The 288,358-nt window shown below is 38.5% G+C and overlaps 1 protein-coding gene and 1 long non-coding RNA gene across 4 annotated transcripts; one reads left to right on the top strand and one right to left on the bottom strand.

Moving 5' to 3' along the window:
* Positions 1 to 82,261: 82,261 nt before the first annotated feature.
* Positions 82,262 to 115,066, bottom strand: LOC119087595. The gene is made up of 4 exons (XR_005091064.1): positions 114,924 to 115,066; positions 110,441 to 110,534; positions 86,276 to 86,356; positions 82,262 to 82,770 (listed from the first exon to the last, which is right to left on the bottom strand). It is a non-coding gene; the product is annotated as an uncharacterized LOC119087595 (long non-coding RNA).
* A 42-nt stretch (positions 115,067 to 115,108) lies between these two features.
* Chrm2 (cholinergic receptor muscarinic 2) lies at positions 115,109 to 245,950 on the top strand. 3 transcript variants are annotated; one of them, XR_005091063.1, is made up of 3 exons: positions 115,109 to 115,620; positions 115,865 to 116,012; positions 117,298 to 117,611. XR_005091063.1 is itself a non-coding variant. In XM_028866092.2 (3 exons), the coding sequence occupies exon 3, from the start codon at positions 240,466 to 240,468 to the stop codon at positions 241,864 to 241,866; it is 1,401 nt and encodes a 466-aa protein (XP_028721925.1). In that variant the 5' UTR covers positions 115,245 to 115,620; positions 115,865 to 116,012; positions 240,426 to 240,465; the 3' UTR covers positions 241,867 to 245,950. The 3 variants fall into 3 exon arrangements, 2 of the variants coding, with proteins under 2 accessions (XP_028721925.1, XP_028721929.1); XM_028866092.2 differs by lacking the exon at positions 117,298 to 117,611 and adding an exon at positions 240,426 to 245,950 and having other exon boundaries at positions 115,245 to 115,620; XM_028866096.2 differs by lacking the exons at positions 115,109 to 115,620; positions 117,298 to 117,611 and adding exons at positions 115,660 to 115,741; positions 240,426 to 245,950.
* The last annotated feature ends 42,408 nt before the right edge of the window (positions 245,951 to 288,358 follow it).

The raw sequence follows: 288,358 nt of genomic DNA, 5'->3' as shown, positions 1-288,358 counted from the left end.
AGAAAGCAGTCCCATTTTGATAAAATACTTAGGAAGAGGTTTAATTGAAGGTATAAAAGATTTTTGTGCCTTAAACTAAAAGACACTCATAAAAGAAAGTGAAGACATTAAAAAATGAATGATGATCAATAGTAGTAGATTGGAAGAACTAATGTTGTTAAAATGTCTAGACTACCCTGAATGATGCTCAGATGCAGACAGGCTTATCAAACCTTCAATGACTTTTGTTTGTTTGTTTGTTTGTTTGTTTGTTTAAGAAGTAGAAAACACAATCCTTTGATTTAATGGAGCCAACTGGGACACAGAACAGCTAAAGTTGTCTTGGGCAAGAACAAATCCAGTCATCATATTACTTGATCAAAGTCTACTAAAAATTACAGTCTAGTACTGACATAAAAATAGGCACATACCAATAGGATAGGATACTGGGCTCAGAAAGAACTAATTCAGGTCCACTGGTTTCTAACAAAGATGTCCAGAACATACACTGGAAAAAAAGGATAGTCCATTTTATAAATTGTGTGAGAAAACTTGATGTCTATATGCAAAGGAACGTGAATCCTTATCTCATGCCACAGGGGGGAAAAATCAAAACTGATTAAAGACTTCATTTTAACTCCTGAAACTGCAAAACTTCTAAAAAATTAATGCAGAGAAAGTTCCATGACATTCGTTTGGGCAAAGCTTTTATAGGTATGTCCCAAACACATTGCTATAGGCTACATCGGGTGAGCTAGCCAAGGCAGTACTGGAGAGCTCGCCTGGGTAGTGATAATGAGGGAAAGCTAGCAATCTGACCAACCCAGCTACCATTCAGGCCCAGAACCAGGCTATTGAAGTGGCCCACCTCAACATCCACCAAACCTGTGAACTGTTGGAGCATGTGAAGGGGATGAACCTACAGATCCAAAACAGCAGAATCTCTGTGACATAGGACAACAGCAGGATATACAGGAAGGGCCCAAGTGAGAGCCCTTTATCATTGGTATAGCAGAAACCAGACCAATGACTCATGAAAATAAACACTTGCAAATAAAGATGAACAGACTAAAGGGTAAACTGTGTGTCTTAAAGGCCAACACTACAGTTTCCATGACAAGATTCTTCTTTCTTTTTCTTTTTTGGTTTTGTTCTCTCTCTCTCTCTCTCTCTCTCTCTCTCTCTCTCTCTCTCTCTCTCTCTCTCTCAATTTGATTTTGTTTTGGGAGAGAATTTGCAAGCAGAGGGCATGGATTTTAGGGGACAGAGAGATAAGTGGGATCACAATGTATGATGTGAAATCCACAAAGAATCAATAAAAGTAAAAAATAAAAAAATAGTAAAATCTCATAAACAAAAAAAAGCAAAATCAAGAGAAGGATAAAATTGGAATAATAATAAAGTATCACATATTTACCTTTTAAAGGAATATCTGAATACACATAAATCAGTATATCAACCTATAGAACATATTTTTCATTTTGTTTTGCTTAAGAGAGGTACTCACTTTGTAGCCCAGAGCTGACCTGGAACTCAAATATCCCAGGCTGTCTTCAAGTTCACACTTCCTCCTGCCTCAATTCCTGGGTGTTGGGATTGCACCTGTGAACCACATGCCTGTCTCAAGAGACTATTTTGATAATTAAATGAGCTGCTCTTTGTAATGTGCATCCAGAAGCTTTTGGTAAATGTTATTAGTTATCAATAAGTTTAAAAAAATTCTACATAAAATGTGAGACAATAACAAAGCCAAGTGACCATAAGTAGAATGGGAGAAAATACTTGGAAACTATACATCTTAGAGGATTGCTATCCAAAACATGTAGAAACTCAAACAACTCAATGCCAGCAGGTGTTGGAAAATGTGCCAAGGAAAGAACCCCCTTGAGAAGCCCACTCTCATGTTCTCATGCATGCCTTACTTTTTCCCCAGGCCTTTCTTTCAGTTCTTCTGTCCTAATCTTTATTAAAATCTTGTAACAAATTTCAACTGTTTCAAAAAATAAGGCAAGGATACCAAGTAGACATTTAGCAAATGAAGACATGATTAGTCAATAAATGTGTGGAAAATGTTGAACATCATTAATATTTAAACAAGTGCAAACCAAACACAGGATTAGCTATCATTCTCAGACCCATTAAGACAACTATTACCAAGATGATAAACTATAGTGACTGATGGATAAGGGGTAACAATGTGGAGACAGTTTCAGGAGGGATGTAGTTGGTATGCCTATTATAGAAAACAGCATGGAAGTTCTTCAAAAATTAAAATTAGAAGGGAAGAAGAGATGGATCAATTTGTCAGCAATACACATTATGAAAGATAAGTTTAGAATATGCTGAAGTTCAGGAAGAAGAATTCAAATGCTACAGAAAGTTACATGTAGAGATTTTATAGAAAACAAGACATAGTCAAGACACAGGCCCATTTACAAATGTTCAGCTTGACTCTGTAGTGTTTTTGAAAGTCAAAGCTCTGTTCTCAGTTGAGTTTGTTCCAGTCATGTGACTTCTAGTTAGTTATTAATGCAGTGCTTCAACACATAGAATATGTAAGAAGTATGCTGGATACTGCTATGAAATAAAAGCACCAGTGGAAAAGCTAACCTGAAATGAAGGGAGAGAGGAAAGGAAGGGGGAGGGAGGGAGGGGAAGGGATGGAGGAAGGAAGGAAGGAAAAGGAGGAAAGAAAAAGAGAAAGAAGGAAAGAAAGAATAAATGTTCTTTCCTTCTTTGATGATTGAAATGAATTATCTCAAAGATCTTTCCAGCATCTTTAATGTGCTCTTCACTCTAAGGGAGGAAAAGTAAGGAAGAGAATAGCTTTTCATTTATTTTGTATGTCATCCTTTTATTTTTAATCCTTCTCCTACCCCCTCACTCCTCACCCCATATCTCTCATTTCCTCAATGTTTGGCCTTATAACCCCCCAGTACATTACCTCTCTACTTCCATTTTACCGATATTTTACTCTCTCTCTCTCTCTCTCTCTCTCTCTCTCTCTCTCTCTCTCTCTCTCTCTCTCTCTCTCTCTTCATTACTGTGTCTGCCCCCAAAGCCCATTGGCTTGCACCAATGGGATCCACATATGAAACAAGAATTAGGTGGTTTTGTTTTTTTCCGAGCTTGGGTGTCCTCACTCCATACAATTTTTTCAGTTCTACATATTTACTTGTAAATTTTATTTTTAGAGCTGCATAACATTCCATGTGTATATGTACCATATTTTTGTTATTAATTTATCAGTCGATGAACATTTAGTGGACTCCATTTCCTAGCTATTGCTAGAAGAGAGCAGCAATTAACATGATTGTGCAAATACTCTGTTGAGGGATATAAAATCACTTGAGTAAAGTCCCAGGAGTGATATCGCTGGGTCATACAGTAGTTCTCTTTTTAGTTTTTGAGGAACATCCAGACTGATTTCCAAAGTGGCTTCACTAGCTCTCACTCGCACTAACTATTCAGGGGTTCCCCTCTCCAGTCATGCCAGCTTCTGTTGCCATTTGTATTCCTGATTATGGCTAGTCTCACTGGGGTGATTTGGACTCTGAGTGGTTTTAATATGCATTTCTCCAATTGCCAAAGATGTTGAACACTTGTTAAAATGTTTACCAGTCATTTGTATATTTTGTTTGAGAATATTCTGTGTGTTTCCACAGCCCATGTTTGTTTCATGCTTTCATGTTTAGCTTTTGCATATTATAGTATGTTCTAGCTATGTTAGAATTTATAGCTGTCAAAGATTTTCTCCCATTCTGTGGGCCACCTGTCAGTCAATTGGTAGTTTCGTTTGATGTAATGGAAGATTTTTAATTTGGTGACATCACCTTTCAATTGTTGGCCTTGCTTCCTGTGCTGTGGGAGTTCTGTTCAGAAAGTCCTTATTTGTGTTTAATAGTTGAAGTCTATTCTGTCTCTTCTCCTTTATCCTGCAGGAGTTCCTGAGCATTGAGTTCTACATGGAAGTACCTGGCCCATTTGGAGTTCAGTTTTATGCACAGTGAGAGATAAAGGTCCAGTTTCATTCTTCCATGTATTAAAAGCTAGGCTTGCCTGCACATTTTCAATGGCACTGCGTTTTCTCCCATTTATGTGTTTGGAGACTTTGCTTGTGTGTTTTTGTGGCTGTAGTGCTAGAGAAGTCAGGGTTTCAGTGAGCACCAGGAAACCTTACAGAGCAACCCGGCTCTGACAGCCTTCCTAAACCTAGTTCAGATTCTAATACTGCTCCCCACTGTAGGGAGGTTTCATGTGAAGAAATGTGGGACCTGCTTCATGTCTGTCTTCCTTCGCCCATCTAATGAGAGAAAAGCATGTGCCCTTGGTCACTAATGGCTTATTTCTGGTGACAGCTGCTTTTGCCCAAAGTAGGTAGAGCCCAGGGTGTATTTTACATCTGATTTGGAGAGGCAGGGATTCAGTTAAACAGCATTCTGTGTGCCAAAGAGTAAACTGACAGAAGTGATGTTTTTCCATCTCCTCCCTGTTAAAAGTAGCATCATATGCCCCCTCCTCAGCTACTTCTCAGTTACTTCCTGACACTCTATTTTAAAATACAGGGACTCTAAAGTAGTGTTAATTCCAAAAGTGCCATTCTGACTTCTGAAATTGTCTCTTTGCTCTCTTAAATTATACAACTTACAAGAAGGAAATCTGTGCTAAGAGACACACTGGAGTTTGTGGAGGCGGGGACAGGGTAGTAGAGAAAAGCTTCCTTCCTTCCAAGTTAGGAAGTTGGCCACCACACTTCCTGGGAGCCCACATGAGACAACATTCTCACCTTCATCTCCAGCCTCTGGGACTCTACTGGTGAGAAAGGAGATTTGCCAAAACCCAGACACCTCCTCAGACTGCTCTGTGACTTTTCCTGCCTGGTAGAAATCTACATCCCTGTCGGCAGTTGCAACCTTGGAAGAAAGATTCACGGAGGCGGCCATCTGTCAGGGAAATGGATGCCCTGTGTTTACCCTAAAACTGGCTCTTGGCCGACTTAGACTTACAATGAGATGATTCCCAGTACAGAATGCTCTGCAGTTCGCTCCTGTGGGCTGCACTCAAAATCCATGTCACTGACTTAAAAGTAAGTAGGATTCAACTCTGGAAGTCTCTCCTGCTTCTGCATTTATTATCAGGATGGACCAACAGTATTATTAGCCTTTCAGGGCCCCAGTACTGTCCTTTGTAAAATGAACTTCAGAATACTGATCTGTATTAGGGCTCAATGACATGCAGCAGATGAAATGACCAACACCTTACCTAGCTTGGCACTTGTTACATGCTGTTTGCTTCCAGACATTTTGTCTGTGCTGATGCTGGCAAGGGCCACCATTAAAGTCATCTAAGGCCTAGAAGTATAGGAAGCAGCTAGGAAATACAGCCTTCCCTGGCTGCCTCTCTACACAGTCATATCTGTGATTTCACCTGGGCCATAGGGACACATATGGCCAGCCTTGGCAATGAGAACAATCCATCATGCAACACTAGCTCTTTTGCTTCTGACTAACAGCACAAGCTGTTTGAGAACTCTTCATATAGGCAGAGGTAGTTCTCAGGAGAATGGATTACTTAGCAGAACTATTGGGCTACTGGACCATTGCATTTATCTTAAGAAAATCCTTGAACATGTACTGATTTGGATGGGGGCCAGAAACCTGTCAGCTGTCAGAATGATTTCCTGTCAAGCAGAGTACACCCTTAAATGCTGAGTGTTCTATATTAAAGATAGACAATTTGGTATATATATATATATATATATATATATATATATATATATATATATATATATATATATATATAGTGTGTGTGTGTGGTGTGTATGTTTACAATGGCCAGGTCTCTTCATCATCGTATTCATAGTCTTCTTTTTGTACTGTGACTCTTCTGTTGAGTGAGGACATACACAAAATTCTGCCTTCTGTATATCTAGCTCTCTTTTGAACATTTGTATTCTAAAGAGTTAAATTATTTAATTTCACAAATTATAATTATTCACTGAGTGCAAATGCTATGCAGTGGTTTGAATATCACATATGGAGTTCAACAGAACTTTAATTGGGAGACTATAGCTCACAGTCTATTTCATATGGGATGCTCACATCCCAGTGTCATGATATACAGGGGCATCAGAGTAGGATACCAGGCAGCACGTTGAGTAACCAGTGGTGACAGGCAGGTATAGCACTTGGATAATGAATGTGGTTATTGCTTTCAAGATTTTACTATTTGAAGACTTGAATCTTTCACAGCTGGATACAGTAGAAATATCTTTTGTGGAAAATAAACGTTCCTTCATTTTCTTAAGGAAATACATAACCAGCAGATGTAAGCTTTTCAAATTAAATGTCTCAGTTGGTATCAGCCAGCCAGCACGTGGGGTAGGCCAAACATCCTTGAATGTTGGCTCCAAATAGCATAGATACATTTAGAATCTTCACTTGCCAATTTGAGGATTGTCTCCTAGGTTTGTAAAACTAGTTGTTGATGTCCTAGCCGGGCAGTGGTGGCCCACGCCTCTAATCCCAGCACTCGCGAGGCAGAGACAAGTGGATCTCTGTGAGTTCAAGGTCAGCCTGGTCTACAAAGTGAGTTCTAGGAAAGGGGCAAAGCTACACAGAGAAACCCTGTCTCAAAAAACCAAAAAACAAACAAACAAAAAACTGGTTATTGATGTTCTAATCTAATCTAGGAACCACCAGAGCATGCTAGTGTCATTGGGCCATTGTGGACCACTCATAATTTCTTTGCACATTGGCTGTCTTGATCAGCTCCCTTCTCTCCTACTTGTTTACTAAGCCACTTACATGTTTAACTATTCTGTCCCTGACATTGATATTAGTAAGTTAACCAGCATATTTATTTATGAAGATAGCTCTGTGGGTTTGTATGTGTCTATGTAATTATATGTTAATGGACTTAGGTGTCTGTCCACCACCAGATGAATGGATAGTGAAAGTATGGTATGTATATAAAATGTAATTTTACTTAACTGTAGAGAAAAGTGAAATTGTAAGATGTACAGTTAAATGGATGAATTAAGCAAAGTTGCCCAAACATGGAAAGATAAAAACCACATTCACTCTCTGTCATACACAACTCTAACTTGAAATGCATACACCTATATATACCTGTTGTGTAAATGGGAACAAGCCTAAAGAACTACAAAGGAGAACAAGATGGGGTTAGGAAGGGTGTTGAGATGTGGAGGTTATGCAATAGGACATCCAGGGGGTGGGAGTTACAGTGTCAGGCAGAAGACAGCTCAGAGGGGATTTGAGGAGCAGGAACATTTACCTAAATGCTTTTCTTTAAATGCCACAATGAGGGGCTGGAGAGACTGCTCAGTGGTTAAGAGCACTTGTTGCTCTTGCAGAGGACCCTGAGTTTGGTTCCCAGCACAAACATGGTAGCCCACAACCTTCAATTCCAGGAGATCTACATCTTTTTCTGGCCTCCACCAGCACTAAGCACACATGTGGTACACAGACATACATGCAGACAAAGTATACTTACTTACTTACATAAAAAAAACTTTCCAAATCCCATAATGATAGCTAATATTTTTATGCTAATTTGAAAAATAAAATTAAGAAGTGGAAATTGCAATACAGATACCAGTAGCTGCCATAATTTTACCTTTCACGTTCTTATTCCCACAGCTCCTACAATTTACCACATCAGGCAGGGTTGTAACTCCCTTCTGGGAGATTTTGGAATGAGGGCTTTTCTTCCCTCTGTTTCCCCTTTCTTTCCTTCTTAGCAAAGTACACACTGAAAATAACATTTAGGAACAAAGAACCATCCACATTTTTATTTCTGTAATTGTTTTTAGGCCTGGGGGAATTCTGAACATCACAGACATATAAATGCTGGCATTACAACAGAATTGAGAGGTAATTTAGCCCTTCATTACCTTCACCGTGACCCAAAGTTTTGCAGACACCAGATGTGGAAGACCTGGTCCTGGAAGAGCCATTGTTCTGGTTCAGCTTTCCCAAGTGGAAGGCTGATCTCTCCACCTCGTCCTGGTGCTTGCTGCTTAGGTGATGCAGGGCACACACATCTAGGTTGTTTTTTACCTATGTGAGGACATAAAAGGATATTTGAATCCCTAACCTTCCTAAGTGTTTCCAGTAATTTCGAGATTTCCACTATTCGCCAGGATTAAAAGATAAAGACCACTATCTGGAAACTTATAGTGAGTACCTAATGGACTAGTCATTTGATTGATTTTTACAATCAACATTCTATCTTTAGAGTCATGGTGCATATCTGTGTTGTTACAAGAAATCTGGGTAGGCATATGTGATTTGTCTAACATTATCTGCTACTAACTGGTAGAATGTGATGAATAATCCCAGTCTTTCTTTCATGGGTCATCTATTAAGCCAGAAGTAAACTATTATGTAAATGTGTTTTCTGGAACTTTCTTCCATACCTGCTTCTTGGACCATGAAATGATATAATTTATTCCTTTAATTTTGTTAAACTGTGACTATCAATCCTTGGATTGAGAAACAACACTGATGTTCACTTGGTGTCAAATTCAGTATGTGGCTCACCGAAGATGCTCAATACATGTTGCCTTAGCCACAGCAACTCTTATAAAAGAAGCATTTCATTGGGGCTTGTTTATCACCATGGTAGGAAGCATGGCAGTGGCAGGCAGACATGGTGCTGGGGAAGAGCTGAGAGTTCCACATCTGGATCCATAGGCAGCAGGAAGAAAGTGAGCCGCTAGGCTTGGTTTGGGCTTCTGAAGCCTCAAACCCCACTCCTAGTGACATACTTCCTCCAACGAGGCCACACCTAAACCAACAAGGCTACACACCTCCTAATCCTTCTGATTACTTCCTGGTGACTGAGCATTCAAATATATGGGGGGAGGGCATTCCTATTCATACCACCACACATGTGGATATTGTGTCTTCAAGCTCCGGATGGATTTGCTGTGCTTGCTTCTCCTCTTCATTAAGTTTTTTTTTTTTCTTTTATAGTTTGTTCTTAAATATTTCCCTCTTCCTAAACTACTCAATTATATGAAGTTATGAAGTTTTCATCCAGTTCAATGAACATCATGGATATTAAAACAACTATAAGTTTAAAAGACCTCAAAATGTGTTCTTTTCTATATTTCTCAGAAAAATCATCATAAAATAAAATATTTGAACAATAAAAATTATGTTGGTAAAATATTTGTTTAATAAACTGTATAAAACACTTTTAGAATTAAATTCTGTTGGAACCAGGACAGTTTAGTGTAGCTAGTTATGTGTCCCACACATTCACAAGTGTCTCTTCTTTGCCAGATTAACAATATAGAAAGAACAGTTGTGGTTATGACATTCAAATTAAATTTTGTGACTCCAGGGAAAGGAGATGGAGAATACCTCAATCGATGATGTAGGAAATGTTATGTCAATGACTGCACCAGTATTTTGCAATAACAGTAAAATGTTGTCAAACAGAGAGACCTTGAGTCAAGAAATGTTTCCTAGAGAAGTCTGCAGGAAAGGGATTCTGGAAACCCAGCAGTGGTAGGTAGCTCCATAGAGAAGGGAGAGGCAAGAAGGAGCAGACAGCTCATGACTTTGGAGCATCTCTCTTCTGAAAATTGCAAGGTTAGCTTAGACTTACTAAAGACTCAACGAGGTCTTTTTCTTTTTTTCCAGCTAGCTTCTTTGAAGTCATGCACACCTATGTACCCCTACTTCTGCTTTCGTTGGGGAAGGACACATGAGTTCACATCATAAATCTTCAAGTTCATATCCCAGTCTCATGTCTCTCTCCCCAACTGAAATGGTGGTGGATTCTGAGTTTGTAATGTCTTTTGTGTTCATTCATTTGTTTGTTTTTACATTTTTAATTAAAGAAAGTTCTGCTAACACAGAACTTGAATCAGTTAACAATGTTTTGCCCAGTAACTATTTATGACTCCACTTTAAAAAAGACTAGCTGTGTAATAAACATGTCAGCTATTGAAAACAGATGATTTATAATCATCAAAAATGATTACTCTTTTTAAGTGGTTAGATGCATTTCCTGAAGCTTGAATAATGCCAAATTTTGTACAAAAATGCCCTCTCCATAAATAAGTTACATGGGACCTTCAGCCTGACTTATCCCAGACGGGATGTTACAAATCATTGGATTCCAGATTTCTGTTCTTTTGCAACACTTTGCAGAATGGAACTTTAGCAGGATTGAGATTTCTAATCTTTAAAATAAAAAAAAAAAAACAAGGAGCATTGGAAATAGCTCTATCTGGTTGAATTCCACAACAAGTATAATTAGAGCCTGTACCTCCATATTAATGTGGAGCCTGGGGTTAGTAATGGATAAGGAACCAGGAAGAGGACAGAAAACATAATAATAATTGATCCTCTTGGCCACAGAATTGAGCATGCCCAGTGAAATATTGTGTGTGTTTTATCTAATACCTACCGGAGTCTTTGTCCACACTCTACCAACAGAAACATGCAGAACCTTAGATATATAATCACCTCATTTTTGCACTCCTCTGAATATTCTCTTAAATATCTTACTGTATATTTCACTCTGGTTTAAATCTCCCATTTGGGCAGGTTTTATAAACAGCAAGCTGAGATTTCCTAATGAACCACAGGATCTTGTAGGATGTAATCAATTGAAAATTAGCCTTTATATAATACAAATGCACAGCAGCAGTGGCAAGCTGATTTCTGCTTTCATCCCAAGTCTATGATATTGGCTGCTTAGAACACTGTACTTTCCTGTATTAAATCTCAGATAGGATGAGTGAGTCTTGGACAAGCCAGACCCAGACTTATACATTTGCATTGAGTGCAGACTAGGAAGAAGAGAGCTAAATGATCCCAAGGCCAATAAAGAATACCCCCCCACCCCCCCCACCCCCCCCACCCCCGCCACCGCTACCAGCTACCACTTTACAAAAGCAAAATCAGAAGTGAAAATGTTCTCAAATATTTGCAGAGCCACCATGTATGGAATGACAGAGGCCAAGGAACACATAAGGAAATGACATATGAGTAAGAATCAGTAAAAATAAATAAATAAATAGATAAATAAAACCAGTCCTACAAATTGCACATTTTAATTGTCAGTCAGCTGTGTTAGTTTCCATTACTATAATAGCAAGGTGACTTAGATAAGTTACTGGAAGATGAAAGAATGTTGATGCACAGTTTAAAGGTTACAGTTCATGAGGTAATGGCCTCATCATTATGAGCCTCTGATAGTGCAACACATCATAAAAACAGAATATGGGGGATACAAATTGTTCATCTCATGGCCAGAAAGAGAGAGACTGTGAGGATGCAGGCCCTCACATGTCTTTAGGGTCATGTCCTCAAGGGTCTGAAGCTCTCTAGCTAAATCATATCCTTTAAAGTTTTCACTATTATCTCATATACCACCCTTAGGACTCAGCTTTTATCACATGGGCCTTGGGAGATGATTTAAGATCTAAACTAAAACATTTTTTATTCCAACGTTTCAAAAAATAAAATATATCATCTCCCCCTCATACTTCTTCACACATCTTCCATGCATGTCTGCCCTCCTCCCATGTCCATAGCCTCCTTTAACCATTCTGGTTACATAAATAAATAAAAGAATAAGCATACACATACAACTTGCCGAGTTCATTCATTGTTGTCTGCCTGTATGTTTGTAGGGCTGAACACTTGCTATTACATGGTCAGGAACTTATCCCTAGAGAAGACTAATTCCCCCTGCCTCCATTGTTCTATTCATGGCATGGGGGACCCATGAGATTTCCCCATCTATGATGGGATGTCAGCTATTGTTAGAATTGCTAAGATCTTGTTCAGGAAGACATGCTGTCAAGATTTCATGGGTGTAGCTCCCTCATCACAGCTAGACGGCACAATCTCATAGCAGACTTACTAGGTCTCTGACTCTTATAATTTTTCTGAACATCTTCCTTTATGTTCCCTGAGTCTTGGATGCAGGAGTTATATTATAGATGTATCCATTGGGGCTAGGCACCATAGTCAGGTGCTCCCTGCATTCTGGTTATTTGTGGCCTCCTGTAATGGTCTCCTGCTTAAAAAAAAAAAAAAAAAAAATGAAAAAAAAAAAAAAGGCTTTTTGGGCTGAGGTATGAGACCTATACTTATCTGAGGCTCTAAGGATACATATTTATAATATATTTAGGAATTATTCTGGCTTAGAAAAGTGGCAGTATTAGGTTTTCCTCTAATATCTGTGCCCCCACTAATCCTGGATATTTGGCTATGTTTTCAGTACCAGGCACGATTTCCCTCTGGTTAACTGGGCCTTGAATCTAATCAGACAGCTGCTGTTTACCACGAAAACACAAGTGCCCCTAGTACACCTTTAGGGATATCTTAACATCCTGGCCCCTGTTCCCCAAAGGCTCATGTCCATCTTACAATGTAAAATGTCCTCAATCTGTCTCCAAGCCTATGAAAGTCTGAACTGTTGCAGAATTTCTCAAAAATAAAAGTCCAAAGTTTTTACTCAAGGAGTTCCTATAAAAGTAAAAATAAAATGTATATTTCTAAAATCAAATGGTGGGATAGAAACAGGACAAATGTTCCTATTAGAAAGAAGGAATTAAAAAATTAATTATGAAGAGCAGCTGCCTAAGGCAAGACTTAAACCCAGCAGAGTGAACATTAAATCCTAATCTCCATGGTTAACATCCAGGACACACTGTGATGAGCTGTGTGCTCCTGATAATTTGGATAGACCCTTTTCTGTGGTTTGGCTGATTACAGTCCACATGTCCACATGAAAGCTGCCTTTAGGTTCCCATGAGTGTATTATGCTTCTGGTATCGTCTACTTACACTTAAAACATTCTGGTTTCACCTTGCTTCACCAAATAAGCTTCTTCACATTGACAAATATACTGCAATAATAAGTAAAGACTGCCCATGTCTTGGTACCAATTTTTAAAGGAGCCCTCTTTAATATTATCTATGATCAATGACATGCAATTAAAAACAAAGAGTGAGCAAAGAAACTGATAAATATATCATTACAGTTTTAAAAAGTCTATACAAGTACATTTGCAATTTGTAGGGCTAACAAAAGGGAAACTTTTTTTGCATTAACAAAGAGATGTTTGGGTTTGTTGAACACACTCACTGAGAACTGTGGGTTTTTTGCAACCATGTGGAATAAAAGATGTGGTGTTCATACTGACCATGTGGGGAGACAGAATAGAGGGTAACTTGAGTTAGACATGTGACGAACTATGCAGTGAGTAAAGGGATTGATTGAAACAAATACTCCTGACTTGAATGAGACACCAATGGAAAATTTATTTTTCTGGAGCTCCCCTAAGAAATAAAAATCAGAGTGTATTTTTATGTTTAAAAAAAGAACTCAAATAAATAAAATTAGCTTTCAGTATCCCTGAATTGATAGCATCCTGGGGTTCCTATCAAAACCAAAATAAATAGGACTTTTGAGAGGTATGCCCTCAATTCAAGTCTCACTGGATCCTCACATCTAAGCACCAACAAATGTGGACTAATTCAATCCAAAGTTACCAGGCTTGCTAGGAAACATTGCCCATTGAGTAAAATCAATATATGTACCAGGAATCGGGAATATACAGCACAATCAGACCTCAGACACTAACTGTATCAGGTAACAGCACACCACAGAGAAAATGACTACATTAAAATGTTAAAGTTGAAACAATGAAAACAGAAGGAAAGAGCAAGGCCTTAGAAAATCTATCAGGTACAGGTGAAACAAGTAAACAAAACGTCCATCAGTAAAAACTGTGGCTATTAAATTTAAGGATAAAGTTAATGCACAAGTAAAAGAAAATTAATTGAATGATTAACCTAAGAAGTTCTGCTGTTGGAATGAAGAATGATATCACTAGTGTAAACAGTTCAATGATAACTTAGAGAGTAAAATATAATCTTATCTTTCAACCTAGTGATCCCAGGGTGAGATGCATACCAAGGAGAATTAAATATACAGATGAGTGGAATAACCTGGCATGATGAAATGATTATGAATGAAGTGATTTTACTTATAATCAGCTTTGTGAAATAGTATACACTAATGGTATTTATCATACCTGCAATGGAAGTTTGCTGAATAAGAGGAAGTCACAAATGATATATGCAAAATTATGCATGAATATCAAATGACTTAAATGAAATGAAGAATACAAGATAATATGGCACAATGTTTATATATATGTAACATATAATTGTGCCATTATATATATATATATATATATATATATATATATATATATATATATGAGAGAATATATACATATGTTCTAGATAGCTTTGACTACCAATTGAGACAATCTAGATTCACTGGAAAAGTGAGTCTCAATGGTGAGGTTGTCCTGATCTGTTTGGCCTATGACCATACCAGTAGCTGTCTTGACTATTCATTGATGTATAAGGGCCTAGCCCACTGTGGGTGAAACCATGCTCTGTGCAGGTGGTCCTGGGTTGAATAAGGCATTTAGCTAATCATGAGCCTGCAAGTGAGCTAATATGCAACATTCCTTCACAGTTTCTTCTTCAAGTTCCTACTTGAGTTCCTGCCCTACCTCTTCTCTTATTAATAGATTGTCTCCTGGAATTACAAGGCAAATAAACCCTTCATCCATTTAAGTTACTCTTAGTCAGAGCCCTTTGTCACATCAAGAGAAAGGAAACCAGAACAGACAACATTCTGGCAAGGAAATATCATTAGTGATGAGACAGGGTTGACTGGAGAGGAAACTAAGGCCGTGTGGGAAGGCAGTGGTGGAAGCTGTAGACATACTGATCATTGATGTGCGGATTGTTTTATAACTACATTTGTCAGCAATCATAATACTTATGGGGAAAGGGTGAATTACATACTTGGAAATTAAGAGTCAAAAATAAAATTTGTAGTATAAAATAAAACAATCAAAGCAATTTTTATAGATCATGTGGCTTTATACCAATCCACCTGGTGAGACTTCATCAAGAAATTTAGCTGAGAGATTGATCATCCATTAATGTACCTAACAATTAAGTCACTATGACTACTAGCTGACTTTTCTCCAAAAATGATTGATATAAAAATGTAATGATACCATAAACAGTTTTAATCAGACAGACATTGATAAAACTATATCCATTAAACTGTAGCAGGAAACAGATGCTCCTTTAGTCTCAGTTAACTGAGTGGCACTGTTGGCAGAGTTAAAGGGCAGTAAGCAGAGGAGATGAGTGTTCTAGAAGCTGGGTACAGTAGATAACCATTACCACACCTGAGGGTTAAGACATGTCCAGGGGCTCATGGTAAGACTTGGTAAACTAATTGACTTGAAAGCCCAAACACTCATGTTGTATTCCCATAACCCCATATCCCCACCTATGTTATATCCCCATAACTCATATAAAACTGCCAACTGTGGTGGCACTTGCTGATAATCTCAACAGTGGGGAGGGCAGAAACAATTGGATTATTAGAACTCCCAAACCACCCAGTCTTGCCTAATTAGTGTGCTTCAGACCAATAAGAAACCATTTCTCAAAAGAAGTTGGCAGTGTTTCTCACCCAAGGTTGTCCTCTGGCCTTCTCTCTCTCTCTCTCTCTCTCTCTCTCTCTCTCTCTCTCTCTCTCTCTCTCTCTCTCTCCCTCTCTTTCTGAATATATTGAAGTATGTGGTTATACTGGTAGATATAGAAAAGAGCATTTGCCAGAGCTGTAGCTTTCAGGAGAAAAATGTAACCATTGCCTGTTGGTGGCTTCACAACATGACAGACCAGAGTTCAATGCTTGACTCTCTCCCTCTTCTTGATGTAATACAAAGACGCCAGTTTCCGTGGACATAGACTGTAACCAAAGGAGAAATCAAAGTAAGGAAAGTTAAATGCTATGCAACCTAGATAGACACACATGGACTATTCAATCACATAAGGCATTCAATATGCTGCATTCTTTATAAACAACTGAGGGGAACTAATAAACCTCTTATCAACCAGATCTCAGAACAATTCTCAAAAATCATTAAAGAATTAATATCATACAGAACTCATTTTTATTGTGATACAAGTTAGTTACACAGCAAAGGTAAAGGATGAGTCTAAACCACACGTAGAATTTAAAATTAAAATATTTTAAGTAATACATGGTTAAAGAAGACAGCCTGATGGTGACTTTGTAATGTTTAAAGTAAATTGTTTGCATAGCTTTAAAAAATGTCCTTTACAGGCATGGGGAGATGGCCCAGAGTTAAAAAGCACTTGTTGGTCTTACAGAGGACTTGGGTTTGGTGCCCACTACCTATAACGATCCAATTCCTGAAGATCCAATGCTTTTTTCTGACCTCCTCAGGTACTGAGCACATGTGTGATGTACAGATGCACATGCAAAAGAACAATTTAATGCACATTTTTTAAATCTAAAAATAAACTTTGGCCTTTGATAACTTCACACACTATATATTCTGGTTACTGACACCCAACAGCCCACCTTCCTGTGTCTTCCTTCCAACTCTATTTTTCCACCTCTCCTCCCTACAACTTCTTTCCCCTCATTTGTGTCTTTGTTTTATCTTGTGACTCACTGAGTTTAACCAAGACCATCTGTATGACCATGGGTTTGAAGCTATCTATTGGGGCTTGCTACACTCATTGATGGACACATAACTAGAGATAATGGCTGTCCCTCTTCTCAAGTCCATCGATGTCTAAGAGTTTTACATGGAGGAATAGAACCCAGAACCCATGAGCCCTTCTCCAGTAAATACTTAGCTGTTGATAGGCCCAGTCTTCTTACAAGCCACTGTAATAAGCCACAACTCCCATGAAATTATGATTATATTGTTGTCTTACTTAGAAGACAGCACTTCATGACCTTTCTCTCTGTCTTCTGCCTCTTTCATTCTAGAAACCTCCTTTGTGCTACTTCTTGAACTTTGGAGGAAGTGGTAGAAATGGCTGATTAAGGGTTGAATACCTGACCATCACATGTTCTCCGTATCTTGAACAGCCAACCATTTCCACATTAACAAGATAAACTTCTATGATTAATGCTCAAAGTGGCATTTGTCTGTGGGTATAAACCTTTATATTTAAAAATCTCCTTGATGCCATGTCCTTAGCTAAACAATAGTGGTAAGTTCTCCCTAGGGCCTAAGGGCACATAAGTGTGGATTTGACTGGGTTTATATTACTATGTTTATATTATAGATTCTCCTTTGTGGACCAGGCCTCACAGTAAACATAAGAGTGGTTAGTTACAACTACAACTGCTGTGACACTACATATGAGTGTTCACATCTTGCCTGGAAGGTTGATATTGTAGTTCATAGGGTGCCAGTTCAGCAGCCTTCATAGTGGCAACCTAATTCCAGCCTTATTTCTCTATCATGAAACCAAGGTGTATGGTTGTGATATATCCCAAGCAAAATCTTCATAACTTTGTGTATATTACATATATCACTTGCATTACTGTATGTGATGGCTGTTATAATCCTTTACACTTCATAGATTAGGTGTTTGAGGGATAAAGAATTTGAAAAACATCTCCACAGTCATATCAAGTAATGACTGTAGGATTCAGCAGTTAGCAAATTTGAACCAACTCTGTGACACCTAGAAAAATATGCCCAGGCTTGTAAATTGATCAAAAAAGAAGAGCACACTTAATTTTTATGTGCGATTAGCATAAAAGGACAGAATAATTTAATTGTGGTTATATATATATTTTTATCTTTGGGCTCTAATGCATCAGCTTTATAATGGTTGGATCTGTTTTCTTTTCTCCAGCAAACTTGATGCTATAGAACATTTGTATTGAATTATGCATTTTTGTGTTGCTGAAGATTCATTATTACTGTTTCTTTATGTCATTTATTGTTGAAATATATGTGTGCTGTCATTTGATCCTATTGAAAGCCTCTGGGGGAAAAAGGCTGAATATATCTGCAAAGGGAAATGGAATGAGGTGAGAATTTTCAGACCTGAGTACAGATTGGCCTTGGAAATGACTTACTGAATGGACTCTTCTGTCCCATATCCAGAAAGAAGCCTCATGAGCAGTTGTTAAATGTAGAATGGAAAAGTGAAGGATCATTCTGATGGGTAATTTCTTCCCCAAAATGAGGTAGTACACATTGGCAGACAATAGTTTTAGTGTGGGAGACAATGATTTAAGAGAACATAAACCAGGATAACACTGAGGGTAGTGGTTTATTTCTATATCTAACAGCAGACCCTGCAGAATAATTTTCCTGACCTGTCTTCTAGCTTCCTGATACCAACACATGTGCTGAGGGAGAGCTAGAAAATCTTATCAAATTGGAAAGGGAAATGTGTACATGTGGCCAGAATGTTCCTTTTTCTCTGTATGGAGCTTGCAGACTGAAGGTATCCCGACAATGAACAAAATACTGATATAATTAATGGAGGGAGAAAAAAGGGGAGAAGCAGAGAGACAAAGACAGAAAAGTTCAGTAGTTAGAATTTCTTAATAGCCCGAAAGTGAGTGTGTCAGATAGGGCTTGAGACAGTAGAATTGGTTAAGTATTGCATTAAAAAAAAAAAAAAAAAAAAAAAAAAAAAAAAAAAAAAAAACCAAAAAACCTGTGTGTTGCATTTTAAAAGTATTGTATAAAATTGTGTAAAAAGTACAGCAGAGGGAACAGTTACATCTTTGAACCACTAAAGACTAAAAATTAGAAGGGAGAGAATAAATTTTCCCACAAGTTTATAAGGCTAGAAGTAAAATATTAAAAGCAAAAACATTTCACATTTCTCCTATGCAGACACAACTTCTGGTATCTGGACTCACTCACTCGAGTTAAGAGATTGAATGTTTTATTTGTGGGAAACTAATCAATAGCAGAGACTAGAAATAATAAATCTGCCTTTGGGGGTCGCCCAATTAAATGGCTCATATAGATCATTCTGTAGTGAAAACAAATGTTGCAAAAACTTCCAAATGGCTTTCTGTCGCTTATCGACAGTTTAGATTTGCCAAATGGGTACACTTATACCATGTATGTACCCTGAAACCAAAGAGAACTCAAATGAAAATCAGAAAAAAAATTGAAGTAGGAGAAAAATTTATGAAGAGAGTAGAGAAGAGGCAAACTAAATTATTTCAAGGCCAGTAAAGGACTCATGTGAGTATAATTATCAGAGATATTAGAATATAAATTCCTTCTATAAAACAGAACTAAATCACAAGCCAGGGTATTCTGACAGTAACACAAAACAGCCCTTAGGTCACCTGAATGTCTTAGAGATTTCTCAACATAATATGTAAACACCACCAAAACTATATGAAGAAATGCTATCACCAATCACTTGAAGCATGTAAATAAGAAGTAACATCCAACTCCACTGCAAATGCCGGCGACTCAGTAGATGAAAAGATCCAAAAGTAATTGATGTGGAAACAAATGAACAAATGGTGCTCCCTAAAATCCTTAACATTGTTGAGAGAAATAGGAATTAATATAGCCATTAAAGAAAATAGTATAGAGGTAAAAAAAAAAAAAAAAAAAAAAAAAAAAAAAAACTAGATGGCAAGCAACCATAAGATCCATCAATCCCTTTGCTGGGCATGAATTCAAGGGAAGAGAGATCAGTATGTTGGAGAGACATCTTCATTTGCATGTTTAATGAGGCAATGCTCACAGTAGGCGAAATGCACAGTCAGCATAGGCACCCATAGGCAGATAAGTGGGTGAAGAAAATGCAGTGAGTACCCACAGTGGTAAGTTATGTAGAAGAGAGAAATGTGCAAGACATTATATTAAATTTTAGAAAATGCAAGGCATGGAGATATTACCAACACATGTTCTCACAGGTATAGTGTTAGGAACAGAGACTTCACAGAAGTGGAGAATATGTTAATGGTTACCAGAAATCTGGCGTGAGTGTTGGAAAGAAAAGATGGAGACGGCTTTGCTAACGACTCCTGGGGTACAGGTGGATAGGAGAAAATTGCTTCGCGTAGTCTATAGCACCGGAGGATAACAGATTGAAAACTGCATGATACAGGGCTTTTTGAATGCTATCAACCCTAATAAATTTCCAAGATGACAGATATGCCAGTTACCCTGGCCTGATCATTACAAACCATATGCACAAACTGGAATTATATTGCACTCCTTAAACACATGCAGCTATTACATGTGGAATATTTTTAATCAGAAAGTAAACATCAAACAAAGCTTAGCTATAGATCACCACTGTCGCAGAGGGTCCCTGCCACTTCTCCCCTTCTCCCATCTCATCTGTAGGTCAGCTGGCTGGGTATAGCTTAGTCTCTGTAGCACATTAATTCTTATTCCTGGGTTTCTGTGTTTGGTTTCCTGTTCTGGTCCATCACATACCCCTGTGCAAACCTTATCTTACACTCCATCAGAAATCACTGCACTAGAAAAAAATGATAAATAACAGGAAAGTAAACTAAAGTTTGAAGATCAGCCCCGAAGCTTATACACTAAATAATAAAGACTTCTGTTGACAGCATTGGAAACAGAGGGCGGAAAACTTCGATGATATTTCAAGGGAAGCACTGAAAACCAAAGTTGTCTGATTAACAGGGCCTGTCAGGTATGCAAGCTCATAACATAAACTACCTACACCTACACATACCGCCGTAAAACTTTTAAAAACCAGAAAACAAGAGACTATTAAAATGTCCAGAGAGTGGTAGAGAAAGAAACTTATATAGAAATTTGACTATTATTAAACATTTTCAAAATTGAAAAACATTGATTCTTCACACAGTTCTATCTCTAATCAAACTATAAGTCAAAGGCAATAAACAAACAAACAAACAAGCAAACAAAAAACAACTTCCTAAGCCCCCTCTTTCTAGGAAGCCATAGCAGCAAACCGTTAGAAGAGATGTAACTCAGGAAGTTGGAGCTTTAAAGCAGGCGACAGTAAAGTCTTCCTGACAGGCTGCCCCAAGTGTGCAACTGGGCCTGGAGAAAAACCAGTCCAGACTGGACCATGTGATCTCAGGACAACAAGGCTCATTCTCTAAAGCAGAGGTGATGTTGATAGAAAAACTGATGTGTTAGCATCTCTTTAGAGAAGGCCAAGAATTCCAAAATGTCCCTGAAAGCACATCCAGAAAAAAAGGTTTTGACCTATTCTCCTAGTTTCTTTTGATCAAATCTGGCCACTTTGTTTCTGCTGAACACTAGATTTTTACTGCTCTAGTTGAAAATAGATGGAAAGATTCCCCCCCACACACACTCCATTTCCAGTACTCCACTCTATCCGAAGTTGCCCGTGTTCATCACTTTCTGTTCTGTAATGGAGAAACAAAAATGAGAAAAGAAAAGCCTGTTCCCAGCTAGCTAGCTGACAAGGTGGGAGCTAAGTGGAACTAGCAGTATATCAACATAGCTGATGTCAACACTAAGAACCCCTGGAAACCCTGCAAACAAGAAGTTACGTTCAGGTATATTCAAAGCTGCTCAGCAGTATGATATTGGAGGCAAATAAAGGAGAGTTACAAGTCATCCCAAAATAGGAATATGCACTATAGCCATCCACATAGAAATACAAGCAAGGAACTGCTATGAGAAACTACACTGGCCTTTCACAGGGACCCATATTAATGCTTAGGACGCTTCATGGCCATCTGTCTCAAAGCCAACGTAGAATCACACAGCTCCAAATGGGAACATCAAAGGAAAATAACATACTCATGTCTATGCCCTTAAGCTACACAAACACAATGTGGGGGACATTTCTTCTTCAGCCAATGAGATGGGCACAAGGGGCTGATTTTAATACGTTCATCTGTCCTTCTGACAGATACCCCAGAACTGTTTCTGGAGTTTCACAAAGAATTGTTTATCGCATCATTTTATTATTCTTGTGTAACCTAAGTTTTAGTTATTAGATCTTTCCTCTTTCAGCCATACATCTTTTTACATCACAATGGTTATTTGTTGGTATGTGAGGTTGGATACTACATGCTCTGAGACACAGGAAGCACAGTTGGAGCCCCTTTCTCTCCATAAGAAATCCAGACTCTGGCACTCACCAATTTGAAGAAGACTTCAAGCAATCCTATTTCATCTTTCCATCTCAACATAAAAACATTTTTACCATTCTCAGGTTTGTAGCCTGAAGGAAGGAGAGCTGGTTTACTCACTCATCATGCTACTAAATAAGATGTCCTATCTTTGAGAAAAGTCAAGGTTTATTATAAAAGGAACCTGGCTTTCTGTCAATGTTGGCCCTAGAACCAGAGGTCTGAGGTCCAAAGGATGATCACTTGGTTCCAAAAGGGTAGGATTGTCAAGCGATTAATTATCACCATCACTATCATGCCACTCCAGAGAGTGAGTTTCATATTGCTTATGCATTATTGCTATTTTTGTGTGAAGTTAATTCAAAGTTAACACAAATGATAATCAAAATAGACAGAGAGCCTCCAATTCAAAGAGGTTCTATCATTTTCTAATTAGTGTTTTCTCCCACACTGCAAGTTTATGTAGCAACATTCTGGTTAGTGCTATCCTTCTGCCTGTTGCAGGTTTCAATCAGAATTAAAGAAAACAAAATCTAAGTTATCTGCTAGGGATGACTGATTGCTATGCATGAGGTCCAAGGCTTGCATTGGATGCTTACTTCTCCATATTCAGACCTCACAGCTTATTAACTGCCATACTGTGAAAACCCCTCAGTTCTCTGTATCTGGCCTGACATTCATTGTTCCCTTCTGAAACAGTTCTCCTTTCTCAAAATTCTCTAAACCCCTTCTCATGAAATCCAATCTGTAGATATCTTTATTAAATAAATACTTTCTTTATAAATAATATGTTGGGTAGGAACACATCAGTTTGGCTCAAACTAGAACTTTTGAACCTGTTCTGACTTTCTGGAACTCTTGCCCCAGGGAAGGAATACCCTTTCTAGCCTCCCCTTGTGTAGTCTCCACTCCCCTACCCTTTCTTCTCCCTTTCTTCATGAAGGAAACCAGAGAATACTTCCAATTGTCCTTCAAAAGTTCCAAGATTCTGTGTGGCTCTTGGTTAGTCTCAGGCTCTTCTACTGAATCTCTGTACATCCTACAGAGAAACCATGGGGATAATGTATCATCACATTTGACCAAGTTAATGAGAATATACTCTAGTTTATACTAATGTTTTAACTCACTGCTAATATTTAATAACTGAATAAGTTCAGAGTACAGAACATCTACAAAAAGTAAAGGTCAGAATGTCCAGTAGAGCAATGCATGCAGATGCATATGACAACCACTCTCCATTTTATTTTAAGAAGTTCACAGTCCCCATGTCCTTTTACTATTGAGGATCCTAGTGACTTTTCTCCATCTCTCTAAGTACTCTGGGGAACAAGTGTTTGAGAATCAAACCATAGCAACACACCAAACAAATGTTGGCTAATAAAGAGGAAGGTAGCCAGAATGAAAGAAAGATAATATGAGTTAAAATGTGTTTTTCAGGGTGCTGGAGAGGTGGATCAGTAGTAAAGAGCATTTACTGCTCTTGCAGAGGATGCAGATTTGGTTCGCAGTACTCAAATGGTGGCTAACAACTGCCATTAACTCCAGTTTGAGAACATTCAATGACCTGTTCTGGCCTCCATAAGCATTAGCATGTACATGGTATACAAAAAAATCATGGAGTCACATACACATAAAAATAAAAAATGCAATATGTTTTCACAGAAAAATGATATTAAGTATTTTTATTTAGAATATAGGACTAAAATTATGAACATATAGAAAAAAAGAAAAATATTAATATGACTGAAAAGCTATTCACTGAAAATATTATAGTGAATGTGCATTAGATAAGGTACTTATTTTTAATGATGAAAAAGGTAGGGATATATATTTTTCAAAGCTCAAGGAATCCATCATACTAGGGGAAAAAAAGGTAAATTAACCCTACATATAGCTTTTGGGTTTTAAAAACAGAGGAAAAGAGGAAGGAATTTCTTTTAAGATGCTTTTTCTACAATTAAAATTTGCTCCTCCAGGATTTTAAAACCTTGTTTTCACAGGTCCTGTAACTTTAGCCAGAGACAAGAGGAGTGACTGTAGCATCCAAGGGATTCATTTGCTTATTTCCTAAGGATTTGGCTCTTTCTGTGAATCCCCATCTTGGACCTCTCTCCCCGGAGCTCCCCAGGGCTCCCAGCAGCACTTCATAGCATTCCTGCTGTCCTTGCTATCCCCTTCCTGTGTCAGCTGCTCCTCTTTCTGCTGGGAACACTGTAGAACATCTCTCCCTCTGCATCCCTACAGCCTGATTCAAGGTATCCATTTCCTAACTCAAATCCCCAGACTAGATGGTGACAGCTAAAGATAGTTAACATGCCTGGGCTATGAGCTGAGGCTTGTCATGTGCCTCAGTGGCAAATGACGGCCTTTGTGTCTGCCGTGCTCATGGGCTTCTCCAAACTGGGCAAGTCTTTTGAGATGCTGATCCTGGGCCGCTTCATCATTGGAGTGTACTGTGGCCTGACCACTGGCTTTGTGCCCATGTATGTGGGAGAGGTGTCACCCACAGCTCTTTGTGGAGCCCTAGGCACGCTGCACCAGCTCGGCATCGTCGTTGGCATCCTCATTGCGCAGGTGTTCGACTTGGACTCCATCATGGGCAATGCAAAATTGTGGCCTCTGCTGCTCAGTGTCATCTTCATGTCAACTGGAGGAAGGCAGGCCTCTTTCTTCCCACAAAGAACTCTCATTTCCCAAGCTGTGTTGCTATGCATTAGTTCCTCCTAAAATCCGTTTACCCCAAAGTCATACCTTTCCAATGCCCAAAGTCATCATATGAGTTGAGGCTGGCCCTGTAACATCCCCAGCACCATTTCAGGGTTCTCTTTCTGTATCCGTTATGTTGAGAGAACGTACTCCCTAAACTATATAATGATTGGAAAAACAAACAACAAAACCAAAAGTTGTTCTTTGAATTTTATATAGGATGGCAATTAACGCCCTAAAATAAAGTGTCTCCAAAGGAAGGGATAAGAGGTTTGGGGCTCATCTTTGGGGCAGCGGTTCTTAGTGCTTTTACACAACTCCCTCTAATGAGATCTTACATGAGTGTCCAATATGTAAATTCCTGGGAACTCAGGAGTTACTGATTGGCAGACTCTGGATAAGTAGAAGAACTCTAGCTAGTCAATCTGCATTTTAATTCACTTCCAAAGCCACTCATACACAGTCAAATTTTAGAATTGGTACTTTATTAAAAAAAAAAGTGTTAGGATGGAGAGATGACATATATTGTATGGACATTGAAAAACAATACGCTTAGAATCCCAACTTCAGCCTTCATTGACAATCAGTTCTGAGATACTGTTGTGTTCCATGAACTGATAGCAAGTATGGGATTCCAGAAATTTAGAAGTGGAGGCTTGGGAGGGTATCTTTAAAAGAAACCCAGAGTCTCATCATACAAGGATCCTGTAGTGGGTAGCCATTCCAGCTTGGATCTGGAAGTTCCAACCCCACTGAGACTCTGGCAACTGTCACGCCTACGAGGCGGGGCAAGGGGAGGTGCACAGAGAGAGCTCTGGCCCATCCAGCTCTGGGTCTCCAGGCACCTCCCCTCGCCCCGCCTCGTAGGCGTGACAGTTGCCAGAGTCTCAATGGGGGTTGGAACTTCCAGATCCAAGCTGGAATGGCTAACCACTACAGGATCCTGTTGTGACAATTTCATACAATCAAGCTGTTAAGTCATTAGAGGAAAGATCCTGAGCACAGGGAAGTGGTCCACCCTTGTTAGAAATCATAATGGAAGACAATGGAATAGGAAAGACAGCTGTAAATAAAAGATTAAAAGAGTTACCTCCATTTTACTGTCATTAGACTGTTATATATGACCATTTTCATATATATATATGTTTTGAACATCTTCCTTCCATTCCTTGTTACCTTGTTCCATTTTAACGTCTTCCCTCTCTTCTGTTGGTCCCATTTGGTCCCTTGGACCTGTGTCTCCTCACCTAGTATGCCATTTGTATGGGTGTGTATAGTTTTATATATCTATATAAAACCTTAAACTCACAAATGAGAGAAAACATATTTGTCTTTTTGAGACCTAATTTGCTTAATGTGATTACTCCTAGTTTCATCCATTTCCCTGCAAACTTGACTCCTCCGTATGGCTGAATCTGTCAGTTTCTAGCCATTGAACCACCAGCAACATTAAGTTCCCATGCCTGCTTTACACTAGGCATCTAGACATTCTGGTTTTACCCATGAGAGGTAAAACCTGGACCAAGAGACTGATGAAAACTTCCCAGGTGATATCAATGCCCAATGCCTTTGATGTCCGTAGCCACAGGTGAGCAGGCACCTTACAGCAGAGCAGCAGCAACAGCAGCAATGAGGCCCTTCAAGGAATGTGAAATACTTTCCTAAACTTCCTGACACTTTCCAGGGAGTTATTGTCCTCCATAAGGGTAAGGGACTCAAGCAGAGTGAAGAACCCTTGAAATACACTTGTGATAATATATGATAACCCAAACTCATAATTCAAGCAGGTTACATCAGCTAATTCAATGTCCTTGTAACACAAAGCCTTCAGATAGAATTTTTAGTATAGGAATTAGGCTCATATTTATCATATTCATATAATGTTAAGTGGATTTTCACATCTTCAGGAAATAATTTGTTGTATTTTTCAAGGCAAAAGCAAAGCACAAAGAAACATTACAGAGCTAATAAGATCTCTAAGGTCAGGAAGGCTCCGAGGATGTGAGCTCCAGTTTATGGCTAGCTTTTATCTAATTGTTCATTTCACAGAAAAAGCTTGTGCCCTGAGGGCATCTAAAATAAATCAATGAATGAATATGAAGACATTTCGAGCACATTCTGTCTTGTCTTATGTTTGTATTATTCTATCATCATTTGGTATTTTGAGTAGTTTTTACAGATTTCACTTGTTATCATAAAACCCTTTCTAGGAAAAAAATGACCATTTAGGCTGTGGAGAAGGCTCATTATTAAAGAGGCTGGTGTGCAAGTAAGAAGATATGAGTTCTGTCCTCAGAAGCAAAGTAAATAAGCCAGATGTGACAACGCATGTCTGCACATCCAGCACTGGGGAGGTAGAAAAAGGGGTCCTGTGGCTCGCTGGCTACGAGTATTGCTGTACTTGTGAGATCCAGGTTGACTGAGACCCCATCTGGAAAAGTAACATGTGGTATAATTTTCTAAGATACCTGGCATCAACCTCTGGTTTCCACATGTGTGTACATTTTCACATATGTAGGCCTCAATAAACATTTACATAACACACATTCTCTCTCTCTCTCTCTCTCTCTCTCTCTCTCTCTCTCTCTCTCTCTCTCTCTCTCTCTCTCTCTCTATCCTAAGATAGATGATAGACAGCCTATATTGGTCATTTATTTCTGAAAGAGCTGAAACTCCATAGTTTCTCTCCCGAATGGTAAATACAGAACTAGCCACCATCATTTTTCCCTACTGTACATATATAGGAAAAGAAAGAAGAAGGAAGACAATTGTAGTTTATAATACAGAAAACTCTTAAAGATTTATAGTATGTTCTACAAATATTCTGGCCGCCAATTTCACATATATTAAAATATACTTTAGTAAAATACTATTAAACGTGTAATTCAAGTAGAGGTATATGTTTGAATAGTTATAACCATTTCCTGAGAGCAAACAGAGAAATAACTATCACAGTTTGATGATGAGTGTGTTCGAGTAAGGATTCAGGGTCTCGCTACATTTCCTATTTGTCACTTCCACCTCATACTTCCATGTTCTATGTTCTTACTGTAGATCACTGGGGAGTCAGCCAAAGTGTGGTGTCTCTGTGAGGTAGCTCAGGATATTTGCATTCAGATTGAACACAATGATTATCTTACAACCTCTTAAAGGATGCTGAAAGGTGAGTGTTTCCATTAAAAGCTACTGGATTGACAGGTTCATTTGGAAGGATAATGTCCTGTGGGTTTCTAATCCATCTAGAAGTACTCAACACTTGTAAGAATTTTTTGCTCTGTCATATAATTTGGAAATGATTTTAAAGTATGGCTAACAATTTATCATCAGTTATTTTAATGGTGAGTAAAATAATAATAATTTGTATAAGAGCCCATGCATTCTTATCTGAGTACAACACTAATCTATACTTACCAAGCAAGCCATGTAAAATCATAGATATGCCCTGACTTTTGATATTAGAATCATGTATTAGGAAATAATTTTGTCTTACATTCCATTACTTATATTTGGACAGACCACAGCTCAACTGTGAACTAGGGCTCATTTGGGAAATGAGAACTGTAGATTTCTTCCCCCTGAGAGGGATATACTTTGACCACATTTAAGGTAGCTACTATTTTTTTCATCACTGAATCATGATCTGGATATCTAATTTTGATCATCAAACACTGCATGTGAATGAAGGCCATCATCTCAGCACACAGAACTGTCCTTTCCAGCTACGCATTATTGACTTTATATTACTCAGGTTATTAATGCCTCCTTTTCCAGCTAACATATGCCACAAAACACTTGAAAACTAAATGATGCATCTTCCCTGAGAAGTCTGGGATTTTAGTAATAGATCAGAGAGTAAATGAGACTTTGTGTTTTATATAGTTACTATATATGGTCCAATGACTGAGTCATATTCAGCACCTTGAGCAGAACCCATAGCTGTAAACAAAAACATTCAGAAGCATGAACTTCTAGGGGTGATTGCATTTAATATTCTGTCATTACCAGTGTGTGAAAACCAACAACATCATTTAATGAGGGAATTCTTGCAATTTTTTTTCATTAACTTGCTTTGTTTTCTCTTTGAATAGAACATTAATCCTTAATTCTCTACTTGATTTTGCAAGTATCACCATGCTGTGATTTATACTCCATTTAGCTCTTAGAACTACAAGTTTGAACGGCACAACTACAATGTTAGCATCTTCTCTGCCTTTGCCTTAAAGATTTTTTTATTCTATTGTTTTACTAATTCAAGAAAAGCACATTCTGTTTTTTTTTCTTCTTTTTTTAACTATTCAGAATGATTGGGCTTTCTGCCAGTATTCAACTAGCTCTAAATTTGTTTTAAAAATTCAATGAAACATACACCATGCATACCAATGTAACTCCCACTTACATACTGTTTTGTTTTGATTTTTTTTTAACATGACGTTTTTATTAAATGAGTTTTGAATAAAAGGATGACAATCATAGGGAAATGAGTTCACCTTGTGAACTATTTCGAGAAATAAACTTGTGTGTAACTGTATGTTTTCTTCCTAAAGGTCATCATTAGATTCTTAGGTAGGCTTAATCAGAAGGGCAGATAAAGACTGGACTGAGGCAAAGACAGTGTCTTATTTTCTGGGTTTTTCCGTTCTAGTCCCAGACAGAGAAAATTATTGATTAGTGAATATTCAGAGCTCAGTATTTAGTAGTTACCTTTGATTTTGCTGAACACTAAGGAGAAGAAAATCTGAACCAGTCTAAGGGGAAAATGATTGTCATAGTCTGAATGTCTCAAACCTTGTAAAAATCAACCAAGAGCAATATCTTCCTAGTCTCTAATTTCATTGAGCTTTTTCTCAGTTACTATATACCCATTTATGTGTTAGATCCTCAAGTCTAACTGGTCTTTATATAAAATGCTTCTGGTGGTGGTGATAAAATTTGATTATATCTACCAGAGTCTATATGTGGGAAACCTAGGCAGTAATGTTGGGAAGTGGAGCCTCCTGGGACGGAGCCTAAGTCACTGAGGTGCCACTTTCATGGGTGGGTGGAAGGACAACAGTCATGGGAATTGGTTTGTTATTGGAAAGAGGGTTCCTAAGGGAAGGGTGAATGAAGCCTCCTCCACCTCCTCCAGCCTCCCCTCTCTGCCTCTTACCTGACTATATATTTTGTGTGATGATGGTGACTGCCTTGTTATGACACAGCTACACTGACTTCAAAGAATGCTGTCACCTTCATATATGATCTTGGACTTCCAAGTCTCCAGGAATGTCAGAAAGAAATGTGGCATGTCAGACGTCATTTAGAGAAATTATATATTAGGAAGAGCTCTGTCTCCACACAGGTAAAACATTAGTCATATGACCAGTCTTTCTGATATGTTTCAATTAGAGAATTAAAAAAATAGGTATCAGCATCTCTTATTTTAATTTATAAAGACTTGATTATTGTTATTTTTAGAAAGCACGATTAAATATTTAGATAACTTTATTAAGAAAAAAGTTGCAAGTACATAGAGACAAACTTTCTTAGAGAAATAGAAGACACAACATTCGTTAGAGAATACTTGATAGACTTCTACACCAGTATACTTGAATACTTGAGTGAAATACGTATTTTAAGTAAATATTGATTTAAAATTTTTCACTTCAATTGAGATAAAATCTTAAACAGACCAACTTGCAAAGAAGAGATGAAGAAATAATCAAGGGAAAACACCTTAAAAGTGGCATGGTTATTTTATTTAATTCTTTGAGAGTTTTGAGTTTTGATCAAGTTTGGATCATAATCACCCCAACCTTTCCATCACTTTCAAATACAGTGGGATATTTTAGACTTATCCTGTACATTTTGTGCCCAGATCAGGAATCACTCATTTCTCCAAATAACTAATTGAGGTTTACCCCAACTGATTTTATATTTTGAAATATGGTTAGGAAATCAACATAAATTTAGCCTCAGCTTATAAAAGTCATTCATTTTCTTCCACTGTGGTTGTATTTGTATTTCAGATCCATTTAAATTTATTTCTGTGTGTGTCATAAGGGATAAATCCAGCTTAATTTTATGTATATGACAACCCACTTTTCCTTACACTTATTTTCTCCCTTGGGTTTGAGATAATATTTGAATACAACACAATTCATTTATTGGCATGGCATCATTGTGTTACTGTATCATGACTTTGCAGTATTCATTTGGTTCATTTTCTGCAGATGTGTGTGTGTGTGTGTGTGTGTGTGTGTGTGTGTGTGTGTGTGTGTGTGTGTGTTTATGTCTATCAGGACTTAGGAGGCCACATGTGCACCTATGTGTGTGTACTTGCATGTGGAGGCTGGAAGTTATTCTCAAATATCTTCCTCAATAGCTTGCCGCCTAGTTTATTGAGTGAGACAGGACCCACCTCATGAATGGAGTTCACCTCCTTAGCTTGTCTAACTAGCCAACTTGTTCCCTGAGCACAGGGATTATAGGTGCGTCATCATGTGTTGCTGGCCTTGACTTGGGAGCTGGAGACTTTAACTCTGGTCCTTATACCTGCATAGCAAGTGCTTTACCGATTGTTCCATATTCCTGGTTGCAAGATCCACTACTAATCACTTGGTTTAGTTGGTGTTTGTTGTTTCCCGACTATAACAGTTCTGCCTTTCTTTGTAATTAGTAAATAGCCTCTTGAGAAATATAGTTAATAGTCTATAATGAGCCAATTTAAATCATCTAACGACAATCTACTCCTTTTAGCATTGAATCACATCTGAAAAATTGTCTTGTGACAACTGTTTCCCCTCCTCCCATTTTTTTTTTTTTTTTGGTTGGTTTGAATTCTGACCTAAGGATTCCTCCCCATTTACATGTATCATCATGGGTACTGGTTTTCTTAGTCTATCTGATTAACAGAAAATTGTGCATTATTCCCAATTTGGATATTGACTCCTTCCTCTGAGCTTTTTTTTTGTTTTTTGTTTTTTTGTTTTCCATGTCATCATAGCCTCTGGGTATTTCCTAGGCTTGCTATGTAAGAGCTCTTCCCCAGAACTAGTCTGGAATATCTAGGATTCTTCCATTTGAAATTAGCATTGAGAAATCAATATACGGATACTAGTTGTACCCCAGACTTCTATTATTTGTAGGACTTCTCAGTAGACAGAAATAGTAATGTGTGATGTATGTATCTAAAAACCAGTTGTGTGTGTGTGTGTGTGTGTGTGTGTGTGTGCACAAAGTTGAGAAGATGAGTTGTAGTGATCAAGGGAGAGTTGGAGGTAGTTGGAGGTAAATACAATCAAGATATATAGGATATGTGTACTACATTCAAAGAACAGAAATAAAAGACCAGTTATTAATCATCTATCTATAACTCAAGATTGTGACTAATTGTACTAGTTACTTTTCTATTGCTCTGATAAAACACCACAATCAAGGCATGTCAAAGAACAGAGTCTATTGGGGCACACAATTCCAGTGAGTTAGAGCCCAGCATGGTCATTCTGATGTTTTTACTTTCACTTTTTTTTCTTTTTTCTTTTTCTTTTTCTTTTTTTTTTTTTTTTTTTTTTTTTTTTTTTTTTTTTTTTTTTTTTTTTTTTTGGTTTTTGGAGAGGGTTTCTCTGTGTAGCTTTGCGCCTTTCCTGGAACTCACTTTGGAGATGAGGCTGGCTTCGAACTCACAGAGATCCTCCCGAGTGCTGGGATTAAAGACGTGTGCCACCACCGCCCGGCTCACTTTTATTTGTAATATGTCCTCTGATTGTGAGAAAGTGCTTAGCCATCATGATCTTAAATATACCATTTATTGACATCTTGCAATGACAATCAGAGTTGCTAGATAAATATTTAGAAAAACAAGCCTATTGAGTATTGCACATTTCATTTAAATTTTTTTCTTTAGTTATTTTGTGAGTGTGCATATGTATTTACATGTGGGAATGCACATGCGTCACACATGTGGAAGTCACAGGATGACTTGTGGAAGTCAGGTTGCTTCTTTCAACATTTTGATGGCAGGCATTAAACTCAGGTTGTCAGGCTGGCAGCAAACACTTTTACCTTCTATGCCATCTTGCCTTTTTTTATATATTTCCCCTTAGTGATGGAGAAACACATCTAGTGATACTTTTATTGCTTTTGCAAATTTTTGAATGTCACATAATTTCAAAAGACAAAGACAAATGAATTCATTGATATGTTGATCTAAAATCATTTTAAAATACAATTTTTGAATTTTGTGTTTTGTTTAGGTAAAACATCTAACACATACTTTCTATACAAGATTGTAAAATTTTGGCTGACACTGAAATCAAACTGTTTATTTCCCTTTAGTCCTTTTGTATGCTTTTTTTAATGTATGAAAAAAGTTACAGAATTAACTATATTTATATGCACAGATATTTGTATATAGACAAATGTTTGTTCCCAGCCTCTTATTTAAGAAAAAAAATTCACCATTTTCCACTTATTTGAAACAAACAAGCAAGCACACCCTTACACTACATCAACTCTCTAAGTGCATTTGGGTCTTTCTGAACTTGCTGTTGTCTGCCTGATTCTTTAGCCTGTTTAAAAGGTATTGGAATCACCGTGTTTCGTGTGCTACCCTTTGTGAGCTAAATGTCGGCTAACAGCAAGGACAGGATTGATTCTCTGGGAACAGTCTGTGAGGTAGCTATTACCTTCAGGAAGTTCACTGATGAAGGCTGTAGTCACTGAGGTCCACAGAGGATAGATAGAAGCAGGAGTGGGTGGGTGGGGAGAGAAGTGGAGGTGGATATTATAAGGAAGTTGCAGCTGATTTCTCAGGAAGGTCTAAAGTGATGATAACCTTGAGAGATATCCCAACAGGGAAAGATTGTTGAGTTTCCACACCCTTCCTGCTCAATGATAAATTGAATGTTGATTTCCGAGAAGAGACATGAGACAAAAACCACTTCTAAATGAAGTGGTTTTCTTTTATACTCTCTCTTCAGTCATTTTATATTTTATCTTTATTTTTTTTCTTATTTTTTTTAGATCAAAGTGCAAAGGGTTGGGTTTCATTATGGCATTTGTCTGATGACTAAGGATGTCTATTGGCCATTTGTTTCTTCTTTTGAGAGCTATGTATACAGATAACAGCCCATTTATTGGATGGGTGATTTGTAGCAAGGCATGATTTTTAATTTCTGTAGTTCTGAATATATTCTAGATGCTTCTTAATCTCCATTATACCTGCCCCCAACACACACACACACACACACACACACACACACACACACACACACACACACACACCCCTAATGCTTGCTTATCATGTGCTTTGAACACAGCTGGTGCTGCAAGAGCTTTCTGCAAAGCTTTGGTTGCTGACTTCCTAGCGGGCAGGACCTTGTGCAGGAAGAACAAGTCCTTCACAGCTACAAGGACCCTGGGGAGAAAAGCTCAGCATAGACTATATGCTACATCATGATGGCGGTTGTTTGTTTGTTGTTGTTGAAACATAGTTTTGCTATGTAGTTCACATTGGCCTGGAACTTGTCATTTTTATGTTTCAACTTCCCTAGTTCTGAGATTATAGGCAAGTACCAGCATGCTGTCTCACCTCATATTTTTTTTTTTTACAAAAAATTAATATTTCTCTCTAAATACATTTTTTAATTAGCCTATCAAGTTATTTCCTAATCTATATTTCAAACGTGCTTTAAAATGCATTCAATTAAACATTTACTGGTGGCCTAATATATTCCACCAAGAACTATGAAAATGTAGAAGACTTTTATCATTGAATTTAAATTATTTTCTCCAGACTGTTTCAATAATAAATAATTTTGTAAATTGTTCACTGTGACTTTTTCTCGGACGACTCGAGAGTTCTCGTGCATGGCGAGTCCCTCTCTGTCTCTTGTGTTGTGTCAGGATGTCATCCTGGATGCTTTCAAGATCAGGAGACCCAGGGGGGATGCAGAATGTACATATCTAGTACCAGTAAGAACAGAAGCAGAGACACACTGGTTCTCCACTCTGCTGTGACTCACAGATGGATGTGCAGTGTCTCCTGGGTCACAGCCTGAGTCTGAGCTCTTGGGAAAGGAATGTCCTCAGAAGTATCCCCTCCATGGAGGTGTGAGTGAGAGAAGACTGTTGTCAAGGGAACCATCGGCTTGGTGCCAGGTAGTCTGGAATGCTGGTGCCAGTAGTTTATAAGAGCTGTCTGAGAAGTAGGTTGCTCAGCCCCAAGAGAACTTAGATATATGACATTTTGCAGCCCCCTTGGCTATGGGACACAAAGCTTGGTGCAATGCTCTTGAGAGAAGTAGAAGAAGCTGTTTTATCTGGACAACATTCAGAACGTCTAGTTTCTGGTCAGTGCACCAGATATTTCTCCTGGATGGCATATTTTCCTTTTACTTCTAGTAATTTTCAACACTCAGTTATTTTGTGCTCGAGTGGGTGTGTGTTAGATGTATGTGTGTGTGTGTGTGTGCACATGTGTGTGTGTGTGTGTGCATGTGCGCGCTCACAGGTACACACAAAAGTGTGGTCTCCACGGGAGGACATTTCGTGTCTTCCTCTATCACTTTCTGTCTTATTCCTTTGAGACATGGTCTCTTTTTTTTGTTGTTTGTTTGTTTGTTTTTTGTTTTTCAAGACAGGTTTCTCTGTGTAGCTTTACGCCTTTCCTGGATCTCACTCTGTAGACCAGGCTAGCCTCAAACGCCTGGCTCTGCCTCCTGAGTGCTGGGGTTAAAGGCGTGCGCCACCGCCACCACCCGTCAAGACACGGTCTCTCTTAAACCTGGAACTAGGCAGACATCCATCCATAGAGACCCCAGTGGTCCTCTGGGCAACACCTCAACAGCTCTGTGGTTACAGCTATGTGCAGCAATATCCAATTATTTTCATGGGTTCTGGGACCTGAACTCTGGTCCTCATGCTTGCAAAGACATCACTCTTGCCCACAGAACCATCTCCACTCCTCTCTCATTGGGTTCTTTCCTTCTAGAATCGTTTGATCAACCTTTTCAATTTCCTAATTGTGTTGTTATCATTTTGCCTCTCACACATCATTTTCATCTCTTGGACTTTCATATTGAGGCATCTGTCATCTTCAAGGTCAAGGCCAATACTGCCATTCCTTATTCTGCTTTCTGAACACATGCTTGATGTCTTCTGGCTATTCAAATTGAGTTCTCAAGAATGCAGGCTACTTAGTTTATTTTATGGTAGCCTAGCGATATGGTTTTGTTTTGAGTCTCTGAAGTTATTGAAGATGTGGTATTGGAAGATACATTTTACTTCATGCATTATTATAGTTTGACTGGAAGTTTATTAAATCTGTTATAGCTGTAGCTGCTTCTTGCCTTTATTTTCCTTTCACTGTTAGACATTTTTTGTTTTTTTTTCTAATTTCAACCAATTGCCTGTATTCAGCAATGTAGTAGTTCACAGTGTTTGTATTTTCAAACCATAGGTAAAGTATGTGTTTGTCAGTTTGTTTTTCTATAGTAACTGCTGACCCTAATAACAAAGACTCTTTGCTGAGACCTAGAGTATTAGAGTGGGGATCTGGATTCTCCTTGTGGATTTTGGGTGCAGTACTTTCTTGCACATATTAGGTAAATATTTTCTGATTTAGCGTCTCTGCAGGGAGTCTTCCAGGGCACAATGGCCATTTTATTTGAAAGATTGTTTACTTAGATCTCCCTTGTACGAACGAAGTGTCCCACAGTCCTGGAATGACTAACTTTGCTAAGCACCTGACATATCTCATCTGCCTCTTACGGCAGCTGCCTTTGGAAACAGAACACATTGGCAGTCTTGCTGAATAAATTCATTTATTTTTATTGGTGGCCCTCTTTTTTACATCTGTCTAGAACTGTGGCTTACTAAGCTTGGTTGAGTTTCATAAACAACCACCTCTAGCTGTCAGGAATTCGCTCTGAGTTGTAACGGTTTAATTATACCCTTCTGGTTTCTGCAGCAAAACAAGGAATTTAGCAATGCAATGTTTTCAGTATGTCTTCACATTTCAGTAGGACTCGAGGATGGCAGGGATGTCGTCATGGGCAGTTAGTCAACCGTCTTGAACATGAATCTCTGATAAAACTTTGGAAAGTGGAAAACTAGCATTTGAAATCCCACTGAATAATAAAACATAAAAATAATTTGTTATTACTGTGGTAGTCTAACATTGATTTAGGAGTACACAGTATGCCTATGGTGAAAAGAAAGCCTCAGATAAAGCAGCGAATGACGGGACACAGTACTTAGGAAAGAGAGCTCAGCCGGGAGAAAGGTAATGAGAGATTCTTAGAGTCATTTACATTAGTGAAGCAAATGCACATTAAAATGCATTCATTGTTTTCATCTTCTCTATTGAATAAGAAGCTTAATAGTTATAAAAAGTTAAGAAAAGGTTAGAGCGGAAGACATTTGAAATTACTATTTAATTAAATTATGTAATTTAGTTAAATTATGAGTAAGAAAAATGACTAGAGTTTTGAGAAGCAGTGAAGTATTTACATTGTGTAGCATGTAGTTGAGAAAAAGAGAGGTTGAATATATACACTATATTAAATAAAACTAAAATATAAACAATAGCATAACAGATGGCAAGAAAATCGCAGGAGATAGGGGAGTCCATGATGCAATATAAGAAATACTAAAGGTCCTAGCAGGAAATCCCTTTGTGCAGGGGAAGGGTCTTAGTGGACCAGTTACAGAGAACTGGGGGAATACAGTAAGCTATTAACAATCATTTAAAGGAGGCAGTTTATTTAATTCATTAACTCAATTCAAAATAGATAAACGTATTCCACAGCCATTTTTAACAGGAAAAAAATGTATACCCTATGATTTTCTCCTTCTGATATTCAGTTTGAAATGCCTTTTCCTGTTTCCCCTGAGTTCTTTCCTCCTGTCCAGTGCTCACTCCGTGCCTGCACCTGCAGAAACAGTCAGAGCCAAGGGCTGCTATGTGTTGTTCCTCGCCTTACTCACTGGTGATTTGTGAATCTATGGCTGCTGCTGCTGCTGCCTTCTTTGTAATGTTGGCCACTGTCCTCTGCATCCCCTGGACAGAAAATCGCCTTCTGACCCTCCTCGGCATCTATTACCTATCCTATTTTTTCCCCTCCTTTAACAGAAACTGCAGTCTTAGTCATTCCCCCCCCCCCCAAAAAAAAAAACTATAATGACTTCCTGGCACCCAAAGGATCAAATGTAAACATTTTCCACAGGAACTTAAGCCTTTGCCACTTTCTTAGCCCTGGCTTCTGTCTGCCTCCCTTCCCATGCCCCAGACATAGCTAGCATCACCAACCACTTTTCCTTAAATGGAAACTGTCTTCCTGCTGTTCCAGCCAGCCTGCTTTTTGCTCAGCCATTCCCTGCCCCGTCCCTTCGGCCCTTAGACCATGAATAATCTTCAGGACCACAAATCAAACCACACCCGTCACCCAAAGCCTCCTCATCTCAGGTGTCCGTGTTCATTGTGGTCTCTTTGCCCTGCATTTGCCTATAATCATAATAATCCTGGCTTCTAGTGCATTTTATTGTTTAAATAATGGGCAAGATGGCATTAATTCAATGTCTTATTTTATGGAATAGCTCTTTGGCAGTTCTTTTATACAACACAGGTTCTAATGCATTGGGAAGACGTTGCTTAGTGGAAGTTCTTTTTTTCCCTTAATTTTGCCTTAGGAATTTTTGAATGTAGAAATGAACAACTCGAAGTGAATTCAAACTCCTATAAGGAACAAAAGGGGCAATTTTTACTCTTATTTAAAGAAAAGAATAATAGCAGAGGAAAGAATTAAAATCTTTCACTGGGGTCCCTTTGTAAGTTTTCCTTGTCTGGAGGGAACTCCTACTACTCAGGGTAGCTGAGGTAGGGGTCAGAAGGGTGGTACTTTCTTTTTCAAGTGGTTAGAACCATAGAATGAATGCCTTTGAGTGTAAAATTTCCACTTTAGAGTTAGAGAAAAGCTAACAGCTGATTTGAGGGGAAGGGTCAGTTAGAGCCTCTTCATTCAAAAGAAGAAAAAGGCTGACTTTAAGAATCATTTGTGCTATTTTAGAAACAGTACAATGCGTTTTACAGAAAACTCTGCAGCGTTCATGGCTGTATGGAAGTCAATTAATCAGTAACCATTAAGTAAATGAAATCTTATAGTGTTTCCTTGGTTCTCTGAAGTATCAATACATTACCACGGTCTGGCCAGGCTCTCAGCCATTACAGATAATAAAGCTGGAGTCCCAGAGGCTTGTGGTTCTCAGGGCACTCAGCTCTCTGCCAGCACGAGGAAATGCTCTGCTCACCACAGACAGGAGGGAGGAGGGTGGGCAGGAACAACCTTTGAGACTTTAGTTCTCAAATCCTTTCTCAGGATGCTCTGGGGTCTGTCACCTCCAAACTCCATGGTGGCTTTCTTTTGTCTGACAAATCGAGTGGTGCTTTTATGGAAAATGACTTCAGTAGCAGGTAGAGGGTTGGTGTGGAGGTTCAGGGGAGAGGACACACAGAAAAGTTACCTTCAGCTGTTGCACAGGCTGCTGGGAATTCTAGGGAACCTAGTCTGTATTTCTCAGTCCCTTCGCCATTTCCCCTCTTTCCTCTCCTCCCTTTCTTCCTCTGCCCTACTTCATCTATCTATCTATCTATCTATCTATCTGTCTGTCTGTCTGTCTGTCTGTCTATCTATCTATCTATCTATCTATATCTATTTCTAACACTTGTATACCTTAAAAAAATTATATGAATAGAGGAAAGACTTTAATCCCACTGCCTGGAAGATCCATCTAAAAGTACACCACAGCTGTTTAGAAAATATCAGGATGACTGTTATTGGCAAATTATCTTTTAGTAAAATACAGGCTTCAGCTTCTGTACTTACCAAATTTGTTAGAGAATCAAGAGAAGAATGAAAGGAAGAAAGAATGGGAAAGCACCAGCATCTGAAATGGTTTGGCCATGAGTGAAGGAGCCAGCGTTTTACTATTCATTTGTGACACCCAGTGTTAAAGGTATGAATAGAAGGGACTCAGCAGCAATGAGGAAAACAGATTAGACACTGGAGAACACTCAACATTTATAAATTTAGAAATTCCAAGCCAATTAAAAACCTTCCCCTAGCATCTGAGTTGACTAATCCTGGGCAAGGAACAGTATTTTATTTTCTCAGAAACATAAAACAATCACCAAAAGCAAAATTTAAATTAAGGCTTTATATATGTTGTGCTATATATAATGTACAAATAAAGTTGTCAGATAGCTAGATAAATTACATGTAATTTATTATTTAATGTATGATTTATATATGTATAATTTTATAGAAAATGCATATATACTTTGTAGAAAATAACTGCAGATATGAAAAAGCATAAAGAATAAAAACTGCACTTGCAATGCTCATATTATACTCTTGTTCATCTGTTCCTCTCCTCCCTTTTCACCTCCATTTCTCCAGTTCCTTAGATGAATATCTTTCTGTCTCTGCATCTTTCTCTTTCTTTTCTCCAAATGGCTAACACACCTCCTAGAATTATATAATATTTGTATTTCTAAAAAATAGAGTTTGGGGGATTGCTGAGTGGTTATACACCCATGTGGACCAGTGGTTGGATTCCTAGAACCCATAGTAGCAGTTGGAGGTGGTGGCCAACTTGTAATTCCAGCCTCAGTAGGTGTAATCAGGGGATCCCAGAGCATCCTTCACTGAAATACTCTAAGTCATGGATGGCATACACACCCACACCACAACATACACATATACACACTGATATATATATATATATATATATATATATATATATATATATATGTATATATATATATGTGTGTGTGTGTGTGTGTGTATACGTATATATATACGTATATATATACGTATATATATATATATTTCTTTTAAATATTGCAAATGGCTTTTGTAAGTTAGCTTTTAGAATTGAGTTACATTTATATTTATGTTTATTTACTCATTTGTTGTTTGTGGAACTGGCAATTAAACCCACAATTGCCTCATGAATGCTAAGCAAGCTCTCCATCACTAAACTACTTCCCAAGCTCATTTGTAGTTCTTAAAAGACAGACAGAAAAAAAACGTACTGCTAGACATAGAGATGGTGGCTGCATCTGGGACTGGAGTGTAAGCGGATAATTTAAGGGGCTACATTAGGAAGCAACTTTAAGGATAAGAAAAGTTTGGCAAATATCAGGGCACATTGTGGTTTCTGAAATAGTTGCATGAGAAATATGAAATATTCATAAAGAAGTTCACATGTAACCTTGGCTGTCCCTGAAGGAGTGACAATATTCTAAAGAGAGACATGTGTGCCCATCCTCTTAGCTCTCAGACTATTGAAAAAATGGTGTGCAAGGAATTAGAATTCCCCCAGGAATCTCCCAGTAGTGGGGAGGAACAGACCAGGGGCCTGCAGCAGCCAGAGAGATTTCACACAGTACTGAAAACTTACTGTGATGGACTGAGAACACGCAGCCACAAACAACTATGGTTCCATGATAAGAGAGCCACACCTTGGCTGGAACTAGCTAGCAGTGCATACCTCTTGCTTTCTATTTCAACCTAAAAATCATATATAAATCCCAAAGATGGACTTCAGATATCATAGGACCTCTATGTATTCTTCCTTCCAATGTGGCCACATCAAATATTTATTTTTGTTCTTCACTATTTCTTGTCTCTTCAATTGGCTTCTTGAAGATGGGTAGCTAAGCCTAGCTTGTTAGGGTTGCCAGTTCCCAGGTTCTGACCCTACCAACATTGATGAACCAGAGAGAGAAGAAAGATTGAAGGAAGGGAAGTATCTATGCAGAGGCTCCTTTCTGCCTTTGGTTGAGGATTACCTTTAGTATCACTTACCCTGTGTCATCCCCAAGGCACAAGTGAACAAGGGTCTATCAAGTTCCTGTGCAGCATAGAAGAAAGAAGACATGAAAATTGTACACCTGAGGTTTGACACTGTCAGAGGGTCATGAGCTGGAGTTGGTCCAGAGCTATCTCTGCTGTCTGTCTAAATTCACTATATCTTGCACTCTCCTAATGGAGTTGCTTTTTTATTAACTTTGAAAGTATTTATGGAGCTTATGGTGTATGCCTGCTATTCTTTTAGCATGTGGAAATATGTGAATGAAACGGACACACGATTTCTATGTCTGTGGATGGTCCAGGACCTTTAGTCTTAAAGTGTTTCCTATGGTTAATTCTTCTTTATCCATGAAATTCTACACATTTAACTAATGACGTAGCCATGCAGGAGGTAAAATAATGTCACAAATACAAAGGTAGTCAGGAATTCATGCAGATGTTAGTATTTGTGGCTAAAATCTTGGATTTCACACTCAAGAGCTCAGAAGGAAAAGATGGTTATTTTGCCAGCTGAGATTTCTAGGCAGAGCACTGAGGTCCTGGTGACAGTTTTACATCTTCCATTTACAGCAAGACCCTCCTTTTCACTCAGCCTGGACTATTGTAAGTGGAATTTGGAAATGGGTGGGTGAAGTTGGATCAGTGAGTTCTCATGTAGTCTCTTACTGTACTGAAAACCATCTATTGCTGTGATGCATTACTCCAACCTACTGAACACTCCCACACATGATTTCTCTTTGGTTCATATTTATTTCTTTTATCTTCCCATGTTTCTCAGAAAGCTCAGTACCTATCTAAATTCCAGTTTTAGACAGGTGAGCTCTTTTGCCATCAGCCTTCAGGAATCCATGCAGATGTGGTGGAGGCTATATTTTAAGTTTACAAAAGTCTAAGATTTCTCTCACAATGTCCTATTTTTTCTTTTATCTCTGCTTTCACAACCATCTTGGCCAAATATTCTCTTTGTAGCATTTCTGGAAGGATAGAGTTCCTCAGGCCCAGCCTTAACTCATTTTCCTTCATCATATGTGAACTTAGACGCCATAAAACTTTTGACAAGCTCAGGTTCTTGTCTTGGTCTCTGACTTTTTTCTTACTATCATGTCCTTCGGGTCCACTTCGGAGCCACTTGTGATTGTATCAGAAACAATGTCAACAACAGACCCAGCACTCAACTATTTATACTCTAAATCGGCATCTAAAAAAAATGACCCTGCAATGACTTTAGACAGAACCTGGGGATCTTTCCTAAGGCAGACTTTTCTCTCCACCATGCATTCTGCAGTGAAATCTTGTGACTCCCACCACCTCCTTCACTAATGAGTGTACCTCTCTTCAGCATAGCTGCCTCCCAACCTCCACCTCAGCACTCCTGCCCCTGCATTATTTCCATGCAATTTTCCTTCTTTTGCTCTAGATGAGGGGCTCATGTGACAACCAGAGTCATTTCTAAGTTAAATCATTTTCCATGTTTACAATATTTTGTTACAATTTGGAAAACAAACAAACAAACAAACCCAACAAATTCCAGGATTTGCCATTGCCTTTGATCCCGGCCAGACTTCACACCACCTTTCATCTAGTCCCTCTCTCCAGGCTGGAAGTCTTTTCTTCCAGGTCCTCATTCTCTTTCCCACCCATGTGCCCTCAGCTCCATGCTGCTCCCTAGCAGCAGATGGTTCTTTTTGCTGGGAAGGATGGTTTTTTTTCTTAAACTTTGGTTTAAACATAACTTGTTCAAAACAATATCTTTTGTCTACTGATCGAATATACTGTTCCTTCTTTACATACTGACTCATAGCATCGCATCCTTCCTTTTGTGACAGTTGTTTGAAATTCCTGTTGCTTCCTGATTAGCTGAGGTTCTACCCAATACACACTCTAAGCTTTTTACAGACCTGGGAGCCATAACTATTTTGTCACTTAGAGTGTGAGTTCAGAACATAATCATGTTCGGTGAATGTTTATTCTTTCAATCAATTAATGCAGTTGTTTTGTCCATGACTCACAGAGGAAATATTGTCTGATCATACACATCAGCTTGTACATTATAGGCAAGTGGTAACAATAATGATTAGACGCCATAAAACTTTTGACAAGCTCAGGTTCTTGTCTTGGTCTCTGACTTTGGGCAGCCCAGTATCATTTAACAGCTTCTAAGTGTGCTTTACTTACATTAACTTTTTCATGAAGAAGATAAAAGGTCTGCACATTACCACTAGGCAAAGAAAGCACTTGGAATATGTTCCATTTATCTTACTTACAGATTTCAGGGAATACTATGTTGAGGAAAAAAAAAACAAAGAAAATATGTCTCTGAAAGTGTAGTATAGATGGGAACACAAAACGTGGTCAATAAATGAAGATTTCTTCACAGGATACCAAGTACAAGATGGTATTTACTGCAATCATGTATTCAAATGACAGCCTGAGAGAATTACTTGGTGTGTGGCTTGCATAGAAATACACTGGCAGACGTGAGCTAGTGGTTGAGAGGGACAGAAGTTGGAAGACATTTAGGGCTTATCTGAGTTTAATTTTAGAGGCAAAGAATCTCTACTTGGTAGAAACTAAGTCCAGATACTAGGAACTGGGAGCAAGTGTGGGGAGTGGAAGAAGGGTGGCTGAATGTGATCAGTGCATGCTATATGCATGTATGTAAATATCACACTGAACACATTCACACATATAATTAATATATGCCAGTAAAAACGCAAGTTCTATTACTATTTTTCCCTACTACACTTAATATTCAATGGAATCTCTTTAAACTTAGGCCTTGATCTACCCTCTACTTGAGATTAGAAGGGAAGAATCCGTGTTCAAATGTAAAGCTTTTCCACTGCAAAGGTAAGCTGCCTTTTAGCATGAGTGTAATTCCTTTCACAGTTCTTCCTGCTTTTTGTGCCAGATCTTGTTTTATCTTCCTTGCTTTCAAAAACTGATTTCTCTTTACTTCTTGGTTTAGCAAACTGTATGCTCCTTTAACTCCCACAAAACACTGGCCACCTCTGTGCACACTACTTGTCTTCTCATTTTTTTTCACATTTATATACATGTTACACACTCATTTAAAGTACTACAAGACATTCTTTTTTAAAATTAACTTTATATCCTAAAAAAGGCTTGATAATAACTTTTCTTAATTTGCTCAAGGAACTCCCCACCCACAGCTGTCAAAAATATATACATAATTAGTGATAGAAAATGTTATAATTATTTCATTTTGTCATATTTTCTAAATCTATAATCTGTATGTACTTATCAAAACATAATGTACTAAGATCTGACATATGAGAGCCCTCTGAGCCTAAAATATGAATATAATTATGATAAATATCTCTCATGTTCAAGAAATCCAGTGTAGGATTTTAAAGTATAAAATTTTAATATAAATTTTTATTCGCTCTTGGTAGGTGTATTATCGCACACTCATTTTAACTTCTTCAGTGAAAAGGTGGACTCTTAATGCTTACCCTTTTAATACAGGATTGGCCTGAACCAATAAAATGTGAATAGTCAAGTTGTATGAATTTTTCTCTGTCACTCTCAAGAAGCTGTAGAGATTCCATCTCTGACTCCTGCGTAATCATGATTCATCTATCCCATGACTAATGTAAAACCACATCAACAGATGTCCCAGCTGATGGGCAATGACAAAGACTCTGAGCTCTATCTATAATAATGAGACAGTCATACATACTCCAGCTCCAGGTAAGAGGTTAGCTGAGTCCAGCCATGAGAGTGAGAACAAGAAACAGTAACAGAACTCTTCACTCAAACCTGAATTCATAGCAAATGAATCACCGTTATAATCTGCCTTGTTTGGAGGTGGGTACTCAGTGATAATGGTTGCATTTAAAGTTTCCCTTCAGACCTCCCTAAGTCACTGAAAGAGAGGGGAACAAGTAGTTAGGGAGGGATGGAGGAAGTTGAAGGGGGAAAAGTGGGATAGATGTGATCACTCCTCATATTAGATATGTTTAAATTTCTCAAAAATAAAGAAAAACTATTTTAAAAATAAAAATTGTCTCCATTAAATCCAGTTACTTTGTAGTCTTAATTTCAAAGTTAATATTAATAGCATAAATAAGTATATGACACCCTAAATTTTTTTAAAAAGAGAGAACCAGAGATTATGAACATGATATGTAAAAATGAAAAGAGGTTTAAGACCATTTCATTTTCTTTTTCTTATTAAGAAAATTTTTATTCATTTTACATACCAATCACAGATCCCCCTCTTCCCTCTTCCCACCCTTCCAGCCTCTCCCCTCAACCCATTCCCTGCTACAAGAAGGTAAGGCCTGGAGGCGGCGGCGCCGGCGGGGGTGGGGGGGTTGGATCTGCCTCTGATGAATGTACCAGGCTCTGATGACTCCCCATTTCATTTTCTTCTGTGTGAGACAGAAAATGGAAATCAGATCCTTCTTGTTACTAGTTCTACTTGTGACATGTCTTATTCCTAGGGTCACTCCATAAATTCTAGATGTATTCAGGAGAAATAAAAAAAAAGAGCAAAGACAGAAGCCACAGTGAGGGAGACATTCAGCAGAAGTGTGTGGTACTCAGATGTCATTTTTTTCAATCTCACCTGTTGTCTGCCCTTCGTGTTCAAGGATTTCATTTACTCCTGTCGGACACTGAGCCAAGACAGTAAAAGCCAGTTAAACCCCACCACTTCAGAAAAGCACAAAATCATAGTTCATCCCAGGTCATCTTCAAATAGAACAAAAGTGACTTTGGTGCCAGGATGAAGGGGAGTAAGGTACATCAATAAAGCCAAATGAAGTGGAATCACAGAAATCATTATTATTGCCTTCATCCCAGGACACAGGATCAGCCAACAAGTTTGCTCTGCTAACTGGCAGAGGCACATTTGGTAGGCTGGAAGCCAACAGCAGTGGACAGAAGAAGTAAAATGTAACCACTCGGTCCTACCAAGAGGGCAGCGTGGCCTGTGTTCATTCCACAAGCATAATAGTTTCTATCATTCCATTTCCACTTGTGTTCACTCATGGTTCTCGGTATTAAATTTGAGAACTAGGCCGGGAAGTGGTGGCGCATACCTTTAAAACCAGCACTCAGGAGGCAGAGGCAGGCGGATCTCTGTGAGTTCGAGGCCAGCCTGGGCTACCAAGTGAGTTCCAGGGAAGGTGCAAAGCTACACAGAGAAACCCTGTCTCGAAAAGAAAAAAAAAAATTGAGAACTAGAAACCTGTAAGACCCACCCGCATTTTCTTCCTTACTTGTCTTTCCCATTTCTTCTAACTTCTACACACTCATGGCATGTGTCTTCCTTCCCCTCATGGAACTCATGCAGGGTTCAGAAGAAATGTTTGGGGGTGAGGGTAGAGGTGAGAGGAGTCTCCATCATGGTTCTCTTCATGTGAGCATGTGCTTTGATGGGAATCCACATTTCACTCACATGTCCTAAAAGCACCTGACTTAACCAACATGAAATTCTCTGCCTTCTGTATGCAATCAGTGTTATTTTTATTGAAGCTATGTGCTATATAAAATATCATATTTATTTATTCTTATTAAACTAAAATTGATTTAAAGTGCTGTCTAGAAATGTAACACAAGCCTTGGCTTGGTTTGAGTCTCTAATCACCAGTCATTTAAATGATTGTTTTCTTTTGTTTTGTTTGTTTGTTTGTTTTTTTGAGACAATGACTTACTATGTAAACCAGACTGGACTCAAACCTGGTATCTTTCTGCTCTATTCAGTTAATACATATAAATCTCAGAATACTACTTTATACAAAGTGAGCACTGAATGTATGTCAGGTGCCACTTATTTTAAGAATATTTGTATTTTACAGTAAACACTTGAAAATATAATTATCAATGAAACTCTCATATTTATGAAAGAGGGAATGCATTTATAATTTAGGAACAAGCACCTTCATCTGTGGCTTTAGGTCTCACCACTTTGATCTTTTTCTTACCACACAACATTCAGAGCAAAAACAAGATCTTGACTTTTTATGTTTGTGAATTAAATCCTTGGATCACACCCAAGAAATCCAGTAGTGTGGTGGAAAGCAGGCTTGCTGCAATGGAGGGGTGGGAGACCTCATTGTGTGAAGGAGACATCTAATTCAAGTTCAGATAACTCATCTTCATTCTCTAGGTTATAGCTCCAACATAAATTCTTTGTTCAGGCTTTCTCTGACCTTCATGTTTTATTCATCCTCCTGACAGAAAACCCTACAACCTGATTGTTGAGTATCTCTATACACTATCAGCTCTGTGGGAGAGGGCCCTATCTCTGAATATGTGATTCAGCATCCATCTAAGTGAATATTACACATTCTACTGTACTTCTCATGCTTATTCACTGCATGTTAACCAATATATGACACCAGGCACTGTTAGGAGAACCTCAGCTTTGTCACACCCACTTCATAAGTTTTCTAGGGAGATGGTCCTGAATTGTGTGTATAAAGTGTCTATGATTGTAGCTTGTAGACAACTCTGGATATCTGGCAGCTTTATGGCTTCTTGCTTGATCAGGAGGCAGTTTTATTAGGATTGAACTACTAAAATTCTTCTCTTACCATTTCTTAGCACTTCCATATCTGCAAACTTGATAACACCTTTTTTGACGCAGTGCGCCAAAATAGCCTGCCTAGTTTTCTTACAAAATTGTCTGATATGTTATGGGAAAAAAAGTTGCCCTGATTTTACTTTGGTCCCAACCAAATGGGAAGAGTCAGTCACATTGGAAAGCGACTTTTGTAGAAGGCTAAGGAGTCATGGCAGGTCTTTCCAAAGTAATCAAGGACTATAGGGAAGACAATCATGAAAATTTAGCCTTTGATAACAATCACAGCTATAGATCTCATTCTTTCCAGGTTTCTTCAATATGCCAATGGATGATTATACAAGACTGAATAATTTCTAATTTTTCACTTGTCTTAAATTTCTTCATTTCCTTTCTCTATTTTAGGAAATAAAGGAAACAAATAAACATGAATATATGTAATAATTAGAAGAAAAGTCTTTAAAAATTGTCATCTATTTTTCATTTTTATATTTCTCCCAAGTGTCTTTCTTCTTTTCCTTGTTTATTTCTGGCTATTCTTTGTGTACATAACAGAATACTTAAAGTTCATTTTGTGGCAGCAGCATTTTCTTCTCTGCCCAAGAATTTTTCATAGACTTTAAGAGGTTGACATCCAACACATTAATTTCTTCATTATGAAGTTCATCTTTGCCTCCCCATTCACGGGCATTACAGAGGAGTATTTCAGCCCAACTTTTACAGGTAAAAATTTACTATCATTTACAAATGGAAACAATATCTATCCCTCAATCATTTGTGCTCCAATATCATTCATTTCTACTTCATATCTGTAACTGTTTATGATTCTCAATAAGCGGTGAAAATGAGAAGTACTAAAGTACTGGAGATACAGGAAAAACTGGCTTCTATCTCTGGCTATTCAGAAGAGGGCACATATTGACATGAGGACATTTTGAACTGTTGTTCCATTTGGTGACCACAGAGGTAAAGAGTTAATTTAGCTCCTCAAATTCTAGATTTCTGTGACTAAGTGTGCACACCTCCACATACAAACACATATATAAACACATATATACCAACACACAATCACAGACACACATACATACAAACATAGTCTCCTTTATTTATATGCTCATGTGTTTGCCTATGTTTGTATATGTAGGCATGCATATAGATAGCCACAAGATCAGAAGAGGATGCATAATCCCTTACGTCTGGAGTTATAGGCAGTCATGCATCTCCTGGAGTAGGTGCTGGGGACTGAACCTAAGGCTTCCCAAAAAGCAGCAAGTACTCTTAACTGCTGAACCATCTTTTCAGCCAGACGTATTCTCTTTTGTGCTGGCAAATACGATAGCCACAGGTGTGAGGATGCATCTTATAGAGGATCTGAATCACATTTTCCTGATGACTGGGATTGAGTATATTTCCACATACTTGCTGATCATCTGTTTCTCTTCATTGGAGAAAAGTATATTTGAGTTATTTGCTTGTTTTTGACACAAGTATTTGTTACTGTGATTTTTTTTCCTACCAGGTCATAAAGGTTCCTTAAATATTTTGACTGTTAAAACTTTATCAGACATGTGGTTTGCAAATTTTTCTCTTGGTTCACATATTGTATTTTCATTTGCTGAAGGCTTCCTTGGTGGCACCAACACTTTGATTTGATGTATTGTTTGTTGATAGGAGCCAGTCTTGAGATGCCTTCAAAATTAAAATTAACACTATAGTATGGTCCAGCAACCCCACTTCTGGGTATTTGGTAAGACAGCTGAAACAAGAGCGCTAATGGGATCGCAGTCTTCTTCATGGTGGCCAAGGTGTGAAAACCATCTCAGAAGCTATCAGTAAATAAATGGATCAACAAATGGAATATTATTCATCTTTTAGTTTTTTCAAGATCTATTTTCTTTTTTATTTTATGTTTATGAATGTTTGCCTACATGGATATAACTGCACTGTGTAGTCGCCTGGTGCCCACTGGGGTCAGAACAGGACACCAGATCCCTTCAAACTGGAGTTATAGGTGATTGTAAGCTGCAACATGAGTACTAGAAACTGAACCTGGGTCCTCTTCAAGAACAGTAAAAGTTCCGTCACTGAGCCAACCCCCCAGATCCTTATTCCCATTTTAAAAGCAAATCCTGCCATACATAACAACATGAATAAAGCTGGAGGACACATTCATATGTATAAGTAAAGTGAAATAGGCCACTAACAGGAGTGCAGAAACTCCATGACTCTACTAAGATGAAGTACCAAAAATAGGCAAACTCAAAAAGTTGAAATAAAAATATCATTGTCAAGAGCTCAGTGAAAGGGAGCAGAGGAGCCTGTGCTACTTAGTAAGTTTCATGTGTTAGTAAGTGTCAATCTTGTAAGTCAGTTCCAGAAATCTCCCGTATACTGCAGTGTCTATGATCAGCAATGCTACATCACACATTTAAAATTTTAAGAGAATAGGGCCTTGGAAGATAAACCAATCAGTAAAGTGAGGTGCTGCCTGGCAAGTGTGAAGTCCTGGGTTCCAATTCCTAGCACTCAGTTAAAAAGTGAGCCCAGTGCTCAGGACTCAGTTCAAAGTGCATCTGTGGGACTTACAGAACAGTTGGTCCAGCCAATCAGGAAGTTCTAGGTTGAGTGCTAGATCCTGTCTCAAAAAAAAAAAAAAAAGGTGGAGAGAGATTGAGGAACATACCAGATGTTGACCTCTGTCCTCCACATGTCGACCTCTGGCCTCTACGTGTATGTATGTATGCACATGCGCAAACATGCACACACACACACACACACACACACACACACACACACACACACTTATACTAAGAGAGTTGCTTCCATGCTACATGGTCTTGCCACAATTTAAGGGAAAGGTGGAGAAAAAAGAAGCAAAACCATAGCTCAAGAGCAAACTGTGGAGATGACAGATTTTTTTATTACATCGACTCTAGGGATGGTTTTATATTTGTATACATAGATCAAAGTTCAATAGACTCTATGTTTTAAATATTATTTCTTTTTAAATGTTACTCATTCCCTGTAAAGATGTTAAATTGTATGTATGCTTTTATGTGCTCTTTATGTTAACACATAATGATGTTTACTTGTGTACACAGAGTTCTGTGAATTTATGAAATGCATCCATTTGCACAGCGTGTCCCCTCTATCAGGACATATGGCAGTTCTATCACCCTGAAAGTTGCCCTTTGCCTTTTGAAAACATTGGGTAGTCTTTCCATGATATTAGGAGCTGCTGATCATGTCCACAGTTCTGTCTTTATAGACATGTTACATAAATAAAATGTAACTTTTTAAGGGTCTTTTCTTCTATTCAGAAAAAAATATTGACTTCTCTAAGACAGGTTGGGCATGTATCATATGACATCCTTCACACTTTTCCATCTCATAGAGCATGGTATGTGTGTAATGCTGTTTACTCTTTACCAGGCCTTCTGAACAGCTGCTAACATTTGTGCACATGAGTGTGAATTTGAGTTTATCATTTTCCAAGTGGGAGCACTTATGAGCGAGATGTTTGGTCACATGGTAAGTGGATGCTTATAAGAAACTTCCAAACTAGCCTCCAGTGACACTAACCCCCTTTCCTCTCCTTCCACCAATGAATGCAAGTTCTGGTTGCTTGCGTTCCTTGCTAACACCCATGTAATCATTAATCTTCACTGCCATCTCAACTAGATTTAAAATCAACCCAGAAACATGCCTCAAGGTTTGTCTGCAAGAGGTTTTCCAGAAAGGTTTAACCGGGGAGAGAAGGCCCAGACTAGCTGTGATCAGCACCAGCTTGAGGGCTTGGGGGCTGGACTGAAGAACATGAGCTGAGACCAGTGTTCACCTGTCTGTGCTTCCTGAGTAGAGATGCAATGTGACCCGTTGTCTCCCGCTCCGCCTGTGCCTCCTCTGCCAGGACAGACTGCATCCTTCTTTTTGTTGTTGTTGTTGTTGTTGCTGTTGTTTTCCAGACAGGGTTTCTCTGTGTAGCTTTGGAGACTATCCTGGACCTCACTCTCTAGACCAGTCTGGCCTCGAACTCACAGAGATCCACCTGCCTCTGCCTCCCCAGTGCTGGGATTAAAGGCGTGTGCCACCAAGGCCTGGCCTAATCCCTTCTTAAACTTAAAATAAGAACTTACCCTATAAGATTCCCCAGTCAAGTATTTTGTCACAGCGGTGAGAAAAGTAAGTGATAAAAATCCAGTACTGGCAGAATATTTTATCTCACCTTTCCGTTAAGTTTGCCTGTGGTGTCGCATGGTCCTTTCAACTTCCATTTTCTTTTGTACAAGTTTTAGAGGTTTCCCAAGATACCTTGCTTAACACTGCTACTTATTTTCATTACTTTTTTCTAGATCAAGATCTTTTCTAGTAAATAGATCTACTCACCTTTCCAAATTCTCTTGTAGTTGTTATATACATTATACCGATATTATAAACATCATCACCCAACCTGATACTTCACTTGGTTTGGAACATGGATTCTCTGTGAAGCATCACTTGTAGACCTGCTCCTTAGTCAGTGACACGAATGGGAGGCGATGGAACCTGCACTCCACAGGGCCTACACTAGGCACTGAAGTTGCTGAGGGAACTTTAGCTCCTGAATCGAAAGTGAAAACCCAGTCTCTCCTTGTCACCCCCTTGGGGTGAGTAGCCGGCCTTCCACAACTGCCTGCTGTAATGTTCTCTTCACCAAAAAGCTGTAGGGCCTCCTGACCAGGGACTACAGCCACGTGCCAGAATGACACCCTACCCCCACACAGGACTACAGCCATGAGCCAGAATGACACCCTACCCCCAATCAAACAGAAAATGCCTCAGGATATGCAGAGCCAAGATTGCTCTTCTGGGATTCATAGCTTCTTTTAGTTTTCCTTTTATATTGGGAATTAAAAACATCAGTTAAAGTTTGAAAAAACGTCTTTGACAAATGAGTTTTTATGTGGTTATATTGATTTTCAGAATGAATGCTATATTTCAGCTCATCTTGGTGCTTTTAATATTTATTTCTTGTATAGTTTTAAACACTTTGGTTATGATATGAGTAAATGTGAACTGGGAGTTATTTCTATTTTTCTCAGTTTACTGAACTTCTTGATCTGTAGTTTTAAGTCTTCTGCCAAATTTGGAAAGTTTTAAATATTGTTTCAAAAGTTTTCAATGGAATTCTTTCTCTTTCTCATCTTAGACATGAATCTAGTAGGTGCTACATGTTTTGATATTTTTCTAAATAAGCTTGAGCCTCCATTTGATTCTCCCATATTTTGACTCCTTACTATTCCTATTGGGTGATGTTTATTGATTTAGCTCCAGACTCACTCACTCTTTCTCCTGCTTATCTGTTTTGTTTTTCCTGTTCAATAAGATTTTTGTCCTGACTGTGTTAGTTTTGTTTATCATATTGTTTGGGTCTAAATTTCCATTTTGTTCTGTTTTAGACAAAAGGTAATATATCTCTATTCTCACTGTCTCATTGTTCTTTGCTTGTACATGCTGAATGCTGATAGTTTCTTTTTCTTCTCCAAAGGGTGAGTGAATTTGGATTTAATATCAGCAATTTAAATATTCTATTTAAGTTTCTGCTATAATTTTCACAGGAGAATATTAAATATGATTTTAGTCATACAATCATCCCATTTAAATTCAGAGTGCAAGTCCTGAGAAACCTTCTGAGAACTGTGATTCCCACATCAGAGCAATTTTTCAGAATTTATACACGTCTATATCATGTGTATACCTTGCCCCCCTTACCTGCTGTGGGATTTTAATGATGTTCCATCCCATAATCCAGTACCAAAGTCTTTGTATACTGTAGAAAGCTAGTTTTGCATACCTCAGCTTAAGCCTGGGAATCCATCTGGGACTTTAAGAGTTCACATTCTTCAGTCTAGGGTGAAACTTCATAAGACCCTCTCCTACTCATGATGGGATTTTAGATGGATTGATCTTATGCAAGAGGTTTGTTCATCTAGCTCCAACCACTGTGAGCTCATATGTGCTACAGCCCTGTCATACATGGAAAATCCTATTTCATTGCAGACATTTACTACTTCTTATGATCTTTTTGTTCCTTCTGTGATGACACTTGACCATCATAAGGAAAAACAATACAATAAATGTGTTATTTAGTAGATCATTGCACAGCCTTTTATTCACTGCATACTAACAGGTTTGGGCCTCTGTATTAATAATCCCCATCCACAACAATGAGATGTTTCTAAGATGAGTGCCTAGAGATATACTAATCTGTGGGTATAAAGATAAGAATTGGGGGCAGTTTAATGTTGTGTCCACTTAGCAGTATTAGGTTATCCTCTAGGGCCAACAACCTAGCCAGCCACAAGTTCTTGGCCTAGCTAACAGTATCACCCAAGTGTTCCATCTTTGGAGTGGCCTTGAATCCAATAGTAAAGTGTTTGGTTACTCCCATAATATCCATGCCACTATTGTATCACTAGGTATAGCTTGCCAGACCAGCCATTATTGTAGCTTGAGCGCAGCTCACAGTCAGTCTGTTGCTTTCTTTTCTCTCCAAGTAGCATGCATAGAACCTACTTATGAAAGGTAGCTAACAGGGATGAAAATTCCAGGTTGGTGCCTATTTGATTTATCCATGACCTATAACTTAAGCACTTTATGTCTTCAGAAAAAGGGCCTTTCCATAAAGCTCTATAGGATAGGAAAGAGCCATGGCAATGGTCTGTGATGTTTGATGGGGGTGGTAGCCTACAGGACTCCACTAATCAACAACCTGAAGGGAGTTAACACAATCTTCACCCTGGACTTTTGTTTTTGATAGCTCATGATGTCTTGGAGAGGCATTGGGCATTGTCACTAAATTAAGGGTAGCTACATTTATGTATGTATACTATATTATTTATAATATAGAGTGTAATAGAACACATAGGAATATATGTGTAAAACATACAATATAGTAGAAATATGTATATTTCTATAGTGGTAGGTTTCTATATGGCTTTTTCAAAGGTCTTTAGAATTAATAATCCATCCTCACATTCCCTCTTCTACCTTGCCCCCTCATCATCCACCACACTTAACCTTTTCTGATTTATTATTCCCCATTCCCACTCCATACCACTTGCATTCTATCTCCCTTCTCTTGAAATCCCCCATGGCTCCTTTCTAGTTCCTGACATCTAAAGGCACTCCAAATTAAATACATACATCTAAAGATTTAAATATTCAAGCATCCACATATGAGAGAGAATATACATCATTTGTCTTTCTGAGTCTGAGTTAACTCAGTTGAAAGGGTTATTTCTGTTTCAATCCATTTACCTGGAAATTTCATAATTTCATTTTCCTTTGCAGCTGAATAATAGTCTTTGGATATATGTACTACATTTTCATTATCTATTTACCACTTGATGGACATATGTGGTACTTTTATTTCCTGGCTATTGTGAATAAAGCAGCAATAAACACAGATTAGCAGGCATTTCTATCATAGGGTGAGGAGTGCTTTGGGATTATACTCAAGGGTGGTATAGCTGGATCTATTAGTAAATGTATTTACAGCTTTTTGAGGAATTTTCATAGGATTTCTATGATAGATGCACAAGTTTGCACTTCCACCAACATCCATGCCTTCATTTATTGTCATTTGTATTTTTTATCTTAGCCTTTCTGGCTAAGGTAAGATAAAAATCTCAAATCAGTTTTAATTTTCTTTTCCCTAGTGGCTGAATTTGTTGAACATTAAAAACAAAGAAGCAAAAATATTTCTCAGGCATTTGTATTTGTTGTTTTAAGAATTCTCTGTTTAATTACATGACCCACTTTTTAATTGGGTTGTTTGATTTCTTGGTCTTTATTTTTAGTTTTTTGTACAATATGGACACTAATTTCTATCATGTGTATAGCCGGTGAAGAGACTTGTTCCCCTTCTGTAGGCTTTCTCTTCACTGGAATGATTCTTTTTCTCTCTAGAGAAGCCGTTTAGCTTCATGGAGTTTTTTGTCAATTGTTAGTCTTAATGCCTTTGCTACCATTGTTCTGTTCAGAAAATCCTTTCCTGCACCTGTAAGTTCAAGCATACTAAGAAATTACTGGCTTCTGGGAGAAGGAGTGTCAGTTTTCACCAGAGATGCATCTCCCCACGGCTCACCCACACTCCAGAAGACAGTCTTACATCCTGTGCACACAGGTAGGATTAAGCTGCTACAGTGAGGTTTTTGTTTTTGTTCTTAGCAGACAAAGTTGGGATGGAAAAGTGGTGGGAGATAGGGGAGAAATTGTAGGGAAGGTAGAGAGGCAGGAGTTTGATCAAAAGACATGTATGAAATTCCCACACAATAAAAGCATGTTTTTAAAAGAGTTCACATTCTTGTGCCTGCTGTCTACCATGACTTCAGCCCTTCCAGCATGCCTGTGGAGAATATATAATCTCATATACTGTGGTGTTCTGTTCTCTCTCTTTCTCTCGGGCCTTCGGGCTTTTTTAAGTTTCCATTGCCCCTCTGGGTATCTGTCATAGTATTGCTTGGGGTTGGGATATAAGAAAAGAGAAAAGAAAGAGAAGAGGTATGGCATTCCTCTATAATAATTACAAGTTAGATCGGTTTCCTAAGTGTGCCCTTCCAAACAACAACAACAACAAAATAGAAACATACATCTCTATTAACACACTTTGATGTATTTCTAGAGATACTGTAGACATGTGTGTACTGTATACTTGAGCAATATTTCTGCCCTCTGTGCAGGTCTACTTGCCTTTTAATTGAGTTGAGCTGTGATGAATGTCATCTTTATCCGTATGGAAGACCTTAACGTAGGCCAGTCAGTGGTAGTCTCCTTCACTTTCTTACAGTGCTGCACTGTGTCATGCTTGTCCCTTCAGAACCAAATATTGTTCCCAAGCACAAAGTCTTAATCTCACCAACTAACATCCTTAGCATTTACTATGTAGCTAATTTTTATAAAGGAACAAATGGACTAGCCACAAAGGAAAAATCAACCCCTGTCTTTGCTTTTTCTACAAAAAAAAAAAAAAACAAAACAAAAACCTTCTTCAGTGGTCAAGTTGTTTTCAACTGACTGATGAAGATTATCTAAGGTGTAAATAGTTGTGTCAATTAGGTATGCTATAGAAAACTAAACTATTGTGGCATGGTGATACCCAGGAGACAATTATTGGTTTAAATATTAAGGCAACTCCACATAGTTAAAAGGAAGGTTTATTTTATGGGGTAACGTACAAGTGAAGGGATAGGTAACAGGGTCTGGGAAAGGTGAAGTGCAGTCTCGAGGTGTTCTCTGGAGAACTCTGCTCAGTCTACCTCCAGTGTTCAGGATCCAGAAACCAAGAGAGCTGGCCCATCCAGGATCTTGGGTTTTCAGGGGTCCTCTCTCAGCTCTGCCTTGTAGGCGTGACAGTTACCAAAGCCTCAATGGGGGTGGCTAAAGCTGAAAAGGCTACCCACTACAGACAATGGAAACTTAGCAAAGCCCAAGTACCTGCAAGAGAGAGAGAGAGAGAGAGAGAGAGAGAGAGAGAGAGAGAGAGAGAGAGAGAGAGAGAGAAAGGGGACTTTCTGTTCTAGCAACTAGTTGTGGACAGGTGCTGGTGTAAACAGAATTGTACGAAGTTGCTAAAGGCTTAGCACAGAAATGTTTTGGTGTCGCTTCTCATGTATTCTATCAGCTTCAGTGAGTCAGAAAACCTGCAGACATGTGAAGACTCATAGACAGGAAATAGAGCCTATTTCCTGATGGAAAAATTATGAGAATAGATGCCAAGAATGGGAACACTGTGACTAGGCCTGTGTATTGCACATAGTTATGGATCTATAGAAAATGTAACTTACATAATACGATTTACAAAGGTATGGACACAAGAAAAAGAGCTAATTTCAAATTTTATGTAAACCAGTCATAACATATGTCTCTAAATACAATTATTTAGCAAATAATATTGCATGTGGTATTTGGGTGTGGAACAAACAACAATGCATAACTAATTGTGAGTTGCTAAATTATTTAAAAGCACTTTCAACTCCTTTATGCTGTTTTGAGTCGTATGATGCCTCTTTCACATTATCCCTGTAACTTGTCATTGACAGGACAGTTTCTGAAACATTAGAAATTATTGAATGATCTGTCTCCTATTGTGGCCTTATAGTAAAGTTCTGAGTTCTGATTGGCTCTTTCATCAATTAGATTAACAGTGCTATGCCTCCCTCTCGGTTCTATCTGCTTTTTCATTCTGTGAAAAGCTGGGGGCACTTGGAAGAGAGTGTAAGCTTCTACACCTGGTTTAAATATTAAGAGTGAATCAGACTTAAAATTAATCAAAGACTTCATCTGAATATCTTAAAATGCCCCTTGATAATCTTATAAGGGGCTTTTGAATTCAGTATTCATCATAACCGCATTAAAGAGCAAAGCGAAATTGGTTGTGATTATTTAAAGATGTTCAACCTGGGTTTTTTCCAGCCAGTGGGTATGGAAATAAAAGGATGGCTCTTTGGTCTTCTTCCAAGCCAGATCTGTATGAAGGGAACAATTAGGAACAAACCTTGGGCTGCTAAGTTGGAACACAGTTCATATAAGAATAACTTGTTCTAGTTGTAACAATAGATAAAGGCAGTAGTTTATCTTTTCTCTGAATAAGGGTATTAAAGAGGCTAAGCCAATATTCAACATCTTTAAAACTGCACCCATAAACATTACAGTTCAGCCATTCACTCCTTCCTCTCATTTCTTTTTGAGTTATGAATAGGTAGATATAGTCCTTTCACAAAGTATAGAAGCATAAGGTTCTGGCAACTTGACAAGAATTCCATGTTGTGATCATATCAAACATGGTATAGTTGATACGACAAATTACCAAACAGTACTATGTTGCCTAATTACTCGATACAGAAAAGAGCTATGTGTGTAAAGTTTGAAGTTAATATAAAATTTCCATAGTAAAGTCAAGATTGGAACTCCTTTTTCTTTTTTCACACTCTGTCTTTTGTTTCTATCAGCATTTGCTTTGTTTTTGTGTCTTCCCATAGCATGTATTCAGAGGGAGATTTCTAGTTCTCCATTCTTATTTTTCTCTTGCTGTCCACCATAACCTAACATGAGGACTCTAATTGCTTTGTTATCACTATTTCACCTTTCTGACTTCCTTTGAAGTCTTTGTAACTGTTGTCTGTCTTAATGATCACATGCTAAAGGCTAATGGCAGAGGAATTATGGCTATTGGAATTCCAAGTCTCTTAGCTTGGGGTAGGTGATGAAGTGCATGGGAACAGAATTGTGTGCATGGTGAGTAGCTGGAAAGTGAACAGGAAGAAAAAGAGGCATGGGAAAGTGACTCCTACTCAGAAAAGGATCTAAGATCTGGTATCCTAGTTAGAAGTCCTAACCCCTACACATTTATTCCTTCATCTCTTTCCACCAGTTTAGGGTCTGTAAACAGTGCCTCCTTGGAGAGGTAATACATTTGTAAAAAGTTCCAGAAATTTTCAGCCATTCTTCAGGAGATTCTAGGCAAACTCATCCGTTACTTTGAAGTCTGCTTTAGAGGAAGTGATGGTATGATTTCAGATATGTCTCAGGCTCACCATGAGGCAAAGAACTTCACACAACTTTGAAATACTGAGAGCAGGAGAAATATTCTTTCCTAGGGTAGAGGGCCCAATTAGGTTAACCAGTACCAAATGGTCTGTCATGAAATCCTACAATTATATAATATATATGCAACATTATACAAACTGATAATAATCATATACATACAAATAACTATATAGTCTGAGGAGGTTGTATTCATATATTTAAGAAGTACACCCCCACAAATATATACATATATATACATATACATACATACATACATACATTCAAGAATAAAGGGCCAAGAATATGAAAGAGTACAAGAGTGTTAAATATGAGGAACTATGGGGGAGGAAAGTGAAGGAGAAAATAAAGTAATTATATTTTAATTTCAAAACATTTTTAAAAATTATATAAAAGTAAAAAAATGGATACATATCTCCCTGGTTATGTGCCTACAAACAGGTATTTTTGCCTATATTTACTGCCTGATTGCTTAGTATCTGTCTTTGAACATGGAATTATCTGCACAAAATGTTGGTGTTCCCAACTGTGCTTAGCATTGACTCCTAAGGGTAGGAGTGGGTGTGTCTCTGAGTGGGTGACTCTTTTGCTTGCTCTTGGGACTCTTTATTGCCTATTGGCTTGCCTTGTCCATCCTTGATATGAGGGATTTTGTCTTGTCTTATTGTATCTTGCTTTGTCTTGTTTGGCTGTTGTCTCTTGGAGTCCTGCTCTTTTCTGAAGAGGAAATGGAGGGGGAGTGGATCTGGAGGAGAGGGGAGATGGGGGATGGGAAGAGTGGAGGGAGGGGAAACTGCAGTTGGTATGTATTATATGAGAGAGGAATCTATTTTCAATAAAATAAATAAATAAGTAAAAGCTGACTGTTGCTAAAAATTATATTGTTAATAAAATAATTAAAGCTTAATATGCTAAAAATTTAATTGCTAAAAAACTAATAACTAACCTATAGATACACATCTTAGAAATGGTATCAATTGCTCCAATAAACATTCCCTGTGTGCTTATCAAAGCCCTGTATGCCTTTGTCAGTGATTTCATGGTTTCTTCAGTTAAGAAATTAGCCCTAAATACAACTTACCCACAAAGGAGGAATATACTTAAAATCCAGTCACACTGTGTGATAAGTAATGACTGCAGAAATTCTAATTTATGAGGTGAAGAAAGAGGTCAGATAGATCAGTGAGGAGATGCAAGGACTCCCTGATTGCCTGAAAGGAAGTCTAAAAGACACAAAAATCAGATTTAAACAAAGCACAAAGAAGGTTAAATAAAACATGGCTTGCTCCGCCATCTCGCCTAAAGGCAGCTCTTTCTCACTTTTTGTTATAAAGATGTGCTGGCACCCTGCAGAAGAGTGTCTTAAGTCATGCATGGCTGTGCACAGTAGCACTTAAGAGACCACATTGCCACTCGGGCACTAAATCATAGCATCTGAGAGCCAGGAGGTACTTCAGAAATCATCTCTTCTAACTTCCTTATTTTACAGATGAGGAAACTGGGCCCCAAAGAGGTTAAACAACTTGCCCACATCAGTCATAATGACTCTGGGCAGAGAAGCAATCAGCCACATCATCAACCCAGTGCCCTGAGGGCTGCCTGTTCCATCACAACATCTTGAGAATTAAAATCATTTTCATCAGATTTCAGAAGCTGAGGCACCACCCCCACTACCCCCACCACCCCCATCTCCTCCCACACCACCACCACCACCACCACCACCACCACCACCACCCACCACCACCACCACCACCACCTCTCTGAATATCTCTCTCTTGCCTTAAAGGGATCACATCCTATTATCTTTTGTTAAGTCACTTTACCTTTCGTCTGATAAAACTTAGAGTTAATCTTTCACTTCAAGCTGATTTAACTAACTTCAAAACAGTGAAGTTAGTTAACAATCAATATCAGACCCTGAATTTGGGGCATAAGCTTCAGAGCACAAACCTGTCTCTTTTTACCTTGTGAGTTCTTTTTCTCATTTGACCACTATTTTTATACAAAGGAGGCAAGTATTTCAGAAGTTCATCTCACTGTGACAAATATGAGGCAGCTACTATGAGCTTCTGTCATTTTCCCCACTTTATAAAAATGTTTAATCTACAGCACATATTTCTACTTTCTAAGAGTTTTGAGGCTTGAATTCCTCTAATATGCTTGAGATTGCAAGTGTACCTAGCTAGGAAATTAGTTATCAATCTGGGAAAATGGGCTGGAGAGATAGAGCAGTGAAGAATAGTACCCTAGAGAATGTTCTGGAAATGCATTTTCTTACTTAGATTATAATTCCACTCCCTGGGAGGTTCTGATAAATCTTTCTGAAATTACTGTCTCTAGTATATGGCTTGGGGGTGGGTCCCCCTGTGTTTTGACACAGCTTCCATGTGGCCTTGAATATTAATCCAAAGTATAGAGTACAGTTCGCAGACTGGAAATGGAGGCTGTGACCTGGATTAAACATCACCTACTGGACCTGATGAAACTCTTGAATGTGCAGGAGTAGAGCATTCAGGGTGACATGGTTTTCTTAGTGCCATCCCTGAGAACCAAGCATTCCCTACTGCTGCATCCCTGTGGCCTCCTGGGAAACAGCTATGAGAAGCCTAAGAACTCATTGCTGGACACTATCCTAAAGCAGTTAAGGAATTTTGATATAAAAACTAATTTCACTATGTGTGTTTATATTCAACTTTAAAAACCCAAGCTTCTTTAGTGGTGGGCTGGGATTTCATACACACAGACAATTTGCAAATGCTAAGGAAAGGTACTGTGCTTAGGAAGGGCTAAAGGGTGGTTGTGAGAAAAATAGCACCCTGCCTTTTGCTAAAACTTACTGGTTTTGGCATCTGCAGGTACTTCCTGGAAATGTGTCAGTGTTTGTGTCTATGTATTTATACAAATATAAATTAAAATGTGTGTAGGTATCTATTTAATTGAGGAAAGATCTCTGTGTTTATTGAACATACAATTGTGCCCAAATGTGAGTAAGTGTAATGATGTGCCTGGCTTTGGAAATGTACCTGGAAATATATGAATGATTATTTCAGAGATATGTACTAAAACATATAAACACTCGAGGTATGATTGTAAATAAGGGCCAGGGCATCCCCCAGCCTCTACTGTTTTCCCTTTTTAAAATGATGTTTTCACAAAATGATATAGTCTTCTTTGTAGAAATTAGGCCATTTCCCTATGATAAAATTATTTGATCTTTCTAAAATCTAAAAGACACAAAAACTATAAGAGGTTTGGATTAAGATATTTATTCTTATATTTCTCATCTTATTTATCTTTTATCCTTTTTAAATTTTTAGGCTTGTAATTTTTACATAAATTATTGCCCCTGCCCAAATTCTGCTTATGTTCTTCCCACACTGTTATTGTAGGCTTCTTTTCAATAATGTCACAGCAAGACACAGCAGTTTGGAACACTTCATTGGCGCAGAAATTGTAGCTGAGAAATTGTTTCTGACCTTCATAGACTATGAAAGACAAATAACATATCAGGGCATGAAAATATCACATTGTATCAGTGACAAAAGTCACATATAAGAGGGGCATTATTCCAAAGATACTGAGCAGAGTCTATAAAAAATGTCTTTCTACTCTAGAGCAAATATAATAGCCTTCATATACTGAGCACATCAATGTATGTGTGGTCAATGTGCGTTTTATATCAAATGTCATTTCAAAATAATCTAATGGAGCCATTCTCTTTTCTTCTTTTATAGAATAGAATTAAATGAACCTATAAAAAACTTTTCCAGAGCCCCACAAACACCCTAGTCAGTGATAAGCTGTCTTTAACTGTGCCCTGACCCCATGTCTCTACTCATCATCCCCACTACACCCCTTCAGACTGAGTCTCTCTTAGTCAAAATGCTTGGACCACAATCTGTCTGGATTCACATATTTTTCAGATTTTGAAATAATCTGCATAGACATATTGAGATATTTCAGAGATGGTTGTCAGGTCTAAGCAGGTGATTCATTTGTGTTTCTTATAGACCTTAGTCAAAAGTTAATATTGTATATTCATTTAATAATTTTGTGCTTCATGAAAGAAGGTTTTAATATGTAGTTTTATTTGTGTGACATTGGCACAAAAATTTGGATTTTGTATCATTTTAGATTTTGGATTTTCAGTTTAGGTATTCTCAACTATCATAAGAAGAAAACAAAAGGTTTGCTGTAACAATGTAAATATTAATTCAAAAATGAAATGAATGAAACAACTTAGTTTAATTCATTCTGTCAGCAGGTGACAAGAGATCAATTTGTTAGCCTCACAGCACTAGTCACAGAGCAGAGGCCAGAACATTAACCTCTCCTGAGTGTTCAATACCATGCCCCACCATCCAAATTAGTGGTTCTTTGAAGTATATGAGGCTCGTGGGCTGTGCATGGCTGCAACCAAGAATATTAGCAGAATGGCTTAGAAACAACAGAATTTTAATTCTCACAGTCCTACAGTGCAGGTCAAGGCGCTCATGAACAAGGCACTAGCCCCTTGGTTTTTCCTGGGGTCTTACCCTGACACTCACAGATGCAGGTTCTTATCACCTCTTCCCATGGTGAGAGAAGGAGTAACTTCTATGAGAGCACTTTGATAATGTCATTAATGTCTCAAAGGACCCATTCTACAGTGCAGTCACTTATGCTCTGTATCAACCCAGAAACTTACAGAGGATACAAACATTCAGACCCTGACAACTCCTGATCTCCACAGGCCGCCTTAACCTGATAACCCTACTGTGCATTACAAATAAATTATACTCTAAGCTAAATTAAAATAACATTCTTACCCAATTCCTTCCTGGTGAGACCAATTCTGACCCCTGGTTAATTTATGAGTGGGCTGGGAGGGACAGGTGGATGAGGACAGACTAAGAAGTCACATGCTCCCCAGAACTGGAGGGAGCCTAAGAAATGTGAGAGACAAAAGAACAGAGAAGCAGGGTTGGCGCTTTGACTTTGGAGCCTCTCCTAAACCTCCATTTCTTATCATTATGCCCTTTACTCTATTTGAAATCACTTCTTCCATGTAAAGGAGCTAATATAATAAAACTGGTGGCAAAAGATTTGGTGTAGTTTTCCAAACACTGCACGTGAAGGACTTAGTTCATCATGTAACGATGCAGTTCATGATACAAATCTTGAGGCTTTCAGGATGTGCTCCAAGTTACTTCAGCACTGTAGTATTTTTATAAATATATATATTGCTATATATACTCATTGATTAATGTATATCATTATATATACCCATTGATCAGAAGTGATCATTCTTCAGGCCATGGTCATATTGCAAATTGCTCACTTTTCTGAGAGCTAACACTTTTTAGTTCTGTCAATTTCCCACCTCTGTTTTTCCTAAGAGCCATAACCAAAAAGTCTTAACATCTTATATAAAACTTCCCTAAGGTAATAACATGTATGATTTAGGACCTGCAAATTCATTGTCAGAAATTAATTCTTCTAAACAAAGGAAATCAGTGGTCCCCTGATTACTATGCTGTTAGCGATCCAGAGTACAGAAACCAAATTATTTTTGTCTACTCAAAATTCATGTGTGTGTGTGTGTGTGTGTGTGTGTGTGTGTGTGTGTGTGTGTGTGTGTGTATTCTGTTCCTTGGCAGACTTGGTGGCCACTGAATCCCTAAAGCATTAAAGAAGCAAAGACTCAAATGGTTCTGTGTAAGTGGATCATTCTATTTTCTGTTGCATGTCTCTCTTCCTTGATATGCCTCAGAGAGAAGAGTGATGTTATTTGTCTAACAACTTTCTTGAGATGTAATTCATATATAATCCAACTAGCTAGTATGTAATTCAGTGGCTTTTAATGTTTGCTATTTTTTGACATAATCCATTTTAGGGTATTTCATGTATCCAAAGAAGTAGCACTGCATTTTTCCGCTTTCATTTCTGTCTCTCAATTCTTCTTAAAGTGATATATTTTCTGTTTCTCTAGTTTCATGTCTCTTGAACATTTCATATGTGTGGGATCACAAGTATCTAGTTCTTTGATATTGGTTTCTTTACCTTAGTACAATGTCTATATGAGTTCCCCAGTCATGGCACTCATCATTATTTCATTTACTTTATTTGAGCCTATTATTCCACTGTGTGGGTCTATCATTCTATTTAGAGATTCATCAACTGATTGAGTTGTTCCCACTTTCAGTTGTAAAAAAAATTGCTGTTATAAATATTACTGTGTGAATTTTTTTGCAAAACTATCATTTTTCCACTATACTATTAATGACAGTAGATACTGTTTATTGACTTACCTATAGCATCGCTTGTGGATGAATACTGAGGACTGTGGCTTTGGCTTGTGAGTTATCTCTGTATTGTACAACTTGAGGAAGCAACCTGTATCTTGAAAATAAAATGAGCTGACTTTGACGTAATCACTTAATTCTATACTTAATATACTAACACAAGTTGGCCCAATTTTTGGACAATAATAGGTACGAGGAGCAGAGCCAGGTGTGCTAACAAAAAACAATTTCAAGACCTCTTTAAAACTCACTCTGGGAGTTTCCCTTCCTTTTCCTCAATATCTCAGTTTTCTTGAATAATTCTTAATAAAGTTTGCTTCCACTTTTCATACTCCCATGATCACTAGTATGAGACAAGTTACTCAGAGTCATTGTCCAAGGTAGATCTCTGATGACTGCAAGTGTCTGGCATCTTAGTTCCTCAGCTCATAATGGGCCATCAAATGTCCTCCTGCTTTCAAAAATCATACAATAAATACGATTTCAAGCAAAGACTAATATATTTATGGCCCTATAAAATCTGTAGACTTTGAACCTGGATTTGGGTCCATTACTTCTCATTTCAAATTGGTGTGTATGTGTGTGTGTGTGTGTGTGTGTGTGTGTGTGTACATTTTCCCATGAGGCATTTCCACAACATCCCACCGTAAACGATTGTCACTGCATCACAACATTTTCTGCTCACAATTCTGTACTTGATTTACTTTAGCAAAAGAATGGTGACCTTCTCATAGGAAAACCCCATGATGCAAAGCACAAAATACACTAAAGAAAAGGTTGGGCATCACACATTGGATCCTCTCTGTGTTCATCAGGGAAAGTTTAGATTAGAGTCAAATGCACTGCCTCATTTTGTTCCATTTCTTTGTGATTTTTAAATATGTTAAAGTTATAAATTTCCTCCTTAGTAGAAAAGTTCATTATGCCATTATATATTTGTAGAGTCCAGAGGCGCTGACAAATCCCTCCTGGGATGTTTCAGAGTGGCCCAATAATTGTGTTGTTTCCCACAAACTCTTATCTTCCAAATACCCACTCCCTCCTTTTTTGCAAATGGCTATAGGAAATGGAAATCCGTGTACACATACGGAAGTAGAATCTATTTTTGATTCAGATTTTCTTGTGTTGACATAAACAAAAACTAAAGCTAGTGTGCATCATGGGAACGTGCGGGTTTGAGCTGTGCATAATGGTACCATTTACATTTTAAGATAAACTCTCACAGCTGTTGGATAGAGACTGAAGCTTGCACACAGTGAACACGAACTGTTACAATCTTCTATTACGAAGCTTATATTCATTGCTTCAATTAAATCACCCAGAGCACTAGTAATTAGGTAGCCATTATTACTGCCACTTAAAAATGGAATAAAAACTGCAACTTGGAGAAGTCAACTTTTCCTAAGGTCATAGAATGTAACAGAGGTAGGCTCAGATTTGTCTGCCTTAGACCTCTTCTTGCCAAACTCTGTTGATGCTGCCTCGAAATTCAAACAAGGAAGAGTGAGAAGCATGAGTAAAAAAAAAAATTGAGTGTAAGAATTGACTCTAAAAGCAAAAACTCCAAGATCCTTGAAGTTGTTCTAGGGGATGTTATTTCCTCCACATGGATAATAATTGATGTATTTCCCCCAAGAATCAACTAAACATCAATTGAAATTAGAATATTATAAGCTAACATCTGTTGCAAAATTAGTTTCTAAAGTACCCCTAAAATAGCTTGTTATATTTCCAAAGCAGATTGTATCTTAAATATTGTTTGCTCCAGGATTGCAACTAACAAATATCCCTGAGATATGCTATTGGGTAAAATGAAGGTCAGCATCATTTTTATTGTTACAATGGATTGTGAGTTTTTAAGGTCAGGAGTGCACATTTCTTACATACACACTCGACTGCCCAACAGCAAGAGTCTGCTTGCTGTCTGATTGCAAATGTACAGAGTCACAAACCAATAGTTTTAACTTCTACACATTCATGAACATGTATGTGTTTAAATATGTTTAATAAGAATTAATATACTTCCAGATAGTGAATTAAAAATCAAATTCTTATTGACTCTCCTTGCTGTTTTGCATACTGTAATTTCAAATTAAACATACATACATGGGGGTGAGAGATACACACACTTTTTCTTATTAAACAAAAAAGAAGATAGCCTAAGCTGTTATTATGAAGGACCTCAACCCTTCCATAACTTGAGAAACCTCCAAGATCAGAAACTGACCAGAATAAAGAATTAGAGAATAAAGAGAGTTTAAGGGGTTAAATTTCTTAGAGTCTTAAATTATAAGAGCAAGAAGCTTAAATATTTGGACCTTAATTCTCCCTTAAAAGTTAATAATGGACAATGTCCATATCATGTAAAAGTTGGGATAATTTTATAAGCATATTCTTAGAAGTTTCTATAATCACTTATGTTTATTAGGATCTCTAGTGAGCTATATTCAATAAAATGGCAGGAATAATATGAAGTGGGAACTATATTTGTGATAAGACGTCTGCTATGGAATACAGTGAATATTTCAATTAATTTAATCATTGAACCACCCAGACCCATTTCAGAATTCTGAGTTCGGAGGGGGCGGGCAGGAGCTTACCTTACTGCACTAGTCACAGGGATACATACAAAGAAGCAATGCTGTTTGCTAAGAAAAGTGGCTCCCAAAGGTGAGAATCAATCTCCTTCCTTGAGGAACACTTGTGAATTAATTTATGTGTTAAACTCAACAGGTTGTAGACAGAAGACACTGTAGGCTATAGGAAGTGGTCAGATCTAAACATATTGTAATCATTGGACTGTCAACTTGACTATATTTAGAGTTGGCCTGGGGATATACCACTGGATTTGTCTGTAAGAGTGTTTCCATAAAGATTTGACTGCTTTGGGAATATCCACCCTTAATTTGGGTGGTGCATTAAAACCTTAAGTCCAGATTTGAAAGTTCCCCCCTCCAACACACACACACACACACACACACACACACACACACTGAGACAGAGACAGACAGAGAGAGAGAAAGAGAAAGAGAGATACACTCACAGGTGCATACATACACACATTCTTTAAGTCCTGTTCCGCCCCCCCCCAAAAAAAAACATTGCCCAACACAACCACTTATTGTCAGTAAGACCATGGATCAGTTATATACATTTTGTAGGCCTCCAATTACTTGTCTGTAAAATGAAGATAACAGGTAGAGCTTTGTAAAAAGTAGACATTTTTTAAACTTTCTTTTTATTTATTCTTTGTGTCTTTCACATCATGTCTCCACATCATATTTCCCGATCTCACCCATCCCCACCTCAAAACAAAATAAAATCTAAGAGAATAAAGGGGGAAAAAGGATTGGGCAGAAAGGGAGAGCCTCATGTCATGGAAGCTGCAATGTGATACAATGAGTCACACTGTAAACCCCTTTATCCATAGATTTTTACACGCAGGTGTTCATCCCAAACAATCATTGATCTTGTCTGAGGCCCCTGGTCTCTCCTATGCCATGGACGCTGGGCCCTCACTGGGACTGTTCCTGGATATCTTGCTGCTGCCCTGGGTGCGCAGAACAGACACCTCCCTCCCCCTCCCTGTGCCCCAGCAGATCACAGATGGGGGGGACGGGGAGGGGTCAACACATAACCCTGGTTCTGGGCCTGGGTAGTTGCAGGGTTGGCCAGCCGGCCAGCTCTCCCCTGTCTTTGCACCAGGGCGAGCTCTCCAGCATTACCCTGGCTAGTTCTACTCTTGCAGTGATGAGCAAGGGGCGGGGCCAGTTCTGAAGCTTTCATGTCCTCAGAGTCGGTTCTCCCACACCCACACCTTAGGGCCAGCTCTACTGTGTTGCCCAGGTCTGGCTGGCATAAGGGCCACTCTCCAGAGTCCTGCAGCTGGTGAGGGGCTGAGACAGCTCTTCAGCTTTTATGACCTCAGGGGCAGCTCTCCCACATGCCTCAGGCATTGATGGGCAGGGATTGAGGGTTTGATTATGGGGGGCGGGGATCTCTCCCCTGCCCATGCCGCCACATGACAAATGAGTAGTGGGGACAGTTCTCCCATGCTCACAATTTCAGGACTGGCTCACCCGTACCTCCGCCATCAGGGTCAGAACTATTTTAATAAATGCAAAAGTTATTGCAATAGAATGTCACAGGATAAACACTGTAAATTACACCTGCTTGAAGGGTCTTAGCATTATGTCTGTGCTATGGTGTTTCAGAGGATTTCCAGACAGTGGACTTGCCTGGAAGTGCTCTCTCTGACTCAGAAGCTTAGAGGAGGCATTATGGCTGACAACTCAGCCAGCACTTCCCTCACTGCCTTCCCCCAAGAACACCGTGCCTTTCATATACAAAGATTCTGCCTCAGTTTATTTATTTATTTTGTGTGTATTATGTTCTGCTTGTATGTATGTATGTGCACTGTGTGCATACAGTGCCCAAGGAGGCCAGAAGAGGACATTAAATCTCCTGAAATTGGAGTTAAGGACTATTCTAGCCGCCACGTGGGTTCTGGGAACCAGATCTGGGTCCTCTACAAGAGCAGCAAGTGCTCTTAATCATTGAGGTGTCTCTCCAGTCCCCTAGTTCACTTCTTATGCAGCTGGTTTATGTCAGGAAAATGTAGCTCTGGGAGGAAAATTAAACTCTAGGTAATAGCTAGCCACACGGCAAGCCACATTCTCCAGCTCTGTTTTTACAATGATAGTTTATGTACTTCCATCATGTCTGTGTTTGATATTTGTGTGTCTGGACTTATTTTGTTCTTGTTGGTGGGAAGGAATACAAGTCAGCACTTCAATTTTAAGATAACATACAGCTGCTCCTTGTTTTCCAATAGGATTAGGTTTTGGTCAACATTGCAAGCTGAAAATACTGTAAGTCAATAATACATTTAATACACCTGCTCTGCTTGAATACCATTCCTTAGCAACACTGTGCTCCCTGTAAAGTGCCAATCATTTACCACCATAATTGCACAGTTAGAAGGAATCAGAGTCTACCAACCCCAGCATCATAAGAAAGTACCTGACCACATACTGCTAGTACAAAGAGAGACAAAACCAAAAATTCTAAGGCTTCTACTGAGTGTATATCACTTTCACACCATCCTAAAACTGAAAGTGTAAGTCAAGGCATCATAAACCAGGAGCTGTCTATGCATATTTGTGATTCTATTTGGATCTTTTTTTAGTTCATGAAAGACAGCCTAAGATGTTTATTTTATATTAACATCAGCATTTATATAGAGATATTAAAGTATAAGAAAATAATTGACTATAATGAAAATATAGATCCCCACAGTATTAAGATATAACTGTGAAAATAGTAGTATCTAAGTTGAGTACCAAATTATCAAGTAAATTTCTTTTATTTTAAATGATTATGTAAAAGATTTATTTATTTATCTTGCGTGTGTGTGTGTGTGTGTGTGTGTGTGTGTGTTTGTGTGTGTGTACCAGTGCCTATGGAGACCAAAAGGCATTGCATCTCCTAGAACTGGAGTTACAGCCTATTGTGAGCTCCTACTGTGGGTTCTGGGAGCTGAGTCCAACTCTTCTGAAAGAGCTGCATGTGCTTTTAACTGCTGAGACATCTCTCAAGCCTCTCAGGCCAGTGTGTTATTGTGACTTTGTAAAAGAGGACTAGGAAGAACAAAGATAATAAGCAATTGACACAATGAACAAGAAAGAATTGGTGGGACTGAGGAATCTGGATGCAGACATCCACAGCTAGGCCCCGGGTGGAGTGCTGGGAGTCTAATTAGCGAGAAAGAGGAGGGCTTATATGAGTGAGAATTGTTGAAACCAAGGTTGGATAAAGCACAGGGACAAATAGCCAAATGAATGGAAACACATGAACTATGAACCAAAGGCTGAGGGGCCCCCAGCTGGATCAGGCCCTCTGAATAGGTGAGACAGTTGATTGGCTTGATCTGTTTGGGAGGCATCTAGGCAGGGGTACCAGGTCCTGGGCTCGTTGCATGAGATAGCAGTTTGAAACCTGGGGGTTATGCAGGGACGCTTGGCTCAGTCTGGGAGGAGGGGACTGGAAAAAAAATAAAATAATAAAAAGAAAAAAAAGAAAGAAAGAATTGGTGGAGGGTAACATACTGGTACCATTGTTCTATATGTTGTTTAGAAATACTGTTACCAGCAAATCCTGGGAAACATAGTGGGTCTATCCCTGAACATGTTACACAGGCCACATTTCAAAGAAGGTAGTAAGGATTTACCCACACAGTTCTTATAGCAAGTACTCTGTTGGTGCTCATATGCCAGAGTTTTATTTTACAAGTTTCTTGACCCACAATCCATTTATTACATTTTTGTAAGCCCCATTAAAAGCTCAGAAATGTACTCAAATATAGACATAGTATTTACTGTCTAGAAAAACAGAGCCTATGATAGCAAAGAGTATAAAACAAGGGTGGGGATGGCTCAGTCAACAAAGTGCTTCTTGTGCAAGTGGAAAGAGCTGAGGGTAGATCTGCAGAAGCCACTCCAGAAGTCTGCACACCGTATGCCTGCAACGCAGCAGTGAAGGTCACATACAGGTAGATTCACAGAGCACTGGGCAGACGCCTAGCACAATTAATAATTTCCCATCTCAGGGTGGGAAAAGGGGTAAACACTTGAGGAAGACACTGGATAGTGATCTGTGACCTCAACATACACATAAACACATGGGTGTATACACCTACACACTCATGCAAACCACACAAACATGTTAACACCCTTGCCAAATTGCAGAATGAAATAGTGATAGCAAAATGGTGCTTAGCCTGTGGCAGAATTGTTGTCTTGTAGTTTCCCCCAAATTTAATTTCCTTCCCACAAGTTCAGGCCTTCTTCTGTCAAGGGCAATACATAATGTACAAGCACTCTAGATCAGTGGTTTTCAGCCTTCCTAGAGCTTTGACCCTTTCATATAGTTGCTCATATCACAGTGAGCCCCAACTATAAAATTATTTTTGTTGCTACATCATAACGGTAATGCTGCTACTGTTATGAATTGTAATGTAAATATATGATATGCAGATGGTCCTAGGTGATTCCTGTGAGTCATTAGACAACAAAGGGCTGTGACCACAGATTGAGAACCACTCTTCTAGAAGGAGGTGGGTATACATGATGCTAACTGAATGTTCTGAATGACAGATGGGGAAAGCTTACAGCACACATGTGCACCTACCTGCCTTCAATCTCATAAAGACAGTTATTTGGTTTTTAAGTGAAATTTTGCCTTTACTGAGACCAAAAAGCAAGCTGGTGAGGAAAGGGTTTATTTGGCTTACACTTCCATATCACTACTCATCATCAAAGAAGTCAGAACAGGAACTCAAACAGGGCAGGAAGCTGTAGGCAGGAGCTGATTCAGAGGCTATGGAAGGGTGCTGCTGACAGGCTTGTTCCCCATGGTTTGCTCATCCTGTTTTCTTATAGAACTCAGGACAACCAGCCCAGGACATAGTACCATCCACAGTAGTCTGGGCCCTCCTACCTCAATCACTAATTAAGAAAATGTTCTGTAGGTTTGCCTACAGCCCGATCTTATGGAGGCATTTTCTTATTGAGGTTCCCTCCTCTCAGATGACTTTAGCTTGTGTCAAGTTGACATAAAACTATCCAGCACAAAATCCCAGTAGAGACAAGAAAATGTTTCTTTTACAGTATAAATTAGAGATCATTCTCTCTGGCTTTACATACTATCAAAACTAGGTAGGAAATCCTCTAACTAAACTCAAGCTAGTGTGACAATAATCACACCAGGTTGTGTGGGAAGAAAACTTGGGGATGAAGAAATAATATAAATGAAACTTGAGAAATGTATTTATTAGTGTTGCCTTCAAAATCATGCATCTGTTTTTCCCATGGCAAACAGATTAACAATGATGTTTGAAGCATTCTGGTCTTTAAGTGGTTGTCTAATTCACCGGTCATTCACCACTGCATAATACTGATTTCCATTCTTTGTTATTGAATGCGTAGCTTTTCTATACTATGGTCTTGTTTTTACATCCTTCTCAACAGTGAGTATTTATACCTTTATATTTTTTCTAACTCCAAACAGCTCTCTGTTCGTGACATATAACAAAAAATGGAGTTTATGACTGAAATAGAATTAATATAGAAACTATGTTACTTTTCTTGACCCAAATTCGGCACACAGATTGGACAGGTGGACAAAAGTATCAGCTCCAGATCCAATTTCTCCTCCATTAGTTTAAACACTCATCAGCATGATCATCATCATATCAATATCTGAGACAGAAATAGAGAGGATAGGGAGAGAGAAAGAGTGAGAGAGTACTGCAATGATCCTGTGTGGTTAGAAGACAACTTTTGAAGTTTCTTCTCATCTTAATATCTGGGGACTGAACTCAGGTCATGGGTTTGCATAGTACCTTCTCCTTGATGAGCTGTCTCACTAGCCCTCCCTTATCTTTTGGAACAATCAAATTAAAGTTGATGGACACAAGGAGACAATAGTATAAGTGGAAAGAAATATGGCAGCTTCTTCATTCCTCTCAATTTACTGATGAGGCAACCAGACTTTGCTGATTTTTAAAATTTTTTCAGGTTGGTAGATTAGGCAGAACAATTATTTGCTTGCTGGGTCATTGATCTTTCTGTCAAAAAAACTTCCTTCTACAAGTTGGCAACAATAAAACGAGTCCCAATTGTTTTAAAAGGCTATGCATCATCATGAGTCTAGTAGAGTATCGAAACATATCTCCAAATAGATGTCATCTCTTGAGAAATAACCTCTGCCAAAGAAGACTCATAATTTCCAAGCTTCTGAGATAATTGCCTTGTGCATCTCCCAGACATCTCAAACTGTGTCTATTGAGCTAAAACAAATCGAATTGAAATTCAATTGGAGTGGTCTGTGGGATGACTTCAGTGACGGCACAGGTTCAGTCCGTCTAATCAGCAAGATGAATTGCAGCAACTTATGTAATTTGCCCTGGAAATGAGTTTCGTTGTAGAGGTGATCCTGACAAAAAGACAGTAGCTTGTTTTACGAAGCATTTATTTTGCTGAGAGTTTGAGGGGACAGTCCACAGGGATGGGGAAGTCATGCTTGTGGGAGCTTGGGGTGCATCAGTCAGGAAGCTGAAAAAGATGTACAGTAGCTTCGTGACAGTGTGTCTGGAGTTCCCAGCAGCCTTCTGAATTCAAAAGCCATCATGTATTTAGTATCAATCTTGTTCATTTCATGAACACTTTGTGTCTGGGAATAATGAGCACATCAGGCCAAGCAGACACCTAGTTTGCATTTTGTAATTTTGTCTTATCACCAAGGCAGCAAGCCTTGTTTGCTTCACATGCAGCACCAGCGTCTCCTCTCCAGTGGCCTCTGCAGACTTCTCCACATCTGCATGAAGCAACACAGGGAAGTGGTTTTCTCTCTTAAAGAGGTTAGAAGACCTTGGTCTCACTTCAGTCAGAGTGGCTGGGACAAAATGGCATTCTTCAGTTTGATACAACCAGAGAACTGAGTCCTGGTCAGCATCATAGGAGAAAGCTCCAACTTATATCTAGCCAAGGCTACTGAGAAGGTGTGGTAAAGCAGTAAGGGAAGCAAGACACTGACCTTTCTCTCAGACAAATAATAACTCTTGAGTACAGATGACTGAGATTCATCAAACAAGACTGAATTCTGTATGAGGATGGTGTATGACTAGCATCTATGACTTGGTCCCTCTGAGCCTCCAGGAAGTACAGTTAGACTTATATCCCATGAGTTCCACACCCACATATTGATAAATTGTATTCATTCTGAATATAAGTAAACATTTTTCTTGCATTATATTTTACACAATACAGTGTAATAACTGTTTACACAATATTTACCTTGTGATAGTCATTATAGTCAATCTAAAAAAGATTTTTAGGTACATGGATGGTATGTGTGAGTTTTATGCAAATAGTATTTTTTTTTACTACTTATTTTATTTTAGGGAGTTAATTAAGTGGACTTAGATTTTAGTGTCTGTGGTGAGTCTTGCAGTCAATTTCCCACAGATGCTAAAAAAACATGACTCCCCCCATAAAGACTGGAATAAAATGGAAAATTAGGCCATTCGAAACTGACATTTAAAAATAGGCTTATTGTTAAAAATCTTTATTTACACGACTTTAACTTGCAAAAATGTGTAACTTGAAAAATTGTAAAATTTTAACTTATAAAATTAATGCGTAGTTGATTTAGTAGCAATGTTCCTCAAAAGAAAAGCTTCAGAGAGAGGTGTTGGCCCAACTCCCCAGCTGAACAGAGATCCAAACAGGCCCTCGTTGTCCTTTATCTGCTTCCTGGCTTTTATGTATGCTTGGTTTTGGCCTAAAGTTAAGCACAGTGTCCTGGGTTCATTTGGTGCCCATCTTCTCCTTCCCTTTTGTCTTCTCCCACCCACTCCAAGAGATACAGGTATGCCAGGCTGTGAGGTAACCGCTCCCCTGCACCTGAGGTCTGCAGCAGCACTGGGAGATGGGAGGAACTCGCAGGACTGGAGAAGCTGAGGTCATTTTGTGTATTCTGCTGATCCAGAATGTCTAGATGAGAAAATTTACAGGTACTTTTAGATCATGAGAAAATCCTTCTCTTCGCTACATAAAACAAAACCCTAACTAAAGTGACTTTGATCGGAGAATCTTCTCTTTCTGGTAATTGGGGAAATGCAGACTGATGACTACATAAGATGCTGAGAATAAGCAACATGTGAAGGTTCAGTCTAAAGAAGACATTGTGCCACCCTCATCCGTGCGCAGGGGACACTGCTGGAAGAGGGGAGGAAAGAATGAAAAATCCAGAAAATCCAGGGTAAGGGAGGTGGAGTCACAGATTCTAGGCAAGTCATAAGCATTCTAATCAAAGTCCCATAGCAGCTCCAGATGAATGGATCATCACAAGAATGGTCCACTGATAATCCGGCATGGATGAAGGGGCATTCCAAGTCCCTACCCAACACTGCTGAACTATTTGCCAATTCTTGGGGAGGGTAAGCCATTGCCAGCAGACAGGTGCCCACTGATGTGTGCATAGTTGTGTACCCACCAGGCTCCAACAGATAAGTCTAACAAAACTGTGACCAAATGTCTCACAAAATCTCAAAGTTATGATCTGGCAAATGGATTAATAGATGGGAGGAGGCTCAGTTGACTTGAGTGGGAGGAAGATAAGAGTAATCAGATTATGTTATATCCATGTATGAAATTGTCAAATGACAAAATTAATCAACAAAATATTATAAAATTAAAGCAAAATAAACAAAGCAAGCAAGCAAACCAAAGCCAGTGTACCAGGTCCAAGACACTCAGTTCCATGAGTTTTCATTTACATCAGTTTGATTAGGAATAAATCTACCAGTTCTCCAGTTTGATACCTCCTAAGAGGTTGATGAGCAATAAGTAAATTGCAATGATAATGATTAACAAGAAATAGCTAATGCTTTATCTTTTTCAATAAATATTATGCTTTACTGGAATGTAGCTCTTATTTCAAGGATGACTAATAAAAATGAATAATATATCTACAGCATAAGAAGAAAGCTTGGAATTAAAGTATGTTTGGGAGAAATATTGTAGTAGCAGACATAAAACTTGCAGTGTATTCATTTTCTTATGTTCTTGAAAACTTTTAAGAAATCATTGTCTCTAAGAAATGGGAAATGAACAGTGAATTGGTAAGAATGCAATTTGAGATGAGGGGTTTTCTGTGACCCATGAATGAGAAGCTTGAGAAGTAATACAGCAAGCCTGTCATAAAATTAGAAGCAAAGAAGCAAAAGCAAAATGAGCAGAGAAAACAAATAAGTGCAGACGAGGCACTAAAACATTACATTAGTGATGGGCAAGATAAGCTTTAGATAAACACTAGGAGGGAGCAGAGGAAATGGAGGAGATGAAACACACACAAAATATGAGAGACTTGGGCACCTTTGGTCAAACAGATGCTCTACTCTCTGCACTCCTTCACCAGGAAATTTAGATACAGATGCAGAAGGGATGCAGGCAGGAGTTAAATTCTGCATAGGATTTAACTAATGGTGTATTTCTGGGTCCACAAATCATCCTTCAAAGAGTTAGAGGAGTTTGTAAAACAACATGAATGACAGGAATTCCCAAGATCAGGTTTGTGTTGAAGATAATGGTCTTAGTCACTTAGCATCAGTAACCTGAGCCTCAAACTGGTGAAAAACATATGCTTGCAGTGGAAGCCCTGTGTGGAATCCAGGTCTTCGTGTGTGAGAGACTCTGAATCCTTACAAAAGCTTAAGCAAACTATCCTGAGGGAATTCATCTGAAAATTAGACCCACAACAACCCTGCAGATTAAGATCAAACCATGACAATCCTATCAAAGGTCTAAAGCATGGAGAGACAACATTTTAAATCAGATTCAGTTTTTAGAAGAAGACGTGCTAGGCGTAGTGGCTTATGTCTATAACACTAGCACTCAATGGTTGAGGCAGGACAACTGGAGAAACATCTTTCAAGACTATATGAAGTGAGACATGCTATCAGAAAAAAAACAAAACTAAGCAAACCCCAAACAAAACAATATGACAACAGGTATAGACTCTAGTTCCTGGAGTTGCTGTAATTTTCAGAAACAAATTATAAGCCCACGATGCAAGAATCATTAAAGATTTGAAAAGTGCACCAAATACAAGACAATAACCAGTTGGACTTCAGGGGAAATTCAGAAAATGATATATGTTGGTGAAATCTAAAACTTGGTTGATGTGTTAAGCATTAGACAGACACATCTAAAAGACTAAAATTAAACATTGAAAGCCCCCATGTATCATGGTAAAGTAAATAACAATAAAAGCAGAAGAAGATCTTAAAATCAGGCAGTGAGAAATGATAGTACAAGGAAGGATGTCGGTTAGACAGACAGCAGGACCAAACAACCATGGATGGACGCCAGAGACAGTGTGAACTAACGCCTCACAGCCTTTAAGAAAGTGACTGTCAAGTAAAACTGTGTATCTCCCAAACAGTCTTCCACAGACAAGAGAGAAACACTTTTTAACGGAGTCAGAAGCAGCAGAGGGCATCATGCAATCGTGTGCCATCTGTGAATGGGCTTCTACTTGTGAGCAAGAAAACAACCCAACAGGAAAATGGTCCAAACGTCAATGTTCAGAAGAGAGGAGATTCTTGTTTTAATGTTCTGTTGTGTATATTTCCAGCTTTTCTCTGACATATGTGGTTTTTTTAAACACAAATCAGTGTCCATTTAAAATATTGGAAAGAGGTCTATTTCTTTATAAAAACTATTTCTAAATTATTTTTAAATTTCTAAAACCAATATTTCTAAAAACTATTGGTTTGGGATTTCTGAGTTTCCAGGAAAATTCATTAAAGAAATCAGAGGCATTTTTCATTTTTTTTTAAAAATTTTTTGCTAGTTGGATGAAATCAAGAATGAGAATAATGTCCTGTAGAGAAAATATTTTACTCCTCTGATCCAAAAAGACAATGGAAATTATTTAAGAAGAAAAACAATAAAAAAAAAAGTCTTGCATTCCTTACTATGTACCCTTTTCTGAGCCCTGATAAGGTAAACTGTTTACAAACAAACACTGCATAGAATTTCTGTGTTTTTCAAAACCCTTTCTTCTGGTTGTCTCCCAGCAACATGGAGTGGCAGGCGGGGCAAAAACCAAGCCGAAATAACAACAAAAACCCAAAGCACCATTGCTAGCTTGCAGAACCACCTGAGCTTAAGCAAGGTTAAGCCTCTCTCTTCCACTCGTACACTTTTTAAAAGGCAGAGCCTGGGCTGGAGCTTTGTTTCCTTCCATCCTGTAATTCTCTCCACACTGCACGCATGCACTTTGTGGTGTCCCCGTCCTTTGTCATCAACCCCTTCTGATTACACCACTTTGGGGGAAATTACAGTTACAGTGTTAAGAATTATATCCCAATGAGTTCTTGGGCTTCATACAGTGTTTGAAATCACTGCCTTTTTATTGAAAGAGTGAGTTTTGACACGTGAAGCAAACTGTAACTATTCTGCATGCCATTGTTCTTCTACACATATTATTTGGGCTCAATTGTTTCCATTACCACTGGATATGTCATTTAGACTCTCTTAGATATTAAAAAGAAAGTCATCTAGACCAGTCAACCACAAGACAAGTCTCTGTTTTCATAGTCACTGTGCCTGTCCAGTTTAAGACCCCCACGTAGGTTGCCCCATCTCATTTCTGTATTGTTTTAAAGTAGGCAGCCTTCCTTGGGAAAGATGGGTGCCGCAATGCCTCCAGTCCTGTTTGATTTCTTCTATCACAGAGTGGTTCCATTGGCTCCTGGCTGAAAGTGGAAGTGCAAGGGTGGAACAAAATGGATATATATAATACCATGCATTAGGAGCCATGCGATAGTCTGCTGTTAATATTCTCTGACTTTAGCAAGTATTTAAAGTTGATTTTTCCCATATGGCACTTTGCAGGAGCCCCAGAGATTCCTGAGAGAAAGCTCAGAATACTTCCCTCAGTGTGGGTTAGAGCTCTTCCTTCTGTCCAGCTCTACCTGAGTGCACCCTCAGGATTTCCTTTGAGATGGTTGCCCACTAGAAGGAAGCCCTCTCAGATGAGGCCTCTCCATAAATGACTCACAGACCAGCTTCCTTGTGTTGAGCTCTCAGTCGAGCCAAAACATGGATGTTTTTATTATGGCTGATAGATGCTTAGCTGAATTCCAATGCCAAATTCTCTTTACTACTCCGGTTGAGCAAATGTCTCCAGCCTCAAATTCTGCCTGCAGACTTTGGACACACAGAACAAGCATCTGTCCCTGTGTTCTCTCAGATTGTAAGAATGTGTCTCAGTCTCTCTGAGGCACACTCTCCGAAGCTTTATCATTTGAAATAAAGACAGGGGATGAGGAAAGACTTAACTGTGTTATAATTTGACTCTAAGAAAATTCTCCCAAATAATCCAAACTTCTCTCCTATAGCCCAAAGGAGTGTGTGTGTGTGTGTGTGTGTGTGTGTGTGTGTGTTTCATATGTTTCTACCTTTCAAAGCTTGAAGGCAACTTATAACTAACCCATGCTTAGTATTTTAATATCTACATGTTAGAAAGAACAAACTTCTTTCCATAGCATTTCTGGTTCTTCTTTAACCCTCTTCAACACAGATGAGCTTAGGGTTTAATAATAAAGAAAGCATAGTTGGAATGAGAAAGACGGGGCCATGCCACCTGGCCTCAGGCACTTGCCTTTTCATCTATAGAAGGCTTGCTAATTTGTGAGTAAACAGAAAGGGAATGAAACTGGGTTTATTTTCCTGAACTTCTGTTGATAACATATGGCTTGCTTTCACATATGACCTTTTGCAGCATGTAGAAGTTGGGGCCATCTTATAACAGTCATCAGGGAAAACTGCTGAGTTTTCCAGGATTGAGGGAGCCAGTTGTCATGATATTGTAACTTAAACTTGACTATGATAAGGGTGTTTACAAACAGAAATTAGTAGATATTGCAAGTCAGGGTTCCTCTTTCCTCCCCAAGTGTAAACTGTGGAACATTTTTCCAACAACCATTGCATATAAGTACCACAAAATGCTTCTCACATTATCTGTAGCTTTAAAGTTTTCAGCTGGATGTTTCCTTTTCTCCCATAAATATAAAAGAAAAGTTTACCTTTTTAATATTTTTATAGAACTGGAAAACGAGAGAATAAGCATGCTCATTTCTATATACTATGCACTTGCATATCTGAACTACTGAAGTATGTTTATCAAAATGAAGCTATAAATATACCATAGTGTTTCTTGACTTATTAGCCTTAATTGATATGCTTGAAATAATTATGCTTTACTGATTAATATCCATCATCTATGTTTTTCCAATTTAGGAATGAGCAAGCAGTGTTTTTGTTTTTCTAAATGTCATGTTTATTTATTTTGCTGTTGATGTGGTGATACATCTGAGTCACTTCAAAAATTGTTCCAATGAGTTCTGGATAAAAGCATTTCTTCTCTGCAGAGTAAGAACACATTTTAAGAGGAGATAATATTATACAGAATTATAATACCTTGTAAGACCATGATGATGGCCACAAACAGAAGGTACCATAAAATGAATCTGTGATGTAAACATCCTGAGAAGACAGACTGCTTATTGACCTTTTTATAAATATTTTTCCTTTTATCAAATAAATTGAAAGCATAAATTTAGCCAATATAGAACAAACATTCAGTAAAACCAAAGAGCTAGATAGTGCCAGATATTTAATATATCAACAATGATAAGGCTTCTACACTTCCTTTGCAGATAAAAATAAATAAATAAAGACATACCTATTTATAAATTATCTTGGCATTGATTTTATTAACTGGTGGTGTGTTTATGACTCCTGTGATCTTTAACTAAGGAAATGTAAGCACCTACTATGCCCACATCTTTCTGTTTTACATTCTCCTTTCAATGGCATTCCTATTCCTTCCATCGCTACACATTCCATATTTCAGTTTTTATAGGAATTCTCAGTAGTCTCCACTTTGCTGGGCCACTTTTCCTGACTAGTACCACATGGCTCAGAACACCATTCTAATCTATACCCCCATATCCTTTATCTAAGTTTATGGGCTATTAAATTGTACCAACCCTGTGATCAATTACCTCTTCAAAGGTTTCTACAGTGACACATTCACTAACCAACAACTGAGAAGTCCAGTTCTTCAGTCCTTCTGGTACTTACATTTGAAAGAGAGTGGTCCCTTGAAACAGCCAATGAGCAACCAAAATAGATCCATGCAGAGACTTGGAACTTCAAACAAAATCATACAAGGAATGTTGGAACAATTTAGAGGGAAATGAACATTTTTCAGCACCTATAAAATTCCACCTGAAGTGGAGAAGGACGTTTTTCCTTCTCTGAGGGAGATAACAGTAAACACATGGAGGGATGATAGGTTTATTAGTAGCAGTCACTCTTCCCAAGCCTTATATGGGCGAGTCCACAGAACATATACAAGAAAGAAGCTTAGGTTGTCATTTATGTGATGTGTCATCAATGAAATCAGAAGAGACTTGTCACATGAAATTTAAGAGTAAATCATACACTTAAAGAGGTAAATTTTGTTTTATATCTAGGGCAACTAATGTTTAGCATCGAACTTTAAGTGAGGTGACTAATGAGCGACACAGGCATCCTAAACACCTGTACTGACTTCAAGAGGAACTGGGCTTACATTTATTTCTTCCCTACTCCCCACCCCTCAAAAAAGGAGAGGGAATATTACAGGTTGGAAGAAATTCAGAAAACATGGAAGGAACCTATTCTCCATTACTGCATCTGATAACAAAAAGGGACTTCATAACATAAACCAGCAGAGTTAACATCCCTTCTTCTTGCATCCCCTCATCTCTCAATTCCCTGGGTATGGGTTTTAGATGCAAATAGTAATTTTTAAAGCTTTTTTTTCATCTATGTAACTGCAGTCTCATTATCTCATTTCATTGTCTTTCTTTTTAAAATTTTAACTATGATGTTCCATCTGCTGTTACTGAACTGGAATGTACCCAAAATGTAAAGCAAGTCCCATAGGGAATTGCCTCAAAGAATCATTTGTCTGATAAACAGCAAATCACAAAGTGAGTTTTAACTCCTTTCTATTACCACTGGGAAGGGGGAGACATAAGAAAGAAATGAAAGGGAAATACTTTAGAAATGTCTGCATTTTCTCATCCTTTGCCAATCCAGGGAAAGGTACTGATGAACAACACTTCACATTGCATGACTGAGTGGCCTGAACTTTTCCTGGGGTGAAGAGCTGAACAGCAAGGGACACAGAGGAACAGATTATTGTGGTGGTATTCTAATTGTACTGAAATGTGATTTTGATTGTATGTTAATAAGTAAAGTTGCCCGGGGGTCAGAGCTATTAGAGCAATAGACAGAGTGTGGCGGTGGTGACACACGCCTTTAATCCCATAGATCTGTGTGTTCAGGGATACAGCCAGCATTGGAGACATATGCCTTTAAGAGCTAGGGGGCTGTACATTCAGACAGTGACGAGGCAGTCATGTGTTTGGGTTTACAACCAATGAGAAGGCAGAACAATAATACTATAAAAAAGACGTACAGACAGGATATAGCTCTCTTTCGGGAAGCTGGGACACCACAGGCGGAAGGGTGAGATTTTAGCTCTGAGCTCTGACCTCTCGGCTTTCTCTTTTACATAGTTTCTGTGTTTCTTATTTAATACGACTGTTGATTACATCAACAGATTATTGAATTGCATTTTCCCACCCAATATTTGCACCAAGAGTGGTTCTGTCTGCCCACACCATTGGCACAAACAGATACATTCTTCTCCTGCTGTAGACAAGAAGTAGAAGAATTTAAGACCCAAACAACTATTTTTTTTTTTTTAATCTCAGCACATAAGTTATCCCATACTCCTGAAATCAGATCTTATAAACCCCTCGGCTCACTAAGGTAATCTCAGGTGGAATTTTTGCCTCCGTACATAAGAAACAGTATCATTTACTAAACATGTATGTCTTGAGGAACTATATCATGCCAGAGCCATAGTGGTAAGCACTGGGAAAATGAAAGCATAGATAGAAATAAACCACCTAATTCCAGAAGAGGAGACAAACGCTAAGAAATAGCCATAGAAAGTAATTCATAACTGCAATTATAACTGGGGCTGTGGAGCTTAAAACATGGTATGTGAGAGTCTGTGCATCAGGAATTTGTTCTACTGAGGGGTGTCCACGTGATCTTGATCTGAGACCTGAGGTTGATAAGAGAGTCACTGCTTCAGAAGCGGTGGTAATTGATTTAATTGAAGCTGCCGGGAAAGGTTCTATGCATCAAGCCCTGAATGAAGGAGCGCCCCAAGCTCACTGTGGGAGAAGAGAAGCCATGCTGTCTGGAGCAAGAAGAAAGGACTGGAGGAGGCTGTGCACTCTGCCACTCAGGCAGGTGTTGCAGAGATTTGTTTTGGTAATTTTTCAGAAATTTAAAAATCAATTTGGGCTTTTGGAAATGTTATAAAAGATAATATAGTGTTTCCTATGTCTCATTCATTAAGACTCCTCTAATGTTGCAAATTATATTCACCATGATGTCTTTAACAAGAACAAGAAATGAATGTTGGTACAATGTGACTAACTACACTGGAGAGGTTGCTTGGATTTCACCCATCTCCCACTATAGTTTCTTCAGAAAGGTCAGATCTGGACATGTTATGCTTTAGTCATCAGCTAACATAGCATACTTCAGTATTTCTTAGTTTTTATAGTTATATGTACATATAAACCAATTTTTAAACAAATATAAATGTGGCATTTCATGAAAAATAAGATCATGAAAATATATCCTATGCTAATCAATTCACTAGAAAGACTTATCAACTCAAATGTATGCACTAATTCTATGCACCAATAGGAAACCTTCAAATACATTTTGCAAATAGATCTAAAAGGAGAAACAAGTATATTTATAACCATACTTAAGGATAATACTTTATTTTAATAGCTGATATAAGACAGAAACAAAGACATTGAAAACATCATCAATCAAACATATCTGAGAGAATATCACACTCACAATCTTTCTGGAACATTGATTAAGACAAAATATAATCTGAGCCATAAAGTAAGGCTTAATTAATTTCAAATGATGGGAATCATGCAAAGTACATTCTCCAATAATGAAACTATTAGATTATAAATTAACTATAGAAAGAAAAGTTAGTTCATATAAATTATAGGTAACAGATAAAATCTGAAGTTGAATTAAAATATGATGGATGAAAAAGATAACAAAACTATTTTGAATGTGTCTAAAATAATACTCCCATTCACATTAATCCTCACATTAATGACATGATAACATCAAAGGAATGACAACAAATTTCAAAAATAGCCTTACATTTTCCCAAATTAACTCAACTCTCTACTCTGAATGTCTAACAAAAGAAGCATGTGAATAACAGGCATAAATACTAATTATTCCAGTCCTAATGCCTTACAAACTATGCCAAGAAATTAGCTAAAACATAAGAACATCTAAAAATTAAAGCAGAGAACAGTACATTGTCAAAAGAAGTAATCAACAGAACCAAGTTGATGATGATAGTGAAATTTCAGATAAGCATTTTAAATAATCATTATCAATGAGTTCAATTCTCAAGAAGAAGAAGCTGATAAAATGCAGCAATACATGATGAATTAAATTAAATTATGGAATCAAAACTGTAAGAAAATACAAGAAAGAAATCCCAGAAATAAGGACTATCAAAACAGTGATGAAGACTTACTCTGAGAGACTTGGCACAACAGAACACCAGAAATGCTGGGAAGACTCTGGAAACTGTAGATTCATGAATAGAAAGATTTACCTAGATGAACCACAAAGAGGGAAAATGGCAAAATAAAAAAAAATTAAAATAGAGCCTACTAAGTTGGCATACAATATCTAATGGTTTAGCATCAAATTGTTCCATAAAAGAAAGGAAAAGTAATAGGGCAGATGAAATGTTTAAAGAGATAATGGCTTAGAACTTTGGAAGTTAAGAACTTCATCAAACTACACATGTGAAAAGTTTAAGGATCAACAAGGAGGGTTAAAAAGCAAATAAAATACATATACATATCCCAAGACCAGGCACTTCATATTCATTATTTAAAAGTCACAGATAAAGAAAATACCATACATAGGAATAAAAATAGGATGTGTAGACAACTCCATGTTAGAAGCCACAATAAAAAGACTCAGCATTTTCAGTGCTCTGAAAGTACAATATAGTTAATCCATTTTTTTGTTTGTTTGTTTGCTTTTTTCAAAATAGGTTTTTCTGTGTAGTCCTGGCTGTCCTAGAACTCATTCTGTAGACCAGGCTGGCCTCAATTCAGAGATCTGCCTGTCTCTGCCTTCCAAGTGCTGGGATTAAAGGCGTGTATATTTAGGGAAAATAATGTTTGTAAATGGAAAGGAGATAACCATTTTTTAGGGAAATCAATATAGAAAACCGACTTGCTAGCAGAATTTAATTATAAAAAAACTATCTTGTAAATGGTATTTAAGAACACATAAAGGTATTAGATAAAAAATATATCTGCACACACACACACACACACACACACACACAAATTTAATGTTGAAGGAAATTTGGATAGCTAAGAGCAGAAATGGATAGGAGAATTTTAGAGGGACATGGAAGAATGTGAGAAGTAGAGAAGATGACCTCTTAATTGTGGTAATGGTTTTCTAACTGTATAAAGATATGAAAATTAAATGAATTATATACTTTAGCCTATACTAGAGAGTTCATGTTACATCAGTTTTGCTTCGACGATCTCACGAAGGAGGAGAAGTAGTGTTCTCATACAGGTTAATATGTAAATAAAAACAGCATTGTTTCTTAGCCACTAAATATTATAACTGGTACTTATGGAAATAGATTTTGAAATATTGAATTAAGGAAACAAAAACCGAACCTAAGCATGCAAATTTATAATTATTTTTTTCTGTACCATGCAAAATTTGAAAGTCAAATAGCTACGAACAAGGTATGTAATTAAAGGACAACAAAAGAAGAAGTATGATTTGAGAAAAGGTCAATTTCCAGAACATTATTTTGCTGATGCAAAGAAACTATGAATAGTATTAATCTTTTCCTAGCTGCTACCCATATGTGAATGTTACCAGGAATTGAATCATTAGATATAGTTGAGTTAGAAATATAGCAAGACGTCTTACTGTCTTCTGTTGTAATTCATTTTGTTTACAAGGTGAGACTCTGTGTCTAGCACACAGGCATTTAACCAAGGTTGAACTATCTATCACCACAGACTAAAATGTTTATAAAGAAAATCCAGAGATGTACCCAAAGAAAGTCTGAGTCAGTAAGACTCACATCTTGACCACACTCCTGGATTTATATCATTCCCTCCTCTCCCACTCATCCCATGCCCCCAAGTCCTTCTCAAATTTGTGACTTCCTTAATGTGTATGTGTAAAGACCTACTGAGTCCATTTAGTGTTGCTCATATGAACATTTGTTTAGGTCTGCTGTTTTCCTAAACCAATGTAACATAACTTTTGTAAATACATCTATTTATACCCACAGATAAGTATAGCTGTGACTCATTCTCAAAGGAGCTTTCTTCTTATGATAGTTGGAGTCCTATACAATTATGCACAAGTGGTCAACATAGAGCATAAGTGACTCTGGGGTGCCCAGCCCAACTGACACATTTGCAATGCAACCTCTACACCTAAGGCTCAGGAACACCATGGAAGAGAGGACAGAAGGACTGATGAGAGCCTGAAGATGTCTTCTGTGAGATAGTGTCTGCTAGATAGGACAGGGAAACTTCACAAGCAAAACCTCAACAATACAGTTGCCTAAACAAGACCTGCACAATGACAAGCCCAGTCATTATGCCTGCATGGATGGGGGAAATTTCACAAGATACCTGGATTTGTTTGAAATTCCCTGGGAGAAGTATGAGGCTCCATCGTATTTGACAGATGTTACATGCTCTTGGAAGTTCAAGGATCTGAAAGCATTCTGTCTGTGATTTTATGTAGAGAAAACCATCTGTGCTAGAGATTTCAAAGAACTCTAGAAAATTGTTGACTGTAAATGGAAGAAACATGAAGTATTCAAGTTTTCATGGAAAACGTGGGCTGTAAAATGCATAGCTAGCATTTAAAGATTTGGAAAAGGGAAAAATATTTTACTTTAGAATACTTATTTAATTCACTTTTTATAAAATTGTATCATCATAATGTTTATGCCTTATTGAAGCAGAATTTTCCCTCTCTCCTCCCCATATTCTAGGTTACTGGCTCTCACTCCATCAAATAAATCCATGAGGAATTTGGTTCTATGAAACATCAAGTCAATATGACAGCATCTTAATTTACCTGTTAATACTGAGTTCTGACATTGGACAAGTAAATAAGAAGTTACATATTTAGCCAGGCGGTGGTGGCGCACGCCTTTAATCCCAGCACTTGGGAGGCAGAGCCAGGCGGATCTCTGTGAGTTCGAGGCCAGCCTGGGCTACCAAGTGAGCTCCAGGAAAGGCGCAAAGCTACGCAGAGAAACCCTGTCTCGAAAAACCAAAAAAAAAAAAAAAAAGAAGAAGTTACATATTGAAGGTTAATTAAAGGTTAATTTTATTTATTTTTATTCATAATTCATAAGAAAATGCAAGTGATTCTTTGTGTTTTTATGTGAGAAAAAACTCCCAAATCCTTCTACTCCTTCTAATTCACCCCTACAACTGAATATTCTCCTTTTTGGTTCTGAGATTATTTCTTATACTGTATTTCTTTATACTTCTGTTCCTACACTGTTAAGAAATTCAGCATAGAAAAGAATCCTTGTTCATGCTATTATAAAATGAAAATCACAATCCCCATTTTGGGATACTGTTTGTTTTTTTCCCCCACAAAAATTTCACGTACAAGCATGAAAAGATTCCTGGCATATCTTATGAAAGTAAAGCAAAATATGTCTGTTATTGATATTTCTTCTTTTCATACTGTAATTGATTTCAGTTCATTTACTTTAACTGCTTGTCTCGTTTTTATTCAAACAACTGTTATTTCTCACTTGCTTTATGATGATTGCTGAGGATTTCTATGCTATGCAAAGCTTTCTTGTTAAAAGAAAAAAATAGCTCACTCCTGGTACTGAATATGCCAAGAATGCATAGCACATTTTTATTTGTCTGGCTACGTTTATTCAAAATTCAAAAAATTTTATTCAAAATTCATGATATTTGATGGATCATTTCTTGTATTTATCCAAGTTCATGCCTCTTTATTGTTCAGTAAAGTACATTGTTGACTTTAATCCTACATTTAAATTTATGATAAACAAGAGGAAAAAAAGAATAACCATTGATACTTATTTGGTATTTGTTTGTCAGACACTGTACTTAGCAATTTCTATGTTTTGACATGATAGCAGTTGTTTTTTTAATGATGTAATTTTATATTTATTGATTCATATATTAAACTTTAGTCATTTTCAATCCCATGTAAAAGGACCTGAATAGCTACTTTATTAATTCTGTCCATTAAATCTGAAAACCCAGTAGATGTTTTTTCTTTACCCGCATCCAAAAGTGGATGCCAATGTTTGCTTCTGTGTTTCCTCCACTGCAGTGACAAAGGGACATTTATAACAGCTGAAATTAAAGTCTCACATTGACAACACATGGCATTATTTTGCCATATAAAGTAGAACTGCATTTTGAACACATCCCCGCAGATGCTTTGGTGTCCTTTCTACAGTATCCTGGTGTTCTTCTTTCTTGACTCTTTCACTGCAGTAAACAACTCCTACAACCACAGACTTTCCTAAAATTGCAGAAGAAGCAGGCTCTAGTAGTTAATAACAGAGTTGCCTTATTTAGAAAAAGAAACATAAGGGGATACATAGTTAAATAAGAATTTTAGATGAGAAATAATTAAAACACATGTGTACTATCAACAAATATTTCAGACAACTAACGCTAAACAATACAGTAGTGTTGCAAATTCAAACTTCACTAGGTAGCCTTTATTAAATCTGCTAATTCTAATCTTTCTGAGCTCTCTTCTTGATGAAAAACAATCCTGCATGTACTGGGCAAGTGAAAATATGAGGCATTCTCACAAAATTTGCTGTGTTTGTTTATACAAAAAGGACATTTAAAGTTTACAATTAGAAAGCTTTCTTTTCCTCCTTAAGAAGCCCTTTCCTTTAACCCTGTTCCCAAATAATTTTATGGAGGGAAATGACAAAGAATCAACTTCAGAATGCCTAAGTTCCACATTTTGTCCAAGGAAGGGTATGGTAGGCAAAAGTTTCTGTCCTGAAAGCCACTCCCAAGTAACCACTCAGAGGTTTAATATTAAGTATAAACTTTTGACAATAGCTCAGGCTTATTACTAACTAGGACAAATGGCACCCAACATCCAAGGCCACATACATCCAATTAGATGTAAAACTTTAGACTCACCAAAGATAACATAGATAATAAAGTATTTTCTCTAATTTTTGCCAAATATGAATGAACTGTATATTGTAACTGTAATTCTTACTTGATAACTAAATTTTTTTTTCGAGACAGGGTTTCTCTGTGTAGCTTTGCGCCTTTCCTGGGACTCACTTGGTAACCCAGGCTGGCCTCGAACTCACAGAGATCCACCTGGCTCTGCCTCCCGAGTGCTGGGATTAAAGGCGTGCGCCACCACTGCCTGGCTGATAACTAATTTTTTATATACAGTTTTGCTATGTTAATGTTAAAAACCTTCCTTTTTAATTAGACAAAAAGAGAGAAATGCTGTGAAATGATCCTTTACACTGTGAAATGTGTTTCTCTCATTGTTAATAAAAAGCTGATTGTCCAGGCAGGAAGTATAGGCAGGACAACCAAACTAAGGATGGGGAAGAAGGAGGGTGGAGTCATGGCAGTTGCAAAGAGATACAAAGAGAAGCAAGAAGGGTATACCATTCTGAGAAAAGGTACCAAGCCATGTGGCAAGGCATAGATAAGAAATATGGGCATTTAAATGGCAGAGTAAGCTAGTAAAATGCCTGAGCTATGGCTAAGCATTTATAATTAATAATAAGACTCTTGTAGCTATCTTGGAAGCAACTGCCAGGATGGGAAAACTCTGCCTACACAGTACCCCTATGGAAGAAATATGACCCAAGTTTTTGGACTTGTATAAAATCTCATGGGAAGGCACTTCTTCCAGATCCAACCTCTTCCCCTTTTCCACACAATTGCATCTCTGACAAAAATCTGGAGACAACAGTCTGATGAAGGCAATCAAATCACTTCCAAGGAGCTACCATGCAGAGTTTATTCTCCTTTTTCTAAGCATAAATTTGATTAAGATTAAGAGAAAGCAACTAGGGTCCTAGAGTTGAGCAAAGACCCTGGGCATCATTAACTTCCTTCTGGGACTACCTCCCAATACCTGCCAGCAGATGACAGTGAGGCTGTTTGGGCTAGTGCAGTTTCTCAAAGTTACCATCCCACTTGATGCAATCTATTTAAAACTTTATTAAGAGCTTAGATTTTTTCACTCCCCTATAATTTAGAAGGCAGAACAGAGAGGCAGTTTGTTCTTAAAACAATGCAGTCGTGAGCTCCTGCAATGTTGACAGACCAACTTCCCTTCTGTGGAATAAAGTAACTCCTTGACATAATGCAAGCAATCTGCAACCCTAGATTAACGAGCAAGAGAGTTCACATAGCTTGTGCTTAATTCCAAGCCTTTTAAAACTGGTGAAGTGATTGTCATAGAAGGGACAGAGGAAGGAACATAAGATGCAAGTAGGAGATTTATGTCTAGTTCCTGGTTTTCTATTCTGCTACTCATGCTGGTGTGACCTTTGGTAAGTGCCTTCCCATCATAGAACTGTAGTGCCCTTTCCTATAAAGTGCTGAGGATTGACTAGAATGTTGTAAAGATCCCCTTTGAAAACAGAAGTCTAAGGCATTTTACATTAGCTCTTTGTTTCCCCTGGGGTGCTCATGTTTTGTTCAATTCTTCCAGCTAAGCTGCTGCCTGAGCAATAGTCATAAATCACAGGGCTCACTGGCTCGCTAACAACTCTTTTAGAAATTTTTATGCAACAAACCAGTCTAAGAAATATCAAGGGCTGCTGCCATAAAGGACCTCTGGGAAGAAAGGTAAGAATGCATAATTCTTAAAATAAAAAAAAAGCATTGGGGTATCAGAGAGAAAATGGAGAAAGGGGGGAAACATATCAGAATGAATTGTAAAGATAATCTGACCAAAGGGTGAAAAGGAGAAAATGTAGAGAAATGTTACTGAAGGATGGGGTGAGCTCAAGGTGTTGCTGTGCTGAGTGGGGGTAAAGATGTGATGCAGCAGGAGAGTGGAGGAAGATGTCAGCACCAGGAAAGAGCAAACTGGGGTGACAGCAGCAGAACTGAGTTCACTAGTTGGGCAATCAGAGGGCTATGAGCTTTTCCCAACATTTTTGAGGGATAAATAAATGCAGAATTTCATATACAACTGCTTTTTATCCACAGATAGTTTAACTATATGGCAGAAAAGAAATAGGGAGGTTAAAGTAACAAGTGGGGTAGAGTAATGGGTAGTTGTTCCTATGATGGAATGGGAGAAATTAGTCATCTGGAAGTGAGGATGCAGAGGAAATTATGGGGGAGGAGAGCAGTGATGTGTGTTGATCCTTCCTGGGAAGAGTGAGAAGCAGCAATGCATGCAGGACTCTCAGATGAGTAGGAGAGCACTCTGGGTGTTGAATGCATGAGAGATGGAGCTCTCACTTCCCATTGGCAGAACAAAAATAATATGCAGTTTGACTGACAGTTGGACTTAGATTTCATGTCTCCCACATTGGTCATCAAATAGGGAGGTGCTTCCTCAAGCTCTGTGGATACAGAGGCTTATTCTGATCTTCTGCAACAGCTGGCAGTATGACAAGAAGATTATTTTTAATACACTGCAAGCATGACCACATGATCTGGTCATGAAAAGGACAGCTTATACTTCCTTCCACTATTACCAGTAAAAATATTTATCATTTTATTTTCATTTTTCTGGGCATAAAACATGGGTCATGTTGTCATCAGATCAAGAGGAAAAGAAGTAGATTAATGTTTAAATTCTGGCAATTTTATGATATAGATGTCCTTTGTAAAAAGAAAAGTATGCTTTATTCTAATACATCCTTTCTAATTGTAGATGACTTTGACTCTCTTCAATATGCACAGCCCTTGGAGCTAAGGATACTGAGTATTCAACAATGTTTTCTACAAGAGGACTTGACCTCAGACCTGTCTGGGTGATCCTAACCCTTATGGAAGGTGGTGCTGGAGTTTATGGAGCCTGGGTCCCAATGTATTTCCTCTGATGACAATATGTTACAAGCTGTAATGACTTCCAAAGACCCTTCACAGATCTCTTATAACATGTGAGAATAAATATAAAAGTTCCCGAGAGAAGACAGTTTAGGAGTGCATTGTGAGATTTGTAATTGAACTGATCACATATCAAGAATGTAGTTGTTTTGTGCAGATTCAGATGGTTACACTGATGGTGCATTTGCCCCTCCTTTAACGGCCAGTGAGTATAGCTGTGTGACACCATTGCTTTCTTAAAGCTGTAGTGGTGGTTATAATGTCAATGTTCTACCACATCTCGTTTCGTTGATTATAACCTAATCCCATTTTGTTCCTGTTGAACTCAGGAAGATTACAGTTTTCACCATTTGGATGCATATGATAGAATAATTTCTAGAAATTTCAACCACATAATCCTCCAATGGTACCCATCTCAAAAATACAAAACACTGCCAAATTTGGGGAAGTATTCATTGCATGTAATGAAGGTAGCTTGGATAATAATTGAGTTTCCCTTAGAATGTTTTCTAGATGTTTCTTAAACACCTAATGAGAGACAGTTACTTTTTTGTGTGTGGTTTCCCACATGTTTGGCAAAGCCATGCTACATTAAAGGGGGTGTAGTAATGTTTGTAGTTTGAAAGATTTGCATTATTTTAGACATGGTAAAAAGAAGATAGTTATATAGGTTTAAATGGCTCCCATGCTTTTTCCTGGGGAGACCTGAATGAAGATCTACACACTTCCAGTAGGGCACCAGCAACAGACAACAACAACAACAACAACAGCAACAACAACAACAACAAAAAAAAACATTCCAGCAAAGTGTAGCTTGCTGAGTCAAAATTCCAGCCCTACATGAGTAACAGTAATGAAAGACACATCCCTGGGATGCTGCCCAGCTTGCAGGCAGCTCCACTGAGGAGTTTCCTTTCTTCAGCAATTGTTTTCCGCTTATATGACATCAAAGAAGGGCCTCATGAATCTTATATCACAAAATTCTATTCTAATCAGAAGGGAGTTTTTGTCCTGCCAGTAACTCTCAAATACCCAACTGCAGTTTCCCAAATTATCACACAGAAGCTTATATTAATTATAAATATTTGGCTAGTAGCTCAGACTTATTACTAACTAGCTCTTACACTTAAATTACTTAAATTAACCTATAATTCTTATCTATGTTTAGCCACATGGCTTGGTAACATTTCTTAGTATGGCATTCGTACTTCCTCTGCATCTGACTGGTATCTGCCCTGACTCCACCTTTCTTCTTCTCCATCTTCAATTTGATTATACCCTAACCTTATTCTGCCTGGCTATTGGCAAAACAGCTTTATTTATCAACCAACAAGAGCAATGCAGTGTGAAAAAGGGCCATCCTACAGCATTCCAGAGGCTCAGGAGTCTCCCTTCTCCCTCCAGGAGGAAATTTCCAATTTTAGTCTTTTTGTTGTTGTTGTTATACAAAGTAATGTATTTCACACTCTAGCATTTTCATGCACCCATTGTTCTCATTCATCCTCCTCCTCTCCTGTTCCTCCATTCCCTTGTTTCTCCGTTGTATTCTTGCTGGTCACATTCCCCCAGTAGATTGCTTCTGCTTTATGCCATTTTAGAAGACATAGCTACAACACGGCATATGTGATTTAGTGGAGAAACAGCAAGCAGAGGCAGGAAAATTCTTTACAAATGTTTGTAAAGGTATCATTTCTCGAAATTAAATTGAAAGTAGTGTAGACTCAGTAAAAACAAAGGTTGACCCAATATTATAGTTTCAGGAAAAGGTTCTATCTGATCAATTCAGAGTCTGAGTCAACACTAGTGGCTCAGACAGCCCCACCTTTCACCATCATGAGCCCTTGGCCATGATGGAAAGCTATATACAGGAAGCAGGGACTCCATGGAACCTAGCTAGGGTGAATACTCAATGATGTACACCACAGAAGATAATCTCAGATATGCAATTTCATAGGGTGTTATGATAATAGTATTGCTCGTGCCCTGAAAAAAATGTTGTTCTAAAATATTAAGCATCTGAATATCACTAATCACTCCCAGTCTTATTGGCTTCGATGTTGAAGTGAACCAAGTACTAAATTTAATGTGCATCTAGAAAACAAATCAGCTACCATTAGTAGTTAAGTTTCCCTTTTCTGTTTATACATAGACTCATAAAGACAAATCTCTATATAATGTAAAATGTATTTTTGGAATAGTAAATATTTTGCATTTATTTTGTATTGAAATTTAGATGTTACATGAGAAAGTTATATTGGCATGTCATTAACATCTCTATAGTAACAAGGTCAATCAGTGATTCTCAGAGAGAAGATTTCTTGAGACCTGGGGTACAATGATTACTGTTTCCTGCAGTGTTTATTAAGAGCTTCACAGATGAATCTTAAAAGCAATAGTCTCTGTTCATTAAATTTTCCACTTCTTTCAACATCATAGTGCAACTTCTGAGTCTTAATCAAAGAGAGATGTCTGGTTTCTTAATTAAAGAAACCAAGTTTTCAATAACATCTGAACAATCCAGAAATCTGTGTGCAAAACATAACAGTTATATGAATTTAGTATGTAATTATTAGAAGCAGGGGTTGTTCTTAGTGAATTAAAGGGAATAAACACAGCCAGAACAATAGGGAAAATTTGAGTTGTGTGTGCATTCTGCATTTTATGGCAAGTATCCTCAGAGAGGTCATATTAACTGTCGAATATTCAACTTCTTTATTTAGGAAAGACTTCTGTATGACTTCTTCATATTGTTTCTAGGAAGGTCAACTGAGCTATGATATCATAGGGCAGGGATGCTGAGTATCTATGAGATCACACTGGAAACTAGAAATTGAGATTGCAAAATAAATTATTCATAGAGCTTATTCTTGGTATGCTAACATTCCTTACTCAAAAGAATTGAATAACCTCCTGAAAGCTGCTCTGTATTGTCTTCAAGTAAAAATATGTAGAATTATTCTATGTCCATAATTAACCCATAGGAGCACTGTCTACCTCTTATCCATTTACCTGTTTAACAAATGTTAATTGAACACCTTCCAGGCATCATTTTAGACTGCAGACATTTAATAGCAAATAAGAGTGGATCAATTATATGAAGTCCCTATCCTCTGAGCTTTACACTACACCTAAATCTTAACTTGTGCCCTACCATACACACCCAGGAACACAGATTATATAGTCAAGATTTGTGTACAGGTACTTTCATTAAGCAATGATATATGTGAGTCAGAGAAAGGTAAAATAGGTGTGGTAGAGGGAAACATTAAACTGAGACTGGCTGAATAACAACAAGAACCCCAGCTGACCCCAGATGTAACTCTGGAACTGGCCAACCTTTCCATCAACAAGTTATGAGAAGTGGGCTGCAGATTCTCCTACCCAGGTGCAGTTTCCAGTGGAGTGGAGTTTACAAGCTGTGAGTAAGGACAGACAACATTCCATACACTCAGGGAATGAATGCCTAGCTCTCAAAGTTTTTCTGAGGTATCTAGTGTCATCTGGGATAACAAACAGATACCCACTATCTCTTTTTTTTTAAGATGCAATGAAAAACAAATGAAGTAAGACATTATGAAGCTTTTGGGAAACAGAGGGGATTTTATGCAGCAAAGTTTCTCTTGAGAATATTCCTGAAAGAAATGAGGAAGGGAAGCATACAGAAGGAAAGAGAACTGGATATGCAAAATCATGGAGTCAGGAAATTTTAAATGAAACAAATGAAGTAAAGATTTGCAAGGAGTAAGGTAAGAGACGTAACGGGTCATGTGGGTAGTCCTTCAGAGTCACACTGCTCCAATATTACCTGGTTTCTTATTGTGCCCAGTCCTTGTTGGGCAAGAAACCAGTAAGAAGAAATGGATAATCTTCTGTACTTCGGAACAGCTCATATTCCAACAGGGGTAGAGCACGAATCAGTAGTAAACAGCACGTGTATGTAAAGGATTTTTTTTAATATATTTTATTTTACAATACCATTCAGTTCTACATATCAGCCATGGGTTCCCCTATTCTCCGCCCTCCCACCCCCTCCCCTTACCCCCAGCCTACCTCCCATTCCCACCTCCTCCAGGACAAGTCCTCCCCGAGGACTGCGATCAACCTGGTAGACTCAGTCCAGGCAGGTCCAGTCTCTTCCTCCCAGACTGAGCCAAGTGTCCCTGCATAAGCTCCAGGTTTCAAAGAGCCAACTCATGCAATGAGCACAGGACTTGGTCCCACTGCCTAGTTGCTTCCCAAACTGATCAAGGCAATCAACTGTCTCACCTATTCAGAGGGCCTGATCCAGCTGGGGGCCCCTCAACCTTTGGTTCATAGTTCATGTGTTTCCATTCATTTGGCTATTTTTTTCAATAATTAAGTAAAACTGAAATTTATTATAAGCCACAGTCGTCCTAGGGACCTCCATGATATATATATATATAGCCTCTATGGTTCTATGGGTTGTGGTCTGATTGTTCTTTATTTTATATCTAGAATCCTATGAGTGAGTACATACCATGACTGTCTTTCTGGGTTTGGGTTACCTCACTCAGGGTGATTTTTTTCTAGTTCCATCCATTTGCCTGCAAATTTCATGCTTTCATTGTTTTTCTCTGCTGAGTAGTACTCCATTGTGTATATGTACCACATTTTTTTCATCCATTCTTCTGTTGATGGGCATCTAGGTTGTTTCAAGAAACTAGACATCAAAGTACTGAACAGTCCAATTAAAAATGGGCTAAAGAGCTAAACAGAGAATTCACAAAACAAGAACTACAAATGGCTGAAAGACATTTAAAGAAATGCTCAACATCCTTAATCATCAGAGAAATGCAAATCAAAACGACTCTGAGATACCACCTTACACCTGTCAGAATGGCTACGATCAAAAACACCAATGACAACCAATGTTGGAGAGGATGTGGAGCAAAGGGAACACTCCTCCACTGTTGGTGGGAATGTAAACTTGTACAACCACTGTGGAAATCAGTATGGCGGTTTCTCAGAAAATTAGGAATCGAACTACCTCAAAACCCAGCCATCCCACTCTTGGGCATATACCCAAGGAATGCTGATTCATACCATAAAGATACATGCTCAGTTATGTTCATAGCAGCACTATTTGTAATAGCCAGAACCTGGAAACAACCTAAATGCCCATCAAAGGATTGTTTTAATGTCATCAGCACTAAAAGGAACATTTCTAAAAGGACCGTGTGATAGAAAGGGAAGTAAGAAGGTAACTTTAAATTGCATGATCAGAGAAATCCTTCAAAAGGGCTTATCAATGGGTAGAGGCTGTAGTTCAGTTGGTAGAGTGATTTCCTATATGCACAAAGCACTGAGTTCTGTCACAGTACCTCATAATCCTGGACAAGCTAGCATATGCTTGTCACATTGGCACTCAGAAGATGGCAAAAAATCGGAAGATAGAGATGGCCCTCAGTTTCTTAATAAGTGTGAGGCTAGTCTGAGCTACATGAGTCTCTATTTTTCAAACAGGAGAGGTAAAATTGTAACCTTCTTGACAATAAAATTGACATCAGAATATGTACAGAAATTACTGAACAATGTGCAAAGTACATTCTCCTTATGTGTAGTCATACTCCTCTCAATTCAGCTAGCAACATGTGATTTTGGGGAACATTTGACCAGTGATTATTAACTGTTACTGTTCTATTCTCATTAGCTGAGTATAAGATGTTACTTAACTGACTCTTGAAAAGAGTTGAACTACCAGAACTATGCATTCGTTTTACAGGGATTAAATCAGAGTCCTAATCTATTCCAGCTCACTATATCACTTGGGTAATGCAAGGCCAGTGAGTGTCCACAGAACAAGATAGATGAAATGGGCCTAATTGAGCCACCATCTGTCAATTTTTCATTAGTATACTTAATTAGAACTTGGTGAATGAGACTCGGGCAATATCCTATGTGAGTCAATTAATGCCACACAGTTCCACAGACACTGAGGAATTGTGTAATCCCAACTTGGCTTTCCATTCAATTCACCTCAAAATACCCTTTTTAATGATAGATCATGCACAAAGCACAATGCTGTACATCAAGTATACTAAAATAATCAATATACAGTTCATGTTTGCAAGAATATTGCAAAAGAATTAGAGAAGGAGAAAATTTAGAACACTGGGCTCATTCTGGTAAGCTTTGTGGAAATGCAGTAGCTGGTCATCAATTATTAAATTGCCTTTGAACACAAGGAGGATAAGGCAAGTGAATTTAAGGCAATCCATCAATAATACTAAAGTTTTAAGTTTTCAGAGCATGCCTCTCTCTGATTAGCCTTAATGGTAGGTGCAAAATATCTATTCCTGTCTTTGTGTATTATTTTGTACTAATTATCATGGTTTAAATTGTGTACCCATCCTTCCTAATTTATATATTGAAGTTTTAGCACATGGTACCCAGAATATAGAACTTTTGGGGGCCATATGTTTGCCAATTCAAAAGAAATCATTAAGACGGACACTAGTCCATTTTGACTGGCAAACTACAAACAGGGCAGACTTGGGAAAAGTATCTCCTAAAGAGGAAATGCCATGAAAACATTCAAGCAAACATCTGCCTACACACCCAGGAGAGAAACCTAGAATGAGTCACTCTCATATCATGGAAGGAACTAAACCTACCAACCTTTTGCTGTTGGTGTTCTCCAGTTCTTAAGAACTTGAGGCTGTATGTTCATGTTCCTGGTCTTGAGGACACCCTGTTTGTGGTTTCATGTTAGAGCAACCATGGCAGAGCAATACACTTAGTTCAAATATACTTTCAAATAATGCCATCTTGCATAAATGGATTACTAGCTAATGCCATGATTAGTCTGTGCTCATGTAGTTATTGAACTCACATGGAAATGAAAGGTTCAAAGTTACTCATTTTAAAGAAGACTGGATTTGACAAACAGCAAATTAATATTAAATGTATACATTAAAAAAGAGAACTTAGCATCAGCCAACCTCATAATTATCTGGACAACTGTAATGTGGAAAAAAGCTTGAAGGGAATGCAGGGCAAGAAAGGCTCTATATTGTGGTTATGATCCCAGATGGCTCTGCTTCTGGCTTTCTGATATAGTTCTTAATGCTATTTTTTTCAACACTCTTGCCAAGACTCTAGTCAATCATCCACTTTGTGTTTGCCTGCTTTCAAAAGTTCCTTAGTTCTTATCACTAGGTACCTATTGGTTAGAAACTGGATAATACAGTCTAGAAGGTTCTATTTAATATAAGAGAAGATGGTCTTCATAATTGCCTAAGGAAATACAATAAAAACATGGTTTATAGTCTTTTTAAGTATCTGGTTTTGAAGCACAGAAGATAATTCTTTGCTTGTCTGCTTTTCATGGTAAGAAGGCAGCAACTGTTTGTGCGGTGCTGAAAGTTTGGTTTTTAACTAAGTAAGCTACTATGGCTCTGCCTTAGTCCTAAAACATAAAGTTATATCTGTGCATACTTCATTCAGGCTAGTCCTGTGTTAATGGAATGGATCTTTTAAAATTAGATTATTATTTTGTGTGCCTGGGTATTTTGTTTGCATGTGTATGTGTGTACCACATGCACACCGTTTCTTTGGAGGCCAGAAGAGGACATCATATTCCTTGGGACTGGAGTTACAGGTGGTCATGAGCCACTCTGTGAGTGCTAGGGACCAATCCCTGTCCTTTGTAAGAGAAACCAGTGCTTTTAACCACTGATTCATTTCCCCTGGTCCCAGGGAAGTGAATCTTTGATCTATAAACACTCAATATTGGAGGACTTGTAAGTAAAAGAAAAGCATCCAATTTGGGAGAACAGTACCATTCTTTAGTCTTTAACTCAGTCTGAAATGCTAGTTAATAGAATGAGGTCTCTTTTAGAGATCTTGCGTCATGGTGCACACACTATTTAAAACTGTGGTAGAGGCAGCACCAGGATCTGTGGCATGTGTCTTGATCTTGATCAGACTGGAGTCCCAACCTGCACCTGCTGTGCCCTCCCAGCTTACCCTGATGACCTTCCATTATATTCATGCTTCCTGCTCATTGCTCCTCCTTTGCTATGCCTGCTCCCTAGGCAGTCTTAGCCTTGCCCACGGCTTCAATTACCACCTAGGAGCAAATGACTCACAAGGTTATATATCTAGCTTAGACCTTTATTTTGAGTTCTAGATCTGTATTTTCAACTGTCTCCTTGTCAGCTCTTCTTGTTTCTCTCAAAGGTCCTTCAAATTCAATGCATTCAACATGATGCCTCCTCCTGAGAGCTTTGTTTTCTCTCAGTGTTTCTGGTTTTCATGAGGGGCAACAACATTATAGTATATCATCTTTAGGATCTCTCCTACCAGTCATATCTGGTCTTTAGCAGATTTCATAAAATACTCTCCATCACATCTTTGGAAATCACCACCTGATTTTCATGTTCACACCCATCCCCAGAGCTGTCTCAGTTTATTATTTGACCCTTGCTTTAGCTGTGTTCATTTTTTCTCCTTACCCTTTGACCCCTTCCCACTCATCCCCTCTGTGGCAAGAATGCATTTGTTGAAATCAACTTTATTGTGGTTCTTCACCAGACTCACTTGAATCCTCCTTGAGCCCCTACTACTTTCTTCGACTTCCTTCCTTCATGCCTGCCCGATGCCTCCTTTCATGAAGACTGTGGATCTCCTTACTCCATTTCCATCACTTTTTCAGTTCCCCATGTTCTCTTTTACTGCAGAGCATTTGACTGCCATTCACCTTTTCCTTTCTTTTTAGTGGTCACCTGATTAACTTCTACTCACCTGTTTAATGTTAACTCAAACTTTATTGCTTCAGACAGATCAGTCTCAAATATGCAGGCAGATTTAATTACTCCTACTCTGTACTTTTAGTGAATGTAAACTTTTATTCATAGTTATAATTTTCCAATGAAATTATGTGATTACTTACTTAATATTGTAATTTATTTTGCTTAACATTGTGTTTTAGGTGTCTTTTCTAGGATAAGGAATATTGTGGTTGCTTAATAAATGTTTGTTGTATCAATGAAACATGTGCTAACAATTATTCATGGTCTTCTAATCATTGCCTCAATGTAAAATTATGAGGACTCTGGGTGGGGAAGACAGCTTAATATGTAATGAACTTGCTGTACTTGTTTGAATCCATAGAATCCATGATAGCACTCACGTTGTATCCCATTGCTTCTATGGAAAGACAGGAGACAGAAACAAGATATCTCTCAAAAGCTCAAAGGCATCTAGACTGCTCTATACAGTTGCCAATGACAAAGAGAGACCACCTAAAACAAGATGGAATGTGGGGACCAACAACCAAGTTGGTCTTCTTAGCTACACACATACAATATGAAAAGCACATGTCCACACTCACACACACAATACGAGCATGCAGACACATGCACATAAATATCATATATACAAACACACACAAATGCTAACTTTGATTACAGAAAAATGATGGTGACAAAAATGACTACACCCAAAACAATAATTTTAGGGTAAGAAATAATTTAGGCTCTGATCTGCATGTCAAGGTAAGGGTTTTAGATACTGTTATAGTAGTAATCATGTTATAAACCATTATCACTTGAGGAAATGGAAAATATTAGGTGAGAAATGGGGAGGGATGACTAGCATTGTCCTGAACTAAGACTGACATCCAAGTTGTTTCAGAGTTGCTTGGCATGACTTTGGAGCATGCCTGCTGCCAGCCAAGAGTTTTCAGTCTATCTCTTTTCTCTATCAGAAGTGTTCTTCCACAACTTGACATTGCTCATTCATCATATCATTTAGTTGCTGCATCAACTTCAGATTCTGGGTATGAAGCTTTCCTAATTATCTTTTTAAGTCAGAAGAGGATATGTAAAGGAAAACAAAACCATTTCTGGCATAAACAGCAAAGTTTTATCCTACGTTTTGACTACATATGCATGTTGGTAAGCAGGAATGACCCAGGGATCCAGAGTGGGATTGCTGACCTCCCAAAAACTATTGTGAAATCAGAGAGAAAGAAGAGCCTGGAAAGTTCCCTGGTAATGAAATACTGGTAATGAAAGCACTGAGTTCCATCAGTACTACTCATGTCTCAGACACAGACCTAATCACACAATCCTATCCTATTGTACCAAAGAGTGAACTATGAGTATTTGATAAATAGCATAATAGATCACCTTTGTTAGCTTCTTTTTTGCCTGTGAATTTTATGGTAATTATTATCATCTGGTTGGTTTCTATTCATTACTTTTTATTGCTTTTCTCTTTCTACAAGAGGCCCATGGAGACAATACTCTATCCTGGTTCACCTGTATTTCTAGCATGTAGGCCATGCATGACCTAGGAGAGGCACTAAGTAAACACAAATTACTAAGTGAGTGAATGAATAATTCATGCTTGTGATCTTGACCTCACCTTCCTCTGTGCGAGCTCAGTTTGTCTGTATTTTAAGTCAGCATTACTGCTGGTCTATAAAGACAGGCCATAAGGAAGGACTGGACAGAAAAACCTGGAAAAGGTAGTTCAGACTTGAAATGTTCACAGAAGCTACATGCCACTTGACCAAAAAGATGATTCAGCACTGTGGCTCCTATGGTCTTTAGCAAAGCTCAGATGAAAGAACTCAGTGGTAACCAAAGAGCTACTTTACAACAAATACTTTTTAAAATATCTCTTTCTCAGTTTACAGTTGGCATAATTGCTCTTTAAATCTCAGATGTCTCAGAAGAGGTTAGCACACAGAGAAATCCACCAAACAAGCCTATCTGCCATGGGTGTCCTCTCTCCAAGGTACTGACTTAAAACTGGAAATGATGGCTGCACTGTCCCTAGTGCTGAATGTTTAGTGACAATAAACCACTTTCCCCAAAGTTCTCTCCACCTCTTACTCACCCAGAAGGGTTATTATCATCACTATACTTGACTGGGACATTTGGGCACAATACTTGGCACAATCATACTCCCTGTAACTTAAGGCATCTTGCTGTGGATATTGCTCTATATAAATAAAACTCTGCTGGCCAGTGACCAGGCAGGAAGTAGGTTGCCAGGCAGGAAGTAGGTGGGACAAGGAGAGAGGAGAATTCTGGGAAGCGGAAAGCTGAGGAGGGAGACACTGCAGCCACCGCCAGGACAAGCAGCATGTAAAGACTCTGGTAAGGCACCAGCCACGTGGCAAGGTATAGATTTATAAAAATGGGTTAATTTAAGATAAAAGAACAGTTAGCAAGAAGCCTGCCACGGCCATACAGTTTATAAGTGATATAAGCGTCTGAGTGATTATTTTATAAGTGGATTGTGGGACTGTGGGGCTTGGGGAACCTGGAGAGAAGCCCTCCAGCAACAGCATCTATCTGGGAAACCAGGTTAAACACTTGTTAGTCATTTTATGGGGATTCTAAACTATACAAATTTGTTATCTACATTCATAATTAAGAAGTCAGAAATAAGTCTCATGGGACTAAATTCAAGTTTCAAAAAGGACTGTAGTTTTACTTAAGGTTCTAAAAGAACATTTTTTCCCTTATATTCCCAGCTAGAAGAGTTACATGCTGCTTCGGGCTGGTAGCTCCTTCAATTCTATCAGTGACTGCTCTCCTCACATAACTTCACTCAGACTCAGATATTAGCCTGAACACCTCATTTTAATGTCACCTTTGATTACCTTGAAGTCATACAAATCATTTATCTGATTTAAAGTTAACTCCTTAACAGACTTTGCTCTATTTCCCATTTAATTTTTTTGATGGCATGTATGATGACAAAGTCAGTTTCCAGGGATTAAAAATGTGGAGGTCTTTGACGGAGGGACTATTCTTCTCACCAGATTTGGTAAATGTAATCATTTCATTGAATAAAACAATGACAAAATTAGTCTAAAGGACAGTTTGTGCCTTTAAATTATGTTTATACTTATTTCAACACAAGGATATAACAAAATATCTTCAGTCATCTGAAACCTCTTAGGATGCAAAGATCACCACATTGTTTTACTATAGATAAGGAAAATGAGACAAGGATGGATTAAATGGTTTATTTAAGGGTATGTCCAGTGGAAGAATTCAAATTGTGATTCGGGTCATTTTCTGTTTTATATACCTATAGCATTTTATTTTAGAAAACAATTGGAGCTAATCAATAACTGGTTAATCTCTTTAATTCATAATGGCTAAAATCACAAATTAGAATTAGTAACATAAGTTGAAACTATGGAATGTGTGCATGGTGTGTGTGTGTGTTGGCAAAGTTAGCATTACTATAAGTATGAGGTATGATGAATACTCTAGTGTCCTGTGTGACCTAGTTACAAGAAACTGACATCTCTAGATATGTCTACATACATATTCAACCTGTTAATAGTATGGTAACGGGAGAATACTATGTGTAAAATTGAGCCTTTCTCTAAGAAGCTGAAGTTCACTACTTAAAACTCACCCCACTTTACAGATATGTACACATTATAGACCTGTCTCAAGAGTTCATTTTTAAGTGAACTGAGATGGTCAATATAGAGGTAAAACATAAACATTTGTGATGGGCATTAGATTTAGGAGGTGAATGGTGACTCGATATCTACCCCTAAATAAACTATCTGTCTTCCTAATCCATGCTGCTTGGAATTGTATTGTGATGAACTGTCTATGTAAGGGAACCACTTTTATCCTTTATGGCTAACTGAATGCTAAGCAAATACTCTTCATGTTTATACATAGCCACACAGAAGGCCTTAAAATATGCTGTCTCTTTGGTAGTGCTATGCTCTGTAAATCAGGCATGGAAGATGCTATTTATATCTTTAATAAAGCATTTAGATTAATTTTTATAGTTCATCATGGATCCCTTTGGAGAGAAACTGGGCACACGGGGTTAGGGTATTAGATTTTGACCCTTATCCTCAGTGACTAACCTGCCAAACATTTCAATTCTCTCCTCTACCCTGTCACAACACACCCAGACTATTTTGAGTACATTCTTTCCCTCTGTGCCATCAGGTTTCTAAAGAAGTTGCAGTGCCACTACACAGGGGAGAAAAGTGAGCAACGGGAAAGCCATGGACACATTTTCACAACAGTTTTGTTCTCAGTACCAACTTTCCCTAAGCTAAGTGGGCTTATGAGATGCATTTGAGCAGATTACAACTTCGAGTTCAGTCTGAGAGCCATGCAGTAGTTTTTTAGAAGCATAAAGGAGCACAAAATGAAGGAGCACAAAAGAGTAACGACTCACTGTCTTTTCCTGACAACTCTTATTTTCTTTGTTTGTACATTCTGTGGATGTACTTTGGGGTTGATGTATGAGGTTGTTTCTTAGTTGTCTTTCATAGGTCATGAGCACCAACTCCACAGGGCATCTAATGGTCCTTAATAGGTGCCCTTTCCATAATTTCCTTGCAAACACACTATCTATCTATCTATCTATCTATCTATCTATCTATCTATCTATCTATCTATCATCTATATATCTTGATCTCTATCTTTGTGTATGTCTTTCTCTCCTCTATTCTCTTTCCATCTGATGAAATGATATAACAATGCTTAAATTCATTTCGATTTTATTGTTTCCATTGGTCTTTTAATTCAATGCTTTCCTTTTAATTTATAAGTTACATTCACTATACATGGCTCCAGCTTGTAAGCAAAATATGAATCATAAATTCTATAATGAGGCCGGGCGGTGGTGGTGCACACCTTTAATCCTAGCACTCGGGAGGCAGAGGCAGGCAGATCTCTGTGAGTTCGAGGCCAGCCTGGGCTACCAAGTGAGTTCCAGGAAAGGCGCAAAGCTACACAGAGAAACCCTGTCTCGAAAAACCAAAAAAAAATTCTATAATGAATAAACAATAAAACAAGAAATTGTGTTGACTCTTACATTTCAATTGAGCCATGTCTAAGTAGTCATAGTAAAAAAAAATATAGCAGTATGAGATTTTCAAATATTTATGAATAATCTAGGGCCAGAGAGGTGGTTCAGTGGTTAAGAGTACTGATCTCCTAGAAGACCTGGGTTTAGTTCCCAGCACCTAGGAGACAAATCATAACTGTATAACTGTATGCAACTCTGGTTCCAGGGGATCTGATGCCCTCTCCTGGCCTCAGGGGGCACTGCATGCACTTGGCACATAGACATACATGTAAGCAAAACAATATGTATAAAGTAAAATAAATAAGACTTTGAAAACTTATGAATAAAGTATTGGCATTAACATATATGCAGTGATATTTTATTTGTGCTGAAATGTGGTGATATTTTATTTGTACGTTAATAAATAAAGTTTGCTTGGAGATCAGAGGACATAGATAGCCATCCATAAACAAAAGTCAGACAGTTGTATCTCACACCCTTAATCTGATCACATGGCAGGCACAGTCTCTGTGCATTCAGGAACACAGCCAAGTGTGGTGACACACGCCTTTAATACCGGTACCAATCATAGAGACCTGGAGGTCTGTACAGACAGGCAGTGATGAGGAAGTGAGGTGGCTGGGCTAAGAGCCAATGAGAGGGCAGAACAGCAAAGCAATAAAGGCACAGGTTAGACAGGAAGAAGCTGATACTCTTGGGAAGCTATGGTGACATAGTGAGCTAAGGTTAGCTAGTGGCCTTCACTATTTCTCTGACATCTATGGCTTTCATCCCTGTACTTGGCTCTGTGTTTCTTATTTAATAAGACTGTTCAGAAATTTGTTTACACATATATAGTAGTATATAGGTCCAAATGAGACTCAGTAACAAGTACCACTTGTCTCTTACAATTGTCAAGCTGTAAACAAGTAACTACATCACGCAAAGTTGGAACTCAATAAACATAGACAAATTGACTTGTCCATTGAAGAAAGTGCCCATGGTGCTTACAGCCTGGCTATAGTAGCCACACCCAAAATTAAAGTCACAATTAGGATCAAAAGACTGTCCAGTAATAATTTAAGAAGTGGTAATCTAGCTGTCAACAGCAACTACAGTGTCAGAACTTATAGTCATTAATGCCTGGTGACTATGCAATAACTCTTAGAAATGAAAAAAAATTATGAGTAATTGGATTTGAATTAATGCTTAGAGGCCAATAAGGATTGAGAAAACGTTTCCAAATTAAGTGATGAGAACAAGAAACTGGTTTTGTTCTATGAGTACATAGATTATAGTGTCTTAGTTTATACTGTTTTAGCATAGGATAGGTTATAAATTATTCCATTGGTTAAAAATCCAGGTAAAAGCAAGTGTTGATGTATTCTCTGTGACAAGAGTGATGATGGATCTCTGCTTTCAAGTAAAAATTTTATTCTTCCTCATAGATGTTGGCCAAGAATAAGGGGTACCTAGAGTTCATTGTTTATACCAAGAGCTGTTGAGTCCATAAAAGTAAAGAAATGGAGTGAGACACAGTATTTACTGGCATGATTTGACAGGATTAATTTTCTGCCTAAACAGAATTTCCTTTTCTCCAGCCACATAGTTCTTGATAATCTCATAATAGATACTATTTTTTAATTAGAATGTAAATAACACCTGAATGGAAAGAATGTGAATTTGAAAAGGAAAACTTGAGTTTGGCCCCAAAAGCAAGCCTACTTCTCACACCTTAGTAGTCTTCCTTCCCTATTTGATCTCTGACACTGTCCAGCAGAGACTGACATCAACCTTATGGCATAGAACTGTCTGCACAGCACCCCTGTTTTCTTAGAACCTTGAAGTTTCTAGTCTTTATCCTTTTTCATTATCTCATGTGTGATTGTTGGTCAGATCTAAGATAAAATTCATAGAAACTGTATTGAATATTTTCAAGGATAATCAAGCAAAGTGAAGGCATGAATCATGGCGTAAGATGGACTTCCATCTTTTTAGGTCATTCTGTGAACAAGGACTTCTTAGTTACCTTGTTCCCATCCTCACTGCCTTCATAGGATTAGAACAAGCTACAACAGCCATAGTTAAACATCTTTTTTCTCAAGAAATTACAGAAATGTTCATGTACCAGAAACATTCACTTCTAAATATGCAGTTGGCTTATTACTTCAAAAACACAAAATTAAATTAATAAACAAAAGAGTCATATAGAGGAGACCAGAAATACAACCTAAAGCACAGCATCTTGGGTAGAGTCTGTAGAAATGCCTTCCCTATCCTTGAGTTCTTCATTACTTTGTCACTGGAGATCAGATCACAGTACTTATTGAGTGGGGTTTTATGTGTCCTCCCCAACTGCCATAAAACATGGTTTCTAGATTTTTCTTCATGGACACTGACAATGCCTCTAACTTTAGCTACTTCACGGGTGACTAATTAGAATATTTAAGCATTCTTTCATCACCTATAAGATCACACTTGCCTCAGGCTTCCAAATCATATATACAGTATAAGTCAACAAGATGTCACTACTAGAATCAGCTTCCTGATGTACAAATGTCATGGCCTATTCCTGAGCTCTCCATGTTACTACATCAAATATTTCATCTATTGTTCTTAAGAGAAATATTTTCATTTTTCTCTTCAGTTGTATTTAAAGACTCTTGGTGGTTTCATATCATAGATATGTAAAAAAATATTGGTTGTTTTTCAATATTTTGTTGAACTAATGTCAATACCTTAAATCCAGTTCATGGTAAACTTCAGGAAAACATTTTTTTTCTTGGAGATTCCATCTGATATCCTCAGACCAGCTCATTACACCTCACAGCACTGTTGAAGCAAAGCATAACAAAGGCATCCTGTTTGTGTGAGATTTGTTCAATAAATACTTTTCCACCGAGCCATAGACCCTGTGTATCCCATATCTGGTATCAATCACACAAGAGTACAGTGTGTCTGCTATGGACTTCTCAGGGTATGTGTTGAATGGTAATCATTGAAGACTCATTGAAGACATTCAGTGATTACCAATATGTGTTTATTCAGCATCCTTTTAAAAATAGCTCTCTTTATAAGGTAATGTTTGTCACTGAAGGGAGATCTTGTAGGGATGGAGCACATACATCATACCTAGGGTTGCTTCATTCCCTTCTCTTGGGATTTATAGAATACTGCCCTTGAGACTTCTTATAAATGAGGTCCTGAAGCCACAAATCCAGTCACCTTGTAGATTAAATGAGGAAGAAAGGACATGTTCAGCCTGTATCTTTGGGGCACAGTAAATCAGGGCATGCTTTAGCAATTGCTTCCTTAGGCATTCTACTAGGAGAAAGAGTGTTTCTAAAGTGAACAGATCTGCATACTGTTATATTACTGGTCATACACAATTGAGTCTTTTGCAAAATGCTCTTTTCTGCATGATAGCTATCTCAGTTACTCTGGAGAAATAGAGGGTAAATCAAGTTTAGTGACGAAGCTCTTGGGTGCTGTTATGATCTCCAAATTGGTTTCTTTATTGTGGAGTAACATTTCCAGCTTTCTCTTGATGGTCCATGGCTTGCTTAGGAAACTAGTCTGTTATATGATCTGAGGAAATATATGAACTCCCATGAGTAAAGGATTAGTTCACTCAAAATTCTGTAGAAAGCAGGTTTCCCTATAGACTAAGTTGGTGTTAAGTACTCCTGGAAGACTCTCTTCTGTACAAAGTTACTGATTCAAATCATTGGGGAGCCTTGTACAGAATACAAGAGAAGACTCCTTTTGAACTCCCTGGAATCTTATCTCCACCCAAAATTCCAGCATTCAATTTAGACTTCAAGAAGAGAAATTTAAATTGTTTGTCAAAAACTATGCTTGGAAATGGATGGAGTTGAAGTTCCTCAGCCCCTGTCTTAGGGCCTTACCTCTCCAAGTGGGTCTTCAGTTTTGCCTCCTGGTGGGATGAATGCATACAGACTAAATGTTCCTCTAAGCAACCATGCATCACACCTGTCTGTTTCCATCTGTGTACTCAACACTGACTTATCAGCAGCTGCTTAACATTTTGCAGCATGGTGCTCCTCCTCCCTCACCATTTCCTCCTTCTTAATATTCCCTGTTTGCAACAGAGCTCTGTATTTTAAATATTTTAGACTCAGCAGCAGTAAATGTTTTCAGGCTTTGGATAACACTATCAAGGCTAAGACAGAGTGAGTTTAAAACATCTGTGATGCCAAACTTCAAGGAAAAGAAAAAATAGCATAGCATTGTTTGTCAGACTCTCACTAAACATTGTCACTCAGAATCAGTCCCATTTGTGTATGAAAACTTCTGTTGCGGGATATGCAAAAGAAAGGCTTGGGATTTTTTTCTATGAGAAAAGGACATCATCTTTTCTAGCTGAAGAATAGAAGCTTTTAAATTACTCTCTAGTTTGCAGGAAAAATAAATAACTCTAAGAAGAATGGCAGGCCTATTGTGGGGCTGTTATTAAGATTTTAAAACAACAGAGCTACTGAAAAGCCCATTTCAAGTGGTGGCTGTCACTGGAAGACTCAGTTTGAACCCAAGAATGTTATATTCCAAATTGAATCATGGGAAAGAAAAGTTCCTCAGGCGTACATCCTGGGGATCAGCCTGCTTTTCCTGAGCCTCTGGTTGCTAAGCCTCTTGGTCCCTGTTTACCTCTTAGAACAGTTTTGTGAGCAGGAGACTGAGAGAAATAAGATCTCCTCTGGCTCATTTTCCTCCCGTAAGCAAAGCCTTCCCCTGTATTTTCTCAGGTCATTGAAAACAGAAAAAGTGAGAGGAGGCAAAAAAGTATGGCTACTGTACCTGGTGGGAAATCACTGGAGTTAAACTCGTCATCCTCTTGGTCCACTTACAGTAAGAGTGCTGCTTTGTGCATCTAAGTATTAAAGCCTAATCACTCTTGCACTGAAATCAACATGGTGCAGTAAAACATGTACCACATCCCCAGGAGGGAGACCCAATCAGACCCTTTTCTCTTCTGTTACTGGTGACCTTATTTATAGTCTTATTCAAAAGTGAACTTTGTCAAAGATTCAAAGTCATACCCTCCAGGCATCGGCGCTCTGCACTGCATTCCTAAAACTAGTGTTATAAGGAGGTAGGTAATGAAGTTTGGCTTCACAAGTGGAAATTACTAATTTATTAGAGTGCTTTGAGGTGGAAAATAGGCATGCAGATAAAGGAAAACCCACAGATGCATTCCACAAAGTCTTTAAAAAGCACTTTTGAAAATGTTCCACACCAAGAGTTACTAATAAATGCAAACGCTATATTCCTGGGGTGAAAGAACACTCTTTTATCTCAGAAAGTGAACTTGCTTAAGAGATGAAAATAAAATGCTCAGAAAACACACGATCATTTCCTGTACAGCAAGAAACTAGAAGGGGGTAAGAATGAGGATCCCTGGGGCTGGTGTGGAGATGGATTATGTTTAACATTCATCTTACATCCCTCTGGTGGATAGCATCATTGGCTAGCTGGCAATGCTCCCTGATAAACACTTTCAAAGAGGTCACAGGCATGACCCAGCAATCAGAATCCTTACATCTTGACTGACACCTTGCAGTCAGAGCCAATTTATCATATGCCAAAAATTCTGCTGAGAACTTTGCAGTGATTAATTATGCTGTTCTAAACAACAAATCTAGAAGATACTACTAAACCCGCTTTGTAGTCTAAAAAGTTGACTTTCAGGGCAGTTAAGTAATTTCTCCACATCACACAGTGAATGGCAGAGATCCAAGCATACATGATACAGTTGTTTGCAGTAAGGACGCAAGAGAAGAAAATGGACATCACTGAGACTTGCTCACTGAAAGTGATGCTTCTGTTTGTAGCGCCTCACAAAAGTCTGATCTATTTGTAAGCCTTTGCTGGCTATTCTCCTCCCTTTTCGGAATAGCTAGATCTTGTAGGAAGAAAGATGGGAAACAAAAACATAACCAGAGTACAAATGAGCAAATTCTTTTTTTTTTCCAGTTTCAGTGTGTGTGTGTGTGTGTGTGTGTGTGTGTGTGTGTGTGTGTGTGTGTGGTGTTGTGTGTACAAACATGCACACATGTGCATTCAAAAAAAACCTCAGGTACATTATAACAATGTGGGTTTCTGAAGCCTATTTGGAGGTAATGGCAGGTGGAATGATTGTGAGCTGATTTTCAAGAGTTCCCAACAGAGAAAATAATGAGAAAAAAAATCAGCTATTTACTGCCAGAACCCCAGTGCTGGTGGAGGTTGGGGGCAAGAATGAACAGAACTGCCTTTCTCAAACAAGACTCTTGGTGGAGTGCCTGTATGGACATGGAAGGCAGAAACATAGCATTGCCATCCTTTATACTTTAAGATTGCTTTAATCAAGCAAAATTGAATTTGTGTCAAGTTCTGCTTTGACACAACTATGGGATTTTCATTTATCAATGAATATATATTGGTGTATAATTCATTGTCTTGATGGTGAACCTCTGTTCAGGAGCTTCATGTATATGTTTCTTCCCAAAGATGAGGAACTTAGAAAGAAAAGGAACTGTGGCTTCCTTATTCTGCGTGCTCTTTAATACGCCACAAGGGACAGTGCAACAACAATTGAGCTGAATTTCACTGGGCATATCAAATAGTAATTTCTCTGTCTCTGATCAAAAGGAGATGTTATTTACTTTAAGGTTTCAACTCTTCTTTAATTCTATTTGGAAATCATGTAACATCACATTTATGTAACACATATTTATGTCATCATAGACAGTATACATTATCAAAAGTAAACGTTGTCCTCAACTACACTTTAGAATAATCACATCATCATAGTATCAAACAGGGTCTGTACTTTAAAGTAATATGTAAACTTTTGGAAGGAATTAAAATACATTAATTAAATAATTAAAATAAAGTAAAATATAAAAATAATAGTCCATGCTCTGAACACAGGAAGTTCGTAACGTGTATTTTCCTCAGTGACATCTAAGCCACCACCCACTCACACACACACACACACACACACACACACACACACACATCACAAACACTCTGTAGGCTACCACTTTCCATTAATTGATGAAAAACAGGCATTGGCCTGTGTGGGGGAAAAAAAAAGCAAAGACAGATAAATAAAAATCTGTTTCTTCCCAGTACACTAGTCAACATCAAAGAAATAAACAATCTGAACCGTTCACTGTAACTCTAAAGTATACTGCATTTGTTCTAACATTTCCCCACCTGGAAACACGGGACTTAAGTGTCTTCTGCAATCAACAAGCCTTCTTCCCAATGTGCCCTGTCACCTCTGTAGCAACCGGGCACTTGCTGGCATGGGACCTAGGGGTGGTGGCGGTGATTGCAAAGGTTGTGGTGTAGAAATTGCAGATGGAGAGCTGAGCTCTGGGGACACGGACATGGAGAGATGCGAGAAGAGCTGGGAGAGAAAGCTGTCATATTTGCTCGGAAGAACCGCCAAATCAGAGCGCAGAGAAGATTTCATTGGAGGAGCCCCTTCAATGGCAACTAATCCTGTCAGATCGAAAGAAAATTGTAAATGTTCTCTCCAGAAACTGTCCGCCCATTGCAGCTAATCGAACACAAACGCACAAATAGACACCACTCTTGCTCTGCTGCTACACACAGCGGGTGAGGGCGCAGAGACCCGTTCTGGGGAGCAGGCACGCGGGGGCACAGACACACACACACTCTCACACGCACACGCACACGCCAGCCTGCGGGCTTGGCCAGAGCCCTGAAGTCGCAGATCCCACTAGGAAATCGCCAGAGGCGCTGGGAGAAGTGGAAGAGCGAGGCTTGCAGACTCTAATTACTACTTTCCCAGCACTCGGGTGAAGAAATGAAGCCCGCCCAGCTCTTCGCCATATCCAGGTCTCCTTTCTATTTCGGTGTCCACGGTCATCTCCCTGAAAGCCAGGTTTGAAAGTCTTATTTGTCTGTCCTTCGGGGGTGTGATGTTGAAGGTGGCGCACAGAGGCAAATTAACTCCAGTCTGAACAGCCCTTTGGGTCCCAGTCTAGCCAAGCTGCGGGACCGATGTAAGGTGCCCAGCAGCTATCCTGGAGCCTAGGGGTCCGCAGTCTCCCCCCCCCCCCCCCCCCCCCCGCTCCACCCGTCTAAGTGCCGCGGGGACAACTAATCTTTCGCTTTTCTCTTGCAAGATCCAGGGAGAAGGCGAGCGGACGGCTAGCTGCGGACTCTAAGCTGTGCAGCACGCGCCAGAGCGGGTCCAACTCGAGCCCGCCAAAGGCTCCTCGCTCCGGCCAGACTCCACCAGATCGCAGCCCCGGGCGACTAAGTCAGCTACAGGTAAAGACAATGCCACACCGCCGGGTTCTCTGATTGCCCACGCCAAGGGCCCTGGTACCTTGCAGCTCCTCCCAATCACCCGACCCTGGCCGCAGAGGGGCTGGGTCTGGAGGAAGTGTTTGGTGGTCCTCTGCACGTGCAGGTTTTCCGATGGAAACTTTAGCATCTGGGGCTTGCAGGAGAGCACACATACCTTGGCGGATCTGGTGGGGGTGGGGGCACAGCTGGGACTGGGGTACCATTGGGGTCGCCAAGTCCAGGGAAATGTGGCGAAAGCTGCCTGTGAGCCTCGCTACCTTAGCATGGCTCTGTCTTTGAGCTTAACATCTGACCCTTCTCCTCTTCATCCCCCCATCCCTATCCCCAACTCCAGATGCTGCCTTGGGGTAGGCAAAGACAGCTCAGTCTCTCCAGCCGCCCAATCCCCTTAGCTCTGTCCCCCTGGGGTCTGAGCACACTGCGTTTAGGGTGGAGGCCCCTCTCATTCCTGTTCCCACACTACACTGACATGTGACTCCGCCTTGGGAGCGAGCCTTCGCATGAGAGAGACAGGTTTGCTGCTGTGGTCCACGGACCTTGGCCAAAGGGCAGAGAAAATAAGGTTCTAGGGAAGGTTCCCAGGAAGGGAGAGAGAGAGAGAGAGAGAGAGAGAGAGAGAGAGAGAGAGAGAGAGAGAGAGAGAGAGAGAGAGAGAGAGAGAGAGAGAGAGAGAGAGAGCCCTCTGCAAGCCAGTTTTCCTCTGGGGGCGCACAAGGTTGATTGTCCACTGGCTGAGGGAAGGGGCCCCAGTCCAGAGCTGGTGAGGTCTTAGACTCTGCGGGAGCTTGGCCACCCAACTCATGGTGGGTACTGGGCCACTCTGCAGGTCGTAGATAGGGAACCACTGTGCCGCAAATGACCTTTACTGTTGGCATCTGCGGAGCTGGGTGATCCCCACTAACTTGTGGCTCTGGGAGCCTGTGAGGTGCGATCCAAACCCCCAGTTGCAGACAGAAAACACAGAAATTCCACCTGTGCGCTCCACCCTTCCATGTCCCTGGAGGGTCACAAGCTGAGCAGGGGGAGAGGCTTGCCTTGTAGAGTGTTCCAGGGGTAAGGATTCACTCAAATTGTTGACAACTACCGGGGTGAGGGGGCACACTCTGCCTCTCTCCTCCGATATATGCATCCTATGCATTTCCCCTTTCTGTCTCTGTCATTCTGCTCCCTGGAGGCTCTTCAGAGCCGCAAAATAGTCCAAGGGAGGGTCGACCGACCGGTCTTTCAGTCCCTTTCTGTGATGCAGACTCTGGAGCTTGTGTGCATATACCCGCGGAGAGAAGCGCTCACTGCCAAGAGGCGGGAGGAGGGCAGAGAAATGGAAGTAAACGCTTAAGGCAAGTAGAAATGCCCGCTGACACGTCACCCCAGCTGCCCTCTCATGTCCTTGTGTCACTTCACGGTCCCTGTGCGTCTGTTCCTGCAACCCTACTGCTCCAAATCTTCCCATGGGGTGGGGGCGGGGGGGAAGGGAGCGGGTTAAATCTTCGCCCCTCGCTCCTATGCTCCGGGTCCTGAATCTCCCAAGCTGACTTGCATTCCTCTCTACTCTTTTTTTTTTTTTTTTTTTTTTTTTTTAAAAATCTTTTTCCTTCGTCTAGTTTTGATTTTCTTGCTCTTTCTTTTGCACTGGGTTGCTGTGGGTATATGAAAATCTTATGATGTTCAGTCCCTCCAGGCACAAGCAGCCAGCGGCACAAACCCACATTCCAGCGCTCTGCTGTGCAGGCTTTCGAGCTCCAGTGCCCAGCCACCATTGGGCATTCCCCCAGCATCTGCAGCCTTGGCCATCTTTGCCTAGGCTTCTGCCTTGATCCAGCTGAGTGGTGAGGGAAGTTGTTCCCACTCCCTGGAGAAATCCTAGGGCACTTAGACAGACCTTGGTAATTTGATTTAACAGTGTAGTAGGGAGGCTGTGCTGGGGTATTTCGGAGAGGTGAGCACCTCTGAGGTGCAGTGGGAGGCGATTTTCCTGTTCCAACACTGGGTGCCTTGCCCCAGCCCAACTAGGTGCAGGTTTTTGTTTTTTGTTTTTTGTTTTTTTCTAATCTGCGCCAGAAGAGTCTGATGCCAGAGTGTCAGAGTGGGCCTGCACCTTCCTTCTGTTCCTTGCAGTTGGCATATGCCTGGATTCAGAGGTCTTCCCTCAGAGAATCGGTTAACTCGGAAACTCCGGGTTAACCAACTCCGGATTGCAGGGCAAAGGCTTTCACAATGTTTTCTGCAATTAACTGTCTTGATAAACGTACAGGTGGATATTCATTTTTTTCATTGCTAAGCAATAATGGGGATGTTGATTCACTTAACATAGAAACCCCTCACAGTCCCTAGGTTGTCTTGAAGAATATTACAAAGACACTGATGACTGTAGACATAAAACCAGTCGATTTAGCCAAGACACAGTTTCATGCTGAGAACTGTATTGGGTTCCAATCGAGAACGGGCACTTTTGAGACTGTAGTCAAGTGAATGGGAGAAGTTTGTGCCAACAATGTCACAGCCTTGTCTTAGGAAAAGGACTAAGGAAGTCACGTTAAAGCCAGAAGAGCTCTGATTGTCACACTGTTATTAATAATGTGTTGAAATTTTGGCAATATACTTGATAAGCTACTTCTCATCCATTCTCTGGACTTTCTGAGATAATAGAATATTGGCAAGTATGTTTAAAAGTACAAAATCGATTCCATAAAAGATGGGAACCTCTGCCCAAGTTTGTCTGTTGCTTGGAAGTTCTGTGAATATAGTGGAGTGGACGTAGGGGAAAGCTGAGTTGTAGGACCTGAAAGTCAGAGAAGGCGCTCTGACAGATGTTTGTCGTCCTGTAAAAGGAGAAATGATATGTGCTTATGTAAGTGTGCCTGAGGGTGCCTGTAGGGGAACTGGAGGAAGAAAATATGTGGATTGCAATATCCCTATCAGTTCAAGTGCATGAGAACCCAGAAAACATGTTTGAAGCTCTCAACTGACTTCAGAAGCAGCTGTGGAAGAGATTAACGGTTAGAATATACTTGAAAATCTTCCTGCAAAGAGCCCTCATGGGCAATCACTTTTTTTTTTGGAGGGGGCATAAACTGCTTTCTTTAAAAACAAAAATGACAGATGTCTCTAAAAGTGACTTTATATCTTTCTTTGCCCAAACAGCCCCACCGCCACTACCCCAGCCAGGCAATTAGATACATTCTTAGAGGACCGTTTCCCAATTCCAATCCAGAGCAGCCCATTCCCAGGGCCAAGAGTGGTGGAGGGCTTGAGCATCTTCAGAGGTGGCCAGCTTGTTGTCTGGCAAGAAAAGAACTAACTGATGGTGTGACTATCCAGTGGTCAGTATAGAGCAAGCTGACTGATGAGAAAGAATGAGTCTCCCAGGCCCACAGCAATAAATAAAGCAAAAGGAAGTGTAGAAGAATAAGAGAATTTAGATCAGAATGCAGGAGAGGTGAAGAGGAGAAGGAGAAAGGAAAAGGAAATAGGATAGGGACTTCTGAAAATGACCTTAATAGAACATGGTTCATGGTTCAGCATCCACTCCTGACACTGGTCTTGACACCTCGCTCTGTGAAACAGCGTTCCCAATTATCTTCCTATATAACTACCTAGAGGCCTTTCTTCATCTGATCTTAAGACGTCTTTATTTCTTTTTCTTTTACTCTTTTAATTGGTGAGATGGAGACTGACAAACAACTGACAGACAGAGTTCCCTTGAAGAACTGGTTTTCTTCATTAAAATTATGTTTGCACTGATACATTATTTCAGATGTCCATGCTGTGTTCCCTCAAGGACTCACGTGTCTTAAATCCTGTTACTATCCCCCTTGTGATTACTAACATCTCATTTGTTCCCCCTCTTTTTCCTTCTGTCTGTTGAGCAGATGTTCCAATCCCTTTCATTAGTGGTCAGCAGTGCAAGTGTACTGTCTGCACATCCTAGGCTCTGCTGGGTTGTTTTCTGGTGTGTTAATAGTACATCATGTGTACACACATGCTCCTGTGTGTGTGCATATGAGAGAGAGGTGAGGGGAGGAGGTATGGCTCATGGGAAACAGGTCATCTTTCCCTAGGCACTTTTAAACTATGATAAATCCCTGGCAACTTTCCTAAGCAGCTTACATGCATTATATTATCTGTTTTGCTACAAATCCTTACAATTTTTAAGTGTCAAGCACATACCAGGTACTTAATAAATCTTTGTTGAGTGGATCCATTTTCTCATTGCAAAAATTCTAGGACATAGGTACTATTTTTCTTGATTTTACAGGAGTGGAAACCCACAGCCACAGAGATCCAGTGATGACCCCAAATCACAAAGCTAGTGTGTTGCATCCCCAAGACACAAACACAGCCTGTCGGACTCTTGGGTTATCTGATACTGCACCAATTGACTATATACAGAGGCATATCTTTGTATTTTGCCTGTGTTTGGGGGAAATATCACTGTGATATTCAGTTTTCAATCATGTTCTCTCAATTTGTTTAATTTGACTCTGCCTTTTCTGATTATATCCCCTACATCCCAGCAAAGAAGAATCAGTGCCAACTGAATTCTTAGTTGGCACAACATGCTTACTCTACTTAGTTAGTTATTATCCCTGGTTGAAGAAAGCAAAGGCATTAAGATTACCAGGCATTTTGCCAGGTGCCACATCCACCTCTCAGCTAAAAGGCAAGAGGACAACATAGAATTCTAATGTCTTCCAGTTGAACTCATGATAAGCAGTTAAAGAGAATTCCTCAAAGTGAAACATCTAAGTACTTCATGAGAAACTTCACAAGTCAAAGTCCATTCGAGCTGTCTCATCCTTGTATTATGGTGAACGAATTGCTCTCTGTCGTTATTATTTTTTCTTTCTGACACTCAGGTTCTGAGTTTCAATGGGCTCTTTTAATTTTAATCTGGTTTTATTGTTGACCTCTGCCTTGCAAGGCAAATGTGACTTTGTGAACTGCTATCAGCTGAGGAGGAGGAAGAGGAGAAGGCTTGCGACTTCTATGCTGTCTATTCTTGTCTTCATTTCATTTTCTTCTTTCTTCTCACATGCTGAAGTTCCTTTTATACTATGACCTAAATATACAATCATCTTAGCTGCTGCTGTTACCATGGTAATGTTTCATGGTAGATAAGGGTATACTATAAGAATCAGTTTCTGTCATTAGTAATGGAATTCTTTCCCCCCAACCCTTCTCCCTCTAGCCAAGCTTACTACACCTAATGATGCCCTCTGGTGTTCAAAGTCAGGAAGCGCACTGGTTTGATTATGAGGAGCTCATTGTTTAAAGCTTAGGAGCCACTTTAATTTCAATCTGAAAATGGACATAAGTAAGATAAGACTTAATTAAGATGGTTTAAACAATGATGTTATAAGAATATTTTTGTTTCCTAAGTATGTTAAATGCTGTTTACTATGCAGAGATCTAGAAAGTTCTGATTAAAGGAAGTAGACCTACTGTACCCTTTTATGCTTAAGGTGATTGTGAAATATTCTTATGGAAGACAGAGAGTTTGTTGCACTGACGTATTTACAGAGGAGAATCTAGTAGAATATTCTGTATGCTTTGATCTGTGGACTTAAAAACAGGAAGTCTTCTGGAGAATAGGGGGTAGGTTTCTTGCTGGAAATGGCTAGATGTTTTTACTCTTTCTCTACAATGAGCACGTTTTGTTAGTCACTCATAACCCAACACACTGACATGAAACTGATATGCTGAGAGCAGCTTTTCTCTCTTTCTTTCTCACTCCAAATTCTATGGCTTCTTCCATTTTAGTGGCAAAGCAAACCAGTGCTCCCTCTGGGGCTTCTCCAGAATCTCTCACCAAATCTCCATTGGCAGAGGTTTTTCAGACCTTTGGCATGCTGTTTTGAACTGGTCCTCTATTCTCTAGTCTTTCAAATCTCCTCCTTTTACTGCCAGAGTGCCCTTTCTATAATTCAAATCACATGACATTTTCTCCTTAAAAATCTTCCAGTGTTTCTCAAGTTTTTGAGATAGACCCTCCCATCACTGACAGTGAGTTCTTCCATCATTGAGTCCTTCCAACACCTATACAGTGAGTCCTTCCATCACTGATAAAGGCTCTTTACCCAGCTGCATCTTTGCTTGACGTTTCTTTACCACTGTTCTACAGAGACAGAACACACAATAGCTAATATCCTGACACAACCAGAGTAAATGCTAAATAAATATTAGTCAATATGTTCTTTCTCTTCATTTATTTCCTCCTCTCTTCTTTCTTCCCTTTCATTTATCACTGGTGTTATTTTTATTACAACAAACAACATGTAATCAGCTTTTCATTTATATTCAGAACCAATAAAATAACAATATGGTTCTGAATATAAATGATGTTGGTGTTTAATAGTCATAATAATGTGTTGGTGTTTAATAGTCATAATAATGTGTTTTAGAGGGGAAAGGCATGAGTTACTATTTTAAAGCATTCCATGTATTTGGATAAATGGTTTTCTTGGATATCAAACTAAATTGTTTGCAAAGTGGAAGTACTTGCGAAATTAACTAATTTAATCTGGTACTGATAATAAAACAACAATTAGAACTTAAAATTTCAAATTAAGGAAAATAGAAGAACAGTGAACATATTTATTAGTGATGAAAACCATGAATTTATAATGTATTAGCAATAAGAAGCTTTGATTTTTTTATACTTAATCTTAGGCAAAAGGCTGAGAAGTGATGAGATATGATTTTTTAAAATAGCTAACTGACTTTCTAACAAAATTTTTGCATAGATGTTTATAACTCCATAAATATTCATAGTTCCTTTCTATGTTATTGTATAAAAATCTCCCTAGGCTACATCCTAGCTTAGGTTCCGATGTCTAGTACATGGAACAATAGCACACCAAGGCTGAGCATCTGCATTTCCAAGATAAATGAAAATGGATAATTGAAGTGTGGTAGGGGGTGGTGTTCTGAAGCGTTCTGTTTTCATTTGGCTCAGGAAGGCAGGACATCTGCTTTGATGGCTAAGAATCCATTTGCCCTTGGGTGGTGACCTCTAGGCACATAGACACACGAGTTTTCAGTACTTGGCACACGTAGCTTGTGCTTTGAATGACAGAGATCTGAGAACTGGCTAAATCACCACTACCTTCGGAGACATTTTAAGGACAGTAACTCATAGGTTGAATGCCTAGAATCCTCTGTTCTTCTTGAAGAGATTATGAGTAATCAGGCCACACTCCCAGGAATATAGATCTTTAGCAGGTACCTGATATGATCCCAAAGTGAGCAACAGTGAAGCTCAATTATGTTATAGTAAAAGAGTACTTTAGAACTTACTAGATATTGAAGAGAAAAAACAGACAGAATGCTCAGCCCTGAAATGTGTCTATAAGACTTTATCATGAAAACTTTGCCTCCCTGTATAGACTGTCAAGATCCAGACAGAGTGATCAGTGTGGTCCAAAACCTTTGATTTCCTGGGAAGATTCCAGTGTGCTAAGCTATGAATAACAATTCAGCACAGCTGTGGGTGGTGGTGCCTGTCTTCTGTACACCAGTTTATCTCCATGCAGCTCAGTTCCATCCCCATATCTACATCCTTAGAGTGAGCCTTGGGCTGGGAAGGGTTGAGTACTTGGTTCCCTTCGTAAGCCTCGTTTCAGTTTCTTTACCTTCTGTGGTCCGTCATTTTCTTTCTTGCTGATGTCTTCTCAGACCACAATATCCCTTTGATTCCTAAGCTGTCCTGCACCACCCTCTGTATGGTTGAATGTCTAGGTTGTCACTGGGAAACAAATGAACAAGAACCTGCTCCTCTTCCTTTTTCCAGCCCCTCAGGGATGAGCTAGTAACAGTGGGGGGGATTGTCTTCAGTGTTAACAGTGGACATTTAGTTGTTACTGCTACAAATATTCATGCACTGTGATGATCCCAAGAGGCAGACTTACCGAGTAAGCACATACTTCATGAATATGGATGCTATAATGATCATTCCTGATGTTGTTATTCACTCTTAGTTAAGAAGATGGTTCCTCTGTTTTAACAAGGCAGATATGCTTTTCCTTACCAATAAACTAAAGGAAGATGGATCTCTTATCTCCCGATTAATTAACAATTAATTAACTACTCAGGGGCTCTTTACTAGGGGTGAGTTAGATAGCTAAAGAATTACCTGAAGATTCTTTTTTTACATTTCATAAATGCTAAGCATAGAATAATTTGATTGGTAGGGGTAATAAAATATATTATATACATTGTTGATGTGTATAATACATGTGTATTGTTGAACAAGATGATGATTTCTGTACCTTCCTTGACTTTATTTCAAAGGGAAGAGGCTTCTGCTTAAACCTATAGGAAATAAGTAGAATTTCCCTCTCATTCCCTGCATTCTTTAGACTGAAATATTTTGTTTCATTTTATGGAGAAGAAACAGAGTGGCCCCAAGGCCAAAGTATGTTTTCCAGACAGATCCCTTGTTTTCCCTGCTTTGTCCTCAAAATGACTTTTCCTTCAAATACTGTCAATGAAGTGGGCAGCTATGTATTTATATGTAAACCTTAGTAGCATCGATCTCTTTTCCTGTGTACGAGTCCTGAGGGTACTGAAGGAGGGGTGCCATGAATGACAAAGACTTATATGCTGTTGTCACCAGTGGGTAGATATAAAGTCCCAGTCCAGTTTTATTTTTAAATGACCATGATTTCTTTCTGTGACTAAATATTTATAACGTCAGATTTTTCTGATTTGTGAATGAGCTATTCCTCTGTGACAACAATAGTGGCCAGCTGTCCCACAGCAAAGCCAAGCCAAGCAAAGCAAAACATGAAGTAAGAGTTTCTGTGCCGTGGTTCTATGGAACTTTCCAACCTCTGTTATTTCTTTGGATATATATATATATATATATATATATATATATATATATATATATATATATATATCTCCTCACCTCTCCCCTTTGTAGTACTTACTTCTTACCCTTTCTTTATAAACTTAATAACAATTGGGAATTTTTTTTGACACTGAATGACTTGGACTAAATCTGAGTCTGAGGCTGTTTCCACAACACCACATCTAAGACGAAGCATGAACTCTGAAGGCTTCCTTTCTCTGCTTCACTGTAGAGCAGGCGTCCTTTAAAAGAGGCCATCCCATTTGAGAATTTGGCACCTAGTAAAAACAAGGACCAAGAGAAAGGGAAGACAAATACAGAGGTAATTCTCACTTGCAATCATCACTTAGAAAACTAACTTATGGAAAAGACAGAGCTCTCCTTAGAGGGATGAGTCTGAGGTGAGGCTCAGAACCACCGTGTTGGCCGGTAGCCTGGAGGAAGCAAATTTGTCCACTTCATATCTGGAAGTGGTGGAGCATGAAAAGTCCCTCAGGAACTCTTTTGGGGCACAGAAGTGGAAGATATTTCTGAAAAGACTTCTGGGTATAGAATTCTTTAGGCATAAAATATTTCATGGTTATTTATCAAAGATGTGTGGCATTTCTTTTGATTAGGGCAAAACCAAGCAGTGTGACGATGCTATTCTTTAGTTTCTGTTTATTTTATACAACTACTCTCACAGTCTTCCCCTGTAAAGTAATTGCTCTTACTTAATGCTGACATATGCATTGCACATACACAAACAAAAGGCCAAAGGACCTCCCTGTTGGGAGGAGTAAAACATCAGTAGACTAATTCTCTCCCTGTTTACGTGTCCATTGTCAGTTCTTAACTGTTTATACACCCTAAGACTCCTGAGAATCATAATTGTCTATTGGTAAATGTTAATACCAGCTAATTTTTGGTACAATTAATTGAAATTTCACACTCTTGTATTTCCGTATCAGTCAATATTTTTGCACACTGACACCTTTAATCAAGGATTATCTTTCTCAAGGAACTGCCAACAGGGCCCTAATTAATTAAAGTGATAATTGTTCCCCTCTCTCTTGCAGCTTGTTGGTTACATAACACATTCTGCAGGAAATTCACAACTTCAGCATTCCTCTTTAGATGCTCCCACTTCATGAAGATTCCTCAGCTTCTATCTCTGCAAGGGGTTTCCAAAATTTTTAATTAATTTTATTTTTTAACTGTGAAGGAGGACATATTTATCCTCCAGTGAGTTTTCTTATTTGAACAAATAAAATGGCATATTTCCATTATTGGAGTGTCTGGATTAAATCCTAGGGCTTCTTTCCATATAAGAGGGAAGTTATCAGACATTTCTCTTTTGATGTTCACTAGGTTGGCTTATTCAGTTTCTTTATCACAATGTATATATCCATGGTTCATTCCCCTTGAATCTGTTTTCTGTCCCCCAATGCTCAGTGAGTAAATTGCTTCTGCAACAGTATGTAAGGTTACTTACTTTCCCAGGGCTGGTGTGGTACCGTGATTTCAGTAGACATGAGATCTAGATTGTACTTTGCAAATGGCAGCCCTGCTGTGCTATTCTTTAATAGACATTTCCCCTCTGCCTTTGTGTTGGCACTTCTTGGTATCTGGGATACTCTCTCAGAAATAATTGACAGGGCCTCGAAATCCATGAGACAATTCCCCTAAGTCCTCAGAATTCATGAAATCCCCGTACTATACGTTGGTCAGATCTTCAAAAGGTGATAGGATCCTATTTGCTTATTTTTTACTAACTTATTGTGATTTCTTTCTTTCACTTGCAACAAATACTTGCTTAACTATGTTTATAAATTACTATTTATCCCAACCCCATGTGGTCTTACTTTATATTTCTAATATAATTGAAATGAAACCAAATACCAACAGGTCAGTCATCTAAAACTCAGATTGCTTTTCTCCCCTTACAATGTATAAATTTTTCTTGCTACATTAGGCTTTTAGAATAGACTTTATGTTTTGGAACAGTTTGAGTTCACAAAACTAGAGTGAAAAATACATAGTGTTCTCACAGATTTCCAGTCCTTATACACCCAAGGATTCTTCACATGACAAACATCCTCTAGAGGGTGACAGTGTTATCATCTATCCAGGCCTATCACTTATATTTGACATCCTTCTTGGTGTTTTTCATTATATGCACTTGGACACAAAGATAATAATGCCCATATATCGAGATAATACCATAATGTGTGCTTCCGTTCCTATGAAAATCTTCCATGTTCCACTTACCTACCCAACTACCTTCCTGACTGCTGACTATTACTCATTTGCTCTTCTTTCTGTCCCCACATTTTCTCTTTCCCAGAACATCAAGTCAGTGGGATTCTTTAATAGCTTCCTTTCTCCTGGTATTTGGCATTTACCTTTCCTTCCACTACTTCTCACTATTAGGTCGTCATTTGTTTTCAGATCTGAATAAGATTCTGTTGTGCCAGGTTTCTCTGGAATTGAAAGCTTTCCCCCCTTGTCCCTCCAATAATTTTTTTTAACCTATACATTATATAACTATTCTCCTCTCACCATATATAACACATTATTTTATTCTTATACTAGATTTTTCTCTAATCTTTCGTTTCCATACTCTTAAATTCTGGAAGTTTCTAATAATACCCAGAGCTCTCATACTTTAAATATTATAATCCTCTCTGTTAGTCTTTCTGTAGGTAACCTTCCCCCATTTTAGTGCTTAATAAAAATATGACACTGCTACTTGCCATTATGTGGATTTTTATTAACTATTTCTCCACTACTATATTTTACAGGAGATGCCTTTAATAATTCAAATGAAAACTGTGTTTACCCAGTTGGGATGACTCTTTGCTCCCTGGTGTCTAGCCAAGGAGCAGGGAAGAAAGGTCCTCACAGATCTGTGTCTTTTTCATTTCTCTTTATCAACCAGTTTCCCAAGACTCAGCAGTCACGATAATGACACAGTTCAATAAAAAGTTTCAACTATGAAAGACATATGACCCTTAGATGAAAGGCCATGAATTTGAATTTGGCTTATCAATATCCCCATTTCTTGTTCAGAAGTAAGGGAGTCCTAAGGGGTCACATAGCATTTCTCTGGACTGTGCCCTTTCCTTTATTCTAAGACTTCAGGCAAGTTTGATATCTTGGTCTAATCATCCCAGTTATTAGACATGGACTTTGTACTAGATAGCTAATGATATCCACTAACTATAACATGACTCTTAGCACCTCACTGGGTCCTACCCTTCAAGCACTTGAATTTATATTCATGATACATACCATAATTTTTTTCACTGATATTGTCTGTTTCTGTTAGAATAACCCTACTGCATGAGGGCAGAATTTTTATTATTTTTCCTTTTATTATTCTTCCTTTCTTTTAAAAATTATTTTATTTTTGTCTTCTTCTTAACATTGAATCTAATATCTATGTATAATCTTAGCACAGAGATAAATGCAATAAATATTATCTAATCACGATTTTATACCTTAGTCTGCCAAATTTTCCAAGTATCCTACTATCCAAGTATACTTCTGTTGCTTCTACAACATTAAGTTAATTATCTTCTGAAATAATATAAAAGACTGAAAAACTTCCTTTTGCTGGGGGCGGGGTGGTAGTGGCACATGCTTTTAATCCCAGCATTCGAGAGGCAGAGGCAGGAGGATCTTTGTGAGTTCGACCAGGTCTACAGAGTGAGATCCAGGAAAGGCACAAAGCTATACAGAGAAACCCTGTATTGGAAGAAAGAAAGAAAGAAAGAAAGAAAGAAAGAAAGAAAGAAAGAAAGAAAGAAAGAAAGAAAGAAAGAGAAAAAGAAAACTTCTTTTTGGGAAGAGTATTACCTTAGAATACATTTCCCACATTGTAAAACAACACTTCATTCAAACTTTAGCAGTCGGGCAGGGGTGGTGCACGCCTTTAATCCCAGCACTCAGGAAGCAGAGGCAGGCAGATCTTTATGAGTTCGAGGCCAGCCTGGGCTACCAAGTGAGTTCCAGGAAACCACAAAGCTACACAGAGAAACCCTGTCTCGAAAAACAAAAAACAAAAAAACAAAACAAAACAACAACAAAAAAAAGCTTTAGCAAAAGTTGCAAAAGTTTTCCTTAGCTTCCCTTGTAGATATATGATGGTATCATTTATCATTTGTTTAAACTTAATCAATTCTATATCAAGCACATGAAATTGCAACAGGACAATACTTCTCAGTGTCTGTAAAGTGCATTGAACATCACATGTGTTAGAAACAGCACAGATTTCTCCCCATTATTAGGGATAGCTTTAATATCATTTTTTTTCTTTTTACTTGACTCTAACTAACAGGTATATGAGCAGAAATAAACAGCAATTTTAAAAATCATGAAACCATTTATTATACTGAGTACTGATAACATTGTAGCATTCATTTATTTGTGCTTGTAGTCACTAATTGAACAAAAAATTTCTAGACATGCATTTTGTTTATAAAGCTGTGTTCATCCCATAGCTAATCTCTCTGACCCAATGTCCAGACACCCACTCTGTCTTCATATCTCAACAGGGGAAGAAACTTAGTTTACTTAAATCCCAACTTCCACTCTCTATGATAGGAAGCTTTGCATTATCCATGTTAGCTTTGCTATAACCTTTCATAGCTACAGAAGGATTGTGCTACCTGGTAGGGGCCTTCAGTATGTACTAAGACCTTAGAAAGAGAAGATTCAGTTTTCTTTGAAGTATGATCCAGATATGCCTCAAACAGAATAAAAGATGCCCATTTCATGTGTTTTTGTCAAAACTTAGTTTTTTCCTCCATCTACATACATTCAGGAAATCAGTAGATCCAATCTGATGTTTATTTCACAGTTAAACATTCTGGGACCAAGAAGCAGTAGTGGGTTTATAGCTCATGTCCTATAGTATTGGGACCAAATTTAGAGTCTGAACATCCTGGTATCCAACCCATTTTCAATGTTATCATCACTCTAACTGCCTCTATGGAATAGGTTGCTACCTAATTTTTCATCTTAGACATTAGCTCCTTCTAAGAAAGCTCTTGTCCCATAAAACCCCCTTGATTTACTTCCTTATTTGAGTAGATCTTCTTATTCTCTTTCTTATTACTATCTTTCTTTCCACAATGGCTTAGCAGGTATCCCATGATTTAATAGTTCTATTTTTATTGGCAACACATGAGTTAATCAGTGATTTCAAAACTTTAATGACAGGTAAGAAATGATGTCAACCCATCAGAACCTGTGTTGGTTATTATATCATTGATTTCAGTCCTACTGAAAATCAACCCTGGGTCAACAGGCTGTCTAATCTTGACAGCAGCTACTTTCCTATTCTTTAGAAGTTTTGTGAACATTATCCACTGTTTTATTTTTAACATTCATGTAAATAATTAAGGATTTTATTAATTTTTGGAGTATATATTTGGACTTGCTCATAATACTTTGTGTAAGTCAATGCTTATATAATGATACAAATTAAAATTTTAACATTATATAATTGAAAAGAAATTAGACATTGTATTGATGTTTGTTCTCTAAATATGTACAACTTCAAAAAGTAAGTGATAGCATGATAAATGAATTGTTTTGTTGTTTTTTGAGACAGGGTTTTTCTGTGTAGCCATGGCTGTCCTGGAACTCACTCTGTACACCAAGCTGGCCTTGAACTCAGCGATCCACCTGCCTCTGCCTCATGAGTACTGGGATTAAAGGTGTATACACTCAGCCATTAAAGGCTAAGCTCACAACCAAAAAGATATACAAACTTTTTAATGGAACTGCACCAAATTCTACTTCTTTCTCTTGCTTCCTCATTTTATAAGGTCATCAGAAGACTCTGTTCTCATATCTATTGCCAAATTTACAAAATTGTCGAGGCAGGATCTTTAGAGTGAGTAAGAGACAAATTGGAAAGCCACATTTTTGTGTCATCTCTCCTAATTACATCAATGGATTTTCCTTCCAAATAACATTACTTCATCCTCAAATCCCAACACCTGTACATGTAATCAGTTTGTCATAAATCTTTTTTATGCCAGGCTTTTATTATTACTATTATTATTTGGTTACCATTTTTGCCATGTTTTTATCAGGAGGAGGAGAAAGGAGACAAAATTGGTGGTGAGTTGTGGAGCTGGTGCTGTCTGGAACACCAAATGTCTCATGGACCTGAGCTATTCAAAAGGAGATGCCAGAATACAGTAGTCACAGGCCACTGTCATTCTCAGTGGGAACGTGATGTGCCCCTGAAGAATGCTGGGAAGGCACTTGCAAAGCTATTTTAAGAGGCATTTAGAACAGACAGAGGACAGAGCAGTGTAGGAGAGCGTGCCAGAAGCCTAGTTTGTAAATACTGTATTCTCTTCAGGGGTTACTCAGTGGCAAAATTAAAAAGGATGCCTTGCCAAGGAACGAAGCTGCTTATCTCCACCTCATGAAATTCCACCCTAAATAGAGTGTGCAAATTAAAATTGAAATGTTTCACCCGATGACAGGAGTTCTGCTTCTGTTTATTTGCTTTGTGTCTTTTTCATATGACTTTTCCCAACTTACAGGCTGGTGCTATGAGTTGGTACCAGAAATCCACTAGAAGACAGATGAGATGCTGTCCTCAGAGAAACCGTATTTGAAGAGGCTGGAAACTAATTTGCTTCCACCTATTTAGGAAAACGGTTCATTCATCTTCATAAGGCCCAGAGGGAAAGGGATTTGGACAAGAATGACCATTTTTCCTTGGCAGGAGGTGCTTACTTGACAATGGATCAGAGGAGAGACAAATAAGGACCCAGAGTTTGAATTCTTGGTCAGTGAAAACCCCAAGGTTTCTAGAAAATTGGGACAGGCTCCTTGCAGAGACAAGTAGGTCTTAGAAGCTCCCTTCAACTGCACCTCTACCTCAAAAATAACCTAAATCTCAGAGGCAGCAAAGGTATCTATGCACAAAGAGGATGCTATCCACACCCCATCTACCCATACCCTGAAAAAAATACCCATCTCTCATGTCAGTTTTACTTGACTTTTTTGATCCCACATTTGAAAGTTCACTTTCTGTGTCCCTTCAGTGTTCATTCATCTATTATACAGAAGACAGATGCAGGCGCTTTGTAAAGGATAGCTATTCTGACACCAGAAATACTGGTGACTCATTTGCTCTTCAACATATATTGCTAAAAAATTAGGTGCATCTAGATTCTCAGCTAGACTCCCAACATCTAGGCTTCATTGTAATTCTAATCCCTACAGTCTGTGGTAGGAGATAAGGTGAGAAAAGAGAAACCATAAAATATGGGTGTTATACTAGAGACTTTAGCACTCCGAAATCATAAAATGCGACAGTGATTAACTCAGCTGAGGCTTGGTTTAATGGAGGACTAAAGGGCCAATAGGGTTTCAGCCGATTAAAAGGAAGGAATAAGGACCTCGCAAAGATTGTAGAGTATGTGCCAAAGAATAAGAATGGAACATTTCAAGATTGTGAAGAATGAACAAGTCGTTCCAAAGCTACCTTACTCATTACCATGTGCACAACCTATCACCAATGGCAAGCATTTCTTATATGTCACATCCATCCCCCCATTCTATTTCATTAGAAAGTCACATAGTAGGACCATAGGAAACTGGATAAAACTATTGTGGAGGAAGTTAAATTATTCAAATGGCATCATCTAGTTTATACCTACCACAGTGTGCTGTGCTGAGAAAGAATGGACCCATGTAAATATGAAATAAATATTCTTCCTGAATTCCTCCTTTCCTACCCTCCAATAATCTGGGCTTCAGATAGAACACAGATAAGATGATTTCATTGTTTATATATTAAAGCACGTTCAGCAAGTCACTGAAGGAAACAGAAAACTATCTCCTTTTTTTTTTGTCTGCGTAGGTTCACAAATGCTTGTCACTTTATGAGTAATCTCATGTTGAATAAAACAAGGTGAGGGAAATACAATGAGCTCAAATTGTGTTGCCTTAATGGATGAATCCTACATCTCTTTATATCTCAAGCAGCCACTGAATATTACAGATTGGGTGATCATTTTCTTTTATGCTGGATTCCCTCTCTTGAAATGTTCTATTTGTAGATTAATTATGACTTGCATACATTTCCTAAAGGAAACATTTACAGTCTGAAATGAATTAGTATATCCACCATCTTAGTTTGTCTTTGTTTTTTTTATAAGGGTATTAATAACAAATTGAGGAAATATAAAATTACTAATTTAGGGTTACTTGTCCCAGCTGGGATGACCTGCCTAGGAATGGAGTGTATTCAACTCCTATTCCATCATGTTTCCATCTAGAAATTGCACTTCCAGAAATGTCCTGAGCTAACTCATCTACCATAAATCCCTTGGGTGAGTTATGTAGAAGTAAATTAGTAGTGATGAGTTTGAACCTGTCTGTTGAGTCACCTAGACTTCAAAAAGCATAGAATTTCATTGGTAATCTCAAAATTTCATGGACCATGCCTCCTAGTAATTATTTGCCACCTCATGAGAAAATCAAGTGTCCAGTAGAAAGAAGAGACCAAGTTTTTACTGTTTGATCTCTGTGAAGTAGTCCCCTTCTGGGGGTACTTGGAATTTTTGTAACTATTATTATTATTATTTGAAAACATATTGATTTCAAATTTTCATTTGGAAAAAAGATGATGTGGAGAAGAAACTTTCTCTATCTTAGAAAGTGTTTGATGACTTTCTCTGTCCTTCTTTCACTGAAATAAGTCCAACTTGGATATCTTTGGGAAGGCAAAGATAAAGGGGATTTACATCAATAAATTTCTCCTATTGGTCATAAAGGGATTTCTGGAACTTCCAGTAGACTCCACTTAGCTTCAGGCCATTCTCTTTTTATTCTTGGTCCTGGCTTTCCTAACTATTTAGCCAATGGGTTAATGTCTAGTAAGAAGCCTAAGTAATGGTGTCTCAGAACATGTCCCTTCTTCTCCATGTCTGCTAAAACTACACCTCCCTTCCCATCTCTGCATGGAGTATAAGCAACAACTCTCAGACTCTTCCTGATTAACTTTTCCTTCTGACTGAAGTGGAGCAGCTGATATGTGGTGTTAGAAGCTGTGGGGATTCAGTGAGAAATACTTTAATCGAGGAATTTCATACTTGAGTAGAATTAACATTTTCAGGTCACTTTCATGCTAAGTCTTACCATGTCAATTATGACAGTGAAAGCAATCTCCTAGAAACATGTCCATGGGCCAACCTAATTTAGACAATCCCCCACTGAGATTCTCTTCATAGGTAAGTCTAGGTTGTGTCAAGTTGACAATTAGAACTAACCATCACATAAGGTTATTCATGATCAGAATCATTGCATTTACATTTTGGATCCATTTTATAAGCACTGAGAGGCTATACTCACAGAGTGCTCTGCAATTACAACCACTATTTAACAATGACTTAGAGTCACACGAAACCTCCTATTGTATTTTATGGTCTATTTGATTATGTTAGTTATTATAAGGAATGCGATTTTCTTTCTGATAAACACACTTAACATTATGTGCTTGTTAGATTTGCTTCTTATTCCATTTAGAGCTGAGAAATTTCACAAATGTAACGTAAAGACTGGGCATCTAGGCTCCCTGAAAGATAAGTTAGCCTGGATTCCCCCATGTAGAACGTGATCTGTGCAGCAGGTCTGACCATATATAGCTCTTCAGTATTGCTTTCTTACCTGCAGTTACTTTTCCTGTGTTTTTTTTCTAACCTGGGAATACTGGTTGGAATTTTAACTAAATTATCAAGGGATTCCTTTAAAACTAAGACAATATGTTCTAAATTTTTTAATAGAGTTGAGATATCTAGAATATAATTTTCTGTGCGTGTTGACTTAGATTGGGAAGGGAGTAACTGAAATATAATCTAAGAAAATGGGTGAGCACATGTTATGAGAACCATCATGTGACCTTGACAGGCTTTTCTGGTGTGTGTGTGTGTGTGTGTGTGTGTGTGTGTGTGTGTGTGTGTGTGTAGCTAAAAATAACTGATATATTGAGCATATTTCCCTGGGAAAGTATCTGAACAGAGAGTATTCTGTGGCCATTGGCTACCTTTCAGATTAAGTACTTTTCCTTTGCCAGTACACAAAAGAAAATCACCATGTTCTACAACAGTGAAAATCTGTGACTCAGAGACAACAGGAGAATGAATAGAAACAGTCTGTTTACCATGAATATTCTAGAGAGAAGCCCCAGAAGACTGCCTTCATTCCAGTGGCCAGAAACCAGGAGCTGTGCTGTAGTGAGTAATAGAACAGACTTCTGGATAGAAAAGGATGCAGGGCTGGCTTCCTGGATTTTTGCCAAGACTGATAATTCTGTGAAAAGGTATAGTTTGTAGGAATTAAACTTCCCTTTATCAAATACATATTAAACAACAACAACAATACACATACACACACACATACGCACACTACCATCTACTAATTCTATAAGCTCAGAAACTTACCACTCACTTCTTTTAAAATTACCTTTTCATTTTAGGACAGTTAAAGAGATACAGCAAAGACTGCATGGAAAACTTCCATGCACCATCATACACTTCCTTTTGTGAGAATTTTGTTATGCTGCATTGGACACTAACTAACCACCATTGAAATGTTATCAACTGGTCTTGCTTCATTGAACTCAGAGTTGTTACTCAATGTCCTTTTTCTGATTAAGAGTCATATCCATACCCAGACAAATGTAGCTGTCATTTCTTTCTCCAGGATACTATGGTAGTTCACTATGACAGAGGTTTTAGATGACATTGACAGCTTTATGGTTTACTGGCCAGACATTTCACAGCAAACTTTTTAGTCTTGGTTTATGTGCTGGTTTTATTATGGTTAGTCTGTGGTTATAGGAAGGTATACCCAGGACCGTGCTATCCATATGGATCATCACAAATGATGTTGATTTGATCACCTGTGTGAGGGTTTGTATGCTGTGACTCACATGGGACTCTTCACTGCCTTATTGCATTCTCCACCATGGTCCTCTGGAAATGACAGTGAAATTCTCATATCTCATGTTAGCCATCTTGAGTTACTGCTGCTTCATGGTGATCCAGCCACACTTATTTGCTTTAAACTTTCTTGGACAAGCCTTACTTCTGTCTTCTATTTAGAGATTTTCATAGCATACATATTACATTGACTTTCATGTGTAGCAGTGGTTCTCAACCTTCCTAATGCTGCCACCCTTTAATATAGTTCCTCACATTGTGGTGACCCTAATCATAAAATTATTTTCATAACTACTTCATAAAACTGTAATTTTGCTAGTGTTATGAATTGTAATGTAAATATCTGTGGTTTCCAATAGTCTTAAACTATCCCTGTGTAAAGGTAGTTCAGTCCCCCTGAAGGGGTTGCAACCCACAGGTTGAGAATCATTGATATGAAACTTTCCATGATGAAATGAGATTGGCCTAGTGATTAATCTAGCATGGAGAGTGAAGAGATCCAAGAGACCCCATTCCAAACTGAGGAGCTATAGACAGTTGATGGCTTTGTCGAGGAAGGGAGAATTGCATTTGTTTAAGGGTGTAGCTCTTGTTAGGATGACCACTCCAATGGATGCCTCCATACCCAGTAGTATATGGGCAGCACAAAATGGGGTTGATGATTTGCTTTATAAAAGAAAATAAAGATCAAATAAAGTTGGAGTGGTAAGGTAGGGGTAGGTCTGGGAGAAATCAGGGAGTGAATATGATCAAAACACATTGTATGAAATCCTCAAGAAATTAAAATGTATTTTTTAAATGGGATTAGCTTATGTCTTGGAACTTTGCTCCCTTCCTAGAATTTCTGCAGTCCTGTATTTTCATTTTCAGTTCATAAGAAGCCCAATAGTCCAGCTCCCAGAACTGTTCCATGTTTTATAGAGTATCAAAGGTTTAGGAAAAAATACTTATCTATTTAAGGGTCTTTAGGAAAAACTCACACATTCTGAAGGTAACTTTATTACTGGATATTGAAATTTTTTTTCTAAAATTCTCTCCACATAACTACATTCTCCATACATACTACCCTCTAAGTCTGTCACTTCTCTCTATATATACCTCAACTACATACCTCTCTTTCAGCGCGCACACGCACGCAAGCACGCACGCGCACAAGCACACACACACACACACACTCATTCACACACACTAACTCTCATACTCACTACTCTTTCATACTTCTCCTTCTGCACACTCAGCTACATCTTCTTTTCAGCACAACACACATACACACACACACACACACACACACACAGAGACGCACACATGCACACAAACAGCCAAACTCTATACAATTAAAACTTACATATACAGAGTCTGACACATTCTCATAACACAAAATAAGTCACATAGTTTTTTCCAGGCTAGGGAGGTCACACTGACTAGCCAATGAGTAATGCTTGAACGTGCACATAGCTCTGAGTGATTAGCATTCCAGGACAGAAAGTGACATTGAATTTCTGGACTTAATAAACAGTTTGTTGGCTGAACCTTGAGGGTTATATCAAAAGTAAGGCTAGGAATACGTGCAGAAAGTCCACTGTTGGGAGGACCTGTACAGGGAGCCATGTCTCAATGTCTCCTGATTTTTGGTTCAACAGAAATGTAGAAATTTGTCCTTGTGTATTCTCTGCAGGGGCAGCTAGTCTGTTTTGAATTTGTTCAAAAGTCTAAATTTAGCTGTCTTTGTGGCTGAAAATACTGCTATTTTCCTGTGTCAGTTATGAAAAATATCCTAGTATCAGAATTATACAGCTTAAGCAGAAATCATCTTCCTGACCATCCACAGCTATATGCATGCCCAAAGATAGAATATTTTCAAGAGATAAACACACAAGCAGTGGAGAAAATACCCATAGCTGTTATGAAGGAAGAAATGTAGTGGCACATGTAGAAATTACAGACAGTTATTTACAGTCAGTGACCCCATGGCCTTGCCAGGTGGGGCTCCCCATCAGAGAGTTATTCATCTGGTAGGTTGATCTGTTGAAAACTAGTTGTCACCTGCTGTGGCCTCTGGTAAAGCCATTGTTACCAACAGCTCTCAGCACTTATGTCTTGGAACTTTGCTTCCTTCCTAGAATTTTTGCAGTCCTTCATTTGATTTTCAGTTTATGTTTTGTTAACCAGGGAGAAGGTAGGAACAACAGCTACTTTACCAATGGGGGCTGGTGTCTAGTACATGATAGATAGTAATATTGCTTGAGGGATTAAATCAATAGAAGAAAAACAAGGATTGAAATTGAAAGCTGAGGGAAAGGCATGTACTCTGAATTATTTCTGGTGATAATTTCTATTTATGAATATCCACCTTTTGCTTAAATTGTTGAAAATTGTTAAATTGTATTTAATTTAATGTCATTTATCTTCTTTGCTTTGTGTGATACATGGATTGAGATGATATATTAAAAGAAAAAAATAATATTAATTTCTGTAACAAGCACAATAAGATGACATTTGTCTTAAGAGGCCTTAAGAGGTATGTTGTATGTTTAATATGCATAATATATATATATATATATATATATATATATATATATATATATATATTTATCCATACTGGCTGTGAACTTCTAATATAGCCTAGACTGGTAACAATGTAATAATTTTTCTGCTTCAACATCTTAAATCTGGATATAGGCATCTATCATTCCTGGCTTGGTGGAACGTAGTACTTCTTTTACATATTCTATATTTTCTATATGCAAGAGTTTCAATAAAATATAATGAATGCAGAGTAACTTTATAAAGCAAGAAATAAGTGAGACCACTTGAACAATAGCAAAGCTGTCACTAAATACAACAGTAGTAGACTTATTCAAAGAGATGACATATTCAAATGAACATCAGTGTCCCCATCTGAACAGTAGAGAGCTGTAGTAGAAAATCTTTGAAAGACATATGATGCATCTATTGGAGGCACTTGGAAAGTCATCTCAGTATTCTATTACAGAGAAAATATTGATCTCACAATCCCTTGACATGTTAGAATAATTGCTAATTTCATGGATTCCCATGAATCCGGGACAGGATCTTAATGAATTTCTTCAATGTGTTTATGGGCAATGTTCCTTACTCTTGAGGATCAACTTTCTAGAAAGAATGCAGTGATTCTTCATTAAAGTGTGAGTCCATTCAAATCAAAGAGAAAGTCCCATAGCTTTCAATGAAGTAATTCTACCATGCATGATTTCTATTCACATGTGTAATGTATTTTTACAGTCATAGTAATTGTTGATAAAAGTGAAAGTACACAAGAATATCCTTAGGGTCATACAATCTCAGGAGAGAACCACAGGGGGAAAAAAGGGAAACTACTATTATTCCCAAATTAAGGAGGTGAGTCTGATTATACCAGAGGATGGTGGGTTGGAGAGCATGGCTGCATATGTTGGCAATGACAGGTTATTTAGAGTCTCAAATAAAATCTTAGCAAGGTTGAGTTTGGGTTAGTGGAACGTCACTAAATGGCTAATCAAAATAAAATACGACTGGATTATGATTATGCCAAATGACCATGGTTTATGACTGCTACATAATTTAGAAAGCAGAAAGACTAAAAAGGCAGCTGCAGATGAGCAACTGCATATATGCCATAGTTTTTAGCTTGGAGTTTATGTGGGACTCCTTACAGTGAGAGGGGAAATGTCTCTGACTATTTTGCCTGCTCTTGGGACTCTTTTCCTCCTACTGGGTTGCTTCGTCCAGCCTTGATATGAGGGTTTGTTCCTAGTCTCATTGTATATTGTTATATTTTGTTTGGTTGCTGAGAGACTTGCTCTTGTTCTGAAAGGAAACAGAGGAGCAGTGGATCTGGGGGGGAGGAGAGACAGGAGGCTGCTGTGGGGATGTATTGTATGAGAGAAGAACAAGAAAGAAAGAGAAAGAGACAGATAGCATAAGGAAGGAAGGAAGGAAGGAAGGAAGGAAGGAAGGAAGGAAGGAAGGAAGGAAGGAAGGAAGGAAGGAAGGAACTGCTGTTATACAGGCTGGCTTCAAAATGAAGTTAATGTCAGTGCATGTGGTGAGGAGGCAACAAGGCAGGGAAATAATAAAGAGCCAAATAGACTGGCTTGTGTGGTTGGGTGTGTTGGAATTAGTGGTGGTAGGTTGGACACCTGAGGAGCAGTAAGTTTTCCAGGGTAAGCTATTGGACAGGCAGGGATGCTAAAGATTAAATATGAAGAATAATTAGTTCAGTTATGAATAGTTAATTTGGGGGATTCTAATGTGTATCTAAGAGAAGAATATAGAGTCAAGTTTTATATCTTTCAGAATCTACAGATGATACTGAAAGTCTAGGTACCCAAATCTTCAGGTACTAAAGACCTTTCTATGGAACACCTTAGTATTTGAATATAACTACACACCTTACTATATAGAAAACTACTGCTACAATATGCTTTAAATCATTTTTTAAATTATTTATAACACATAATGCAATGTAAACAATGTGAAAATACTTATCATATTGTATTATTTAGTGACTGATGACAAAAACAAATATCTGTTCATGTTAAACATAGGCATAGTTTAAAAAAATACTCAACTGAAGTTGGTAAAATCTGTGGATATGGAGAACCAAATGTCTATTAGTGGAAAACATGACTGCATAAGAATACTTAGTTATACACATGCTTGTTCTCAATAGCACTCACACTGGATTCCTTCAGGAAGTACAATTGCCGGGTAGGAGCAAACAAAGGCAGATTTGTATTAAATGAGCTCCTAAAGTGGAAAGTGATATTAGGTCTCTTTTCTTTCTTTTTTTTTTTTTCCCCCGAGACAGGATTTCTCTGTGTAGCTTTGCATCTTTCCTGGAACTCACTTGGTAGTCCAGGCTGGCCTCGAACTCACAGAGATCCGCCTGCCTCTGCCTCCCAAGTGCTGGGATTAAAGGCGTGCGCCACCACCGCCCAACAGGTCTCTTTTCTTAATTGAAAACAGTTTATCTTTTATTCATTTCTCTGCTCCTTGTTTTCTGTCTTTGCTTTTTGAATACTGCAGGTACAATTCAAAGTATAATTAAACAGTATAATGGTGGATTGTGCCATTATTAGAACCGTTTTTAGCAAGCATTAAAAGGAGTCATGAGAAGTAAAATAGACATGGCTTCGGCTTCCAAGGGAAGAGCTTATGTGCATATCCACGTGTCTTCTCATTCCTTTGTATGTTGGCCTCACCAATGTGCTTCCTCACCTTTCTCCTTCCTTTATGTCTTTCTTGATGTGATCCTATAGGAGTTTTATATTTTTGAAAATGAGAATGGTTGTCAAAAGAAATTTCAAATGTTACAACTACTTTATTTTTGTGGCCATCTCTGTAGTTGCAAAACCTTGGCTGGCTTATACAGAGCAGTATATTCCTCTAAATACCTTGGTACAATGACTGGTGTCCTCCAGGACTACAGTGTAATGGCAATAGCAATTCTCCACCATCTTATGATGGTGATTAGATATTTTAGTTGGAGGACTTAAAATAAAATTAATAGAAATTCAGAAAACTCACTTCAAATTAACATCAAAGATTATGAATTTATTTTCTTGAGGTTTATGTGTGTCTTATAGTCTACATCCTTGCTTTACGGAAAGCTTACCTAATAAGTTCACATTACCATCATGTGGATTTTAAATTGCAAGCAAAAGAGCATTCATTTGCCTCTTATTGAAGTGTCAAATCTGGTAATTGTTCTTAATTGAATAATAAGTTATCCCTAATGTCAATGAATAAATACAGATAAAAGATTGTACAGACCAAATCAGTAACTGATTTTCAGTAGACTGATTTTATAATTCATATAGTTAATTACCTCATGTCAAGTCTCTAAAACTAATTCACTGTCTGTCTGTCTGTCTGTCTTTTTCTGTGTGTGTGTGTGTGTGTGTGTGTGTGTGTGTGTGTTCAATTAAGGATTATAAAATGGCTTTCCTGTCATCTGATTAGAGAAAAGATAAAGTAAATTCTACAGGGAAAGAAGAAGCTAATCCTAGATGAGGCATATTTTGATTCATAAAAGTTTAGTTACATTTTCATTGCCGTTATAAGACAAAGGCAACTTACAGAAGAAAGAGTTTATCAGGGCTTACAGTTTCAGAGGGTGAGTCCCATAACATGATGGAGAGCATGGCAGCAGGCAGGCAGACATAATGCTGGAACACTGGCTGAAATCTTACATCTGACCAACAATCAGAAGGGAGAGAGAGAGGGAAAGAGAGACAGAGAAAGAGACACAGAGAGAGACAGAGAGAGACACAGAGACAGACAGAGAGAGAGAACTAAGTGGAATTGAGTGAACCACACCCTCTAATCCTTTCCCAAATATTTCACTAACTCAGGATCAAGTATTCAAATATACGAGCCTATGGGGGCATCCTTGTTCAAACCAGAAAACATGGTAATATAGTATGAAAAATTTATTCAATATCTATTGAGTTAAGTAGATTTTGAAAGTAGAGAAATGATACAATAATGGCCAACCAGTGTAATAAGTAAAGCAACTAAAATAAACGTTTTCTTAAAGCAACCATCAAGATGGACACATTAGCAAAACATCTAAAAGAACTTCAGGTCTGATTGTTAGACTGAACCATATGTTTATAGTTATTCAAGAACAGAAAATCTTAAAAGAGTTAATAAACTTAAAACTTCCTATATGGAACAGATTTAGAGTACTCCAAACTGAGTTGGCTGATGTGTAGTTGACTATGAATCCATAGTAATACACAAATCCAAATTGTGCAATTATTGATAATCTCAGGAAACTTACTCCTGTGGAACACTATGTGATTCTGATATACAATGTTTTGATTCTGGTTCATGGAATCTCTGGTACTTTATCATCTACATAGTGTCAACAGCAGTGTAATGGGCATAGTCCACTCCTCCCCAGATAGGAATCATTTCATTTTGAAGAGTTTTTTAGATATATGCTACTCTTATAAATTATGTAGGAAAAATCCTTGATTCTAGTTTAAAATTTCATCCTCTGGTAAACTGAAAATATTCCCACAACTGGGTACCCCAAGAGATGTTCTGCATTCTGCAATGGGGCAGTGTTAACCACATCATCAACGTAACAAAGGGAAAAAAAAAAACAGGCTTCCCCACCAGCATCTGAGCCTAGACCCAGTAGGTCACTATAGGGAAGTGATCCAAGAGTCTGTGCAAATCTGTCTCACTGTTCTACTATCCAAATGAAATGTGCAATATGAAAAACTTTCTAAACTCTGTCACATCTTCACATGATTTTTGTTGAACAAGCATGATATTGAAGTATCTAATCCCTGACATTTTTGAATCAGAATTCACACCATTTCATTCAAAAACAAGAAATTAAGGGAATAGTAAGACAAACAGTTTGAGTCACATTTCATTAATCATCGTAGAAACAATTCAGTTAACACATAGACAGCATCATCTGTCTTCTTACTGTGGTTCTACACATTGTAAAACAGAGAATACTCTACCTCTCATTTGTTTTCCAGAATTCCTTTCTTTGACTCAACAGCTTGCATTTTAAAAAGCAGGGATTTTCTTTAGAGTTAATATAGGGGAGGAACAATACAAAACATTGTGGATTAGGAAATGAGTAGTAGATGTGGGTGCACTCAGTAGCTGGAAAAGCTTGTGTTCATGAAAATAATCTGGCAAATCTCTGCAGCAAAACAAATACTGAAAAATTATCTGATCAAGAATAGTCTTCTCATTTCCATGATGAGATTGATTTTTTCCTTCTCTGTTTTTCATTTTCACTTAAAGTTAATTTTATTTTATTTGTAGGTGGTATTGCAAGGGCAGAGGGTGGATATGAAGGGGCAGGGAAATGAATGGGATGGAGATGCATGATGTGAAAGACACAAGGAATAAATAAAAAGGAGAGAAAAAAGAATCATCTTCTCTAAGGGGGAGTTCTTAGTTTTTATTATTGCCATTATTTTTCATTTTAGTTTCTCAGGAATCTTTGAAGACTGTTGAGATAAGCAAACACCAAGCACGGACTCCTACCAAGCATCACTGTGTCTACACAGACTAACAGAACAACAGTTGCACCAAAACACAAGGCAGGGCTCATTCCAGTAGGACTTTCCCCACCCCCTGACTCACAACCAGATACTGGTCCAGCATAGGTAAGGAAAAAGGACAAGGAAAAAGGATCCTTGGACAACTATTAGTACAAGCGGTGTCCTGCTGCTGGTCCACAGTGTAGCCACAGTAAGCCACAGGGAAGACGAAGACTGAACAGAGGTTTAGTGAGTGATGAGGAGCTGTCCTGAAAAGCAGGAGAACAGGGTCGACCTTTGAGGCAGCAGCATCTGAATGACTTTTCTTTCACACCTCTACACTGGCTTTCCTAGAAGCAGGATCATTTGGAAACTGTTAGAAGCTATGAGAGGGGAAGGGAACACAAAGGAGGAAAGGGAAAACATCTGGAAAGGGGATTTATATAAAAGCGGGGTACCATGGGGGTGACAGAGCTTAAATGCAGGATAAATTCTAATAAATGGTTTAAAAATCACTAACTTCATAATTATCTTGCCAAATGCAGAAATAATTGTTATTTGAAAGAATCTGCTCCTAGAGTTATAAATTCCTTGGGCATTTCTAGTTTTCATTAGGGGTTGGAAGAACAGTCCTCCGAGATGTGTGTAAACGTTACTCTAGATGTGTGTAAATGCTACTGAACACTGAGAAGTAGTTACTGCCATATGATGTTATCAAGAACCCATGAATGACCGGAATGATACTGACTGAAAAGTCTATAGAGAATGTCAGCTGCAGACCATCTCAGCACTACAATATTTTCATTTGTATTATTTCTTTTGTTTTGTTAACATGAGGGTGAACCCCAGGGCCTCATGCATGCCAGGAAAGCAAACATATCTTGAATCTTGTATAGTGTATGGATATTCATTCATAATTTATATAGATAGATAGATGGATAGATAGATAGATAGATAGATAGATAGATAGATAGATAGAGAGATATGGATATAGATACAGAATTCCTGGTTTATGTATAACGTGCAAATTTCAAAAACAAGATCAAAGTTCTTAAGAACAGTGTTTTTCCTTGTTTCTTTCATAAGCCAGTGGATTATCTTTTACAGTCTACAGTGTGACTCAATAGTTCAGTGTCCTAGGAAAGAGAAAAACTGAAAACCACTCTTCAAAGATCTAGACATAGCTGAATGTCATATTACACATTTGTAATCTCGGTACTGAGGCAGGAGAATCACAATTCTGAGTGTATTCTGGACTAGATAAGGAGACCATGTCTCAATTTTTTTTAAAAGCAAAAAGATTTGAATGCATTTACCAACAGCTTTTCTTGTTGCCCGAGTTCTTCTATCAGTAGATGATGTCATGGGTTTGCATCTACATTCCAGATGGAAGTGGACTGAAGCAATTCAGATTCATAGGCTCTTGTAGACAAGTTTCCAATGTCACTGTGGCTTGGCCTTCCAAACTGATTCAAACATAGACCCTTTAAATACTATTCCAAAGAGAAGCAAATAGTGCCTTTATGCATATTGGACCTAGTTACTTAGCACTTACCAGGTATGGTCTGTACAACAGTGAGTCCAACAGACCAGTTGTTGTGCAAATAAAGCTGTGGCATTGGGATGCAAAGATGAGTGACATTCAGAGCCCACCTATCCCAACTGTCACCCTTACTATAATATTTCCTTTTACGTTAATTGCTATCTTTAGCAACATCCAAATATCTTTTTCATTGTTGTGAGAGCCAAACCCTTTAGCCTTTAGTTAGCTGCATTCATTAAAATAATTTTACTAATAATTTTCTACCAAGCAGTTTTTCAAGTTTACAAAAACTTTTAGACACTGTATGCTTCATGAAACTCCTTTCATTTTTTTATTTAGTACTTGAAGAAATATGAGCTTGGAGACAAAATAACTTGCCAAGATGCAGCTGGTGTTAATTGCTAGAGGATCAATATGTAACCTAAATCCAGGTACCCAGAGATAGAAGTGTCCTAATCCATTACACAGTCATACAGGGAGAAGAATGAGTGGCTTCTGATCATTTCTCAAATAGAGGTATGTTTAGCTCTCAGCTTCCCTTTGATGGATCACTGATGTTGTTTGTTTGTCATGGATTTCCTATCCCGTGGAAACTTACTCTCAGATGAAAATAGGAAAGCAGGCATTTAGTACTTTTATTCATACTGTGATCTGTTTATCATTCTTTAAGACTTATTTATCTACACTCAGCATTTATTACCTATATTCTATCCATCTGTCTACCTTCTCAGTCAGTTACCAGTTATTAAAGTCATCAGAATATTATCCAGAATTAATATTTGATGTAAGTTTCAGGAGAGTTTGGATTTAAAGAATAAGTTTGGCATCAGTGACAATTTAATTTGTGATACCTTTTAAGAATATACACATCTTAAGTTTTGTCTTAGTCTTTAATTAAAAACTGATATTTATCTACAGTTATGTGATTCTAAACATCAGACACAGGGGGGATATGGGTAGTAAACATAATCCTTGTTAGGTCTTACTAACTCACAACAGGGACTTTATTTGACCACACTTTAGTCTGGTCTAGGAACTTGGACTGTATTTTTAGAAAATACAAATGTAGGGCACTGGAGAAGCCATTGCACCCTTGTATGTGTAGGGAAGGAGCATAGTTGAAATGGACAGCAACAGAAGACCTCCAAGATCCACAAATACATCACCCAGTAGTACTAATGGCAAGCACATGAATTGAGCACCTCAGATATTGAGTGAAGTTTAGGACAACCTGGAATGTAGAGGACAGGTCATAATCAAGGAGGTCCTTATAATATGGTGCAATAAGTCCAAATCAGATTTTCACATGAATGCTAACAAGATACCCATGCTCAATTGTGCAGATATTGACAACTACAATCATATGAATAGGCACCAGAATTTGAAATTTTACTGCAACATGGAACATGTGTAAGTGGTTTAATATATTTGTTACATAGAAGCTATACAGAAAAAAGTTTGATACTCACCAGGTTTTAATGATATGGTCAACACAACTTGCAAATGTTTGCTGATTCCTTTCATCATTTTTCTTTATTAAAGTAGAAATGTGCAAACCTAAGGTTATTCTGGAATACCAGAAATATGGGTAATGGCCAGAAACTTAGACAGTATTGTAGAAATGGAATGTAACAATAAAAGAGCAAGTGATGGGAACTGTTTGGGGCTAGTAGGAGTTGTGGATTCTTCAAGCACCACTGGTGAAGAGGAACACCCCACACTTTATGGAAGCCTGGCTGGTTTGGAAAGTTCATTGTTCGACACCATGGATCTCCAGGTGGGTCACGTTTAGAGATACACCAACCTGGAGGACTCCATGCTGTTGAGCTGTTCACAAGCAGCGGAACTTCTAACTCCATCTTCCAGGAACTAAGTTGGAGTCTTCCGTAGTGTTATTATGCAAATCTCCTTCATCAGGGAACCGCACTCTTCCTCTTTCAGAAGTGGAGACCAATGTCACATTTCTGCATCAAATATATGCTATTTTGTGGAACTGGTTAACCTATTGTAACAAAGGACTCTGTTAGGATAAAAATAAGTGTAAAATGATGATCTTCTCAAAAGCTGATTAAAACTGAGGAAAGTATAATTACAACATCATTGTGAATTTCAATCATGTCTAAAATGAATTCTAGTAATGCATGAGTCTGGTATCTAAAGCAACCATCATTTTTTTCTAAAATTTAAAGTTATTGAACATCTGAAGATGACATAGCAGCATGTTATTCTTTATTAATGAGAAATGAATTTTGTTTTGTAATGAATACATATAATTTTTATATTTCAACATATTTTTGAATGTTTTTTTTCTGGATGCCTTATACTACAGTAGTTCCCTCTTCTCTATAGAGAACATAGTCTAAGACACTCTAAAGACCCCTAAAACTGCAGATAATACCAAACACTCTTCTGTTTATGAATACCAATGACGAAGTCCAGCTTATAAATTAGCTATAGAAATTGATCGACAACAAAGACTAATAATAAAGTAGAATAAGTATAGCATTATGCCAGACTAAAATTTTAAAAAAATTAACTTAAATCTTGCAAATTATTTCTAGAATTTTCCATTTAATATTTTTGGAATGTGGTTGTCTACAAAGACCTGAAAGGTTAAGAAAATGCAACTGTAGATGAAGGGGAAATACTGTAATATTCAGTTAGACTGAAACAATAATCCTGATGGAGTTTCATAAGAATTCCACTTTTCTCTCAACAGCAACATGGCATTGGGGTTTGGTTTAAGGTAGGTGTTATGTATGATCTTAATTGATTTTTATGTAATGTTTTATTCTTCGTGTATTCAGATTAATCATGCCTATGTTTTTCTAATTCAGACTATTATGTAGTATCATATTAATAAAATACTATAGCTGTAATTGCTATGATGTTGCTTTTCCCATGCTGTTGAATTCCATTTGCTGCTATTTTACTAAAGTTTCATCACAAATTAAGTTAAAGCTTTTTTTTATTTTGAATAATATTAGCCAATACTCACATAAAAGTCTCATTGGATATATGAAATTAATCTCTGCCTCTCCCTTCCTTAAAGCTTTAAAGAGTTTATATAGAATGCAAATCACTGCATTAAATGTTTCTATGACTCTACCTGTAAATATTTCTGTTAAGAAGCAGCAACTATTACCTATAAAAATTTAAATATTGTACTGGAAAGATTGTTTAGTGGTGTATAGACCTGCCATACAAGTGTGAGAAGCTGAGTTTAGATCCCCAACATTTGCATAAGAGCCAGATCAACATGGTGAGTCCACTGTGATTCCAGAATCAGAAGACAGATCCAGGGACCCCTGGAGCAATATGGTGGATGGGACATCTTCGCAGCAAGCTGTGGGTTTAATTGAGAAACCAGGCCTCAGAGAATAAGGTTTAAGAATAACCAAGGAGCATTAATGACATCAGTCTTTGGCTCACACATCCACACACTTACATGTGCTAATGTCCCTATACATATGTGTGCCTGCATACATGTGTCTACACACATGTACATGAAAAAGAAAATTTAAGTCTTTATAGGAGTATTTCTCTAAGTAATATTTGAATATTCATATTTTATATGTATTTTGGCAAATTATAGATTTCATGTTGATGATCTATGTAATGAAAACATATTTTTATCAGATAATTATACACATAATTATAATAATCATTTCCCAAGTTGACTACTTTTTGCTTTCTTTCCATATTTTATTTGTTTTACTCATCCATTCTTGGTAAGTTCTGGCATAATTTTGTAAATTTTAACATTTGTAATCATTTTGCTTTTGATACAAAATGATAAAAATGCTTTGCTTATGCATATCCTTTTATAATTCCCCAGATATTTTTATTTTTCTTCTTAACATTACCTCTTCAGTTGGTAACCTCTCCCTCCCTCCCTCCTTCTCCCCCTCCCTCTGTCCTTCTCTCTCTCCCTCCCTCTGTCCTTCTCTCCCTCCCTCTGTCCTTCTCTCTCTCCCTCCCTCTGTCCTTCTCTCCCTCCCTCTGTTTTTCTCTCTCCCCCCTCCTTCTCTCCCTCCTCCTTCTCTCCCTCCCTCTGTTCTTCTCTCTCCCTCCCTCCGACCCATCCCTCTCTCTCTTGCTCCCTCTCTTTCCATCCTTCCTTCTTCTAGCTATCATCTTCCTTCCATTTTTCTTTGTTTTCAATCCTTTTTGCATGGTATTTAAAACATTAGAGTTATGATTTAGGTTTTGATAGTCTCTGGTCTCATTTAAAGTACAAAACAGTTAAGTGAACCACAGGATTAGAGTGAAACAGATGATATTCAAGGGACTTTACTTCACTAGAATTCTTCACTTACTATTTATAGTGAAATAGCTTCCTTATAGTTATTTGTGAAATTAAAAAGATAATATATTTGTAATCCCATAGTATAATAACAGCAAAGTCAAATGTTCAACACAAATAAGAATGCTTTAGTAAATTAAAAGAAGGCCTTCATTTTCGCAAATTACTTGAACTTTAAAATCCAAAGTTCTGGGGTTTTATGACTTTTACATTTTTTCTCTTGCATAAGCATATATTTTAAATCTTATTGCATTTTTATAGAGAATGTGTATTTAAAATGTATTTTTATTGGAAATTTCTCAATTTTCCAGATACATGGACCACTGAAATTGCTTTTTTGTTGTTGATGGGAACAAAGTTGTATGCATACAGATACATGCATGTGTAAAAGCAAACTATGCTTATTTTATTTTTGTCCCTAAATCCTCACATTATTCATTTCTTTTTCCTTTTGTCTTGTGACATCCTTCAGATTTGTAGTTGTATTCTCAAGTCTAACACCTATTATATTTGGGTCAAAATATAACCAGATTCTATCTTTTAAATATATTTTGAATTTTACTCATAATTAATTATTACTACTGCTTTCGGTCCCTTCAAGTCTATATTCCCCATAATATCAGTTATCCAACAGCAACCGTGTTTCCTGTTATGTCTCTTCTTTTGGTTTGTCTGGTTGATGTGTAAAATACTTTAAAATTTTTATATACAGAATATTTTTGTTGCATTCTTTCCCCTATTTTGAATTTTGAATTTCCTGTGCATTCCCTTCCTCCCCATTCTTTATTTCTCATTTTTATACCTTCATTTTGTATTTTTATCATTTCTTCTCCACCATCTTCTGCCTCTCTTTATGAAATTAGTGGAGAGTATTTACCACCTAAAAATTTAGCTCTTGATTTTACAACTGAGACCTGTATTTCAACACTGTTATTTTCTGACAGTTATAAAAACTATCCTTGCCTGAGACATGATTTTTTTTTTAATTTAGTTTTTATTGCTTTCACAAACCAGCTTCAGGTATTTGCTGATATACTATGGTCATTTTGTCAATTTTTCGCTGTTAAATCTCTCATTTTGTTATTCACGTGTGTGCATGCTCCTTTGACTGGGGTATTTTCAGTTAGCTGCGTTGTAGGAAAGGTACCACCACTCCCCCTGCCTGTTTTACCAGCTCCGGGTCGTCATGTCTTTACATGAAAGGATCTATTTCGAAGTTCTTTTATTCTGATTCAACTCCATATAAATTATTTTCATATTTAGTTTTACTGAACTTATTTCCTGAGCCAATGCACATTTTTTTTTTGTCTTTATCTGTCCTTCATATGAGATCCTGCTTCTACACCCATGGCTATAAATATTCCTTGTGTAGCAAGTGAGTGTGGATTCAGAAGCATTAGCTGTTTGATTGTGTCTCTAACATGGTTCATCCTGAAAGAACATCAGAAACCATCATTCAGCCCACAGGTGTTCATTTAAAATGTCCTTGGCTTTTCTCTTGAGCTGACACTGAGGGCATCAAGAAGCACCAGTTTAAGATGCTTTAGTGTATTCACTCAATATCTTTGTTTCTGCATTTCATCCCAACTCTGTATTTTTATATCCAGGAGAAATAAGTTTTTAACACAAAACTGAAAATGCCCCACTCTGCCTCTCCCAGAAGTTCCATCTCTCCTGACTTCAGAAGTATTGTCAGAACCTATGAAAAGGGATACAAACCTTCACAGTCTCTGACCCAGATGGGTTCCATCTCTTGCCTATTTCTTTTTTTACTATCACTGCTCTTTCTCTCTATAACGGTTCTCTCCATGCCTTCCTCAGAAGTATTTGTCTGACATCCTTGGCAATGTAAGAATGGCTTTACCAAGGGTCATTTGAGTTCATATTAGGTTACTAGGTGGGACATGGTCAAACAACATTGTAGATGTAAAGAATAATAAATATCTAGTTCTTATTACATGTGCAAGTTATTTGTATTTACTGTTTTATTTAATCTCAAAAGCAACAATGTGCCATCACACTTTAAGTTTTTAGCCTTTCAGGAGACACAGAAACTGAGTTTTGACTAATTTACTCAAGATCCAATATCTAAGATGTGAAAAGTACAGTGACAGCTGCTAATTCATAAGTGTTACGGAACACCTTCTCACTGTCTTAACAATTTTAGACTAAGGGCAGAATAAGATATGACATATGTGATTGTGTTTGTTCATAAATTAATTCATATTCAGATCATATTATTATGCTACTCTTTACAAATTGAGTTTGATTATGGATCACGGCAATGGCTTTACAAGCCTACAGGGTGGCAAACTGAAGTCATTCTGGTGTAGAGGTGAGGCTACTCCGCATTAGGTAGGAATGACGTTCTGTGGATTCATGGGAGAAATTTATGTAACAGGAATTGCTGAACAGTCTTATTAATAAAAAAAATCTCAGAGCCAGATATTGGGGTGAAAGCCAAAAGATCAGAGAAATAGAACAAGCCAGCCATGTTCTTACCTCTATAAAATCCTCAGTCTAAAGAGAGTGAGTTCCTGTTTCCTCACTCCTTATATACCTTTTTCTGCCCTGCCATCTTACTTCCTGGGATTGAAGGCATGTGTGCTTCCCAAGCAAAGACATGAGATCTCAAGTGTTGGGATTAAAGGGGTGTGCCACCACTCCTGGCTCTGTTCCCAGTGTGGCCTTGAACTCAGAGAGATCCAGACTGGATCTCTGTCTCCCAAGTGACAAGATTAAGGGTGTGTACCACCACTGTCTGGCCTCTATGTCTAGTCTAGTGGCTGGCTCTGTCCTCTGATCCCCATGCAGGTTTATTAGGGTATACAATATATCACTCCAAATTTCTCTCTGTTCTTTGACTCTAATGTTACACTCTGTGTAGTAAATTTTGAATGATCAGATAAATAGAATGCATTTTGATCATATCCATGATCCCTCCAACTCCACTTTGACATCCACCAACACATCTCATTTCAAATTCTAGTCCTTTGTACCCCCACCCACTGAGTCAAAATTGTGCTGCCAGTATGTGAATGGGTAGGGAGCCATCTGCCAGAGTATAGGAAAGCTACCAAGGGCCACACCCCTGAAGACTGTCAACTGCCAAAAATTCCTCAGCTGGAGGTGTCCTTTCCAGTCCATGTTGAAATGCTGATTAACTTGATCATGTGCAGATCCTGTGCAGCAAGATTTTTTTTTCAACTAAATAATGCAAATAGCCAGTAGTCCATTCCTGGTAAAGTCCCTAATTCTCTTTCAAATCTCTCAATCACAATCTTTTGTCCACCATCCTATCAGCATTTTGGGCTTCTGTGCTCCCACCAGAATGAGCTGGTAAGCTCTGGGGATCCTACAGCCTCTAGCTTCACATTTTCTGCAAATTCCTCTTACAAACCAGTTCCAAAGGCCTACAAACCAAGTGGGCGGGATTTTCTCAGCAATGACACCACTTCTCAGCATCAGTTTTCTGTGTTAATATGTTTTCCATAGATGTGATTAAAAATATTGTTTAAAAAGCCGCTTAAGAGAAGGACTGTGTATACAGTACAGTTGAAGGTATGTACTCATCAGAGTAGGGAAGGCATGGCAATGGGCACTATTCACATCTGACTATTCAGAAAGCAGAGAAAGGGGAATGTAGTATTTCAGTATCTTTTATATGTACATAAGTTTCTCCTTACTTACAGAAGATATTTAACATACTTAATATAGCTAAGTAATGCTAAATGTGCTTTTTAGTGAAGTTGAGGGATTTGACTGCAGCTAGCCCTAGCAAAAATAAGCCTACATTAGAAGAGGCAAGGACAATATTATATTCAAATTATTTAAGCAATTTGATTAAACCACAAAGATGTCTCTGTAATTATTTCACTCTAACATCTAAAGCACTGTCCAGTCCCTTTCATATAGTGAGGTTACTTGCTAAGTACTAATCAGTTATTAATTACTATGATTTTGATTTGTGTAGTAAATTGGCAACATTCTATTGTATACCTGACCTTCCTGTTTCCTTTTCATCTGAGTGTTTGAGTAGAATCCTTGTAATTATTGCTGTAATAAGATAAATTCTTTGATGAAATTTTGAATTATCCTTCAGAACTTTAGTGTCCTGTTATGAAAGCATCAAATGCTTTATTGAATCTGTTACTACACCTGTTACCATTGTAAGATTAAAAATACTGTGAGTCTCTTTTCATTGCAGAGATTCTCAGAATAAAACCTTCCATCTTACTAAGGTAGGACATGAAAAGAGACATGATTGGAGGTGTGCAGATACTTGCAGCTCTTCACATACAGCTCAGACTCTCATTGCTCCACATTTCAGCAGCAGGCTGAGTCTGGCTGGCCCATTGCTGTTACTCATTTTTGTGCCACTAAAGCTTCTTTGAAGAAGAGTATTAACTAGCTTTTTATTGCAGCATTTTTAGACTTGGGTGAGTTAGTTCCAGACTAAAGCATGTATGCAAGTGTGCGCGTGCGTGTGTGCGTGCGTGTGCGTGCGTGTGCGTGCGTGCGCGTGCGTGCGTGCGTGCGTGCGTGCGTGTGTGTGTGTGTGTGTGTGTGTGTAAGAGAGAATGGTGAGGAAAGAAATTTGATTCCAAATTAAATCATTCAAAAAGTCACTTGATTTTCATTCAAAATGGTGGGTTTTTAACTTACTCATGACTGCATAACTTAGTTGTCACAATATTTTAATTCTGTTCCTGCACAGTGGAACAGATTTTGTGTGGTTTCTGTCACTTCTAGTGAAACCTTTATCTATCACTAGTCAATCACATTCCAATAGCCTTTATTGATGAGCAGAAACAAAAGCACAGAAGCCAGAGTCTCACAGTGAAGTAATCCTAAATTACATATTGAAAATTGTTTTACCCTAGCCAACTAAAATTTGGGTTTCATTAACATTATGGATAAGAGCTAATGTTCCATCCCTTCATATGGCCATTTATAGATATACCTAATATATGTGATGTAATAATGTGTTATATTGATAATTGATAACATCTTACACAGACACTAAAATCCACAATCCACACACACATACATATATACATACATGTATATAATATATATCATTTGCTGCATATTTAGGACTTTAATTTCAGTTCTGTGTAATTTATTATATTCATATTGGTAAGAAGAAAAAGAATAAATATTGCTCACTAATTTTCATCTACACCCAAGAATGTGTGTCATAGTATAACAAAATAAGGTTCTGAGATGAATAGAGATTACAAATCTGTCCCCTGTCCTGATCAAACTTGGACCATCTTTTTTAGTAGCACTTGTTATCATCCTCCTTAGAACCATCACATCTACCTCATGTTCACGCATGTTGATTACTACATCTCCAGTGTGGAGCAGAGAACTGGAGCTCAGAACTCCTGACTCTGTACAGCTTATTAGATGATAATGTTTTTTGCTGCACAATGAAAATTTATTATGAAATGATAACTAAAACCCACAGTTAAGCATCATTACTACTAAGCTGCTAGTTAATTTTAAATAAATGCAATGCTACATAAAAGAATTAAATTATTGAAGCTTTAGTTTCATCTTCTTGAAATGAGGTAATAATATCACCTGTCCTGGAGGGCTGGGCACTGAGATAATCTGACAGTTTACTGCAAATCTTTAACATGTCATAACAAATGTAGGTGTGTTAATAGAGCTATTTAGTTCCTTATAGATGAGAAAAGATGGAGGGAAACCCAGACTTCCAGAGGAAAAATACTTTTTATATCTGCTACACAGAAAATAAATTCATAAGTTATGTATATATGTTAATCTCCTGCCAAATGTCTGCTTTAATGAATATTTCCTATCTACACAAAGATGTCTATAACATAAAGCAGACTAGTCTATTAATTTTTACGATATGTTTGAAAATTCTTTTTGTTGCTGGCATCTTTCAGGTTGAAAACATTAGAATAATAAAATAAATGATAAATTAGTGTAACATGAATCTTAAGTGGTCTTATTAATAAAAAAAATCCAGAGCCAGATATTGGGGTGAATGCTGAAAGATCAGAAAGACAGGACATACCACAGCTAACCTCACCTTGCCAACTTCTCAGCCCATCCTGTTTCCTCAGACTGAAAGCCTCTGAGTCCTCATGAAATTGATCTCAGCTGAACTGCTGCTCAAAAGCCTAAAAGCTTAACAGATTCTAGTTCCTGGTTTTCACACCTTATATACCTTTCTGCTTCTTGCCATCACTTCCTGGGATTAAAGGCCTGTGTCACCATGCCTGGCTGTTTCCAGGCTTTGAACTCACAGAGATCCGAATGTATCTCTACCTCCAGAATGCTAGGATTAAAGGTGTATGAGCCACCATTTTCTGACCTCTCTGTCTATCTAGTGGCTGTTCTGTTCTCTGACCCCAGATAAGTTTATTAAGGTGCACAATATATTGGGGGACACAATATCACCACAAATTAGCCTATTCATTATTCAAGGTAGCAGAATCCTAACTTTCTATAGGAAGAAGTGATTATTTCTATCATTGTAATGAAAATCTGCCCTCAGCATATGCTCAGGGCACATGCAGCTGAACTCTCTCTCCCTCCAAAAGTTTGGGATCTACAAGATCATTTGACCAAATGTCTGATTATCTGCTGGTGTTTCTCAGCTCTGTGACTTCATTTCATTGTCAACACAATGCTGTGAAGTGAGTGCCCTCTTTTCAGGACAAGAATGGTAAGTCCAGAGAAAGGATCAACTGTGTAGGTAGCAGACCTTAAGACTCTGACTCTTTCATGCCTTTCTTTTCCATTACAATGGAACACTTTTCCATTCCCATGTAGGAAATGAGTCTGACTGCCCTACACATCAGGATTGCTTCCCAAAGGTCATTTTCAAATGTCAGAATGATACTGATTGGCACTGGTAATTCACTGTGCAACTGCTGGCCACTCATCAAATACCACTTTCACACTCTGAATTAAATGTCTGTACTTATTTTGAAAAATCCACAAACATGACAGGTGAAATCTAACTTCACCTCCTTTCCTTGCCTGCCTACCTCACTCTCCTGCTTTGCATCGGGATTCCAAAAATATGCACGCAATTGCTTACCTTTGCTTCCTTTTATTTCATGGCATTGTTGTTCCAATTGTTAGCTTCCTTTCCTGGTTCATGCAATGTTTCTCAATTGATTATGCAATCACTGAAGTGGCAACTTCAGACTTACCCACTTTCCAGTTGATTGCAAAGATTCATAAAACAGCATCTGAAGAGAGAGAATATTTGAAAGAATAACAATTATAGTTTTCATTCATTATTGCATATTATAGGAACAGACACTCCAGCCAGCTTATTTGGGAAAGGAAGAGCTGGGCTCTTTGTGGGTTGCCATGGGGCATTCACACCATGTGCCTACCTAAATTCTATTTCACCCTTCTCACTTTGGAGCAATGTATAGAAGAATCCTGACCTGCTTGCCAGAGAAGCCTATGGAGAGCATTAGAAAGAGCCCCTTTAAAATAAAATTTTAAAAATGTGGTAGTTATGTAAGAGAAAAGGAACATATTTCCTCACACAACTGCAAGCTTCCTGATATATTGAATAGTTCAGAATACAGTGTAGTTTCTAAGCCATGATTTTCTCATTTAAAAAACAGAAATGCTAATCAAATATATCTTACCAAAGGAAAAAAAAACACAGGGGATCTTGTAAGTTACATACAAACGTGTATATTCTAATGAGAGGGGCATTTCTGAGTGAATGACGTGTGAATCTCTGGGTGATTTTATTTTTTAAGTAGGGTGTTGATTCCTTTTCATAACTGCTGATTTCTTTTGGGCACAGAAAGAATTGTGATCTGATACAATTCAGATCCCTGGTGGATCTGAGGGAAACACCAACACACTCACCAAGGTGCCCACACTGTGTAGACTTACAGACATTTGGGGACTGTTAACAGCATTAATTAATGGGCTATCTTCTACTACTATGCTGACATCTTTCTTGAAAAATAATGAGCTTCTGAAGACCGGCTACATATTTAGCAAAAGAGAGGTACAACTATGGTGGGGTTCATGTTGGGAGCTCATGTAAGGGAAGAAACAGTAAAATTAAATAACTTGCTTAAAGTTGTGAAGTGCAGTCATGAGCCATCAATCTCAGGTTGAAGAAAATTAATGAACTAAGACTGTGTATTAGCACCATCAGGTTAATTTACTGAATAATTCATTGAGTAAAGTCTAGTCAATTTTCAATTGCTGGGACAATAATGAGTGACTAATTTGCCACCCTTGAACTGACTGATAGTTATGAAGGGATCCATAGTTTGAGCATATCAATCCCACCTTATAATATGGATAATACTAAGGGCTGGAATATATTTTTTCTTAATAGGGAAACTGAGGTATTTATTGCATAATATCTCAACTGGAATATTCTCTAAGCCTACATTTGTCAGTTAGCTCAACTTCTGCCCAAATGGCTGACACAAGAGAGGATGTGTTGGTGGAAATAAGCAAGAATCTCGGGGCTTCCGGGAAGAAGGCTGACTGGGAAGTGCCTACCATCTTCTCTGTGGTAGAGATTCTGTTTCGTCCACGCCATCCTATTTATCCTCGGTAACTTGGTCCACTGTGACAGAGAACTAGAGAATATGGTAAAAATAAGAGGAGATGAAAACAAGTAATTTACTCTCCTCTCTTCTTCCCTCCTCTACCCTCCCCTCTTCCCCTCTGTCCTCCCCTTCTCTCCTCTCACCTCCGCCCCCTCTTTCTTCTGCCTTCCTTCTTTCCTTCTTTCAACAAGTATAAAATGAGTTTTGGAGAATCCCACTTATAAATAGGAGACCTCCAATTTAGACTTTCTCTCTCTGAATAATCTCTAGCTGTGGGTCTCTGCACCCACTCTCATCTGCTGATGATTGGGCAATTCACCATCTATGAGTACAGCAGAATATCATTAGGAAACATTTCATGGATTCTTCCCAGTCATGTTTGGTTCTACCCTAGGTTTCCAGACTACTCAGTATCTAGTTCCTGGCCATCCTGCCAGCACAGGACATGGACTGCTTCTCATGGCGTGGGCCTCAAGTGAAAACAAACATCAGTTGGCCACTCTCCCAAGTCCTGTGCCATTGTTGCCCCAGCACCCCTTTCAGGCAGGACAGACTGAAGGTCCAGGGCTTTTGTGGTTGTATTGGTGTCAGAGTTTTTCTTTCCATAGTATGCAGAGTACCCTCTTGCACCAGAGAAACTAGAACATAGGGGTGAAGGGTCCATGCAGGCACCAGCTCAACCCCTCTAAGTTTATGAGATGTGTCGATATGGTCCTTGGCAACATGTCCCTCCCCTCGAAGATGTAGGAACCTGCTGAAGGAGGGGAGGAAAGACTGTAGTAGTCAGGAGGGATGGCGGACACCAACAGAATATGGCCCACTGAATCAACTAAGCAGGGCTCACATGGGCTAACAGAGATGGAAATGGCCAGCAGTGGACCTGCATGGGTCTGTATCAGAACTGTCTGTTTACATGTTATGGCTGTTAGCTTGATGTTTCTGTAGGACTCTTAACAGTGGGAATGGAGGTATCTCTGACTCTTTTGCCTGCTCTTGAGACTCTTTTCCTTCCTTTGGGTTGCCTTGTCTAGCCTCAATATGAAGGCTTTTTGCCTTGTTTTGTCATATCTTGTTTTGTCCTTTTTGACTGTTGTTTCTTGGAGGCCTGTTCTTTTCTGAAGAGAAAACAGAGAGGGGTGGACCTGGGCATGAGGGGGTTTGAGGGAAGCTAGGAGGAGTGGAGAAAGGGGAAACTGTGGTTGGGATGAGAAAATAATCTATTTTCAATTTTTAAAACAAAGAAAAAATAGGAGCCAATAGGATTAGTTATTTTATTTATTTATTCTTTCTTTCTTTATTTATTTAATTTATTCTTATTGTTATACATACTCATTTACTGATGTTGAAATAACAGGTCAGTGGATGTTGCAGACCACTGGTGTCTGCCCTGCTTTCAGAACTCATGTCTACATCCTGCTCAGTGCTTTGGCAAGACTCTCCCTCTTGCTAGGTGCATGCTTTCCTAACACTTCTCTTATATAATAGTTAAAATTACTGTTTTTATTTCCACATCAGCACCTTGATAACTTGAAATGCACATAAATTAAATGTGTTCTGACTTTATTAATGCCTCAATTGTCGAAAGAGATACACAGTTTTGAAATCAAATTTAATGTTAGAAAAACAAAAGACAAAAATGAACACATCCCATCTTTGTTTCATATATCATATTACAAAAACAAAAGAATGTAGGAAGGTAGGGCCCAGAAAACTATAGCCATGGCTACCAAAGCTTTCTCAAGCTAATGACTAATGAATTCCAAGAATGAAATTCACGGTCTTGAGACGATGATTTTATGAGAGATGTTTACTATAGAGTCATATATAGGACTTTAAGGGGTAGTGGAAGAAGAGAAAGAGAGAGGGGAAGAGAGGAAGAGAAAGGGGGAGAGAGAAGGAGGGACAAAGGGAGGGAGGGGAAGGGAGAGAGAGAGAGGAGAGACAGGGGGAGGGATAGGGACAGAGGGAGGGAGGGAGAGGGGGCAAGGGTGGGAGGGAGAATGAGAATGCAAGTGTCTTTGTAGCAGGAGGGGGACCCAAGAAAAAGAACACCACTGAGCTAGTAGTCTGGGGTCTTTTCACAGGAATTATGCCAGAGAGGGAGGTGTGGAGAGGGCGAGGAGCTGTCCAGTTCACTTTGCTCTTCCAGGTATCCAGGTTCCTCCTCTCTGTTTCACAGACAGCCCTTAGGCAAAGGTATCCATTGATCAGACAAAGAAATGGGGCAGAACTCTCTCTAGCATTTCTGGCCTTTCTCAAGGACATTCTCTGAACTACTGGGGTCCTATCGCTAACTGAGCAGTTTCTATCTCCTGTTCTCATCTGGAGAAGCACTGAGGCCTCGGAGGTCTGGCTTGGCCTTCATTGAAAAGGTTATTTCTCTTTACTGTATTAAAGGATCTTGTCTTATCTATAAGGTAACCTCATGACACGGACTCTGAGGATATATTACAGATCAGTTCAGTTAAAGATCCTCCCCTTTTTTTGCCTACTGTTTTTCTATTGTCTCTAAATGGTTTTGCTTCATGTTGCATTTTCTCAGTATTTATCTGGTTTTTCTAATCTTCACATTCTATTTTAAAGTGTATTTATGATAGTTTTATTTAGTTAGCTCCTTTCTTCTTAAATGTATATCTTTTCCTATTCTGCCACCCATTGCAGGATAAAGTGTGTGTGTGTGTGTTTCTGTCTGTCTGTCTCTGTGTGAGAATGTTTATGTTATTCATATAAAGATACAAAATCGTAATTCCTTTTACAATTCAGGATTAGGGGAGATTGTCAATTCAATGTTTCCTTGTTTGCTTCCCTCTCTCAGTCTATGATCCCTTCACCGTGCTTGCTTACTCCATCCCTCTCTCCTCCCCTCTCCCTTAACCTCCTTCAGCCTTTACTCCTTCCGTTTGAGTGAATGAATGCATATTTATATGTGTGATATTTATCCATCAGGAAGTTCAAATTCAGCCCAGTTTTGAATTTACTTTCAGACGTTTTCTATTTTACATTTCTCAAATAATTTCTGTTTCCAATTTTTTTTTTGTTGGATGGTTATTGATTTATTTTGGGCACTGTTGCTGTCCTGGGCCTTATATTGAGGTCCTACCACATGCTTTTTATTTACTTTTTGTTGTGATTTTTAGTATTGTATTTCAGCCTTGTCTCAAGCTTTGCTATGTAAGCTGAGGATGATAAACTTCTGATCCTTCTGCCGAGGGCTGAGACAACAGGCATGTGCCACCATGCCTTGTTGGTTGACTTATTTACCAACTCATCTTTGAAAATAGATGTATTGTGAGCTTAAAAAGAAAATGTGATAACTTCTACATTCAGTTCAATCCTATTCACCACTGTTAGCTGTCTTTGATTTTTCCTGCTCTGTCCCTCCGTTAGACTGATAGAGCTGTTAGTTTATTTCCTCATATACATGTACCTTTCCTCCCCCCATTCTACCTCTTTAAATATCACATCATTTATCTGTTCATCATTGGTCATTATATTGTGAGTTTCCTTATCCTTTCTTATGGTCTAATGTGGGGAAATCACATATATCTTGATATCACTCAGTATTCCTGTATTATTCAGTTTCTCAATAACCGGGGTTTACAATGTCTCCTGTGTTCTGCCAGGGTCTGTGAATACATTGTGTTGAAGTTCCCAGTCAATGCAGGCTGCATTTGTCAGCTATCTCCACAGTTGTGTATCTTCAAACTTATTTTTATGTGCTTTTTTTTCCTCCCTTCATCTTCTTTTTTGCCAGTCACTCATCAGTTCTCACTGACAACCCACTTATACATCCTTTCAGTTAAGATGATGACATCTTCAGCTCCCAGATTCTTCATCTTGTAGGTGCCAGTGCATTGAGGCTCTCCTCGTACAATGGCTGAAGAGCTGTCCACTCATGTTTCAAGTGGCTCATGTCTTAGTCTAAAAGGAGATCTCATTCATTTGCTGAGGTTGAGAACATAGTGTGTCCCTTGTCACTGGGGTGAATGGAATTCATCTGCTCCACTCACTCCATGTGAAATTCTTCATGGCATTTAGAAGCTGTGTCTTCAAACAGCTCTGGGAGAAGGGAGGTGTTGCTCCAAATCCTGTTCTGCTGTGTTCTACCCTGTCATGGCCTTTCAGTCCCCAAGCTAGATATGCATACTAATTATTTGGAGGGAAGTGGTTGTACTCACTTTAAATCAATCACACCTTAGATTCCTATCGTTGTCCCTCGAAGTCCACACCAGAAAACCATACTGATTGGTGCAGTTTGTATTCTCCATTGCCTGATGCTCAGCGTTTCCTCTTTAAAGTCTTCGCCAACCCATTTATGCCCAAACTTTCCATCACCACTCATAACATCTAGTTTTTGTCAGCAGTGTATTTTTTCCCCAAAAGAAGAGTTTCCAGCTCTTCACCTGCGTCTCCCTGTACTGCTCAATCTTATCTAACCCCTGGCTTTCTCCTGGGTATCACTGCACACACAGCGATCCCAAATGGAAGCTCCCCAGGGACTTGCAGATTGAGAAGCCGGAGCTAGAACTTTGCTTGCACCTTCCCCTGAAGAAGATGCTTCTGAATTGTTACCCAGTGGTACAGAGCCTCTGTTCCCTCACCTGCCAAGCTCCTGGGCATCCTGTTCCCTCCATGGATACTTTCATGCCTGGTGCCCCCTCCACATCTGTATTGTGAGTCCTCCCATTGTCTTAGGATCTTAGGACATTAACCTCTATCCCAGTACTTCGGTTATTTAGTTCCTGTTCTTTCTTGTCTATGATGAAGTTTGTCTTTGCTTCACTTAGACCTCCAAATCCAGATGAATGTCATCACCAGGGATAACTCTAGGACTTCCTGAAATCCTGAATTCAATGTTACCCCTCCTGCCCACAGCCTCCCCTTCTTACAACTCTTTTGCTCCAATCACCCGCATCTTTCAGGAGTGCAGGGCCTTCGCTGCCACTGACCCCTTCTTTGTCTTAGCAGCTTTCATTTTCACTTCCTTCTCTCCAGGTTTAAATGACAACGCCCAACAATCCCTCCTCTTCATGACTTCAAATCAGTTCCCCAACTGCCTGCTAGTGACTTTGATTAAGGAAATGCCTTTGCCTAGACTAAGTGGTGCTCGAGAAATGTCATCCATGCAAAGTAGACACATCCCAAGCCATGGTCTCCAGGCTCAAGTGGCCCGGGGAGATTCTCCTTAGTCAGCACTGTCATCTGTTCCCTCCCAAAACTCACTTACTGAGGCAGCAACCTGGCCCTCCCCACCCATGCTCCGCTTCCATCGCTTCCATTGTGTAACCCAGAAATGCTGTCAATTCTCCCTAACTAACATTTCTCAAATTCCTCTGCATTTACAGAGCTGCTGCTCTAGTTGAGTCACACCTCTTCTCCCTAGATGACTCTCTCTTCTCTCCCTCTCCTTCCCCCACCCAGCCACACACAAGCGCGCGCGCGCACACACACACACACACACACACACACACACACAAATACACTCAGTCAGACTGCTTCCCTGGACCTGTTCGTTTCTACCCAGTATAGCATGGTGTCTTGGAAGTGAAACTCTGCACTTGCTAAAGATATTCCTCTTATACTTCTTAGGGGGAAAAACAGCCAATCTTTTATATAACATCCTTCTGCCACACATCATTACCCCAGTTTCTGTCTTTCTACACTCTGGACATCTGCATATACTCTACACCTACAGCTTCCCATTCTCTGCCTTTTCTGAACTCTACTCCGACCATATTCTGTCTTTCTTCTGCATCTGGGCACTGCTATTCTTCCCAACATAGCTGGATAAGTATGATTGATTTCACAATGGTTGCACTTGATGGGATTCCCCTGAGAAGCAACTTCTGACTCCTTCCTCACAAACTGAGAGCAATTAGAAGTTTTACTGACACTCTGATCTCATTACCAAAGGTTCTGCATGTTAAACTGTTGTTAGTTTTGTTCCTTGACTTTTTAATGCTAGCACAGTCTGACACAGGACTTGGATTTTATTAGAGGTAAATAACTTTTACAAAAGACTAAGAGAAAGTAATTCCCCCATACACACTTGGAGTCCTATAAGCCTTGGTGTATTTACCCATTGAATGGATAAATAAGAAATGATATATAAACAATTCTTTCCTACAATGGAATTAACATGTAAAATCTCTAAGCCAGATTTTGGATTCTTGTGACCAAAACAGCATGGCATGCGATACTCTTCCACTCTTCCAGGAAGGTGTCTCCCTTCTCACTCTATACAGATTTATGGGACAACTTAACTGTGAAACTGTGTTGTTTATCAGGCAACTAAGAAGTTAATGACCAGCCGGGCGTGGTGGCGCACGCCTTTAATCCCAGCACTCGGGAGGCAGAGCCAGGCGGATCTCTGTGAGTTCGAGGCCAGCCTGGGCTACCAAGTGAGCTCCAGGAAAGGCGCAAAGCTACACAGAGAAACCCTGTCTCAAAAAAAAACAAAAAAAAAAAAAAAAAAAAGAAGTTAATGACCAGTTACTTAGTTTAGAGATGAGTGAATTCCTAGACCTGGTCGTGGGTATGGAGTTAACACAAAAAGATGGAAACTGTGATAGGGAACGTGAAGCTACCAAGCAGAATGTGGGCTGGGATGTTTCAGTTAGCATGTGCACACATCCTGTATCCTAGCTGTATGTTATTACTGTTGAAATCGACTTTTTATGTTTTCACCAGAAGATACTCTTATATATTGGAAGAAACTGCACTGTTTAATTTTCATCTCTTGAAAATAATCCCATGACAAGTAATTTCCTATCTGTTCACCTGAACATAAGGTTCCTAGGAAAAGGGCTCTGTGTGTGTGTGTGTGTGTGTGTGTGTGTGTGTGTGTGTGTGTGTGTGTGTGTGTTGCATATATTACTTCTAAGAACTTATAAAACTCCATCCCTTTGGTACCTTGACATGAAGTTTCAGATTTACAGTTACTTTCAAACTTTGGGATCAACTATCATAAAAGCATAAATTATTCAGATGGGGTATGCCAAACATTTATTCATTACTGACTCCCATATAACATGTAAACTGCAATCCCTTCTGCCAGCTCTAACCAGCAGGCTTTCACCTTGTGCTGAATAGATCCTGCATAGCTTCATCACTATCCACACTCTGTCCCTGACAGCAATAACTGCTATGAAACTCTTTTGAGTGTGAGCTTAATTTTGATTGTCATAATTTCCATCTATTTGGAGACACCAAAATGGCTCAGGAGAATAAAGCACCTGCCAAACCCGATGACCTGAATTTCATCCTCAGGACCCATATAGCAAAAGGAGAGAATGAACTTCCAGGAGCTGACATCTGATCTCTACAGGCATTCCATGACATGTGCCCTCCTCCAACACACATACACACACACACACACACACACACACACACACACACACAAACACACACACACACACACACACATAAAAATCTTACAACTATTTGTTATGGCTGCACTGGAGTAACAGATAATTTCAGGAAAAAAATAATGTTTCCCTTATTGTTTTCCAAACTTTGGCTTACTATGCCATAATGTTGCCATTGCCCCTATAGTCATCCATTCAGCAAACATTTATAAAGCCTTTACTATGTGTAGCTCATGTGTGCTGCTGTAAGAGACAAAGATAAGTAAAACAGGATTTCTTCCTTCAAGTAGCTAAAACAAACCAATTTGACAATATCCTTTAAAAAAATGCATCAGTTTGAATAGAAATAACATTCAGGATGTGGTCTACACAATCTCAACTATGATAAGAATTCTGTATCTTCTGACCTGAGCTCCTTTCCACTGAAGAAGGCTGTGCTGGCGTTGTCTCTGTTCTTTTGTCTATCAGATTGCTGACCAAGTGAAAACTCTCATCGCCCTCTCAGACAGTTGGACTAGAGATGGATTTCTGTCCTTCTCCCTGATTACCAATGTGTTATCAGCATCATGCTATCATGGAGACTGAAGACTCAGAAAAGTTTTTATCATGGATACAACTACATAGAACAATGAACTAGTATTAAAAGGAGTCTAACTTCTCAGCAAGTAAGGCAATTGATGACTCTTTCAAAATGATGAGAAAATATAAAAATAACCATTTTATAACATATTGGTAATAAAATAATATATGTTGGCATGTAGGCACTCATGACCCTTTGATATCTCCCAAGAATGGCAGAGTCCCACTCAATGTACTAGGTATTGGGGAGTTAATTATTGGCATCTTTGGTATCTATAAATGTGTTCAGAGCTTTTTATTTAGGATGACTCTCAGATTCCTTTCAGTTCCTTTTGTCTTTGACTCCTTGGGCCTCTTTGTTCTCCATTAATAGCATACAGGACTTGTCTTGATTTGAAACTTCTGGGTACTTGCCACAGAAGGGTCCATCTTCTGTTTACCTACTGGAGAAAGTGTCTGCAGTCATTAAATTCTAGTCCCTGGCTTTGATCTGATTCTCTTGATCCTAGTCATAATCTAACTTAGACAATGTTATTTAACTCATGTTTTTGAGCATGAATAATGTGACTGGAAGGAAAAGACCACTGCTTTTGAACATAGAAGGCCATTCATATACCAGTGCCAGTGTGTGTGTGTTGGGTGGGTTAAGACCAATGCCTGACCCCATTCACAAAACCATGCATCTTACCCTACCACACAAACCCATCACTCTAACTTCAGAGCTTGGATTTTGCACATTTGTGTTTTTCTCTCAAGATATTAAGGTAAATTGTCAACTAACTCCTTTCATTAATTCGTGTATCGTAATGGAGGCAGTGGGGATCAAATTCCTTACAACAGTTATATTGCATGTAACACCATGGAGGAGGAGGTGATAAAAAAGAGCTCTATGAGGGAAATGACGTGTTTGTGGAAGAGGCATGAGCTCCAGGAGTCTGTGGAGTCTGCCTGCATTCCTCTGCACATTTTAGTCTGTACTGTGCTGTGAGCATCCAGGAAGAAGACAGTTATTGTGCTTGCAAGGCCTCCTCATGGTGCTCCTGCTGCAGCTGTCAGATGGAGGAGACTTAATTGATGAAATTCTATTTATACACAGGGATAAACTTAGAAAACCAAGCTATGCTGTCAAAACTCACATATTCAGTGGATCCCCTTCTTGAAGTCTCTACCATTTCAGAGACAACATCTACAATTCACATTTTATGTTTGCTTTTGAAGTTACCAATAACTTGGACTATACTTAGATGTGACAGATTGGAGTGCGGCTTATGATGTCACACAATCTCGGTTCAAATCAAATTCTATTCATAAGTCAGATCTTAAGTTTATCAACAACTTCATCAACAAAATGAAGTTAGTAGTCTCTATGGTTCAATGTTATCTAAGAGTGATTAAGTTACACCATATAAAACTCTTTACATGATGTCTACATGCAATGGCTAGCCTTCCATGCATATTATTGGTATTTTTATTTTATTATTAGTGTACTTCCAGTTCAGAGAAAAAAGTAGAATATAGAACAGAAAGCTCTCTGAAAGCCCGAATGCCTAGATTAGAAGACCAAGATGCATAAAACTATGTGGTCATTTAATGATATGGCTATGGATACAGTGGAACTTTGCTGGGCATCTCTTTCTTTGTGTGTGAAACTGACTGTATGTGTGGTGCAATTGTTTACATTACCCTGGATTCTTTTAGCAGTGGAAGTGATCGTCAATACTACCAGTTGATGAGTCCTCATAAAATACACCTACGAAAAAAATAATTGAAATAGGACTAAGACATTATACTCTTAATGTACTTAAAGCATTTAAAGAAGTAGTTTAGGCATACATATATAACATTCACAAAACAGAGTATACAAATTACCTCATAAATGACTTTATAAAGGAGGGTTTGTGAACACTGGAGTGAGAATTGTTCAATTGTGTGAAGAAAATTTCATCATGTCAAAACCATGACAGACACTGCATGGAAGGACGAAATTCCCCATGTAACAGTGATACTCAGGGTCACCACCCCTAAAGAGCAGGCTCATGAGGTGGACACTTCAAGCACAATTAGTAAGTTTAGAGTGTTGCCCCAATACTCAATAATGTTTGTGATTCCTGATCTTCTGAACAGAAATCTGGGTTTATATACATATTTTTATTAAGGAATTTTTTATTCATTTTACATACTAATCACAGATACCCTTCTTCTCCTTCATTCCGCTCCCTGCCTCCCCCCAACCAATACCCGCCCCCATTCCCTCCTACAAGGCAAGGTCTCCCATGGGGAGTTTACAGAGCCTGGTACATTCAGTAGAGGCAAGTCCAAGCCCCTCCTCCTGCATCAAGGCATAATGGAGACAGTTGTGTAGCTTTATCTACTTAAGGGGCCCCCTGGCAGTAGGATCAGAATCCATCCCTGGTGCATGAGCTGGCTTTCTGGGTTTATGTTTTTATCTCAACTCCTTTCCAAGAATCAAAATTGTTTCTTGCATTTTGAGGTTACAGAGGAATTATAACTTGAATCTTGTGGATGGATGGGAAACATAACTCCATAAAAAAGAGAAAGCACTATTAAGAGAAAGAAGCAGAGGAGACAGGGGGAAGAAAAAAATGCTGTCAGGGTTGAGTCCTGGGTCGAATCTCAACTTTATGTCTGTGTGACCTTGCACAAGTTATTTATCTCCTGTGAGCCTTGAGGCGCCCATGAGAAAGTTGAGATAAAAACATTGTGTTTATTAGATTGTAAAGTGAATGAAATATTGAAAGTTTCTAATGTAGAGACTGGAGAGTAGTGAATGTTCAATAATTTGTGGTGACTATTTTCTGAATGTCGAGGGGGAAGTTTGTGCATCATATACTATGTTGATCCTAGAACACGGTCATGTGCTTTGTAACTCTTCAAAATGGCAGTGGGAACAATGATTTTAATATTCGCCCACTTTGCTTGTATTCATTGTAAATAATGGGACTGATTTTGTGAGCGGTGCTGCTATTCCAGCTGCTATTTTTTTTCTAAGTGAGATTATTTAGTAAATATTCTTTGGAGAAGAATTCAGTCATGATTTCAACACTGCTGCTGCAGCTCTGCCATTCTTGATGGTGTTCTATGTTGGAAAGAGTCCATGCTTTGGAATCAGATATCTTGTTTGAATACTAACTCAACCACTTACAGGCTTCTGTTTCAGGGCTAAAGCATTTAACCTTTGAGAATATGTAAATTGAGATGGAAATAGAAATAAAAACAGCACTGTAGCAAAGGATGAATAAGAAGACTCTCATGCATGCATTTTTAAGGGTGCAGAGTACTGTGAATATGAATGTTGGTCATGGCTATTGACCCAAGACCGCAAGTAAATGGATTCACTGCCCCTTGGGTACTTCTGTCTGCCTGAAATGTGAGAAAAGAAGAACATCTCTGTGTCTGCACCCCCAAAAACCTGTCGTTTTTTAAACAACTCCAAATTTGTTAATTGGGTTACACAGATGTCTTAAGTTTTGGTTGAATTAAAAGTCTTGTCACTTTTTTATTCATTCAAATTCCAAACTATATTTTTAATCGAGTGAGGAAAACAAATGTAGTTTGATAACCAACTTTAGTGGACAAATCCATTCATCAGGAAAGAAAATTGTGCATTTTGCCTCCGAAGGTTTCTTGACAATCCATAGATGCTGGAGGAAACAAACACTATATACTATACTCACTACTTCCTCACCCTCCCACGAGTTACAGCACCTTCAGAAGGTTCAGGGCCAGCAAGGAAGAGGCACTCCCTTCTTACTGCTCTCCCTCTGTCTAGTAGCATTGTTTCCCATCTTCTTGCCTCTGAGACCTATTCTTCCCAAATCAGAGCTGCCAATCAACAGATGTCAACCTGACATAGAAGAGCTTAGAGGAGTGCAAGTGTCAACTTGTGGGTTAAATGAACACCGAAATACCAATTACAGAGAACAGTCTCAGAAAATGCAAATGAGTGTGGAATAGAGGTACTGAGCATACAGGAAGAAGAATGGAGTGTTTGGCATTTTGTTTTCAGGTAACAGAAAAAGTGTATGCCTGTTTATCAGGGAGGAAGGAAAATCACTACTGTGAGAGGGGCAATGTGCCTCCAAATTAACAAAGAAAAGGCTTTAAAAAACAAAACCTTGATCATGTCAGGAAAATAAGGAAGAAGCCACTAGGAAGAACAAGTAAAAAAATGTAAAAACTAAAGGGATTGATAGCTACTCTTTTAGTCATTACACTAAACATGAATGGACTGAATGTTTCATAAATGACAGAGGTTATCAGATGATATCTAAATATAGGTTAATATATGAATGAATAAAAAACAATTACAGTAAATACAGGAAGTTTCGTAATAAAGAAAAGACATCAGAGTTGCATGGAATTGCAATTTCTTCAAAATCATTTTGCTCAGATATTGAATATTGGATGAAACATAACCTTTGGCTTGCCTGAAAGTGTCCTGTACTGTATACTTCATAATTTGTGTGATGCATTTATAGTTTTATTAAGCACATGGAGTGACTTCCACTTTCTAGTGTATACTGTGGCTAGCAGCTTTAATTTTCTAATCTTCAATACACTTTTTGAGTAACCTATGCCGCTATGGTCTCTGTTATCTAGTCCTCTGTCTGAGTGCCGGTGAAGAGACAGGAAAGTACCTTTTTCTTTGAGCTGATACTCTTTAAAACATGTTTCTATTAACTATTATTTTTGTACTGTTGTTACTATGAACATTGAAGCTCAAGTTGGGTTGTATGAGATTTTGAGACAAAAACTACAGCAGAGGCAAGCTGAGCATCCTATCTGTTGCTGGGAGGAGGGAGATGGAGATAAATTCTTGCCTTATAAATCATGGAGGTCAGAGAAATAGCAAGAAGTACCAGGGGAAGCATGCTTAAGAGGGATGAACCACAGATCTAAACCCAGAAGGCAGCCAATCTCAAGCTCTGTGTCCCAAGAACTCATGATTAGAAATAGAAACAGAGACAGCTTATTAAGACGGGAAAAGTGCCCCAAGGGTGGAAGTGAGGTAATGAGCTGAGGAGAGAGCCTAAAGAGCATCAAGCTACACGGTGGCTATGGTGAACTGTCCTCTATAGAACATTATTTGTTTCCTGCACACACAGTGTCAGTTAGACAAAGCAAAGGTTAGAAAAGGCTTCTAGTATTCCTCTGAAAACTAGCTCCTTCCATGCATCAACCTTGATGTTTCAGTTCAGTCCCTCTTCTGCCAAACCACTAATACTTGAAAATCTGTTAAATTATATTAAGGCCCAGAAAGAGATTTAATTGAAAGGGAGTATTATGTAATGAGTAATTAACATTCTAGGCAATTTGCTACTTTCTTTCTATCATCTTTAACTCTAGGACTATAATTTTATAATCTTCTTTCGCTATTTCATAAGAAAAATTTACAGTTGTGTGTTGCTAAGTTTCCATATGAATATCAAAAGCAAGGTCCTTAGGGCTCTCTCTCTGCTTCAGTGTGGTATAGAATCCAGTTAGAAATGCAGGCGCTTGGGTCCCAGCCTCTCTGAGTCATAGTCTCGGTGTAACATGAACTTAGACTGATTTATTTGCACATTAAAATCTGAGAAACTCTTCTCCAGGAGATTTTTATTTTAGCTGACATATTAATTCTGTAATTAAAATAATAAGTGCTTTTTCACAGTCAAAAAGTTCAATATTCAGAATAATCTTTATTCTATATACCCTCTTTGCTGTTTTAAAAAATATATATTATTTTTGGATCATAGACAGAACGTGAAAGTGCAAGCTCCTCAAACCCTCAAAAATCTGTTTGACTGTTTTGACTTAGGTAATGATTTCCTAAACAAGATGTAACAAATGCTAAAAGAAAAATACAGATTTTTTTTTAAATACACTGTCTAGCTCCTACCTCCAGCAGGTAATAGCTTGCCAGTCACCGATCACTCAGCCCACACTACTGATCCACCTAGATGATGGGGCTGACAGGTAAGGGGCTACTAATGTTGAAACCCTTGCCCACACTTTACAGATTCATTAGCTCCCATTGTTGACAGATAAGCATTCACAGATCAAGAGCCCCAGTCCTACATTTTTGCTCAAACTCAGTAACTTCAAATTTCAAGTCTCAGTGCAAAGCAGAAACATGTAAATCCAAGAAAATATGGCTCCCCCCCCAGAGTACTATTTCCATAACAATTAACCCCAATGAAAATGACCTTAATTAGCTTCCAGACAACTAACCCAAAAAATTGTTTATTACTGAATTCAAACAACTCGGTGATGATGAAAATGAGATAAATAAAATAGGGACATCAACACAAGATTCGAAAATAGAATTCAATGAAGAGATAGAATCACAGAAGAAATAGCAAATTAAAATTACACTAGAGGTGAAAACTTCAATAAGCTAAATAAAAATCTCAAAGGCTAAGCTCACCAATGGAATAATCATGAGGTAAATAGAGTATGAAGCAAAGTGGAGAATTTGTTTCACTCGATAAGAGTCAATTATTAATTTATATATATATATATATATATATATATATATATATATATATATATGAATAAAACATAGTAGAGTGTGGAGACACAATATAAAGACCCAAGTTTCAGATTATTAGCATAGAAGAAGGAGAATACCATGCCAAAACCAGAGAATATATTTCCATTGAAATCATAGAAGAAAAATTTCCATACTTATCTATGTATATACCTATCTCTGTACAATTGTCCTACAGAATTTTAAATGAACAGGATTAGAAAAGAATCTCTCCATGGAAAATTATATTTAAAATATTAAAAACAAAATAAATAAAAGGTATTAAAGGCTAAAAGAAAAGTCAGGTGTTGAGTCAGTTATAAATGCAAGACTATCAGAACACCTGATGATTCAATAGAAAAATTTAAAGCCAGAAGCACTTAGAAAAGTGTATTTCAAGTTCTGAAAAATTTTAACTGCTAATTCACACTATTATACCCAGTAAAATTTTCTATTAAAATTGAAGGAGAAATGAAAATCTTCTATGAAGAAAATAGATTAAAGGAGTTTATGACCTTTAAGCCAACTTTGTCAAGACTATTGGAAGGAATAACTTTAGTCTGAGAAATATTAATATTCCTCAAATTATTCAGTTAAAAAAAGAAAAAATTTTCCCAATTATTTTTAAGAAAAGCCATTACTATTCTGATATCAAACCATCAAAAAAGAGAGGAATCATAGGCCAGATTCCTTAATGAACATAGATGCAAAAATTTTCAATGCCATATTTGCAAACTGAATTCAAGAACATATCAAAAAGATCATCTATTTGGCTTCATGCCAGAGATTCGGGATGGTTCAACATATATAAACCAATAAAAATGCAATTCATCATATTAATAAACTCAAGGATAGAACCACTTGATCATCTCCTTCAATGCATAAAAGTCTTTTCTGAAGATACAACATCTATATGTGATAAAAGTCCTGAAAAAATGGAAATACATGAGATATATCTTAACATAATAAAGGCAGTATATAGGAAGTATGCAGCCAACATCATCCTAAATTGAGAAAACTCAAAGCATTTACACTGAAATCATAAACAAGACAAGGCTATCTACTCATCTCACTCCTTATTCAGCATAATACTTGAAGTCTTAGATAAAGTAATACGTCAAGGGAAGAAGATAAAGCAGCACAGATAGGAAGAGAAGACATTTGCGGATATGATTCTATACATAAAAGCCCCCAAGGACTCCACCAGAAAACTCCTATAGCTTAAAAACACATTCAGCAAAGTAGTAGGATACAAAATTAATACACGAAAATCAGTAGCCTTCCTATCTGCCAATTATAAACACAGGGAAAGAAATCAGGAAACCCACCTCAATCAAAATATCTAAAAATTAAAATGTATTGTAAAAAAATAAAATTTAACCAAGAAAGTGGAATATTTGTATGATGAAAGCTTTATGACACTGAAGAAAGAAATTGAAGAAGATGCCAGAAATCAGAAAGAGCCCCCCTTGTTCATGGACTGGCAAGATTAATACTGTGAAAATGATTGTCTTGCCAAAAACAATCTACACAACCAATGCAATCCCCATCAAAACTCCAATGCAATAATCACAGAAATTGAAAGTTTAATCTCAAAATTTATATGGAAACACAAATGTCCCAGGATGTACAAGATAAATCTGAACAATAGAAACATGTTGGAAGTATTACTATACTTCATTACAAGTTATACCACAAAACTATAGTAATAAAAGCACATGGTATTACTATAAAAATTGACATATTGATCATTTAACTAAAACTGAAAACAAAGATACAAGCCCACAATCCTACATCCAAGATATTTTTGACAAAGACACTAAAAATGCACATTGGAGGAAAGACAGCATCTTCAACAAATGGTACCAATCAAATCGGATAGCCACATGTAGAATAATGAAGCAAGATCTTTATCTCTTCCCTTCACAAAACTCAATTCCAACTGGATCAAGAATGCCCTTGACATAAAACCTGTTGCCCCCAATCTGATAAAGAAGAATGTAGGGACTATGCTTCAACCTGCAGGCACGGAAAGGACTCTGAACAGCCTAGGAGTGCCATCATTAAGTCCAACAAAAGCTCACTTGTCAAAAGTACATTATTTGATATATTATCAAATGTTACCAATAAACTGGAAATGAGTGCAAACACTGCTGAGCATGAATACAAATAGCTATAAAACTGTGAGTTTTGATGATGATGAAGACACAAATATGTTTTTACTTATCATTTCACTCAAACTTAGGGAGACCATGTTTTAAAGATATAATGTCTCCCTTACTAGCACTTTACATCCCATGTAATTCTAATTAAATCTCTTTCTGAAAAAAAAAATCTGATCCCAAGCCACATCTTGGGAGACCAAAAACAAAACAATTGCAAACAACAAAACAAAACAAACAGAGACAGAGAGAGACCAGAATTAGGATAGGAAAACAATGATTTATTGGGAAATTGCACAAAGATATATCTCTTGTGCAGCAAGGTAGGTATATACTCATGGTTTTGATCACAGAGGGTTAAGCAGGGCTTGGTTGTATGATGCAGAGGATAAAAGTGATTTCATCCCAACTGGAAAGTACCAAGTTTATCTCAAACTAATACCAATGATATCAGGCACATTCCTGGGGACCGATGGCGTCAGCATCTGGTCATTAAGTTCCACACTACTCCAATGAACTTACTTATTTATAATACACTAGAAAATTATGTGGGGAAATTGCCCAGGCTTACTCCAGGGCAATCGATCATTAGACTTTAAAATGGTTACTGCCAGATCAGGATGCATCTTTATGACTTCTAGTAGGAATTTTCATAGAATGCAGAGCAATCTCTAACATTTTGTGGGAGACTAAGAGGTCAGGAAAACTAGAGCTTTCTTTTCTAGTAGAAATTAGGACAGTTATGAAGTTTTAACAAGTAAGGCTTTCATTATTATTTTTTATGCAGGAATAGACAAATTGGTGAAAACTCAGACTTTAGAAACAGTTCTGTGCTTAGAATGAAAATTATTTTCTTACAAACAGTAAGAAGTGTAAATTATGAGAGAAACTTGATAATGTAGGAACTAAACAAGGCACTAGAATTAGGATGAGTAAATAGTGCTCTGTTTGGAAGCAGTAGATTTGATAGCTTAAATTTGAACTGTATTTTATTAATTAGCAGATATTAATGGAAACCTACTGGTGAAGCTTAAATAAGGATAAGGAGAACACTTTCAACTACCAATACTGAAATACACAGATTTTTCTTCAACTTTGAAGTCTCCTCTCAGGGAGCAGGTCTTTGGAAGCTGTTTTGGAGTGCATGCTAAGATAACCCCACCTGGCACTGTTTGCCTCAAGACCACATTCTGCAAGTATATCTGATCTAGTTATGTGGAAGTCGAAGAGGTACCTTCAAATATATTACCTCTATTATTACTTTCATTAAAAGGAAGATGGTAGATTTCACATAACTGCTCCTCTGTTCTGAGACTGTAAAAACTCCATGCTCACTATTGAGTGCACCAGCCCACTTTCTCTTGACATAAACATCACCTCCCTGGAAAGCCTAGCCTTCCTGATAAGGAAGACTGAATTTAGCTTCAATGTGTCACTCCCTTGCCAGTGACACCACCTGTCCTCGACCTTTGAGAAAGTAGCACTTGATTAAAGTGTAAATGATCTTTCACACAGACAACACATGTGGGACTAAACAAAAAACTTAGGTTTAATAGTCACATTTATGTTTGGGCAAGATGAAGGTTTTCCATCAGTTTAGTCATATCATACAACATGGCTGCCTAGTATTCCAAAACATATAAAGTGATGTATTTTTTCAGTATTGTGTTCTCTCCCAACAAATGGTTAGCTACTATGACAATTGGAAGTCAAAATGGTGTTTCTGCCTTTTAAATACTTCAGATTGAAATAAGTATTCTTTCATGTTGAGATGAGGAGAGCAAAAGGAATATTATGGAATGTCTCCAAGTCTTTGAATCTTCATTCACAGGAAGAAAAAGAGGCACAACAATGCCATAACACATTGTTCTGTAGCTGAATGTAATATGTGACTGACAGTCATCTACTCACCGGATTACTAGTTGACTTTAGAAATAATTTAGCAGGAATGATAATTCAAGCTATCAAGTAGGTAGAAGCAGATTGTTATAACATAGCATATCAGTTACAGAGAAATTATTTAACACTGTCCTTTGTGTGAATGAGGGTGTGAGGGTGTTTATGACTGAGTTCTATGGGGGGCAGGCTTCAAGTAATACACACCTTAAATAAAAGCATAATTCCCACCCTGTCCTTTTCCTATTCTTTCTGCTTTCTTTCCTATTTTGTCCTCTGAATTTTCTACAGATATTTTTGCATTACCTAGTAGTCAGAAGCAAAAACAAATTATATTTTTTTCAGTGTTTTAATATAAGGTATAGATAATAATAAGGCTATAGGTAATGTTTTATTCTACGTTAATTCTTCTGACTTTGCTTCTTTTCTCTATAGGTAGTAGTGATTGAATTCAGTGTCTGTTTGTAGCTGCAGAACTTGGATTGCTGCTCTCCTATAATCAGCATTATTTCAAACAGATCAAGGTCACACATGCCTTCAAGCCTTAAGATAAATCATTTCTATCAACTACTCAACATCAATAGAGTTTCTTATAAGCTCAGTGATTTAAACCAGAAGTGCATTGTGCCCTGTTGTGTTCTGAATACTAATACACTCCATGTCTTAGTTACTTTCCTATTGGGATAAGATACAATGAACATGGAAACTAACAGAAGAAAGTTTATTTGGGGCTTACAGTTTTAGAGGGTTGGAGTCTGTCTCATCATGTCAGGAAGCATGGCAGCAGCTATGCAGGCAGGCATAGCACCGGGGCAACAGCTGAGAGCTTGTATCTTGAGGCAGAGAGAGCACACTGGGAACAGAATGGCTCAAGTCTTTTCAGACCTCAAAGCCAAACCCCAGTGACCACCTTCTCTAATCCTTCCCAAACAGTTCTGCCAACTGAAGACTAAACATCCAAATATGAAAGCCTATAGGGCCATCCTTGTTCAAATCACCAGACTTGGTTTTCCTCTCTCCAGATCTGATCTGAGAAGTTTTTGACTGAAATGGAAGTGAGTAGATTTTCCTACTTTTTCTTTCTTTCCTTTTTGCTGGTTCACACTGGGATCAACCAAATGGCCATAGCTTTCAGTGGCTGAGTGAAGTTTGATAACTCAGTGGCTTAAACATCAAATTGAGGATAGGTATAATAACTTTCAGAGTTAAGGAGAAACCCAATAAGCTTCTCTCTTCAATCTTATGGGTGAAGAAGCCAAATTGAATGGAAGAGTTAATTTGACAACAAGAGGATCTAATATGCAGACTCCTTTTATCATTTTTGTTTTGTTCTTTTTTTTTAAATATTAGTGCATTTTCTCAGCTTTTTCTTACACATAGGTTCACAGTACTGATATTAGAGTGTAAACTTACCATTTGGTTGTTGTGTTTAATAAGCTAAAAATAAGATAGGAGGCAGTGACTGTGATTACAATGGAATTCAGCACTCAGGAAGAGTATGAGGAGTATAAATTGATATTATATCATTGTCAAAAAACAATTGCTTGCCACATCAATTGGTGTTAAACATAGCATCTGGTTCAGTATAATTAGGTTTTCAAGTAAGTTGATGAGAAAGCAAGCTCCATGCACTTATCCAAATGGAGATGTGTAAAGAATTTTCTTTTGATTGACACAATATATGCAATGGGCTTGAAAATTTGACAATCAGATCTTGAAAGATTTCCATGCATTGGACATCAAGCATGATGGTTAATCTCCCTTAAGAAGGCAGAGTGGAGCTAGAATCTTCTCTGCCCACACAGTTCATGTGACATAACTTGCACATAGTAAGAGAATTTGTACTAGATATAAAACAGATTCTAGATGGCTGGCTTAAAAAAAAAGTATATCAAAACTATCAGTAGATCTAGCAGGGCTGTGAATGCCACTGTATTCCTGGGCTTCATTTATATAGGAACAGGGAGGGCATTTCTGGAGTTTGGAATGGGCAGACTAAGTGGAAAGGAATTAGGTGCCCTGCTCCTCATCTCTTCCTTTTTCCAGGTTCTAAGTGCCCTGATTCTGACTCTAGAATGATCCATTGCATGGAAAGCACAGATGACCTGATGGTGGGGTTACGATTTAAACCTCTCCCGTTCTATCAAGATAATTAGAGTCAATCAACTTCTGACTTTTGCTTAGGAAACTTAGTCTCTTTTTCCAATTGCATTTAGAAGTCCTCTGCTAATTTAGATCCAACTCGGCCATTGCAGACACCAATCAGCTTGTCCCCAGGAGAGAGCAGCACAGAAAGAAACTGCCAGTGGAGTCCCCTTGGAAGGCAAGGCAAATCTGTTGACACTCCTCAGAGAGTGGTTTTACTTGGCTGTGAGAGAATTGCTGGTTTGTATCTCCTTTTATGGAGTTGTGCAAGTGAGAAGTCATTTACCTTTCAGTTTCCTTCCCAGCTTGATTGGGCTTAGTAACAGAAAAATAGGCTTGAGTTAAGCAAATCTGACTCAAATTCTAGATCTACTGATGAGTTCTTTAAATTAGGTGAATTTGGGGGAGAACTTCTACAGTTTCACTAATTCTGTATTTAGTCAAGCAATAAGCTGTAGGAGATACATGAACAATACACACACACACACACACACACACACACACACACACACACACACACAAAGGTTAGTCATGTTAGCATCCTGTGCAGGTGTAATTAATTTTCCTCTTTCTAACAGGATTACGAGATTGAAAGTGAAGTTCAATAATTGGACTCCAAGAAAGCTAAGTAGAGCAAGAATAGCAGACAGTACTATCTATGTTTTTCAAGCAAAGAAAAAGAGCTCTATGATAATTAAATAATTAAGAAAATCCATACCCCTGGTGCAGTGGGAAGAATGAAATCCAAATTTTAGACTATTTTAAATGATCAAGGGACCAGTGAGATGACTTAATTGGTAATACACTCGGTGTACAAGCCTGGAGACCTGAGTTCCATTTCTACATAAGGGTGAAAGATGAGAATTGACTCCACAAAATTGTCTTCTGACTTCCATATGTGCATTGTGGCATGTACACACACACACACACACACACACACACACACACACACTGAACAAAATCTTTAAATTATTATTAGATAAGATTTCACAAGAGAAAAACTGTGAAAATTAAATATTGTAAAATAGAACAGAACTTACATGAATGAATTCACAGCCAGTTTAAAAAAAAAACTCAAACATTGATGGTGTACCAGTGCTGGTCTCAGGGTTCATTGTTAATTGTGATTTATTCCATGCTTGGTTTAAGGACTCAAATGAAATCTACAAATAAATAAAATAAAATGTAGACAATAATAGCTGGATAGGATAGGACTTTAGAATGTAGATAACAGCAGGTTTAAATAATAAGCCAAAAATAGCTAAGTGATGCTTAAATTAATACCTACAACATGATACATGGTTTGAAAAGACAGAAACCAAAGAGGAACAGAAAATAAAAGTTTATATTATGGAGAAGAACTGATGTAGGCTGGGGCACTGGCCTTGGACATATGTAAATAAGGAAGATCTGTAGAGGGAAACAAAAGCCTGGTGGAGACTGTGTATGGGGCCAGATCCTCCTCTGCTGATGGATGCCCTGACCTAGTAAGGAACCCCAGGGTGAGGACTGAAGTGCACTCCCTAAGCTCCAGGGGAGACCCAGGGGAGAATGGCCCGCTTTCTGACTTCCAGTGGGGGACCACCTGGGACCAGGCTGAAACTCATAAGGGGCCAAAGTGCTGAGAATAGTGGAATGCTGGCCCCTAAATAGGACAACTGTATCACTTCCTCTAAAACTTAAGGGACGTCACAGAAAAGAAGCGGAAAGACTGTAAAAGTCAGAAGATTTGGAGATGCGTGCACCTTCTGGATTTGATATAGTAGCCTTGCACTAGTGAACCCATTACAGTTGAGGGTATCTGCACAAGACCAATACAAGATTGGGCCTCTCAACATTCATGGAGGAGAAATCATGAGGTCCATCCCTCCTAAAAGGACAGTTGTTAGGGCGGGAATATCAAGTTCTTCTTTGATAGTGTAAACACTGATAAGTTGCCCTTACTTCATAATCTCCTATGCATGCTCAGTCAGGAGATGCTAATTAAACTCATTGGGCCAAAGGAAGTAGGGAGGAAGGCTTGCTGAGAAGGAGACAGACCGGAATGGGGGTGGGGTGGGGAAATGGAGAGTCTAAAAGGCTAAAACTCATTATACAAATGTAAAGAATTATTAGACAATAAAAAAATAAGTTGACTTTCATATTTGAGTTATTTATGTTGAGAGCAGAACTAATGCATCAAAGGTGTAATTCAGATGACATAAAGGCAAACACGCCATCATGGGTCATGGCCTGACTAGGAGGCAGTGACTGTGCCTATTCTGTGGCAAACTGCCCCCACAAAAGAAACCTTCCATAGTGGTTACTGTAGAACTAGATGGCCTGGTTAAGTAGGGACTTTGTCATTGACTTCTCTTTAGGTGAAACTGGGGACTTTTTCTTTGATCATCACATACTGTTATTTTTCTTTCAAAGTGGAGTTAGCAGCAGACTATGAGTTGTAGGGTTGTTAAGAGACTTACAGTCCTAGCTAGATGCTCAAGATGCAACCTGGCCTAAAGCCAGTTAGCCACTGCAGTTACCATGTGGTTTTCACTGTTAGTATTACTAACCAGAAACTGAGGAAAACACAGCTAAGCTGGAATATTTCCAGAGGAGGCAGATAGGATGGCATTAAGCAGTGCTGCACTGCTGTTAACAGAACACATATGGAGTTCTACCTCATTCCCTACTGTCTAGACTGACTGCATTGGTTTAATACCTCTGGGCATTAGGTATGGTTGCTTTGATGTCTCATGTGAAGAAAGTGAATGAAAACAAACCAACTCTGCAATGGACTTTTGCTTGTTTTTAAAATATCATTTCCCAAGAAGAAACACTTTTTTAAGGGCCAGTTGACAAAAACTTAGTTTAATGTCAGCAAGCACTGATCAAGAGCAAGCATAATGTTCCCTTCCATTTGAAGGACTGTCAAGTAGACCAGGGCTCTGACCCTGCCCAGCTAATAGTGCATTCCTATATAAAGTTACCAGTACAGGGCGCCAGTTCATCCCCTTATCTGCTCAGGCCTGAGTTTACCGCATTAACCTCTTATCTGAACTTCTTACCACCAAGCTTTTCTTAGTACCGTTCATCCTGCATCCTGTGACGAGATTAATGTCCTGAAAGCACCACTGCTGCTCCATCAGCCTCTAGCCTAAATCTTCTCAGTGTGTCCTCTGTGGTTTTCAGGATAAATTCCACATCCTTCAGACTTTTATGGCTTGGTAGCAGCCAACATCAGGGATCCTTCCTTGTAGAATCAAAAGACATCTGGGACATAGTGTAGGTCTGTGTAATCAACCATTATCAAATAGTAAGACAGGGCTTGAGAAGAACCCATAATTAATCAACAATGTCAGCTAGCAGCAAAGGGGTATGAATGGATGTCCTGGTCTCTCTAGCACTGTTATAAACAACATGTTGCAATCACGACTGGTGGCTGAAACAAGGCCAAGTGTGTTGTCCTGGGTTACATTGGTAGACTATGTATTTTTCCCAACCTAAGGGAGGTGTATAATTTTACATTCTGTAATAAGTATTTTTTCCTTTGAACCTGCAAATATATCTGAACTGATTTACTGGAAAAGATATACATAATGGCAGGCTAAGCCAAGGAAAGTGCTACTATTGTGAATATCAATGTTTAGAGCTTGCAGAAACCTTTGCCATGCCCTTTGGCGGGATATCCTTCATTGAAAGTCCACAGACGGTCTTCCCATGGTAGGAAATGTATCTTCTCAATTGCTGGAATGTGTTCATGGTTCACTCTTCAGACAGAAAAGGACAAGTTCTGAGTTTAGCAGTCTGATGATAACTCTTCAGCCCTAATTATGTCCAGCTGTCAGACCTTAGCGTTGTAAGACGTGTCCCCAAGCCTCAGTTTCCTAAGGACTGACCATGGCGCTTTCTATTTTGCATTTAGCCACTGAGGAGATTTTACGGAAATAACAGTGCATCCCTCTCAGGAAATTTTGGGGTTACATCAGGTCTCAGAAGAGGTGAGCTATTGCTAGTGGCAGTCATATTTTGAAGTTCAGTACAGAACTGTGCACATGAACCTTGCAGGATACATGCATTTTTAAAAAATCTACACAACACGGGGTATGCGGTCTTTCTCTCTTTATTATCCCACTATCTCTCTGAAGGGACCCTATCTCCACAGCAGTCAGAAGGTTCCATATGGAGGTTCCTTTCCAAGCACATCATAGCAAGCATTTTCCAAACTCATGTTCTATGTATGTGTGTACAGGAGATTTCAAGATTCGGGGTCTTGGAAGCTTCCTGAAATCTATGCTTCTTTCCCTTGGGAAATACACTCTCGCTCGCTTGTTCTCAGGACCCTTGTTGATCCTGCTATTAAAGTGTAATAGCAAACAGTCTCCCCGCTGTACTCAATTTTAGCATGCCCACTCTGAAAGATAAAAGACATTTTTGTGTCAGAGGGCCAAAGTCTGTTCTCTCATTCTTTCAGAACTCGTCCCTTTTCTCTGTGATGTCTGGCATTTTTAGTTCTCCTCTTGTCCCTTTGTCCTTTCATTTATCACATCACTCCTTGACAGTGACTCACCTTCACTGCCAGGGAAGAATCACCCCAGGGCAGGCCATTTTCTCGCCAGCCTCTGTGGTTCGGAGACATCATTTCAGTGCTCTTTTCTTTTATTTGTTTTGTTTTTTGGCCAAGCGTCTTTATCACTTGCTTTCACTCCTGCTTGGCCAGCTTTTCCATACTCACTAGGGTGACCACAAACAGTGCACCAGAGAACTTTTTTTCCATTCATTTCTTTGCTCTTTTTTTTTTTCACCCTTCAAAATGTGTTGCTTTGCTTCAGGTTTTCACCCAGTTTTCTAACCCCTGACTTTAGGAAAATTTGTCCCAGGCCGGGAGTTGCTTATAGGTTCAGATTCTCACTCTAGTTGTGACCCCTAAGGACTGCAGGAAACTAGAGATCAGGAAGCCCTGCTCAGACATGCTCTGTCTTCATCAGATGTGACAGCCAGCCATTTTGATATATATATTTGGTGCTTCCAATGTTGGAGAACTCCGTAGGTTGAGCATAGCCCATCTCCCTGTGGGACTGTCCTCACCATTCAGGTTCTTTCCTATAATTTGTCTCTTTGTGATGCCTGACTATTCCAGAGGCTGTCTCTGGAGTGACTGGATATATCTATAATCTAATAGACGTTATAACTTGGCCTGACTCTTTTTATGCTCCACCATTAACTGTCTCTAGCTTCCTGTTTAGTTTCTTTAATTTCTGGCTGACACCAAGCTTGCAACAATTTTTTTTCTACAGAATTAAAATAAAGAAACCAATAGAACCATATTTTGGGATACTTGAGTAGGATTTGGTCTCTTTTACTAATGGAACCTAAAATCTTTACATTATCATAGTGATTCTTCAATTATTTTAATTTTTGCCCATATGATACAGTACATTCTGATCAAGCTTTTTAACAGTAGCCAAGCTAATATTTTGTTGACCAAAAGTCTATTCGCAGGTTGGTGATGTATTTTGCTTTATATTATCTCCTAAAATATTTTTGAAGAGTTCCTTTAAAATATTAAGAATAAAATGCAGGAAAACTCTCAAGGCAGGATAGTGTTGCAAGCTGAAGTTGTATCACATGATATAAAGAGAATCCAACATGAAAATGGAACCAAGATTCAGATGGCCTATAAGCTTCTTCAATAAAACACTAAGTATTTTACAATAAAGGCTACAAAATAAGAGAATGTACATATTCATAAGGACTAGAGAAGACACTGGACAATAGACTACATTCAAACTGTTTCATATATTTATGAAATAGTAGAAGCCACTTGTCCATAGGAGGCAAAGGGAAGTTTGGTCTCAAATTCATATGTTGGTATAAGCAAAACTGGAAATAGTCCCCAGCTCTCTGGCAAGTTTAAGGACTCAGGTGTGGGGAGGGTATTGGAGGTGGAAGGGAATGTAGACATTATAGGACTAGCCTGACCCTCAGTTGGTTTTTACCTGAAATGGGGTAGAAAAACAGAGAGAAAAGAGCGATAATGCAGAAGGGTTACATTCACCAGGCTACTGAGAAGCCTGGAAACTATCTGCAGATGTCAGAATCTGGGTACTGATACAGAAATAGACGTTCAAAAAAGAAGATCCTGAGATCCAAAAGGCAGTCAGAAATCGATGGTGGGTAGGTGGTCAGGGAACTCTTGGTAAGATAGATCTCAAGCTCAGCAGGAGGTGGGGGACTTAAAGGAGTGGGGAAGCGAAGCTTAATATTGACCATCTTCCATTACATACACAGTGTTGGGAAATCTTCCAAATGACTTACACCCTCAATATGTAAGAACACATTTCCTTATATTGTACAAATAGTACAAATTGTTTATTATGTCTCACCAATTATTTATTAGGCACCTATTTGGCAAAACAGTACATGTTTCCTATGGTTCCTCTGTTAATTCTCACAACTTGAGAAAAGCAGGTATGTTATTCTTTTATTACTGACCAGCAAGGCCAGATAAGAAAGCTAAAATAAAGATTCAAGATTACACTGCTGGTATTTCAAGATTCAACTCAGCTAAGTAAAAGATCAAAGAATATAAGCTCCATCCCATGAGATCACACAACGATTCTTCATATTCACCCAAATAAGCTCCAATTATCAGCCTATTCCCTCTTACTGTGCATAGATTATTGTTGCATAGAATGGAAAAATAACAGCCAGAGTGTTAGAAATGAAAGAGAACTGGCCAGAGAATTTCAAGGCAGAGATGCTTTCCCCATACTCCACCTTAGCTACACTCACAGCAGCCAAGTCACATGGTTCTCTTTGGACTTATTTGTGTCATCTGTAAAATGGGAATACAAGCATCACAGCTGTTAATATAGCAAATTATATGATGTATGTCAAAATTACAGGAATATATGGATGCAGGGCATGTGGAGCAGGGAGGCTGAGAAACTTACAGGAGTCAAGTCAGAAGTTGAAAGCAGTATTGAAATGTATTCTGATAAAATACTAAGTAAGGGCTTGATTTGGAAGGTATTTATGAGTAGATCATGAATTAGATATCATAAAGAATTCAAGGATCTATAAGACAGCCTTCCTTCCTTCAAAAGCTTCATAATCTAATGCTTTTGTTGGTCTTGTTGAATTTGAGAATATACACTCCTGTTTTAAGCATACACTTATGTATTGAAGGACACATGATTTTTTTCTTCATAGATTTCTTATAACTGAACACATAGTAAATAAAATTGAGATTTGGAGTTTGGTCTGGTTTTTTAATTCACTTCCATTAAAACATATGGTTTCCCATAGTAACTGCACTCCATGTGTTCTGTTATATTCATACTCCACATAGAATGATGCATTCTTTGTAAGTCATTCAGATCTGGAGAGGCATAACACACAGTAAAAGACCAAGTGATGACGTGGATCTATTTAGAAACAGAGACATGAGAGCATTTCTAGATGAAGCACTTTCATTTCCAGAGGGTGGAATAGAACAAGAGAAACACTTTCCCACCCAGTAGCACTCTGACTCTAGAAGACCTTAGGTTGGATACAGCCTAGGACAGCGGCAGCTGGGAGACATATAACGACCATGTTCCCTAGTGGAACATTATCCAGGGATAAAAAAAAGTCTAACACTGGATTCCTTCCACCCAACTTCCTTCTCCTATAAGATCCTTCTGTTTTATGTACCCAGACAGCCTTTGTATCTCATCCAAGGTAAGAGTATCCACAAAACCATGCCTGTCTCAGAAGACTAAGAAAGACCATGACCAATCTTATGTTCAAGGACAGTATGCACTTTGGAATACTTTGAAAATACATGTTCTTGATTCTTTTTTTGAGTGTTTTATTCTCTCTCTTTTTCAGACATGAATCTAAGTTGAGAGAGAGAGAGAGAGAGAGAGAGAGAGAGAGAGAGAGAGAGAGAGAGAAACTGATAGCCATTTGATGTAAAAAACACATATGTACCCATTTTCCTCATGTTCTCCCATTTTTTAAGACCTAGAAGTAAGGAATGATTTAAAAGGATAGTGATAATGTTACAGATAGAATGAAAACAAATAAAAATCTGATAATTGTGGTATATGGATTTTTCCCATTTTGTCAAAAAAGATTAATGTAGATATTCAGTAAAGTGATTATAGATTTTTATCTAAGTAATGGCATGGTCCGCATTACAGGGAATTTGTTGTAAGTCTTACATCATCATGGGTTTGGCCATCTGCCCAGAAGGCCTCCTCAGCTATGACATCTACCTGTTAATCAGAAAGAAATTCTTCCTGCCTGGAGTTTCTACTAAGAAGCTCTGCTTGTTTGGAAAGAATTATTTCTCCCATTAATAAGATTATTAATTATAATTTGCAGGCAAGAAAATGAGGATTAAAGACCTAGAAGCTGGAGTCGATGAGTGAGGTAGTTAAATGCAGTTAAGAGATGGTGCCTTCTGCAGAGCCAAGAGAAAAGATTGGGGTCAATTGGTGAGAAGTTGATATGCTGCAAAGAGGAATGAGCAGAGATTTCTGTCTTGACATCTTTTATTAACATACAGTGAGGGAGATGAGAGATGCTGTGATAACAGGGGACATTTGATAGATCAGTGGAGGTTTGAAATAGCTAGTTTAAGTCTAGAATGAGATAACTAAAGAGGACCTGGTTGGGGTTGGGCTCTTGTCTTGGTCCTGGTTTCAGGTTTTGTGGTTAGTTGACTGGGCAGTGATAGGCTGAATTGGGTCTACACTCTAACATCTGGAGTGGTACACTGCACAATGTGGATGATTCTGTATAGTGGAAAGGAACAGATGATGGGAGCTCACCAATAAGAAAAGCAATATACTGGAGTACATAATATGACAGGAATGGAAATATGAAAATACAGTCAGTAGTTCCAATAGGGTCTTTCTTCAATTAAGATGTCACTATATTATAAACAAAAATAGAGAACTAGAGTACAAGCTGTAGTCAGAAGAGATGATAAAAGATCAACACTTCAAGGAAGGAATAATTCTCTCTCTCTCTCTCTCTCTCTCTCTCTCTCTCTCTCTCTCTCTCTCTCTGTGTGTGTGTGTGTGTGTGTGTGTGTGTGTGTGTGTGTGTGTGTGTAAGGGTAGATTATATATAAGCATTTAAGTGTGAGTATAGGTGCCCATGTAGTGCCTATGTAAATGTATAGGCCATCAGTCAATGTTCGATGTCTTCTTCTATTCCCCCCTATACACACTTACTTTCTTTGAGTCAGGTGCTCTCATTGAACCTATATCTTTCTGGTTAACTAGGGTGGTTAGCTAGGGAGCCCTCAGGATACCACAATCCTCCCAGTGTTGGAATCATAGGTGTCTTTACTATGCCCAGCTTTTTGCATAGGTGCTGGAGATCTGATATTGGATCCTCATATTTGCACAACAATCACTTTATCCACAGAGCCATCTCTACAGCCCCCAAGGAGGAAATAATTCTGATTTATTAATAGGACAATCCTGTGAAATAGGGTTGGGCACTGAAAACAAGTGGGAGTGAAGACAGATGGAGTTACAGAGTCTCAGGAAATGCTAGCTTTGAGCACTGCGGGAGTAGAAGGCTAGTGGTTAGTGGACTCACAAGCACCGACAGATATCTCAAGAGCCACAGCATTCCAAAAGGAGATGGAAGACAATGGGACTGAAGAAGTGACGAATAATCTAGTATCAAATGGAAAGAATGTCACCTGGCTCTTACTTGACTAAAAGGAAATGTTTTGAACAATAAAAAGGAAATAGCTCCTCTCTCCTACCACAGACCTGTCTTGTCCAGAAAATGAGAGGATGATCAGTCTCCCACTGGTAAAGAAGAGGCAAAGCAGTGGTGAGCAGAACCATAGAGGAGGGCATGCATGACAACAGTTGAAGACAGCCAGGAGGGCTAAGGAGGACCGTGAGCAGAGGGAGTCAGTCTGTGGAATGGTGAAGGATGTCAAGAATAAATAACAAGACAGAATCACTCATCTCAATATGACTTGAAGGATGCCTATGCTTAGTCATGCAGAGACACAGGACAGCATCCTGAGAAAGGTGCTGTCTTTCTGTCTGTGGCCCATCACAAGGAGGCCAATTAGAGAGGAAAGGAGTCAGAAACCAAAATATCACACTGTAGGTAAATCATGTCTTTTAGTCATTCAAATAATATCAGAATATGGGCATAATTATCCTCATTTTTTAAGAGAAGACAGGAACTCAGAGAGGTGAAATATTCTTCCATGCTGGTTAATGCAATACTTACTGCAGAAACCAACCTCTCATGTGTCCAAACCTTCCTGTCTTACATCATTTTAAAATAATTAATATTTAGCTCTGGGTCACAATTAGTTAGTCAATAAACTCCTAAGTTCTCTAGTTCTATATCTCAAAAATAAAAATAAAATAAAAAATCCAAACAAAGATTATCAACTTTATTCTGAGAATGGTAGTAGATGCCTGCAAATTCATACTCTGGAGGTAAAGACAGGAAGAGCAGGAGTCAAGGGCAGCTTTGACTACAGCCTGAGCTACACGAGACACTTAAAAACAAACAAACAAACATGTTGGGTTGTGGTGGTGCAAGCCTTTAATCCCAGCTCTCAGAAGGCAGAAGCAGGTTGATCTCTGTGAGTTTGAGGCCAACATGGTCTACAGAGCAAGTTCCAGGACAGCCAGGGCTACATAAAGAAACCCTGCCTCAAACAAGCAAACAAACACAAATCCTGTAAAAAACAAATTGAATAACAGTTTCAACATATCACATGTGTCTAATACTGTTTCACTTTTTAAATGATCAAATGGAGCCAGGGAGACAGCGCAGGGGATGAAGCACTTGTCAGATCTCCAGAAACAGTGTTAAAGTTCTAATAGCATGTCTGTAATCCTTAATGTTCTAACAGTGATCAGAAGTAGAGGCAGGAGGACCTCCACAGTTCACAGGCCAGCTAGCCTGGTGTATAGAGTGGTGATCTACAAGAGGCTTCCTCTAAAACAAATGAAAGGTAGGGAACCAACATCTAAGGCTGTCTTCTGACCTTGACACTTTCCTGCCTGTACTTACACACCTATTGTGAAGGAGCATGCACACACACACACACACACACACACACACACACACACACACACACACCTCACAGAGAGAGAGAGAAGAGAGGGGGGAGGGACGAAGGGAGGGAGGGAGGGAGGGAGGGAGGGAAGGAGGGAGATGGAGAGGGGGAGGGGGAGGGGGAGGGGAAGAGGAAGAGAGAGAGAGAGAGAGAGATGCAGAAAAAATCAAGTGACACATCTATAAAAACAATTAGCTATTAACATTTAAAACTGCAGAACATCTATTACCTCCTCTGTGAGTGTTTATTGTTGCATCCTTAAATCTCTCTAAATATGGGGGAGTTCACATGCTCATTCACCCACTAACTTGAACTGTAAAGACTTTCTGTTATAGATGCCTGTATTATGCGCCATTAAATCTAGAAAGAAGCATTTACCTTTATAGGACAAATCATTTTGTACAAGGGGGAACTTTTGTGGTCATGTCTCCGGGAAAGAGGTCATTCCTGTGCTTTTTCTTCTCCTGACTTCCCACTGTGACATTCCTTTGCTCTAGTCTCTGTAGTGCAATTGAAAGGCCTCTGACCTTCCTTTGTGTTTGTCTGATTACTAATCTGATTACTAATAAGACTGAGTGACTCCTCATTGATTCGCTGGCCATGTCTCCTGTCCTGTGAAGTATCTGTTTATGCTTTTCTTGCATAGAGTGTTCGTCTCAATCAGGACTGCCTCATTTTATAAATGTAGCACTTGCATCCAAGGAACAAAAAGAAAAACGATAACATCACCCTCGGAAGTGAGGGAAAGAGACTGAGCCAGGCACACGTGGATCTGGAGGGTATATAGAGCTCTGTGACAGCCTTTTCCCCCACAATCCCTCATCCTCAAACAGGGGTGGGAGAAGCCATTTGCACAGGACCAAGTAGCTCCCAAACAAAATGGATCTTATTAGTTCACTTTCGTTTTTCTGAGAGAAATGAAACAAAACTGTTGCTGTGTACAACAGTTACAAGAGAATCCTGTCCACTGTGATGAGCTATGGCATGGAAATGTTTGTAAAGCAGGAAGCAGCATGGAGAACGTGGTGTGGGAAAACCAGGGGTAGGTAGAGATTTGATTTGAAGCCTTGTGTAAGATACATGATGCTTAGAATGAAAACGACACTTGGAGCCAAGAGTAGTAAAATGTGATCTGGTAGGGAGGTCGGCAGCCTAGTCAACTCGGGAAGGTTTTATTACTGAAGAGCACTCCTTAGTTTTTCTGGGTTTTATAACACACAACACATGGGCTTGTCATTCCTCCTCTAATTACATGTGATGAAAGAGGGGGTGGGGCATGGGAGTGACAGAGAAGGCAGGAGTAAGTGACCTGCCATATTGATACCCTCCAAGAATTACTTGGGATTTGGGATGGGATGGGAGAAACCTCTCAAGAACGGATTTTTAGTGAATATGTGCATCCCTCCTTCTTTCTCCTTCCCATCCCCCTCACTCATCAGCCTAAGCAGTGTACCCCTGAGCAATGTGAGGGGATTTTTCTAAACCCCCAGATGGCCTCTGGGATCTGTAGGCATGTTCTGATTTTCTTTGTACTCTCAGCCTCTGAGGTTCTGCCACACATCTTTCCTTCTTGTTCTTCGATTTTCATCCTTTGCAGTGTCCCTCATATTAAAGAGGCACTGAACTGAAACCATAGGTGTTGAATGTGATTGGAGTAGAGTGCAAAATGTATTCTGTGAGAAGAACGCTGGGGCTGGGGTGGGGGTGGGGCGCTGATTATGAGAAATGAGCAGAAATAGATTAGTGTCCTATGTGGAGGTTGAAATGAAAACAGGACAAGGGCATCAAGAATGTATCCAAACATATGTCTGATATTTGTACATGACGATTGGTTTTTTTTCTAACATGATAATACAAAATAAACTTATAACTGTGCTATGTCCTATCATCCTATCATTATTAAATTCAAAATAGTGTGCTAAAGGCAATAGGCTAATTTCTCTTCTACCTGTTTTTTGTGTTTTCTCTTTCCTTCATTCTGCTGTTACTTGTATATTTACTCTGATGATGAACAGATTTCACTGAAGATCTTCTAATCCAGCCCTCTACTTTATAAGGAGAAGGGGGGACCTGGAATGCTGTTCAGTTTGCTTTCTTCTTAAACTGTTAAGCTCTGGTCTCTGATGTCTACACTGCTAGTCTCCATTCATTATGGCCAGAATTCAGTCCTAGAAAACTGCCTCTCAGAAATCATTTGACAGACTTCAGAGTAGTCACATTTTTTTTCTTTTTCATTTCAGTAAAATTAAGTATGAGAGGACTATCCTGACACTGTGCATGTGTCTTCTGTTCTCCTTGTCTCCACCCACTTTCCCATCTCCATGTTGCTGTCAATCAGACCTCAGAGACCCCAGTAGAGCTGACCAATTGTTCTCTACAACAGCCTACTAACACGTACACAAAAGTGCACAGATCCCTTTTCTGTTCAATTTTACTGTAATTTCTTCCCAAGGTCACAAATATCTTAGTTGAACAGGAAGTTTCATTTGTTTCGCCTGCCATTGAGGCCAATATTTAGTAAAAATCTTTCATCATTTAATTATGCTGTTTGCCCCATCATAGGCAGTGGCTGAAATAGACATGCCAACCAAAAGTTTAAACCCTGTACTAGAGCATGTGTCTTGTGCCTTAATTTCCAGAATAAATCAAGCCTTTTAAGGCAGACAAAGCAAACTCAGAGAAAGCATAGCAGCATCGGAGATGCTATAGTAGATGTTGGTTCTTTTTTCTTTTCATCTTTCTTCCTTTCCTTCTTTCCTTCCTTCCTTCCCTCCCTCCCTCCCTCCTTCTTTCTTTCCTTCTTTCTTCCTTCCTTTCTCTTTTGCTTCCTTGCTTCCTTGCTTCCTTCCTGTCTGCCTGCCTGCCTTCCTGCCTTCCTGCCTTCCTGCTTTCCTGCCTTCTTGGGGTAAATGCATCAAAAAGGCAGACTATAGAAGAGACTAGAAATTGATTTAAAGTGAAGGATAACTCAAAACAGTATGTTCTTTCTGACACTTTTCCCTGTTCAGTGTTTCTTTGGCTCTGCCACTTAAATGGTGAGAGGAGAGTTTGTAGCAGAACTGAGCTAGTTAACTGCATAACAAGCAATAAATCTGAATGGAGCAATGACCTTTTTTTTCCAGATAGAGCTTTCAGAGTTCAATTGCTTATATCATTCATATTAGCATTCTTTCTTGGAGTCAGTATGGACCATGAGCTGGCACTTTAATAAGCTACCAGAGGGATATGATCCCAGGGTAGCAAGACTGTGTCTCTCATAAATGAAGAGAGATATCATTACTAAAACTTCAGTGACCTGTTCTCTAGGAGTATTAAAACAGGTATATATGTTTAGCATTATGTGAAATCCCTTTTGTAATTGTCTTTTTGCATGTCTCCTATTTAGGGTCAAATGATGTAATTCATTCCATAATTACATCAGTTTCCACCTCCTTGTTACCTGTCTTTCTGCATGGTTTCACTGAATTTATGTTATCTGAACCTATTAATTCAGTTTCTTGTTCTGACCCTGGCCTGTTTTCCTCTTCATAGTTGGTAGTTCTCTTTTCTGAATTTCTCTCTGTGTTTTGTTTCCATGAACAGTGAGCTCATGAAATTACAAATACTATAAGATGACTCAACTACTCAGAAAACTACCTAGGAAAGAAAACTGTTTGGAGTCTAGTTCACACTCGCTCTTCTGCTGTGCCTGGTATCCATGGAAGAGTCTAGACAGGGTTGAACACACTGTGGGAGTTCCTTCCTTCCAGGTCATCAATTGCAATCAACCCATAAGAGTCACCAGATGATGGCCAAAGGGAAAGAGGACACTTAGAAGGGGAGCATTCATGGTGCCTTCTGCTGAGTCACTACACACTGCACTGAGATGTGGAATGCTACAGTTCCATCATCCAGAGCCAGTCAGAGATGGAAGCTTCAGGAGTCCTTCCATCCCTTTTTTGATTAGTCAAAGGTAGTGATGTCCCCTGCTGAGCAGTAGTACCCTGGACACTGCAGATTCCTTTCTGGGTTGTCTCGGGGCATTCTTAGAGAGCTATATGGTAGGTGGGATTAGAAATTAGTCCAACACAAAGAATAAAAGTTCTGGGATAAAAATAAAATTTAGAAATTGAATATGCAGAAGGTGGATTGGATGGTGACTGGGAAGCCTGGAGAGTGCTGAAAGCATGCCATCAGGGTCTTAGTTCCTGCTGCTCTTACTTCGCACTCCACACTCTTTGCTTCACCCATATGTAGTTCCTCCATTCAAGAATATACATTTGTTAATTGACAGTGCTGGTAAAAAGAAGACAATTTGTATTGGGTAAAACTATGAATGAATACTTTGTAACATTCTGGCATGTAGTAATAACTGATGGTATATTTGAATCTGTACAGAGCCAAGTTTCATAAGTTCTGGAAATGTACTACGTATTTATTCTCTAGAAAAGGGCTCTAGCTAGACTCCCATTCCACTAATAGCTTTCTCAGTGGCTGCTTCGATTGTTTTCCCCTTTTCTGGCACATTAACTTAAATAGAGCAGGTCTTGATCTCAGGGGTAATTTTCATTTAGTTGGATGTTAATTATTTTCACAGGTAGAGAGACCCCAGGATAAGCTGTTTTCACAGTTTCTCCTCTCGCTGCTTTACTGGCCTCCATTTCCATCTGGCTACGAAAGACTATTATTAAACATCCATGTTGTCTTTAACTCCCAACAATGCCTTTTGAGAGAAAAAGCACTTACCTTTCCTGTTAATTTCTTATAATGGAATTCTAAAAGAAAAAAAAAAGCCTAATGGCTTCCTTCACAAAGCATGATGCTTTGTGTTTCTGTCATGTTGATACATTTATAAACTCCGGTTTTGTAAACTATGCTGATGTAAGTGATAATAATATGATGAAAATAGTATTTTAACTATTTCATTGAGGTTTCAACTTGATATTTATTTCTTTGCCGCCTTGGAACATTTCTAGGCTTTGTCTTCTCTCAACCAGGCTAGTTATGATTTCCCTAGTGGTGTGTAAAACTCCGATAGAAAAATAAACCAGAAGAAGTCCTATTGTATGTTCCATCTTCATCTTACCCATCAAAATCTACCCATCAGTTGGGTGTGATACAAATCCACAAAAACAATAGAACACAAATTCTAGTCCATTTTGTGCTGTTAAAACAACTTTTGGAGCCCACTTCTATGATGGGACACCTCGCACAGCCTTGAAGCAGGGGGAGGGAGGTGCTTGGACCTGCCTCTACTAAATATACCTCACCATGGGAATCTTTACCTTCTTGTAGGAGATAATAGGGGTTGGGTTGGGAAGGGGAGGCTGGAGGGGTAGGAAGAGGAAAGACAGGGATCTTTGGTATGTAAAATGAATAAAAAATTTTTTGTTAATAAAATATAAAACACCGCTGGGTGAGACATTTATAATCAGCAGACGTTAACTTCTCATAGTTTGGAGTCTGGGAAGCCTACCACCAATATATTGTTGCTTGATGATGGCCTTCTTATTTTAACATCATCTGGTAGAAGGGGAGAGGGGGAAAGGAGAACTCACTTCATCTTACTATAGCAACACCAAGAGGAGAATTTGGAAACAGTGTTGAACAGGTAAAGAGGGTAATTGCACAAAAGTGTAGAATGTATTTGAAGTCTGTAGAATGGCATAGAATATAAGCTGTGACTTTTAAGTGAGAGGAAAGAGAAAAAAATTAATCTATATCCTCTTGGTTTAAATTCTTTGGTTTCCTTTGCTTTCTGTTTTATATACTCTTTTTCTCCTTCTCTGAGCTGTTTGCAAGATGAACTTTAATATAAATGTACTGTTTAAGGGGAAATGCCAACTCTTAGTCATCTAGAAAAAAATACTTTACTCTGACCTAAGATTAAAGCATATAGATAGCAACAGAAAGCCCAGATTGGAAATAGATCTGGTTTCTCAATCCTCCATTACCAATAGACAAAATAGATGTCCGTGGGCTGATTGGTAGCAAAGGGAGATGGGAAGACTCTCCCACATCATCTGCTTTCTCACTCCCTCTCTTCCTAGAGGGTTTGAAGATTACTAGTGTCCTAATTTTCCTATTATCAGAAAGTCCTAATATTACCCTTTATTGTTAAAAAAATGGGAACTGTAAACACATTCACCCCAACCCAAATCCCTTCGCCTATGGCTCCATTGTTATTTCCTAAGAGGATTTCTTTAAAATGTGAACTGAAGTAAGAGATCAATATAGCCAGAAGATAGAAAATGGGACCCTATGAAAGTGATTTTCTTTTTATTGTTATCATCTTAACTCAAATTTACTAGAAGGTGTGGATAAGCAGCTGAATGATGACCTCTCTTCCCACTGACCCCTGAACAGTCACTGAAAAAAGCATCACTTGGAAGCTGCAGTTGAAGCAATATGGGGTTGGCTCTGGGGCCCATTGTTCAAGGAAGCTGGAAGATGCTCCCTCTTCCAAGTCTCTACAGCACCCAAGGAGGAGTTGGGTGCTTTGGTCTGTGCCTGGCTACAACTCTAGACACAGAATGGATATCCCACTTCACTGTGGGTCTGGTAGCAGTCCAGTAGGCAGGAACTCACCCAGGGAAGGATGCAAATGACAATGGTGTGCCTATGTCCTCCCAGTGTGTCTTTGGATAGAGCCCACTTTTTGTTAACACAAAAAGCAATCACAATATTTTTGTTGTTGTAGTTTTTTCCAGAAATAGCTCTAGAAACCCAGAGAGAGACCCAGGAGGCCACTACCGGTGAAAGGTTCAGCAGGCAGTGTTTGGCAGATTGTTGACTTAACGGTTCAATGTCCCCCGCACATGAACTGAAAGTATTCACCAAACCCGTAGTCAAACAAGTCAGAAAGAGAAGGTGTGTCCACCTGCTTGCTGAGCAATGGCATCTTTAATATTGTGAAAATAACAGATCATCCTTTCTTCTTTCTTTCTTTCTTGGCTATTCCTCAGAGACATCTGAAAAATGAGTTAATATCTGTAACAAATGGAGAGTGACCGGAGGAAAACACATGTATGTGATAAAGCCATAGGACAAATATCAGGACCACATCTCTCTGTACAACATCAAAGCATAGAAAGTCTGTTCATCTCTCAGGCAGTTAACAGCTTTATTTATGTTTGTTTTCTCTTATTGAACATAGTAGATACACGACATAACTCATCAAAATAATAAAATATTATGATGGCTTTGTATCTTTACTTAATGAATAACATATCTTCTTGTCTGGAGCCACATCATATTGATATACATACACCACTAATTAGTTAAACAGTTTATTAGTTCAAATATTTTCCATTCAAACCACTACAAAAATTTGACATGTTATAAACCAATTTAATCCAATAAGTGAATTTTAGCAATTGACCATGTAATTTGGATAAATACCAATTGCTTACTGGGGCTGTTTTGATTGAGGAACACATTTTGAGACAGCTTTACGCTGGTGTCATTTAATTTTTTTTTTCTATTTTTGAAGAAGAATTTGGCAACTTTTCATGAGCATTGCATTTCTGTGGTGCTGGGGGTGAGCCCCGTAGAAGGAAACTGACAGGCTTTCACCTTGGAGCAGGCCAGAGAAGACATTCAGTGATCAAGCTGCCTTGGTACCAGACACGGACACGTCAGCCCTGTCAGCATCAGGGAGGCCAGAGCCCGTGTATCCTTGTCCTGGTGGCTTTGTGAATGTACAGAAGGGGAGAAGGGAAGCCTTTTCTTTCATTTGTTTCCATTTTCTTGTTGAAAGGAGAAGAATCAAATTCCACTGAGAATGAGAAATCATAAGGGGGTCCTGGGGATGGGAAGAGACTCCAGCCCCTCTGGTGCAGTCAGGAAGCCAACAGCCCCCAAGCCCTCAATAGGATGCCACCTCTTCAGTGGACATTGCTGTTGTTGCTCCAGGGTTTCTGCTTTGGCTGTGTGCTCCTAAGCATAGGCTCTCAGAGACGCATCAGTGGGTCCTTTACCTTTGAGAGACAACTGGAAAGGTAGCTGAGAGGTGAACTTTGTGTTGTGCCCTGCAGACCTTGCACATGCTCTTGGACAGAGTCCGATGTGTGAATAATGATAGCCCAAGTCATCTCCACGTGTCTTCCTTTCACCTCCCTGCCTTTGGTACCCTCTTGTCCTCTTTCATCCACCCATTAGGAACTCTCTCCAGTTTTTCTTCTCTTAGTATTCCCCTTCCACTTTCTTCCCCTTTTCTTCCCTGACCTCTTTCCCTGACTTTTTTTCTTTACTAATATGAACTCATTGCATTCCTCTGTTAAAAACAGACTTTGCGAATTCTCCCACCAAAAACAAATCAGTATAAGTTATAAATCAATGTGCATGTATTGCTGCTGTGTTAATATCAACATAAAATAGTCTCAGTACATACATTTAAAGAAGCTGTACTCTTCTGCCCAGGACAAGCAAAGTGATCACAGTGGAAGAAGAGCAAGAAGCTTATTATTGAAACTGGAGTGTACTTACGAGCAAGTGCTGGCAGAATGGTCAAGTCACGGGGTCCATGCTGGCCACCAACGGGATGGAAATAGACAGAGAGGTCGGTGGGCAAGTCATCAGGGGAGTACCTTCCAGTGTGTGTGGAGGCTGTGCTCTGTGCTTACATGTGACGACAGACTCCAGTGTCCACAACCTTCCATTCCACAGACTTTGGAAGTGGAGAACAACTCGGTAAAGTGGACACCAAGCCAGACAGGGGTGGGGCCGGTTCCTAGCAGCTGTGCATGGTAGAGACATTTCCTAAGTCAATTGTGAGGCAGCAGCTGAGCGAGAACAGACCAGAATGCCAAGGGTAGAGGAGGACACACTCCGCCCTCTCATTTCAAACCCAGTTCTATCAAGTGTGCTTACTGGTTTTTTTTCTTTTCACATTCAGATGTTAAACTGAACCTTTGGTTTAATGGTGATGGAGAAAACTGAATAAAGACATGTGATTTGTTTCTGAAAGAGTAAGAATTTCACTGAATTTGTTTCAGCATGGGGGTGCTGGGAAGAGAAGTATAAATTCCAAATAAGTGCTTCACCTGCAAAAGAATTGCAAGGCATTGGGAATGAATTGCAACCTCTGTGGTGTAAGAGTTGGAGAAGGTCTAATGAACACACATGCAAAGTGCTCCCTATGCTACTGGAAGGTCTCAGTGACTCACAGTTCACTCAGAAAAAGAACTAAGCCCTTGAAAGTCAACAATTTTTTTCAGGGCTTAAAATAACATTAGTCTAAGAATTAATTGCAAGTGTAGTTCTTCTCTCAAAGAACATACACACTAGCAGATAAACTGGAAGACAGACGTTGCAGCAAGGGCTTGATGCAGTTATGATTAAGTGTGTCCACTGTTGTTATGGAGAAAGACATTCATTAAATTTAATGGAACTGGATTGGAGAAGTTGTGCCTGTGGAAGAATGAGAAGGGGACAGACTTGAGAGCAGGGCTGGAGAAGGAGTTCGTTTGAACTAAAGTTTTTTTCCTAGAGTTTAAGAGAAAACAAACAAACAAGCCAACAAGCAGGAACTGACAGGGGGTGAAACACAGCACAGAAGAAAAGAACAAAAGATAGAGTGGGGACTGTGGGCCTGCAATGCTTACCTGCTTCCTTGCTGCTTACCATTAATACATTTGTCTCATAAATACAAAGCACGATGCTGAGCAATGAAGATGGAGATGTTAAAAGCTACTGTCCATGCCCACGAGATACTTTCAACTCAGGGAACTCAAAAGTAGTGAAGCACTGGACACACAGAAGCAGAGGGTGGGTGCTCAGGCAGAGCAAGGCCAGTGTTTCTAGAAGCCTGAGGAGAATTTTTAAATTTTTCATATTTGAGAGTTCCATGCATACGTGTAATGTGCTTTGATCAAATCCAGCCCTACTTTCTTCCCTCTCTCTCCTCCCATACTCCTTACCACTTTTCTTATAACTTCAAGTTTCTTCTTAAACCAGCTGAGTGACTTTATGTTCCTTCTTAAACTGAGTAAGTCCACTCAAGTTTGTCAGTATGTGCATAGGACGATCCACTGGACCAAACCATAGGTCTCAGCCCTGAAGCCAACTGACAGTAGTTCTTCAGAAAGCATGCAGAAGACCCCCCTACCCCCCAGGAGCCAAAAGCTCAGCCTGAGTTGGGGGATGGGTTCATGAAAGGAGACAATTGCCTGCTTCTAAGAGTGAGGTTACAGGATTTCAGCTGTTTTGTTTTCAAGGCTGAACAACGAAGAAGGAACCCTCTAAAAGCAACGGGGAACACTCATGGCCAGAGAGAACTCATAGCCAAGAGTCCAGGCTGTTTTGATCAGCTATTGTTCCTCTCTTGCTACTTGGAACTATGTCTGGGTTAAGCAGGGATCTTGGAGCTATTTTAGATGAGCTCCTGGGACCTCAGGCACATTCTAGAGCAGTGTCTGGGTGGGACCCAGCAAATACATAAGCTGTAAAGCTCTCCCATTGATGTAGATGTCTTCCCAGAGATGAGTTGCACCAGGATGTATATACAGATTTGCACTAACTTCAGCTAAAGCCCAAGTCTATTCTGATCCTCTAGTAGGCTCCAAATGTTGTGATAAAATCAAGCTTTTCTTCTTGGAGACGTTTATGTCTTCTCATTTCCCTTCCCACTACACTAACTGGTTGAATCTATATGATGTTCTATCACTGATGAATTAGATTTCATTTGCGGAACAATCTTGTTTTGAAAATTTGTCTATTTCCTGCTGGGTTATATATATTCATGAGGGAATCTGCTGAACAATTCTTCCCCAGGTGCACCCAGGAGGGGAAAAGTGAATTCTAATAGTATGATGTTTTTATTAGAATATAATTTTCAAAAATCTTATTATTAGCTAATTGCATTCCCTAAGAAATAAGTGTATGTGTACATACTGATGAATTTTTAGAAGGAAATTCAAAGCTAGCTTCTATACAAAGTGTATTTACATATTATGGTCATTTAATGGAACACATTTCCTTCAGCTTGTTCTTGTGTTTGCAGACTTAGTAGAAGAATGAGTCAAATGTTAACATTCTGTGACCACTGGATATTTGCCTCTGGAACCTTTACATTATGGTCTTTTGTTAGCCTTGGAAGTTTAAGAGCCCAGAGCAAAATAGTGTTCAACTGCCTGCCTGCAAAATACCAGAAAATATGGGACTAGTCACACTGCTAAAATACTTCTCCATTCTGTGTCCAGTCCCCTAAAGAACAAAGCAGATTCCTGCTTCCATTTCAGACAGAAAAAGAGAAGCTGCAAAGTCCCTTGGAGAAGCAGCCCTCCCTTCACAGGCTGCTGCTGGGACATCTCTCCACCTACGCCTGTGCCTGCGTCACAGACAGAGATGGGCCCACTCACTCTGCTCCCCACGATGATGTCCTTTCAATTTCCTCCCCTCCCCTTTCTCCCTTTCTGGCCAGTAGAACAACGAGTACCTCATAAAATAATAGACAACAGTATGTTAGAATAACTAAAACTGTCAACTTCCTAACTTAGCTATTTTTTTTTAATCTTCTAAATCACTTTAGCATAAATTTCCACAAATGGCTTTCTAGGTAGAATAAAGCCTTGCAAATACTGGGGAACTTGTTGAGGGGCTCATGATGGGCATAATACCAGGAAAGTTATTCTTGGTTTAGATCAAAATAATATAACATACATGATGGAAAATCTAAGGCAAGAATTATATTAAACTATAGAAACATATGGATTAGTGCAGAAAATCATTATGATGTACCTTTGTAATGAAATAATCTGGTAACAGCACTATGGTGTTTAAGGCGATATATATAAGAGACTCAATCATAATACTTTTAGTCATCTATCTAATGTGACACCAAAACAATATATAGTAATGATGATAGAATTAAGATAACAACATAGTGGCCAAATGTTTTCAGTCAAGACTATTTGGGAAATATAGATCATGTCAAATCTGAGATGATAATGCCTTTTCTAGATTCTGACATTCAAGATTTGAGAAAGTAATGAATGGACGTTTTACTGTGGATTTATCACTTATTGATAATAGAAAATTGGTAAATTAAACCAAAAGGAAGTTTTCAGAGAGAATGACCCACCTATCTCATTGCTCATAAAGCACAGAGGTACATTGTAATTTCTGCTTTATAAAGCAACCATTAAGAAAATGACGCACTCTAGAACTAAAATGATGACAGTCTTGAAGAAGGGAAAGACAGGTTTCAACTGACACAAACATCAATCTAAGAAGAGACTTCATACAAATTAGTGCCACAGTGTCGTCTCCTAAGACCACCTTCAATTTCGATGACAAAAGCCATAAAACGAGGAATTACAGACTAACAGATATGTAGAAAAACATGGGCTGGTGACGCAAATTCAATCCCTGGCACCCAAATAGTGGAAAGAGAGAACTGATTCCCCCTAGTTGTCCTCTGACCTTCACATATTCACTGCTACATATATATATACCTCCCACATGCAAGAAATAATTTTTTTTAAATAGGGTTTTTTAGTCATAGTCAAAGAGATTAAAAACTACAAATAATAGAAGACATGTAAGTGACAGATTAAAATGCTGAGACTCTTTGTGAAGAGGAATGTGTTCATGAGCTAAAATGTGCTATAAGATAAGAAGCTGGGGAGCTGGGTGTAATGGCAGATGGATATCCGAGTTCCTCGGCCATCCTGGTCCACATAGGGAATTGCAGGCCAGTCAACGCTACATAAGGAGACCTTGTCTCTTAAAAAAAGTGGGGGTGGGTAAAAGAGAAGGCTAGGGGATGAACTAGAGAAACAGGAGATGAGAAGGACTAAATTTCTTAAATGAATGTGTGAAAATATCAAAGAATCAATTTTTTATAATATTATCACAAACGCTTAGTATAAAGAATCTGCTACCACAGAAAGAGTCTTTCATGTGCAAAGAGGGGAAGTTTCCATGCGTGGTGAAATAAGCCAGCCTAACAAACACGTTGCATGCTTTCTCTCAAGTATGGCATTTTGGGAGCAAACTGTGGATGCAAAGCTAAAGGAGGAAGTCGTGAGATTATAGAAGAGAAAAGGGGAGCAGGAGGAGGTGGCTAAGAGGCAGGTAAATATGACCACTCTGTATTAAGTATAGTATGGAAATGTCACAATGAATCCACTGCTTTTTACAATTAATGCAGGATGACTGTTTTAAAAAGAGGGGAAACAAGATGTCAAAAGATAACGTTCATCCTGTTTTACCAAGAGGCACAAAAGGAAAAGTGTGATGCCTCTCTCAGCTTCTGCTGTGAAGGGAAGTGGAATTCAGGTGATATTGTTTTTCCTTCCCATTTTTCTATGATGGAAAGTATACTATTAACTAGAAAGGGCAGAATAATATTTGATGATGGCAAAAGAGGAGACGCTAGCACAGCAAAGCCCAAGTGGTTTGAATGACTATCTCTGAAATGTTTGTCTTTAGCAAAACAAGAAGGGAAAAAGTGAGCTAATTTTGTTAAAAAATCATTTAATTTCAGAAAGTCTCCTCTATCTGGCATCAGCTTTGTTAATGTTGCAGATTTTGTATGCTCTCCTTGTGTTTTGCTTTTAGTGAAATTACGGCAATGGAGGACTCACTTTAGCGACCATGCTTTTACCTAATGAGATAAAAGGGTGCAGAGCCATATTGCTTACCAATTTGAACTTTTATTGCTTCATAAATTCCTACATCTTGAGTCATTAGACTTTTCTTTTCCCATTCGTAAAATTATTTTGAGTAAGGAGATGAACAGAACATAAAATCTAAATGAGCATACAACTGACAACATGTCACTTCTCCTAGTCTTTGAGCCTGTGGAAAATTCGATTTTTTCCAGAAAGACACAATTCTGCACATCTTCCAGAATTATCATTTTTTTTCATAAAGACTAGCACACATAATTATTTTGTAACTTATTTGTTTCTATCGCAAGATTGTATATAAAAGAGAGAGAGAGAGAGAGGAGAAAGAAAGTGTGTGTGTGTGTGTGTGTGTGTGTGTGTGTGTGTGTGTGTGTGTATTTACCAGGATATGAAAAAAAAAGTCTTTCTTCTTTTGGTTTGTTTGTTTGTTTTCTTCAGTATTTCACCGTGCAGCCCAAGCTGAACTTGAATTCACTATCTAGCACACGTTAACCTCAAACTCATAGTAATTTTTTTGCCTCACCATTCCCAGTGCTAGAATTACAGATACTCGCCATCATACTCAGCTGGGAGAAAAGATCTTAACTATATTTTGAGTTGAACTTATATCTAGATACCAAAATTATTTATTGATGTGCCTACAACAACAGTGTGAAAAATTCTTAAGACCTTTTTAGGATGAAATTTTGTAAAAGAAAAATGTTGCTTCAATATTTTATAAGATGGAACAATTGTTTTAAACTTGCATGCTGGTGATCTGGACTTCTGGCTCAAGCTCCTTCACCTGCGCTGTGGTCAGCAACATGTTTAGGATTAGATGCACAGTGACTAGAATTGGTGAGGGATTCCTCAGGATAAGTCATTGCAAACCTCTTTACTCTCTGGACTGACAGAGTGGAAGAGCACTGAATCTCCTGTACTGCTGAGACTAAGGAGCCGGAATCTGTGTTCCAGGATCTCTGTCTGAGCAGACTATGGAGGGTAGGAGAGGTTCAAGTGAGGCTCAGCCCCGATCCACCACGCTTATCCACAGGACATCAGTTAATGACCTTTGGAGATGCTTCACCCAGGCATGAGGTTTTCTCTGTTAGCACTTCGTCAGTCCTTCCATGACAGAGTGGTGGATTTGTAATTTGTGAACAAAGTCCACAGAGGCAGAAACATGAATGGAATCTCAGTGGAGTTAAAATAAAAACTTGATATAATGAAGCAACCAACTTTAATTTCAAAACAATGCAAAATATTGATTTCCTGGGTACATGAAAACAAACCTGGTAATTACTCACATAGAGATAAATTGGATATTTCTGAAGGAAAAAAAAGGTGTATTCTTCTGGATACAGAGGAGGCTTTTACAACCTGAAGACTGGGACTTGGTTTGCCTGTAGGGGTGACCCATATTTTTTTAATGTTAACATTTCTTCCTGGAGTTGCTGGTTGATCTGCCCTGTCTTCTGGACTTGGCATTCACAGCTTCTCTGTTGCTTTGCCTCCTTTACTTCTGTCTTCCCATGATCACCATGCTTCCCCCAGAACCAGAACCGTAACTGTGCTGAGGAATCTCCTGAAAGGTTCCCTCTTTCACAATGTAATCTCATGCATGTCGGTCTCCTAAGAATTACTGTGGGACTGAGAGATAGCAGTTAAGAATACCAGCTGTAGGATGGGAGGAGGTGACGAATACCTTTAATCCCAGCACTTGGGAGGTAGAGGCAGGAGGATCTCTGTGAGTTTGAGGTCAGCCTGGTCTACAGAGTGAGTTCCAGGACAGCCAGGGTTACACAGAGAAACCCTGTCTCAAAAGAAACAAAAACAATCAAACAAAAGAATACCAGCTGCTCTTCCAGAGTATCTGAGTTTATTTTCCAGCTTGAAATTGCAGCTCTAGGACATCTGACACCCTTTTCTGTCCTCTGTGGGCACTGTGGTCACGTTCACGTATACACATACTGACACACACACACACACACACACACACACACACACACACACCATCAAAGGAATTTTAAAAGGAAGAAGCCTGGTCATCACATTTATTGTTTTATCTTTTATGAACTTGAGTTTAACTTGTGTGTGTGTTCACATGTATGTGGGTGTGTATGTATTAGAATGTGTGCGGAGACCAAAGGCCAACATCAGGTGTTATTCAGCCCCTGACCTCCACTATGGTTTTTTTGTTTTGCTGTGTTGCTTTTGGTTTTGGTTTAGTTTGGTTGAGACAACATCTCTCACTGGCTTGAAACTTTAAAAAGTTCTATCCTCTTTCTTCCAGTTCTACATAGTCTCTTTCACATTATAGTTTGCTGTTTCTTATTTGGAGTCACGCAACTCCTGGTTACAGTGTGGTCTGACCCTAGGACCTTGCTTTCAGCTCTCCTGTCCTGTCATGGTGTCCTGGGTTATGACTCTTCCAGTTATGGCCCTGAGACTCCTTTGCCTCTAGTTCATAAAGCGGCCCACCTTTAATTTTCTGCATCATCTCCAAACCTCCCCATAAGTTTCACCACCAGGTTTGGGGCCTTGCTCTGCCCATGCCTTGCCCTTGTTCTTGTCTTCTTGGTGCTTCCTTCTGTGTCTTGACTCAGACAGTGAGTCATTATCATCACCGGATTCTAGGTCCTTCTCCTGGGGCCCAGCCACCATTGTGTGTTCTCCAATCACGTTAACCTGCTATAATAGCACCTCACAGCTTATCTTCACCAAATCACTCTTCCAAAACCGGTTTCCAGTAGCTATGGGATGAATGTACATTTGTCATCTCAGGTTAATATTCAAAATGTAATAGACTGACCAGTTTAAAAAACAAAAAAGGGATTTCTCTCATGGTTCCGGAGGTCAAGAAGTCCTAGGTCTAGGTTGTGGATGAGGGTTTTATTCCTAAATTACAGAAGGCTGAGTCTTCACCAAGTCCTCATGGGCAAGAGAGAGTGAGTGTTTTTCTATAGAAAGACCATTGCACAGGAAGTAACCTACCTTCAGCACCACACTTTCATCCAGGACTAATTGCTGTCCCAAACCACCATGTCAAATACAATCTCCTACACTTATGGCTTCAACATATAAGTCTGGGGGAAATATAAATCAGCGTATTTGTGTTCACTTACCCAGGCCCTTCTTGTCAATAAATCCTTGCATCCCCACTTTCTTCCTGACACCTCTGTTCTCATGCCTTCCTTACTAGCCAGGTCTCTCTTGAATTCAGTTATATCTTACTGATTTTCATGATATTTCTATTCTTCTTTTATAATGCTCAACTTGTATATTTTCCTTAACTGCTTACCTGAATACATGGAGTGGTAATGGTTCTGTCACTGCATCACTTACACTGAGATTCTCTTAGAATGTTAAGATCGCCACGTGGTGGTGGCGCACGCCTTTAACCCCAGCACTTGGGAGGCAGAGCTAGGTGGATCTCTGTGAGTTCGAGGCCAGCCTGGTCTACAAAGTGAGTTCCAGGAGAAGGCGCAAAACTACAGAGAAACCCTGTCTCGAAAAACCAAAAAAAAAAAAAAAAAAAAAAAAAAAAAAAAAAAAAAAAAAAAGAAAGAAAGAATGTTAAGATCATATCTTGAATACTTTCACGATGAACAAATCAGGCCTGGGAAAATAATTGGTGGTTTGATTTCTCTTCAGACCATCCTTCACCCCACAGCATTTCATGAGCATCTGCTTTGACTTCCATTTAAATAGAATTTTCCATCTCATAGTTTAACTTTTAAAACCCTTACTGTCCCCAACACCTGGATATCAAGACCTCTTCGGAAAAGTCTTTCTGTTTTCCTTTATCTTTGTAACTGTACTAGTCACTCAAGAGCTATGACTTGTGCCTAACTATCAATATTTCCATTCATGTTTTAGTCAGTAACCAAGAGATAGAGTAAACACAATGTCCCTTCAACTTCCCCTAATTTCAAAACATCCCAGGGAAGTAAAAGACAAAATTAGTCAACATTTAATTACTTCTCTTCCTCATCATCTTAGCCTGGTATCTGACAATAGCAAACATTAAATAATTGGGCTGAATGAAGAATGAACTAATTTTAAAGTGATTTCTGCAGCACAAATTGTTAGAAGGTCTTATTAATAAAATCAAACCTGGAGCCAGTTATTGGGGTGAATGCTGGAAGATCAGAGAAGCAGAACAAGCCACAGCCACCTCACTTTGCCAGTCCCTCAGCTGATGCTGTTTCCGCAGACTGGAAGCTTCTGAGTCCTCATCCAAATGGATCTCAGCTGAACTGTGTTGCTCAAAGCCTAAAAGCTTAACCCGCCTAGTTCCTGGTCCTCACATCTTGCATACCTTTCTGCTTTCTGCCATCACTTCCTGGGATTAAAGGCTCTTGTTACCATGCTTAGCTGTTTCAAGTGTAGCCTTGAACTCATAGAGATCCAGGCGGATCTCTGCCTCTGGAATGCTAGGATTAAAGGCGTGTGTGCCACCATTTTCTGGCCTCTATATCTAGTAGCTGCTCTGTTCTCTGACCCCAGATAAGTTTATTAGGATGCACAATATTTTGGGGAACACAATACCACCACAGAGTTCTGAATCCTGCCAGCATGGAAACTGAAATCAATACAAACAGACCTCAGATCTCTAACATCTTGAGCCAATCCTTCACTTTCTAGAAGATGTTCTAGAAGATGGATACTAACATGCTTGCCTTCAACTAACAGAGTGGCCAACCCAGACAAGAGCTCAGACCAACCCTACTTTGTACATTCTAAAATCCTTTATCTACAGCCTGTAATTTAGAACTCATTGATTCAAAGAGTTTAAATGAGTAGAATGTGGCATGTGGAAAGATTTTGGTGTAACAAGATCTAGAATAAAAATATGCTCAAGAGGACAATTTATTTTAAATGAGGAGGGGTGAAGAAGAAGGAAAAACGGAAGGGAAAAAGGGAGATGAAGGAAAGAAGGGAGAAATGAAGGGAGGGAGGGAGAGAGGGAGGGAGGAAGGAAGGAAGGAAGGAAGGAAGGAAGGAAGGAAGGAAGGAAGGAAGGAAGGAAGGAAAAAAGGAGTTCCCAGCTTCCTTGTGTGATTTTAATAAAGATCTGCATTCCAGCTAAAAGACAGACCAAGAGCACCTTGTATTCCAGACAGGTTGCAGGATCTGTTTTTCATTTTTGCCGCATCCACTCTGCTTCGGTATTCTTGTCAGTCTCTGAAGGGCTATGGGGAGTCGGCAGGGGTAAAAATCTCTGAACTATCTGACAGTGGCTGATCCGAAATAACTCTCTGAAAACTGCAGCTTTGTTTACACGGCTGCAGAAAGGGCAGGCTGCTTTGACAGACTTGGTACCCACTGATCTGATATTTGGACCATATGCATGCTGAGTCTTGGAGGAATGGCCAAAGCAGACGTTTAGGGGGTAACAGCCTGACACTGTTTCCCCTGGCTTTTCTGCTGAAGTTCAATAAAGGCCATTTTTTTAGAAGCACATAAATCTACTTACAGATTTAAAAAAAAAAAAAAAAAAAAAAAAAAAAACAGCAACAGCCAAGGAATTCATTTCTTTACATGAGAGAGATCGTTTGATTCCTTAAATTCTCTTCTACATCCACCTTGAGGGGAAGTTGCTGTCATCCATGTTCATTTCAAGGCTGTCTCACATCTCTTCTCTTTCTTTGAATCTCTGCCTTGTTTTGTCCAAACTAGAGGATAACAGCACCTATTACTTTATATATCTTGTTTCCAGAAACAATAGCCCGTGGCGCTTCCATTATTTATCCCTTCTTCTCTGTCAGTGACACAATGGTCTGCTGCTTGCCAAGAACTGTGCTTTTCCAAGCCAGTGAGTCCATTCCCTACAGTATTTTCTCAGCTTCAGTTTTTTGTGAAACGAAAAAGAACGTGGATGATTGTTCTGCCACACGGTAACTAAGTTTCGAATTAATTCTGCTGAACACTGGGAAATGTTCAAGATGACTGAGATCTGAATGGCTGATGGAAGCAGTAGCCTTGATCATGGTACTGATAGTGTCAGTGGTGAATGTGATGGTTGATGCTAGCTGACAGCTAGAGTGCATCTACAATCACCTAGGAGACAAGATTCCCAGCACACCTGTGAGGGGCACCTAGATTAGTTATCTACCTGTATATTTGGGGACAGTACTGACTTAGATGATGTGAGAAGAGCCACCCTAAATGTGGGCAGCGACATTTCTGTGAGCTGAGGTCATAGACTGAATTAAAAGAAGACAGCAAGCTGAGCACAGTCATCCACGACTCTTTGCTTGTTGACGTGTGTGCAAGATGATCTTTCAAGCTCTTGTAGCCGGGACTTCCCCATTATGAAGGACTATAATCTTGAACTTTGTAGCAAAGTAAACCATTCCTCCCTTCAGTTGCTTCTGTCAGGGTACTTTGTTACATCGACAAGGAAAGAAACTAATATAGTGCAAATAGCGGTACCACTGATGTGGTCACAGTGACATTTGCCCTCACAGCTGTCTTAAATTTTTTATTAATTTCTTGTATTTGAGAACCCCAGAACCCCACATAAATAAAAGATATAGAGTCAGATAGTTTCATATGCTTATATCACCCAAGTAGTCAGTGCATTTACCAGAAAATGCTTTCTAATATTTCCCCCAAGTTTGCTTATTCTGTCACTGAACAGGATAGCATGGCTTTTCTTTTTAGGATGGTATATTTCATGTCAGAACTTGCACTGTTTATTTATTCTGTAAGTAACTATTGCATGCCTTCACTGAGTGGTGATGTTATGTTAAGCAGAGGAGATGTGTTGCCTTCTTCAACTTGTAATTGAGGATAGAGAGTTGCAAGCTCCAGTCAACATAAAGAAGTCTCTTTGGGTGGACGGACATAGCACAGGCTGAAAAGAAGAGGGATGAACAGTTTTTAGTAAAACAAGTCAAAGAAGGCTTGAAGAGAAAAGTTCAACAGGAAGCTTTCTAAATAGAAGAAGCTCAGCCCAGAAAGCATCTGGCCTGAGTGCATCTGCATTGCTCCAGAGAATTACTGAAGGGAGAGTGGATGCAGGGGAATGTAGCACTGACCTCAGAGAAGCTTGGACACCAAGCCAGCCATCCCTTGACAGTTTTAAGGGTCATTCTTTGCACAATTTTATTCTCTCTGTAGTAGTTTTAACAGAAGAATGACATGCTTAGCTGCTAGAAATATAATATCATTGAAAAGTCAAGAGAGAGGATAAATTAGAGTGGATGGCCTTTGAGGGGAGAACCAGTTAGAGTTCTGAACTAGAACAGAGCAGTGGTGAGGCAAAGGTGGTGTTGAAAATGCAGAATGAAGAGAGGGGAATTCAGGGATACATTTTCTTAATGTAGAATGGCTTAGATGATCTACAAGTGACTGAAACATTGGACTAAACAGTACAAGTCAGGGTGTGGTTTGTTGCTCAATTATTCAGCTTCAAAATGATGTACTTTTGAGATCTGAAGAGTGGGTAACAACTGATGACATTTTGCATAAGTATAAGGGTGTAAGCAGAGATATTGGTGAAGCACCTTTCACAGCACTCTAACAAAACTTAAGTTTCCTGGGTGACCTAGAACTTACTTTCTTCTCTCCTGCTTTCATGTTGGGGTCACTCAGTTTACATTTACAAGGATTAATCTTTCTTCCATTTTCCTCTGGATAAGTAGAGGATTAGACTTGGTTCATAGTCCTCCCCTCCACAAATTTTAATTTTGGTTGGAGAAATATATAAATTCTCTGTCTCAGACCTCAATGCAGAAGACAGAGGAAGAAGAGAGGAAAGAAAGAAGGACTAATTAGTAATGATTATCACAGAGTCAGGGTAGAAGCCAGAGAGGAAGGCCTTACCTTGGAGGTTGTAAAACTAACCTAAAATGAAACAAAACTAAATAAAAACAATAAAATCATTACATGCACATTTTCCAAAACCAAAATGTGGTTTTTCAGTGTCCATAAATAAGGTCTGTAACATCGAGACAGATTTTTGCCATTTTAATAGAAGTGTTATCATATTCCATTTGTTTTATCTCTTGGCTTCATTTTTCTAAGTAAGTTAGTATTTGAAACAAAGCCAATAATATTAGTGCTCATACTAAAAGAGCCAAACCAAAAAACAAGGCAAGAAAATAGAATAACACAACTTACCACCTTTTTCCCATATTGTGGACAGAGCGAGATGATTCCAGTGCAAGTGAGGATAATAATGTTCTTGCTAGGATCTGTGGAAGAACATGTTGGGATGTGTCTGTGTGAACACACATAAAGATTGCCTGTTATATAATGACCATTTCTCTTCCCTTTAAAAAACAGTTTATGATTACAGAGATATGAGAATAATCATTCTTGAAGGTACATCAGAGTGAGACTTTGAAGGCTGATGAAGAATTAGCTTGTTAGAAGTGTGGAAAGGGAAGTATGTGCAAAATCTACAAGTAGAAGAATTTGGCAAGCAGATGTATATTAATGCTATCTCTAGGCTGGATGTTATTCTGGAGGTCATGTAATGTTGGCCTATCAGATTACGTATGATAGAAGAAGTTTAGAAAATTGATTTGAGAATACCTTAGCAGATTTTCAAGAGAGGAGAAAATTGCAGCATTATTCCATTATGAATGAGAACAAATTAATGTTATTAATATTAATGAAATTAACGAAAAGCTAATAGTACTTATTGTGTGACAGACGTTGAATAATTAATTCAATAATGATAGTACAATATAACTCAGGCAGTATTATCCCAGTACTATTTACCACATTTATAAACTGAGAAGCCAAACAGAGGAGGACTTGGAACAATTAACGTAACACATAGTTCAACACAAGCCAGGTGCTGCTGGAGAACTCAGCCTTAGAATCATGTATGATCTTTGCATGGTGATGTGAAGGGCAAAGAAAACTGAGAAACTGTAAGTCTCTTCTCAGTACTAGGGACTGCACAGCAGACTTGACAGGAGTGGTCCACTGGGGAGCCTGGGGGTGTCTTGGTAGGTCAAACTTCAGATTACTTAGAGAGAGAGAGAGAGAGAGAGAGAGAGAGAGAGAGAGAGAGAGAGAGAGAGAGAGAGAGAGAGAGACATATCTCCAAGCAGGCATGAGTCAGCTTGGCCTTCAACAATGGACCTAATCTTCTCGTGACACTGGATTTGCTTTCAGTGATCATTCCCTTAATTGCTCTCATAGAGTTTTGCTCCTGGAAGCTCAGTTTGTTTGTTCTCTATGTGAATGGTGTAGTTGCCTTTCTGTGACAATGCATTAAGCTCTTACCACACTGTGCATGCTAGTATTAGCTTTTAGGAGGAAAAATGTATGTAGCTCCACACCATTGTGGAGGAAAGGATACTTGTTTAACACAGAATCCAAAGGGAGATCTTGACCTGTCTTCCCTCTAAGACAATCCATTCTTAAACGGATTGTCTCAAAGTCCTTCCTTACCTCTATGACTAGCAATTTAATGTCCCTTACAAAGGATCCTGTCATCTGGATGGGTACCAGAGAGTCATTCTCTCTGGGATAGATTTCTACCATTCCCCAACCCCCTCCCCTAAGGATCTGTAATCTTTTCCTGATCATTGGAACCTAACTGAGGATACAATTCCATAAGGCCTTTCAAGTTCCAGCACAGCAGCCACAGTCTCTGTGTGCGTTTCCTGATCTTTCTTCTCTGTGGAGCAGTACTGTGGACCGGGTTGGTGGGAAAGGCCTTATGCAGCATAGAGGCGGAACAAAGGAGTGGCTGGGTTGCTAATGACAGACGATCGTTAGAGGAGAAGAAACTGTATGCACAAATGTAAGGATACCAAGGGATTAATTTCCAGGGAACCATAATTATGTATGTCTGCACACATGCCCAGTTAATTCCTTGATTTGTTTAGCATAGCATTCTCCCTCCTTCTCTCTCTCTCTCTCTCTCTCTCTCTCTCTCTCTCTCTCTCTCTCTCTCTCTCTCTCTCCTTCCTCCCTCTCTTCTTTTCTTTCTTCCTTTTTCCTTTCCCTGTTTCTACAGGACCCACACAGGAGGCAAACACTTTATCACTGAGTTAGACCACAAATCCCTTTATGAAAAAAAGTTAACTTGAAATGGGGTCTCACTTACCCAGGCCATCCTCAAGTCTTCACCAGGCTGCCTTTGAACTTGCAGGCCTCATTCCTTCTTGGTAGCTACAGTATGGGTGTGAAACAGTCTACCTGCCTTGGTGTTTATGGTTTTGTTCTATAACATGTTAATGTATGATCTGTGAAACAGGATGTTTTAAATAAATATTGAAAAAATTGAATTTAAAATGGTTGCTTTATGGTAACATCTTTAATACAACACCATACTCCACAACTCACCTAACGGAAATGAGCACTTAGGGCTTATTCCGTATGTGTTTACTAGCTTGTGAAAATTATCTTCTACATAACAAACTCTGTAAATGCTGCTTCAGCGTCACAGTAAGGTTAAAGAAAACTGAGGTTAAGGAATCTGATGCTAAAATTACAAATTGCAGCATTGAGATACATTTCACAAATGTGAAAACCTGTATTTTAACCATAATATGCTTGATGAGCAAGGATTTGAGGAACTACTAGAATTTAGTCTGAAATGCATCTTTGATACCTACAATATCCAAAGCCTTAACACTGAAGGAACAAACAAAATTTGTAACAATCTAAAATGGGATTGCTTCACAGCCTTCCAAGAAAATTTTCTAGAAAAGACCTGGGTCAGCATCCTAGAGTCGGTTTTCCTTTTGCTGAACTTGTCTCTGGCAGTGCAAACATGTTGTAAAGAGTGCATTTCAGAAAAAAAATTCTATGTAGGATTTCATTCCAGAAGACCAGTATTAAGATATTTTGAGGTTTCTAAAAGCTTTATTTTTATTTGGACAAAACTTTACATAAGTGCAAATATCTATAGTGAGAATCCTCTTATATAAATTTATTTCATTTACAAACATGTAACTGAAACCTCAAAAAAATATGAAATTGTCTGTATCAAACCTTCTATATTTCAACTATATACTATCCCATACTCAACAACTTGATTCAATATTACTTTTGATGGCAATAAAATTATACTCTATTATACATGTTTTTATAAATAAAATATTTTGGAGGATTAAAAAAAAGATATTTTGGATGAGTTTTATGGCTGATGATTCCTATCTGAGAGAGATGGAAAAGAAGAACATTATTCTTGTCATACCACAGGATTCCTTTGGCTTGAGGCAGTCAAATAATAAAAATAAGAAAGGGGCTGGCAAGATGTATCAGTAGGTAAAGGTGCTAGTAGCCAAGCCTAATGTCCTGAGCTTGAGCCCTGGGACCCACATGGTAGGGGGAGAGAACTGACACCTGACATTCATATATGCATTGTGCACATGTGCACAAATAGTTAATAAAAATTAAAGAATATTAATATCCTACCCACTTTACTTCCTTACATTTTCCCTTCAAAGATGAAGTTATCTATACTGATGATTTTTTACTTTTCAATGGATTATTATTAAAACAAATCTAAGCATATGTATATGGGCTCAGTTTCACTTTCTGTCTGTTCTAATTCCCAAGTTCTCACTCTCATCTAAGATCAAGTGCTGCATTATCATGATGGCATGTTAAACTCATCATGAACTGCTGAACTGCTGGCCAGACATTGAAAGATAGTTGGCCAGTTAAAATCAGCCATTTTTTTCCTTCTATAACTTTCATGGTCATAACTTTGACATCTATTCTGTTTAATATGTGGCTTGGTGTCTTTCAAAGGAAACAAGAAACTATCAAATTACAGTTCCCTCATTCTGAGGGGCAGGCTTATTTTTGAGTATGGTGAACCAGGAGTGTGTGTGTAATCATTCCCTGGACTAGGTCTGCTCTGTTCATAGCAATTCTTTCTAGCTCTAGGACCAACAGAGGTTTTTATGTTTGTTCAAAATCATTCTAATTGTGGATAAAATGAATTCATGATCCATTCAGTATTAGCTTAATCTCCCCCTTATACAAATTAAAACAAACAAAAACCCTCACACAATACCACCACACTCACACTTCCAAATGGTCTAAAACCTAAACAGTTAAGCTCAGTATCCACTAAATAAAACTCATTTTTCTTTTCTACTTGAGCAATGTACCCCATATTTTTTTTTTACACAACTACATACTGCCTTCCATTTCCTTTCTGTCCTTTTTTTTCTGTTGCTTATTTTCTCTTCCCCTTTGCTTTTTTTTCTGTGCCTCAAGTCCAGGTTCAGTCATCTTTCTTCTTTGAGTGGCAGGATTGTGTTGGGCATCAGAAGTCTTCCCTTACACTCAACCTCATCCCTCACCTTCTTTGGCTTCTTGTTGGGGATTGTACCATGGCTTACTCATTGTGCCTTGTGTCCACTGCTATTCAGATTAAAGATCTCAGCGGCTAAATCTGGAGAACACACCCCTCAAAGCTCTGCCTAGACTCCCCATAGCCCAGTGCCTAAACTCCCCATTGCCCTGTGAGTAACAACACCATATATGGCACGGACAATGTAAACATGCTTCTAGCTGTTACACGGGTCACACATAGAAACTCTCCAAGTAGCACTCAAATGACTGCATTTGCTACTCCCACAGCTTGGCCAGTGAACCAGAGAAGGCAAACGGGCAAACTTACCTGTGGGAGCCCGTTCTGGGGTTCCTTGTGGCTTTACCCAGCAGATCCGAATAGAGGATGATCAGGACCACGGGCCTGAGTGCAGGTGTCTGAGATGGCCTGCACTTGGCTGTGCTGGGGGAGGAGGTCTTTTGCTCCACTCCTTGGCGTCTCTATAAAAACCCTGGACCAGAGACAGTCCGGGCCCATTGGAATAGGTTCCAGGCCCTCTCGAGGCTATCCTTTATTTTCTATCTGTTTATCTCCGCAAGATTCTCCGCTATAAATCCTTCTATCTAATATTTCCTGCTGCTCGCACTCAAGAAAACTCTGGGAAGCTGTGGAGGTGGTGGGTAAACGCCCCACACTTACCAAGAGGAGGATGCAGCCAGGGTGACTTCAGAAGCTCGGCCTTTCTGAATTGCATCTCTCCCTTTTGAATGTTATTTAAGCTGTCTTCTCTGAAGGCACACATATTCCTTTGAATACATCTGGATCTTAATTTTTCTTTCTTTGGGGACTCTAGATAATACTGATCCCAACAATTCTAATGACTTCTTACTGTATTACATATTTTACAAACGTATAGAAAACATGCACAGGTATTAACAGCAAAGGACAAGAAGAACATTATGTATATAAATTCTACTTTCAAAAGTAGATTCACCTTGCCAGAAGGGGGCGATCCCATGGGCCTAGATTGACCAGCTCAGTTACTACCCAGACCCACATCCTGGGCCTTGGGTTGACCCACCCTAACATTTACCCCATCTACGATCTACTGGAGCACATGAAGGGACTGGTCCTGCACATTGATAGCCTCAGGATCTCTATGACTGGGGCAAACAGCAGGATATCCGAGAGAAGTTTCAATGAGTGTTCAAAGATGATAGTGTGCCAGAGGCCTTGAATTAAGCCAATGACTCATCGCAATGAAGAAGTGTGAGTGGGACTGATTGGAAAAGGGTATACTGCCTAGCATACCGCAGCTTCCATTGCCACTAGGACAAATGAGGAGGTGCTGGAGAGATAGGAAAGGTGGAGGAGCGAGGTGGGGTTTTTTGTTTGTTTTGCTTTGGTTTTTGATTAATTTGCAGAGGTTTCCTTTGTGAGGGCCACTGCAGTGGTGAGGGGCAGATATGGAGGAACTGGAAAGTGAGGGAGATTGGAGTACATGATGTGAAATCCCAAAGAATGAATAAAGAATTGTGTTATAAAATATAGACTCATTATAGGAATGTTCTTTGCTGCGGATCATTGTTGGGTTCTAGCCTTCCTGACTCTGGTATTGTCTCTTCAAGGTCATCTCTTTCACAACATTTTCATCTCTTTCACAACTTTATCTACTTAAAAGGCCAATTTAGCCAGAGTTCCTCCTTGTTTAGAAACTTCATCAGCTCTCCATCCATTCCAGGGGATTCTGGAATGGAATACAAGTTTCCTAAGCAGGATACTACTTCTCTGACCTTCAATTATTTTCACCTCCCTGTAACTAAACTATGTGTGGGAGGCCAGCTCCCACCTTTAAAAGGGTTCCTATGAGGAGCAGAGAGGAATAAGAAACTTTTAGATAGAAAGATAGCAGAGATAAGACAGACAGAAACACAGGATAGCTTCAGGAGACCTGGATCAAAATCCACTCAGCCTCTTCTGGCTATTCAAAAGGGCTTTTTATAACAATGCAAAAGGGTGGGGCAAAAGACCTCCTCCTTGCTAGGCCAAGTGCAGATCCTTCCAAATGCCTGGTAACCATGCATGTGGTCCAATCATCCCCCTATGCAGCCCTGCTGGGTAAAGCAAGCTCAGATCTCACTAGGAAGCCCCTGTGGGTCTCCACAACTGTGCATATATAACACCACTGCACTTTTGTGTGCTGGAGATTCTTGTTAATCTATATTCTCAGAATATTCTTCAAGTCTCGATGACTATATTTACTCTATCATTTTTTAATTAAAAATATTCTGTGCATCTATGCATGGATTTGTATCCATGAGTCTAGTGTCTGTGGGTACCAGAAGAGAGTGTCAGAAGCCTGGAAATTCAGTTACAGTCAGCTGTGAACTGTCCCTATGGGAAACAGTGTGAACTTTTAACTACAGAACTGTCTCTCCAGCCCCTGTATATATTACATTGTAAGACCTTTTTTTTTTTTTTTTTTTTTTTTTTTTTTTTTTTTTTTTTTTTTTTTTGTCAAGGACATTTTAGGTTGTTTAAGCAAATTTGTTTATATTTTTTTATTTATCATTTACTTAAGTAGGGCCTCGTGTATTCCAGTCTGGCCTCAAACCCAATATTTAGACAAAGATGAGTATGAAAAGCTAATCTTTCTGTCTCTACCTCCTGAATACTGAGATTAAAGGCTGTGTGTCATCCAGTCCAGCTTTGTGGTGCTGGGAATTCATGCATGTAGGCAAGCACTCTATCAAAGAAGATTATCTTTGGCCTGTGTAAAGATCAGTGTTGTCAGCTGGACAGAATCAAGAATCATCTGGGGAAACTGGCCTTTGGCTATTCCTGTGGGTAGTTATATTGACTGAAGTGGGATGGACTGTCTACCATTTTTGGCTCCATTCCCTGGTTGGGATCTTGGAGGAGTATAAGTGAATGCATACTGCATTTATCCTTCTTTTCTTCCTGAGTGTGGATATAGTGTGATATAGTGTGACCAGCTAGACATCCGCCCCTTACACCATACTTATTGCCATGCCTTCCCAGCCATGGTGAACTATATCTCTCTGGAACTCTAAGCTAAAATAAACTCTTTCTCCCTTAAGTTGCTTTGGTCAGGGTACTTTATCACAGCAACTAAAGAACAAATTAAATTATCTTCATTGAATAATTAATAGGTAAATGGAGATTCTCCATATATTTCATACTCCACATGTACATACCCTCCCCATTACAAATACACCCACAGGACATTAAAACAATGAAGCTACATTGCCCTGCCACAAACAACATTACAGAATTGCTCTTGGGCTTGAATGTTCTACGGATTTGAACCATGTCCATCACCCTAGCACTATATTTTTCATTGCTATAAAAGTGGTCTAGGATTTGCCTATTCAGTCTCTGCCCCAACTTTGTTAACCATTTATACTTTTACTCCCTCTACAGGTTTGTCTTTTTTAGTCTATCACATAGTTGTGATCATGTAGTATGTAACCTTCTATGTTTACTCCTTTTGCTTATGAACATGCATTTGAGCACTTTATGGATTGATAATTTGCTTATTATTTGAGTACTGAGTGGTATTCTATCACCTAGATGTACCCCATTTATTCATTTCTATACTGAAAGATATTTTGGTTGCTTCCAAAATTTGACAATTAATAGTTAATATAAAAATCCATGTTCAAGTGTTTCTTAATGAACATAGGTTTTCACCCGGTGGTGATATTTTATTTGTTCTTTAATAAATAAAGTTTACATGGAAATCAGAGGAAAGAGCAAGCTATTTTAAGTATACAAAGAAGTCAGGCAATGGCAGCACATGCCTTTAATTCTATCACTTGGCAGGCAGGATCTCTGCGTGTTCAAAGCCACACTGGAAACAGAGCCAGGTATGGTGGCATGTGCCTTAAATTCCAAAACTAGTTAACCATGGAAGTCTGGAGGTCTGTACAGACAGACAGGAAGTGCCAGAGTTGGGAAGAAAGAGGAAATGATGTAGATGGGCAGATAGAGCAAATCAAATGGCAGAACAGCAAGGCATATAGGCGTGGGTATACACGAAGTCGAGACATTTGGAAGCTGCAGAGTTGGTGAGGTAAGGTTGGCTGGTGGCTTTCCCTATTTCCCTGATCTCCCTAAGGCTTTCACCACTATATTTGGCACCGTGTTTTTTTTTTTTTGGTTTTTTTTTTTTTTTTGGTTTTTCGAGACAGGGTTTCTCTGTGTAGCTTTGCGCCTTTCCTGGAGCTCACTTGGTAGCCCCGGCTGGCCTCGAACTCACAAAGATCCGCCTGCCTCTGCCTCCCGAGTGCTGGGATTAAAGGTGTGCGCCACCACGCCCGGCTTGTGTTTTTTTATTTAATAAGGCCATTTAGAAATTCATCTACATACTCCTGTGTGTAAATACCATGAAATAAGATTGTTGAATTGTGTGGCAAGAGTATGCTTGTTTTTGTACACAGTCATTGAGCAATTGTCCAAAGTGCTTTTGCTACTTTTATTCCCATCAGTAGGGGATATTTCTACCACCCTACATAATTAACAGATTTCAGTGTGGTCAATGTTTCAGATTTTGGTAATTCCAATGGGTATGCTGTGGCACTCAGTCATGCTTTAATTAATACAGTGTAGACTGTCTTTACATGTACTAAATTTCTATCTGTATTCTTTGATGAGATCTTTGATCCTTATTCAATCATTTATTTCCTTCTTGTTGACTTTTAAGAATTCTTTGTATATTTTATCAGTTGTGTCTTTTAAAAATATGCTCATCCATTCTTTGACTTACACTCTCCTTCTCTTGATAGTGTCTTTCACATAGCACACATTTTTAACTGTAGTGACCTCTGGCTCACCAATTATTTCTCTCATGGAATGGACTTTTAGTCTAATATCTAAAAGTCATCATATACTCCTCCAAGTCATATAGGCTTTCTCCTGTTGACTTTATGAATTTCATAGTGCTACACATCATGTTGAGTTTATAAACTATTTTGAATTAATTTTTACGCAGAGGGTGGGGTCTATGCCTAGGTGTTACATTTCTCTTTGTTGAAGGCTCTCATTTTATAGTTTTGATCCCTGGCCAAAGAGTTATTGATAATGGTATTTATGGGAGTCTGCTTCTGGGATTTGTATTGTAGTCCAATGGTTTATTTCTCTGTTATTTTGCCAATACATGTATACATAGACACACACAGACACAGACACAGACACACACACACACACACACACATATAATTTTACAACAAATTGTGGAGAAGGTACCTTATTCTATATGTGCACATTGCCACACTCGGGTTAACATCCTCAGCTACTATCTGGAGTTGAACAGAGAGATGTAGTTTTCGACATATTACACAGAGTAGCAGTCTTTTATAGTTTCCATGCTGATGGAAATCTGTTTCCATTTGTATCTGATGGAATCTTATACATGATCAATCTTTATGCTTCTGTGTAAGAAATCTGAGCACGCATCCTGTGTTCTGGAAGCAAACCAAGTCACTGTCTCCTGTGTCTTCATTAGGATCAGGGTGGGAATGTCCTTACTAGAACTTCTTTCTGGCTAGGGACATTTTCTGAGGCTGAGATTCTCAGAAATACATGGGATTCTCTTCTCAGGCTTAGATGAGGTGTGTTGTATTCTTCATCCCTGGGGAAGTAAAGCTTTGTCTTCTTCATGAGCACCAGGGTTCACTTTAGGTTCAATTTCTAACTTGCACCCCAGAAGATACTTCTGCTAACAACTACAGTGTAAGTTCCAACTTTATGTAGATAGATGTACATGCTACATTTTCCTGTTTGGAGCATGTATGTTTTATTTCTACTGTATCCACATATTTCTATGTCTCTTTTCCTATCAGGTTTTAGCAACATGAGTGCAGCCTGGATTTTACCTATTCATTAATATATCTAAAGACCCCAAAACTGCAAATATAGTAAAGGCTCAGAATTGTTTTGTGGGTAAATTAATATGATTTATAGATAAATTATTACTTAACTCAGAAGTCACAAGAATCCTCTAGAAAGGTAGATAGGTTAACCTGCACTGACACTGTTATTATTTTTAAAGGGCAATTAATCTATGTTGTTCTTTAAGGGCATTTTTTTGTTAACTTTATTTTAAATAGACCACCCCAGACAACAGACTATCTATGTGCTAATGCATACCTGCTATTCCAAATTGCACTCTACTTCTTAAGAAGAGGGGCCACACTCTACCTAGATCTCATCACTTAACACACGATTTTTTTTTTCATTTTTACTGCCATTGTTATGTTTTCTTAATTTCAAACTTTTCTAAACTTAAGCTTGTATTCCTCCTGGCAGAAATGAACTAGAGTTCATGTTGATTTTATAGAACATAGTTACTATGACTTACAAAAAGGCCTCAGTGTTTGCTCTCAAGGCTTCAGCTGATTGTATGAGACCCCAGTGCATGATTAAGAGAAATCTCATTTACTTAAATTCAAGTGAGTGCACATGATAACTATGTCCAGGAAAACATTCTTAGCATTAGCTAGGTTCGTACTTGCCTAAACACCTGAGTGCCATGATTTAGCCAGGTTGACTCATGTTAGGCAACATTGTCAACAGTCATGATACAAATGGATGAATTTAAAAATGCTCTTTGTGGTTGAATAGTTTTACTTAGAGAAGTAACTTGTAATTCTCTTTATAGAGACTAAGAAAGAGTGAGCCAGAGAGCAAACAGGCGCAGAATGTACCTCCTTCAAGTGAGAATGTCATGGACTCTGGACCAGATGCACTGCTCAGGCACCCCTAGACTGGGCCCCACTGCTTAGTATCTGGCTGTGAGCAAGTTTCTCAGTGTGCTTTGTTTTCTACCAAGTGAGAAAAAGATCACAGCCATCACCGTGTCTATTCTTTCTAGATATTCAAAAAACATTGTTCTTCTTGGCCTTAGTTCCCTTAGGCCCATGGAGGGGTGTGAGGCTGTGCAGGCACAAATCTTTTGAATGATAGTGTGTGGTTTTGACCCTATATCATCAGTCAAGAAAAGCTTCATAGTCACCAGCTTAGGAGCGCATTTTAACATCCTAACAAGGAGGAACTCAAACCCTAAACTGAAGGAGAAACTAAGATGGGGGAAAACTGCAACGTCCATCCCTTACTTATTAATTCAAGCAAGAAAACACTCATGAATTCAATTCCAGTCAAATTGCTCATGTGTGCAATCATGTATGTAAATATGTGTTTATAGGTATGTACCAGGATTCCACGGATTTGCTTAAAGGTGACCTCCCAGCCAGTGATTCTTGCAATACCATGTCAATATAGGAGATTAATTGCAAAAGCAGCAATCAAGACTTTGCCATTGTCCTTGCTACATCCAGCTCTCCGAGTGTTCCCGCTCCCTCCATCCGACCAGTCCCTGACCTCACGCACAGAATGACAGATCTTAGAAAGAACCAGGGGGTGTACTAGGGCAAAAATAAAGCCGTCGTTTCTTTTCTAGTCGGAGTGTCAGAACTCAGACATCAGTGACGATTTAAGAGTTGGCCATGTGTTTTGTATCCCTGCTTACTGACATTTAGCAACTATTTCATACAAGTATTTTGAGCTTTCCTTGCATAGAAATATAATCACTAGTAACATGTTTTTGCTCTAGTGTGGGATTTTCCCCTCACTGGGCTATGTATCAGCTGCACTGATTCTTTATTTTATATGGAGTTATTCATTGTGTCATACAAATTTTACATTATATGTCCCTTACAGGGCTTTCCTTGTGTGTGTGATGTATGAGTCGTATGTGTATATAGTACACGCATGGGTCCTCATGCCACTGAGTTTGTGTGGAAGTCAGAGACCAAACATTTGTGTTCATTTCTTCCACCTTGTTTTGAGGCTCACTGTCGCTGCTGCCAGCCACCGCATATACCAGGGCAGCTGCTGCATCCTCCAGGGGATGCTCATGTTCCTGCCTCCTATCTTTCCACAGGAACACCAAGATTGCAGATGTGTGCTACTTTGCCCATCTTTAACACACACTGTGGGGATCTGAACTCAGGTCCACATGTTTTAGTGACAACCTTACCCACTTAGCTTTCTCCCATCTCCTTTTTAGAAACACACATCACACCTTTTTTTTTTCCCCCAAGTAATGGTTAAAATCATCAGGTTATGTTGCTGGTAATACATTATTAAATAAAATGTTTTATTTGCATTTTCAAATTCAGAAGTATCACAAAGTAGTTACTATGGGATAAAAAATTTATGTATCAGTGGCATTAAATCTTTTATGATCTCTGTTGAATATAAATTGAGTCATTTTTAGTAGAGAAGAGAGGCACACAAGTTTATGTTCTGTGTGCTTTATATGACAAAACTTCTAATTCTGTGGAGAACAAATTTGTAAGAGAATAGCATCTGAGGTATGGAAACAATCCTTCTGCAAAAATGAGAAACCTATGGATAAATTTTATTCAACAGCAAATGAACATGAGTTAATTTTTAATTAATATGTTATTTATTTATAAAAGTGGCCATTTATAAAACAATAGATTTTATTTGTTAATATGCTCTAAACTAACAGTGTAGATGTACAATTGATAATTTTATTAAGGTACCCTCTGTAGTGAATTGTGTATATAGCAATTAGAAACAGAGTGACAAGATTCAGCTCATTGTGTAACTAAAACTAAGAAAAGGCAATCTCAGCAAGATAAAAGCAAATATTAATGCACAGACTGATTGGTAAAAATTCACAAACATTGCATGAGTTGAGAACACTTCTTACCATGAATGGGCAAAGCTGTAATGATTACCAACTAAATCAAAGCAGTCCAATAGAAATTCAGAAGGGTACATATTTTAAAAAACATTATACATTGTAAAGCTTATATAAAAATTACATGTAAATATAATAAAGATAACAACACGGAGCATCAAGGAATAAAAGCCATGAGTAGAACTTTTAAATATATTTTTGAATTACAGCAGAAAATAGTATTATTGGTACACAAATAGATGGATAAAGCAAGAGACTATGATGGAAAGTCTAGTTAGGTCCAAATATGTGGAAATATTTAGTGGATGGCAAAAAAATACTTTTAAATTTTTGGAAACAAACTGTAAATTAGCCAATAAATACTTCTAGGGCCAATTTTAAACTATTTGGAAAATCACTACTGGAAATCTCACTTTATTCTATTGTATCTCATATAAACTGTTTTTGAGTATAAAATGTATGAAATAGTTAAATAAATTATGATTAAATAGTTACTATTTTTGGCAAGGAGAAAGATTTTTGAAGATCAGTAAAGTTAAATAAAAATATATATGACATATGATCCAAAGAATCATTGTCAAAACTAAAAGGCCAATTTTGAAAAATCAATATTAATACATGAAAATAATAAAACTTGGAAAACTAATAACATGGTATTTAAAACTTCAAACATGTAGAATATTTTATTTATGATTTGTAGAGTGGTTTGAAATGATGATTCTAATTTTTGTTTCCCACCTATAGGCTAATAATATAACAGCAAGTATTTTTACAAAAATGAGTCACTTTTATGTAACTTCGGCTAATAACTCCACTTACAGAAATTTGTATTAAGAAAACTGTCAGAGACCTATGAAGTTAAGATCTGGTACAATGACGTTCTTTTCCTTGTGCAAGATACAAATGGTTAATAATCAAAATGTTACAAATAGATTATTTAATAGAATTGTACACTGGCCACTAAACTCAATACGATGTATCCACTAGAATGACATAGTAGAAGACTATGTTCTAGAAAAATATTCACAACCTTTATTTAAAAATTTTATAAATCAATAAAAGCAAATCTCATAAAGTGCAGCCCTACAGACTGAGTCAGACTGTAAGTATGCTTTTCTGCCCTGTTTGAATGCCCTGACTATGAACCACTAGTTAAAACTGAGAAAGCACACATGAAGGTGCAGGCTTCTAACGCTATTTTATAATTCTAATTAGCTGGTGATTCTGTCTCCAGAGGGGACAGCTTCAATTCTGTAACTATGCAAGTCCTAACAGCCACTCAATATAAACATGTTCCCTTGCACCAGACTGGATATTTCAGTTCCCAGCTTCACATCAGGGTAGCATGGCAATGATGTGTTCCTCAAGCTAAAGTTTCCAAATATTACATATGTGTGTGTGAGTATGCACATTACACACTGACGTATGTGTAGGAAGATAAAGAAGACTCCAGCAGGATTCAGAATCCACAATTGATTTTAACTGTGCTTCAAGGCCTTGACAAGAGCAAACATACCAACACATTTGTGAGTAGTCCCCTGATCTTAGCTAAAAGCAAATTATCTATTGAGTACTCATGCTAAATAGGTAGCTCAGTGAGTCAGGTATCAATGATGCTATATGTGTTTCTTTTTCTTTTGGTTAGTTTCTCCAGTGTTATGATCTGGAAATCAGATAAAGGAATTTGTGGTCATTATTAGTGTCCCAAAACAAAGGGAAGTTTGTAAGCAAAGCCCTATCATAAACAAAACTCATTGTTCTAATTTAAAAATAAGAGTACATCATTTTTTTTTAGTTGAGTCTGAATTCAGATAAACTTTGGCACTGAATTTTGCACTACAATACAAAATACAATGCACAGGTAGGTTTATTCTCATCTGTTCTTTGGGATTTTGTTTAGATTTCAGATTTCCATGGGAATTGTCAAAATAGCCTTCCCTGCACTTTGCAGATGGTACATTTCTTGCACACACTCTCTCCAGGAGACTTCCCTTCATTCCACTCTCCACTTGCAAAGCTGCTTCAGCTGTGATTATCATGATTCTGTAAAAGAGGATGTAATTCGTTGGATGACTATTTTGAGCCTGTCCACTAAATAAGTTCAGGATGAAGTCATTGGCGCAGAGGTGTCAGTTAATTGCAGAGGCAGACAGCAGAGAGAGCAGACTGGGGGAGAGAACACCCTTACCCCAAGGACAAGTCTTTGCTGTGACATTCCAGAGAATACACAAATGAGCTTGCCAACTAAATTGCCTTCTTTCTCCAGTATATGATCCCCCTTCTCCTGTGCAGAAGCCACATTTTAATGAGTTTGTAGGTAAATACACAGCCCAGTTGGGAGAATTAGTTCGTGCTTGTACGTTTCCAATATTGAGAGTGAAATGGAGATGCAGACAGCAATTGGAACCTAATTTTCAACCTTCCATGGATGAAGGGTCACAGAAGGAAGCTGAGAGGCACAAGGATATTGGTGGCAGGGAGGTGGAATGCACTCAGATAAAGAAAACCAACTACCACAGAAAGATGGCCCTCTTCAGGGAGGCCAGCAAAGCCCAAGTGACTTAGAATCAAAGGGGAGGGAGCTGTTTTCTCATTGAAGACCCTCAGGTTATGGGTTAGGCTATTTGGGGAAAATCAGATCTCAGGGAAACATGAGGACTGCCACTCTGCCCCCTCTGTTAGCACCAAATAGAGCCTAGGAGAACTAAGTGATAGTTTAGCCCAAGAATTTTCAGAGCCAAAAGGTGTGCAAGTGTCAGAAGTCCTCATTGTTATGCAGAATAAAAATCCAAAGCAGGGAGGTGAAATCGCATCTCAGATATGAGAGTGAAGACAGTTTACCATCACAGACACCTGCGCTTTTCTGGAGTTTTAAACCAACAGTACTGTTTAAAAACAAATAGATCTGTGTGAGAGGTGGAGAGGTGGTGTGGGTGGACAATGTGTCTACTGTCAATCTTCTTGAATTCTTGAAGAAGACACCATCTTGCAGAACTGAGCATTTTATTTTTATTTTGAAATGTTTTTTTTTTTAAAAAAAAAAAAACTCTCCTACATTAGTGTCCCCAGGGTCTTAAATTGAAAGAAGAAACCATACCCCCCCCACACACACACAGCATCCCAGGAGGAAAAGCAAACAGGACTGAGCTACCAGCTAGATAAGACAGACAGTGAATGCTCTCCACAAAATGACAAGCAGCAGAGAGGTGTCCCGGACTCCATTTTGCTGCTTTTATCCAGCAGTAACAAGCTGTAACTTTAAAGGAAAATCCTCACATCAATAATCTGGTCATTTGAGACTGAGTCTTATTCCACTACATATGTTTATTTAATCCAGTCATTACATTGGCCTCTGAACATTATTGATCACCTATATTCTCCCCTTTTGTGTGTTTATTTTCTTTTCCTTATATAGTCTAAATATGGAAATCATTTATCATCATTAATAGCTTTTCTCAGGACTCTTCATCCTTTAGGAATGTATTGATGGTCATGATCAAACAGAATGCATCTGTTGGTTTTATGTAGGATAAGCAACCAACAGTTAGTGTAGCTGACAACCCAGTGCTTATGTTGGTGTGATCAGGCAAGGAGGGAATCCATTTATGGGTAACAGGGGTGAACAGAAAGTAATTACTAGCAGACTACAAACATGTACAGAGTTGAATAATAAACTACACGGGGATTATCTAAATAGGAGAGATTATGACTTCATGAAATCTTTTATTAAATGGGATGAATAGATCTGAGTTATAGAATTCACCAGAGTTAAAGAAAAATCAATAATAAATTATCTAAACAAAAGAAAATTATGAAAACATCTCAAACAGGCCTACCACACACTGACAATGTTGAAAACTGAGAAACAACTCTCTTCAGACTTCTAATCCTGACTCAGCCACAGCCAATTTCTAAGCCTTGAGACTCACTCAGATCTTCAGACTTTTCATAATCCATCCCATGTTTTAGAAAGCACCTAAACCAAATATTTTCTTTTGATTTAATATATTTACTTATTCAGTTGCTGTGAACTGCCCCCAAGGTCTTGCATAAGCTACACAAATAATGTATTGCTGATCTACATCTCCATCCCTAAATCAAAGGTTTTTAAAGGTTTCCTTTAAATTTCTCTACTTCAAATTCCATGTTGCTGCTTTGCTTTAACCTTGATGATAGAAACAGGATTATTTCTGGTCACTTTAATGTTTTTATCCATTCCAATCTCACACACCACAATCCAAATAATCAGAGACATCTTTGATGTTTTTTTTTTTTATTCTCAGCTTTATATATCTGTACTTTACTGAAGGCGATTCATAATTTTCCGAATCATTTAAGCTCAGCATATGAAAATGTTGTTCAGGTTCTGCAAATCCATTGAGTCTTGTAAAGTAACTGCTTCAGGGTTTCTTTCAGAAGGTTTGTGCCATTCATAGAAAGAATAAAAGAGCCAGCTATTTCAGGGACTCTCAAGTCTTTATTTTCCATGCATGGTTGGGAATTTTAGGATGTACTGGATATAGTGACAACCATGGTCACAGATCTCACTGTCCCTGTCCCACACTGTGCCTGTTTGGGGTATTTCTATAATCTAGGTAGCTACTTCTCCATTTAGATGGGGACCACTCACTGTGACTTACTAGTTTAGATCCTGTTTAAAGAGGCCAGCCTCGTGTGTGGTTTTTATTTAACTAATAATACCTAAAAGAATCAAAGGAAAAGCACTGAGTAGAGCAGATCAAACCATCAACTTTCAGCTTTACAATGGGCTTTTAAAGCTACCAAACAAGGGAAAAACCAGAGGCAGGCTGCTCACAAGTCAGGTCCCTACATATAGACACAGAGTCAGGGACACTTTAGCATAAAGAACATAAGCTATGAGCGTATCTACCCTTGAACAAGACCAAGTCAAACCAAATTTTAGCAAAAACAGGGGAGGATTTCCGGATGCCCCCTACAGCTGAAGAGCTGGTGGAAGGAGAACCATTCTGAGGGGTTGTGGCCACTGGTGGGTTTTCTAAGCTTCAGTTGTTGGCCCTAGACCCTTGTACATATGGGCACAACTAAAAGGATCTAGTGACTTATAAATAAATGGCTAGATTTTTAAAAAGGAAAGAATAGAAAAGAAAGAAAGAAACAAAGAAAGGTAGATGTATGGGATAAGACTGAGAGGAGTTAGAAGAACAGTGGGTATGTGTAGATATAATCATATCATTGTGTAAACTTATGAAATTCTCAATAGGATAGAAAAGAGGTCCATCCCTGGTGCATGAACAGCTTTTTGGAGCCCACCACCTATAGTGGAACATCTCACACAGTCTTGAGGCAGGGGGAGGGGCTTGGACTTGCCTCTACTGGATGTACCAGGCTCTGCCTCCTCCCCATGAGAGGACTTACCTTCTTGTAGGAGGGAATGGGGTTGGGCTGGGGGGAGAGGCTGGAGGGGAAGGAGGAGGAAAGAGGGATATTTGTGATTGGTATGTAAAATGAATAAAAAAAATTCTTACTAAAAAAAAAGATGATCTAACATTGAATCTATCCTGAGAGCATTTATGTAAATATTCTCATTTTACTGGCCATCCATGAATCATACATGAAGACAGGCTGGGGTTAAGATGGATGCTGTCTTTGGGCACAGTACAGCTGATGATGGGGATTCTTAGTCCACAACGGCCATTGGTGCTAAGTCGGTACCCCTTCTCAACTCAGCTGCAATCTAGTTACAGTTTCTGGGTCTTAGGACCATGAGGCTATTCCTCTTGTCCTTGGAATTTAGCTGTTTAATGTTTTAAATGCATTAGATCATAAACAAAGTTAAGTTTCCTAGAGTGATAGTGGAAGAATAACATGGCGGCCGAGATTTGGCAATGGAGTCTGTGGAGTGGCTTTAAATACTTCATACGTGCCACATAAATTAAACATAGGGCAGACAATGAATGGACATTGAAGACAAAGACTTGGTTAAAGAAATTGGAATTGGCTACAGAAATATGAATGAAAGAAAAATCCTGAGACTCCCCCACCCCTTCCAATACCGATGTCATTAGGGTGTGCATTCTTCATTTCATTTGGTCCAAGGTGTTTTCTTTCAATTAGTAAAACTGTTAAATGAAATGTTTTAAAAAGTTGTTTCATTAAAAACATCACTTACACTGATATGCTAAATGTGACTCCAAGTTAATTTATGCATATTCATAAATCATGCTCGGAGTCTCATAGTTTGACTATGTGAAAAGTTTTGATGTTTTCTTATTTGGTAGCTGATGGCTGCTGGGGAAGGAAGAATCATTCTTCATTGATGGTGTGGGCAAAGACAGTTTTTAGTATTGGGAAGGAAGAATCATTCTTCATTGATGGTGTGGTCAAAGGCAGTTTTTAGTATTGGGAAGGAAGAATCATTCTTCATTGATGGTGTGGTCAAAGACAGTTTTTAGTATTGGGGTTGGACGTAAAACTGTGAGGGGCTAATTTTTTTTCTTACCCCCTTAGAAAGAATAACTTCTTTAAGAGAATGCAGCTTTGAACTAAAACATAAGTTTACACTCAAGTAATCTTTTTTGGATATACAGGCCTAATTTTTTAAAAAGATTTACTGTCATTGCTTCAGACCTCTTGATCAGGAAGATACTAGTTATTAATTTTCATATGATAAAACCCATATGCTTGGCATGAGAGGAACTTTTTTTTTGAATCCTATGTTGAATGGAAGCAAATAAGAGAATACGACATTGAATTAACTCATGAAAAAAATCAAATAGTTTTCTTAGGTTTGGGGGGCAATACAGAGTGCATATAAAGTGGTTCCTTTATGTTGCTTCCTCCTGTTATTCTGCACTTGTTTATTAGAACCACCTGTTCAATTATAATCAACTTAATCACAGTGACTGAGCGCCTGCAAGGAGCCTACTTCATTATGTCCCTATAAAAATTGTGAGTGACACATTTTATTTTCTATGCCTATTAGATCACTTCAATATGAAAAGGGTTTCAATACATCACATACCCAGTAAAGAAAAGAGATAGCCTTCTTTTTTAGGTTTTGCTAAGCTAAAGCTTTAACTACCACATCCACAAACACATCACAGTCATCTATAAATAGAAGTTGCCGGAAGAAGAGTTGTGTCACCCTTACAGAGTGAGAAGCCAGCCTTTTGCGGGCACCTCCCATAGCTAGATAACCAGGACCTTCTCTACTGTCTCCCTCAAAAGGAAAGACACACTAGACCCAAGATGTTCTTCACGTCTGGGCATTGCTTGTGGAAGGACAGCTGTGTGGCCCGAAAGTCCCCTTTCTATAGTGTGCTGTCGTGTCGCACTGATCCTTCCTGGGAGCCTTTCCTGTCTAGAGCCTTTATAATAACAGAAAGCCCGTCTTGTTTCCCTTTCTTAGCTGTCACAATCCTCCCCTACTCAGCAGCGACTCAACATGTGTGTGCATACACATGTATACACACAGTGGTCAGGTGAAGACTGGGGGAAATCTAGCTCCTCATCTGCTGCCACCTCGAGATGTGCCACAGGCTAAGTAATTGTAAACACGTACACTAACCTTTTAAAAGGTCTAGCTGTGCACGCTCCCGTCTCATCTCAGCAGAGAACTCATACTAAGCCTGCTTTGTCTGGTAATACAACGATGCTGCTAAAAACTTGATTTCGACCAGACTTGAACATTTGCTCCCATCCATTTTCCAACCATGCACTGGAAGATATTTCCTTATCACGCATTGCTTATGAATGGAAATGGTAATTCAATGCCAATATATGAGTTTTCCAGTTTATTTTTGTTTTGTTTTTTGTTTGTTTGTTTGTTTGTTTTTTGGAGAGACAGTCTCACTGTGTAACTCTGGATGGCTTATAGCTCCTTATATTGATGAAACTGGCCTTGAAATCAAAGATATTTATCTGCTTTTGCCTCCTGTATGGTAGAATTAAAGGCATGTACAATTATTCCTTGCATAAACTGCTCAATTTTTAGCAATCATTTACAACATGGCATGATGGAGATGAAGGCAAATAACTTCTACTTGGCCTATTTCCAAGCCCAGATGGTACAGTTCAAGAAAACAAGTGTCATTTCTGTCATATCTTTCATCTTGGGCTCAGTCAACACAAAAGTTGTCGCTTAGAAAAAGGTGAAGGTTAGGGGTTTGTAGTTATTAGTACAAAGCTCAGGTTTCAAGAAAGACATGATGTCAAAGAGTGTTTGGAGAGACTGGAGGTGAAGGAGGCTGGGAGTTCAGCTCAACGGGCCAGGCACTTAGGGTGCACAAGACCCTGGCTTCAATTCTCAGCATTGCAAAAATAACTAAAACAAACAAACAGAGTCTGGAGACAAAGCGGGAGAGGGGTCAGGGACACTTAGATGTTTAAATAGTTTTGAACTAAGGTGAAGGGAAAGGGGAGGACATCAGAGGAGAAAGGATTGGAGAAATTGGATGCCATACTGTATTACATACATTTAATGACGATGTAATTCCCCTGCATCATCAATAAGAAATGGTTTTATTTCAAGCAGTTAGGAGAATTGACTACTCTGGTTTCAAACATAGACGTCTCCATTCTTTCTGACCAACTTGCTTTCTATTGGGACTCTAAATTAGTGCTTTAGATACACAAATCTTTGCTGACTCAATGCATCTTTTTATGTCCCTTCATCTGAATTGCTATTCGATCATTTAGTAAAAACTTTAATCTTCTCAATGCTCTTGGGTTTCACATTTTTGTGAGATAACACTGTGGTCATTTTGCTGAGTTCTTGAAATAGGCTGCAATCAAGCTCTGGGGAAACAATCATTTCGTGTTTCGATTGGAAACAATAAAAATAGTTGCTGCCCATTACTTTGTATACTTCATTACTATTTTATTTTTATAGCCCCATTGACTCTGGTATGAATCATAGGGCTCTGAGGCAGGTGTCATTTTGTCATTGAAAAGTGGGAGGATCCAAAGTTTGGATTTTTGGAGGTAAATTCATTCCTGTGGGCTCCACACAGCTCCATTCTAGGGATAGCAGCTAGAAGACTGATCATGACTCGGCTCTACATGCCTGTTTTTCCTGTTTTTCCAATGGTAATAAACATTAAAGCCAAGTCTATGAAACAAAAACTACTCATTTGTACTTTTCATAGAAATGTGCATTTTTTATGGAAAGAGTAGTAGGTTACACTGATGAGTAAGGCTTCCTTTCTCTTCATAAACCCTGTTCCCTGAGACACACTTATAATAAGTATGTGCCTAAGGATAATTGAGAGTCTTACTCTCTAACCAGTTATTGCAAATTGTGCTCTCCAAGCTTTCCATTGTACTCATAGGGATGAGTACACATACACTTGTATGTGTACTGTTTACTCTGTGCACAATCTCTGATAACATTTATCCTAGTTGCCATGGTCCACCCTTCAAGGACAACATAAAAAACTTCTTACTATTGCTAAATGGAATTCCTTCTTGTCTCCCAAGGTCTGTGTCCTTGACCTACAACCCAAAGTTGTATGTTGACACATGCTCCATCTCATCTCCCAATAGAAGGCATGTACACTCTGGAAAATTCTCCCTAAAGGGGGGTGTTGTTTGGAATTTCTCAGCTTCTTGAGAACAACAGCTTTCATTCTAGAATTTTCTATCAGGCTTATAATAAGCCTCAATTCCTCTGCAAATTTGATTCGCATTTTTAATTCAAAGCAATGAATTAACTAATTTAGTGTTATTAAACCAGCATCCTGCCAACTTCAGGGGGAAAAAACCCTACAAAAACAAAATTTAAAAAGCCAGCTACACAGTTCCAGCATTTTAAGAGAAAGAGAAAGACGCAGATACAGCTGTGAAATCACACGCAACTTCCCCCAGCTCTGCAGCCACTGCTCCATTTCCTCCTCTGGTCTTCCTGGAGGGGGCCTAACAACCATTAGACACAGAGTTTCCTCTGATTGGATGTTTGATCTGGTCTACTCAGTGTAGTACATGTTTCCTGCTGTAGCTTTAGGCCCATGCATTTTACTATAAATGAGTTGTACTTTCTTGAAACAGAAAAAAATTGTAAAACTATAGCCCTCAACTATCTCAGAGATCTGTTGAATTCAGTGCAGGAGAGGATGGAAGCCACTGTGCTTATCCATATGAGATGTGCTCTTCAAAAGCTAAAAGCCTGATCATTCCCTGGCTTCATTGTGCTTATGTATGTCCAGACCCCTTTTGTCTTTGGCAGAAAGAACACTGTGTGTGAATAATAACTAAAATAGGACTTACGTGAAGTGGGAAAGCTAGGATCCTAGTAAAACCACGGCTGCCACTCCTTCCCTGTTAGTCGTGACATTTTTCTAGGGTAAGTGGTGTTTACAATGTGTTTTGAAGAAGGGAAAAGATAGCATGGCTGACATGGACTGGAAGCTTGTCCCAGAATCACCAAGAATAGTATTACATTTGACAGGCAGCCAAAACCGCCAGCACGGTTACCCTGCAGTAAGCTTGTGCATAATCCTGATGTTTTTCACATTGAAAGAATTCGTGAACTCTATGTGTACTGACGTGAGGATCAGGATGCTGTTTCAGCTGCTTTCACTCTTCCGTCATTTGCTCTTTTTTTCCCCTTAAACAAAGTACAAAATATGCATGGATCTCAAAGGTACAGCAGCTTGAAACTATAGTATGTTTTCAGAATAGCTTTTTTTTCTAACCCAATTTTTTGTATAATGCACATCTAGCAAAGTCTGCCATTTTGTGCTACAGTTTCCTAACTGGGAAAAACTCACACATTTCTTTGAGAGTATTTTTTGAGACATTTCATTTTAAATAACATGTCAATTTAGTGTGGGTAAATAAATGCGTGTGAGTTTTCTTTTATGTCACTGAACTTTCAGGTCCTTAAGTTCAAAGTCCTAGACCAGTGACCTCAAACCACTGCATCGCACTTCCCTGAGAAAAAAGTGATGGTACCTAGTCTGGAAAACTTCAAGGAAAGAGAGTCAGGCATCATGATGACAGGAAGGGAGATGAGCCGAGGGTATTTAGGAAAGATGTGCCAAGGAGCCTTCTCTATTTATTTCGCTCTGTTCTGGCCAACCTTCCTCCCAGAGCCTTAAGCCTTGGCAAGTGGCCCCACATCTCTCCAGCTTCGTAGGTAGCTGGTGAGTCTCATCGGCAGTCTGTGTCACTCCTAGATTAGAAATCCCTCGTGGACGAGAACATGCCCTCTTTTCTTTGGGCTCCCGTTCGTTCTTCACTTCCACCCCCACAGCCTCTGACGCCACTTGTAGACCCGCTCATCCCAGTGCTTCTGGAAAAAAGAGAAGCAAGGCCATCTTCACTGCAACTGCTGCTGCTCCAGTGAGATGCTGGAGTTGGTGAGGAACGAGGGGTACCCACACTGACTCACAATGTCTTGGCCCCAAGGAAAAATCAGATTGAAGGGGAAATGAATGGAAATCCACTCCCTGTCTGTGCAACCCTGTCCCAGCACCCAGGAGGTGGAATATTAACACAGCCGGTTCCGAAGGACAGACTGCTCCATGACTCATCAGGCAGTAAAAGTTAACAACACATAAGACAAAAACAAGTCATGTCACCCTCAGTTGCATCAATATTAAACTGTGAGAAATACTACATTTCTCAGAGAACAGGGGCTTTACTCCCTAACACTTCTAGAAATAAATGACTCCTTAGTTCGTTCTATCTCTCTCTCCCTCCCTCTCTCTCTCTCTCTCTCTCTCTCTCTCTCTCTCTCTCTCTCTCTCTCTCTCTCCCCTCTCTCTCTCAGTTTAGTTGGTCTTTACCTGTGTTGATGGCAAAAAAGCATGCTTAATGTCGGAATCCATGCTATTTATTAATTAGTGGGATTAAATGAGGGTTGCAAAGACCTAAAACAGATTATGGATTCCATCACTATGATCATCTCTCCCACATCAGGAAGTAAAAGTCACATTTATAATATCATTGATCAGACTAACATACAGCATATTTGTTGATAAATACTAAAAAGCAATGAAAATGAATAAGCTTCATCTGCATTTTAACCAATGATAACAAGAATACTGCAGCTCATTCCTAAGACAGGAAACTGAGTTTTCCATATGATCACCTGTTAACCACTCACTGAGTAGAGCCTTGTCTCCATGACATTCTGATGCTTTCTGTGTTGCCCCATCAACTCAACCTTATTTCATATTTTCTACAGTAGTATTTTGTGCTGAAAGCCCTGTGTATAATATGATATTGTCAGGACAAACTTTTAAGCATCTCAGAGCATACTGTTGTATTTATCCCTCATATATACTAAAGGTTGACAATTGTCAGTTATGAGGATGTTTGTGACATTGTTCTTTCCTACCCTGCTCTCAAATTCATGACTTGTTCAGCAATTCTCTCTCTCTCTCTCTCTCTCTCTCTCTCTCTCTCTCTCTCTCTCTCTCTGTGTGTGTGTGTGTGTGTGTGTGTGTGTGTGTGTGTGTGTGTGTGTGTGTGTGTGTGTGTGTGTGTGTGTGTGTGTGTGTGTGTTGCTTGTCTGTACATGTGTTTAAGCTGAACACTTGGGACTGGATAACCTACCAGGGAATTCAGGAAACAGATTCGCCCTCCATTAGCAGTCCATAGATTAGACTTTCCTGACTTTCGTTCCATTCTTCTAAAGCACTTGGTCAAGGCGAGACATAGTAAAATTAAGGAGATAACAGGTGTCAGGTAGACCTGAATGTAAATCAGGCACTAACTCTCCACACCTCTGACCAATGTCAACTTTACAAATAGAAAAATGAGACTAATAGTTTTTAGGCTCTTAACAATTTTATAAATTAGCAAATAAAACCTTGCGATACTTAGGTTGCTCACACATTGATTGATCAATTCATGCAGGTCATTCCACCTTGGATTCAGTTTTGAAAGGGCTGCTACAATGGGTGTGCTGTCCCATCCAGGCATAAATCTCATTTGTATTATTTAATTCTCCACTCCTGTCTAGTACATATCAGAATTTACTTTTTATAGCTATAATTGATTTTCTCCATAACAGTTTAAAAAATGGTGTCACTATTTAGAACTATAGTGTCCCTGAGTGGATGTGAGTGAACTGTGAAAGGGCATTTTTCAATTCATTTGGGGATACACTGGCTGTGGTGTGTGTGTGTGTGTGTGTGTGTGTGTGTGTGTGTGTGTGTGTGTTCCTTTGTGATGGAAACCTGGGTCTTTCAGATGCTATACAGGTACTCTAGAACTGAGTTACCTCTGCTTCCCCATCCAACATTTTGGTGATATAATTTTGTAGTGATTAATTTTAGAAAAATGTTTAAAACTGCAAATGCCACAATTTTATGTGTCAAACCCCATTTACTAATTCCAAGTTTTAATATCAGCATCTCCCCTCAAAGATGCAGTACTGGTCTGTACATGATTCTCACATTTTTTTATAAATCAAGGACCCAACTCGATATCTGGAAACCAGGCTTAATCTTGCAGGTCATTGGTGTTTGCAAATGATTTCGGCTAATGGGAGTATTTTTAGATAAGCAGTGATTATTAATTTGTAAGAGTCTGCATAGAGTGCCACTAGTTTGAATCTCAAGTAATTTTACTCTTTGATCCTTAGATCAATATGTGTCATAAAACCACCAGCCACGGCAGGACTTGTTCTGAAGAGTAATTATGCTCACAATATGCTAATTGTCCTTTTGATGATTTTCTTGATAACACTGTTGTTGACAGTTTGCTATCATCGATAATGAGAATTTATTACTTCTACCCCTCCATTCTACCCCATGCCTTCCCATTCATACTCAGTTCAAACACACAGAGACTCATCCTTTTCTGTTAGCTGCTATGAAAGGTTAAGAGAGGTGATTAATTTACATCTGCTTGGCAGGTTTAAATATTTAAAAGCACATGTCTAATGCTTAGCCTTTATAGACTATTATTCAGGGACATAATATCACTTTAATCCTCACCACAATGCTGAAAGAAAAAAGAGTTTAAGAAGAAATGGAAATAAAGTTCATTGAATTTAACAGCAAACTCAGAAATACGTGGTTAATAATTTAAAAATGACATGAGTACCCAAACTTTGTGAAAAAAACATAGAATCATGTATGTTTCTCTCTGCTATGTATACAAAGGAACTAGGTGAAGAAAAGTTTTTTTTCTCATGCTTTCAAAATACATGCAGAATCTTGTTAAAAACTAGGTTGCCGAATACCACATTATGCAGTTACCATATGCTTTGAAGTTCATCCACACTGTGAACATCTTCATTTGTGATGTAATCTTATTGCTTTAATGACATCAGAAATTTGGGGAACAGAAGTAGTGAGGGAGAGGTTGGTGGAAGCCAGTTGTTATCTGTCATAGAAGAGAAACAACCCTACATAGTGTGTATATCCTGTTGGAAGAAAGGATGTTCCTGCTTAAAATACTTGTACTTGCTTCTAAGTGACGTGTGTCTTCCATTTTTACACCATCATTATCAAAGTCTAGTAGGGTATCTCTGAAAATTCCTGAGTTTCAATAGTGACTGTAGTTCACATCACATAGAGTTTCCAGTGTTCAATGTGGATAAAGATCCCGGGTCCACTAAGCAATCTATCTTAAGTAGAAACCGCTAGCAACCTCTGCATCTACAACATCATTATGCTGTTACTCAGTAATTTCTCATTAAGTGCAATTCTTCAAAAGAGAAGGGAGGTTATCAAAAAAAAGTATGAAGTCAGGTGCTGACATTAGTTGTAAATTGTTTACTCACTTTCCTAGTGATAAAGAAGTTCCTTAAACTCTCATTATCTCAACTTTCTTCTTTTAACAAGGGAGATGATACAATCAATTGCAAAGACTTTCTGTAGCCCTTAATACTTACTGAGAAGACACACATCTGAGAGACGTAAGGCTGCATTTTATTTTATGATTTTTATTTAAAAGCAATTCATAACACTTGTAAACAAGAAGAAAGGAAAAAATGTAGCATGCCTCTCACTAATTTGATGTGTGTTACTATAGCACTTTCTGCAGCCTCCTGGGCCATAGCCTCCTCTTCAGAAAAATAGAAGGTTGTCAAAGAATAGTTAAACAGTAGATTTAACAGTGGTTTGAAGCAAAGACATTTGGAAAATGGTATAATAATGTCAATAGTAAGTGATAGTTCTTTTACAAGTTAAGGAATTTTTGAAATTCTGGGGCTAAGTGAAGATGATTACAATTGTAAAACAGAACTGAGAAAAACAAATTCACTTTGGTTGAGTGCACTGGCTAGTATAGTGTCTTTTTATCACTACCATCATCAATATTAATAAGGAAATGGCACAAGCTGCCAGAAGGAAAGGTGTTATTGACTATAGAAGTTGCACATACAGTTTTATGTTCTGTCCCAATATATTGTCTCTCAGTGGTTTATTAATTTTTATTTCAAAGTCAGAAGTTTCTGATTATTTTGGAAAGTTTTAGCTATGAATTTGGTTTAGTCATCTCAACTCATAAGGATTCATTGATATAAACAAACAGGCAGATAGACAGATACTCATATCTATATATGGAGTCACTCGTGGCATTATTGGATCATAAACATTGCCAACTACTAAGAAAATTTTCATTCTTCCATCTAAAGCCTTTACCTCTTGGGTGGGTCAAACTGGATACAGTAAATATTCAGGATACAGAAGAATGACTGGGAACTTTTTCAAAAGGAATGAATCTGATGTGTTTTGAAGTAATATTTATATTATAGTTGTTAACTTCATTCTATTTCCCTGCAGGTTTAAATGTTTATTTGGACACTTGGCTACTGAACACAAAATGAATAACTCAACAAACTCATCTAACAATGGCTTGGCTATTACCAGTCCTTACAAGACATTTGAAGTGGTATTTATTGTTCTTGTGGCTGGATCCCTCAGTCTGGTGACCATCATTGGGAACATCCTGGTCATGGTTTCCATTAAAGTCAACCGTCACCTTCAGACAGTCAACAATTACTTCTTGTTCAGCCTTGCCTGTGCTGACCTCATCATAGGTGTTTTCTCCATGAACTTGTATACCCTCTACACTGTGATTGGTTATTGGCCTTTGGGACCTGTAGTATGTGACCTTTGGCTAGCCTTGGACTATGTGGTCAGCAATGCTTCTGTTATGAATTTGCTCATCATCAGCTTTGATAGATACTTCTGTGTCACAAAACCTCTGACCTACCCAGTTAAGCGGACCACAAAAATGGCAGGCATGATGATTGCAGCTGCCTGGGTCCTTTCCTTCATCCTCTGGGCTCCAGCCATTCTCTTCTGGCAGTTCATCGTAGGGGTGAGAACTGTGGAGGACGGGGAGTGCTACATTCAGTTCTTCTCCAATGCCGCTGTCACCTTCGGCACTGCCATTGCAGCCTTCTACCTGCCCGTCATCATCATGACTGTGCTGTATTGGCATATATCCCGGGCAAGTAAGAGTAGGATAAAGAAGGAGAAGAAGGAACCTGTGGCCAACCAAGATCCGGTATCTCCAAGTCTGGTGCAAGGAAGAATTGTAAAGCCGAACAACAACAACATGCCAGGTGGTGACGGTGGCTTAGAGCACAACAAAATCCAAAATGGCAAGGCTCCCCGGGATGGTGTGACTGAAAACTGTGTTCAGGGGGAGGAGAAGGAGAGCTCAAATGACTCCACCTCAGTCAGTGCTGTCGCCTCCAATATGAGAGATGATGAAATCACCCAGGATGAAAACACAGTTTCCACTTCCCTGGGCCATTCCAAAGATGACAACTCCAAGCAAACATGCATCAAAATCATCACCAAGACCCAAAAAGGTGACTCGTGCACCCCAACAAGTACCACTGTAGAACTAGTTGGGTCCTCGAGTCAAAATGGGGATGAAAAGCAGAACATTGTAGCACGCAAGATTGTGAAGATGACCAAGCAGCCTGCCAAAAAGAAGCCTCCTCCATCCCGAGAGAAGAAGGTGACCAGGACAATCTTGGCTATTCTGTTGGCTTTCATCATCACCTGGGCACCATACAATGTCATGGTGCTCATCAATACCTTCTGTTCGCCCTGCATCCCCAATACAGTGTGGACAATCGGCTACTGGCTCTGTTACATCAACAGCACCATCAATCCTGCCTGCTATGCACTTTGTAATGCCACCTTCAAAAAGACTTTCAAACACCTCCTCCTGTGTCACTACAAGAACATAGGCGCTACAAGGTAAAAGACCTTCACAAAGGAAGCACGGTGGCCGCGTGGGGCCTGGGAAGAAGAACAGAGACAAGAAAGCCATCTGTTGATAGCGATCTGCCGTTGCACTTTATAGTCTTACTACAAATGTGCAGTTAGGGCACTCTAAAGTGACACTCTCACCGTGCCCATGCTTCAGTTTGAAAAATAAAAAATAAGTGAACTTGTACCTTATAAACGCTGTCAGTTTAGGAGACAATGAAAGAGACACAAAGAAATTGTGGATCTAAGAAACAATCTGTGCTGTCTCCTACTCTCTTGAAGAAGGGCTTCTGAATCTGCAATTTCATGTCTCTGCACAAGAGTAACCTTGTTGGTTGTTTCTTTCTGTTGTCCCCATGTGTCTAGATGAGGAAGAAATGTCACACGCTACATGCTAACACAGAGACCTAAACATAAAGAAGCAGACACGCAATGAGTGATATGAAGAAAGAAAATCAAATAGGATGCAGAGATGATCAGCAGAGCATTGAGCATATTCTAGGCTATGCTGTGCTCTTTGAAGGATTTAAGGATATAATCACTGCTTATTTCTTCTCTCTTCTCCTTTCCCAACATGAAAAGCAAGAAAGCAAAACAATGAAAACCCAACTAGGTCATACTATTTTTTCTACTATTTTTGTAGTTTCTGGTTTTATATTGTGTACGGATAATACCCGCAGGACTTCTCCTAAATCTGGCCAGAGTCAACCATAAAAATGGGCACTCTGCCTCTTCCCACTGTGTCCTTGCATTGTTTGAAAGTGTACGAACCTGTAAGGGTTTCCTTCTCTTGAGCTCCTTTGTGTGGAATATTTTCACCCATCTGATTTTCTTCTAAACTAACCTATTTTAACAGATTAATCTGCCTAAGACATAAATATGCTTGGGAAACCAAAGTCATTTAAAATTAAATTTTAATCACTTTAGAAAATGGTCAGTCTAGTTGGGGAAAGCTCGCCGAGGCCAGACGAAGTTTAAGATGAGAAGACAGAAGGTCAGAAGGGCCGTCTGTTTGAACGCAAACCTGCCTGCCCCATGTGCCTGACCATGTTACAGTGTACAATACGAACTCCTGACTTTGTCAGCAGGAATACAACGCTGCTTCGCTCATTCAGAGTCTTAAACAAGATTAGTTTACTGTGTCAACCCCAAGAGGAAAAGACCTTATAGTCCATGTCTGTTAGCAGATGATATCCAAATTATACTCAAATGAGGTTTTCTATAGCCATGCTAAGACACAGGGGTGGGGAAAGGGCCATGCAAAAAACATTTACTGATATTACATGTTCTTCAGATTGTCTTCAAATCTCTGCAAGATTATATCGCTTCAAAATTCTCTAATCAGGAGAGTTATATTAATATTTGTGGCATAAATATAGTGGATAACCAAACAGAAGCAAAATATGCCCACAGAATCTGATGGGAGAGTTTATGTGGTTCTTGCCATGCCATATTTTTCACTCTATAATCTGACCACAAATAGCTGTCACGGAAATGATTACTAAAGGATAACATTAAACAGATAATGTCTGTGTAGAAAATCCACCCTTGATACACTAAATAAATACAGAATTATATCAATTCATATTTAACTAGTTATCTTTGTCTTCATATGTTTTCTCCCATTATATGTTATGGTCTTCCAATCAGATTTTCTAAGTGTGAGCCTAATGGATAGAAATTAAAGTTACAAAATTCCTTTTCTAAGTTCAGTTTTCACTGACAGGCTTTGATTCCTTCTCTGCCCATCCCATGAGTGTTACATGGCAAATTGATCAGTATGAAGTCCTAAAAGTTATTAGAGTTATTCTGTCTGACTGCACATCAGCAGCATCTCAGCAAGTGGGAGACAGGGGATATAACAACAGCAACAAAAATATTGTAAGTTAATAAGAAGCAAATTGCTAACAATGTATGTATTTATCCTTTATGAACATAACTTCTTCTTTGAGTAATTTCAGTTGTGTTTACCTCAAAAATCTCCTATGTGTAAAATATAGCATTGGTTCAGATTAATTTAGTCTATAATTAGTTGATGGAATTCCTTTAGTTCAGAATTAGTAAAATGTAAATTTCGAGTTTTAAGACCACATTTACTTTTATGTTGTTTCTTCAACTAGATGAGTGGAGAGGGCTTCATTCCAATGGGCTTCTTGGTTTCCTGTAAGAAAAATGATCCACTGGCTGACTTTCATTTTTAAGTGTTATATACTGTTGTGATGCAAACATGGCTTCCATTGGAACCACCACTTTGGAGGCCAAAATTCAGTGTTTGTCTCTGTTTGCTTTAAGCCCAACCCACCATGAGCCAATCTTTGTCTTGCTCTGTGTCGCTATTGTATTCTTCCCTTGATTCATTCTATGCCTGATAATTTGCCACAGCTTCCACAACTTTATTAAAAAGAGAAACTGTCAAATTCAAGAAAAGAACAAAGATAGACCAAGGTACCGTGGAAACCTTCTCTATCAGAATCAGAAGATAAGAGGACATTGACATTATTGGAGTGAGACTGTCTTCAAACATCTGTCTCCATTGTCCCTGGCTTTGTTTGTTTTTATGACTCTCAAGCAGAGGCAATTTTCACCCTATGGACACTTAGTGATATGTAGAGGCATTTTGATTGTCACACTGGGAATAGGCATTTGTACAAAATGAGAAGGGGCTTTGAATGCTGCTGCACAGGTTACAATGCACAAAATAGGGTTCCTCACCGCCACCCCTCCAAAGAAAATGATTTGGCTCAAAATGGCAATGGTACCAGGACTGAGAAATACTGGCTTCCATTAAAGAGTTTCTGGAACTTGCTTTCTTAATCTTCCCTCATTAAAAACAAAAAAAGGATTAATGCAAATTGCTTCCTTGTTAGAATAAAGCAAAGCTCATGCATCAGCTATCAGAAATACTCCCTCACTGACTGTGGGATTTGAAATTCACAGATAAAAGCACATACATATAAAAACCAGCAGCTCTCACACACCTCCAGCACTGTGGCATCTGAATGTCTGGTTATGGCATCACAGATGCTAGTTGAGAGGCTGCAGTATTGTCCATGAACATAGCTGCTTCTAGTCCGATCAGTTTCTACTGGAAACATCTTTTTTTTCCCCACACTAATGAAGAGCCTTTTAAAGAAACAATATGACTCATCTCCTTGCTTTCACTGGAAATGTCAGTAACTGTCAATCCTTTATTTCTTTTCTCCTTGTAGCAATAATGTAAATATCCCAGAGTGGTATTTTAAAAAGAGAAGATTAAGAGTATGAAAAGAGCCAGCTTATGTCTTGAGAAAAGAACTGATTGCCTCTTGACCAATTTATCATCCCCTTAATGACAGATACCAAGTGTTGGGACAAGGTCACCAATTAGTAATCTACAAAGAATAAGATAAACCATCTGGCTTGATATATGGAGTCTAGAATCCCACATCCTCTACTGTTAACAACTCACTGCTTTTTGGTCCTGAAGAGATGGCATGGGGGGAGATTGGATTTAAAAATGATACCAACAGTTATTCAGCAATGCAGTCAACTTTTTTTTCCTATTTAGTTCGTTGACAGTTGCTCCCCTCCTCAATTTGATAAGATCTCTGTCGACGCCATAACACTGGTATTGCAATTAGATTAGGAAGGCACCCACAGCTTGATAAACTTGTGCAACATGTATTCTTAGCATGTATATACAATGCCATTCCTCTCCAATAGGCTTCTCTTAAAAGGGTGCACGCTGTAGCATGAACTCTATGTATATCTTCCCATAATATGCTGTATGCTTCATATATATATTCTATAAATAAAATAAAATGTATAATAGAAATACATATTTCTGTATGCAAATAAATATATTATACACAAAATTGTTACAGGCACTCTGGTATATATGTTGTTTCATAGAATAAGAGTAGACTTAATGTGCTCCATTTTCAAAGAAAATCATATTTTGCATCAAAGGAAGAGCTATAAGAGCAGCCAAACTCCTATCCACATTAATATTCAACTGATTTTTCATTGAGTGTCTGACACTGATTTTAGAGATCTCTTGAAGGAATACATTAATAAATCTTTCTGGTATCAGCCCATGTGAGAGCCACGATTTCTTTCCCTGTGCCTGACAAGCTTGCAGTGAGAACCTTCCCAGCTGCTGTGGGTCCCACAGCTGTGTTGATCTCCTGTCTGATTGCCTGATGAGGCTGCAACCAACCCATTCTCAAAGAGTTGCACTCTCTTCCAAATTAACTGATTTTAGTGAAATGGAAAATAATCACACTGGGAGAGAAGGATGACCTTCAGAATGTTTTCTTTTCCCCTGACAAACAAGGTAAAGATGGTTCAGGCAGTGTGCTTCAAAAACCACTTTTTCAGCATGGGCTCAACCACACAGCCTCTCCTCCATGGCCTGCCAGAACACCTTAATGAACTACAAAATGACAGCTTTCCCAATGAAAATACATGGTTTGTTTCAGAGTGTCTAAACTCTCTCCACAGCAATCCCTTTCCTTTCTTCAGTGTCCATTGAACTATCTACAGTCCTCAGAACATGCCCATCCCCATAGCATAAGTGTATTATTATAAGGGGATACTGGTTGAACAATCTCAAGAAATATTTACATTTTAATTTGAAATATATACAAACATTGGACCCATTATTATAGTATAAACACAAAGGCATGCATTGTTAGTGACTATTTCAATTCATTTCAGTTTCATTTGTATCTCAGGACTTACTCTGATGTCTTTTCATCAGCTCCATTTTACCCACATGACACAGTTAAATCACAGGAACAGGTATTCCCAAAGTGACACCAAAGTCAATTATGGAAAAACCAAAGGGAAAAAAGGGTGAGTTCCCATTGGCTTCCTCTTGTTCCAGTGAAATACACTAGCTTTATATTCGAGAATTTGAGTGCTTTTTGTGGAAATGAGGTGTTGGATTCTGAACCTGGCTGAAGGCTGCAAACACTGACAGCGAAAGCATCTTGTCATCGTTTAGAAAGAATTGTTCCTGTCCTAACAGAAATCCAGTTATTTCAGACAAAAGAAACAATGTGGCAAGTGGTGGTATTTATTATTCAGTTAGTTCCTTAGGTGTCATTATTTGCTATTGTTTGATTTTTGTTGTTATTGTTGTGGTGTTTTAGTTTTTGTTTTTATTTAGAGTAGTCCAGGCTGGCCTTGGACCTGTGATTTCCTGCTTCAGACTCCTGAGGCATCACATGCAGCTCAACTCTTTATTTTATAAGCAACACCACCAAATATCTGATTGTTGAATTCCTGAATAAGAAACTACAAAGAAAGACAAAGTAATGCATATGTCTTATATCCTGAAATTCACCTATGTTCTCAAAGTACGTCTTTGAAATGGGAGTATAATTGAGGTTTTCTTGGAGGATTTAACATTGAGTATTTTTTAACACATTAGTGTAAAGTGGAGACATTGGGTGCCTCTGCTCAAAACAACAAGGGGTTGCAGAAATGAGTAGCAAATCTGGATAGTGGCTTCCTCATTGCATAAAAAACAAAACTTAGCATGCACCTTCTAGTTTTTTCTCCCCTGTGATTCCTTTCTCTTCACTGTCCTTGCTTATAAAGCAGGTGCTTTCTCTTGTGCCAGTGTCTCCATTAGCACAATGATGTGTTGCACCAGGCACCAATGCACCTCTGACAACATCTGGAAGCCTCATGGGACCCAGATGGTTTACCCCTTGCCAGGGCTTTCAGGGTCCTGAGGTGAAGTTTGGGAATTTGTATATCTAACACATTTTTGGGTCATTCTCGTGTAGATCACACTTGAAAGTAACTGACTGTGGTCTAACAGGAATTGTCATGACACGGCACAGCAAGGTTTCTTCACATTTTAGACATGATCTCTATAAAGGGGAGTTGTTCTCAGACATAAGTTGCATGCTTGCTGACAAAGGGCTTCCCGTATTTCTTCTCTTGGGAGCCTTTTTTGTGCTGTTCACCCTAACACAGAGATTAAAAAACACCACATTGATAAATGCTTGAAAAACAACTGGGGGTTTGAAATTTAAACACAAATAAGGAGGACCTTGCTTCCTGTGGTAGCACTGCTAAAAACATACTTAAACACATTTTATATGAATTCCCAGATGATTTATTTTGGATGTATTATATATGGGAAACTGTCTTCAGGTGAGTTTTGAGAATGAACCATTCCATTAGAATAGCTGTCATGCAAAGAAACAATGCATTTAAAAATTAATTCATCAACTTCTCTTTATACACACTAACATTACATATGTATATATGATATATATAATAATATATCCATATATATGTATATAATCACTGTCTTAGATTTCTATTGCAGTGATAAAATCTCACGATCAAAAGTAACTCAAGGAGGAAATGGTTTATTTGGTTTGCAGCTTATACTCCATCATTAAGGGAGGGCAAGAACTCAAAGTAGGAACCAGGAGGCAGGAACTAAAGCAGAGGCCATGTAGAAGTGCTGCCTACTGTCCTGCTCAGCTTGCTTTTTCTTATCACTCAGGACCATCTGCCCAGTGGTGGTACTGATCACAGCAGGCTAAGCCCTCCATATTAATCATTAATCAAGAAAATGGTCTACATACTTGTCTACTGGCCAATCTGATGGAAGCATTTTCCCATTTAAGGTTTCTCTTCCCAGATATTCCTAGCTGGTGTCAACTTTATAAAACACTAACCAGAACAACTGACCTCTTATGAATTTGACCTGCCAATGTATTACTATTAAACCATAAAATTTATTTTTTGTTTATCCTCAAAATATCATGCTAATATTAATATCACAATATAAAACATACTAAACCTGAAAAGTCTGTCTTGAAATAAAACTCAAACACTTCAACAGATCAATCTCTTTAAAATATCCAGTCACTCTAAACCTCCAAAATCTCTCTAAAGCCCAGAGTCTTTCACGTGTGTGCTCTTATGACATCTTAAATATATATGCTTCTTTACTCCAACAAAGAAGAGCCAGGGCACAATTACCATCAGATCAAAGCAAAATGGAAATTCAGCAGTGCTCTCAACATTCTTAAATTTTTCACACACCCACAAAACAGCCCATTAATTTTTTTTCAACAGGGAAAATTTAAAACTCCCTCCATAATCCTCCCCAAACCAACATTGCCATGCTTTTCACAGCAATATCCCATTCCTTGTACCAATTTCTGTCTCAACTAGTTTTCCATTGCTGTGAAAAAAAAGGAACAAAAAAACCAAACAACAAATAAACAAACAAAAAAAAAAAAAAAAAAAAAAAAAAAACCACCATGACCAAAAGCAACCTTGAGAGGAGATTACAGCTTACAGAGCTCGGCAAAAGAAACCAAGACAGGAACTCAAGGTGGGAACCTGGGGCCAGGAACTGAAGCAGGGAAGCCATGCTTGGTCCTCCTGACTTGTCAGTCTGCTTTCTTACACCGTCCAGGACCACGTGCCCAGAAGTGGCACCGCCCACAGCAGGCTGGGCTCTCCCACATCAGCCACTAGTCAAGAGAATGCCCTATGGGCTTGCCTGCAGATGATCTAATGGCGCCATTCCCTCAACTGAAGTTCTGCTTCTCAAATAACTCTAGCTAGTGTCAAATTTATAAAAAAAAAACTAATCAAGCTAACCACATAAGTGCAGGCACATAAAACACATGTATATATTCACAAGAACAGACAATTTTCCTTGGGTTTCTTAGCAGTTCCCAGAGGCAAAACCTTTCTATAACTTCCAAACGTATTTTTTAATTTTACTGTAAGAAGCACTGGACACTATGGCACCTATGTAGCATCAAAGAAAACATATACTCTTTCCTCTTTGCAATGTTATTAACTTAACTACTGAATAAGTTTTTCATAGCTGTTAGGGTCACAGGAGTTTCAATCATGTATCTTCTACAATAGCTTTCCAGGCCTCTGAAGTCTACACTTCACTGTATCCCATGGATTGCCTTGGGTCATGGTGGAAAAACATATCTAGATCCAAGATCACTTCCCAAATGCATAAGGATTCAGCATCTGTAGATACATCCTCAAAATGTACCATCAACACCAGGAAACTGCACAATACAAACCACTTTACTGCCAGCTCAAATATCTTGAAGGGAGAGGAGGAAAATCTGATGGTAATTTAACATACCCCTTACAGAAACTTTCCATTCTTTCTGACTCTCTAGCTGTAGATTGTATAGAACTCAGGAATGATTTTTACAGTAAATATATAAGCCAGACATAAGACATAAATCTGCCATCTTGCTTAGCAAGTAAAATTACAGACAAACATTTTCTTGTCACATACTGCTTTTGGATAATTAAGAAAGGATTCATTTAAACACCAGGTATTTGGTGATTGAATAGTCATTTTCTTTTTTTCTTCATTGTATTTGGTGATTGGTCTAGATATTAACCACATTCTACATAACCTTATATGTAAGCAGCAGATAAAATATCACAGGGAATAAAATAAAGACTGATGGCAATAAAAATTTGGAATTAAACAATGAAGCAATAAAAGGCTTAGAATGAAAAGTAGCTTATCCCTAAATTCTTCCAAAGGAATGACAACAAAGTTTTAACAGAACATCTTCTCTTTCCCAGTTGGTTGTATTTTTTCTTATGTGTACATTCTTGATTTTTGGTATTTTTTGCTAAAGCCTTTAAACTTAAGTATTTTGAAGGTAATATTTGTAAATGTTTTGAAAAGCAATCTCAGAAGTTGATTTTCCTCAGTCTTGTTATCTGTTTATTTATTTTAGATGTCCTCACTTTGTAGCCCTGACAAGCCTGGAACTGGCTATGTAGACCAGGCTGTCCTTGAGTTTACAAAGATCTGCCTCCCTAGTCCTAGGATTAAAGGTGTATACCAGGATACCTGGCCATTCATGCTAATTTTTAATTTGTGTTAAAGTTTGTCTTGCTATTTTCAAATGTAAAAATTATTTTTAGAATTTATGAAAAATCACATAATTGCACACCATGCTTTACTGGGAAAAACAATATAGCAAAGACACAAAGATTAAAGTACAACTTTTAAAAGTAATTCTGTTACAGGATTGTTTTCATATGTCATTATTTCTGAAACAAACAGACAAACATGTAATCCTTTTCTTCTTTGGTCTCATGAGCTCCCTCTCAGCTTGTTCCCAGTATAGAGGACAATTCCCATAGCCTTTAGATGAAGAGTCAGGACATACCACATATTGTGAGAAGGTGAATGAACCCAATTGTGAGATAAGAATTTGTCACAATTAATTTCTTGGTCCAAAATCAGAAGGTAAAACTTACCAAGCCCTTTGATGAACATAGAGTATGTGAGAAAATATCAGACACCCCAGAGAACCAAGGAATAATCAAATTATTAAATTTCAGACAGATTGAAAAAGATTCTAATCTTTATAATTAGCTTACAGATGCCTGTTAGGAAGCCAAGTTTAATAGACAAACATTGTTTTGGGGGCATGTAGAGGTTAAATATTCTATATTACTGACAGTTGTGGATTATTACTTTATACTAGCTACAAAGATTCCTAAATGCCTGTCATGACAAAGGAAGGCAGTACCTGATTTTCTTCTACTACTTTGTGTGTTACATATTCACTGCGGGGGAAACATTCACTTAGTACAAATTCCACCATATAAATCCCATGATGAGATAATACTTTAAATGGATGTGAAGTCCAACTCACACAGTGAGATTATTTAATAACTGTACACGCTAGAAAATAAGGACATGCACTATTATAGAAGACCTGTTTTAAGTTCCTTCAATTATATGAGTATTGTTTCCATTAAGATATTTAAATATAATCCAAATTTATATATGCTTGATATTGAATATATATGATATTTTTATGAATTCTGTTTAACTATACACAAATGTATATAATTACTTGCCTACAAAAATTTTCTTTACACGAGGAAAAGAACAAATGTAAGAGCCCAGTACTAGGAATTGAATGGAAAATTATTCACAAAAACAAGGACCAAAGTATGTACCAGTGGAAAATACTCCTCATACCAAAAGCGTGTTGGCTGAAGTGTTGATGATGCCTGTGTGTAACGACATTCCAACCTCCAAGTTCAGTGTGGGTTTCACAGTGTTGCCAAATACCAGAGAGGTCTGGAAAGTAACAATGGTCTGTCATGTCCACAGATGTCATCCAGCCAAACTGCCCTTCTAATTGAAGCATTACAGAGTTAGAGACTATAAGTACCAAAGTAAAATATCATACATCCTTAACCAACCACATTCACCCAAATGAATCACTATGTCAGCATTCACTTGAGAATTCCATGGAAGTCGGACCTCAAAAGCCCTTGGAATTCTTTTAGAAAGAATGCTGTCAGTTGCTGGTAGATAACTATTTCAGTGAGAGCAATTGGGAGCTTCGGCATGACCCTTGTAGACTTTCATTTCACTTTCACTGTCTACTAGACAAAGACTGATCCAGGCTGTCCTTTCTACTCTGGGACCTATATTTCTGAAGTACCTAACTTGTTGGGTGATGACATTCAGGCTCAGTCAACTCTCTAGAGCAGTGCTAGAAGGGAGATATAGTGAGTGCAATTTCTATGGATTTGTGCATTTCCAAATGAATTAACATTGGGACATTGATCTGGAATCCATCTTTTTATTCCAGACTTGAAGGGAACCCCAAACTCCAGACAGACTAATACAAAATGTTCTGAAGCATATCTCAGCTCACTAGATTTTTGAAGCACCAGGGAGTCTCCAATCACATTGACTCACACACTCAAGTTTATGACAAGCTTAGATGCTTTGAGTCTTGTAGTACATGAAACCCTTATCACCCCTGATTCCCATCTCCAACATGAGAAATTCTCTGTAGTGTCCCTGGTACCTAAAGTCTGAGCTTCCAACTCCTGAGGGAGAAAACTCAAATTTATCAGTGCTTCACTACCAGTGTTCTCCCATCCCATTGCCCACTCCTAGTGTCTTCAATAATCTCAGTATCGATTATCATCTTACCTACGACTAAACTAAAGAATGCCATCACTTTTCCAGTCTTGTCTGTCACATACTGCAGCAGGCTGGTGTGAGCTGTTGCCTAATACATACATATACACATACCCTCAAGCACACATCATCCAACACCACACTATTGATTTCTCACACAAAAGCATTTCTACTGTGCTGGGGTTTTTTTCTTTTTCTTTTTCTTTTTCTTTTTCTTTTTCTTTTTCTTTTTCTTTTTCTTTCCTTCCTTCCTTCCTTCCTTCCTCCCTCCCTTCCTTCCTTCCTTCCTTCCTTCCTTTCTTCTTTAAACTTTCACCTATCCAGTTACACAGAAGAGAAACAAAGGCTTTGTCCCTATTTTTTATGCCACATACTTCAAATCCCTCTAATCAATCAAACTATATTTTTTCCATTTCTACTGATAACACTGCACAATGGACACAGCCTTTCTGAATTCATAACATCCAGCCTGATCCTACCCCATCTGTCTTTTATGTGCAACCACAGCAGTCGTTTCAGAAAGCATTAGAACACATCACCTTCAGGATTAGAATCTATTATTGACATCATCTATGGACAAAGTCATTTATGGGACCTGCAATTCTTACAAGAGTTGAGCTCCTCCACCCCACTTGTCCTACCCTCTTACCGTACCCCTATAAGACTCTCTGTTCTTACCACATTGCTTCAAGCCATGCACGTGTGTATCATGTCCTGTACTGTCAAACACCTTTCAATGTGCTGCCAACAGTACTTTACCTAGACAGTTCTCCCAACCTATTAATACTCATTTTCCCTGACTTCTTTAACTACGTGAGATCCTCCACCATAACTCCTACCATGGCTTTCATAGCACAACTTTATTTATGTGTGAGTTTCTTTGAATAGATTTCATTTCTACCTGTAGATTGTAAGCTGTACAGATACAAAGACAATGGCAGTATCTGCCCACCTAAGACATGGTGAACACTTAAATGCAGTCACTATTATTGTCCTCTCCAGCATTTTATTCTACATATTTGACCTTGGAAAAAGTAATTTAATTTTTATGTAAATATAAGCCATATTTATATGTGCAGCTGGCTCTCTATGCATCTGTGGATTCAGTAAACTGCAGAGAGAAAATATTTAAAAACATTCTGCATGTAGTTTTTTTTCCATCTTTTCCCCCATAATACATACAACCACTTACACAGAATTTATACTGTATTAGACAAGCAATCTAGAAATGAGTTGAAGTATTTGCAAGACTTACGATAATTATATAAAAATACTAATGTGTTTTTATAAGGGGTTCCCATGCCCCTTCTGTAGCTGTTGAAAGACAGCTGTACATATCAGTGCCATAAATAGTTTACATTTATACAGGCAATAAGTTGAGGGTTAGAAGTAGCTAACTGAGTTGGTGAAGTTCCTAGCAGTGTGCCTAACAGAGAGGGCATCCAGTACTTGCTGCATAGTTAGGCGTTGTGAATAGACCAAGGCTGTTATAGGAACCACAATGTTTGGTTTTCCAGACTGTATTTTGCAGAGTCCTAAATGTCCTGTATGCAAAGTTAGTGCTTTGCATCTGAGACATTTGAGTACTTGAGAACACTTTTTCAAAACAAAGAATTGACTCTGAAAAACACAGAATGAAATTATCCTTTTTTTGAGATGTGACCCAAATATTTTAACTTAGAATATGACTGAATAATCTCATACATCATGGTAATACAGTTACATACAGTTGATACTGATATAGCTAATTTTACATTAGGAACTCTATATCTGGCAAAAATCATCTAAGATGTCATGGTACTAATTTGACAGGTGGGGAACTGGAGGCTCATTGAGGTTAAGCCATTGCCCTGGACCATATCCAGTAAGTACAACAGCTAGAATCCAAATTTGAAAGTTGATGATTATAAACAGCAAGCATATGGCTTGGCTTTGTTCTCTGGGTCCAGGTCAATAAGACTGACACACACACACACACACACACACACAGAGAGAGAGAGAGACAGACAGACAGACAGACAGACAGACACACACTGAGAGATTCACACATACATACAGACACATGCATCCTTTTATCAAAGCTCACTAGTGCTTCAGGACAACTTTTTTCTTTGGTTTTGGTTTGTTTCCCTCCCTGAATTCTTCCTAAGTTTCCTACAGACTTTGAGATTTTTGTTGCTTGTTATAAGATTGGCTATTTTAACAGTAAATTTTTGGTTTCTTTATTATTTGTTTTGCTTTGTATTTGTTTTTTGTTGTTTTTGTTTTCTAAATAAGGTCTCACTCTATAACCGTAGACCAGACTGGCCTTGAGCTTATAGAAACTATTTTGTTTTAGCCCCCCCAGCAATGAGGATACAGGCATGATCCACCTTTTCCAGTTGGCAGTAACCTTTATTTTTTTAGTGTTCTTTAAAAACAATAAACAAGCGTATATATGTGTATCAATGCATGAGTTTGTGAGTGTGTGAGTACCTGTGCCTGTGTAGTGAAGAAGATGGTGTCAGATCCCCTGGATCTAGAGTTGCAGGTGGTTGTTAACTTGGTGGTCTTAACCAATGAGCCGTCACTCCATCCCTGACAGTAATCTTTAAATAGAAGCTCTCCTCATAACCTCAAACAAGACAATGGGCACCACTGTTAGTAGAATGCAATACCCCTTCATAAATGCCTGCCAATAATCCAATGAGATTTAGCCATCTTACCAAAGCCTACCCTTCCACATGCTTTCTGAGATAGGAAACGTTTCTCCATTTATCTGATTAAAAATGTGTGACTTGAAGTTAAATGACAGCCTATACCACTCCCATATCCCTTAAGTAAGGAAGTGCATTGCACTTATTCAAAAGAGCATACTCAGGTGGAGAATTAGGGGTCAACATTAGAGTTCATGTGTGTTCCTGCTATAGCATGTTGAACTGTCTAATCCTGACAAATTTGAATCTGTAAGCTAAGTCTTTGAGGAGTTACTCTCAGGTAGCGAGGAAGGGTAAGATATAGTCACAAGACAAGTGAACACCACTTAGTGGGGTCCTGTGCCCATGAGGCAGCTTGGACAGGCCATAGGATCTAGTGATTACATCTTGCTACTTATTTCAAGACACCCACTCACAGCTACTATACTTGCTTTTCAGGGCATTTCTTTTTCTTTTAAAATTATTTATGTATTTTACATCCTGACAGCATTTTCCTCTTCTTCCCTCCCCCTCCATCTCCCCCTCAGTCCACTCCCTGCCCCCGCCCTGTTTCTGTTCTTAAAGGGCCAGGCCTGCCATGGGTACCAACAAAGCATGGCATACCAAGTTTCAGTAAGACTAAGCACCTTTCTAGTCAGTAAGATCTGTCATGTACTGTCCCCAAATAGAATGTTACTTGCTATAATTAAATTTTCACTTTTTTATTGTATATATTGCGAGTTAAGGAGAAGAGAGTATTAGTCATCTTTAGAAATGTTCTAGGATATATTCCAGTAAAGATACTTGAGGTTTGAAAATCAAACTTATTGAATATAAAAGTTGATATTTTTTCTGCAGAAAACAGTTTTCAATTTTGGTTATTCATTCCCCAGAGTTCTAATCATATTTCTTATAAGAACTGCCTCAAGGATCAGAGAGGTTTTTTTTTTTTTCAATTTAAAGTAAAATCAGACCTTCAAGGCAAAGTCAGAGTGAAAGAAAGGCTTAGAGCTGTGTACTGTGGGAGTAAATTGCCCTGAAAGTCCCCATCAATGGGTTAGGTGGAACTGGAATGGAAAGCAGAAGTGAGCCACACAGAGAGTTTGGTGGGGGACTGGGATGCTGCCATCACAGAGCCAAACACACTGAGAGTCTGTCTGGGGCTCCTGGTTTTTTTCTACCATGCTCTCTGGATTCAGGACATGATCTGTGAGCATTATATTAATAGGCTCCTTTGTCACTGGTTTATCACTGGTGTCATCTTGGGGATCTTGCATATGAGAGGATGGTGATGGCTGGGAGTTGGGGATGAAATCATAGTGGTTGCTACTTGGTCTACATTTGGGGGAGTCTACCTTACTTCATGTGGGTCTTTATCCAAGCAGTGGTCACTCACTCTATGTTCAGTAACTCCATCCTTGGCTCATCCCATAAGTCTAAAGGTGGCTCCTCACTGTCACAAACATTAGTCTTTCTCATATTCTGTAAATACGATCCTCCCCTTTTACACACAGTACCTCAGCTACAGCTTCCCTATGCACCTATTTTCAAGGTACTCAGGAGTAACAAAGAGTACTTGTTCATGAAAGTACAAAACAGAAATATGTCTATAATTTACACGAAATATTTTTAAAAATAATTCAGAACTGACCAATGAATTAAAAATGCAGAATATTAGAACAAGGCCTAAGGAATCAGAGAAGAGTCAGCTGTCTGTTGGATTTTTAGAGCTATACTCTAATTTTATAGACTGAGAAAATTAGACAGGAGCCAATTGTAATTTGTTTTTCTGTTTGTGCATAAAACTAGTTACTCAGCAAATACTGGCCAAGCAAAAATAGTGTGCCTGAATCTGTTCTTGGGGTTGGCGGTTAGCTCTGCTCAGGAACAAGCCCATTCTCTCTCTCCATCAGTCTGTGTGGCTAGACTCATGGGAGGTGGGAGCCTGAAGGTGGTGCGCCCTGGAGGGTGGTGTGGGAAAGGCCGCACTAGGGATTGTACATCTCTTCCCTAAACTAAAACGGAGATTTGAAAAAAAGATGAGACATGTTATCAGAATTGAGATTTCAATGTATTCTTCTTATTAGAACATTTCCTAACTATTTTTTTGAGATGATGTGTAGAATGGGTGACATTATTCACAGAGAAGCCACAAGAGGATTATTGTGCTAATTAAGATTTCAGACCTGGACAAGGGAGAGAAGGAAAATATTATCTATTGACAATGTCCTTCCTATAGACTGATTTTTAGAGACAAATATAAATTTTAACCAGCTGACAAAGTGTTTCAATTTTCTCTGGCTATGTGAAAAATATATTATTTAAAACAAATGAGATATTTGCCTAATTTTTGTATTTATAATGCTGCTTTCTGTGAACAGTCCTTAAGGAGATATGCACAAAAGGGAAGTTGTGAACAACATGTCATGATCATTATTTATCAGACTATTTTGAAATAATCACTCACTATTATTACCTAAAATAATGTAAAATTGACACAACCAAAGAGGAAGAATACCAGCTTTCTAAAAATAGTAAGAATAATTAAAATGAAAGAAAAGAGAAACCATCTCTCAAACACTCCTAAAATATTTTCTGGTGATCTAAAACCACATCACCAGTATCTAAAACTGAGACATTGAACAAACCAAGAAAACTATTAAATGGAATCACTAAGAAACTTGACTGTAGAACTTGGAGATCACACATTTTACAATCAACAGTAATAGTTCATGTGCTAGCAAGGAGTAATTATTCTTTTTAATGCAGGTCTGGCAACCTCAATGTGGTAGGACATTTGGAAATACATTCCCGGATTTAGGAAAGTGTCCCAACATTATATAGTTGATAAATAATCTATATGAAACATTAAAGCGTTTTGATATTCATGATACTTTCTTGTCTGTTGCTTCTATTATTTCTCATCTCCTCAATGGAATTTCTTTCTAAAAATATAAATTTTAGTAAAATTGTCTCCATATTGCATATAAGATGTCTACTTAAAAAAACTTGTTCCATTATGGTAGAAATTCTCAAAAGTTAGACGTGTAAAAGCACATTATATATCCACTCATCTCAAAGAGACAGTTCTCTTCAGATATCATAGATTACAAAACTTTGTGAACTGAGTGACTGTTATTATTAATCTTTCTCAAAGTAGTTACTTTAAGAAACTTAAGTCATTGACAACCAAAGCAGAATCATAAAGGAAAAGGTTTTTGTTTTATTTGCCTTTTAAAAATATCATGCTACAAAACTACTTGCAAGGAAGCTAAAAATTTTGGAAATTTGAAATGAACTGCAATACAGATAAAGCAGAAAAAAACAATATTGCTGCAGGCTACAGGAAAATGTAATGGAACCCAGCTATTATGACAAAAGCTACTACTTGGAAAGGTCAAGGACCTTTCCGAAGGTTAAGCCATGGCTTAAGAAGTCTTGGTGACATTTTAGCTTTTGTATTTATATTAGCCGATTCCTACAATGATTTTTCTTGTATGCTATGTGTGGTTCCAAGAACTCCTAACAGTGTATTTATCTAAAATACCTATCAAGCATCCAAGGCCAAATGATCTCCTGAACTAAAGTAACAGCCTTATGGAAACAATGCCTGTCTCCTAGGTCAGGCAAATAGCTTTATTTCTTGTACAATTTAAGTTGAGACCCTCTTTTCTTATATAGCCTTAGTAGTATTTATACTAACATTATAGACTCCTAACATTTACCTAACCACCTCTAGGAATGTAGTTTGAGGACATAAATTCCCTTTTGCTGATTTATTAACTGATTTTATCTCTTAGTTGACCTCCTCCTTTACCACTCCCCTTTTGGGTTGTAAAAGAAAGCCTGATGGAAAACTCTGACCTGCCTTTATGATCCTGTAAGAATTCAAGCCTGGTGACCTTGCTTTAGAGCACTGCTGTTGCATGGGTATATAGCTGTAAACCTCAGAGACTTAGGGAGGATTGTGAGGATTTTGACTGGAGAACTAGATGGAGAACTAGAAGAACGAGATGGTGAAGAATGAGAGAAGAAAGACCAAGATAAGGCAGAACTAAGATAAGAGACTCAAGATAGAACCTAGAGGGGACAGCAGACAAAGGTAGAGAGAAATCAGGCATGAGAACAGAACTGAAGCTGTGTAGATAGGATTTTATCCCAGAGGAATAGATTAGACAGACAAAGAGCTTGGTGTACTTAGATTCATTTCCCGAAAATAATTCTCACTATCCGTGCCTTCTCTTCTGACCCCTGGGAAGAAGATTATTAAAGCTGGTCCTTAATAATATTTGAGACAATGTCCTTAATATACAAGCATGTTTTGTAAATAGACAACACTCACAAAAGATTAGCCTGAGACTTAGTTCTAGTTTTGTTCTGTTACTGGGACAAACACCATGACCAAAACCAACTCAAGAGAGGAAAGGATTCGTTTGCCTAACATTTCCAGATCCCAGTCAATCACTAAGGGAAGCCAGGGCAGGAACTCAAGCAGAAACTCAGGACAAGCATTTGGTGGGCTTCCTCACTCACTGTCTCGTGTTTAGCTAGCTTTCTTATATAGCCCAGGACCACTAGGCTAGGGATGGTGCTCACCACAGTGGGCTGGGCTCTCTTGCAACAATTAGTAATCAAGACAACCCTCTACGGACATGCCCAAAAGACCAGTCTGATCAAAGCAATTCTTAAGTTCAGGCTTCCTCTCAGGTGACTCTAAACTATGTCAAGTAAGGCTAATCAAGACGGACATAAAGCAATACATTCAAAAATACAAAAGCATGTTAAACAAGGAATTTTTTACTCTGTCTCATCTTAATAAAAGTGCAAAGTAAATCAGTATGGCTGCGTTTTCATAGAAAATAATCTGAATTTTAGCTGGGCGGTAGTGGCGCACGCTTTAATCCCAGCACTCAGGAGGCAGGGGCAGATGAATCTCTGTAAGTTCAAGGCCAGCCTGGTCTACAGAGTGAGTTCCAGGAAAGGCACAAAGCTACACAGAGAAACTCTGTCTCAAAAAACCAAAAAAGAAAAAAAAAATGAATAAAAGAAAATGATCTGAGTTTTATTAAAGAACATCTAACCTCCACTAAAGTGTGTCAACTCGAGAACTCTAGTAAACTTTTTAATATACTTTTGTTTATTTGAAAAAAAAAAACAGTGACAATTTATTCTAAATCCCTAAACATTACTCTTAATCTCCCTCAAAAATCACTGAAAACAATTATGGCTCATTGTTTGAAAACACCAACAAAAAGTAATGTGCATTTATAATAAGAACTCTCAGGAAATTAACAACAGATGATAACGTTCTCAAGCTAGTGAATAGCATCTACAAAACAATACACCTAACACTCATCTTTTTTAGCATATTTTTTATTGATTCTTTGAGAATTTTACACCATGCACCCCAACCCCACTCATTCCCTAGTCCTTCCATGTCTGCCCTCCACCCGCCACCCATGTAGCCTCCCCCCCAAAAAAATAAAGAAAAAAATAATGATTAAAAAAACCCACTCCCCTCCTCTGTCCTTCCTGCCTCTCTATCACATATTTGTTCGTCGTTAGTGGTACTGTGCCCTGTGGTGTATTGCACAGTACACTCTTTTGTCCTAACAGCTTTACTTGCAAACGTTAATTACAATGAGTCATTGGTCTGGTTCAAGGCCTCTGGCTTCTTCTACACCATCAATACTGGACCCTCACTGAGACTCCTCTCCGATATCCTGCTGTTGTTCCAAGTCATGGTGATCCCATAGCCATGGTTCTGCAGGACGGGCCCCTTCGCCTGCTCCAGTAGCTCATAGAAAGGATAGATGTTAGGGTGGGCCAACTCAAAACCCTGGATGTGGGCTTAAGTGGTAGCTGAAGTGTTTAGCCTGGGCCTCCATCGAAAACCCCATTCCCCTCTCATGCCCCTGTGGTGACCAGTGAGGGACATAGCCACCTCTCCAGTGCCCAGGCCACCAGGGCTAGCTCTCCTGCACCCATGAAATTGGGGCCAGCAAAGGAGTGAGGCTTGCTCAGTACAGCCCTTAGGCAACAGTCTAGACCATGGGCTTCAGCATAACCTTTGGTGGTAACACAGGCCACAGACATCAGCACAATCCCAGGCTGAGGTAAGACCATGGACCCAGACATGGCCCTTGACAGCAACACAGGCCCATATATCACATGGCTTCAGGTGGCAGTACAGGCCACTCACAACAGCCTGCTCCTCGACGCAGTTCTGCATCTCTCCACAGCACATGAACTGCTCTGATTCTCTCTCTCCCATTTCTCCATCACATATTTGCTCATCGTAGCTACCCAGCAGCCAGCACTGAGAAGTGGTGGGCAGGCCTCTCCTAACATTAGTCTTAAGAGTGAAAGACTCAATGCATTCTCCATGCTATAAAAACCAACACAATAGTATTTTGAATCCTAAAACTAAATAAAAGTCTATAAGTTGCTTTAAAAAAAACAATTCAGATCTTCAGTATATTCTAATAAAACTTCTAGAAGTGCATGCTGAGAATTAAACAATGTTGAGGAGTTGCTCTAAGATTTAAATAAATTCAAAGATGTACCTTGTTCATGCCCTGAAAGACTAAACACAGTAATGATGTCAGCTCTCTGTAATTCATATAAATATTTGACAAAAGTCCTATGAAAATCCCAGGAGGACATTGCTAAGATACAGATGGGATTGTCCTAAAAGGAAATGAAAATCCAAAAAACTAGAATAGCCAGAGCAATTTTGAAAACGAATAAATATGTGAGGAACCAATGCACTTGATTTCAGGACTTCCATAGTGACAGCAGTGGCATGTGTTAGGGGTGCAGAGGGATGCACACATCGGTCAGTGGGTAGAAAAGATAACTCAGAATAGACCCACACACTTAGTTGAGTTTTGACAAATGTGCAGAAACAACTCAGTGGCAGAGAACAGCTTTTCACCCAGTCATGCCAGAACTATGAGATACCTACAGTCAAAAAGTGATCCACAATCTATGCCACATGCTTTGCATAAAATTCAAGTGCTTCCTAAACTTAAATATACATGCAAAATTACAAAGCCTTTAAGGAAAAGAAAACTGATAAAAATTACACTGAAATATCAATATATATTTAAGAAGTATATAAAACTAAGCTGTCTATAGTTTACATACATACATAAAAATACAAATCTATCAAGTAATGTCTGGGAAGGTGTCTCGGGGGTAAAGTGCTTGCCGTGTATGTGTAAAGATCGGAGTTAGGAACTCCAAAACCAAAATAAACACTGATGTAGCAGTGCTGTAATCCCAAGGGTCCTGCAGAGATTGAGATAGAGACGGGAGGCTCTGTGGAGCTTGCTGGTTTATAGTCTGACTTACACAGGCGAGGACCAGAGACCCTATATTAAACAAGGAAGGAGATCAACTTCTGAGGTTGTCCTCTGAGCTTCCTGTGTGTGCTGTAGCAGGCACACCACACCCGCACTCACTCGTGGATATGCACACACATGTATAGATATACACACATCATACACACGAAAGATTATGAAGAGCCAAATGAAAAATGTTTATTCAGGGAAATAGGAAATAACATACAAATAAATATAAATCCATAATTTCATAACTATAAGTAGATGAAACTCACCACCTCAGCAACAGCAAATCATCACTAAGTATCCAGACTTCTCTACAGTTTTATCTTTCTGGCCATTGATCAACTATTCATCCTATTTTCCTTTTCTTTCTTAACATTTCCCCAATTTCCAAGAAGATCAATGTCAAAGATCTCCATGGTTGATTATCCTTCCTTTTTTGTTTAGCAACCTATGCCAAAAAGGCATGTTCCCTGTGGCCATTGAGGCTTGCTCACTCTGCCCCACCCCCCACCCCCAACACACACAGGACAAACATAGAAGGCACTCCCTTTACAAATAGAGATGAAGAGGAGGCAGGCTGCACCACTTCTGGAGAAAGGAGTCCCTGGGTTCTGTATTATGGCAGAATCTTCAACCTTTTACCCTGATGCACTGAGCAACAGTCATCCTTGTTTGAGCTCTGCCTGGCCTCAGGCAATATGTGATGAGTGAGTAATTTGCCCTCTGAGAGCTTATGTACTGCCAGCATAGGAAGCTTAAGTTTCTTTGCTTCTAGTTTTATATATATATATATATTTGTTTTAAGTTGCCAAAAAATTGGTCTGGACCCATGAAATTGTTTGGAAGTACAATTTCTTTAAATACCTAGAAATGTCTTCTCTATTGGATGGTCATTTCCATGTCACAGTAACCACACCTGGCACTCTTTGTTGTATAGGGGGAAGGATGATAAATATATCTGTTCTGCTGATCGTTGTTTTATTTATTTGCTACTTGCTCGTTACTTCCCCTATTGAATTTCAGCTAATTTTAAGCTGTCTGAAAAAAAAAATTCAGGGCAAAGGTTACATGTTATCTTTAAACTAGTTTATGTGGGTGAGGCATTCTGGGACTGTTAAAATTTGCAGTTCTTTCTACTAGAGGCTCTGAAAGCTGATAGTTGTTTTTTCAACCTGCACAGATGGAACTTCTATTCTTTCCTTCCCCTGTATGCTTACACACTGGCCTGTTAGTTTTCCTTCTCTTAAGTAATCCTTATTACTTTCACTGTTGCTGCTACAGCTGCTACCATCCTCCGGTTGACATTAGGCAGACTCCAGCTTCTTTGGCCTTCCACTATGGGCTGGGATACTGGTGACTCTCAGGGAACTTCCAGGCCTTCAATGCCACATTGGGACTGCTGGGGCACCCAGGAGATGAGCAGCTGTGGGCTTTTCTACTCTCTGGCTGGAAATGGCTGTCGTTAGACTACTCAGTCCCTATCACATAAGCCAAACACATACACACAAAACAAACAAGGCAGAACAAAATCTCATTACATTGGTTACATTCCTGGAGAGAACCCCACTTAACCTTCTCAAGCTACCTTAAATGATGAATAACTTATCCTAAGGGATCTGATGTCACAGACTCATGAGGGTGGCAGAAACAAGCCTCTTAGAAGACAGAGACGGGCAGGGTGCAGCGCATGAGGGATCCAAGTGGCCATTCTGCCTCTCTCTGCCTCCCAATTCAGAAATGAGAGTAGTGGGGACGAAGGCAAGATTGTACAGAAGTAAGGACAGACGGATGTACGCATTTTAATCAGTCATTCATTCACGGTTCACATACTAGTTACTTTTATTCCAGGAACAAAGGAAAAATACAAGAGAGTTGGGGTGGAGTCTGAGGCAAATGTTTCAACAGTGAGATTTTAGAAGAAAATAAAAGCAGAGTGCTAGCATATCCTCTGAGCCTTTCAGAAAAGCAGATAGTGGTTCAGGATGAACTCCCTCCCAGGAAGAAAGCAAGGGTGTTCAGGAGTTAATTTTGGGACTTATTTCTATTTCCTGATGTTTAGTTTCTCTTGGTGTTCTAAAAGATGCCACTGAGAATTTAAGATCTGGGCTAAGGGACAGGACCGGCTGCTTTCATGGTGTTCTTCCTCTGAGGGAAGTTAACGTGGGTGGGCCCCTTGCACGTAAAAAGAACATTCATGAGTCACCTTCTAGCCACCGTGCCTGACTCTCTAGACACCCTAATGGCATTTTCTACTGTTATCTGTTCCTGTATTTCAGAATTCATGGCTCTCAAGGCTGTTGTTCCATGAAAAATATTATTACATGACTTCAGATCATCAGATGCTACCATTTTCAGTGAGATTGAAGATTTGGTGATGTGCCATGTGTGTCTGAACTTCCTCTGCCTTTTGGTCATGAAGAATTCAGTATATTAGTGCTTTTGAGTAAGTTCAAACACTGTTACCATCAAAATTTCAGAAATATAACCTTCAGGGAAAAGAATCCTGTAATTAAACATGAAAACTTCAGTTTGAACTTAAAGAAGTCTCTACAACTTTATTAAGCAAGTTTGTTCCTGGTTCAACACAAAGGAATTTACTTCAAAAAGAAGAATGACAGTATCATTAAATCCTTCCCTCAGTATTTTACTCCAACATGGGGAAACAATGTAATAAACATCTAATCCTCCCTTCTTGTATTCTCTAAAAATGTAAGTTAAGTGTGGGTACTTGAATTTCTACAGCCTGTAAGAGAAAGCTTTTCCTGTCTGTTTTAGTGTTATCTCGTTGTAAATTCTGCCCATTTTTCCAAGATAAAGAGATCACCCAGTATTTAAAGCATATCATTTTGAGCCCAGCATGCTAAAAATCCTCATACCACTTGTGATGGCTTTGCTCTTTAAAGAACGAAACCAAGAGCATGATACTGAAATTCAAAATTTGGCTTCATACTTGCTTCCCTTTACCTCCTGGCCAAGGAACATAGATATTATTGTACCTTTCCTCTAAGTTCTGGGAAAGCCAATCATTACAGTGGCAGTTGTAGTAGCCCAGGGCTCTTCATATTTTCTTTTAGAGAGTATACGTGAAAAACTGAATTTCAAACAAGAGGAAGGATAATTTCCAAAATAAAATCTCAGGAATGAAATGCAATGGCAATCAATCACACTGAGAATCTCCTCTGACATTCATGATAATTTATTTTTTAAAACTCCCACTTAGGTAATGCCAATGATTCTCATCATCCTTGGTATTTGGGAGAGTTTTCCTAGAACTGTATTGGGGGATACTTCTTACATTGGCCACTCACTGCTGTTACAACATACCTGGCATAAGCCATGTCCATGGAAGAAAGACTGGTTTCATATCATGGTTTCAGATGTTTCAGTCCAACCACCTCCATTTTTTTCCTGTGATGAGGAAGAGCATTATGGTGAGAGGTAGAGTAGAGATACTCATTCCAAACCAGGGAACAAGGACAGACACAGAAGAATGGTACAGTGATAAAATATGCCCATTAGAGACATGCTCCCAGAGACCTCCTTCCTTGTGATAAACCTGACCTTCTGAAGTTTCTACCACACTCCAATGGTACAATCAATTTATAGATCCTTCAGTGGACTTGTCATTCATTAGGTCAGAATCCAGTGATCCTAGAACCTTATTGGGCATTTCATTTCCAAACACGAGCACCACTGTAAAAAATAATAATAATAATAATAATGTGTGTTGGGAGAATGGATATAAACACCCAATAGAGATGCTAAGACCTTTGTTTTGTGTATCTGAATCCAGTACACAACTATTACTCAGTCTCTTCATATTGATTTAGCATCTTGCAATAAGTATGACACTGTGGCAGACAGCAGGAGAGGATGAAAAATATAGCATGTTTCATGTTCTTACAGAACTATCATTCTGTTGGTAAGCACTCCATAAATGTTTGATGCCACAAATTATTTATGCTTGAATAAATAAATAAAAAGTTACTCATTAGAAAACATTTTCACATGAAGTACTAATTGATATAGTCAGTTTAAAGAAAAATGCATTAGCACTCAGAGATTTCTGATCCAAATGACTGCTTCACTTGACTGTAGCTACAAGCAGAGTTTGTAGTGGTTATCATAACCAGCTGTAGTAATTAGTTCAGGAAATCACTGAACAGTTGGAAGTTGGAAGACTGAGGCAGGTTCTCAACAAATACGTGTTGCATAGTATCTTTGTGTGTTCAGGCAACTTAAGCAAAATAAGGAACATTTTGTGGCTCATAAGCAGAAGGCATCTATTTCCTCAGAGTTCTAATGGCTAGGAAATTCTAGAACAACACACTGGCAGTTTAGTTTCTTGTGAGTATGCAATTTCTGCTCCATACTCTGCCATGAAATACTGTTGTTTCCTTTTGTGGCAGAAATGGTGGTCAGGGAGCTTCCTAGAGAGTCTTATATAGGGCACTAATATAGTTCACAAGGGCTTCATCTTCAAGACCTAAATTCCTATCAAAAGACCACCACGTCAATTATCATCACACCAAGGGTTTGGAATTTAACATATCGATTTCCGGGTTGTGAGCACAGCAGATAGCTATAACAACAGATACTATACAATAAAATCATTATTTTCATATTACTTGACATGATGCATTAAAATCAAGTTGTCTTTTACTGGTAGAATCCAGATTCTTTCCTAATCCCAGTTTAACCAATAAATAAATCCTTAATGGATAATACAAGGAAAATAAAGAGACCTTTAGATTTACAGTGTTGCAAATGAGAGTTCAGCTTTGTCTTTACTCCTCTGCAAGTCCAATGGACATGCTCCAAGAGACCACCCCTCCCACTCTCTCCTCATTCCCTCTTCTCTCCATGCAAGAATACCATGAAGTCAGCTGTAAATAGCAGAAACTCAAGTGTGAGTTCTTTCTGACAAAGCACCCTACCATCACTCTTAATTAGTATGCATGATAGCTAATACTCTGTGAAAGTCACTTGTCAATAACAGAGCAATCTATGAATACTGATCCAAGAGCATGCCAAGCATAAAGGAAAGACTGGATAGCTACTGAGATAGGCTAGTGCTAATGAGAAACTCAGAGCTGAATAATTGACAGTTCCTCATCTTATGCATCTCCTCCCTCCACCCCCGACCCTTTCTTTATATTCCATTCAGTGTATAACAATAAAATCCTTTTATGAAGACAAATCCATATCCAATCATGATATTCCTACTAATTCCTGTATCTGCTCTAGAAACATGAAATATGAATGCTTCTCCTATAAGTATATCTATAATACCCAACTTTCTCCACTTGTGGAATTACCAAAAGGATCTTAGAAATTTAAGATGACAGTTAGTATCTCTCCCCTTTTTTATATGTTTTCTTTCAATTCCAGTTTCTACATGCTGCCATAGATCAACCTACACATAAGCATCAACTTATGAGCTCTTAATATAACACTAATGCCTTAGTTTACTTACAATGGAGCCTTGCTTCCCAGGGATATATATCTAACCTCTGTGGGTTTTAAGCACTGAGAGTGCTTAATGCATATTGAGAGATGAAAAATATTGACCCTAATTACTCTGCTCTTAGAGACTTAACTGTACTTGTCTTTTCTAAAATGATAAATGTCACTATTGTTCTTGGAATAGATATCATTCAGTCTGTATTAAGAATAAGAAATTACTGGATGGAGCAAAGATTTTCCCGCTTGATAAGGAAAGCAGTTTTTTGATGTTAGGGCCAACAGTTTGAATGTTGTACAAGAATGCCATTTGGGAGATGGCTCTGAGGGTAAGGCTCTTGCTGTTGAGCCTGGGAGCCTGATAACCTGATCCCTGGGCACATGGTGGAAGCAAAGTGCTAACTGCAACACACACGCATTCCCACACAAAAATAAATTAACAGATGAATAAATGTTAAAAAATACCATCTTAGGTTTTTTTAAAGACTTTATTATGGAATGACTCTAGGTGAATAGAAATTTACAAAGGAAATCTGCAGTTCCTATCTATACTCCTTCCAGTTTTCTTTCATATCAGAATCTTATTTAGCCATGGTATTTATGGTTAAGTAAATACAAACTTTAACATTGTTACAACTTGGTAAGGTAAAAGCATAGACTCAACGGTGCTCTTTCAAGTTTTCTATTTCTACCCCTTTTCTATTGTAGTGTCAACTTCAGAACACATCATCCTTAGCCACCATCTCCCCCAGTCTCCTGACCCCCTCGAGCTCTTCTGTCTCTCTTTGTGCTGCATGACATTGACACTTTTGAAGACTGCTCATGAAATGTTCTATAGGATACTCCTCATGTGTGACTTGTGGGCGTTTCCTTGATATTAAAGTTAGAATTGTGCTGATGCTGAGACGGGACGGTTTGGGGCTCTGAAGAATAGAAACGAGACAGAATCATGTAATATAGCAGACATCTTATGATGACATTTTGAAAGAGGGAGAAAACAGAGGGAAACTACATACAATGGTATGCAAACTCTTTTTTTTTTTTTTTTTTTGGTTTTTCGAGACAGGGTTTCTCTGTGTAGCTTTGCGCCTTTCCTGGAACTCACTTGGTAGCCCAGGCTGGCCTCGAACTCACAAAGATCCGCCTGGCTCTGCCTCCCGAGTGCTGGGATTAAAGGCGTGCGCCACCACCGCCCGGCGGTATGCAAACTCTTAATGGCTAGCAGGCAATCTTTGTCTTTGTGTGTGTGTTCTGACCATCACAGTGTTGTGGTCCACTTGGGCTGCTACAGTGGAATATCATGTTAGGCAGTTATTCACAACAGATTCATTTCTCATAGTTGTATAAGTTCAAATGATACAAATCCAAAACACAAAGATATTCAGTGTCTGGGCCTGTTTCCTGCTTCACACAATGGGACCTTCTTGGTGAGTTCTCATGCATATTCTTTTATGTAGAAAATTTCTCATGTCCATAAAATAGCAACCCTCCTGATTTAATCATTGCCAGAAGACCTGTTTTTAATGTGAGCACCTTGAGATTTCGAATCTCAACAGAAACATCACAGATGGTGTATAAACAGTCACCATGATATGGCTAGATTATGGGTTTTGAGGAAGATAATCTCAGAGGTGAGAATTCACCATGTCAGAGGGTTAAGATATCAACATGACTGCCTCTGGTGCTGACCTTGAACACTTGGTTGAACTGGTATCTGTCAGGTGTCTCCACTGCAGAATTCCTGTGTTCTACACTTTGCATACCCTAGTCTTTGGAAGTGAATCACTAAGCCATGTTCCTTAATACAGAGAGTAGGAAGCTAACTATCTCTAAGAATTCTTCTTTAAGGACATTTTGCCCTTTCTTCCACAATTAATTTATTTGTTCAACTATTTATTTGTATCAGTATACACTCATAAATATTTCTTTTTGTGATTTAATTGGATACTATTATTATCCTTTGGTTGTTGGAATTGCTTCAGCTTTGGCTGTTGGAAGCACTTAGAAGTTGGGCGTAACTATTGTTGATCTGTCTGTCCCCACACTGTGTTTGGTTTTATCCTATCAGACTCTTAGTCTCCAACAGCACAAGTAGCCCCAGACAGACACATCCTATGTTTTCAGCATCAGGGCCTTAGAATCAGCCCTGATGCTGAAAACATCAAAAAGGGGAGGGGGATTGGGGGGGAGCGAGTCCTGGTTCCTTTTTCTAGAAAATGCCGCATAGAAACCAAGATCTAGACATTAGGTATGCTCATAATTATCGGTGTCACTATGCTATGTTTGAAATTATATTTCCCTGCTTACTAAGTATTTACAACAGTCTCACTTTTCAAAGAACTATAGAATTCCTCAGAATCTACTCACTAAGAAATAGATCCATTGTAACCAAAACAAATGAATTCTGTTTTTATTATTGGGGCACTAAATAATTGGGCCTGTTGGAGATTCTGGCTCTTTTTTCCAGATAATTTCAATGTTTGTCTAATAGAAATTCTTGTGAACTGCATGGTTTTCTTGGTTGACACATTTTTTCAAGAACATGGTAGATTTACTTTCATTGCTTGTACATGATTATTCAACTGTATACCACCAGGGGAAAAAAAATTACACACAATTCCTATTTCAGCCTTCTCAGTGAATCTCCTTTAGTCAACTGTCTGGAACAGCAAAGAGTTGACAGGTGAGTGATTCACCTTCCTCTGGCATTGCCTGTCAGGAGCAGCACACTGCAATACTTAGATTAAAAAAGGTTCTCTCCTCCGTTTGAAAAGCTTGGAGCTACCCAACTGCAGCTATTTCTAGCTAATATTTTCATAAGACCTCAGTGGGTGGTGGAAGTTGATTTAGTTCCCTCAGCATTTGGAGCTGTCTCTCTGGGGGTGAGGAAGACCCCATATAAAGAATTCATTCCTGACCACTAAATGCAGCACATCAATAGAAGATACTTGCTAGAAAATTGAGAACGAAGCTGGCAGAGGTTCCAGATGTGGGCATCTGTGCTGTCAGAGCTCCTCACTAAATGGTGGTGGGATTCTAGGGATCACATTCACCCAGGCAAATTTGAGCCCCACTGCAGGGCCTTTGTGTCCACTTCTCTCTTTCTGACAATACCTGTGGAAACAGGATGAGCAGGAAAGTGAAGTGTAACTTCGGAGAGAAAAAAATGTGCTAACAAACAACACCAGATTTCTTTGTGTGAGACAGAGCAACTGTTAAAGACAGCCAATACGGCATCCTATGATCTCCGCATCACTTGTCCCCAGTAAAACAAATTACTACACTATGCTGAGAGACAGCCTATCAGTATCACTTACATGGATCTTATATACATGAGGTGGGGTGTAAAAGTGTGCCAGGAAAGTTGAAAAACAGACTGCCAGCATCAAAGCTGTGCCTTGCTGCAACATGACAGCAATCTCCTTAAATGGAGGTCTTGCCAGATTGAGGCTCCGTCCGACTGAATAATTGGTAACTGTATATGACTGTGTTCCTTTCTTCTTGTGTTTTATACCTTGCAATGTACACACTAACCTTTAAAAATAGATCTATTTTAACAGCTGAAGAAACATAGATAATAATATTAAAATTAAAAAATGAATAATAAAAAGGGCATATTTTTTTCCTCACAAAAGAGTTCATTCATGAAATAAAAGAAACTATGAAAGTAAGGAATGTTTCCAGGAACATTTTCTTTCCTTTTTTAAATTGTATTTTAATTCAGCTTAGTCTTAATGGGTGCTATGGAAATAACTTCCCCTGAAAGCCAAACATAAACACTCTGTAAATGTTTAAGGTAATTGCTTTCAATATATCTATGGTATAAATGTCTTTACCAGTACTTGGCAACCAGGACCAGTTTCACAGTTCACATGCGCACACACACACACACACACACACACACACACATTGAAATGACAACTGGTATCAAGAAAAATATTTTAGTCTAATTCAGAATAATCTTATAAAGCACAGAAGGGGGAAAGAGGAAGTGAAGAGAGGGAATGATGGTGGCTATCTAAATCCTATAATGCTGTTTGTTGGGAGGAAAACCTTCCTACTCCTTCCATTTTCTGTTTATTCCCCCTCCACTTACAGAGAAGAGATACAGTTTACTTTAACAAAAACCTGATAAGTAAAAAGTACGGATTAGAACAGAGGGACTTGTCACCACTGCCATGGATTTCCGGGGAGTCTCCCTGGCTAACACAGTTGCCCTCCTGCTCGTACCATAAAATTTAATGCTTGACACTAATCAAAGGGAAGCATTTCAGCAACATTTCCATCTAAAGATGATTTCCCTGGATATTATACCGTCTCACCCTGTGTTTTTCACTTTGTAGCTCTCTTTTTATTAATGGAACTACTTACGATAGTGGATAAATTTCAACGACTGTCAATTAGTCAGCGTTGCTATTAGCATCCTATCCTGTGCAGTGAAAGACATAAAAGCAATAGAAAGTCAAGTTCTCTGGTCAGGATTTCCCCAGACTAATGCTTTGACCAAGATTGTATCTTACCAAGCATATTTTACAGGCAAAATATTTAAGGTCTAAAAACTCTTAAATTGAGAACCAATCAAGATGGCACCCACCTCTAATCCCAGTACTTAGATGCTCAGGCAAAGGGCTGTCAGTTCAAGAGTTCAAGGCCAAAGTTGGCTACATAATCAGGTCCTTGCCAACCTGAGCTATAAAGTAAAGTTTTGCCTCACAACGAACAATCAACAACAACATAAGAATTCTTAAGTTTAGATTTTAAAAAAAAGAATAAATTTTTAACTAAAATGTAGAATTTGGATCTGTTGGAAAATGTAAAATGATTATTGAGTCTGATAATCTAATTTAGGCTGGAGAACCCAGTGTTCAAACCCTGAACTTACACCCTGCCCACTAAGTATGTATTAACTGACCATTAATTAGCTCACGAACCTAACCACCGCAAAAGTATGTGTCAGTAAACACAGGTTAAAGGTCAGAGAGGTGGAGAGGAAAGAGGTGCATCTCTGTGGAGGGCTGCATTGCTTCATTCTTGAACATGAAGGGGTGAGGGAGGGATCCCAGAGACCATCCTGTAGCCATGGCATGGGCCAGAAAGATGGAGCTGAGCATAGGAAAACAATACAAAGCAGGTTACAACTTAAGGCAGTCAGGGATAAATTAGATGCAAAGAAGAACTTAACCATACGTAATTGCTTCCTTCCAAATCATTATAAAAGGTATTATTTCCCTATATTGGAGGAATATTCTGTGGTTCAGGAAGCACCCTGGCCTTATTCCCTTTCTATTCTGTAGTGGAGGAGCAGTGGCCAGCTCTATTCTTCATTTTCCGAGAGGGCTGGCCTCCTGAAGCAATTCCCATTTTCCCTACAGCAGAAACTTCCTCATCATGCCCACATTGGAAGTTTCATTATGGTAAATTATAACTTCTAATTGGTAACTCATCCTTTAACGTGTTAAAACATCCTTGACCCCAGGCATTCTGTGTATGCTGTGTCCCTGAACTTTCATTCCTAAGTCATACATTGGCTCTCATTTATATTTACTTCATTGTACTCAGTTTAAAGTGTGTGTGTGTGTGTGTGTGTGTGTGTGTGTGTGTGTGTGTGTGTGTGTGTGTACGGGTGCCCTAGTGTAGATGGATGAATGGGCATGTGTGTGTTCAAGTAGAAGCCATAAGTTGATGTCTGATTTTTCCTCCATAGTTTTCCACCTTGTGGGCTGAGACAGATCTGCCACTGATGTCAGAGCTCACTGGTAGGGCTAACAAGCTTGCCCTAGGCATCCCCCTTTTCTCTCAGTTACACTGGGATTACAAGTAGGCCACCGAAGCCACTCAGTTTTTACATAGGTTCTGGGGATCAGGACACTGGTCTCTATACTGCAGCAAGTACTTTCCCCACCAAGCTAACTCTCCTGTCCCAATTTTCTTTCATTTTAATCATTTTTTTGTTATTGTTGTTTGGTTAAAACCAGGTTGGACTAGTCTTACTGTATAATATTGTCTTCATCAGAAATTTGTAGTTCATAAAAAAGCAAAATGCCAATATGGAGGAAAAGATAAGATATGGAGATGAGGGAAAAGGTATCCAAAACCCCAAACTATGATGACCCTTACTCCACAAAGAGGAAAATAAATAGACGGATATTTAAAGAATAACTTAGAAAATGCACCAGAAGTTGGCATAGAGCTATCAGTCTGTGAGGCTTTTAAATTCCCACTAAGAGAAAGAAAGAGACTATTGTAAGAAGACAGCTTATCTGAAGTTGAGGTAGCTGATGCTTATAGCACTTTGAGGGTTGGGGTGGGGTGGGGTTGAGTGTCCCAAAACAGTAGCCTGGGCTTTAGGTCACACAGGGAGATCTAGACCTATTGGAGGTGGCAATGAGTATATTTAAACACAGATGAAAAAAAGATATCAACTAAGATAATGTAAATTTGTCTCCTTCATACAGAAAATCATAAATAAGCTTACAGAAGTGATAAGACAAAAAGCCATCCAAAGTATTTTTCTTTATAATAAACAAAGCGAAGATCTTCCAAAAGAAATGCAGTGTGTAGAGAAGTTTCTGAGATAGTCTGTTAAAATGATAAAATTTCTTAGATTGGTATTCAAGCATTAAACCATCATTACAGTATATTATTCACTAATTAACTAATTCCATCATCACAGTATATTACTTGTTTTACAGAGCCTTAAATTTCACTTACTGAATTTTAAATATTCATTTCAGCTAGGATTCTGGGAGTTTTTGATGCCATTTTTTTGTTTCTTTGTCTGATTTGGGCACCATGGTAAAGCTTCGTGGACCTACTTGAAGAATCTCAATGATCAGTTACCATCAAATTAATATATAGAATTAATATAACCCATAATACCAGAAAGCATTTTAAAAAGTATTTGACAAACTGCTTCTGAATTTTACATGTAAAGTCACTAGATGGAGATTAACAAATAAGTTTAAACAATAAAATAAATTAAAGCTAAATATTTGGGTCTATGATCAAGAAGAGAAGAATTGAAATTAAATATTGCCAATAATGCCACTTTAAATTTATTTTAATTGACCATAAAATACAAAAATTGTACCTATAAATAGGATACTAGTCATGCTTCAATGCATATAAAGTACTCAATATTTAAATCAGGTAGCACACATTGTTCCTTGATTGACACCTTAGAGCGAGGGGAAATCCTCCAGTCTCTGTCACTAACACTGTCTTAATAATTGTAGTTTCCAAGCAAAAATGAGAGCAAATAGTGAAAGTTTTAAATGTTTTTTTTTCTTCCCCTTTGATTTTTTTTTCTGGATCTCCCAACATTTTACTTAGTTGTTTTGCTTTGGGATTTTTTGTCAACATTGTTTTTAAGAGTCTAGAACTATTAATATTTACTAAATTTAGAAGGACAGTTGACAAGAACTGTCATGTTAAAAGAATGTTGAATCTATTAATCATGCACAGGGATATATATCTCCATTTCCTCTGATCTTCATTTACAGATAATGATGCAAGAGGCTTAACTAGATGTTCAGCATATAGATATCCTCTGTGCACTACAAGAATGGAGTGGCAAAATCAAGAAAGGTTTATTCAAGCAATATAAGAAGGATCCATCAGGAGACACTCACCATAAGTCTTTCTACCAACATACTTAAGTGTAAAAGTAAATACGATTACATCAATAACTGCTTTAGAGGCTTTTAATAGATGGCAAGTCATTCTGAATAAACACTATTAAGGTAGCTGGGATTAAAGTCTTTATGTATGATAAAGACTATCTGATACCTAAGATAAATAACATGGGAATATGTGTTCAAATGTTTATTTGAAATGCATTTACACAAAGATTAGCAGCTAAATGGGCACTTCCTGGCATAATTATTATTCAGTACTATTTGGGATTCTTTAGCAAAGTTTAGTGAAATGTGAAAAATTCAGAAGGAGAAGTAAATGTCATCAGAGAGAAGTGTTATTTGATCAAACTGAAATTGGATTGAAAATGCTTGGATAGAAAATCTATTAGAATCATTCAGTTAAGCTGTTTAGTTGCAAAACGAGGGTATATTAGCCCAATTGTTCTATTCTCCCAAAGCAGAAAATGCTAAAAATGGATGGGAGAACAATGATTTCTTTTATCTTCATTCCCTTTATCTTGTGATTTAGGAATAAACTAGGTAATAATGACAGAGAAACTAGTTAAAATATGCCAAGCAATGAATCTCCACTCACGAGTTGCTAGTGGCTGGCCTGAGTTCTGAGAAATGCATCCTTAGGCAATTCTGTTGTTGTGCAACATCCTGAATTACACTTGAGGAAACTTAGAAGTCATAACATACTGCACACCTAGGCTATATGACAAAGCCCACTGTTTCTACGCTACAGACTTACACATCATGGCAACATTATATCATGATGGTATTTACATCTATTAACATGTGAATGTTTTAAAATTCAGTAGGTGTATAGTGTAAAAATGTAATCCCAGTGCAGATACATAGGGCATTTGCCATCAGCTGAGCTTGACAGATTGGAGGTTGCTCAGAGTGAGTGGGTGAGTGAGTGTCTGGCGATAGAGTCAGTGAGTGAATGTGAAGGCTTAGGTTATCACCACACGCTACTTTGCACTCTTCATAAACACATCAAACTTAGGATATGATGTTGTTTTAAGTTTTTCCTTCAGCAATATAAATGAGCTCCAGCTTAGCTGGAACATTTGTACCTTATTCCTAAGAACACTCCTTGACTCTGGAATAATATTTAGTTTAAATGCAAATATATTATACAGATTCATAAAAAGTAGTTTCTTTTCACACTTAAATGGCTTCCCCCTCCCCTCAGTTTATGAAGGTCTTTAAAAAGTTGTTTGGGCTTAATAGTTAGATCCTCCTTTTATTCGGACAAATGGCAGAAACCAAACAAAATCATTGTAAAAATAATCAAATGATTTTAACAATATAAAATGTTATTCTTCATTAAAAAATATTTAATAATAGCTGGGTGCAGTGTCACGTGCTTTTAATCCCAGCACTAGAAAGGCAGAAGCAGGTGGATCTTTGTGAGTTTGAGACCAGCCAGAGTTCCATGGTGAGATTCTGCCTCAAGAAAATTTGAAATTAATTAATTTATTAATTAATTAACAAGCTATTGTGTATCTATTGCTCCAGGGTGTTCCCTTCTACATGGAGACTTTGAACTGAAATTGACAGGCAAAGTTTATGCAGATGATATTGGAGCGGTTAATATAAAAGTAGGGGTGTGAGTGTGTGGAAGGGGTGAGTGGAAGGGGTGACTGGGGGGTGAGTGTGTGTGTGCCTAGTGAGTGGAGAGAATGGGGAGGAGTGTGAGTGTATGGGGGTTGAAATCTGGGATTAATGGGTCCTCTGAATTTCTGAATTGCTGATAATTTATGTGCCCAGGTAATTAGATCCTAGGGAGGCTGAAAAACAAAACAAAACAAATAATACAAAACAAAAAAACCCTCAATCTAAGTACTCCTTCAAACTTTCTGTCTCTGGATTTTTTCTTTATTCAGACAGCAAAGATGAAAAGTACTGGATGTCTGAGCTGTACAGCGCATGGAACAACATTTCAGGGGCCAGGAAGGGAGGAGGAGGAACTATGTACTGAACTCATTCCAGAGGGAAGTCAGACAAGTTTACTGCAGATTATTATAGCAGAAAGTAGAAACCTCAAGACAAGCAGGACAAACACACAGTGAGAAGGAATACAATACCTTACACACAATCATCACTTCCAAACAAACTTATCAATAATAAAAGACAAAAACAGAATTGTGGATTATACTCTCAAAAAGAAAAACCACCACATGATTTGGGGGGAAAAATACACTCATGATGAATAAAAAGCAAACAAAACAGCAGTATTTTAACAGATAAAATGATATCATAAAGGCGAAATGGGTAGAAATTCCAGATTTTAAGAGTACAATTTGCAGCCAGGTGATGGTGTTGCATGCCTTTCTGATCTCTGAGTTCAAGACTAGCCTGGTTTACAGAGCAAGTTTGAGGACATCCAGGGATATACCAAAAAAACTCTGTCTCAAAAACCAACAAAACAAAACAAACAAACAGGACAATTTGCGAAAGGAAAGCTTTACTAAACAGACTCAGCAGTTCTGAGATCGTAGTAAAAGGAACCTGTGAAGTTGAAGAGAGTTCAATAGCAACAACTCAGGTGAGCGCAGAAGAGGAAAGAGAGATGAAATGGGATGATCTACTCAGGCTCACGGCTACACTTACTAATCATGGCTGCACCACAAAATCACAGTGGCAGCTCTTAAGAAACATACCCAAGGGAGGGATTCATGACTGAGCGGGTGAAGGTACCCACAGACACAAGCATAAGGAGCTGAGTTCTGGGCTCCAGCATCCATGAAAAAGTCAAAGGTTGCTGTGTGCACACGTAAACCCAGAGCTACTTGGGAGGGCAGAAACGTGATTGCTGGGCCTTTCTGGTCATTTGCCCAGCTAGAAGTTCCCCGGGGATCCTGTGTCAAGGGACTATGACAGATAGTGACTCAGTAGGACAAGAAGTAAACTAACAGACAAGGAAGATAAAGCTCAGTGACACAAAAAAGAATGTGCAAAGGGACTAACACTCTAATCAAAAGATTATTTAATTGGATTTTAATAAGCAAAAATGTCTGCTGTCCATAATAGATGTACTGAAACTCAAAGGTAGTAGAAAATATAAAAAGGAGGAAAAAAAAACCCATACCACTAGACCAGTGAAACTAGGAGACCTGAGAAGGTTCTACTAATACAGCAAAATACATCTTTTAAAAAGTCTTACTGCTAATGAAATAGACACTCCGTGGTACAAGAATCAATATAAAGCATGTTTAAGTTATGAAAGTATATACAACTATTAGAAAGCTAAAAATAGAAGAAAAACTAACAGAAATGTCATTATCAAATACCTTGATACTTAGCAAAGTATCGTTTCCTATTTCAAAGTCTCTGTTCCTGTAACATAAGCCTCCATTAGGTCAAAAATGATGAAAACATGGAAAGCCTGAAAACACCATCCAATTGTTCTCACCTGCAACCATCAAATATAAACAAAGGAAAAGTACTATGCTTTTCAACTGCCCACAAAACACTCACCAATGTAAATCAAATGCTATGCCAAAGAAGATGTCTTGTTAAGTTAAATTAATTAAATTCATATAGAGTATGTTCAGCAAATCAAGAGAATTAATTTAAAATTTGATAGCAAAATAAATATAGGAACTCTACAAATTTGCACATAGTTTACAAATGTACATTTTCTAAGTATTCAAGGTGTGAAAGATTTCACAAGGAAAATTAGGAAATACGTGTAACAGAATAAAAACGAAAGTGTAACCTCTAAACTTGTGAAATGTAGCTGAATTCATTCTTATTGGAATACTTAGTGTCATATGTTTGTGATAGAAGACAAGACCAACAAAAATCAAAGATCTAAACATCTAACTTATGAATCCACTGAAAAATTAGTAGAGAAAGTAGAAGGAAAAGTTTTATTCAAAGAAAATGCAATAGAAATGGGATAAGTAATTGAGAAAACCAATGAGATGGAAAGCCAGAATTGAAGGCTTATATAATATGTGATCTCTACTCTATGAAACTCTAGAAACACAAAACTATAAGCACACTGTTTAGATCAGTGGTTGTCTTATGTCTGAGATGAGGCAGAAAATGATTGAGTGAATGAATATTTTGCCTTTATAAAAAAAAAGGCCGGTGTTGTGTGGGTATGCATTTTCAGAAGTCTTCACATTCATAAGAGCCTCAAGCTTTTTAAAATACCCTGCTGTCACTCTCTTGAAATGCTTGCTCATGTTTAGTAATATCTGATACAACAATATTTTTAAAAAGACATATTCATTTCACTTGTTTCTGAGAACTATGTTCACCAATCTCAGACTATTTTTCTGTGATCTCATGGCTGCATCTATTTACCAAACTCATGAAAGTAGGCTTTTCTAAAAAGTGGTTTGAAGGTTTAAGAGACACCTCAGTGGTTAAGAGTGCCTGCTGTTTTTGCAGAGAACCTGGGTTCAGTTTCCAACACCCACACAGCAACTCATAACTGTCTGTAACTCCAGTTTGGGGGAGTCTAACATGCTCTTCTGACCTCTCTAGACTCTGCACTCACCTGGTGGGTATGCATATATGTAGGCAAAACACTTATGCACATGCAGTAAATAAATAAGCATTTTAAACAGTGGGTTTATTATTTAAGTTGAATATAAATGAAATTTTAATATCTAAAAAGGAATATAAGCAGCAGTAATATCTACTTTTCCACTCACCACTATTCCTGCAAAGCTTGTACACAATGAACTTCCATGTATACTACCAGAAAATGAATGAATGAATGGATGAATAAATGAATATGATCCAGAAGGATGTCTGAAAAGATGTGTAAAAACCAATATTACATAAGTGTTTTATTCCTGAAGCTCCATGCTTTTCACTGCAGTTCATAAAAATAAAATAATAATTTTCAAATTGAGAGTGGTACAGGGGACTTTAGGTGGTTGAACAGATATACCGAGCCTCCCCATTTCCTCAGCACAAAAGAAAAGATGAGTACACAGATTATCAGGTGAGTAACCATGGGAGAATGCAGGAAATAAAGGAGAGGCTGGACCCTAGGCATATTCAGAGATTAGAGGCAGCAGCATGTTGTGAGAAACAAAAGAAGCACTTTGTGTAAAATTAATTCAGAAGGATCAAAGATCTAAGTGTAAGACTTAAAATGAGACCCCGAGAGGGAATGTGGTGATTTGAATGAGAGTAGCCCCCACAAGCTCATACTTGAGTTTTTGGTCCCTTGTTGGTAGACTGTTTAGTAAAGATAAGTATCTGTGGCCTTGTTAGACAAGGTGTGTCTCCGGTGGTGGCTTTGAGGTTTCAAAAACCTATGTCAGACCCAGTCTTTCTCTCTACTGTGTGCTTATGACAAGATGTGAGCTCTCAGCTACTGCTCCAGCACTGTGCCTGCTTGTCTGCTGCCTCACTCCCCACCATGATGGCCACAGACTCATTCTCTGAAACTGGAAGCAAGTCCCCCATTAAATGCTTTCTTTCATAAGCTGCTTTGGTCATGATAACTCTTCACAGCAATAGAACAGTGACTAAGACGGGGAACCATAGAGGAAACACTTCAAGTCATTGGCATGGAAGATGAACTGCTCACTAGGAAACCAAACTACACAAAGCAAAGCAGAAATGGACAAATTAGGCTACATTAAAGTAAAAAGCTTCTGCATCACAGAGGAAACACAGTAGAATGGAGAAAAAACTATAGAGTGGAAGGAAATATTTGCCAACTATTCATCAAACAAAATGTTCTATGTTATCAGACAGAACATATATGGAGTTCAAAACCTGAACTGCAGAAAAACAAGCATTATAATTAAAATTAGGTAAGTCAAGTAGATGCTACTGAAAAGAAACCCACCAAGTCCACAAACTTTACAAAGTGTTCACTATCTTTACACATCAGGATAACACAAATCAAAAACACAGATAAGATCTTACTACAATTATAATGGCTATTATAAAGAAAATAACAAATGCTGGCTAGGTTGTAGAGTAAAATGAGCTATGGTGGGGCCATAATTGATATATCCATATGGGAAACTGTATGAAGAGTACTCAAAATATAAAAAATAGAAATGCCATCTGATTCAGCAATCCCACTTCTTGGTACATATCCAAGAAATTGGAATCAGTATGTTGGAGAGATAGTTGTGCTCCAGCGTTCAGTGTAGCATGGCCACAACAGCTAAGACATAGAATTAGCCTAAGGGTTCAGTGATGGATGAATGAATAAAGAAAATGCAATACCCAAATTAATATATATTATAATATAAAAGGTAACATAATGTAGCAAACATATTACACTGTGTATTACATTAGAAGTGTGTGCACACACACGCGCGCGCGCACACACACACACCATTATGCTTCCTTAAATAAGCTAGGGACATAAAGACAAATTTAAAATATCACACAATTTTACTTACATATGGAATCCAAAATTAAGATGAACTTGTAACAAAAAGAACAGTGGTTGCCAGAAACTGGGAATTATTAGGAACTGGGTAAAATAAACCGTTTTCAGTTGCATAACAGACAAAGTTCATGAGCACTAGTGTTTGTCATTTTGACCATTGTATAGTCATTGTGGAAAGCACACTGAGTGAAAAGACATTACATCTCAAAATTGCTTAGCAAGTACATTCTAAGTATTCTTACCATGGAAACATAAGTGAGGTGATACATTTGTCAATTGGCTTGATTTAATCACACTCTAATGTGGTAATAATACGGTGTACACCATAAATATATACAGTTTTCATCAGTTAAAACTCTTAGGTTACAAACAAGAAAAAATGACATAATTGCCAACCATATTGGTAGTGGTTCAGTGAGCAAAGCTACTGTAAGATTTTATCTGCAGTGTTGCCTGGGCAGACTAACGGGTACACAGAATGGTTTTTAATCATTAAGAGTTTTGCTCTAGAGAAAACTGGTAGCCTTGGGTGGCAACTAGAGTAGAACAGAAACTCAAACATCAGCCATCTGTAGAAAATCTGGTGTAAGAAGTCACAGCCATACTTCCGTATAAGCACAGGGCACCGGTAGGAACAATGAAAACTGCTGCTAAGCTGAAGGGTGTGTGAGCCAGAGTTCAGATTGTCTCAGGGTGTGCACAAGTACTGCCTGGGCACCAGCCTAAGCAGCAAGGGCATTTGACATAGTGCTGCACAATCTCTATTTCCTGCCTTTCTAAAGGCACAGTCTCCTAGCATCTTCTCCTCTTAGAAATTTACAATTCACCAAATGTCTCATCTCTTGTTTTAATGCACACTCAGAATAATGAAATTCAAAGACGAATGTCTGAAACAATATGTCTTACCTGTCTGGCTTAGCCTAGCTTGCTCTAAAAGGCAGAGGAATTATGCCAAGAGAACATGACTTTCTCATCCCATTGGGACTGGCTTGTTTTGGGAAGACAGTCAGAGAGTAAAACTGGGTGCCATCAAATCCTCTGAAGCCTTTAATTAAAAGCCCGATGATTCCTTTCCTCCTTCTAAGTGTGTTTCTGAATTCATTGTGAATGGAGATTTATTCAAAACCAGATTCTGTTATGTCTCATGGACTGAGGCTAACTCTGCTCTCTTCTCTTCCACCCAGAAGCTATAGTTTGGCAGAAGAGGAAAAGCTTATTTCCAACTAATGAAAAATAGTAAGTTTGATTCTGTAGTAAGACAAAGTTTTGGGCTGATTTCTATGGAGGATGAACAGAAATCCATTCTTTGGACAGAATTATGAAGACAGTTTTGTTCTCAATTGTAGCCAAGCCAGGCATCTCCCAGTAGGAAGCCACTGGACACTAAAGAACAGCATGCTGTCAGCTAAAAATCAGGACATTATTTGAAAACATACAACTTCTACTTAATATGCTTACTTATTTTGTTGAATTCTGGTGTTTTTCTCATGTGAGTCAAACAATTAAAAATATTGGTTATTTTCTGTTTTTTAACCTCTTCGTGTAGAAGTATGTGTTTTTCATTTTAAAATGATAACATTTGTCACTGAAATGTATCAATCAAGATCAATAAGAAAATTAAAATGTACATGAAGTCCAATCCAAGCCATTCTTACCAGTACAAAATTGATGTGTGTTTTCAGTTCTTTCTGTGAATATAGTAGTAGCTTTTAAAAAATAAAAACATTATATAAGCAGCATATTTCCAACTCTTCCATATTATTGGAAAAGTTGCTTGCAAGGGATATGTTACAGACACAATGTACTCCTGATAAACTCCAAATTCTGTGAAAAATTAGTGAAGTGGTGTTCTTTTTAAGAAACTGAGAATCTATAAGAATAAAAGTATCTGGGATAGGGGCGAATGTAGCACACGTTTGGAAGCTGAAAGCAGATGAGTGAGTAGTAACTGAACTAGCAGATATGAGAAAGCTGCTGGGCAATGGTACCCAGAAAGGTATAGGGATGAACAATGCCAACTGCATCCAAATACTTGTGAACTGGGAACTAAAGGGGGTATGACTCAATCTGTCACAACCCTTGCTCATCCTCCACACAAGGAAGCCTCTTCTCTTTCTAAGGTTGTGCCCTGAGGATAATTGAGACTGTCTCTGCAGTAGGGCACCAGGGGAACAGCACGCACTGTTGGAGAATTGGATTTGTGAAATGAAACCTTTAGGCTTCCAACTTTCCTTTCCTAACAAGATCGTACACACAGGCATAAACCTTTCAGATATCAGATTTAAAACATGATTCTCTAGAAATTGAACAATAAGGGGAAATGTAACTGTATTCATAATAGTGTTGCCTACAAAAGGCCAGGCAGCTCACACAGCTACTAAGCCAGGGGAAAGAAATCCCATTATATGCAAAGCTGTGATCAGGATTTCTCCTACTCTTACAGGTAAGTGGGGGAAAAAATCATCTGAAGAAATTTCCTGAGAAAAAAAGACATATATGAAAGAAAAGATGATTTAGGAGAATCATATACCAAAGGAAAAGTTTGCCTTTCTCGAGGATTCATTTTGAAAAGTGTTAACCCTGAGAAAGAACACATGAAAAGAAGAATAGCCACTTTGGTGCATTGATTAACACACTGAGTCCCCAAACTCTTGTCTGTTCCCTTTCTCAAATGCAGAATCCTGAAAGCTCATCCCCAAACCCTAAAAGTGTGGTTTTTCCCTACAAAGGGTCCATTTCACAGTTAATAAACAATTCTATGTTATTTTTGCCTCCCGTACATTCATTATCCCGTAAGTGATTTTTTTTTACTGATGTTCTGCCCTTACAATCAGATTTCATGGTCTGCATTTTGTATTTCTGTCTTTTTTTTTTTTAAACTAACTACAGAATAGCCTTTTTGTATGTGTTGTCCTCATTATATTTAGTGTGGTAATTTGAATGAGTGTCCCCCATTGTTTCAGGTATTTGAATACTTGGTCCCCAGTAGGTGGCGCTGTTTGAGGAGGTTTAAGTAGTACTGCCCTATTGGGGAAAGTATGTCCCTGGGGACCACTTCGAGAATGAGAGGCTTCACCTGCTTTCAATTTGCTTTCCCGGCTTCTTGCTTACAGCTAAGAAGTGAGTTCCCAGCTCCCGACTGCAGCCTCCTTCCAGGCCTGCCACTTGCTGCCACCATACCAGGTTTTCCACAGGGGTGCTAAGGATGAAACTCCCTCAGGTCCTCATGTGTACGTGACAGGGACTAATCAGCCAATCTATTGCTCAGGCACTGGTAAAACTGTACCCTTTAATATTTATTAAGACAATTTCAAATCAATAGCATTGAATTTTCCTTTAAAAAATAACAACAACACGTTAAAAGGCATTGTGGTGCTTGCCTTTAATTCTAACACTTAAGGCAGAGTTAGATGGGTCACTGTCAGTTCAAGGCCGGCTTGGTCTACATCACAAGTTCCTTCCATGCCAGCCAGGACTACAAAGGCGAAATTGTCTCAAAATAATGAACAAACAAACAAACAAAAGCTCATGTAGCAGATCTAGGCAGCACATAACCTATCTGGAAAATTAGTACTCCTTAGTTTTTAGTAAACTTGAAATGAGAAAAATAATCAAAAGACCCGAAAAACAACAAGTAAACACAGACATATAAAAAAGCTCTCAGAGAAACAGCAAATAATAATTTCTCACTAGTCCCAAACTGTAAAACTCTTTGATATTTCTTTTACCTTAAATATACAGCTTTATAATGTTTAGCATATTTTTTTCTTGCTATTATCAACTTAAATTGGAGGAAGAAAAAACTCTTGGCTTTCATTGTCTTTTTAATTTTTTTTCCTTTCCAGATTTATTCATTTTTTATTATTTTAGGCCTAGAGATGTTTTCCATGTATGTATACATCCACCATGAGTGTGCCACAGTGGTCAGAAGAGGGTGTTGAATCCAGTTCTGGAGTTACAGCCGGTTGCTTGTGAGCCACTGTGTGGGTGGGGAATTGAACCCAGGCCCTGTGCCTGAGCAGCAACCAGTGTTCTTATCTGCTGAACCAATCTCCAGTCCCTGCCCCTGGTTGTCTTGATTTTTCTTTTTGTTGAAGTGTTTTCATGGCTAATGTACACAGAGAGACCCCAGATTTCTGAAGTTGCAGGCTACCCATTCATAAGCGCCTCCTTGCACATAGTATTGAGTTTGACACATTATGACTGTGCCAGTAATTTCTATTTTCTAGTTGACAGTCCTGGTAGAAACTATTTTGCAAGGGTATCCTAATCACAATCTCCTTTCCAATCATTTGTATGAAATTGATCTATTTAGGCTCTCTATTTCTATCAAGATCAATTTTGTTAAATGACATTTTCTCAGGAGAGTGTTCATATTACATATATATGAACATATATATAATGTTCATGTGCAGCTAAACTTACAGCTCCTGTGCCTGTGATGACCTCATCTCCCTTTTGCCAATAGTCAATAGTTTCGAAACCTTTTCTTTTTGCTCATTGTACTGGTTGGGACATAAATAAAGGAACAATACCTGAAGGTCTCTATGCTCATAGATATTCTGTGCACTAGGAAGAGAAGAAACACGAGCAACCCACAGGATTTACCAGATGAGGAAGAATTCTCTAGATTAAAAACATGTGATTCCCATTGCACAGCTCAGAATATGTTCACAGAAATTCACTGTTTTCATATTCATCTATGGGACATGACAATGTGAGAAGAAAGCATGTGGCCTATCAACAATTGAATAGAAATAAATAATTATGAATTGGGAATTCACTGCCAAGAAAGGCCAGCTGCCACATGCAAAAATATTATGGACTCATTCCTTTTGTCCTTGAAGAAGAAATTCTGTGCTCATATGTGCTCTCGAAACAAATGTAGTAAAATAAATATTAATAATGTTGGGCCAGCTGGACAGACTACATATGTCTGTACTTTTGGGTCTGTGCCTAAGGTCCATGAATTTCAAAAATTAGTACTTTCTCCAATCATTTCTGTTGTTTGTATTTTGATTCTTGTAACTCCCTTATAGGTGACTGTAACGGTGAAGAACAGGTGACTCCAGCCTCCTTCAGGCTCTGAAGGGATGTCAATCCTGGACACTGTCTAGACCCAGAACACTGACTGGGAGGAGAAAGAAAAGACAGAAAGTCAGAGGGAGGTGGGGAGGGAGAGGGCATGGATTCAGTCAATTCCAGGTTGCGTGTGGCAATGGAGACCAACACAAACACAGAAGAAATCAAAGAAATGTGAAAGAATACTTTGTAAAACTTGAGGAGAACTAATGTAAAAACCAAACAAGTGTTATTTATTGACAAAATACATATTTCTAAAACTGTGTGTGTGTGTGTATGCTAGGTTTGTTGGTTTGTCCCATAAAAACATTTTATTGGACTGGTTTGTTTATGTATTTTAATCAATCTGAGAATCTCAATCTATTGATTCCTCAGCTCATTCATTTATATTCATTGGATTTAACCACTGCATAGACTGTCTTGTATCTTATGTAATTCAATTTATTTCCTTATTCATCTTCTCTAGCAAGTACATTATATTTTTATTATTTTAAATATTATACAATCCCTACCTTTGCTATGGACTTAATTTTGATTCCCCACAGTTCATTTAATGAAGCCCTAACCCCTAAGGTGACTGTGCTTGAAGGTAGAATTTTTGAATGATTAAGGTGAAATGAAGACGTAACGAGTGGACCTCAGTGACAGAACTAATGGTCTTATAGGAAAAGGAAGATGTTCATTTTCTCTCTCTCCTCTCCTCTCCCTCCCTTCGCCCTCCCTCCTCCCCTCTTTTCTCTCCCATTCCCTTCTCTGTATTCTGTGCCCTCTCTACTGCCCTCTCCCCAACCCTATCAAGGAACATTCACCCAGATGCATAAGCACACAGGAGGAAAAGAGCCATCAGCAAGACATGGCTGAGATGGCAGTGCTGGCATGCTGACCTGGGGCTTCCGATGAGAAAACCAA

The sequence above is a fragment of the Peromyscus leucopus genome, chromosome 3, assembly GCF_004664715.2.
Source record: "Peromyscus leucopus breed LL Stock chromosome 3, UCI_PerLeu_2.1, whole genome shotgun sequence".
Lineage (NCBI taxonomy): Eukaryota > Metazoa > Chordata > Mammalia > Rodentia > Cricetidae > Peromyscus > Peromyscus leucopus.
The sequence above is the reverse complement of the archived record's forward strand: the minus strand, read 5'-3'. Positions and strand labels throughout refer to the sequence as shown.

Excerpts from the sequence above, each read along its gene's own strand:
- Chrm2 (XM_028866092.2), top strand. The coding sequence starts at position 240,466 with ATGAATAACTCAACAAACTCATCTAACAATGGCTTGGCTATTACCAGT.